Here is a 278,937-nt window from a genome sequence, read left to right as displayed (position 1 = left end):
GTTTGCGCAGAGCGCAGAAGAAATGTAGCGGATGTACTAAATGTACTTCGCTACTCGTGAAACTGCGACTTCTGTAAGTCACATGGTCATAATTACCGATATACACCGCAGTATAACTTTCTACGGCACGTTTCTAAGGCAACACCGCATTCACTAGAGGCGATTTTGTCCCGTTTTGAAGGAACGAACTCGTTCCTTCAACGAACTTTAGCAATGTCGCATCAACAAGCTACTGGTTGGCGCTTTTAACATTTTTGTGTTGGTTTCTCTGTTTTTTTTTGTCACATTGGAAATAAAGAAAAAAAAAACTCGTGGCTGAGTGGTAGCGTCTCCGTCTCACACTCCCGAGACCCTGGTTCGATTCCCACCATCTCATTTTGCGAGATGTTTTTTTATTTATGAAGTGCCTTCTGGGATTTATCGCTCACGGCCAACGCCGCCGACACCGACGACACCGGCTTTTCTGCGACACGAGCTCCTTAACGCTGTCACGTTAATACAGTTTTTACAGCAAAGCTGCCTATGGTTAGGATCTTTATTTATGGTTAGGTAACATTTATTTTAAAAAAAGAAAGGACAAGCAGGTGTATTTCTGCTTGTGCGGGAGGCGCCCTTAGTCCAGGGCTCCTGCGGCTCTTGCTGTCTCCCGGGCCCGCCGCACCAGTTGCTGCTGGTTACGAGGGTCCGAACTAGTCAGCACGGCCTCCCACTGCTCGGCTGTGGGGTTGGGTATTTGCACATGGGCGTGCCCCAACGTAAAGGCGGCCCCGCACTCCCCATACTTGGTCCGATTCCGAAGGTTGTGCTATGGCGGGCCGACCCGCGGTGGAGGTGCAGTTCGCCGTTAATACACAGCTTCGCTGGTCATGCTTCTTCGAAGAGTGGAAGGGCATTGAATTTCTTTTTTCCGAGCACTATTGATCATTGGAATTCGTTAGCTGGCAGTATATATCATTGTCATTGTCAGAATTCCTGAAAGTCCTAGCATCAGAAAAAGAAAGAAAGTGTTTTTCTGGCTTTGCATTTTAAAAATTATTCTTATACAGTGGGCGGTTTGTGTTTATTACTCAATGTGTGTACGTGGTTACTTTTCACCCACTACTTAATTCTATAGCCCAGCAGGGCTGCAGTATGTATAAATAAATAAATAAATAAACAAATAAATAAATAAATAAATAAATAAATAAATAAATAAATAAATAAATAAATAAATGTGTCTGTACTATCTAGGCAGCGTAAAGTAGTTGTCAGCCACAGAGTAACAGGGGGGGGGGGGAATCCAGAGAAGTCAGTCAACATTTCAGAGTCAGCTTAGGAATCCAATTAAGGACGAAGGCCTTTCGCTCTGTGGTTTTGTGTTTCTCTTCTGTGGGTCTCGTCAAAATGTTGTGCAATTCAACCTCTAATACGCTATACCAACACGCCCACTCGTCAACCTTGGCAAGTCTAAACAGACCAAGAGAATGCAAAACATTTCAAGTGTATGGCCAAGGACATCAGGGAGTTAGCTATGAAACGGGAGATAATCATCCTAGAGGACATGAATGCACATTTGGAATACTTTGACGGGGCGACAGATGCAACAGGGCAGATGTTAGTAAATTTTTTGAGGCTCATGATTTTGTGATAGTTAATACTGAAATTAAATGCGACGGGAAAATAACATGGGAAAGAAATATCACCCGCTCGACAATCGACTACTGCCTAATGTCCCACAAGCTGTATGAAGGGTTGGGATGTATCGAAATTGATGAGGAAGGTACAAAAGCCTGGGGAGTGATCACAAACAAATCAAAATCAGTTTTGGAAGGACAGTACCACTGGTAGAAACAATAGAAAGGAAATGTATGAGCAAATTGAATGACAGGCAGCTACAAGAACTGGCGAAAAACATTGAAAGCATGGTATCCAAGCAACCGGAAAGGCATGGACATACGACGAGTTAATAGGTATTTTTAAAAGAGAGCTAGAGAAGGGACAGATTAGGAAATTAGGAAGTAAGCAGGGAAAATATAAACCGAAAAGCTGGTGGGACCGAGAAGTTAAGGAGGCCATAGAGCAATGCAAAGATGCGTGCCGAAAACACAGAGCAGCGAAGAAAGGGGGAGCCACACCAGAAGAGGCAGAGACAAAATGGGAGGATTACCTTGCAACGAAAAGAGAAGCATTGGCATTAATTCAAGCCAAGATATCAAAAGTTGGGGTACAGTGGATGTTAGAGATACGAAAAAAAAAGACAGAAATGCCTCTAAGAAATTTTGGGAACACATAAGGCAACAGAGTAAGAAGACAGAGGTGGTTCAGCACTCACTGACCACGCCAGAAGGAACAAAGGTAGAGGGAGAGGAAGCTCAGGAATATATTAGGTTAACAATAGAGGCAGCATTTGCAGAGCCAGTGGGTAGCGAAATGGAGAACAATGACAACAGCAGGACAGAATCAGAGGAGGAGTACAGAAGGATGACAAGTAAGGAATGGGACAGAATTGAACACAAGGTCCCCGTGGGAACAGCGACAGGACCTGATGGCATACCTATGACATTGATAAGCATATTAGGCCAGAAAAGTAAATTAAGATTACGACAACTTATTGAACAAATAGTAGTAAGGGGAGATGTTCCACAGGACTGGAAATCAAGCAGAATGATATTAGTTTACAAAGGTAAGGGAAGCAAGGACAACATTAAATCCTACAGGCCAATAACTGTCACATCAGTCATATACAGAGTAGCAATGCAGATGGTGAAAAAGAGACTGGAGGAATGGGCAGAACGCGAAGAGATCTTGGGAGAACTGCAGAATGGATTTAGAAGGAACCATAGAGTTATTATACTGACTCTAGAGGACAAGCTACCCATAGGGCCCATGCATTAAAATCGGGAACCTCAAGAGCGCCGCCATGTTGCTACGCGCCGAGGTTGCCAGCTCCTGAGACGCTTGCTAGACTTGGTGACAGTAGTCAGTTCTAATCCGGCAACAGTAGCAGCGTAGCAGCATGGCGTCTCGCTTGAAGTGTTGTGATGTGTGCGTGCAGCCGTGTGTTTGGGCTTCATAAGTCGGTTCTTTATTCTATGTTGCGGGATGGTGTGGGTGTGGTCCATGTTGGCCGTAGAGCTGGCAGTTATGCAACCGAGGGATGATCCTGTTCAAGCTTCTGGCGGTATGCGGTTTTCAGCGGTCACGCCTGTTGCAGGAGTGTCACTCGACGACGTTACGAGCTCGAAGCTGTGGTCAGATTCCTCGTTGGCGTTCCGTAATTATCTTCGCACGGGCGCGGTATGTTGCAAAAGCCGCTTTCGCGATCTATCGTCGTGACGATAGATCGGGTTTTTTATTATTATAAGTAATGATCCAGCTGTAGGGCACATGTAACCGACAAACTGAAGTCTCAGGAGAGCACCTGAGATGGTAGTAGAGCAGGCGGCGCAGGAACTCCAGGGCACCCGAGGGACAGTGGGGGGATCAAAGCTCGAAGCAGAACGGTACGTAGGTTGGGGCCGCCGAGGCAGGTGTGTGCCAGGGAGTGTTCGCACGGACAGCTCCCCTGGCACGCGCAGCCGTGCCTCGCAAGGTCGAGATACTTTAAAGGCACCTGCGCCCATGGTCTTTCTTTTGCCTCGGCGCAGTGAGCACGATTAACGAGAATAATGTGGAGGGCATCCGGTGCAGTCGCGAATGCATCATGACAAATGCAGCTCGCGTCGCCTGGCGTCTGTAGTAATATCAGAGTTGGTTGTATGAACTTTATGCATAATACGCTTTGTTACGGTACCTTAACGGAATGGGTCTAGAGGACGGTGTTGGTACATTTTTTCGTACCGCCCTAATCCACTACAAACACACACATACCCCCTTTTTTTTATGTATACATACAATTCCTTGCCATGACGGATCATAGCCTCCTTTATTTTTGAAAAATAGAGGAGGCTATGGACCGATTGACCAGTTCAAGTTGTCAACTTGTCAGTAACTGTCGTAGGAATCACTGTAATAAACATAATTCCACGATCGGATTGTTTACTTTCATTTTTTGTTGTAACACTGAGGACTACATAGAACTTTATTTTGTATATGTGAGAGAAGTATGTGGATATCACGAGCTTAAGCCAATGTGCGATACACAGACAAAGCAGCTGCTACAACATGAACTGCATTGAGAGCCACACAACACATACGTAATTAAAGGTGCAAAATATAGGGGGAAGCTTCAAAATACGCTCTGTAGCACTGCAAAGTATAACATACATTGTATGTGTACAATAAATGTTCAAAAATACAATGCATCAATGTACCATTTGCCTTCAAGTTTATTATGAAGTTCAAGTTTACTGAAGTTTATTATGAGCATATGTACAACAGGGATCAACTAACACACCCGCAGTCGAGGTGGCTGTTAGAGGTGTGCTGGCTGCCTCAGTGTAAGAAAAAGAAATTGGGTAAATGTCGACACCAGTGCCACTGCTTCTTGCCTCTGACCTGCACGTGCCTCTGCGGCATCTTTGTGCACAAGTGTGCTGGCGTGGTGAGGCGTAGGAGTCATCCGAGAGGAAGAGTATTGTTTACATGGAGGAGTGGCTGTTCACATTGCCTGTCACTTTCCCTCAAATGTTTCCTTGGCGACTAGGGTGACACACCCGCAGTCAAGGTGGCTGTTCGAGGTGTGCTGGCTGCCTAAACGAAATAAAAAGAAATTAGATGAATGTCGATACCAGTGCTATTGCTTATTGCCTCTTACCTGCATTTGCCTCCACGGCCTCTTGGTTTGCGGAGTCTGTATGAGGGAGCTGCTGTGGCTAGGCGTAGGCATTGTCTAAGCAAAAAGAAAAGGCCATTTAAATGGGGAATTATGGAAATAAATGCAGTTATGTCTGCTTCTTGCACTCTTCTTGCCTAAAAGTTTTCAAACATAGTGTCCAGAACACACCAGCACTTTGACTGCTTCTGCTTTTTACCTGCAGGTGTTGTTGCGAGATCCTTAGTATGGCTGTGTGCAGCATTGTAACACTTGGTGGAGGCATTTGAAGTGGTAGCCAAAAATATAAAGAATCATCCTTGTCTGCACGAATGCTTTCAATTTCTAAATGCAGTGGTAACTATCACTATTGGTGCAAGGCCCCCCACATCTATGCGGCAAGTGCCATAGCTCGAAACTGAATTGTTCCTTTATGTTTCACAAGGCATCTGATATGTCCACATTAAATGTGATGTGTTTGTTTTTATTTATCCCAGTGTGGAGAGAGCATCATTAAATGGCTGAAGTACTATAGCGCCAAACAGACGACACAAGAAGAGACACGGACGAGCGCTTATGTCCGTGTCTCTTCTTCTTGTGTCGTCTGTTTGGCGCTATAGTACTTCAGTAATATGCACCAACTAGCCCAACAAAAAGTTCTGCTGAAATATCATTAAATGTTTTGTTTATTTTTGTGTGTCTTGTTTTTTGGTTTATTTCTGAATTTATCATGATGCTAAAGTGACTTATGTAATGGCAATCAGCTTTTGTTTTGCAGAAAAACAATGCATTTCCTGACCCATTGTTTGACATCCCCTCACTCGCATAATTTTGCAGAGTGTTCTACTTATATTGACTTGCTTGACCTCCACTAAAGCGTCTTGCATTTTCAAATACGACTCTTTCCTTAAAATCATTCGACACTTCTCATAATTTCTGTACCTTGGGCTTCTGATACTCTGCATTCACTATTTTTGCTTGTTTCTGACTAGAAATGTCTTCTTTAATTTAGAGCTTAAATTTTACCTTTGGAACACACGGAAGGGCTTGCCATTGCATATCTGCATAAAAGGGAAACATGTTTCATTAAACATTTGCAAAATCCCATTGAAGATTGATGAATGCAGCTTGCAGTGTGATATGACTGAATGAGCCATAAAAGTAACTCATCTCACTTGGTAAATGAAAGCACATATTAGTGTGATGCACAAGATACGTTACACTAACGTGGTGGGTTCTCTTGCTTATAAAGCAAAATAATCGGTGCGCGAGAAAAAAATTATTTTTGCATAACCCTTGTACATACTGAAAATGAGCTGGAGCTGTCCACATGATGTACTTATTTTACCTGCGAGTATGGTCAACAAAAATGTGTCCCAGCTGCTTAGTGGTATTCCGGATTATGTCAGTATTGCATATGTGCCTGTTGTCGAAAATAATTGAATTTTGAAAGTGCTCGCAGGGATCTGATGTGCATATCTGCAGTTTATGGGTACATGTAAAAGACTCAGCATCAAGTGCAAGTGAACGGTCCCACAGGCCCGGAGTCGATCATGCAAATAGATTCGCTGCACAAATTTGTGACCAGAAAAGATATGCCACATGAAATGGCATGCAAGGAAGTGTTGAAAATATTTCACAGTTAATAAAACGCCTAAGCTATTAATATGTGGCTTGATGCACTCGTTATGCAAAACGGAGGTGAGGCGTGCAGACAGGAAACAAGAGTAGAGTATTTACAAGCAAACAACACGCGCGCCGCCCACTTCTCTACTCTTGTGTCCTGTCTGCACGCCTCACCTCTGTTTTGCATAATGAATCCTTACGAACTAGCTCAGCTTTCTGTCGTTCTAAGTCTCGATGCACTCTATTTCGTCCGCATTAGGCACTCGCCTCTTGATTACTTCGTGGCACAGAAATACTCGGTCATCAGGCTGTTTTTCTGCTGTGCCTTTGTAGAAGCATGATTGTTCAAAGTGCAACAATTAAACAGATTCTTTGAGTTGCTTGTGGCTTCGCCAGTACAATTCCGGTGCGCTGGTCCGCCTGTCCAGCAATTTCCTACTGAGGGGAAACCTGCAAATAAAAACACCGCTCCGCATGCATAAAAATGCTCTACTGTGACGCTTCTCGAACGATTGTGATGTACCACAAGAGCTGCCTACTCGCGTGATATTCTCAACAAGGAGATAAATTCGTTTACTTACATGTGAAGGTATATGCCAGACCACTTCGGGGCTTCGGTGGCACATAAGGCACGAGTGTGTCATAGCGTCCGATGTCGACGCGCGATCGCATGTCAAACGAAAGTACTACGCATCCAAAAAACAGATTCGAAACCGAAATTCGCGTCATCCTTTATTGCATGAATGCGTACATCGTGATTTACATAAGTCACGGACTTAGTGATCGCTTTCTGTAAACTTAATATTAACGTACCACCTTCATAAAGCCATCAGGTATGCGTTTTTAGGTGACAAAGCATAAGGTGACCTGTACTTGTTCTCAGCTCTTTCAATAGTAATTGCGCTGGCCACATTGACCAGTAGCAACAGGGCGGCGCCCTAGAGGTTCCCACTTTTCCGGCCCAGCTTTTCCTCTAGAGTTGTTCTACTAACTCTATGGAAGGAACAGAAGTCTAGATGATAATTTATTTGTTATAACACAGTGCATAGAGTTAGCGACAGCCAGGCAGAAACCGCTATGGATAGCTTTTTTAGACATTAGAGGAGCCTATGATAATGTAAACCGAGAAAAGTTATGGAGCCAGTTGAGGGAATATGGTCTAGATAGAAAGATGATTGAGTTCCTACAAGTTTATACAGATAATGAGGTAGAGATAACATGGGAGTGGGAAACTACAAAGCCAGCTAAAATAAGAAGAGGTCTCAGGCAGGGCTGTCCAGTGTCGCCTCTGCTTTTTATGATCTACATGAGCCAAATGGAAAAGAGACTAGAACAGAGCACAATAGGAACCGACATAAGCTATATGCTGGAAGGGCAGAAGGGAGCTCAAGTACTAGCCGGGTTGATGTATGCAGATGATATCGTACTGCTTGCTGACACCCGAGTAGGGCTATGAACTAATGAGCATATGTGGAGAGGAGGGAGAAAAATTGCGACTGCAATTCAGTAGAGAGAAGTCTGGGATAATAGTATACAATGAAGAAAGGGGGGAACCATTGAAGTTTTTGCAGTTCACTGAAAGTAGCTCAAGAGCTGATTAACTAATTTAAGCAGGCATACATTAATTACTGACGGGAAGAAAAAAGAACTTTCTTTGTATAGTCGGGCCGACCCTGCTTGTGCGGTTGCGCTTTGTGAAGTGAAAAACAAAAATCGAAACTTGTAGCACTGCTGGAAAGACAGACCGCGCCTTGAGCCTCTGATGCTCTACAGGCTGCAGCCATAACAGAACAATGATTCGGATTTTCTGCTTTGTTATTCTAGCCTTTGAAATATTTACTTTTTTATCTTTTCGCTCATTCTGTAGCATATTATAGGCGACCATACAAATTGATGCAGGGACTAGGTGCAGAGCATCGAAAACGAAACTTGCCGCTCGAGAGCGAATTGTCGACCCCAGCGCCCCTTGAAGATGTACATACAAGCGCCTCCCCTTCATCACGAGTATCAACAGGTAGCAGCTGTGGTAGCAGTTGGCTAGTTCGTGGCTTATCGGAACGAACACTACTAGGTGTTCCCTGGCGCTACTTCGAGCAGTAGCTGCCACCATTAAGTTTTCTTCAAAAAATTTAGCCGCCACAACCACGTACGAATGGGCTTCAGCTAATTTCACGCCGAACCAGTTCCCTGTGAAGTTCACGACGAACCTGGCAGCGTTTCACAACATGGAATGCTCTGAAATGACATTAGCTCATCTTATTATGAGCGAAGGACCGGTTTACGCGGCCGCCATACGCAGACCGCATTTTCTTCAGGCTTGCGTTTTATTTCTCGAGAGGCTGCCCCGACCGGCTCGCTTCCACTCGCCGAGCTCTCGGACAGACCTACCCTCGCCCGAGATATCACGTGCCTTATCGCGGAAGCAGCCAACGAGCCTGCCTGCTACGCGAGAGGGCACAAGGAAAAGTTGATAGGAGCTGCGTGACGCCGTTCGGCAGTCTGCTATTTTTCTGTCCCGCCAGCGGATATTACACGACGCCGCACTCGCTCAGTTCGTTCATCGCTCCTGTCGGCCGTCGGTGACAGCACCGTAGCAAGCATGTCTTCGGCTCCAGGGGAAGCAACGGTGTTGTCCGGAAGGCAGATTGCCAAGTAAGTGCAAGCGCGAGAACGCGCGTGCGAAGTGGGAGAAAAAGCAAAACGATGCATTGCCCTGCTAACCTCACGTGTAGCAACTGAGCTGCAGTTCGCCGAACTTCAGCGACGCTAACTTCGGTCTCAACTTGTTCTATGTTTAAAGTACTCGAGCGCTTGTAGTGGCCCATCTTTCAGCACTGAGACATTTTGCATTTATCTAATAGAGTGGTATTTCCTAAACCTGGTAATAAAGTTCGGTTATATGCATACATTACTATAGTATCCAAAATTGGTCCATAAGCTGTTTGCATCGATGAAAACACATATTTAGGTGTTACGAATAGCAGCTAACAAGCTTGAAGTCGGGCATGAATCTGACCTGTATTCGTGTATTTTGTGAATGTTGCGCCCTCGTTTAAAATATATATGCTTTAGTCGATCAGTAAGTCCACCTTACTATTGATGCGAAAACATGATACGCTGAAAGTTTGCATGCATCTGGGTGGAGCTCCACAGTCCTGCACTGTCATCTTGAAACCTTAGCACTATCAGTAGGACATCCCTTCTGACCTTGCGCAGGACGTCTGAGCGCCACAGCCCCTAGACTGCTGATAGCTTGTGTGCAAGATAACTTTGTGCAGCAAAATCTCAAGGCATCATATCTCAATTGCTACATGGCGTGGTCGTGGATAGATAACTCGAGACCGTGTACCAACACATTTGCCAAGGATGCAATAAAAGTGCACTGACCAGTGAAGCCTCTCATGACTGCAAGCATTGCATTGAAGCATCATAAGGAACACAGACCTTTCTGAAAATAGTAATCACTGGTACAGCAATTCACACTATATAAAACTGTTCTAATGGTAAATCAGTCAAGTATGTCAACTATTAGAACAGGTGTTGCATATAACATGGGGGAGAATCTGAAAAGCAGTGGCTTGTAGTTATGGTCCTTGAGTTTTAGATTTTATGTTGTTTTAATTTCTGGGAGAAAAAATTCAGTGTTAGTTGGTTTTATTTTTGAAGATAAAAACTAAGGAGAAATCGCGGGTTTTGTTATGTGGCAAGAAAACTGGTGAGAATTCAGGTGTTTCACTGTCAGGTGGCCTAAAGTTCGTGATTTTTCTACTACATATCGCAAACATAATACAAGCAGTTCTCTTCTTCTGGATAGCACATTCTATTAAACCAGCAAAATCACTCGCAAGAACATGTAGTGGCAAAGAGAACTGCATGCAAGTCATGTGACAAACCCATTTGTATGAATGCTTGTCGATCATTATTAATAAACTTAAAAGAAACCAGATTAACGAAAACAATGAGTGAAGACAGGTTTGATGATCCCTTATTTACTTTGTTCACTGCGCCTTTTTTTATCGAAAGAAAAACATACAAAAGGTAGTGCACATGGGCATGCTTTGCAGGAAGCAAGATGGTTTTCCTCATCTTGCAAGCCCTTGTTGATGTACATTGTCATAGGAATTGAAGACGATGAGCAAAACGAGAACAAGGTAAAAGCAGGAGCCAACATTTCGACAAGTGGGCTTGTCTTCTTCATGGCGACATATGCTTCTCACCACAGTATATACAGGTGGGGTTCTTCTAAAGGGGAGAGGGCGTAAGGCAGGTGGGTGCGGCAACGAGCGAAGTTGTGTTAGCATGTCGAATTTAGAATAAAGGACTGCTGTGCACAAGGCCAGGGACCAGGGCCAGGGCTTTAGAAGAACCCCACCTATATATACTGTGGTGAGGAAAGCTAGGTCGCCTTGAAGAAGACAAGTCCACTTGTCGAAATGTTGGCTCCTGCTTTCACCTTGTTCTCGTTTTGCTCGTCTTGAATTTCCATCTCCTGCCTTCCCCGTGCTGTCCATGGATACGAATTGAAGCCATTTTTGTGACCACCCTAGACCTGCTGGCCCTTTCATCCTTGTCTGTTGTGGCCCCGTTTTACTGGTTCCCAATATACACTTTTGCAGCAAAATTGATGAACTATCAACTAGATGAATCTGCCGCCCTTATCTGAACATAACATAGCTAGGAAAACATTCTCTAAATGTCATGCCTACTGTTTACAACGCACAACAATGTCACTGCTATGTTAATTCGCATCCTACCACATTACCGCCATTTACACATGTGCTACGTGCTGGAAATGCGATGCAATGTCCCATTCTCATATTCTTGTAAGCGCAGATACTAAAAAAACAAGCTTTTGTTCACTCAGTGCTGGCAGACGCTGAATATATTATATTTTTATATATGCCGGCTTTCGCTTGAGTGTTTGGAGAAAACAAGGCATATACCACCATTTATGTAATAATAATAAATAATATATCTTGACTAGTTGCTCACAAACGGTGAGCAGCATTCATTAATTTTGTAACACATTACATTTATTATTATACTTTACAGAAGGACAAACTTCAAAGAGAAATTGTTTAACTAAGTATTCCAAAATTTTGTTTGGGGTGCACAATTCTGAAATTATTGGGTTTTACCCAAAAGCAAAGAAGACTACATATAGTTTACCATGAAGGACAGTGATTTCTGAAAGGATTGGCCAGATATTTGTGGGGGAATAATTTCGTCATAACTATAATGTGTTGCCTAACCAATCTACGTACATTTTGTTTTGAGCTTAGCAGACAACCTAACCCAAACTAACCTAACAAAATCATTGTCTTTTGTTGTCATGTGGAATGAAGAGAGGCTATCAAGGCTTGTTGGGACATGATCACATGTTCAACGTGGCAGACAGTACAGACGATAGGACAGAGTCTGTCCTGTTTATACCCGTGGCCTTTCTTGCCTAGTCGAATAAAAACAAAATAGCTCAGCTTGGAACCCTTGTGCAGGTTGGATCCTCTTGATGCAGAAAGTTTTCTGTAACTTTGCCCTGGTTCCTCTTCTGTTGGAAGAAATGAGTTCTGCACACACCTTGCTTTGCCTTGCTTTCTTCATGAAACTGTTGCCTCCTTGCCTAGGGAAATCCGGGAAAAGTTGGCAGCAGAGGTCAAGGCCATCAAAGTCAAGCATCCCGAGTTCAGGCCTATGCTTGCCATTGTCCAGGTCAGTTTGACATTATGAATGATGCTTCTTGAACCAATTCTCTGTGATTGTGAAATGCGCAAATGTCCAGGTTTTGAGATAATGATGCACATAAAAAATTTTGCTTAGGTTGGCGGCCGAGAGGATTCCAATGTGTACATTCGTATGAAGCGCCGGGCAGCCGAAGAAGTTGGTGCTGAATCCCAGCACATCAAGTTTCCTCGCACCATCACAGAGGAAGAGGTGAGCTGAAATGTTCTTTTACCGTGTGCTAACAGTTTTCCCTGTAGGCTTTACTACTACAAAGGTGAATCAGAAAGTTTATCTCCTGTCTTTTATTAGCCAAAATATGGTACATGCAGGTAATTACAAATATATGTACTATTCTATGTACCTTACACTATTTTTCCACATAGTCCTCACACCAGTTCAGACATTTGTACCATCGCAACAATAAATTTGAGATGCCCCTGTGTTAGAATTTGTCCGACTGACTGTGGGGCCACCGTCAGACTTCTGTAGACTTCTGTCTTGGCTGCATCATCGCACGTAAATAGCTGTACACTTCTTAAAGAGAGACACATTTCCCCATACGTGGGCTGCACTTCACTATGGATTTCGGTGAGCGTTCATCCCTTGCTCCATAGAAAACGAATTGCACATCATTGCTCGTACACCTCGGGCATATGAAGTACAAACACCATTTTCAACAACTGAAAGCAACGCCATGCTGTGGAGCTACTGGCAGATGAGGCCGGGCCGGTTCGAGAAAGGTCCATTGCTCGGAATGGGTGTGTTCACTTCGCATTTACAGCCTTAATTTGGCTAAAAAAAAGAAAAAAGGGCACTTTCTGATTTGCCTTCACACAGTCACTTGCCAATGAAAAGCTGAAGATTGCTCTCAAAGCAACATAAAACATAGGCAACCACTTCATATTAACCTGACCATGGGCCAAATGTTTTCTCTATATTTCTGCAGGGCTCATTTGGCACAAGCTTCCCAAACTTTGCCTCATGTTATTTTCTGCTAGCTCTTTAATCAACTCAATTAATGCAGTGATTATACTTGCATGGTATCAATTGTGGGTTTTAGATGTGAACTGGAACATATTTTTCTTCGACCATGGTTGTTGTTGTTTTTTTGCAGGACCCTAATCGATTCCCTTTGTAGCGTTCTGTTAGTTAGATGTAAAGGAAAATTTCCTTTCCTGAAATGCAGAAACAGCAGTGATAAACTTGAAAAATTAGTTTTGTACTTTATACTGACCTATTGACCATACGTCCTGTAGTTGGCATGCTAGGCACTGTTGAGCATACATTAGTGAGCATATCGATGCTGTCACTTTGCGTGTTATGCAGCTGGTGAAGGAAGTGGAGACGCTGAACAACGACCCCACCATCCATGGCATCATTGTCCAGCTGCCGCTGGACTGTGACACCAATATTGACTCCAACCGGATCACAAATGCCGTCTCGCCTGAGAAGGATGTGGACGGGTATGTTCAATCGCTGGCCGCTTTGTTCTCCAGGTGGCAAATGAAGCAACTTTTGCTACTTACTGAAACAATAATTTCTTTAATGTAGGAAATTTCATCCAGAATGAGGAAAACAGCAGTAAAAATGAAGCGCTGACCAATGTAAAATTCTATCTAAAAGAAGAAGAGACAGTTAGGATCCCTAGTAGGATCTAATATGTAAGCAAAGATATCTTGAGTAACTGAATTAATTTTTTTATTCATTCATTCATTCATTCACAATTTCCTGCAGCACCAAAAAAAAATGGCTGTGGCTTAGCTAAGGTTAAGCCCAGGATGCGAAGCATACAAGCCTTTATTTTAACGCGACAGCGTTAAGGAGCTCGTGTCGCAGAAAAGCCGGTGTCGTCGGCGTCGGCTCAGGCGTGCGGCGCTTGCTCAGGCGCACATTTCGTTGTCGCGCCGAACGCCGCGTTGCTCGACGCTCACCGCGTCCGATGCGGGGGGCGACGCCGCGAGCGACGGCGCGAGTTGGAGCGCCGTTTCTCCGCTGTCGTGACGTCACGGTGTCACGTGGTATTGAAGGCGACACCGCCGCGCCTGAGGAGCTGGGTTGAGCTCTCGTAATATGCTTCGCATAAAAAGCATTACTGCAGCCGCGAACATGGTACATATTAGAATTGACCATAAAAAAATGCAAGCTTAAACCAAGGGAAAGCAAACAAGTAATGTAAAGCAAACAGAAGAAATCTTAGTGAACAGCAACATCTCGGAAAGGAATGCATGTAGCATGCCCTCAGAACCACAGTCAGTAACTGTTTCAGACAGCTTGTTCCGGGTAGTAATGACGTGTGGGAAAAACAAGTATTTAAAAATATTGCTACGTCACTGTATTGCACGAGTCTTCCAGACATAGTCACTATGACAAGACACAAAATGTGGAGGCACAAGGTAGTGTTCTTTCTGTATTCCACTCTCTTCAAAGTATATCCTGTACAGAATGATCAATTTCTTTTTATATTGAATCAGATCTTTTTCCTTTTAAAATTTTTCTTCTTTTTTAAGTTTTTAATAGGTATGTTCTCCTTTAATGCGATTGTTCGTCAGATTTATTTGTTCCTCAAGCTTTTTCATGGGTTTACACAGTTGAACCTTAGTATTGAGAATACGGGTATAACGAATTATTGGCTGCAACGAAGTAAATTCAAATAGCTTCTTGTGAATATCATCTTTTCTTTTTATGGGGTTGTACGTGCCAAAACCTCTTTCTGATTACAAGGCACGCTGTAGTGGAGGACTCCGGAAATTTCGACCACCTGGGGTTCTTTAATGTGCACCTAAATCTAAGTACATGGGTGTTTTCTCGCATTTCGCCCCCACTGAAATGCGGCAGCCGTGGCCAGGATTTGATCCCGCTTGAATATCATCTGTTGGATATAACAAAGATGTGTCGCACTCAGTGCAACAGTCACACCTCGTCAGATGCGACCTTGTCATAACAAAGCATGACTGTAATGAAAACATTTTACGATTATGCAGTCACCATCTCAAAACCCACGAAAGCACATATGTATCATGTTTAAAAACAGCGCTAAAGAGGTACACTGGACAACACAATAGAGGATGGGACACGCACAGCACTGTAGTAGATATGCAGTAGTAGATATGTAGATATGATGTAGTACACATCTAGGAGAGTCCCGGCGCCAACAACACTGAGAAGTGAGAGTGACTCCTATAGCCCACCTTGCAAAATTGGGAAAGCGGAACAGTGGGTGGCTTTCGCAGGAGTGAGCGCAACTTTTGTTAACCAACTGCATTTTGACTTTTTCACCCCTTACGAAAATAAAATGTTGCATTAATAAGTTGCGACATCTGTGGCTGCTGCAAATCCTAGTGCTAGCTAGTCTATGTTCGGTGTTGGTGAAGGAAACGGGATCTTTCGTTGCTGGACTACCAGGGTAGCTCAGTCGTTTTGGCATTGCGTTCCTTAGCTCAGGGTTGTGGGTTCTATCGCAGCCGCGGCATCCACATTCTGACGGGGGTTAATATGCAATAATGCTGGTGTGCTTAGATATTTAGGTGCACGTAAAGAAACTCCAGGTGGATGGAATTGATCTGGAGTCCTCCACTGCAGCAAGCCTCATATTCAGATTGTGCTTTAGGCACGTAAAACCCCACAATTAAATTTTTTGCAGTATCCACGACCAGAATGCAGGCCGTCTGGCCCACGGAGAGTTGGAAGGCTTTTTCATCCCCTGCACACCGAGGGGCTGCCTTGAATTGATCAAGCGTTCAGGTAAATTTACATTCATCTTTGTTGTTTACCTTAGAGAAGCCCATTCTCTAAGTACTGCCAAGTAATGCTAAGAGAAGCACTGAATCAGTTTAGAGTGATGAAGTATTCTTGAAAAACTGTACTATTGTTTATTCCATGGTAATATTAAAGGGAAAATGGTGGTTGAGATTGTTAAGAGCCCTTAAAAGGCCCATCACCAGGCCCCATAGCAAATTTTAGTTATATGCTAGAGCATTCTTGCTGTAAAATTGTTTCATTAATAGCAGAGATAACAATATTTGAAATGTCGCGAACCCATGATTTAGGGAGGCGAGTTTCACTGCCAACATAGACTGGCCTCGTCTGCCCTCTGCGAGCAAAATCTGTTCTCTACATTGTCCCATATCGGAGCAGGACAATCGCGTCATGTATGTGTTGCCAGCAGTGGCGTAGCTAGGTCGTCTGGCACCCGGGGCCCATAGGTCTTCTGTCACCCCCCCGGGTGTAGCCGGCGGAAAGAGGGGTGTCTTCAGACATATGATGCATATGACACCCCCCCCGCTGGCCCTTTGCACCTGGGGCCCAAGGCCCCCTGGCCCCCCCTGTTGATACGCCACTGGTTACCAGCCATATTTAGACTGGCAGTGCAAAAATGAAATGGCTTTTCTGTCTTTTTGAGATCACAGGCATACCTAGTAGTATTTTTCATTTAACTCAAACAAGCAATCGTTGTATTACGGAGAATGTTCTCACGACCACAAAATCGGCCAATAGCTGCTGTGGGTTCAGCTACCTGAGGATGCTGCATGATGAAAGTGCAGAAGTGAGAGCAAGCAATTTTTCTCTGCTTTTGACTCAAGATTGTTAGTTCCTGCGTGCAGTGCAATAATATTTGGCTCAAATGTTCACAGGAGTCTCACAAACATATCGGCAATGTTTTCTTACTATGTTCGAAAAGTGTATCAGGATCCCCTTAAAGTCCAGAAGTGCGAGGTAAAGACACCAAAGATGTTGAAATCTCTATTATTGTGAAGTCATTGTTATGTGCAGTCTTTTTATTGTAAACAGCGCAAGGTCTCAAAGCTTGACCAGTTAATTTTTGTACAACATGAACAGCGCAGACAGCAGGACGATGAGGAGGAGATACAAATAGTGCAGACATGCTGTTTGCACCGTTTCTCTCCTGTCCCGTCAGTACTGTACGCAATGCTAAGTCCACATTCATGTTTGTTTGGTGTTTGCATTTGTCTTTTGACTGCAATCAATCCAAGACTGCCATTGCAACGTGTCTGAATCGTTCCTCGTCGGCTGAACAGGTGTCCCTATTGTGGGTGCTCGAGCCACGGTCCTTGGCCGGAGCAAGATTGTGGGTTCTCCGATGTCCTCACTGCTGCTGTGGAACCACGCCACAGTGACCACTTGCCACTCAAAGACCAAAGACCTGCCATCAGTGGTAAGAAAGCTCGGACAGGTGTGCTCGGCTCAGGCGCAGCTGGTCTGAGCTGTTCACACGCAGTTTTCAAATAAACATGTTAGGCAAGCTGTTTTCATTTAGGGGTAGATGAAATTGACGTAAGCTGACGGCTTATTGTTCGGAACAGACCACAAGCTAATACTGTTTGCCAACTAAGGGGTTTCATAGTTGCTCTAAAAATATGTGTCATGTTCTGGATACTTTTAACAACGACAAAACTGTCTTGGCTTTTTGTAGCCAACACTCAGGGATGAGGGCTAACAGTTATTTTGGCTGCAAAAGGAGAATGAGTTGCTTGCCCTAAGATTTACGAACTTTTGTTTTTTGAGCTAACATTCAGTATTTACAACTTGGTATATTTGTGATAAATATGACAAGGAGTGCCAAATTTGCTTTTAGGCAAGAAATGCTTATGACGCATGAATTTGAATATGATGTGTTCGCATATAAATACTAGTAGCTTTCCCTTTTAACATTTAATCTCATTGAGAACCCTAATGGGAGGTGCACTTGTTCAGCCACTAATGTCTTGCCTGGACCAGGACGAATTTTTCTTCAACTGCGAGGCTATTCTTTCGAGAAACCCGTATGGGTTTCCTTTGTAGCAATTGCTACGATTGGGTGGATGTCTCATTTTCTCTTTATTAATTCTGTGCACCTTGTGGGTTTCTGCAGAAATATTACGTCAAAACTTGTACCTTTTTATGTTGCACAAAGGAGTACATGACTATACAAAGTGACAAAAAGGCACAAAATAAATTAGGACCACCCTATAGCATTTTGCTGAACAAAAACAATGTAGCACACTAGAAGTGTCACATTATACCCCGGAAGGAGGAAAATGAACCTGCAGCCTGTGGTCTAGTTGTCATTTGGTGTCGCAGCTGTTTCACCCTGAATTAGGTTGCATGTGCGTGGTAGGAACCCATGCTGCACATGCTACAGTGTCACAAGCAATACAGATTACGAAAAGACTTTGGTGCCTGTGTATTTAAGAGAGGGCTTCTCTTCATCAAAGACAAATAGATGGCCGTGCACAGCACAATAGCTTGTAGAAGCAAAAGTCAAATGGCACTGTACTGTCCTGCCATAGTGCTGCAAATGAGTACTGTTTTGTTTGTTTTGCACCTTGCGGCGCTCATTGTTTTTGTTGTGGCCCTGTGAAGGTGAGCTCATGACTAGTGAAGTGAAAAGCTTCTGGCTTGCCAAGACGTATGTGGTGCTGAGTCTACCCTTTTTGATTTCAATGTGTGATATGTGTTGAGCTGCCCATACATGAGAGAGAGAGAGAGAACAACTTTAGTGAAAATGCCTGCAGAGTCGGTTAGGCTCCCTCCACGCAGGGAGGACAAGCTTTCACCGCGACGCGGCCACTACGTCAGTCTCGTGCATTGTGCTCCTCGAGGTCTGCGTGCCTCGCTACTTCTGGGGATCCGAGAGGGTCGCCGCCCCCTTCCTGGGGGTGCTGCTCCCTTCTCCTCGGTTTCGCGCGGTCGCTGCCTCTCTAGAGCTGCCGAGACCTGCTGGACGGCCTTGAGTTGTGTCTCTTGGTCATAACTCCTCGTTGCAGCCTCTAGCTGCGGCGGGATCGTTGTCTTCTCGCTGGCTTCACGCGGATTTATACTACAGTCCCAAAGGATGTGGGCCGCGGTGGCTCTCTCCTTAGCGCACAGTCTACAAACGTCACTTGCGTACACGCTCGGACACACGTGCTTAGCTAGCACCGGGGTGAGCAGGGACCCCGTCTGTAATTGCCTGTATAGCACTGCCTCCTTCCGGGTAAGCCCCGGATGAGGTGGCGGCATAGTCTGTCTGTTAAGTCTGTACCACTTCACTATTTCGTTGAAGGTGGTCATCTTGTCCTTGGCACTGCACCGCGACCAACACTCCGAGTCGGCCGTGCTTGCAGCTGCGCGTCCTCGCGCGGCTGAGTTGGCCGTCTCGTTGTGGTTCACGTTCCCGCGTTCCGACACGTCACTGCCCATGTGGGCCGGAAACCACTTGATCACCACAGGTCTTTTGTGTTCGATGTGTTCGGCCTTGCGCAGTATGCGCGCGGCCTCACTACATACCCTACCCTTGGCGTAGTTCTTCACTGCCGTTCTAGAGTCACACAACACTGTAGTGCATCCGGGGTCGGAGATGGCCAAGGCGATGGCCACCTCCTCCGCCCGGTGTGCCTCTCGAGTCCGGACGCTCGCCGCAGTCTTCGTTGCACCCGTCGATGCCCCGACAGCCACCACCGCATATGCGTCGCTGCTCCCTCGATACTCCGCCGCGTCCACGTAGACGGCTCATTCTTCTCTGGCGTGGAGGTCCACGAGAGCCCTGGCCCTCGCCAACCTCCGCTCCTTGTTGTGCTCGGGGTTCACGTTCCTCGGGATCGGGTAGACCCTGAGCTTTCTGTTGATGCTATCCGGTATAGGTACGTCTTCCTGCTGGTTGGCTTCCCTCGGCTCGAGGCCAAGGTGACACATATTTTTAGACAAAGGGGAGGTTGTGCATTTAGATAGTTCCAAAATGCTACAAACAGTCTAACGTCGGTACAGATTATGTGAAGGGCTTCACTTCTGCTAATGTTTGCCATCTATAACTGGTGACATCATTCCTTAGCTCAACTGCTTTGTTTCCCATAGTGCCGTGAAGCCGACATCTTGGTGGTGGCCATCGGCCGCCCACGGATGGTCAAGGCTGAGTGGGTCAAGCCTGGCGCTGTGGTGATTGACTGTGGCATCAATGCCATCCCAGGTATGCCGTGCTCCAAGCTTCACTGCTTGGCTCAGACTTGTAGCCTGCTTCTTCTAGTCCACTTTATACCCGTGCAAGGTCTTCATATTTAAAGTGTACAAGATGATCATAAGCTTAAAACATTGTAAGGATAGGTGGTAAGAAATTTCTGTTTAAAGGCCATGCCCCACAAGCTTTTCAACAGCAGGACACATTGCTCAATAGAGAATCAGCTCGATTTCATCGCATCCTTTTTTTTCTTAGTTCATACCAAACATAAAACATGCTGATTGCATTTGCTGTGGAACACTATTCAGCATTTTGCTGTGACCCTTGACTTTCTGAACCTGTTTTAAGCGTGCCTTGTTCAGTGTTTCCTGGCATTCTATTCCACCTTCACAGCAGCCCTTCCTTGCTAACAAACTTGCAGATGCAACGAGAAGCTCGGGCACCCGGCTTGTTGGTGATGTGGACTTTGATGAGGTGAAGAAGGTGGCATCTTACATCACGCCCGTCCCAGAGGGTGTTGGGCCCATGACAGTCGCCATGCTCATTAGCAACACTGTTGAGTCAGCCAAACGCTGCCTCAAGGCATCTCTTAAGGTGACTAATTCTTCGTAGAACAAGCTCTTGGCATGAAAATTCTAGTGCATTGGCTAACTGTGCAGTGGAGCATTATTAATGAATAAAGGGGGGGGGGGGACCTTGCGGATTTCCGCAGAACTACTACGTCAGCATTATTAATGCTTTAATGACACAAACCTGTGGCTACACAGCTTGAAAGCGTTTTGCTCTTGATATATATATATATATATAACATGTTAAGACTACGCAGTTACCTTAATTCTCCACTATAGGAGTGGAAAAATATCAATCAAGAAAGGAGTTAGCCAAGAAGACACATTCTCCAATGGCTATTCACTGCATACTTAAAAGGAATATTCAGGTTATTAGACTGGAAAGGACTATGATTGAGAATCAATGGCGAATATCCCAGTGACCTGCAGAGGACATTGCCCTGTTCAGCAACGCTGGGGATGAATTTCAACAAATGATTGAGGACCTTAGCCATAATAGTAGGGTAGAAGATTTATATGCAGAAGACACAAGGTAATGCCCACAAGCCTGGCAAGAGAACAAGCATTCATGATTGGCAGTCAGCTTCTAGAATCTGTGCAACAGTATGTTTATATAAGCCAATTACCCTCATGAGAAGCAAATTTACAGAAAAATAAAAATGGGTTGGAGTTAATATGGCAGGTTATGCCATATTAAGCGATACAAGCGATGTAACGGAAAATATTAGGTGTAATGTTAAGATACGGGAAGACCAGTGTGGATTAGAGAGCAAATGGGGGTAACTGATATTCTGGTTCACATTAAAAGGATGATATGGAGCTGGTGCGCATCTGCTAGTTACAGAATGTGTGCCAAAGTGAGGTAAGCACATTCGAGGACAGCAGAAAACCAGATGGCATAATGAAATTAGGAAATCGGCAGGCGTAGCTTGGAATTAGCTAGCACTAGACAGGTGTAATTAGAGATCACTGAGAGAGGCCTTTGTCCTGCAGTGGGCATAAGAATAGCCTGATAACTATATTCCGTATTTCTTTCCTGCTCTGATAAGCACTGATAAGTTCTTGGCCTGATTATGAAGGAAATTGTGCAGAGTCATGAAGCCTGCAGATTATTCAGCGAACCCTGTTAGATTCAATGTAATAGGCATGCGGTTCCTAATGTCGTGAAGAGACTCTGAAAAAACTTGTTTGAGGTATTTTAGTAAATTACCCTACTACAGTATCAAGAAGGCTACTCTTGCCCTGAAAAGAGCCAGAAAAGGTGCAAAAATGAGACAAGTGTCAATGCCACAACTTTGAAGTTTCTGCACCAACTCTCCATACAAATTTTGATGGTGTCTGCTGTGGCCTAATTAATGTTATGGTGACAAGACCTACATTGTAATCTAATAGAGTCAAAAACTGAGATTTGCAAGTTTTAAAATCTTTTATCGAGCCAGAACAGCACAATTACAAAAAAATACTTTGAAATTCGTGACGTCTCACTGACTTACTGGTGCTGAATTCATGGTGCAAAATTTTTAAAAAATTGAACTTTGACCTCTGTTTTGTCCCCATTATGAACATTTTACTACAGAATCAAGTGCTGTAGTGTTTCGAAAGAATAGTTTATTCATCTGAACTGCATCAGTGTTTCTATTTAATGTTTTGTCTAAAACTAAATTGTGCAGTCTGGTGACTTGGGTACACTTTTTCTGTAACGATCCCTTAAACATTTTCGTAAAGATATTACTTGTGAGTTTTTGCACCCATAATTGTAACAGTTTATATGAGATAAAGACATGTTAATTAACAAGGTAGTACACTGTCTGGCTTAAGCACTTATCACTTTTAAAGCTTGTTTCATGTAGTGTGTCATTTCCTCATTCTGTATAAATTATGTGATTGATTGTTCCATCGTATATATTACAAGGCCTTTTGTTTTATTTTGCAGCAATAAATGCCTATGTGCCTGCCAACAAAGACAACACTACAGATTTGGAGGCAGATGTTCAAGTTTGGCACGAGCTCTGAACAAATCTTTTCCCCTTTTAAGTGAAGTGCCTCTGCTATAGATCAATAAAAGTTGTACCAAGCAGCAATGATCCCTTTGCCATTTCTAGACTTCTGTGAGGATTACAATTTTTGGTGAGCAGCTTTTTCAACTTCAGTGCAGCTGCCAAGGCTTGTCGAGCAGTGTGTGTTTTCCTGAATTGCAGCATCACTTTAATGTGTAACACTCCCTCAAGGGACACAAGGTTGCAGTGTGAGTCAAGGCTGAGGTGACAGAGAAAGATATTGCCATCTGAAATGAACTGTATTATTGCCCCTGTTTCTTGCACAAACTTGCAGTCCGTACAGCAACTCGCCTACTTGCGTGTAATGAACCCCCTGTTCGAATGGAAAGTTGTCAAGGAGATCTTGTTCCAAGGAATAATTCAACAGTAACTAATTACCCACCATGTTCCTGTAAATAAAAATATCTGTATATGCATTGAAGGTCTCAAGCGCTGTAAAAACTACAGTTGAACCTTGTTATAAAGAATTAGAAGATCACTTGAAAGTAGCTTCTTTAATCCAATATTCATTATGAGTGTATATGTGCTATATAGTGATATTGGCTAGAAACGTTTTATATTTTTGGTTATATTTGATAATTCATCTTATCTGTCCGTTATATCAAGGTTTGACCACATGCTTCTCAAAAATAAAATGATGGCACCTGGTCAGTACGGATGTTGCCAAACATTCTGATGCTGAAGTTGGTCTACAATTGCGGCCATGGCAATGCCTCGACAACATCATCTTGACAACATGACGCAGACCAACATATACTGTAGTCATGCACTTGCCAGGCAAAGTAACAACATGGGCTATTAGATAAATGTTTAACAAGAGCGCTACGCGTGTCTGCCTACGCTTGCATGTGGAAGTTGCAGCGATCACTGGAGCAGGCCAATGTATCCATGACAACCTGAAGCATCCACCTGCGTACCGAAACTGGCTCGTAGAAACCGGCGTTACATGTAATTCTGTAGGAGAACAGGGCAGAAATCTGACTGGGAGGTGCAAGGAAGAGAAAGAGGGTGCTGTACTTTCAACAAAGCATTTACGTTGCTGTTGGACATTTTTTATACTGGTCACTACAACAAAACAAGAAAGATTGCTAGAGAGCCGATGTTTTATTGCAATAGCAATTATATGGATACTTACGGTGAATTTTCGCCATCATCACAGTTTTCCGTGTACATCGAGGTAGACTTTTATGCCACCTGTTTACTTATGCCATATATGCAAGGTAGATGCTATACTATTCACCTGCCGAATTGCCGCGAACGAGGTCTAATTCTTGACTGAATTATTCCTCAGTTTTTGGAATTGTGGAGTGCAAACCAGTCGTAAAAGAGTTCATTCACATCACATGCCTTTTATGTGAAACGTCTGACTATTCAAAACTATAAAACAACATTGGTGCTCGCACTCGGAAAGTAAGGTAATTTCACTGGCGGCTTTTGCGATATGCCACTACAGGCACGGTAAAGCTCCTTTAAGGGTACCACATATTTTAGCACACCCACACGTCTTGTAGTCTGAGCGCCGTCTGAGAAATTCAAGCTCCACATGAAACCTTGCTATTGCTGTCAGTGCCCCGCCTTTGGCCGTAACTTTCAATTTTAAGGACTGCCAATGCGTGACAGTGACATGAGAAGCAGTATTTATGCACAATTTTCTTGTTTTGTTGCGATAATCAATATAAAAGCCGTCTAGCTGTCTGTCATTTATAATGATGGTCTTCATTGGCATCCCCTTCGAAACAGCGGTGACATTGTCACCTAGCCTGCTTGAGGTAATTCAACAAAGCACATTTTGTTGAAAGGACAGCGCTGCGTCCGTCTTTGTGCCTTTATTCATCTTAGTTTTCTGCACTGTTCCTCCGTATGATCAATGTGCAACAAGCCAAACTGGAAACGCTGCTAAATTGTTCATGGCACTCTGACATTTGCGAGTACTTTTGCTAGGTCATGAGCATTTAAACCTTCTAGTGCAATAAATTGAAAGTCAAAAATGTCATGTCAGTACTCTGTCACTGCATGTGTGCCCTTTTGTTTGCCCATTATTTACTGTAATGCAAGTTGTTTAATAGCTATAATACCTCCATATGCCGATATTTTCATAGAAAATTTAATTTGACCACATTTATTGCATCCTAAGAGTCGTGAAAAGCGTAAGCTGTAGATTTAGAATTTAGAATTTACGACATTTTGTGAAGTTAACAAAATGTGAGCTCAATGCGAGAACTCTCTACAGAGTTGTCAGATCTGAGAACGTGAACTATTTCACTAGTGCACTCGGAAAGCACCTATCCTAGCACTTGAAAAATATGCCTAATGTAAAGCAGCGAAAAACAATGAAACAGCTTGTTGAACCACTATGCATGATAGCATACTGACACACAGAGAAGACACCCAGCCGTCTACACTCAAGTCGACATCGCTTCCGAGATTACGGCGTAATGTCCGGAGCGATGATACCGGTGTTAGCAACGGCACGGGCACGTGATGAGATACGGCGACGAGTGGTGTTAAATACCCCGCGCACCCATGATCAGACCATATAGGTGTTCTGTGATCAGACTGCGTAGTGTCTAAACATAGGTGCAATATAAAAGGCATGTTGCTTTGGTAGCACCATTATTATTTCCTTTATTGTTCACATGCGGCACAAAAAAAAAGTAAACGTCTTTTTCTCGTTTGCGTGTGTGCGTTTCGGTCCTTCCGTGCAGATGGAGTTCTTCTACGAAATAAACTTACGCGGTTTCGTTTTAACGTTTCAGGAGCAAATGTGGAACGGTTGGAACTGGTTGGAACCATTATTTTTAGTTCGGGAGCTGAACCTTTAATAAACCGTTTTGTGTGTGTGAACCGGAACGAAAAACAGAACTTTCGGTTCGGCACTCGGAAATGTCTGTGTCGTCTGCTAACCGTACTCTCGCAGCAACACGGAGGGACCGAGAGTGTTTACATACAACTTCTTGTCTGCTGCTGAATTTAATGCAACTTGCGTCGGCGAAATTAAGGCATAATCGCCATTCCAGACTGTCCCGCTGTTATCACGCAACAGGTGTTTCCTTCGCGCGTGTTTTGTCGCTGGCGCGCCCCGCCCCGCTAGAGCGTTGCAGTGCGGCGCGAGGCTTAACGAAGGCGCCGCCGTCTTTCCTCTTTGTGCGTTTTCTGCCCCCCCCTCCCCCCCCCCACTTCTTCGGAGGCACCAATTCTGTAGCAGACGAAATCCGGCCGTCGTCTGCGATAGCCGCAACCGTCGAAGCTGGCGCCTCTTCCAAGGGCATAAACGGCGCTTCTCTGCTGCTATCTTGTCCAGTAGCGAATGTGCTGTCCTGACCGCTTCGACCCGTTTCTCAGGAAGTCGCTTCCCCGGACGCCGACCATAACCATGGTAATTGTTACGGCTGCATGCGTCGATTCTTTTATGGACGTGATCGTTGACGACTTGCTCGGATATCTGTATTTCTCTCCCGTTTCTTCGCGCGCTTAAAGGAATGTGAGCGCGAAATGTAATTGGCCCGGAAAGCCGGTTTCCACCGCTCGCTCGGTTTGTTTTCGTTTGGTTGTAGCTCTTGCCCGTGCGAAAGTTACACGTCTATCGCATATATTCGTGGGCTCGCGTTACAAGACAGCTCACAGTCGTCTTAATCATTTGTTTCTTTCGTTTCCCTTGACGAGCTCGCTTGATCGCAGAACTTTCAGTTGCCAAATTTGGGCGGGAAAACTGCCCGTAGCTGGTCTGCGTGGATGTGAAAAAAAGGCAAAAGACTTGTTCGACCTTACGGTGTGTCATAAACCAATTTCCAGCTAAGATGTGTATTTCGAGCAGTTGCAATAAGAATTTCAGTTGCCTGTAATTAAAGCACATACTTGAAAATGTTGCCCGCACCGCACATATGACTCGTCCGGTTGAAACCTTGCCCGCATATAAAGCTTTTGAGCGCTAGTTAAGAAAATGTTTTACAAAGGCTGTAACTCATCCACGCACGCCTTACTTCGCAAAAACGTTAACCCAGTGCCCCGCCCGGGCCTCTCCCGCCTATTTCTCGCTAAATGTTATCTCGTTTGTGTTCATAGTTTTTCCCAGGACAGCGGGATAAATTCTGCATTGTTCGTAAAACATGCAACGATCCGGAGCGCTCGCATACGTAATTTATTGGAGAGGCTGCAATTAAACCACTCACTTTGAACCTTTGCCTACACATGCATGACGCATTGCCTTGCCCTTACTTTCACAATACTTAAAGCAAGGCGCTTCGTTTAGATCATCGAGGGCACCGGGGGAACATCGTATAACGCATAGAAATACCGAAAAAAAACGAGGTTTCAATAATTATTTGTAACGCCCCTAATTAGGCTAAAAACGCTAAAATTTCGCGACATTGCACTTAAGATGCCCCCTATTTCTACTAAATCTAAACGTTGTACCACAGAGCTTTTTGGGGAGATTGGGAAGCGTAGCTGACAACGGTCGCAGGCCACTTTCGAGCACTTGTTAAATATTTCTTTTTTTCCAAAAGCTGTACTTCATCCACATGCGCTAAACTTCGCACACAAGTTTGCCGTAGCATTTCCTCCATGTTCGCTAAGTTTGATCGCAGTATAGACTTTGTAGCTATAGGCCATGGGCAGCAGGACAGGGGGTGGGACGTAGGGCACATGCCCTCCCCCTTCCGAAAGTTTTGTGTACCGTATGATATCTTCCATAAGACTACATGCGACGAGGCACTTTGACCTATTACTTCTTTGACTGATTGGCATGAACAAGCAATTCGTTTGATACAATCTTTATTGGCCTCGAGCTCCACCACTGGAAAACCTGGCGCCACCGTCGGCGTGACGTGCTAGGAGGGATCACGTGGACATAGCGGCCACGTCGGCTGCTTCGGGCGCGCCGAAGCGAGCTGAAAACGAGTTTAAATTCCCTCGTACGCTGCGGTTTTCATTTAGTGGCGAAATTTTCCCGCTTCGAGTGTCTCCTTTACAACGCTTGAAAGCACTACAATAGGTAGTGGCTGCCTTTGAAGGCGCGCAACATGGTAGGCTACTGCTCGGTGCCGCAGGGCCGGACGCACGTAACGGAGGCCGGTGTCGGCCTTATTCACACGTAGCCGCAGGACAAGAAGCTGTGTGAAGCTTGGCTCGCGAAACATAAAACCGGCAGTCATCGGCTACAACTCGGGTATGCAGCAAGCACAGACGCGAGGAAGATTTCTGCTACGGCGCCCGGTCTGCGATGTTCTCAAAACGCGCATTGAGACGCTCGCCTGAGTCCGCTGCCCGACTAATGTCATGACGGTTTGGTCTATGAACTTGCCGATACTATAGATACTGCCAAGTTCAGTGGAGTGGAAAGGCAGCGGTAAGAAGCACATTTAAAGAAAGCATGGCATATGGTCATGTTTGTGTTATGAATTAATGCACTGGATTACAAAAAAGGAGCAGCGGGAAATTGCACGCTGAGAACGCCGATAAACATACAGTGCGACGCAACTCGAGAAATAGTATTAAAAGGTCAAAGAATTTAGAAGAAAAAAAAGGTTGCATCGTCGCTACGGCACATCAAAGTCCCCGTAGGCGTCGAAGTCTCTACAATGAAATTATTTTTAAACAGCTCTGATAGCACCCACGCAACAATGGTTGCCTGTATACTGTCAAATGCTCATATTCTGCGGCCTAAAGCTCATGGCACGGTGCCAAAACGCGCGCGCGGAGAAAGCGAAACAGTGCGCGGACAATCACGCAGACACGCAGTGGATCGCTGCGAATCTGCGCGATCGCTGCATTGAGGCTTCGTTCTATCACGCTCCATTTAGTTATACAAACACTATAAAAACATATTTCACATAGTTTGCTCTCAGCGTTTACCTACCTTTCACGCAAGAAGCCGGCTCGGGAGACTCTATCGCGGCGACCGCGCGCAGTGGCGTTCACTGTACGTATTTGGTAAAGAGATGGCGGCTGTAAACGATTGTGTGCTTTCAGCTTGCCCAAGATTATTATTTAGACAGTAGGAAACTTCTCTCGTTTCGGAAGTATTTGCAGAAATGTCCGGGAGAGCTCGCGCGTGGTGTTTTCAATGAGCGCTGACAGCAAAACCTATGAGGAGCGCGCCACGTGATCCCTCATACTACGGCAGTGAGGCGCTTCCGATAGAGGGCGACTCCGTAACTCCTCGCCGCCAATAGACCCCAGAGCTATATTATAGGTGACTATCTCTTAATTATTAGTCGGATATATATATATTTGCATGATCGCCACGGTTTCGACCCGGATTGTTTGAAGGCAAACAACCTTTCGGCCGATGCGATATTAATAAATAAAAATATCTTCTTTGCATGAAGCGTTTTTTAAAGCACAAGTAGAACATCAGCAGCAAGCAAATCAGTTTATTCGCATATTTAGGACTCATTAGCGAGTGCGAATTACGTAGCAGTTTAGCCGAAAAGTTCTGGCTCCCTGAGCGACATATGTAAAGCGTATAGTCCACTGTACGTAGATTCTGGTGTTTCATATGTTCTATAACACCCGCCTTGGTTGCTCAGTGGCTATGGTGTTGGGCTGCTGAGCACGAGGTCGCGGGATCGAATCCCGGCCGCATTTGGATGGGAGGCGAAATGCGAAAACACCCGTGTACTTAGATTTAGGTGCACGTTAAAGAACCCCAGGTGGTCGAAATTTCCGGAGTCCTCCACTACGGCGTGTCTCATAATCAGAAAGTGGTTTTGGCACGTTAAACCCCATAAAAAAAATGTTCTATGGCGGCTGGGACGAAATTCGCTTTCGCTCCGCTCTTGTGATTGACCGCGCAACAGTCGGGACTATTTACGAATGAGGTCTATTCCAATTCGAAGACCGAGTCGAATAGGGCAATACTCGAGTAGTTATTCCAAAGTTTAGAATATGCGCCACACCCCTGTATACCTCTGAAGGACACTTATAGTGCCGAGACGCCGAGATGTCGCAGAACCAGGCGAGCAAGCTATGCCAGTGCTTCCTCAGGCTATGCAAACCCGCCGTGGTTGCTTAGTGGCCATGTTGTTGGGCTGCTAAGCACGAGGTCGCGGGATCGAATCCCCGCCACATTTCGTCCCCATCCCGCATTTCTATGGGGGCGAAAACAGCCGTGTACTTAGATTTGGGTGCACGTTAAGAGAACCCCAGGTGGTCGAAATTTCCGGAGTCCCCCTCTACGGCGTGCCTCATGATCAGGAAGTGGTTCTGGCACGTAAAACCGCATAATTTAATTTTTCGTTTACAAAGCCATACGAAAGTGACTGCGCTGCTCAGCGCATGAAAACAGACATGTAGCAGCTGGGATGGTCACATGTACGAGATGTATAGCGCGAAATGCCAGCACCTTATACAGCCAGGTGCGACGAAAATTGGAGACCTGTATACATCTTGGACGGTGGGAAAAAAAACAGAAACACAGTTCATTCGCATCACGCGACAGAGACCAGAGAGCGAAATAAGAAACTGTGTAGGACGGCCTATTTTATGTCGTGTAGTTAGGGTTAAACTGGATTTAACTGCATGTTCCGTCTGACAGAAATGAGGATAGTTAACGTTCGCAGCAGAAGGCACGCCCGCAGTATGCATCAACAACGCAGATGCGTCACACATTTACGCACGTTGTTAGATATGGCGCCGTTTCCTGAGGCTACTTCGAGTTCCCCAAACCACTTCGAAACGCAGCACAGCTAATTGAGGAATGCCGAAGCAGGAAAGCACACACCAGAGGAGCGGCCGAGCAAACAAGTTTAAGGCAACAAGTTCACGTGCCAACAAGTTCGTGCGCCGCCGGGATTAGCAGGTGGGCCTCCGACAATGGAGCATGAGCAGCCCTCCCCTTCTCCTCGTTAGAAGTGCATTGCCAGTCTGCGAGGCAAGACCGCAGAAAGCCGCCAGGTGTGACACCGCGACACGGGCGGCTACCATTGGCTGAAAGTGGCGTCATCGGAGCGGACTCTCCCATTGGTCAAACATGACGTGACTTACTGTGCGCGAAGTGTTTATAAGAAGCCTTCCAGAGAGACCTGAGCATTCTGGGACAGGCCCTGATTCCCTGATTCACCTCTCTCGAACTTCTTGCCGCGGGCCGCAGCGTCCGAGTTGCTGCCGGCCCGTAATGACAGTACGTCTGATACTTGTCGCTCACCTCCTTGTAAATAATGTAGAATAAATCCTCCCAAGTTTGGGTTTTCATTCCGCGAAGTCCGTCCCTCAACCCCTACATCTGGTTGGCAGCGGTGGGATCGCCTCCGAATGCATCAGCTGGTGGCAGCGCTACGGATAAACCTTCGTCGAGAGAGATCCTAAGGAACCGGGAAGAGCGAAGAAGAGAGAGCCTTCGTCGAAAGAGGTCCGAAGAAACTGGGAGTAGCGAAGAAGGAGCGAGCCTTCGACCCAGGGCGTCCGGAGGAACCGGGAACAGCGGACGAATGAACCGGATGGCAGGGTGCTGCAACCGTAAGTGAGCGCGTGGTTTTTTTCCTTATGATTCGCCAGACTCAAAGGTTGTGTGTTCAATTTTGATAGTTCTGGGAATCGGGAGTTTGATGCATTGTGTGTTTGCACAAATTAATTAAGGAAAACAGTTTTAGCCACCTGTCGGGGCAGCTGCCATGGATCTTAGAAGGTTGACGAGGTTAGACTTGTTGTTGGTGTGCGACGATTTGGGAGTTGAGGCGGACGAACGGATGAAAACGCCAGCTATCATAAAGTCGATTGAAGATAGTGGCAATGATGAGAAAAGCATTGAGCTTGCTTGGGAGGTGATACAGGAGCCACGGGAGCGTGCGCGTCGTGTACGTTTGCGAGAGCGTCGTGATCTTAGGTGTGAGCGTCACGGACGTGAGAATGAACGCGAACGTGAGCGAGAGGAAAAGTATGAGAGAGAGAAGGCAGCACTGATCAAAGAGATACAGGATTGTGATCAGTTATTGGCACAGAGACAACGGCTGTCTGAGAATTCTGTAGGTAGTACAGAGCGAAAGAATGAGGAAGCATCTAGCAGATTTTCGCCAGAAGCCGACGAGAAGAGTAGTGCCTGTGAGATTGGCTGCAGATTCTTAAGTGAAGGGAAAAGGCTAGCTGCTAACGATGCCTTAGTGGCAACAGAGGCCGTTAAAGGCCGCAAGGAGAGCGACGAGGTGCTGTGCCAACAGAAGACTGTAGAGACAGCTAGGCCAGCTGCGAACAAATTGGCACAGTTACCGAGCGTGTGCGTCGCTGGTAAGGTTAGCGAGGTTGCTAGCGAGGAAAAGGGTACTGTTGACGCGACAGACGCGAGCACCCATGTCAAGCCAGATCTGCGTGCAGAAGTGAAGTGCGAGCTGAGCGGTGCAGTTGAGGGTAATTCTCAGGATTGTGAGCTGCGTAGCTCAAGAGAATACAACTGCATTGTTCAGGGATCGGTGCGGCTCTCCGCCAGTCTAGATAGCCTAGATAGGAATGGTTCAGTTATTAATCATTCGGACTGTGCGCGTGAGACAGCGATCGATACCGACGGGCTGTGTGCCGATGCACAGCGTGAGCTGGGCAATGTAGCAGAGGGCAGTTCGCAAGAGTGCGAGTTGTCTTACTCGAGTAAAGCCTGCTGCATTGTGCCAGAGTCGGTTGAGCTGTCCGCCAGTCGAGGCAGAGAGAGTGTTGAATTAAGTGAGAATCACTCAGACTGTGCGGGTAAGAGACCGATCCGGGCCGACGAAACGTGTACCGGCCAGCACGAGGCACGAGAAGGCGACATGAAGGCGAGTGCAAAGAGAAAGCGCCGTAAAAAGAAGCGCGGTAAAGACCGAAAGTCGGTAACTAATGTAGCGCCGCCAAAGATGGCGAGAAACCCAAATGGGCAGGGCGCGAGGAGAAGAAAGGTGCGGTCGTCACTGACGATGTTGACGCATCCAGAATGGTCGAGCCACCGGTCAAAGGGGGACCGCGAAGAATGTTCTGCACGGACGCGGACAAAGGGCACGAGGCAGTTAAGCTCCTCGTCGTTCCGTAGTTCTTTTCACAGCTCAGCGTGCAGTTCGAAGAAACGCAAGGTGGCAGGACGAGACCAGGTGGGGAGTAGCGACGCGGTCAATCGAGTTTGTGTTGAAAGCGGGGCGCGAGGACGCAAATTGGCAGGAGACCGTAACGTCTTGGGGGAGCTGATAGTGAATCAGCCCTTTTGTTGTTTCTCGGCAGCCAGAGTAGCTTTCAGACCACGCCCACCCCGGGTTAGACTCAAAGTATGAGTCAGACATAAGCGTTTGGAAAGGGAGGCCAAGAGAGCTTCCGTAGAAGTAAAACGAGTTATTTTGTTTTATTTTTGAGCATCGGAAAGTTTTCGCGATTTGAGACTGAGATTTCTTTCAATGTGTAAGGTTTGAGCTTTGTGTTTTCGTTTGAGAAGCTCGAGATTTGAAAGATGCGTTTTAAGTAAACATGTAGTCTCGCGAGATGCTCATTAATAAGCAAATAGGCTTTCTTTTTGTAAGTGTGAGTAACCTAAAGGTCAAGGTTATCGTTCAGAGGCCTATGGTAAAGCGCGTGTGTTATTTAACCTGCTTTTTATGTGTTTTTGAATTTTCTAAGGTTAAGCGCGTAGATTTTCAGTGAGTGCATGATTTGCACGGAGAAGCGTTCTTAGTTCCATTAGCGCGTGTCCTGTGTGGACGGAAGGAAACAGACTTTATGACTGGGTTGCTAGTGTGTGTGGAGGGCAGCCGTATTCTGACTTCTCTGATAAGTACGCGTGGAACGAGTTATTAAAAGACGCATTATTTTAAGGGTTCTGCGGAGTGTGTAAGTCCCGCAAGTTTAATTGTTCGTTTATGTCACGTGTCCTGTTGGACTTTCAGGGAAGAAACGTGAGTAAGCGTGAATGCAAAGTTTGCCTACAACGCAAGTACGCGTTTTGTTTAGTGACCACAAGGCTAGTGCGCTTTTGATTACGTACTTGTGAGGTTGACCAGATTGTTCAGTGGCACCATTGCGTGCGATATGAACGCCACTGCGATAGATTGGAAACATGCTGTTCGTGTAGTTAAGGCTAAACCCCATTGACGCGATTTTGTGCGCGACAGCGACGAGCGACGGGTTCGCGCGACGGATCGGGCCGTCGCTTGAACAGATCGCTCGGTCTTGTCGCGCGATCGCTCGGTTTTGCAAATCTAGAATTCGTCGCTTGTCGCCCGGAAGTGCTATGAGCGACTAGCCAATAGCGCAAAGCCGGAACTGGATGTACATAACTTCAGTACTTCTGATTGTCGCACGGAACGAGCAAACGATTGAATTTTTATACGTGCAAGGATAAGAACCTAGTGCAAGACTTTCAGAAATATTGTATGCTGCTTTTTACAGTAAAATACATCAACTTAAGTTAATAAAGCACGCGTCACGCTAGTTTCGGCGCCTATATTGCTGCCCTCATACCGGCAACGCTGGGGAGACGTCGCTCGAAGTCGTCGCTCGCATGGGGTGCAACTTGTAGGCGACGAGCGAACGCGACAGCCATCTCCATCGCGTCGCTTGTCGCTGTCGCGTGCAAGATCGCTTGCATGGGGTTTATACTTTAGGCCACTTAAGTTATGTTCGGCTGTTTTCATTTGTTGTTTGCATCGTCAACGACCCTTTTGTTTTGCAACAACAATAGTACTCTGGTCTTGTCGGCATTCGAGGAGAAATGGATGGCTGTTTGGAGGGGTGGTTGGAACTGTTTTGTCAAAATTGGGGAACTAAAAGATCAGGGTTGATTTTGACTCAGTAATAGCCTGGCGAGTCAGGGGTGAAGAGCCTGCGCTTACGCGTGGTGCAGCGCTGTGTTGTTTTGTTTGTTTGACGTTTGTTCTCCAGGGCCCAGGATCCCGAGGGTTGTCAAACGAGGCTCGACCCCAGTACCCTGCAACTTCTTTCAGCGTTCCTCATGGCCAGCGAATTGAGTTCACCGGCCATTCAGAACTACCGGGGCGAGGACGAGCTGTTAGATATGGCGCCGTTTCCTGAGGCTACTTCGAGTTCCCCAAACCACTTCGAAACGCAGCACAGCTAATTGAGGAATGCCGAAGCAGGAAAGCACATACCAGAGGAGCGGCCGAGCAAACAAGTTTAAGGCAACAAGTTCACGTGCCAACAAGTTCGTGCGCCGCCGGGATTAGCAGGTGGGCCTCCGACAATGGAGCATGAGCAGCCCTCCCCTTCTCCTCGTTAGAAGTGCATTGCCAGTCTGCGAGGCAAGACCGCAGAAAGCCGCCAGGTGTGACACCGCGACACGGGCGGCTACCATTGGCTGAAAGTGGCGTCATCGGAGCGGACTCTCCCATTGGTCAAACATGACGTGACTTACTGTGCGCGAAGTGTTTATAAGAAGCCTTCCAGAGAGACCTGAGCATTCTGGGACAGGCCCTGATTCCCTGATTCACCTCTCTCGAACTTCTTGCCGCGGGCCGCAGCGTCCGAGTTGCTGCCGGCCCATAATGACAGTACGTCTGATACTTGTCGCTCACCTCCTTGTAAATAATGTAGAATAAATCCTCCCAAGTTTGGGTTTTCATTCCGCGAAGTCCGTCCCTCAACCCCTACAACGTGCGCTTACTTTTCGAGCGTATGTGAGGGGCTTTTGCCTTTCAACGGCACATCTTAAAATCGGGAACGCTCTTATTAAAACAACTCGAGCAATCTGGATGATATTTCCTTCTTTCTGGCGCTAGAAAAAGAGGACAAATCACAAACGAAAGAAGAAAGGCGTCACACATTTGCACATCTGCGTTTGTTCACCTTTCGAACTAGATATTCGAGGCGTTTTCTTTTCGGCGCCGGCCCGAACTATCGGCACATTGGAAATATTATACACATATGGCTCCGGCGATATGGGTTATTTTTCGGCGTTAGCAAAAAAAGAAAACGAGAAAGTCTCCGCATTGATGTCTCCGGTGGAAACATGATCGACTGATTACGTCAATGCACGACAACACAGATATCGAGAAGTGACAGCGCGCTAATTGTCAGGGTGCCTAATGTGGGCAAGAGCGGCACCTTAAATTTGGTGAACAAGGGTGGTTGCTTGGGCTAGTTGGTAATTCGTGGTAAAACACGACGAGCAGCGCGAAGTACAAGAACTCCGAGAGATGGCAAACACTGCGCTGACTTCCAAAAATATTACTTCGACTTCCAACTGCTTCCGGCGTGAATTTCGATGCGAATTGAATGAAGGCAGACGATGCCAATTTTCGATGCCAATTGAAAACGAAGGCAGACGCGAGTTTTGTTTATTGTTCTTGATTTAATATGCAGGGTGTTTCAGCGAACACTTTCAAAATTTTTTATGCGTTGCCTGTGGCAGGTAGCTCGTAGTTTATGAGCCCGTCTACTCGAAGCGGCGGACACACTACTTGCATAAAAAATTGAAATGCAAAAATCAACTAATTAACAATAATAAACTGTTTAGCTAATTACCTTATGATCCACATTGCAATTTACAAATACTAGCAGTGGAATTCGCAAGGCGGATCCACCTGGAACGAATTCTCAGGCCGGCACCAGTTTCGAGATATAAATTCCCGGACTTTGCGGAGAATTGCATTGGCGTTCCAATTACTTGTGTGATTCAATGCATGAAACGACGTTTTGTTAACAAATTGACTGGAACGCCAATGCATTTCTCCATAAAGTTCGGAAATTTAGATCTCGAAACTGGTGTCATTCTGCAAATTCGTTCCAAGTGAATCCGCCTTGCGAACTCCGCGTCTGGAATTTGTAAGTTGCAATATGGGCCATAATCTAATTAGTTAATAAACTTAATTAGTTAATTTTTAATAACTAGTAGATTTTGAATCTACATTTTTGTGCAAGTAGTGTCCGCCGCTTCGAGCAAACGAGCTCATGAACTAGAATTGTGACATCGGCGACAGGCAACTTTTAAAGATTTTTGAAAGTGTCCGCTGAAACACCCTATATGGTGTCCACATGTCGCACCTCGTATTTTTGGAAGTCAGCGCAGCGTTTGTCGTCTCTCGCAGTCCTTGTCCTTCGCGCTGTACGTCGTTCTTACCTTAAATTTGGCGTCGCATCTTCCATTTTATGGAACTGTGCAAGTGTTACACAGTAGCTGTAGTAAAGATATTACAAATGGAGAGACAGGACATATTCTTGTCTGATGCTGCGTGACTTTTGGTATAATAATTGGTGCGCTTCTGTCGGCAAGCTCAAAAAATTTCAGTGCCACTTTAATCGCGAAGCTTTTACAAATATGTTGTAACATCGAAACGCAACGATTAATTATTTTCGTCGGTAAAACATCACTTTCCCATTTTCTTATATATTTTGCATGTCTGAATGCAATAAATTTCTTCAATCCAGCGCTTTATGTAGAATGAGATCTTTCTGCTTCCGGCGTGAATTTCGATAGCACGCAGTATGTAACGTATAGTGTCCACACGCACGTCGCACCTCAGCGGCTCCCTCAGTGATGGAAACCGATATCGAATGCCATACTTTTGCGTCTTTCAGGAGCCGAAAGCGATTTCAGGAGCCAGAAATACGTCACAGTCACAATATCTTAATATCTTGCTCCTTGTGTCTCGAATCAGTGCATGGTGTCATCTAAGCGTCAAAGTACTTTACGTTTCGAAGAGTTTGCGCGCAGAATAGTGGAATGTGCGAGAAATTCGTCGTCGTTAATTTAATTTCTTCTAAATGCTGCAATATCTGCATGTTATAGCTTCAACTTGTTCGCAGGAAGATAAGCGCGGTAGCCTCGACGTTTTCACCAGCTTCGATTTTCGAGAGGAAAGGAAGCACAGGAGGAGTAGTAGGACGAAGCATATCGATAGCGATCGATATGTCAAGGTATACCATGCAGAACATTGTACGAAGTAAAAACTCGTAACTTTACGGGCAATAGAAATTGCGGTAAGCATTCGGGGCTTACTAAGTAAACGCGCGTTGTATCACGTGGCCGAAGAGACACACATAAAGCATTGCTGCAGGAGCTCCCTAGTGGGACTTGTCGGAAGTGCGTAAGCATTCTTTCCAGTGGCTCATCTGGCGCAGAGTGACGTATCCGAACACGTCTGCAGGGTCTATGATGGCGACGTTTGCTCGGTCTCGGTATCCTTCTTGTGCTTACCTATATATATATATATATATATATATATATATATATATATATATATATATATATATATATATATAACAAGAAGAAAGGGGGTTAACCGAGGGGCCCGAATTTTATTAGTAAAATCATAAGAAGTCAACAAACACTGACACCAAGGAGATGAAAATGGATGAAAAAACATCACACGTGCGATGCTCTACCTATTGAGTTACCGCAGCGCCGTTTGAACATCCGCCGCCAAGGTGTGTGAGTGGTGGCGCTGGCTAACACTCCCAGGGTTCTATTAGGAAACATTAATACCCAGGAATGTGGATGGGGAAACGGCGCCGTTGTAGCTGAATTGGTAGAACATCGCACGTATAGTGCGAATGTTGTGAGAGCTCTCCCCACCTGCGGCAAGTTGTTTTTTCATCCACTTTAGTTTGCCTTAATTTATCGTCTCTTTGTTTCATTTATTACGCACAAGTAATTTCCCCTATGTTGTCCTTGGTGTCAGTGTTTTTGGGCTTCTTGTGATATATATATATATATATATATATATATATATATATATATATATATATATATATATATATGTGTGTGTGTGTGTGTGTGTGTGTGTGTATGTGTGCGCCAATGGGGTGCATCGTGTCATGCGTTACAGACGGACGGACAGACAGATTTCCGAGTCCCAGCATGATGCTTCTGCATGAACGAAACTCGCTGGATGACCGCGAGTAGCCGCCGTCACGATTGTGGCGTAATGAAGAGCGACAGCAGCGGGGAGCGCGCGTGCTTGACGTAACGCTAACGTTCCGCTCTGCCGCTCTGTGCCTTTTCACTATGCCACGCCTGGCCGCGCCTTCGAAACTCAGACGTTCGTAGCCACTGAACAGACATGCGCCATGCGCGCGCAGCCGCACTGGTGACGTCATGTTGGAGCGGTGACGTCATCTAAAACAATTATAACGGCAACGACCATGCTCTACTTACGTGCTGGTGCAAATAAGGCGTTTGCAGGAACGACCATTATAATATCGCATAGCTTATTTATTTATTTTTATATTTTCCCCCTTCTCCGAGAAGAGCACTGATGCAACGCAAAAACGTTTCTAATGCGTTGTGGTTGCAGGATGTATCACAAGATGGCTCTGTCAATGCTGCTGCTGCAGTCGATGTGTCCGTTCTTCGTAAACTGTATTTTTACGGACATATGTTCAGCTTTTCTGGTGTGGTGGCCGCCAGTGCCGCATCGTTCACGGTAGCAATTTCGACGTATAGTATCCATCCGTCCGGTCACATCCATCCACTTATCCGTCCAACGAGTGGAAGTGCAGCGCACTATAGAATATTCAAGAGGCCCGCCCCGGTAACTCAGTGGCCATGGCTGCATTCCAGTGGGGCGGAATAAAAAAAACACTCATGTGCCATGCATTGCATCGTATGTACGTTAACGAATACTTGGTGGTCCTCTACCACGGCTTTCCTTATAATCAGATCACAATTTTAATACGTAAAATCTCTATTTTTTAATGTTCAGTGGTGCACAGCTTAAGTACATTCCCTAGTGCAGTTAAATCGAAACGCCTATATGGTGTGTCAACGACCTCTTTCTCGAACATATGATAGCCCTTGAAACGATCGCTCGGTGAATGCCAGCTTGTCTGGGCTCTTGGGCTCCGTGCACGCAGACGGAACAAGTTATCAGGCGTCGTATCAAGGGTTGCGGAGCTTATCTCCCTTAGCCAGAGGCGAAACAGTCGAGTCGGTGCTCTATGGCTGCCAAAAAGCTCCCATCTATCTGAATGCTTTGCGATCATCAGCGCCTCGCCGGAAGCAACACCTTTTCTCGTTTACGAGCTGTAAATAGGCAGTATCACGTTTTTTTTTCTTTATTTACCCATTGAGCGCCGATTTGAATCTGGCCATCGGTTTGACGTGTGTTTCTAACTATAATCTAAATGCACAAATCGTTGTGCCGGATCGTCTGAACGGCGCAGTATTGCGAGACGCGTCGAATGAACACATACGGTAAAAAAGTATTTTACCATTAGGCGCTCTTGACATGCTTATCTTGCGACTCTTTGGACTGCGACCAGCTTTTTTATCCTCCAACGTAAGTTGCTGCATTTTTTTTTTTTTGCTCAGTACTAGAACATGCGCCTAGTCAATCGCTTACCGTCTTTGATATGTAAGCAATCAGCTGGCGACTAAACTTGCAGTTGTTGCTGAAGGTAGGCGAGAATTATTATCGAGCGACGCGCACATATTCGGGAACGGTCGCGCGGCTGGCTTCGGTGAGGGGCTTTTAGGCTCCGGTAAAGACTTTCGAAGTTATCAAGGGGCTTAAGGCTCCGGTAGGCTCCGGTAGAATTGCTGGATATGCTAGGCTCCGGTCTGCGCATGCAACCCCTGGCGGTAGCTGCTGCGTTCGGCAAAGCCTCGCGCAGGCTCCCATCGCGCCGCCTGATCTTGAAGGCACGCGGTCACGCGGTAGCCTTATCGCTTGGGAAAGAGCGCGCCGTGGTGGTTGTACTCGTTAGATTCAGTAGGGAAACGAGTCTAGTACCTACTGCATGCATGCGCACAGCATTACCGATAGGCCACCGTAACAAAACCGCTGTTCGCGATTGGTGCGGCTCTCCGTAATGTCGCTCGATGACTTCCTTTTACCAGAAGCGGCCGCTCATATACGTGCTCGTGGTACTTTTACTGCCGATATCGAACAGCTGCCGCCAGGTATCGAAGGCGCAGTCTTAGGTGGCTCTATATGGCTCCAACAGGGAGCCATGTGTGGGGGCCTTATAGAGTAACTCTAGTCTGAAGTAGGCCACTCGCGACCGCTTCGAAGCAGGACTGGGTCACATTTTCCATTCTATTCACTCGAAACCTCTCTGTTTGCAAGCAATAGCTATCTTGTCAGCACCCATAAGCAGCGATGTAACTGATGGTAGCGACATTACACACCGAAGTGATGAAAAAAATGGAGGATCGGGAGGATGCAAAGCTCTAAACGTGACTTCAAGAAGATGCGGCGGCGATGACGTCAGTATTGGTGTAAGCTATAACTGGACATCCATGTTGGCATAACTTGGGCAATGGCGCTAGCAGACGTAATAAGCGAAATTGCCACAGAATCTGATGATATGAACTTTGCTAAAAGGGAAGCTAGATCAATATTTAAAGCACTAACATTTGTTTTTATTCTGGCAAGTATCATTTGAAGCAGCAGATACACTGTCATTCACCCGAATCGGTTAGTTCGTCTTTTCGGTTAATGCGACCATATTCGAAAACATCGAAGTTCACCCGCAAATATTTATGTTGGGGAGAACCCGTTATTTTTACTTTATAGCCTCCAAAATCGGATATTTCTAACTAGTAGAAACCGCCGACACGTAGACTTGAAGCAATAACGAAAATTACAGTTCAGTTTGCCCTACCTTCGCGTTTGGCGCTCATAGCACATCATGTGCGCCGCACAGGCAGCTGTAAAACAAAGCGGCACAAATATGCAGAACACCTCCTTAGCACCGAATGAAGGGGGTGGGCGGGAGGGATATCTTCAGAATGAGCGCGCGTTGAATGGAGGGGGGGGGGGCGCATACGTTGAAGCTGAAAACGTGGCTGGAGAGTTGGTACAGTCGTTTTGCAAGCTGCATTCGTAATGTAAGATTCAGAATCGATAAGATGTGTGCACCGTGAATGCGTGCCCCGTATCGTTCTAAACATAGCCATGATAAGGGCAGGAGGCCCGGCCGCGTGAGCCATCGCTCCGCCGTCGTCGTCGATCTTGCTGTCGCCGGACGAGGTCCCGATGTTTCTGACGTAGTAGTTCTGCGGAAACCCGCAAGGTGGAGAGAAGTAATGAATAAATGGAGAATCAGGCATCCACCCGTTCGTAGCAATTGCTACAAAGGAAACCCGTACGGATTCCTCGAAAGAAAAGCCTCATGGTTGAAAAAAAATTCGTCCTGGTCCGGCACCCGGACCCGGACCAGGACGAATTTTTCTTCAACCATGAGGCTTTTCTTTCGAGGAATCCGTACGGGTTTCCTTTGTAGCAATTGCTACGAACGGGTGGATGTCTGATTTTCCCTTCATCCCGATGTTTTAGGTGGCAGCTTAACTTCCCTGAGCGTATATATATATATATATATATATATATATATATATATATATATATATATATATATATATATATATATATATATATATATATATATATATATATATATATATATATATATATTGCACTCTAACCTGCGATTATTCGCTGGGAAAGGTGGAAAAGTAAAGGGAACTAGAGCGATGAAACATAACGACGAGAAGAGTAAAGGCGCGATAAATGCTTATCGATAATACAGCAGCATACTTGAGTCAGTGTCGAGTCCAATCCTGTGTCGTGCAGAAATTGTACCATGATCCGTACTGCTACAGCGTATAACATATTTCGGGTGGTGCCAATGACCTAGAACACGCCGAGAACGGTCTATAGGTTGTTGTTTCTCTTCAGGATTCCTTGCAAGGCAGCACGCGGGCGTGCTCGATTCTATGCGCAGGCTGCCACCACTGCAGGAGGAAGAGGAGGCGGTGCGACGTGGTCGATGCGGTACCTGCCGCTGTCTCGCCAGACGCCCGTGCCGTCTGACCTGGACATCGCGTTCTCCCAGAAGCCCAAGCTTGTCGATGAGCTCGCCCGCGAGATGGGGCTCGAGCCGCACGAGTGGGAACCGCACGGTCGACACAAGGCCAAGCTGCTGCTCCCGCTGCTGAACAAGTACACAATGATATATGTACCACATTATCCAATTACTGTAGCTGTTCGAAGACTAGCCTGGCGGAAGAGTCTTCCTAAAGAAAGAAAATGAGAAGAAAACCCTTTTCGCAGATGTATGCAAATCAGAACAATTTCTATATCAGAGACAGGGAAACTAATAGGGAAGTTTTCGCACTATTCTGTAGTCCGTTGTCAGAAATCTAGCAAGGACATCGCACATGCGTCGCTATATATCCGGTGCAATTTCTTCGCTATACCCGACGCTTCACTTTATCAGAGCTTTTGTACTTCTACGGCTTTCGCAATATTCGGTATATCTGCTCTGCTATCGACGGCGTCAGCCGGCTGTGCGTTCCAACTTCTGGGCTCCGACGCAGCTGGCTGCTCTCTGGCTAACATCATTGGCTTGCTTCTGTTCTTGCCCACCTCTAAGTGCAGATATATAATTTTTCGGTCTTTCTTCAAATAAATAAAGAACTAAATAGCAAAACGTGACAATGCGAAATCAATACACGCTGCACGATAAGTTTTGCAGCCGGTGAAAAAATTCGTGCGAGTCAGAATCAACGCCTGAAACAATCACCACAAATGGGCAGCCACTTATAACATGCCTAAACTAACCAGACGGCTGTCCCGAGCGAGTAAGATCGGGTTGCTTCAAGTTGTCGATAAATTAAACGCTAGTATATAGAAAACACGAAGGGCCTTTAACGTTCTTCTTTATATACAAGCGGTTCGATTACGTATTTTTCTTCAATTAAAACACAATTCGAGTTTCTATAGATTGACTCGCGTGTGTCGCAGTTTTCGTATTAGCGTCGCGCCGTGACGCAGCTGCGGCTTGCGGCACTGGTGGCGACATCTTGTGAAGCAGTGTTGAACCGATGTACCTAAAACTGTTTTGCTCCCACGACGCGTACGACTTTCCGCCGTGCAGTCACTGAAGTCGAATACTTGTAGAAAACAAGTTTAAGAAAACATATTCGCTCTCGCTTCAATGTCATCAGCGACAACTCGTGATATTCAAGGGGTTCTTTTTCCGGGCCGCAAGGGTTACAGTCCCCGCAGAGGCCCCTGATTTTGAGAGATTGAATGAGTCGTTGATTTTGTGAATATGAGTGGTCCCGGTTGAGTCGGTACTTCCTGAATGCAAGTGCGGCCGCATGAAAATGAGTACGTGCGTTTATATGAGGCTACCAAAGTCTGTTTTTTGATGAGCGCAGTCAGAGTAATCTCGGCGAGATCTAATTTTTTCGGGAGCTTAATAGAAGCGAAGCAAGATCGGCTGAGTCTGACTGGTGAGCCTGAGAAAGCCCAAAGCTAAAGATGTGTCTGAGTCTGCATTAGTTCTGCCAATTCTGACGACTTATGCACTCAATACGCAGAAGTCATCTCAATAATTTTTAGAAACGAAAACTATGACAGCTCGAAAACGCAGGACACAGCCAGGTAACACACGCGTGCGGCTGAGTCTGACTTCGGCGAGGCTGAGAGAGCCTTATATGTGAGTCGGTACGAGTTCTGTCTATGGTCTGGTGGCTTACGCATTGCACATTATATTTTCGTTTGTAAAAAAAATGCTGTGCTATATCCAGCTCGGGCCGGAACTCTCATCTCAATGAGCTAACCTCGTGACGTGGCCATGTGGAGGCCCTCCCCGCGGGTAAGTTTTGCGTGACCCGCACTACACACCCGTTCGCGTGCATGCAGGCAAGGCGCGGACGGTCACTACGTGCTGGTGACGGGCGTGAACCCGACCCCGCTGGGCGAAGGCAAGAGCACCACCTCGGTCGGACTGTGCCAGGCATTGGGAGCCCACTTGGGCCGCAATGCGATCGCCTGCCTGAGGCAGCCCTCGCAGGGGCCCACCTTCGGCATTAAGGGTGGTGCCGCCGGTGGAGGCTACGCGCAGGTATGGGCGCGGGCGAGCAATTTGCAGCGTGTTGCAACCGTCGGTTTGCTATATTTTTATGCTCGACCTAAATCCGAGATATTTCTTTATTTTGTGTGTGTGTGTGTGTGTGTGTGTGTGTGTGTGTGTGTGTGTGTGTGTGTGTGTGTGTGTGTGTGTGTGTGTTGCATACACGCACACAAAATATGCAGGAGGAGGCCATTTAAGTTCAGCCTTTGTACTGGTCCAACGATGGCAACGTAAATACAACTACAGTGTGCATGTGTGTGTGTGTTGCCATAAAGACACGGGAATGACAGTGGAAGTTGTTTAGCGCGACGTATAGGGACGGAGTTTGCTACATTAACACCAGGTCGCTAACCAAACCATGTGGCACATTTCCCGCTGCTAGCTATGAGGCATCTATAGTGGTCAGGCACATTATAATTAGGGTCATTCGATCTCGTTATAAGATCCGATGACTCCCGATTTTGGCAGCCCAAACGAAATTTGTGGCCCGATAGCTCCCCGGTGTCTGTCCTCTCTTACAGGATAACAAATCAAAGTGTCACAAAACTAACGAATGCCCCCGCCTTTTGTGAGGAAGTGGCCAAGGTATGTGTCATTATTATTATCTATTTATTAGCATGATATATAGATGCCTCGTTTTTGTTTAGCACACAAGCAAAAAACGAGCACTTCTTTTTAGTAGCCGCGTTCACATGAATACGACAGTGGCGCATTGCATCTCATTACCATTCTGGTCCCATAAGTATCCTCACTGCAAGAAATATACACCTTTAAGTTAGCTAATGGCCCTTTCAAAAGCGTCCGGCTATTCGCTTACATCGGTTTCCGCGCAATGTTTTGCAAACGCACAATTAAGAGCAAATGGGCATATCATTGAGGCGGCGACCTGTACGAGCGCGTGCAGGTCATCCCGATGGACGACCTGAACCTGCACCTGACGGGCGACATGCACGCCGTGACCGCGGCCAACAACCTGCTGGCGGCGCAGCTGGACGCACGCGTGCTGCACGAATCGACGCAGAAGGACGCCGCCCTGTTCGCGCGCCTCGTGACCCCCCGCAAGGGGGACAAGTGCTTCTCGGACTCGCAGCGCCGGCGGCTGGCCAGGCTGGGCCTGCCCGCCGACGCCCAGCCCGAGGAGCTGAGCGCCGAGCAAGCCAGGCGCTTCGCCCGGCTCGACGTGGACGTCGACAGCATCACCTGGAACAGGGGTGCGCGCGCACGTTATGTTCTGCCTTCCGAGGCCGCTATATTCTGGAGTTCCGCCGTATTGTCGAATTCGCCATCTTGTTGGCTCTGATTGGCTGATGTGGGCCGCTGCGGCTCAAATTGCTCAAAATGCAGCCATTTCACTGAATTTGACAATGTGGCAGAATTCGACAATGTCCTGAACAGCACTCGAAGGCATCCTTTTGCAGGCATTCTTAAGAAGACACGATTAGGGAACGTTATAGGCGAGGAATCGTGGTTTCCGTATGTGGCGCGATAGCTGTCGGTCCTGCAGCGCGAGGTAAAGGGCTGCGCGAGGTAAAGCGGACGACAATTCGCACGCCCGGGGCAGCATGGGCACTATGCGGCATCGTGTAGTGAAAGCAGTGTGCGTCGCTGGTGCTGCATGGTCCGCAGATGTTGAATGAAGTCAGGGTAAACGTCGCAGCATTGGAGGTATATAGAGCGACCGTTCAATCACTGTAGCTGGTTCTTTAGCTGTCGTTTGCAATTTCGCCGACAAACAGAAGATTGAAACAGGCTATATGTACGCACATTACCCTTTGTGCTCAGAAATTATCGCGTATTTATTGGTGCACAAACTTACTTTCCCGCATTTTGAGCCAAAAGACAATTTGACCACACGAATTTCAGCACATTCTCACGTATTTTCGACAAGTGGAATCAGCCTCTATTTAGTTTATTTTTTCATTTGTCGTTATTTGCGCATATCCCAACCCTATTATTGGACTATAACAGGAATGACAAAAAGTAGAGATAAAAGTCAGTTGACTCAGCCAGACGTTGCCAGAACCTGTGACGTTACGAAAAGGTGATACGGGAATTTTGTAGGTGTTGCCACTCGTATTCTGCCTTTGCGTCGTGGCCTGTCAAGTTTATGCTCTCTTTATAAGTTACTGTTTAGTATTCGATGACTGTTAAATACCATCTAGGCATCGGAATGCATCCTTAAATCATCGGGCATGGAAGTACTATACAAACGTGATGCATGTATACAGTCCTCGGCAGATTGCACAGTGGTAGCTTCATTATTTTTACAGTTTATTTCTGTGCACCAGCACCCAGATGTCGGTGTTGTTCCTCAATGTTGGCATAATCAAGATTTGCATTCCCGAAGGATTTTTCAAGATGGCGTTGGGTTAAGGATCTCGAAAATCCGTTGCGCCTCATGGAAAAAGAGATGCGTTTTAGAGAGCCGTCAGCGTATCGCTACCGTTAAGTGCGCTCACCAGTAAATCTCTCATTCGCTACAGTAATGGACACCAACGACCGCTTCCTTCGTCGCATAACGATCGGCCAGGGACCTGCGGAAAGCAAGGTTGCACGACAGGCAAGTCGGTTAATTGCGGGATCATGTATTTCACGCTCACTTCAGTATAATTCATTGCCTTGGGTCAGTGGTTCTCGCCTTTCAGCCGCTCACCCTTGACCTTTTGAGCCGCTTAGCTAGCTCATAGGTCATTTGCGGACAGCCCCTGAGAACGTTTTTTTTTTTTATCAAGCATACATACCAGAACACACGTCAAGCCAGAGACACAAGAAACTTACTAATGTTATATTTACAGTTGAGTAATAAACCTACAATAATGCCGAAAACCGTTAGAGAAGATGATGCCAATTGAAAGTGAAGGCAGATGCGAGTTTTGTTTGTTGTTCTTGATTTAATATAAGTCAGCTATACATATCACAAGTTCACACTATCTTAGAACATGCCAGACATCTCTCTCTCTCTCTCTTTCTCAACTGCTATAGACCCTGTTCGACCATGTCACATCTTCAAAGTGTCGCGTACTGAAGGCTTGTCGTGTGGACCTCTCTGAACTATCGCATAAGCGAAAGCCAGTTTGAGAAACGTTACTCTAGTCATTTAACGCGTGCCATGTGGAATTAGGTGAGATGTCAACGGAAGGATATATGTTATCAATAAAGTTTTTCTGTCCGTCTGTCTGCACGCACGTTTTTAGACCCAGTTTGACATCACACCAGCCAGCGAAGTGATGGCCGTCCTAGCACTGGCCAGGGACATGGAAGATCTCCGGGACAGGCTGCGATCCATCGTTGTGGCCAGTGATCGCCAAGGGAACCCCGTCACAGCGGACGACCTGGTTCGTCCACAGTATTGCTTGGCTTGGTCTGATTTTCCTTTACTATGCATTCCCCCTTTGAATTAACGCTGCGTTTTCATAATGCCCTAATATGGTGGCGACGCAGTGCTCCTTAACAAATACATCAGTCATAAGGTGTACGGTCTGCAGAAAGAGTGCTTTGCGCCGCAGAAGGCTAGCCATCCGAGTCATTTTTGTTGCCCACTTGTAATAATCTTGTCGCGTGGCGATGACACAGCGCATTTGTCGCGTACTTCAGCTTTTATATATTTTAACTGCCTATGCAACGCTACACGTCCCCCATCAACCGTACTGTAGACTGCAGGCTGCAGTCGTTGAAATATACAAGGGATTCTTGGCGGCCGCGCATGCACACCAACACGTTGGCATGCTACCGCTACAGGACAGATTTCTGGTCTGCCACCTGCGCAACGATTACACGAATATCCTCCCTCCAGTAATCCGATGCCCACCTCACGAAATTCGCTCACCATTTGTATATACCGTATCCTCAACACCGCTAAAAACTATATTAATACACTTGTACATCACGTGCGTATGAAGTGCGGCGTTCGCTCCATGTGTCATGCAGGGTGCAGCGGGGGCCATGCTGGTTCTCCTGAAGGAAGCCGCGTGTCCGACGCTCTTGCAGACTCTAGAGGGCACGCCGGTGCTCATCCACTGCGGCCCCTTCGCCAACATTGCCCACGGAAACTCGTCCGTCATCGCGGACCGGATGGCTTTGAAGCTTGTTGGTCCCAACGGATACGTCGGTAGGGCTATACGGGCTATACATGCATGCTCACGGATCCCCTACCCCTGCGGATTTAGACATTTGATGCGTTTAAAAAAAAAAGACATCAGTGATCAACAATATAGTCAAAGCGAAATGACATTCTGAGATCCGTGCGAATCGCCATTGTTCACAAGGGAAAGCGAACGAAATTAGAAGGTTTAAGCTTGTGTGCAAGCATAGTAACCTTCACGAAATAGCTGCTTAGCAAGTTGCCGGAGACGTTAATTGCAGCAACATAGCGTGCCTCGATGTCAGCACCGCCTCGCGGCATTCTGGCACCCTATACAGCAACAATGCTGGCCGCGACATCTTGCAGCGCTTTGACCATCCGCCGCGCGTTAGACACGTTTGCGTGTTGCGTGGCAGCTCTTGTACAAGAAAAATAAAGGCTGCATGTTTACGAATACGCCTCTGCCGACAATTTATCCCAGCAGCTAAGTAAATTATCATATGTTTTAGCACATAGACTGTAGCGTTCTTGAAGTTACAGTTGTCAATGTCAATAGTTGACGCCATTTACTGTTCTGATTGTTCATATCAAGTGTGTTGTATACAATACACAATGCGTTGTAATCATTTTATGTACTTGTACAGATATATACTGTTGCACGCGTGTCGTAGGGTGAATAAATATTCTTTCTATTCTCCGCAAGCGTTCGTGAGGCCCGCTGTAATAGCCGAGTGCGGTTGCGGGACGCGCCCGTTGCTTAAATCTGCTACGCGAAACGCGAGCCAATATACTGCTCGACGTTTCTTACCGTGTTGCAAGCAATCTCGGATACATAAATTGAGCATGAACAATAGTAGACCGATGGAACTGTGCCCAGACTTTCGATACTCTTTCCCAATCGCAAGTGTACATCAATATTTGTAGACAGCTATTACATAGTTCTGTGCGACATAAGAACAATGAAGTGCGTCTTTTGGTCGAGGCTTGGCAAAACCATCAATAACTGTAGCACTTGCGTAATTCAGCCTTCGATTATGTTACATAAAAAAATTCGCAGGAACTCATCTCACGATGACTGTCGACGGTGTTCAGGATTGAATCTACGTATCGACACAACGTAGTGTCATCGTCGTAACGTGTTACGTATGAGGCATGTACTGCATCAGGACTTCTTTCGCGCTTCCGTAGCAACAGTGTCACCTAGCGGTGCCGCTGCAAAGCTTGCGCATAGCCTCCGAAATTCATGGCGTGCCTGTGCGTCATGAATTCATGCGGCAACCGGGCTCCTCTCTCGCGCTTCTTTCTGGACACGCTGCGCCATCTAGTGGCGCTGCCAAGAAGTCCGCGCATGACCTCTGAGATGAGAAGCGTGGCGTGTCGGCGCCTACGAATGCTGAGAATTGTTCCCTCGCTTACCACACACTCAGTGGCACATGCTCAATGACCCAAGTTGGCGAAAGGTTCATTGAAGAGCGGCACGTACCCAGTGCACTTGACAACCTGCTAAAGCGTCCAGCTGCGGTCCTTGAGGAACCCTTGTGACGTGGGCTCGATTGCGCCCAGCATCAGAGAAATTTAAGACCTTTTTCATTGTAGAGCGGGACATTCCCAATGACACATACTTAGTTACTAAAGTTGGTGTCAGACATTCATTGAAGATCGGCACATACCCGGCGACTCAAGTTGGCATCAAAGATGCTGATTGAAGACCGAATGCCACACACCCAGTGCTTCATGTCGCTGTCAAAAAGTTTAATTGAACGGTGGTACCTACCCAGTCCCGCATCTCTAGTTACCGATGTTGGGGTCGAAGATGTTCGTTGAAGAGTGGCACGTATATGTACACATTCTCAGGGACCCAAGTTGGTCTGATGATTGGGTTCGAGCCCTGTTCCCTCAGCATAGCAGCCCAATGCGCTACCTATTCGGCCATAGACTATCCAGCGACACTTGTAAGTGGAAAAACGGTTAGAGACAAACACACATATAGACAATTAGCCTCCGGAAAGGACGTGAACTAACCTAAGGGTGCTGACGCATTGATAAGAGTTGTCTAGGGTAAACATTTATATTTCGTAAGTGCCCACATGCATCCATGATTGTTGGGTTGGCGCTACCTCCCATTTAGCATGCGCAGATAAGTGTTGTCTTCTCTCTTTCTCCGCCACTTCGCGACCTTTCAGTTCTTGTATATGTAGCTCTCTTTGTATCATTGTTTCGCACGCCTGTCTTTATACAAACATGTTCAATTTTAAGTTTCTGGTTTCTATACAATGGACATCGGCTGTTGGTAGCATTGTGAATGATGATGATGGAATTGGTCAATATGAGTTCTTTCTGCCGTTCCGTAAATGTCGCGCCAACTCTTTGAGCTAGGAGTGCTGACTGCACCCATTTCGATCGCGCAGTAACCGAGGGCGGCTTCGGCGCTGACAATGGTATGGAGAAGTTCGTGGACATCAAGTGCCGTGCGTCCGGCCTCTCCCCCAGCGCCGTCGTCATTGTGGCCACCGTGCGAGCCTTGAAAGTGCACGGCGGAGGACCTCCGGTGAGCATACGCTTGCTCTGTTAGATTAGGCTGGAAGAGTGAAACCTCCATATAACGAACATTGATATAACGAAATATCGAATATAATGAGGCATATGTGAAATGTTTCTCACCGACATCAGCGTGTAACGAAGATATGTTTAAAACTAATATAGAACATAACGAAGGTATATCTCGTGTCGAGCTCGATTTCGTTAAAGCGATATTCAAGTTATTATTTGGTAACTCTGTAATATATATATTTTCTTTTTTTAAAGCGGCGTCACCACTTGCCTTTTCCATTTCGCGACCTCTTGGTTTGCCAAATGCCTCTGCCCACGGTAAAAATATAGTAAATTCGGTATGGTATAAGTGACAGAAGCTAGTATGACAGCTATCAGTCTAACTCAATGCTTGCTTTTAGTATCCATTTAATTGCAATTTTCTCTATTACAAAAGTACAGACATCGCGATATGTGTAAGGTTGGCTCATTATTATGGAGGGCAGTGCACTGTCCGAGCGTCCGGATGGCTCTTCGTCAAGTCACCAGTGGGCATGGAGGAAGAAAAAAAAAACTGGGACAAGGCGTCACGTGACAATCTTGAAGCCCTGTTAAAAATGTGAAGGCACGTAGAAAATATACCCTCACAATGTAGTGCTCAAGCGGTAATTGTCGGCCTAGCAGCAGAACAAACCAGTGTAAAGGTAATCCCTGCTGCGACGCCATTGACGAGAGGGCGCCCCTTTATTATTAGAAATAAACAATATTTAAAATCAGCGATGGGTCGGTGGACGCTCTCATTTTAAGGCCTCGTTGATAAAGTTTTACCTGGCACCATTACGAGCGCTACCATATACTTTTGTGCCGGCAGAGATGGCTATGCGGCCGATTGGATAGAGAGCGCACGCAAAGTATGGGAGGGAGTAGAGCAGATGGTGATCGAGGGTCGAATGTGACGAGGGCGTCACTGAGAGCTACCCGCGAACCAAACATTGTCTTGAAAAGTCCGGCAACCATGGAGGGCCTACTAACCGAGAGTCAAGGCGCAGACAGCTAGGCCACGAAGAAAGAGCCTGGCGAGCCCATATATCTGCCTAACCTCATGCTCACTCACTATCTTTTTTTCCTTCTTCAATGCCAGCTGTGTTTCCTCCGTGCTGGAAACACTGTGTCACGTGTTTTCGTTTTGTTCCTGTTTGCCGCGGCCGGTGCAGATCGCGCTGGGCGCCCCGCTGCCGGCGCAGTACAGCAGCGAGGACGTGTCCCTGGTGCGCAGCGGCTTCTGCAACCTCGCGCGCCACATCGACAACGCGGCCAAGCTGGGACTTCCCGCCGTGGTGGCCATCAACGCCTTCTCCACGGACACCGCGGCCGAGCTCGAGTTCGTGCGCGAGATGAGCCTGGCCGCCGGAGCCCAGGGCGCCGTCGTGTGCCGACACTGGGAGCTAGGAGGAGAGGGCGCCGTAGACCTGGCACGGGCGGTCGAAGACGCGTGCGCCAAGCCCAGGCCGCAGGTATCCTCCCATATATAGCATAGTGCATTTGCACGATCTGCCTGTCCAGTCCAATCCAAGTCATTCTGCATACGAATCCAAGTAATTTCATACCTGTTGTTGTTTTTAAGAACCTATGTATGGACAACTTCAATTGGGCACTGATGCAGCTACTGTGTTTGCACATGACGTGCGATGAAAAAAAATTTAGCCTCCCCCCTCCCCCCCCCCCATCAATTATGGACTTACTACTAGGAAAGTGGCGTCCTAACTTGAACCGACCTCTGTCTTGACGTCACTGGGCAGCCATTAAAAAACAATGCCCCTCGTTTAGGGTTAGAGTTTTAGTTCGGCCGCTAGCAAAGCTTTCGTCTCTAAGGGTAGATATACTCGGATTTGTTGTGAATACTTCTCTTAACAGCGCATAAAGCGCAGAACGAACAGGTATATAGACTGCTTGTTGTCCTCTCGCCTGTTCGTGCTGTACCTTTTGCGCTCTATTGACCCTCTTCGCGGAGCAGTTTGTTCTAAATAAATAAGATATGGCGCTTTCGGTGGCTTTCTTCGTTGTTTGCTATTAGGGTGCTATCTGAAAACCAGGCTAAACCATGGGCAAATAACATCGGCGAACTGCGGCGCACAACGTAAACGGGTGAAATTGGACAGAAAAAGATATATACGTGTTGGTATTGTGCGCCTAATCGTATAGACAGAATTTATTAACAGGACAGAAACCACAAGAAGAGCAGCAAGTTCGTACGTCAATGTCCCTATATATAGCCCACGGACGATAAGGAGCGCCTGCAGCTTTTAAGTACTATAACCTAATCACGTTAACCTCGTTTAATAAGGACTAACCTACCATACACTTGCAGCGTTTGGCGCTCGGCATCACTTATGTCTGTAGAAACTTTAATTAATTTCATATACGTCCCATGTCATAACCGAAAGAGGTTATGCGTTTTGTCCTAATAGCATTTCAGCACCTTGCACATTGTTGCGGAGTTTTCTGCTATGGTTTATTATTTTATGAAGTACGATAGCGAACACGACAGCATTATAAATAATTGTGTCCCATTCTCTATATTCTTTTTCTTTCACATTGCTTTTTTGTTCGCTCGGGCGTTAAATTTCAGTAATGTCTATGAAGTTGCCCACAATTCTTCATGCGTTTTGTCCTTCGAGCATTTCATCACCTTGCACATTGTTGTGGAGTTTTCTGCTATGGTTTATTATTTTATGAAGTACAAACGTGAACACGACGACATTATAACGAATTGTGTCCCATTCTCTATATTCCCTTTCTTGCACAGTGCTTTTTTTTTGTTCGCTGGCGTTAAATTTCAGTCATGCCTACGAAGTTGTCCACAATTCTCAGCCGTAATGGTCCCGCTTTACGCAGCTACGCTTCGCCTACGACCTCTCGCTGAGCATCGAGTCCAAGCTGGAGGCCGTGGCCCGCACCATTTACGGAGCCCGCTGCGTGGAACTCAGCGCGCTGGCCAGGACTCAGGCCGAGCGCTTCGAGCGCCAGGGCTACGGCAAGACGGCCGTCTGCATCGCCAAGACGCCGCTGTCGCTGTCGCACGACCCGAAGCTGCTGGGTTCACCTCGAGACTTCGTGCTCCCCGTGCGGGAGCTGAGGCTGAGCGCCGGCGCTGGCTTCATCTACGCGCTGGCCGGCGACGTGACCACCATGCCCGGCCTGCCGACCAGACCGGCGCTGATGGACATCGACCTGGACGTCGCCACCGGACGCCCCATCGGACTTTTCTGAAGAGAATCTCGGAGGACCTGCGCGACCGAAGGAATGCCCTAATCGTATACACCACTTCAGGCTTCGATTCGAAATGCGTTTGTGGGAGGCGCGCGAAAAGCCAGGAAACGCGTGTGCTAACCATACACCTTGCAGCCGTAGTGCTTTCTTCTAACCCTTCCCCCTGCGCAGGGTAGCCAACCGGAACTACCTCTGGTTAACCTCCCTTCCTTTCTCTGCATTATTTTCTCTCTCTCTCTCTCTTCTAGTGGGAATCCCCGTGGATGCGACTCGAGGACGTATCCTCTAGACATGACCCGCGGAATTAAATTAATCAATCAATCAGTCGTTCCTATTTGCCGTTGTGCAGAAATCAAACGAGCAGCCACATAAAAGCGGCTGCATGCACTGAACAGCTAAACAGGGTGTTTGCCCCATCTAATTTCACAGCAACGGACAGGAAATACGGCTCGGTACATATTGTATTGCGCAGGTATTTAAACAACTAATATGCATGAAGGCGTTCTCACATGCGAACAAAAAGGGCAAGAAGCACTAATAGGTGTTGGTCCTGCAAGTAGCGATAAAGCACATATATTTTTGTGACCTATATTTTTGTACACAGACTCCTTTGTTCCGAAATGTGAACATTGAATAAAGAGGAACCACATCGTGGCTGTATGCATTGGTGCGGCCTTTTAAAAGTACACCTTGTATAAGCTTTCCTGCGAGGCACTTTGCCGAACTAATGGCGGCGTGGTAATCTTTGCAAACAGCGTCTGCAAGCACAGATTGCTTGTATTTGACGTAGATGATGTAACGTGGCTCTCGTGATGAAACCGCGTGCTAGAGATAAGCCCTAGCATTTGCAGCTGCCACTTCGTGTGCAGTTGAGCGATGGCACCTGCTGCCATTAAGTGGGCAAATATGAACTGCAGATAAGCGCACTTACGAATTGGACTTCTCGTTTAATTCGAACGCACTGGAAAGTCCCGGGAGAAACCGCACATTGATTATGAAAGAAAAACGCATTTAGTTCGAACGCAAACGTATGCCACTTCGGTTACTTCAACTCCCACACGCGTGCCCTCATGCTTCCGCAGCTGTTCTTGAAAACAGAAGAAATTCAGCAGACGGCGCTACTGTTTTCCTAAGCATGAAGCTATTTTCCTTTTATTTTCGGAACTAGCAGAACTTTACTTTTCCCTCCAGTCCAACGCTGAGGCAGCGTTTAAAGATGTCAGCGGTCGTAGGCGCACTCAGGTTGAGTCGGGATTCGAGAGTCAGAAGCAAAAAGACGTTGCAAATTGCTTCGAGCGATGAAAATAATATTTGAATTGGTTCATTTCGTGGCCGTTTGTCCAGTCGATATTTGGGAGCACTCGACCAAATCGTGTAGTCCTGCAGGGGTCGAATCAACTGGAGTTGAATGCGTACCGTTCCGGTCCACGGGCAAACAACGAAGAGGATTTCGTTACGTGAGATCGTTATGAATATACATACACACACACATATATATATATATATATATATATATATATATATATATATATATATATATATATATATATATATATATATATATAATATTTGACTTGCATTTGCTTGAAAAGCGTATATTGGTCGAGCTGGAAGGTGCCACCATTACTGCCACCATCGATGCTGCAGAACCACTTTAAGCCACTTTAAGTTGCCAGCTACGGAAAGGTCCATTGGTATGTTCGTGGGCCTACTGGGACGGCTATAGGTAAACGTGTAAGTATATGTTTGTTGTTGTTTTTTGTACCGGACTTTGATTGGAAACGGCTTTGATGCGAAAACGTTTACGAGTCATTCCATGAGTGTCCCATACGTGTTGATCGATAATCTAAATATTTCTTGTAAATAAGCGTGGCTTTTTTACTATGCCTTGCTTATATACAGCTAGACATTTCCCAATATATTTTTGCTGAAAACATTCTCGTCACGTGACCTGCTTTCGGTGTTCTGCGAGCAAATTAATATAAACATTATTTTAGCGTTTGACGCTGCATAAATTCGTCTGCTGAACATCCATATAGATTAGTCCTTTAGTACGTAGTGGTGCTCATTCACAACTTCCACCCCCGGAAATGTTCCTTAAAAGTCTCAAATTTCGACAAATATCTGCTAAATTGACACTTTCTTATTGTTAGCACTACTATTGACCTGTTTAGTGTGACAATTTCACCCGACTGTCCCAGAGCTGTACTTTATAGTCGAATGTTTATTTCGTCAATACATTTTTCGGATTTTCATATAGTTCTGGTACATATGGCTAAATTCTATGTTGTTGTTAAGATGCACTTACAACGCCCTCAAGCACTTGGATAAGCTAAGGATAAGCAATTACTGCAAAGCCCGCAATTGACCCACATACTTAGACCTTTACCTACACGTTATTCATTACTTAATCGCCTTCTATATTCATTAAATATGAACAAGGTGATTCGCTTAGTTAACAAAGGGCGCCGCGGGCGCATCGTATAACGCAGAAAATAGGGGGAAAAAACTTGGAGGGACGCTTAAGCGTCGCCTATAAAATTGGAACGCGATAGCATTTAAAGATCCCTGTCTGCTTCACACGCTTCCCGGAAACTGCAGCTTATGTAACCGTAGTTTACCTGGAAACGCTGGCGGCGAACGCTATGCAAGGAGGCGAGCTTTTTGGTAGAAACGCGGTCTCTCACGCGGGCGGATTCTGCTGAGGTAGCGCACAGTCGTGCCAAAAAATTACACAATTTTCAGGTTTCTCTTATTGCTGCCTTTTTAATATTTAAGTCTGAGAAGATTTGACATAAAAGGCATACGCTGTCGATGTTTTGTTTCATGACATTTGTTTGTTGGCTGTCATTCTCAAAATTTCGGGTAGAACTTTGTCAAGAATGTAAGACAACGTATGAGCAACTTTAGTGATAGAATAGTGTGGCAATATAACCCGCATATACCCCATCGTATAGCAAGGCGTGGCATATACATATACCTAAATATATACGGAAATTTTCGCTCACGGACAACTCCGCCGACACCGGATTTTCTGCGACACGGGTCCTTAAGGGTATTGCGTTACTAAATGTTCGTACAGGAGCCAGGGCGGTCCTCAACAACGGCCCTTCACTACAGCGTGCCTCATACTCGAATCCTGCCTTTCACACATATAAAAACCCAGAAGTTTATTTTTTTACTCCAACCTCATCGCACTGCGTACAAACTTATTACGGATTACAACCAAGGCTAAAATACTGAATCACTTTATTTCACACGCTTCCTCACTCCAGCGTTTTGACAGCGAGTTTCCGCGGTCATCGAATGAGATGTGTTCATGTTTGCTTGTGCGGGCGCGACACCATGCTTGTTAACTTAGTATGCCTAAGTTAACAAGTTTAATTATACGGCGGATTAGACTACTATCCTTATTTTGCACAGCTGTCCATTATTTGCTATCGCAGTCGATGCTGCGGCTTTCGGGCGAAACTGCGACTTTTTAATACAAACATTAAGTTTGTGCAGGCTATGTAAAAAGTATAAAGAATGTAAAGTTGCGTTAGTTGAGTTGCATTTGTAGTTAAAGCACACTGCACCTTGGACGGGATGGTGAAGAAGACAGGCACAGCGCTGTTTCTGTATTCTTCACTGCTCAACAAATTTAAATATTGGCGCCTATTTATAACGGAAGTGACGTTTTTTGATTGCATTCGTTGCTAGGGTGCTCGACATGTGGTTGATGCGGTTCCGGTTGGCGGTCGTTTGCTTTTGCGGCGCTCGGTTTTCGGCAAACTTTCGCAGCTTTCTCCCCCTTGTTGCGTAGATTTCTACCACTACTTTCCGCTAAGCTTGCTAAGTCCGGCTGAAATGGACTCGAACGACTCGGAGATAGCCTCTCTACGTGCCCAAGTGGAGGCACAACACGCAGAAATAGAGAGGCTTCGCCGGGCATTGTCGCGCGAACAGGTAACATTCCTTCCTTATTTTTCGCTCACTCGTATAAAAAAAAAACCTGTTTGTCGTTGCAGGCTCTTTCAAGTGTGATTGACGCAGCTTTGAAAAAGGATGATGTGTCGCGTTACAGCAGGCAGATGTTGCTGCCTGGATTTGGCGTTCAAGGTATTTGATGCCCTCCCGAGACTAAATAAGCGACGCCGGACCCGACCGTGCAGCGACGTACACCTTTAACAACTCTGCCTAAATATTTTGCAGGACAGAAAGCACTTAAATCGGCGTCTGTGCTAATAGTCGGTGCTGGTGGCCTGGGATGTCCATGTGCGGCGTACTTGGCTGCTGCTGGAGTTGGTACGTACAACCCCTAATTGCAGCGAGAAGTTTTGGCACGTAAAACCCCACAATTATTTTTCTTTAATTGCAGCGAAAGAACCTCGCACGCTAATCATTCGCCTTTCCAGAAGGAGGACCCTCATCCAATAGAATGCGCTAATACTTGTCGTAACGTTTACGATGGCATCCGTCATTCAAGGTTGTACCCGCGATGTGTGAACCTTAGAAGTAGGCATTGCAGAGCTAGGCTTTCTGCTGCAGTATCAAGCAGAAAGTGGCGTGTACATGTCATTGCTACGTATTGCCTAAACATGAGCTGATGACATGGGCAGATTAAATTGTGCTTATAATGTAGTGAACGGCTGACACAACATATGCGAGGTGTCCCATGCGAAGAACTGTTAAAAAAAAACAATCCAAGGAATGATTATGTGCTAATCATAAAACCTGCCACTTTCCACGGTACTACTTTCCTCTAATCATCGCATATGTTTATCAAGAAGAACCTGTTTTGATGTAACTGTTTGTTGTTTCAGGACGAATAGGCATTGTAGATTTCGATGCCGTAGAAAAAAGCAACCTCCATCGACAGATCCTGCACTCTGAGGCCAAAGTGGGCATGTCCAAAGTAGATTCCTTGGTGCTCGCTCTTAGGCAGTAAGTTTCATACAATACTTTACTGCACCTTTCTGCCTACAGTGTACCCACTAGACTGTTGTTGATAAGGAATGTTTCCAAGGCACTTGTGTTTTTCATTTGAAGAGTCATTTGAAAAGTGTTCTAATTATGCTGAGGGTGGTAGTACATTGACTATGGTCACGGGTGCTTAAATTCGTAATTTTTGCTAGGAACTGACTATGCTATACCCACTAGACTGCCGTTGGTGAGGAGTGTTTTTAAGGCACTTGTGTTTTTCTTGATCTTTCCAAAGCTGGAGTGAATTTTGATCAGCTCACTGCTGACATTAGGTGGCTTGCTTGGTGGTGAGCTGTCGCTATATCGTAAAATGCATGGACAATCATTTGAAAAGTGTTGCAATCACACTGAGGGTGGTAGTACATTGCCTCATGTCACGTCAGGTGTGGTGATCGATCCTCATGTGCATTGTGTTGTGTCGGCAGCGGCAGGCAAGCGGGGGGCCCCGACCAGTGAACGCCCGGCTAACGCCGGCGCAGTAAAGGAGACGCGGAGCGAACTGCTCCCGTTGAAAACCGGAACGAAGACTCGGCCACCCTTGGCCGTTTATTGCTAATAAAGGGTTCACATGCCAGATGACACCTCCCAATTGGTCCAATGCTCGTCACATGACAGAAGGGGGGTGCGCCATCTAGCTCAACAACTACAAAACATACATATGCGATGGCACATAGATCTGACAGGGGGCGACACTATACTACACATTGCCACAGCTGCTTGAATTCTTACTTTGTTGCTAGGAATGGGCTATGTCAGCTTTAAAATGGTGCAGCAAGTCTTGAATTGTGGATGACCTACATGAAAGTATGTAATGTAGGGCCTGGACAGGTAACTTATGCAACTTTATTAAGCTGTATTGTTGTATATCCTGGAGTTGTAGAGTGCATTAAGAAATGAATAAAGGGATTGTTTACTAGAAAGGAACTTCTTTTGTTGTGTCAAGAAGGTGTAAGCTCCAGAAATTAGCAAAAAAACAGTGTCCACATGCTACACATGAGTAATTATTAGCCTATAAAAACGTAGCTTAGAAAAATTAGCTTGGTACAAGCAGAGCACCATCAACTCTTTAATTGACGCCTCTTTCATTATGTGGCTGATTTAGATGTTTGGTAGCTTACCTTTCAGTAAGTTTAGTCAGTAAGTTTAGAAAATTTTGTTGACAAGTATACGTAACTGCTAGCGACAAGCAGTTTCTTCTGTTCACATATAAAGCCTTTCGTTACTTCGTAAATTGTCATCATTATGTCAGGACACTCTGTATATCTGTTGTGTTGCAGGTCCTGTGCCAAACCATAAATTTACCATTAGAAAAGAAAGATGTCTCGGAGTGCTAGCATGAAACAGTCTGAATTGCTACAGTCTGCATATGTAATTTCCGTTGTCTTGCTGCTTCATTTAAGCATGAAACTTTAATGAAAATGTAAGGCATCTTAGTGCAATCAAGGAAACAAAGGGATTGGGTAGGAGGAGAAGATGAAGACAGCAGACAGGGTGAGTGCCAACTTCAACTGATTTATTTCGGAGATGGAATAAGGTAAGAAGACAACCAAATGCGTGTGTGTGCAGTGGTGCAGCATGCATGTGCATTTGGTTTTCTTACTTTATTCCATCTCCGAAATATATCAGTTGAAGTTGGCACTCACCCCGTCTACTGTCTTCATCATCTTCTCTGTCTCAGTCCTTTTGTTTCCTTGATTGCACTAAAATGCCTTGTGTCGACTGTAACCAACTTACCCAACAACTGGTCTTCTAATAAAAGGCCACAGTTTTTTCAGCTACTGTCATTAATTTCCATTCCGTGCTTGCTTTGTTTCCATAGGCTGAACTCGCAACCGGAGTACGTACATCACTCTGCAGTTCTTGACAGCTCCAATGTCTTTGACATCGTTGGCAGGTCAGAAAGTCTCTTGGTCATCATGTGGAATGGAATAGGAAAGATTGTATTGTAGATGGCTACAGCTATACAACCATATTAAGGCAATATTCTGCACGTGCAGCGATCCTTGTCTGTTATTCACATCTTGCCAAAGCCTGCTGTGGTTGTCTGTGGTGAACTTGATCGAGCTAGCTAGTAAGATAAGGCAAATTTCTCATAACACAAACAAATTTCCAAGGCCCTTTGTGCCTTTCTAAAAGGGTATTTATTGTAAGTCACTGAAAACAATAGTTGCTGCCAGTTCACCAGAACAGAGCAAGCCAACGGCTACTCTGAGTATGTTACACAAAGCGTCTTGGATGTGCATGTGTGTATATGCACGTCACAAATTCCCTTTTCAACAGAGTCACAGGAAGCTGGAGGTAAAGGAAGAGATAGTGGGCAAACAAGGGAAGCCTTCACCTGGAGCTAGCATCTCATTAAGGGGTCTTGTCTTGTTCAGGGCAACAAGATTCGACAAATACCTTCATTGAAAAGATGGCTCCAGGTTGAAGATTTCCTTGTTCACCCATAGCATGCTCTCTGAGTCACTTTAGCAGGAAAAGGAGTTAATTTTGAACTTTACAGATTCAGCAATTCACCTAGTTCTCTGCCCTTCACTATTACTTTCTTTTTTTAATTTAGGAAGTTTCTTAAGGATCAGTTGCCAAATTTGGACAATAAGGGGTATGCGCAGTCCTGAAAGTAGGCTTTACTAAAGCCTGTTCGTCAACACTACTGCTGCATTTTAAAGTAGCACTATATGTTGAGGAACTGCTGCTGCCTAGTTCCAGTTCTGCTGCTTCCAAAAGGAATATGTGGCCTTCCACATTATTTCTGCACTTGCCAAGAGCACTCATGAGCAAGTAATATCCCTACTCACTCGTGTTTCCTGAGAGTTTCTGGGTTTTTAATCTGAAGACTCTTCAGTTTATGCACATACCACTGGTGGTATGGTCACAGAGAAAGCGGCATGGCCTTGGCTGCAGTGGAGAGGCCGGCGGAAGCACCATGGCAGCATAGCCGCTTCCATAGGTTGGAGAAGAGGAAGAGAAAGAGTGCAGGAGAGCGGGTTGGTGCTACTTAAAATAGGCGCAGTATGGGGAGGGGGGGGGGGGGGGGTTCTTTAGGCTCTACCACACTACTGTTAGCTTGTCCTACACATAATGGCCGATCTCCCACTGCGTCACCAGTGAGCAGAGGATAGACTTGAAAACAGTGAGACGCAAGGAAAAGATAGTGGGAAGAATAGTGGCACCAGCTCGAGCACTTCTGCATTATTTCCACTTCAAGAATGACGTCTGCCATCTTGCGTGGGTCAATTGAGTTTCGGGGGGAAGTGCACTTGCAGATTGTCGCATATCCCGTATTGCTTACACCGTCTTCAGGGTTAAAGCCACTTTTATTTTCTTTATGCATTTATTTATTTAAACCACTCGGTCAGTCAATCATGCTGCCAGTATTGGGGGCTGTGTGCTTACACGCTGTTGGTAATGTTTATGAAGACTGCACGCTGACCTAAAAAGCATAGTTATGCAGGTACCAGGTAGTGGTCGACGCCAGTGACAATGCAGCCACTCGGTACCTGGTGAATGATGCATGCATGTGCCTGGGCCGGCCGCTGGTGTCAGGCAGTGCCCTGCGCTGGGAGGGGCAGCTCACGGTATATGGATACCGTGGTGGGCCCTGTTACCGCTGTCTCTTTCCACAGCCACCGCCCACCTCCACCGTCACCAACTGCTCGGAGGGAGGTGTCATAGGCATGGGCAAGTGCAATGTGTTCACAATATTTTTGAATACTTTGAGCACTGAGATTTTTTTAGCTTGTGTATGTTCATTGCTAGGTTTTTCTTCTATAAGCTGAGAGCATGTTTTCAATGCTACAGCATGACAGAAACAGTTTTTGACCCTTTGGTGCCAGGGGTGTTTCCAAGTGCAACAAATTCCATCCCTATCTAAGCAACACGTTAACAGACTTTAAGTACTACTATATTTGCATGAATATAATGTGAGTTTCTTTCTGAAGTTTCTGGCCTTGGAACTCACCTCACTTTATATTTGGGTTCATGACACGAATGTGACACATTTCTTGTTTCTTAATTTTTTTTCGGGCACTTCAAACTGCAATTAGCTAAACCATTAGGTACCACCATGACCACTACTGCTTACGGAGCCGTGTTCAAACTTGTACCATCCAGCATGGCTTTGCCATGTTCAATTGTGCTGTGAGCACTTCTGAGGTGCTGGCCTGTACAACAATCTTGGTAGTATGGAGGATGAAGTCATTCTCGCTCACAGTGACAAAGACGTTAGCAGTGTATTTTGCGACAGCAGTTCACAGTAACCATGAACAAAACACCTTGCCGGCATCCGCATTTACGCAGTTTCCTGTTTCTTTGCAGCGCATCACTTCACGTTATAATCGTAATATATATTTCTTTCTTTTTCTGATGGACTGAAAGTCACCCCAAGCATTATTCGTGGTCACATTATTCACTTGCAAATACAGTATTTATTGATGATGTGTTGCTGAACATTTTACATAAAATTATATACAAAAATTTAAACTTGTGCTAATTTTTGATGTTAATTAGAATAAACAGTGTTCCTAATGCAGCATGGCCTTTTCGTATTCATCACTGTTTGCTGAGGACGCCTCATAATTAACGTCATGATCCTCTTAATCACAGTTCATAAGAAGTTCTTAAATTTCTGCAACGTTAAATAAACGTGCAGGCTTTTTGTGCCAATTCACCATGTCGACAAACCGGTGATGTAAGCAACAATGACAGTCAATAAGCTTTGTTGTGCCAGCTGTCATATAGAAACAAACTGTCACACAAAATTTTAGTTTAGCCAACTTCTGAGTGGATTGCGGAACCAATCTATGGATGTTTCACATCCACAAATTATCTAATGCATGTCCACAGATGTGCATCAGCGACCAGGCGAGTGTCATACTCTGGCATGGCACTTAACCCATTCACTGCCAATGACGAGTAATTTGCCATGACAAAGGTTGCATTACCTCGCAGTTATGACGCATATCAAAAGACATTGTGCATCATTTATTCATGTTTTTCAACAAGAGCACTAAAAGCTCTGTAGCATTCCCGGTATCATGTCTCAAGAGAAAAAATAAAAGTAAATGCAGGTTTCTGCAAAAAGATGCACTTTTAATAAATATTTTCGAAATATTCCATGGCACTTAATGGGTCAAAGAATTGATGAAACATGGGGACGTCTTGCTGGCTATTCGCCTGGTGTACAACTTCATGTGGAGAAAGAAAGGAAGAACAAGTGACGTGCACACACACACACAGCCGCATAGCAATGTTCACGATGCAGACAAAGGCAGTCGCAGAGCTCGGTCGTCTTCAAAATGTGCAGCAGTGCTTTTGGGGCCTAAAGCATGGATAACGCTCGAGGCCATGGTCCCAATATTTCTTCTTTAGTGAACGCTCTGTCGTCCAGTGTGCTTAAAGCGCCATAAAGTGTGCCTCTTTCGTTGTTAAAACAAGGGCATTATATCAGGATATGTTGTATGGTTTCGTTGCCATCCCAAACGCTGCACGAGGTGCTGTCCATCATCCCCATATAAAAACAGTAGGGGTTCGTAAAATCAATGCCCAACCACAAGCGGCGCAATAATGTTGTGCCGCAACAAGGTAGGCTGGGAGGTTAACACGTAGGGTAGAAAACCAGGTGCTCTCTACTCCATATGGAAGCAGTGGTGTATGAAATGCAACATACATACAAGGCTCTCGGCACAGGCATGATGCTCACGTAAACATACTCCCAAAACTAGTGACCGAGGCCACTGTCATCCGGGAATGTAATTCATAGCACAGGAATTGTTTACTGATAAAGCTTAAAAAGTCAGAGAGAGTCAAGAATAATCCTCCGCTGACAGCATCCCTCATAGCTCTCTGTGCACATGTGAGGAATAAAACTCATGTAATTCAATTCTGTTGATCTTTTCTTTAATTATTGCAACTCTTTGACGTTAGAGAAATTTAGTTTATAGGTGCATCTGATGAGCGCCATGTTATGTTGTGATGTGAAGTTAGCAGGTGCTGACTGCAAAAATATCCCTCCTCCTGTATTTTGCCTTTCTGCTTAGGTGATGCTTTCTGCTCTCTTTGAAAGGTAAAGTTGTCATCCACCCAAGTGTAGCTTCATGCTACACTCGTGGGTGACGATTTTTTCTTTAACGAAGCTTTCTCCACCTTGCGGGCTTCCGCATAACTAATTTGACGTTTTCTGCTGTCTTTGTACCAAACAGTTCCTGGTGTCATTGGCTGTATGCAGGCACTCGAAGTGGTGAAAATCGTCACTGGCTATGGAGGTGAGCGGTTGAATAAACATTTGTGCATACGCTTATTTATCTAGCTTTCGCATGTTGTACGTTCACCTGATGAGAGATTGCTGTGCCGCTTCCTGTGCAAACTCAGTCATTCACTGTTGTGTGGTGTGTCTGTATAAGTTTGTGTTCTCCATTATACTCTGCAAGAAACAGCTGTATTTTAATGAGAAAATGTTTAACTCTCATAGGTTTTCATTGATGTGGCTCACAACCATTGAAACTTTCAGCTCATATGTACAGTGACAATGTGAAGGTGATTGGCTGTACATTGACTGAAGACAGCAAAGACGTATGTCGTAGTACAATTGTGGTTTCCTCTTCGTCAAGAGTGACCTTACAGTATGTGCAAACTAAATGGCCAGCCAAGGGCATGTGCCTTTTTTGCATCCATACAAGAATTAGCTGTTTTCTGATGCTTTAATCCAATGAAGTCTGTAGTGATAACCCTAAAATTATGAACTTGCAAGGCAGTTCATCCATGTAGCTAATGTTATGACAATTATTATTATTATGGGCAGGGAGAGTGATCAAGTGCATGATGATAGCAAATCAGTGAAAGTGAAAAAGGACATTTCAGAAAGCAGCACAGGCGTTGAGGTGCTAGTTGAAAAAAAATGGTTGTTAATGTTTATCATGGTGTCTAAGAGTTGCCCTTGTCTTATGGAAAACTGAAGACGTTTGCTCTGGGAAGCTGCTCCTGTTTGATGGTGCCGATGCAAGGTGGCGGCATGTGAAAATCCGGGGTAAGCTGCCTGACTGTGCTGTCTGTGCCAACCCATCGACGGCTCCTGCTGTACAGGACTACACTGCTTGGTGTGGGACAGGACCAACTAATAAGGTGATTGCTTGCTGAACTTGTGGACAACGTTTTCTGGCCATGAAAGCGAAGTTGTGTAGTAGGTGGCGCTTCTGCTCATTTGTTAGTGCACCAGGTTGCCTGAGTGAGTTTAGTGCCACTTTAAGTCTCTCTTGAACTTGCATAGCTTGTTTGCTTTTGCGAAGGCAGCTGCAATTAAATTGGTGCAGACTTCACAGGCCATTCCCTTCATCTGTTTATTGATGAAGTTTGTCAAAGATTTCTTCACTTGAACTTGAGTGAATGTTCAGGACGTGACAAATACTCAACAGAAGACAAGGACACCATTTTGCTTTTGAAAGACCCATAAAACTGGCGACAACCTTGCTTGCGCAAAACATAGAGAGCAAACTAAAATGCAAAACAAATGTCCGAATTGTGAATGTTATGTCTTTCTTGAAATAGCATGATATGCTAGTAAATAATACAATGACAATCACACATCTCATTTTAGAAAACATAACTTGTGGGTCTGTTTCAAGCAGTGGTGTCAGATGCATAGTTTTGTTTAGTAGTTATGCTGTTTATAGCCAGAAACATAATTCATACAGCTACAGTAGATGTGATGTGGGCACCAGACATGCCCAGGTGGGGATAAATGGTTACTATTATCTGCACACACACACACACACACAAAAAAAAAAAAAAAAAATCCGAGTTACAATTTGCATGGCATGCCAAATCCTGTTTTGAACTTAGAACTGCTTTTTTCTTAAAACTTTTTGTGCGCAAACAAACAGGGACGATGAATAGGGGGGCAGCACAAGGAAGCGCTCGTCCTTGTGTTGCCCCTATTCTTCGTCGCTGTTTGTTTGCGCACAAAAAGTTTTAAGATGAATCTGCTCCAACTAGGCTGACTCGCAGTTATGCTAGAACTGCTTCTGATGTACATAATTTAACAATTTCCTTTCCAGTGCTGTGGCCTCTCTGTGCTACCCAAGGAGCTGCGGATTTCCTGTCAGGTGAATTTTTGTTCTGTTGGTCACAGTGTGCACAAGCTGCACTTAGTATAAACCAAAGCAGTTAGCTTCCGTAATTGACAATGCTAGTGGGGCCACCTGTTGCAGGTTGTGTGAAGCAGTTGGTGCTAGGCAGCCATTGAAGCACTATTTCACTGGTCAAAGTTATCATAACGGTTGCATACTATGAAATATACTAATTATAGGCGAGTTCAGAGATTTCATTTCATGGGTGCACATTCTGTAGTGTAGCAGCTCAAAGCTATTGCATTGTAGGAACCATAACGAATGGCGCATTAGGAGTAAAGTCAATACCAAGTGTACTGATTGTGCTGCAGTTTATTGATAACCCCATAGTTTTGCCCAATGCTAAATGTCACTGTTGCCCTTGTTCCTTGTGTTTGGCTAGACGCACAAGGCAACTTTATGATGCTTCAACTTCAGGATCTGAGAGACCGACTTCTGACCAACCAGCCCAGCTGTCTTTTGCTGGATGTTCGGCCTAAGTGCCAGTTCGAGATGTGCCATCTTCCCAAAAGCCTCAGTATCCTTTCTTTATGGTCTTCCTGTGCACCTGTGTCAAAAGCCAATTGTAATGAAATCTCAGTTGAGATCAATCTGTTAAACATGGACAGTTGATGTCATCGAAGTAATTACAGAAAAGCTATAACGCTAGCAACTACAGATTTTTATAAACAATGCCTGAATTGCCCTGTAGCACATGGTGGGCACCTTGGCATTCTGCTGCGCAGCTACATGATAACTCAGATGTGAAGCATAACTGCGAGTCGACCTAGTTGGAACAAATTCATCTTAAAACTTTTTGTGCGCAAACAAACAGGGGCGAAGAGTAGGGGCAACACAAGGACGAGCGCTTTCTAAGAACTGGTTTTTTTTTTTGAGGAACTACCTGCTTAAGTACCCTCAGATCTAGGCGATCTAGTCAACAGAGCACGTCTATAGCGCATATGATACCCGCTGATCTGCGCAATCAAGTCAAGAGAGCACATGTGCTCTCTTGACTTAACTTAATAGCGACACTGTTACTACAAATGTTTCTTGCCAGTGCAGAATTTTGCTGCAGTTGTATTTTAAATGTTGTGACCTTCACATTTATGTCTTTCATGTATTATCCTCGAAAAATGGAACTTGAATGAGAAAGCTCAGATGACAAAACCTAAATTTTGTACTTAAGCTATAAAACACATAAGCGTGCTCGATTGCAACTTCAGTGCACCCGTACACCATTTTTTTCTAGGGGAAAATGCACTGCACTTTCATGAATTTTATCAGCAGAATATTGGCATTTTTATGTTTTGCATTGTCCTGTTTGCGTTTCCTTTGTCCATGATAGTATGCGATGCTGAACCTATGCAGTCTTGCACTGGTGTTACAATTTGCACGAGCTGAAGTAGTCACAACTTGCGCTAACTGCTGGCCTGAGACAGAATAACCTTGAGCATTCTAAAGTGCTTGTTGATGTAGAGCTTTTCTGGTAGGAATGCACAAGTTTGCTAGTTACACATTTAGTTTGCCATTGTTGCGCTGTCTTCATTTGTTGCTGGTGGTAGGTGTTCCTTGGTGTATGCAGATGTGAGAGTAGGTGTGATGGAAGTAGCACAATTTTGCAGATCTTAAATCATTCTCTCGGTATATAGTCATTAGTAAATTTTTTGTTTCATTGTAGTGGTGCATGGCTTAATGGTGAATTTGACGAGGAGAAAAGTCTAAGAGTAAATGAATAGTCTCATTAAGTAATTATTCCAGATTTGCTGTGGTATTCATTGTATCATGCCAATTATAGGCTATTTAAGATCAATTTGCTGTTGTGTCAATGCTAGCCTTTTGCAGATACCACAGTTTTCTATAACTATGATGATACTTAGACATTCCCCTTGAGCAGCTGGATAATGAACTCGATTCATTGGAGAAAAGACTGGCACAGAAGACAGAAGGTAAGGGCGGTCTTGTCTTGGGGGGCACTGGTACTGCATGCAGCGGGTTTCATGCAACTTGCACTGTGCTTTTGATATCTCATAAAAGGTGATAGCAATAGTGCACTGTTAGCAGCTGTCTTGAGCGAGTCAGGGTATCTTTGTAATAGACTGAATGAACTAGTTAGCCAGGACTAACTGCACTAATTTACAGATGTTCATTTTGGAACACAAGTGCTATTGAAAGGTTCTGCAATGCAGTTTACAGTAAGTTTGGTCATGTGTGTTTTCTTGCAGCTGTGACGAAAGCGTGCAAAATGTAAAAAATTGACATTATTGTATACTTGCACGCATGGATTGAAGTACCCACTTCAAACGTGTTTTCATTTAATTAAGCCTCTATGCTGGCCATGATGATAAAATATGGAGTTCAATCACATATTATTGGTGGCATATTGTTTATAAGATGCTGCTTTGTACACTTTCTGCTTTATAATGAATTGGATGATGCAAGTAATCTGATCCACTCTAAATGCCATTGTCATCGTTTTGTCATTTCATTGTACCTAACTCATATATTCCTCTCATTGATACAGTACACGTGCATAAGCACTTAGTGATGTCGTTTTATGATATTTGCTGGGCTTTCTTCTGAGCCCAAAGCAAACAGCCACACATTACCTAACTTTTTATAAAAACAATGGTATAATATGTTTTTAATGCACAACTTTAGCTCAACAATGCTCAACAATAGCTCTTGCGCCATAAAGTCAATATTTAGGAATTGAAATGATTAACCTTAATTGTCTAGTTCCTACTCAACAAAACATAGTGCGACTTGCTAGAGATGACTACCAACATTGAGCCACTGGTCTGACCCATCTAAGACATACCACCCTAAGTTGCAGTTAACAACCTGTATTGTGACTAACATGGGCGAACAAGGAAGCCTCAACACGGAGCCAACATTTCCACAAAGAAACCTAAGTCGGGATAATGTAGCAGTTATATGCCAACGCCATTCCTTGTTGTGCACCGTCAGGGGTGAGAGGGGCACTCCGCCTGCTTTACCAGTAGGATCACCCGGCCAAAAAACGGTGGATGATAACAGTGGCACAGAAACAAACTAATAGCATCAGACAGGGCAACGCTACAAAATCGCAGCATTTCTCCATTTTGCTTTTCGTATGACTCTTTTGTCAGACCTATATTATGGCGATTTAAATGCATACAAAGTGCTAGAATGCAGATCTGCCTTGAACATTTTCAACTATGATCTAAAATTTGTTTACTACTGCTAGTTTAACTTACTCCAATCCACTGTTTTTTAACTGGCTATACTGCAGTGCTGGATATTACTTTTACTGTGCTACGCATTTGTGGAACAGTAATATGTAATTGCCAGCTCGTTCTCCTCTCTGGTTTATTTAGTGCGGTCGATTACAAACTACCATCATGCTCTGTTTCCACAGTGGTGGTAATATGTCGCCGTGGCAACGACTCTCAGCTGGCGGTGGAAAAGTTGAGACAAGCTTGGAACCAAGCGGTCAAGGTTTGCGATGTTCGAGGTGGCCTGGAGGCCTGGGCCAGAACCGTGGATCCAGATTTTCCTATATACTGAAGTTTTTGCAATGTTTGCAGGATGATTCATTTCTAGACTACCACACTATTAACCCAGAGGCCAAGGCATTTACTCTGGTTAGTCATATCTAATCAACATCCTGTTTTCATGCGAATTATGACCAAAGTGATAAAGAGTGCTTAGATTTAACACAAATAATAAAATTGTTAAACGCCCAAGTGAAAAATAATCTTTCCTCACAGATAAACTCAAAATTGAGCAGTTCAAAGTCATTTCAAATATCGAAAAAAACACACCAAGGCTGAGTAGGCAAATTGCAACTTGCTTTGACACCACTAGCTTGTAGTTGCTTACTTATGGTGTCTATGATGCAGGATCCATGAAGCCACCCTAGCAAATCAATTATCCTTCCTTTCCTCTAACCCTGTATGTTATGCGGCACTTTCTCATGACACTGGCTTAAGTACTAAAAGCTTTTTCTTTTCAGTCTGGCTGTACAATAACAAAGAGGCTGATTAGATTTTATTACAGTCTTATAATTGTGGTGATTACTACTCAGACTGCGTATGTCTATATTATGCTGCCTGCTGAAAGTTAGTGGAATTTCTTAATTTTTGCAGAACGCCTGCGTTAAGTTAAAGTTATGAGGTTTTAAAGCCCAGAGTAACTCACAGGCTCCGAGTGTTGTAATGGGAGGCTCCGAAATAATTTCAATCCTGTTGTGGTATTTTTGTGCCCCAGCGTTTTTGCCTTCCAGCCCCATCACCTCGTGCTTGGCGTTGGCATTGAGCACAGTGGCGGATCCGAGGTTTTTTGGCAGCCGCAGCAAATTTTAGAAAATCACCGAGGTGGGCTTTCTCACACAGTGCCTCTTAGTGTGGGAAAGCCACCTTTGATGTCGGAGCACAGGTGACAAATTTGCTATTCTTGTGCATGCAAGCAGCAGGTGCAAGATTATGGCCATTAAATAATATTACGGCCTCACATCTCGTAAGTTATTGCAAATCCCTCAGCAGGAACTGACTGCAGCAGAGAGTCAACAAAGTGTAGCCTAGGGTTGAGCAGGTGTCGGCAAGGCGCCATTCTTGTGTGGGTGGAACTGTGCTCCACGATGAAACCTACTTGCAGTATTTCTGCACTGCCTTTTCATGTTCGGCTGTACCACCATTGTGACACATTGATAGTCGGTAAAGTTTCAGTGTCACTGGGTTGTGCTAACATTTACTCTTCAAATCCCTCAGGATAGCGTGCAACATCTTTGGAAATTGGACTTGCAGCTATATCAGTCATGTAACCACTTTCCCCTCCAATACACCTAGTCCTAGGGCATTTAGGAAATGAATTTATTAAAATGAATTCATTAAACTTGTGGTGCTTGCTTGTGTACTTCTTGCTTCTCATACCAAATGAAATGGAAGACTGCTCGCATTGTTCTCCGATGTACGATAGCCTCCTTCTTAAGCTCTGTCATAAATTATACAAAAATCTAACATAGGTCATTAATTATTGAAATCATTGTCTGAGAGACTTTCAGAAAGATGCAGGTAGTGCTTTAATGTTTTGCCCTATGTTTATGCATATGCATTATATATATATATATATATATATATATATATATATATATATATATATATATATATATATATATATATATATAAAGTGGATATGCACTACAGCATCTTAAGCACTTGTCATATTTTTCCATGCTAATTTGCCCTCATGTTTTCTTGTAGGAACAACTACATCCCAAGATTATACAATTAAAAAAAAAACTGCAACTAAGTTTCGGACTGCATAAAAAACCTAGCTTTAGATTTTGGGGTACTAGAGCAGCCTTCGTGCAAAATTTCAAGTTTGAAAAACAAGTAGATGTCGTGAAAAGCAAGCAAAAATGTTCTTTTCTTATACCAAAATTGGGGGAAAAAAAAAGAAACGCTGCAATTAACACTTTCTGGAAACGACGCAAAGCCCAGAATGTTGAGAACCGGCATGGTTTTTTGGCACAATTTCATAGATTAGGCAATGCACGTAGTGCACTGAAAATCTTGGAGGCTGTGCTGGGATTGGCATCGTATCCACCTGCCTCTCGCATCGCCTTAGATGCTGTTTTAAGGGAATGGCTACAAAATCTTGGCCAGTCTTTATTCTGTTTAAAGGCTGTTAATTTGACAATTAGCAGCCCTGCAGCTTTGCCAAGATTGCTTCGATAGTACAGTCGAACCTCGATATATCGAACAGCGCGGTGATCGCAAAATAGTTCGATATAGCCAGAATTCGACATATAAAATCACGTAGAAAACGCGTCAAAAACTAGCACAAATCAATCAATGAACCAATCGTGGCGCAATAGATACTCACATGAAGCTTCAAACAAAGTATTTATTTCGTTCGCTGAAAGTACTGAAGCAGCGTAGCTTGCTTCATATTGGAAACCGCGTGCTTTACCACGGCGTCCTCAACATAGTCCGAACGGTCCACAAGAGACTGTCCAGTGCCTTCTATTGCGCCGCAGTAGCGGCGTACAACGGCCAAAGCAGCTACAGCCTCAGTTGCAGTCGGGATGATGATGATGATGAAAAACGTTTATTTTCTCTATTTTGCAGTGATTTTTGCGGCATCAGATGGAGTCTTCCATCTTCTCTCCAGGGTCGGTTCCCCTAGTCCAGGGCTCCGCTGAGGGTAGCTGCCCTGCGTGCACGCCTTACTAGTCCTTGTTGGACTTTCAGGGTGTCGCTGGATAGCATCCTCTCCCACTGTTCCGCACTCGGGTTTTTTATTATGGCTAGCCCTTCTGTTTTCTGGCAAGCCCATGTGGTATGATATAGGGTTGGTTTGTCTCCACACCTTGGGCACTTGCTCTCGTACTGCGTGGGGTAGATCTTGCTGAGCATGTTTAGGCACGGGAATGTTCCCGTTTGTAGCTGTCGCCATGCTACGGCGTCTTCTCTGTTTAGTTGTTTGTGAGGGGGTGGGTATTTTCGTCTGATGCCTCTGTAGTAATTGAGTATCTCTGAATAGCTTTGGGCTACCGGCTCGGGTTCCTCAGTGGGGTCGGGAATGTTGGAGCGGGGCAACATTAGCGCTTGCTGGATCAGCTTCGGCAGCGTCTTCGTTTGGCCGCTCAGCAGTCACTTCTGCCGCGATCTCACGTCTGTTAACTCCGCCACTGTTCCGGTGCTGTGGTCACCGCCAACGAAGTCCTCAATGCACATGCTGTGTGGCTCAGCACCGACAAAGCGCTCCAACTGGCTCCACGGCCGCCTCGATCACGCGCGCACGGCGGGGGCGCGGGCGCACGTGATTGAGGCGGCCGGGCTGGCTCACGGCCGGTCTCTAGGGGAGCGCCCGCTTCCGTGGCTGGCTCCAAGCCGCCGCGTGTGTGCGCCGCTACGTTCAAATGGCGCCCTCGGCGCAACCGATGTGGGAGCTGTCGTACGCAGCAGACTACTAGTCTGGAACGCCCATCGCGCCGCCGCTATCTTCGAGAGTGTTGCGGGAAAGCTCGCCTCCTGTCAAAAGAGCGCACTTGGTCTGGGGCGGCGGAGTTCGATATATCCATTTTACATCCGGCCCCGTTCGAAATAAAAAATTAAAAATGCATGCGATTTTTCACGTGATATAGAAAGTGTTCGATATATCGAGGTTTGACTGTATATAATATGCATTCGTAACCAATTTAGCCAATGGGAAATTTCGTTGCACTAGGCACCGCAGTTAAAGAACTTGTGTCTGCATGCAACAATAGCCCTTGCATTTTGTAGTTGATGCAAGGAGCTGTAGTTCAGTAGATATTCTTTACAGTTCAGTACGGTAATCACTTAAGTGGAACAACCGAAGCCAGGGGCTCCTCTGACATTCATATTTGATGTGCCTAGAACAGTTGATTTGCTGCTATAAGCACAAAACAAATGACAAAAGTGATGATGCCTTTTTATTTACAGTAGTGCGATTTTATAACACTGCCACAGCAATGATAAATGTTATCATACAAACTGTGCATGGTACAACACAGAAAAGTAAAATTCAATGCAGCATGTTCCCCCGACAGTGTGGGTCTACCTCTACCTTCCTTAATTTACGGAACTACAATGATTTCAGCACATGTGTAGAGAGCTTAGAAGCACTCCATTAACAACAATCCCTCATGATTTGCAATTTCTCCAAACATTCAGAAGTTGCAAACACAGTTGACAGAAGGCACAACTACAACTAAGCAAAACTGTTCACTGGAGGGTGTAAAAAGCCCAGTAAAGTGGTAATGCATGAAGCGCTCTTACATGTCTTAAGGAACAAAGTGTCATCGCTGCCACGCTATTGTTCACAGCCCTGCTGACATGCCATCAACGGCACCGCAAAGTTTACCATGTATCTGTGTCGCTTGCACACAAACATGCTAATACCCTGCAACAGCCAGCACCTAAACATGCATGCCACTGAATGCACAACTTTTGAGGACCCCACTCAGGCTGCCGCCTGTGAGCAGTTCCACAAGGGATTAGGTTTTCACAAAGTGTAAGGCTGGTTAGTGGCACTGGGCTACTTTTTCTTGTCGGACACTGTGTAGCGCTCATACGAGCGAGCGGGGTCGTAAGGTTCCCATCGGGACGCTGGAAAGATGTGCTTGTTCCTCTCGTACCACGAGCGCAGCAGAACTTTGCCTGCATGCGACTCTTCCTTCTCAATTGAGGCATCGTTGGTCAGCCGCACGTCTTCCCTTGCGTCATAGGCGAACAAAGGCCCACTCTTGCCACGAGCCTGTGCAAACGAAGCATACGCTTGGTGAGCCACTATGCCGACGTTGCACTAGTGCCTTCACGAAAAGCCTGTGTGAAACAGCAATTCAACACTGTGCTGGCTACGGCTGCTTGATGCGTGCTCATTTAATGAAAGAAACGGCGCTTACAGCAGGACATAAAGCAGACGACAAACACGTGCTATTTGCTGTCTGCTTTATGTCATACTGTAAGTAGTTTAAAGATTTTATTAAAATGACAAGCCTTCAGTCACAAAGTCAAGCAATCATGGTAAAAAAATGGCAGTCAAAGAGCGTTTGCAAGTTTTCTTGCCTTATCTTCTTATTATCACTCTGGAATGAGTGACATAAACTTAAAATAAAACTACTAAGCCTTCATCTTCTTAATGTAATGTGCTAGGTACTTTTTCGGTTTTACTAGAGCAGAGGGTGTGCTGAGTGTAAAGCCCCACAGGAACTAACGAACTTGAAAAAACTTCCAAAGCTACTGATTACACACAATACAAATGTTGCATGTCATGCTTCCTTTGCAATCCATTTGTATTTCTACCCATTTCAAACAGTTGCTTCAACCATGTCAACATCTGATTTGTTTGTTTGCTGTTTTTCACACCATGGAAGGGCCTTTCCTACAGGAAGTGATGTTCGCTTCCAGCTTACGGTGACACCAGTGCACTTGCACCCAACCTACCTTTGTGACAATGAAGTCGTAAAATGTGTAGTGGTGTGGGATGATCAAGTCCTCCTTGACGTACATCAGCTGGTCTGCCGTAACTGCCCGCAACTCATAGAAGTCCTTTCGAAGGAGCTCCATGCATTTCTGCAAGTGATAAACGTGGCAAATGGGCCTACAAAATGCTTCAATACCAGTCACATACTCTGCGCAGCACAGCAAATGCTAGGACTCGCACGAGTCAGGTAATGGTAGCCGAGTGTGTGTTCCAGAGATGGGAGGAGGGCTTTTCTTGCCCGTGATGCGTTGCTAATCCTTCCTTGAAGCCTCAATTCAGTCAGCATCACACAGAGGTCAATCAGAGACAGGAAATAGAATGGCCCTTCTAGTTCTCTTTTGTGGTTGGCTAATCCAACCAATAGCATTTACTGCGCTGCACAAAGCTAATGAGGTCAAGTGTGGAAGCATATGGCATATAGATGCCTAGCTATAAACTGGTATATGCATCCTGGCCAAGTGGCTTTACCACTTGGTCATGTGTTGTGGTTACTGAATATGCATTTGGTTACAAAAAGCTCCACAGTTTAAAGTGCAGGCCATTTCCAACAGTAAATACCTTTCCATACTTTGCAAAAAACAAGAAGTTGGATGATAAAACTGCATATCTGCATGATGCCTTTATATATATATATATATATATATATATATATATATATATATAGCATTTAACATTTCAACCTCTATGTGTTCATGTGACTGTTCAGAAAGAAAGTACCTTTAGCCAAGTATTAAAATACTAATTTAGGCAGATTCACCCGAACGCAGCAAAATGTGAGAGGCAAAATCGCACCTGCAAGAACTGGTAGATGCTGTTCCCTTTCTTCATGCGCACCACTTTTCGATGCCCTGAGCCATCCCAGTAACTGAAGGTGATCTCAATGTCCTCATTCTTGAGTTGTTGCTGTTTCTGCACCCACTCCTGCAATTAATGAAATGTCATTTGTGAACTCCAACGTGCCAAGGTCTCGTGTCGACACTTATAAAAGCTTTGCTAAGCCTTGCCACCCTTCCACAAAATTCTATCTGGTGCAACACGGCAAAACAGTAGAATCAAAGCAAGAGGGCTTTGCATTGTTTTTGTTGCATCACTAAATTGTGAGAAATGTGAGCTAAGCAAAGATAGATTTCATGCACATACTAATAGTATCTGTTTACAAGAACGTCTGCACACTAGTTTTGTTTTCTGCACAAGTCTGTCATCGTCTGCATTATACTAGTATACAATAAACATAATGATTCTACCCCAGTTGACCTGTCGTTATGCCTATACTGCACACAACAACGAATGCCTTTGCAATATGTGCGGTGCAAAACTCTTCCCTTACCAACCCAGTTGATGCTTTGTTATCCCTATGCTGCACGAAACATCAAATGCTCTGAACTGCATACCATGCGAAGCTCTTCCCTGATGCGTTTCTCTTCTTCTTCGCGTTCCCTGTCTGGAAGGAAGCTGGTGTCCACATCGGGGTTCTTTCCCAACTTTCGTTTTGATGGTGGTTCGTAGTCAAGTTCATCTTTTTCTTCATCCTGTTCATTTTGCTCCTTTGCTTCCAGTGAATCTTCCTTTTCTTCTTCGTCATTATTGTTGTTGTCTTCCTCTTCCCCCTGCTCTTCTTTTTCATCCTCCTCTTCCTCCTCCTCCTCCTCCTCATCTAGCTTGAATGATAGTGCTGCAATCTAGAAGGAAGACAAAATCAATCCTGTGGCACACATTTTGTGGCCAACTGCAACAGTGCATCTCTGCCACAGCAGGGAGCAACACAGACATCAAGGGTGGAATTTGCTAAGATGACAATAATACCAAAATACATATGCTGGCAGCAGGCAAGAATGTTTTTATAGCATGCGACACAACTGTTCAGCCATTACTGCTGAAATTTCTAGGAAGTGGTCTCTATGTGTTTAATTTGTGCTACCAAACATGTTATTGCCAAATGTGCATTGCAAACAATAGTTGCACTTCTCACGGATAGTGCCATGTCCTTGGCTGAGCCCTGGTGGCTGCTGTAGGAACTAATGCGGTAATTTAATGCTGTTTCAGTACTGTTTGTTACAAATCTGCATTCTTCATATAAGCTATGCTACCTACAACATACCTGTAGATGCTAATTTACAGTCATAAGTGAAGACTATAATGATAAAGTCCCTGCACTGACAAAACGTTGGTGGCAAGTAAATTTAAACAGCCCAATAAAGCATTTTCAGAAAGAAACAATGTTTCTTAGCACTTGCCTGTCTTCTTTGCCTCTCTTGCTGTTCTCGTTTTTTCTGAATTTCGCGCTGTCGCTGAAGCTCGCGTTCTTGTTGCCGCTGTGCTAGTTGACGCTCTCGTTCTTTCACTACATCCTCTTGCTTAGCCTGAAAGAAAAGCAAGATGCTTATTAGCATACTTGTTTAAACTGCCCGCAAGAAGTTCCTGCTAATCAGTACTGTAATGCCCTTTTGAATTAACCATTCCAATAAACTATCGCCACTCATCACTTCCCATAAACCAGTGCAAGTCTGCAACACTTAAAGCATTTTGAACCCTAAAAATTGTGCTAACGCAGTTTCACTCCACATACTCATGCGTGCAATCAATACTAATGGTGCATGCATATACATTTTTTAACGATTCGTATTCGTGCACAGAGTGTAGCTTAGACACACCAATGTTGTCGAGAAAGAACACTGCAGTACACTTTACCTTCATTTCATCAAGGGTGACAAGCCCAATTGTGCTCGATTTAAGCTGCTGCTCCACAGCATCATAATGTGCAGCGAACTTGTTCTCCATTGTGGACAGCTTCAACTCTTCTTCAATCCTTTTCTTTCGCAGTTCCAATTCTTCCAACGCTTTCTCGCGCTTCTTCTTGAGATGCATCGCACGGCCAGCCTCGCTGGCAGCTCCCTTGTACATAGCCATGGCTCTGCCTGGTTTTGCGTGGTAGCACGAACTGTGGTATCTGTGAACATCAGGCGAACAAGCACCAAATGATCGGCGATGTTTCTCTGCGATGAGTGCACCATCAGAGAATCAGTGGATTTAGTGGTCAAAAGTAGTTTTTCTCTGCACCTTTTTGCGAAGCTTTCCTGTCCCTAAGATGACTTGGGGGAACAGACAAGAATCCTGCGTTCACCTCGCCAAGAATCGGTAACGCAATAAATCCTCGCGTTAGGTGAAGCCGCCGCGGCTTTACCGTACGTTTACGCAATTGATTTCGAATTCACCTTGCTTGCTAACGCCATTTCCAACTTCAAATACTGCACCTGTGGTACGTAAGCACTTAGACTATAAATACAACACCCAACGCTTTATAAAATCCAGCATCCGTGATCAATTAAAAGCAAGTTCAATAGAGAGCCGGCAGTGAAATTCATGTTCACTCAGCGGGTATGGTGAAATGCATTCAGATAGCATAAAGAGGTTATGAGACCAGTGCTATGCCACCATACCAGAGCAACGTGCTGGGAATTAATCAGCCTAGAAGCGCATTCACTAATGTTGATGCGCGCTGACGCGTATTCAGAGGAGTCGGCAGCTGAGGAACGCCATACCGTAAGAGGTACTTACCCAGCGAAGGAAATAACTGACCGTAGTCTACGGCGAGCAAATACTCAAAATGCGGGTCGCGCTATTCCGGTAATGACGTTACGCTGCGCACAGTTTAGCCAGTGGTTTAGCACAGGCAACGGCTGGTACTGGAAGCATTGAAGCTTCACGAGTGTTGTTAATCCAGTTTTATCTACAAACATACATGGTGCGGTCACTAGCACCCCTAGCGGCAAAATAAGGTGATCTGACCTGGACATATGATAACTGTGATTTGTCTGAAGCAAGTATGAAGTATTTGAAGTCACGTTTTAGATATATAGCCACAAATTTTGTAGGAAACTCTATGATATAGTCCACCCATCCATCCATTCGCATTGAAGCTCCACGAATGTTATTACTCCAGTTTTATCTATAAACATGTATGGTACAATGACTAGCGCCCCTGGCGCCAAAATAAGGTGATCTGACTTCAACATATGCCAACTGTCATTTCCTTGAAGCAAGTATTCGAAGCCACGTTCTAATAGAAGTTACACGACCATGTACACCACTACGCCGCGCACAATTTAGACACTGGTAGTGTAAGCGCAGGTTGGTGTTGTAAGTTGTTTTGAAGCATTAAAGCGCCACAAGTTCTATTACTCCAGTTTTAGTTATAAACATACATGGTGTGGTCACTAGCCCCCCTGGCGCCAGAAGAAGGTGATTTGACCTGGACATATGATAACTGTAATTGCTTGAAGCAAGTTTGAAGTATTTGAATCCACGTTCTAGACTCTGGACAGCACGACAACGCCGCGCATAGTTTAGACTACGTTTAAACACTGCTTTAGCAGAGTAAGCGCAGGATAGGCGGGTGCGGGTGAGTGTTGAAAGTTGCTGGGAGCATTGAAGCTTCAGGAGCGTTATCACTCCAGTTTTACTTATAAACATGTATGGTGCGGTGACTAGCACACCTGGCGCCAAAATAAGGTAATTTACCCTGGACATATGATAACTGTCATTTGCTTGAAGCAAGTCTGAAGTATTCCAAGCCGCGTTCTGTATATATAGATTCTGGACAGCACGACTACGCCGCGGCCAGTTTAAACTATAGTGAACTAGAATACTCTCTAGTGGCGCGAGCGGCGAGGCGCAGGCGAGCCGTTTTCTAACTGACGCCATGAGATGGCGCCACCGCAACTTTTCATAGGCACAAGAATTCGCGTAGTTTTGAAAAGGTCGTCTGTCATCTTGCGTTTTTCATCTCATTTACTAATAAGAATCGCTCATTTATTACTTCTTGCTGTTCTCCGCCTGTCAGTTACAGTGACTAGGCTTGTTAATTATTGAAACGCGTCCGAAAACCACGTACCTAAGCAAGGATACAACATTCCTACTGTCGCGTCGTCTGCTAAACTCCGACTTGCAGAGTGATTTTTTGGCGCAAAACACCATCGCAGAATGACAAGCGGTCAGCATGACATACAGAGCAAATTATTTGCGCGACCATTGCTGTGGTTTGAAGATCAAGACCCGAAAGCAATGCCATTTAGTGTGTGTACTCACAGCCATTTATTGTCCACACACTTTCAGAAGTAAACCGTTTAAGCTAAATTTTATGCGGCATTTTGAGCTCATATATGGCTCAGAGAAGTCAATGGTCTTGTAAATATGATCGATTTACCGCTATGATGTGAGTTTTGGTGTTGTTTTTGATGTAGTAATAATTATAAAATTGATGTCACAGCTATGTACACATGAACACCATATGAAGCTTTTATTTACAACTGACTTCAGTGCAGAAATGATCAGAAAAAAATCTTGTTTGCAAAAATCCACAACTTCCCTGCCATTGCCTTGTTCAGCACCTACTCAATTTAAGGTGCTTTGACGCCTGCCGCTTGCTGTCGCTGGCTCGATTAATGCTCTTCGTGAAAAAATGCAGACGAGTAGACGACTTTATGCTGAAGACGCAGAGTCCGTTGCTGCATGTTGCTGCCTGAAGTTTCACCGTCAAGTTCGGTAACACCTGCCTATATTCATCATCCGTCATTGCTCCCTTGCAAACAGAAGTTGCTTCGGCATCCTGCAGTACAGCTGCAGCGTCGCCAACAGAGGCAACTGTTTTTTCTGTGCACATCACTCCTTGGTAATAAATGTCAGCACAAACTTTGCCTCCGACAGGCTTGAAAACCACAGCTCGCTCATGCGTAATCACAAGCCTTGCTTGCATTTTCAAAGAAGACGTCGCAAAAATTAACCCGAAACGTTCGTCCTCGAAGCGGCACCAGCTCGTCGAAGGAGCGAGTCCACGGAGCGCCTGAAACGAGAAAGGCGAGGATTCTGTAGCAGCCAGCTCTCCCGGCTCTTGATGTTCGTTGTCAGCGCTGTTCACGTCCTGACACGGCTTCTTGCTTCGTGGTGGAATTGTTTGACAAGCAGATCTTTTCCTTTCAGTCCTCTGTTTAGGGGTTTCAACAGAGAGGTAGGCTGGACACCCAGGCAGCAGCGTCGGAATGGCACCGGGAGCTAACGACGGCTTGCCTCTGGGTATACGCACTTCAACGCCGTCGATTACGTGAACGTAGTCGCGCAATATGAGGTGGGCTTCAAAATGGTGCTCACACACTGCTGATAGTTCCGTGAGGCTCTTGTCGTCCCTTCGCATGTTCCGCTCCCACTTCCCTCGCAACTCGTCGTCTCTTGGTGCGGCAAACAACGATGCTTTAGGCGCGCCCGAGTAGCCGGTGCGGCAGCCTGGCGCAAAACAGTGGGAATCAGTTCTTCTTTTCGCCATAACTTCGTTAAATTCCCTGACACTAATGCTACATAGTTCCTGCTCACTGCTATCCCTACTTAACAGCAAGATACGAACGCCAAAGTAAAATTAACTGCGTGACAGCGCGCGCGCGAAGCGAGCTAAATCACACACCGCATTGCCATGTGCTGGCAACGCGCGCGCCGGAGGCTAGGAAAAGGCGCAGCAGCGCCCCTGGCGGCCGTCAGTGTCAACTCGCTTCAGCCGAGCTGGCCCCAGCAGCCACCGGTCGCGCCACTAGAAAGTATTCTAGTTCACTATAGTTTAAACACTGGTTTAGCAGAGTAAGTGCATGTTAGTCCTGGTTTAGTCCGGTACGGACGGGTGTTGGAAGTTATAGGCAGCATTGAAGCACCACAAATGTTATTACTCCAATGTCATATATATATATATATATATATATATATATATATATATATATATATATATATATATATATATATATATATATATATATATATATATATATATGATGCGGTCACTAGCGCCTCTAGCGCCAAAATAAGGTGAATTAAACTGGACACATGATAACCGTGATTTGTCCGAAGCAAGTCTGAAGCATTCGAAATCGGCGCAAAGTGTTGAAATGTTAAAAAATCAAAATTTAGGCCAAACAAACATACAAAAGCAATATCTTGACGTACTCCTAAGACCGCTTGCTAAATAAGTAGAAACCTAAATGCACAAAGCATGTGCAAAAGAAAAAAAATAACTAAACTTAAATCGATTACAAAAAGTAGTTATAAAATATATTGCTTATTTAATTTAGATATCTCTGCGGTCGCGTTATTGACATAATAAACGAGAGAGATAGGGCGACTGTGGGCCTACTATTGGTATGAAGCGACATAAGCAAGTTTGCGTCACTTTTGAGAACTAAACTAATGACGTACGATAGCAGGGATTGTCCCAGAACGCGCCTTACGTTATGGGGAGGTGGCAGCAGCAGCGGCAGCAGCCGATGAACACCGAGTGACGAAGTCCTCTTACGCATTCATTTCGTCCCTGCTTCTACGATGCGCTATTAGCCGCTTTGCCACGCTGTACTGAAGGAGGCCAGACCGCCGCAAGCGGACGCACCACAGCCTCTCCTTGCAGGCGTGAGTTTTCGATCATGGCTTTTGTTTTGGTCATGCAAGTGCTTCTGCTCACGTTGATCGCCAGTGCGGGATCCAATAAATTTACATGAAACTTAGAGTTCTTGGGTCTTGCTCTGCGCGATTTCTTAGCCGACGTTGCGCTTCGTCTTTAGCACGTAAGGAGCAAGGTTGCGCTGGATTTGATCTCTTGCTTAGACGTTTAATAGCTCCTTTTGTATAATTTTTTTTCTTTCGCCTTTTATTTTGGCTTTGCTGTAATCGTATTTTGACACACATAGCGCACCTTCATAAACGCATTTGCAGCTGAGGTAAGCATGTCATTTTTCCGAGATTGCGGTTGTGATTATTGTAAATAACGTGATCGAAGCATTCACCGGAGCCGTGCATAAAAGTGCATGCAACTGTACCCGTCTGAAACTTTCATTCATTGCCTCTGCAGGCATTCAAGGGAAGGTCGGGGCATTTGACAGCGTTGCAGACGGCGCCCCAAAGCCATGACGTAGCCAACGATGAGTACCATGAAGTGCGTCTGTCAGGTAAGAGCTTGCCCACAACTAGTGACATGTTACAGCGAGACAAACGGGAGCTTGATTAAAGATGCACTGCCACAATCGGATCAAGGCCGCACAACGCCATTCTTGCTAAGTTTGAAGGCCAATCTACACGATTGCTTGTTGCATGCAGACGCATCATCGTCACTGTTCTGAAGCTTGCTGCATGTTTAGTTCTTTCAGTGGCATTGATTGGGGCATTTGCATGGGGAGAAATACTGCTCAGATCTTCTGGAGTGACAGCGCAAAGTTACTGTTAATGATGACACTCGAACGAGCTTACATTATGGTTTGCCAAGTTTTCATGTGAGCCACTGGAGATTTCCATTGTTTTGACGTGGCAGGAGGATGTGGAGTCCCTCGAGATTTAGCACACCATCACATTGGGCTCTGTCACATGATTATCAATATGAACTAGCAAGAATTTGGGGTCGTAAATGCAAGAATCTTGAATTTGACATGCCCTTGCACTTTGTACACCACAGAAACATTTTTCAAATGAAGTACTAACAAACATTTTTGGCTTGTCATCCTTTCTTTTTTTTTGCATTAAGTGAAGGTACAAGCTCCCTAAATAAATTGCTAGTAATACATGTTTCTAACCAGGTTCAGTTTCAGTACCGAAGGAGGCAGTTACATCGGACCGCTCCTTTACTGCAGTCACTGCAGCTGCCACACTCGAGCACAGCCACAAGAAACAAGCACAGCAGTCTTGTTTATTTTTAATGCAATGAGCATTCTTTGGGAGCTTCTTGCACTTTTCGTTATGCCCATATCTAACCTCTTTCACGCCAACACACACCACTATGTTTGCTTTTACAGTGCATTTCAGCTGGTAAATGATGCGTTTCACATCTCTTCTCTGATGGCGTGAAGTAACCGCTGTATGCAAAACCCATTATCTCTGTGGGCATATTGCATTGCGCATTGTGCAGGCAACAGTGCACTACAATCTCGGAGGCCATGCAAAACCATTGCAATTTGTAGTTATAGGATGCAGTTTCATGAAATTTGGTAAAGGTAGTGTGTCACTGCATTGCTTCCTGGCATGCCAAGCCACAGCTTATAGCTACACCTGACTTCCTTCCTGTCCTTTTTGTCCTGTGTGACATGAATTTACGTTACATGAGGGAGCTGTGAGCCGCTTGGTCTGGTTTGAACGTCGCCGATTACTTTGGATACTTTTGTGCTGGGTGAAAAAGTGATTCTGTCCTCTGGTTGTGTCTGGTGCTTGCAGGAGTGCGGCTGTGTGTGTGAAAGCTGCGTGAGCGGCAGCAACAGCCTGCACCTCCACCAGGAAATCGAGGCTCTGAAGCGGCAGCTCCTGGAGCGCGACTGTCACATTGTGCGTATGGAGACACAGGTGATGTGACAATTGCTTTCCGCTGGTAACACTAGATTGTCCTCAGGTGGCTTGCAAACACCTGGTGGTGAACAGAGTTTCGTTCCCTTGACTTGCCCCAAACTATGTCCAGAAAATCCACACGTCATGTCCTGAGAACTTGAGTCAAGGTCCTTCGGGATACAACCAGAGCTATAGCTGGTGCCTCTAGAGTACTGCTTGAAACAACTTGTGGCTCTGTGCTGGTGTTTGTGTTGCATCCACCAACCATCAGGTGCATGTGTTCTCTACCAGGTACTGTTTAAAGGTTGTTATCAGAAAATTAGACAATTACTGGCCATGCAGCCTTGTGGAGATTACTTCAGTAGTGCATGCAACTGATTTATAACCAATATAGCCAAAAACGAAATTTCATTGCAGGTGGTGCTTAATGTAGTCTCAATCTGCCACGAGTTGTCCACAAAACTTTTGCAGCTACATCTTGAAGGTTTCAGTGGCTGACATTTTCTTTCATCACTGGCTTTTAGCATTGAAAGGTACCTCGTAAGCCTGCTTTTGCCTTCAAAGTTCATGACCAGGTTCACTTATATCAACGCTATTGTTCATAAATGTCGAGCATATCGTATTCTTTTGCTCACTTTTGGTTATGAGCCATCTGGTCCTCAATGTTGGGTCATCTAGCATATTGTGTGCTTTTACGTTAGTCCATTTACTTTCTCTGCACACACAAATGCTTACAGATAGCTTCTAACTGGTTCTTATTTACTGACTATAGCATTCATATTGCCTCTTTTGTGTTTTAACCAAGAATGCCATTCATTGATTCATTAATTCATGCCTGAAAGTGCCCATGAACATCTGAAGCCTTGGTTATGGTGCAGTGAAAAACAAAAGTAGAACAGAAAAGGAACAGGATAAATTGGAAGTGCATTACAAGAGAATGTAACACAATCACAACATGATGATGATGACAAGATGTATTACGTAAAGGCATAAATTAGTCAAATGCCAAACGTGACAGTTACATATATCAACATGAAAATGCAAAGTATTTTGTTGAGGTAAAATGTGTGTCATGCCCCCATGTTTAATGAAGGGTTAATGAAGTGTTTAATGAAGTTGTTTAATGCTTAATGAAGTGTTTAATGAAGGGCTGTTGTGCCATTACCACAAGCCCGGATTCAGAATCTACAAGATGTAGAATTTATCCTGCGAGCGCCCTTTGGACAAAACCGGGACTGCGCCGAAAGGGACAGCGCCCTGATTCTCCCTTGACAAGTCAAGATGCTGAGCCATCAGGCAGTGGTGTCCTGCGGAGAAGCATCGGCGAGTGACATGTCCAAACGTGCAACCAAGTGCCAGACAGCCCGGCGCCGTACCTCCTTTTGTCTGGAGGTCACCGCACGCGCCAACTTTAAACCGGGTGGCCAGCGCGGTCGCTGGTTGGACCTCTCGGACGACCGTCGAGTGCTGGCTTTGTATTGGGCCGTTTGAGTGACAATGGTTTCTTGGGGCATTATAAGCCACGACGCGGCCACCTGAAAAATCGGATCCGCCGACCCACCGGGAGCAGAGTGCCGCTCTCGAGTGGAGTGAGATGTGTCACGCGTTTTCGCCGGACGTCGCCGTGCGGGAACAGTCGCGTTTGCTGTGAGCTCTCGGCCCAGTGCCGATCCGATCTTGTCCTGTATAATGACCTGTATATAATGTATAAAGTCCCTTTCGTTATTCTCACCGACGCCTGACTCGGAATCTTCGCTACCAACGCTCTGTCACGAAACGGGTGACGAGCGCTACGGGACCACCTCAAAGTCGTAATAGTGGTGGCAGCGGTGCAAAGTCGTAACAGGGCCTACAAAGAAAACTGCAGGATTGTGCAAATGCAAGTTAGGTCGAGGCATAGAGAACACTTTAGCCCACTATGGCTTTGCTAGTATGCAGATATGCATGGCCAGAAAAAGAAGCTTGCCATTCACTCTGCCAAGGTCACTTCAGTAATTAGCCAGAATAGTGTGCAGTTTAGTCGGCGTCTCTACTGCAGTGAGAACTAGCTAAGGACAACTAGGAAATCTGAGTGCCTGCTGGAACTTGTTGGCCATATGTCTGCCATTTTAGGCAATGGCAGGCATTTATCTCTGTGACGTGGTGATGTTGAGATCTACAAACAAAATCAGTATCATGAAGACATTCAGAACACTTACACCAACAGGCTTTATTAGGTTAAAGACCTTTAGTAAAGCCCTTAATATGGCTAGTTCTGGCAGTTCACTGAAGCTTGTCTTGTTCGTGAAGGTGTCCAGATTTAAAAAGCATTCTTTCAAAACTTTATGTTCTTTAATTTCACAATAAGAGGTTGATTATTGGAAGAGGGAACGAAGGTCAAAGTTCGGTTCTTTTGAAATTCGTGCCGAAATCCTGAAGCCCTTATGTCGGGGTGATGTGAGATATTCCAAATTTCTTTTTTCCTTACTGGGGCCATTGTGACTCTATAGAAGTTCTTGAAACTTGTTGATTTCATCTTTGGCTCTTTTAGAACACCTTGTAGTTAGTTTAGGAAACACCAGAGTTAACTAGGGCTGAGCAGATTTCGTCAAAATTCACGTCGTGACAGTGCACTGGTGTGGCAACTTCAAGGTGTTGTCACCACTTGTCTTTCATTTTCTTCATCTTCTCTGGCTTTTCATGTAAAATTGGCTTTTTGTTATAATGTCGAAATGTGATCTACTATTATAGCTCAGCTTAATTGTCTCTTTAGTGTTCCTTTAAGCATGACAGTGTGGATGCAGGAACTTGGGTGCCACGGTTCCGGCAGAAGCCGTTCGCATGTTGGGTGTATAGCCGGCATTAGTTTGCACTGAAAAAAAATTCGGTTGGTTTCTTGATGTGTCGTCTATAGTATGACTTTCATGGCATTGGCCTGTTTAATTTAGTTCTCTTTTTAAAATCTTTTCTGTGGCTGATGCAGGTTTTGGAGGGTCCCCCGCAGGGCAGGCCTCCAGAGCCCCCCAACGCCCCCTGTCGCCAGGAAACCTGCCAGGACAGGTGGCAGCGGCTTCAGGACGGATACCGTAAGCTTCAGAAGGTGGGCGCAAGCGCTCCTTCATCTGTTCGTCACATGTCCTGTTCGTTTCGGTGTATTTGTGTGTTTTGTGCGAGTGACACAGGATACAGTGGAATCTCGTTGATGTGATCTTCACAGGAACTAGAAAACAAACCTTTCATATGAAAATGACATTATCCACTGCAAGCTTGAAAAAACATGAAGACAGGTGTACTCGGTGACAAACTCGACAGCAAAGATCGTGTGGCATCGAGTGATACTGCTCCACATAACACATTATGCAGAGCAGCAACACTAGATGCCACATGAACCACAACCAACTCATTGTAATTCAGCTGCAATGAAATAGCTTGTCAGTTTGTGCTGAACTTTCTTCTTTTCATTGTCTACAAGAAGTTCTTCTGGAAATTGAAAAAAGAAGCTGCCATTTCCTCACTCTACTTAGTGACATGCATTTTTTGTTCAGTGTTGCTGGGGTTTAACACATGGTTTTCAGTGTACAAGCTAGTACACTTAAATATAAAACTATGCGTTTTAGAAATGCCAGCAAAAGCCCACTTCCGCTGCCGTATTATCCTGTTTCAGGTGAAAACATGATGCCACTAACCGTAAAAAAATAGATTGCTCTTATGAGGACGTTGGCCAGGGAAAAAGCGTATTAGCCCAAAATATGTATTATGCAGAACTGTATCAATGAGTTTCTACTGTAGCAAGTTAGTAGAAGTGTTTGCGTGGTGAAATCTTTTAGTCTAATAGAATACGAATATTCGAGTAAAATGACCTCGAAATCTCAATTCGGAAACCATTAATTCAATCCTGACTAAGGTCCTGGCCACCACACATGCATGTCTGTAGGCCCAAACTTTTCTTATTTTGATCCTACAACATTTGTTATTTCGATCCTTGACTTTAGCCAGATAATGAGAACATTAACGAGCGCCTGATCCCGATCTTCATCCAAATGGCGGCCCCTTTAAAGGGCCATTACCAGGCCAGATAGCAAATTTTCGTTACATTCTGGAAGTTGTTACGTGCCCTGTAGTTCTACCGTAAAAGTTATACCGCTAGTGTTGTACTGCAAGAATTTTTCAAATTGGTTCATTAATAGCCGAGACAGTAATATTTCAGTGCAGCAAACCTACGATTTCAGGAGGTGAGCATCACTGCTAACATAGACACTCTATCCACTTGCCCCCGCCTAGCCTCCGCAAGTGGCATTCCTTCCCCGCATTCTCCCATACTGGAGCTGGAGGATCGCGCCATGCGTACGTCATGGGCGCTGCCTTAATTTTTTTTTTCACTTTCTTGCTATGCAATGCAACTTCCACTGATGATCTCGTGTATGAGCTGTTGCGTTTGTCTCATTTTGCGCAGCGCACAATTTTGCACACTGTGCACAAGAACACCTCACTAGTGGTATAATCCAGTGCTACACGAACACTGAGGCATATGCAAGCAGATCACAACATGATCGCACACTGGAACACTGTAGAAAATGACAGTTTTGTTCTCTGTGCATGGGATTGGACAACATGGGAACAAGCAGATGAAAAGGAAGTACATCTCTCTTGCTATAGTGCGAAGTAAAACAAGGACACTCAGTCATTTGGTCTGTAGGTTTTATTATTTCTCTAAGCTCTAATTAATCTATTGAAGGAACAAATTAAACAAATGACTGATGTTACCTTAAGTAATTCTCGAAGTCGCATGTCACTATGGTGGGTGTCACAGCACTACTGTGTACGTAGGTGCACTTACGCTATACACGTCAATTCTTCGGCTGGGAGCACGGCACCCTAGACAAGAATGGCAAACGGCGTCTAGTTTGAAATTCAAGCTCTTTCTGTGGTGTGAGGCCGTGTAATACACTTTGCAGGCATGATCGTTAGCTTGAATTCTATGCACTGCGCTTGTCACTTTGGAATGGCCAAACCTGGTGAGGGGGCCTTTGATGACAGCATCTGTCTTGACGGAGATTAAGAGAACTGTGAATGCATTGAACACATGTCATCTCCCGTTAAAAACACCTATTTACCACCTGCCTTAGAAAGATTTCCAAGAAATAATTGTCGCTGATAATGTCTGATACTGGTGTTTACCTGAACCTGGCACACACCTTTATCTTTTTCAGGAGAATTAGACCAAAAATTTCTTGCGAGATGCCAGTCACATATAAAAACAAAGCCTCCTTTGAGGCATTTGCATGCTTTACTGCATAACCCTAGTGTAGTGCGGCAAAGCTAACTAAAAAAACGTGTGGTGAAATCTTAGAAATGCAGCCGTCATTGTGCCACAAATATTCACCCCTTGTCCATTTTTGTTATTGAATAACCGGGTGCGTGTTAGATTCCTAGTACTTTGTTTAGGAAATTTACTGTAATTTATACATTAATTTTCCACTTTGGATGCAGTGGCCATGTGTTTGATTGAAGTTTGTGTTCGACTCGGGCAAATATTGCCAAATAGTGGTGTGTTTTGGCATTTTTTCTGCATCTTGTTTAATTTTACCAGCTGGATAATTTGATCAATTTAGTCGATTCCATCAGGGTTGAAATAATGGAAGGCTACTGTAGTGATTTATAAACACCGTGAAATATGAAGTTTATGTAGAGTCCTCTTGGCAGAAGTGATGCTTCTTGAGATTTTTAAGTGACTTATTTATGCGCATATTTAAATGCATGTAATGCCATTCTCAAATGAACATCCAGTCAACTGAGGAGCTCATAAATGAGAAGCAACATCTGGCGTGTCATGACAATGAGAGCAGTGGAAGAAGCAAAATAAAACCGTTTGCTCCCAGATACATCTAGAATGTTGTGTTTGTTAAAGGGGAGAAGTTTGATACTACAGCACTGTACATTGGTTTAATGAGATGGAGACATGGTGTAAGTCACCAAAATGATAAATTGCTTTGCCCAAATCAAGACATTTAGTTCACCTATAGGCTCCCTAATATTGAGACACTCATGATGAATGACTGAATATTGCTGAGCGGTTAATTTTTTTTTAGAGGGGGGAGGGCGAATATGTTTTATCATTGTAACTGAGTGTAAAGTGGCCAGTATGATTGGGTGCACACATGTACACACACAAAGAAAAAGAAAAAAAAGGACCCTCAGTGAACATTTCAAACCGAAATTTCAAATTGAAATCTCTGCCTCTAAGCCTTTGCCACTGACAGCAACTGGCATTTGGGCTTGGCTCGCGTGACATCAAAAAGTGTGGGGCCATTGCTGTGCTGTCTGCTTCAAAAACCATGTTCACACTGTGCCATTCTTTCCTTATTCTACACACTCTGACACTTAGCGGTGTGGCTACGGCATTGCCGTTACTTGCGCTCGCAACTCTTTCGTTCACATGAGAAAAACAGCGTGTACCAGAGAATGCGTGCAGAAACTATCTTGGGCTGACCACTGAGTTGCACATGTGAGAACAAAACAATGTGCATACCATGTGCATTTACTATGCAGAATGTAATTCATATGATCATCCGTTGGTGTAGCCAGGCTGCTGTGCAGTTAAACTGTGAAAAATATGCAAATGTAAATATTCTACTGCTACGATTACAGTCAAATTTCGCCAGCTTGCTGTGGGACATGTATCATTTAGCATGCAATGCATAATTCAAGCTTGAAAATTTGGTGTCGTTGCCCCTTTCAAGTTCCTGACTGAATATAAGGTGTACCACCTTCTCAATGTAAAAGCGTATTAAAGAGCGCTCCTTTTTTTTTGTATGAAATAAGATAATTATTGCAAAAGTATCTTCATTACATTCCAGCAAAACATGTTGGAATGCTAATACACACCGTATTACCACCGTAAACCACTTGCAAGTTCTTCATAATGCTTCATTGCAAGGCCTCTATAATGCTTCCGCTTGTAGTCGTTTTAAAGACACAAGCAAGAATGTTGTGGAGTTCTGCTAGCAAAAAGTTGATGCAATAGAATTGTGAGGATCCTTGCAATAACTGCGAAACAGGGGCAGACAATACCCTTTGTTCCACTGCTACTTCGTTTGTCATTAGAAGACGGGACAATGAAGTGGATTATGTGAAAGCTGGCAGCTTGTGGAGAAGGGATCTGTGTAGGTGTTTGTTTTCAATATCTGCTAGCAATCTACTCCCTTTAGCATAATCATAACTTACCGTGACGGTGCTTTGTTGAACTCTTGACTGAACTGTTTGTGTTAGTTACCTTCATAGGCTGACATTCCCTTTTTGCATGACAAATGTAACAACCTACCTCCGTTGTGCCATAACCTTGCAGAATCGTTGAATTAAAAATTAGAACCTCTATGTTTAGGCAGAAGCAGGTGGGTACACAATTGCAGTAAACACTTCCATGTATCCCTCAGTGCTTCCTCATTGCCACACTACGATAGAATTAAGAATCCCTTGTATTGTGTTATAAGAAGCCAACAAACATTGACACCAAATCTGGCCTCTCGGTCAACCCCCTTTCTTGTGGTTGTATTGTGTTGTGATACAAACAAACCTGTACAGTATACGTCTGTTAATTTCATCCCAACCAAATGTCTTGGCCAGTGCCCATGCATTTCTATAGACCCAAACTTTAGTTATTTCAATCTTAAGATTGGCCTGCGCCAGATAATTCAAACTTGACCAGTCAACAAGCATGTGCCTTACCCCACTTTCGATCTCTTTACTGGCAGCATCTCGGCAGAGCTTAGAGAACAGTGAATGCATTGAACACATGTCTCATCTCCCATCGAAAACGCCTATTTTTGGCCTGCCCTAGCTAGCAAGATTTTCAAGCAATAATGGAAGCACACAATGTCTGCTTACGCTGTTTATCTGATTCTAAAGTGTGGCCTCCCCCCCCCCCCCCTCTAGAAGATTGGACCAAAAACTGCGTTAACGGCGTTAGTGTGCCTTACAGCTGTATTGCGGTGAAGCTGACTCTAGGAAACCGGGCGCCACTGTGCAATACAAATGAGATCCTTGCCCATGTTTCTTGCTAAGAAATTGCGTGCGCTTTAGCTCTATAGTTTGCTTAAGAGCTTTAATGTTCTCTCTGTATTAGTTTTCTGCTTCAGACGCATAGAAAGCGAGTGCGCATTTGATTTGTGAGTGTGTTAGAATCAGGCAAGTACTACCAAATGAATCAGTGGTATGTTTCGAAGTTTTTTCGACATATTGTTGAATTCTACGTGCCGGATAATTCGATCACTTTCATTTATCCTGTCAGGGTCGAATTAACGGAAGTCGACTGTAAATGTGTTAGAAAATATACAGACAAAGGCCCTAGAATCTGAGATAGCGCTGAAATGCATTGATGCCAAATGCATCATCTCTTGATGTCATTCATGAGCTTTGAGAGAACTTGTCTCTTGGGACAGATAATTTGGCATGTGGGTTCAGCATTGTGAAACGCTCCTGCATTCCTTCTTGTATCATTGCCTAATGTTCCCTGAAATAAATTTTTTTGAGCTGTGAGTGGGCATCTCTAAAAATTTTCATGTCTCACTTACCTCAGTCGATAACCCTGCATGAAACCTAAGTTGCAAGAATGCCAGCAGAATGAAACTTGAAAGCGGGCCAGTGGAACACAACTTGGAAGCTCAAGCCACTGAAGTTGAGGAGTCCTAACGTCCCACTAGATTCTACATGCCTGTGTACATTGCCTCTCTCAGGCATAGGAGGTCAGCATACTCACTCACAAGTACACTGACTCATACTCGCTGCACATGCATTCGCAATTGTGAGATACAGCATTAGTGAGATAGAGGACGCAGGTATGAATGTGAGTGACTGTCAGCGAAGTGTGAGTGGACATATGTATGCTGGTGAGTGCCGGTGTGCAGAAGTTCACGCGAGTGTGAATGGATGCCGGTAAGTGTGAATCAAAGTAACTGTAAACGCGAGTGCATGCGAGTGTGAGTGAGTACATATCCTACAAAAATATTGGTGAATAAGTATGAGTGAGTATTTTCTTATTTTGCCGACCCATGGGCTCCTAGGTGAATCAGGGCCTGGAGGACAAGCTGTTACGGGTGGTTGACCGCTGTGAGACGGAAAAGAATGCGCTTAGTCGCGACCTCCAGGAGCTGACCGCACGACTTGTCGACGCACAGCTGGCTCTGGCACAACTGCGTGAGGAGAATGTGAGTAGGGTGCAGTTTGTGCCCAGAATTCTCAAATCGTGGACTATTTCAACTGTAATTACCATCTTTGGAAATCACATGTACAAGGCAAAAGTCAGTAAAAATAGACTGGCATATGTCTTTATTCTAATAACTTGTAAAGAAGATTTAGTGCTCACTGTGGTTCCATTTTAACTCGCATTTTGCTATGAGATTGTGTCTTTTGGTCCATATATGGAGGAAGGAAGTGGTTGAGGAGACGCCTTAACAATCTTGGTGCATATCAAAACGTGTGGCGGAAGTGTCGTCAATTTTAGGCTCAGCTATTTGTGTGGCAAATAGCAACCGTTGCTAAGAGCACTGTAGATGTTCTGGTTATGCACTGGTTGCTCTCTGCATCTGATATTGTGGCTGCCAGCGTGAGAGCTCCCGAAATAATGTTGGCAAGTGCCTTGCACTCTCCATGCAGTGAAACATAGGAAGCATACCTAGCTGCTTGTGCGTAGTCGTGGTCATTGTGTGCTGAAAGCCTAGAGACGAGCAAATCATGGCACGTGCTGCAATAGTGCAGCAAGTTTGGTACCTGTCCTAATCAAAAGCATTTGATACCCCCCGCGTTGTCTTCAAACTGGCGTGGCAGCGATATGCACACATCGCAGTATTTAATGGATGCGCACGCTCGTACTTGCACTCTGCGTATTGCAGTGTCGACATGTACAATAACAGACCTGCAGCACACCCATGCTGCACTCTTACGGCGAGGAAGACTACAAAAGTGCTGCAGGTGTTGCTTGGTTAAACAGCAGCACTTGCAAACAGCTATGCCAGAGATAGAATACGGCACAGTGGAGAAGGCTCCCTTGCCTGTGAAACAAGAGAGGGCAGGTAGAAAGGGGGAAGAGGAGCTGCCTGTTTAGCTGCTCCATAACCTGGAGGCACTGCAGGCGGGTGGTACTGCAAGGAGGCTTCGCGGAGACTGATGTTGCCTCTTAGTTTTTTTTCTTTCCTTCATGGTTCATGTCATTTGCTGAGATTGTCTGAAATGTGTTCATGGGCAGTGAAACCAGTCTACATCTCTGTAACAGCCCGCTTCTTCGATAGCTAAATGCACATACGATGGAGTTTTTAATTTTGTGTGAATACAGTAGGTAAGCGAAGGTGCCGGATGCTTTTAATGAACAATGCAGACCAAAAAAAATGTGATCTCGTAAAAATTTTATTGAAAACAAAGCAGCAGTGGTTGCAAGAAAGTTAAGATAAACATGCTGGTCACTGTATTGTAAGTAGCTACTCAGAGGAAAGTTTTAATAGACAAATGGGCAGTATATCTTTTTTTTTTTAGGCATACGGATTTCAACAAAATTGTATCACATGTTCTGGAGTCTCTCGCCTGCATGATCATGTCTGTCTTCGTCATGTTCCTTGGACAAAAGTTGTCGTAAAAGCTCAGGCCAATTACTGCATTATTGAGGTGGTCCTCTAAGACAATTAGTATTTAAGTGGTTTCCTGTAATTCTTTCTCTACACACTTTCACTTTTTCATTGCCAGCTCCCCGCTGCATAAATGTCAGCCTTTACATAAATAAAGTTCTGCATTTCATTAATGTGTTTGCTTTTTGCCATATGTTCTTTTTGCAAACATTCTGCATGATAGGTTTGTGTATGGTCGTTCAATTTCACTGAAGTCTTGAAATGTGTCCTGGGGACTCCATCATGCAACCAGATATTTCTGTAATCCCAACTTTACCTAGCTGTGTGCGCGCTCCATGAGTACAGTGAGAGTTGCACTTGATTAACTAACTGGCTGTCATGTGATCTCCGTGCAGGAACAGTACAGGAACGATTGCAATGTCGCTGTACAGCTATTGCAGTGCAAGCCTTCCAGCTTTGTAGCCTCCAAGTACAGCACGGTACGATATCTCCCATCTCAGCCATACTTGTTCTTAACGGGCCGTATTACGAAACGATTCAGTTCACATTCTTTGTCCTAAGCCGTCAGCTGCTGTGCTGTCATTATCATTAGCCCAAGACACAGTAGTGTGTTGGATGATCAGAAAATAATAGAACTAAAAGGAAAGGATAATTAATATGGCCCTTAGTGTGGATGTGTAGTCCTTGTTGCGCTCAACTGTGAAATGCCGAGTCATGTTAAATGCTTTATCTGCATTGCACATGTAATGCAGTACGATCTATTGCCATGTATGCATTTTTACTTTTTTGATAGTGGTTGCTGTCAGTAAATTATCCATGTTGTCATGTTAATTCTATCATGGAAGACACGTTTGCTCTTTCGGAAACCTCGTAGTTGTCACCTAAACAGTGGGATGGGCCTGTCATTATCAGACTGTAAAAATGCTGTTGTACATGCTTGTGTAAAACACAGGCGGTATCTACAGCTTTGGATTGTACGATGACACACGCATATAAAAAGCGGTTAGACTTGAACAATGGGATTCAACTTGATGACCAACTAATCGTGCTCGACACTATCATTGCCGCTTGATTGTTAGTTTGCTTCTGGGGCATAAGTTTGCGCATTAAACAGTCCTGTTCTTCTCATTAATTTTTTCAACTGGTGTTTTTGCCTGTATGCCGGTCACTGCCTTACAACACTACAGTGGAGCAGGGAGGCTTCCCTGCAAGCCTCGCTGACAGTTAATTGCGTGCTTTCCTGTGTATGACAGCTTCCCAACGAGCTTCAGGAGAAAGTTCGAAGCCACTTGGGTAGCCGGGCACAGCGAACTCCACCGGAGGCGCGGGTGATCCGGGTGCCTATGCCCACATTCCCGCCAACCGCCATGGTGTACTCGGTGTCACCCGAGGAGACGACACCCCCACAGCAGCAGGAGGGCAATGGCCCCCTGCCCGACTACATCAGTGCAGCCGTCATGGCCAAGGTGCGTCATCGCTTCTTCCAGGCCGGGACAATGGAATGATTCTGCGCTAAAGCCATTCCTTTTGGCTCTTCGTCAGAGCAGTGCTCCGCCCATAGCTGCGTTGACTAGCGTGCACGGCAGATGACAAGAATGACATAAATTGACATAAATTTAATGCAAAGCACTCTTTGCCTCATACCAGGCACTACTGGTAGGTAGGTGACTCATTTCGAGCGGTAATCACCATACATGGTCAGTGGCAATGGATTGTTTGAAAAATGTGCCTTTTTGGAACAAAATGCTGCCAAGCGTTGCACTGGAGTTGCTGCAGCCTTCTGTGACTTCTGAAAAGAATTCTTATTCTGCTGCCACCCCTTCGTTTCTGCCAGTTATCTTTCACTTCGCTCTATGGTGGCTGCCACTACGGTAGTTTGAGAGTGTTCCCGCTTCGCCTGATTAACTGCTGTGTACTCACGTCCGTGCTTACTTGCTTTATTGTGATAGGAGTTTGGACTGTTTGAATGTCGCGGCCGAATGCGCGTGATTGTTGTGCGGCGGCGACGGACGAAGAGGAAGAGAAGAGCCGGTGTCTGGGCGGAGACGGCAGCCATGCGAACTGCCTGAGCTGCCCTTCCGAACGAGCCGAGCAGTTCGTCTACCCAAGGCCGGTGTTCCTGGGTGTGCTAGCAAAACAGGCCGGGCTGTCCTTGGGCTTCAACCGGCCTGCTCCACTGCTGGGCGAGCAGGCCGGTCAGGCGGTCCGCCCCGGCCTCCAGCACCTGTGCCACTCGTGCGATAGCTGGGTCGGGACGTCTGTCCGCCACAGGGTAGACCGTTCGGAAGGCTTAACTGCACCGGAACATGCCGGCGGGGGATGCTCGCCCAGCAGTGGAGCAGGCCGGTTGAAGCCCAAGGACAGCCCGGCCTGTTTTGCTAGCACACCCAGGAACACCGGCCTTGGGTAGACAAACTGCTCGGCTCGTTCGGAAGGCCAGCCCAGGCAGCTCAGGCAGTTCGCATGGCTGCCATCTCCGCCCAGACACCGGCTCTTCTCTTCCTCTTCGTCCGTCGCCGCCGCACAGCAATCACGCGCATTCGGCCGCGACATTCAAACAGTCCAAACTCCTATCACATTTACAATCAACATTCTCACGTATGTTGTTTCGAGCTTCCGGCTTCGCGAAAAGTGATTTGTACCTCGTATTTCACTGCTGAAAGTGTTGCTGCGAGATGCTCGCCTGCACACCTCTCCAATAGGCGTGCGATTACATTGCCTACAGTGGGCGCTCGCAGACCACTGATACTGCCGCATGGGCGTCTCTTGCAAGATGCACTAGAACAGATAGAATCTCATCCAGGGATCGAACGATTGGCTACTAAGAACTTTTTGCTCGCTTTGTTTTTCTGATGTGTACGCTCCACTGCATGCGTTGCCTCACTTTCGAGACATGGCATGGCAGAGAATGACTGTATTCTGTGGGGATGCGCGACCCTCGCGCCTCCCCTGATGTTTTCCCGCATAGCGCGTCTCCTGTACTCCCGCTTCGCCGCGTGACGCCTGCGCGGTCGATGTGGTTGAAGCGCAATGCGAGAGATGGCGCGAGTGTTGCGCTGCTAGCGCCGCCGACAGGCGGGGCTACTTGCGCGCCGGAAGAGAAGGCGCTTGCTCTCTTGGGTTCGAGACAGCAAGCAGCACGGACGTGCCGCGTGTGCAGCGACCCTCTTTCCCGGCGGGTCGGCGCACGGCGGGGACGTCTCCCGCGTGCGCGCCGACCCATGCTTCTGCGAGACCGTCTCGCGTGGCCACCTTCGAACGCGCCACGATTCGTGTGACTATACACGCGAACGAACAGGCGTTGGGATCCAGCATGGGGCGAACATATTCGCTCGCTTCCAGTCGCAGTGAGTCGGACTTCTAGATTTGTCGCGCGCCCATCGGCATGTTTTGTGGATAGCAACTCGGCTAGCGGGCATTGATCTATGAGAGGTGCAATAAATGCCCTTGTGATTGTTTGCACTACTGTGTCGTCGTTCCTTTGTCCCAAGAGTACGGTGTGAGAATCCCACATCAGAACCCCACAATTCTCTAACAATACACTTAATTTTCCATTCTTACAACTCTTTGTTCTTGGTTTGGAGGTGGCTTGGGGGTTGCCGCATCACTGACTTTGCTGGGTTCGCACCTTCGGAATGACGCACGATAAAAGTGGAAAGTGAAATTGAACATTTCATAGTATGGGTCGTAGTGGCGTAAAACATATTTAAAATATAAAGATAAGTTCTGTGATTGATGTTACGTCTGTAAAGATGGTTATGCTAGCTTTTTCAGGTCTTAAGCAATGAATTGTGTGTAAAACTGCTCACGATAAAAACATTTTTGTCGTCTTATTGTCTCCTGAAAAATGATAGCTTGGTTATGCTTGAACTTCGTACCTTTACACACACGGCGCTGAAACGTGTGTGTGTCCCATCCTCTGTTCTGTTGTCCGGCATGCGTCTTTAGCGCTGTTTTTAAACATTAAGTGAAAAGTCAAATTAACGGGAGTCGACTGTAATTCATTAAATTGAGCTCAACTGCATTTCTCAATTTCTGAGGTTGGCAGGTCTGAGTGTGCCTGTCATAACCGGTTCGCTGAGCTTTGCTAAACCCTGTCCTCGCAATGCAGGTACTCGAAGAGCGTGCTCGCGAGAGGCGGCGGTCTCATCCTTCCAAGGGAACCCAGGCCTCCCTGTGCTGCACTCGGTCCTCCAGTCAGTACTGCGCTGGCGATGGCAGTACAGTACAACGCACCACAGAGACACTCATCTGAAAAAAAAACAGCTTTCCACACCATGCAAAAAAGAAAAAGAAAGAAAACTGTGTTGAAACTAGTATTATGCTATTTATTTGCCAGAATAAAAGTGAATGGAGCCTTTCCTGCAGCTCTGAGTGTTGATCACCCCGCAGCTATAGTATATCTGCGATGGCCATCTGTTGTTGAGTTGCTTACCTCGGTCTGCCTGCAACTGCCTGTAATCATGGTGATATTCGATAGCTTGGTACGATGTGCAGTGCTCAGCGGTTGAAAATGCAATACTGGGAGTGCATGGTTAACGCCACTTTTTGTGCTACCTGTTCGCACTGGGGATGCCGAGTTTTTGTATTTTCAAATACGATGAGAGCGAGAGCTTTTGAGAAGGGAAGCATTGGGATTCCGTTTGGTCACACAATGATCACCGAGCGCTCTCTGATGGTGCCAGAAATGCAGGCTGCCAGGCAGTCCAACTAACGCGTTTCAATTGCTATGTAAGCACTGTACACTCTAAAATTTTGTTGCCATAACAACCACGAATGCTAACAAAAGCAAATTCAATCTACAGTCTGTTTCATGCATCGGGTGCAAAAGAATGGAAGCTAGAGTGAGTGTGCGCTGCCTGCATCCAGCAAGCAAGCAGTGAATGACAGGATAAATTTTATATCATTGGCTTAATATAACAATACAACACATTTTCCCCGCGCTCTTCAACCAGCAAAAAAAAGGAAAAATGGTTTTACAAAGTGAACTACAAGGTTGCCACGTGACTGATGGGAATTACGAATTTTATTTGGGAGTTAGCGACACAAGTGCACGTACCCGTCCGCGCAACCGATCGACAACAAGCCGGGACGACTAGGATGCCAGTCGGGATGCGTAGCGGGCGTGTTATCCCCCATCAGCGAGACGACACCCACCGCGGTCACGTGCCGAGCCGAGTAGATGTGCGGGACACCCTCTGCATCGCCGCTGCAGATGAGCGCACCGTCTGGCGACGCGGTGCACCTCACCGGATGACCAGACACTTTGTGCCCTTCAAAGCGCTTCCGCTTGTTGAGCCGGTAGGGTCGCTCGGCATGGAACATGGCAATGTAGTCCCCGTTGGTCTGCGCCAATATGGTGTTCGGGGACAGACTCTCGAGGCAAGGAATAGTGTATCGCTCCTGATACAGCTGACCCGACAGTCGCGCGCCGGAACCCACGTCCCACACAGAGAGTGAGGCTTCGCACGAATCTCTCGTGACGAGGTCGCCGCTGCAGGCCAGTTCTATTCCGCCACGAAGGGGCAGCAGGTCTAGCACTTCTCCGCAGCGAACGGAAAACGTCCGCACGGGCTTTCCTGCCGGACTTCGCCGCATGTCCCACTGCTCTGCGACGTCCCTACTCCCCACAAAGAAAGTCGACTCGTTTGAGGGGTCCAGGCGCACGCACGTAGGAAGGCCCTGGGAAGGCCTACACGAAAACAGCACGGCGTTCGAGGTCGGGTCTACGACGATCGATTGCCGGTCCCACCCGCACCGCACGAACTGCCTACCACACAACGTGAAGCGGGCGCTTCTGATGCCGTCCTCGCTAGGAAGGTCGTAAACGCACTTTCCGGTCGTGGACTGCCACAACTTGACATGGCCGTCGTGAGACGCAGTAAGCAGAAGCTTGCCGAAAGGCTCCGGAGCCCAAGAAGTGGCCACAAGCGCTTTGTCGTGCGCTTTGATGCGTCGAAAAGAGCTATTCGCTGTCCGTGCGCTATACTCAACAGCGTTACTCCACTCTTCGTCAGAGAGTACGATGGATGTATCCAGGGCGCCCCCCGGTAAAACAGAATGTTTGGCAGGTATGAAATCATCTTGCTTGGTTTCTAGCTTTGCATGCTTGACTTCTGCGAAGAACGGGCTACTTTCTGAGGTTCGCTTTAGGTTAGGATATCGGGAATTGTGCAGCCGTTTCTCACTCGCCGGTTGAGGTTGGGGCTCGATCGCTGGGCCGAAGTCGTCGTCTATGAGCTTCGTCGCAGATTCACGTAAAGCTAGGTCGGCTTTTAGAAACACGTATGCTTTGTCTGTCGCTTCCTGCAGTTTCGAGTCCCAGTCTGAGTCTTTTAAGCCCAAAAAATCGCTTGAATCGCCGTCATCACTACTCGACTCAGATTCGCACATGGCGAATGTTTACGTCGCTGCTCAATAGAACAAGCTCTGGAATTTTAAGCCATTTAGGGCTGCTTTGGGAAAGTAAGCAGCGCCACAGCGTTGCAGTGGTATTTTTAGCCAGCCAGTAGCAGTCGCAGTTCAAGATACGTCACCAGAAACGCTACAGTTCGTCAATGTATTGTGCTTGCGAAATATGTGATGACGTAAACAAAGTAGGGGCACGTTTGCTCATAGATGCATACAAGCTTTTCTTTCGTTGTGTTTTGCACTTCATGATTTACTTATCACTCGCGTGTTGAGCTTAACACTCAATGAGAACTCAATGAATATTGGCAAGCGAAAGGTTCTATGAAATCGTGTTCAGTTCGCTGCGGGGAATTAGCTTCGTACGGCTTGATCTCATCTAGTAGACTATTTAATTCCAGCAACCAGCAAAGAGAAGCCGCAACGCTGCTAAGTTCCTGATTTCTAACGCATTCTCAACCTTCCTATGATTTATACTCAAGGTTTAAAGAGCAATGTTGTACGCGATATTACAGCACGGCACGATAGGAACAGTTGTCGGGACTACTTTTGCCCAAGCGCATCCCTGTACTCGTCCGCAATGCGCATTCAGAGCTGTTATCGAAAATACTAAATGCACTTGATACCATTGTTTATTAATAACTGGCAAGATGTGGGCTAGTTCTCATTATATAGCAAAATAAGTATAATTGCACTTAAATGTTTCATTCGTTGAAGGCGCTGGGAACTCTTTTTCGCAGCGTGTTGGCGTATTATTCAGCGGGGGTGCGCACAAAATGCAACGCAGAGGAGAGAAAAGAAAACGAACGTAAGAAAAAGAAAAGTTACAGTAACCTCGATGGCGGAAAGTTGACAAGCCACCGCGCCTACGATATCGTTGCAGCAACTCCTCAGCAGACCGCCCTTGCCCACGCGGAGGACGCCAATTCATCCCCAGTGAGTGCAGCGGCAATATGCAGCCGACAAACTCTGTAGCGATGCCATGACGCACTCGAGAGTTGCACGGCGATCCGCAAGCTCGCTTGGAGGGTGGGAGGTTTATGCTACTGCTGGGCTGCTGCTGCTAAGCTGGTGCTTCGGCGTGCTTCAAGGTTAGCTTCGCGATGCAGACGCAAAAGCGCCATGGCACACTCGGCTTGCATTTGCAACAGGCTGCACGGCTGCAAAAGCTGTCGTGCGGGGATCGGCGCACTGTGCGGCCTGTATCTTTGCACCGACGCGTTGCTTCGGGAGAAGACCGCAGCCGCGCGATTCGCTATCTTTCGCGCGAAGATCACTCGCGAACGCGTGCAGATCTTGCGGACGTGTGCCGTGGTTTCCGAGCGCCGTGCTAGCGTCGCTGGGCGCGCTCACGCAGTTGCGCTCAAGCAGTGTCGTGCGCGCCGCCGTGTGTGGGGTGTCTCGCGTGCCGTCATCCGCTCGCGAATTGCGGAGCACGCGATCAGCACGCCTGTGTCGTAAAGAAACGCTAACCTTGAATTCACCGTACGAGTAGCGGGTGAATTACGCGAACTCTGTGCCTCGGAAACGGCTTTCGCGCGTGGTCGCCGGGCTGCGTGCGTGGATATCTTGCGGCGCCAGGTGCACGGTGCGCTACCATTGGTCTTTCCTGCCAGTCGACAGGAAATCCCCTGTGCCGTTCGCTGGCTAGGATGGATTCCCGGCGTTACTACGCGCGCGCGCGCGTCTCCTAGCATTAAACCACTGGAAAAACAGCAACACCTCGGCCGTGAATCGGACGCGAGCCGCCGTTCGGATGTACTGCAAGAAGTGTGTGCATGTATTTTTCTTTTTTCTTCCCCGAACCGTGGCCGTGTAATACATCACCGATTCAACTCGAGAAGCTCCATTTAATCGCGGGCGAGGAGGTTGCATAGTATGCACTATATAATTCTGCATTGAGCACTGAATGATGATGATAATGACTAAGTGAAACGCAGCCTACCTGTTGAAGCCGAATGCGGTTTTCATCACACTCATAACTTTTGATGGCGAACAGGTGCATTTTCTGTAAACTTTGTTTGCACACAAGTACATTATTTGTTTTAATTCATATAGCCCCGTTTCAGCAGCCGTCTTTACTGAAAACATCTTGTTACTGGTCAATTTTTCATGTATTGTGTTTTGCACTGCAATGTTTTGAGTTTGTTCTCACTGGGATGATGACAGAGCCAGTGAAAGTTTTTACCCCATGAAAGTGCTTCTTGGCGCAACGTATTAAACCGCGACGAAATGCAGCATGAATTGTGCCAGCCTTAATTGCTTGGTCACACAACGAAAGTTTGCTTGGCAAGTAAATACTGAGTACTATATCACATTTAACAGTAGTACCATGCCTCGCAGCTGCCTTGTCCATTTGTGAAGTACCAATTCGTCACAATTTACCTACTTGTGGACAAGCATTGTAATCTATACAGCTAGCCTTAGGAAAGTGAACCCTGCATTATTGTTTCAAAAGTATTGTTCGCTTATCTCTGAAGATGGGACAGTTATGGTGTGAATGCACTCTCGAATGCATTATTTGTATGTAGTTCAGTATAACAATGCAATCTTATAGGAAATGGAATGCTATAACATGTTATTGCCTTCAGTATAATGACAAAGCTTTTTAATGCAGAGATATATACCAAAACATTTTCAGATCATAGCATGAGCGTACATGACAGTTGAACGTAAGTGAAAGCTTGCCACTCTAGTAAACTTGAAGGGCAAGTGCTCAAAAGTGATGCCTGTTGCAAATCCTTTGGATGCCAAAATCACTGCACATAGGTGCATGGCAATATTGGAGCTTCAACGAAAATGCATGCAGTGGTGGCAAGATAATAATGCGCAGTAGTGCTTTGTTTTCATATTTTCGCATTCTCTTGCAGAAAATGGAAAAAATTGTCATACTCAGATGAGTACAGCCATATATGTAAAAAGTCCTGCATAGCACATTGACTTTTAAAAGCAGTTGAGAGGGCTTGAGCACGATTCCTAGATGCAATGGTAAGGCAATCTTAGCCTCCCTATATGTTCGGTAGACGCATCTGAACAATTTCACTGATTTTGTCCTAGTTCTTATCATTGCTTTTATTTTTCTTGATATCACTTCAAATTGCAGCTACCAACTTGTCAGCCTTACAGTGAACATACAGTAGAGAGACTCTAAAGAGAAAGATATTTGTAGTTAGTAAATTACTATGAGAAGAGGACTTGATAAGCATGAGGAGGCACAAAAATGAAACACCGGTGGCAGTGGTAGGGGTGCCATTTTGAAGTTTGCACACTAGCTCGTCATGAATTTTGACGGCGTCTGCTCAAGCCTAATTAAATTTTTATCTGCAAAGATATCCTTCATGTTGTTCTAAAATAAACCAAGACTGAACTTTGTAAATTTCAAGAACTTTTAACTCATCTGAAATGGCTCAAATACAAGAAAATAATTTGAAATCTGTGATGTCATATTGATGTGTCCACTTTAGTGTCCTTCTTTAATAAGTGCACTTCTGCAGTACACTGCAGTTTGATTGATGGACATACTTGTCATTTATTGGGATTCACGGGAAACTTGCTTTGTTTCTTGTCTTGCACATGCATTTCCAGCATAAGGTAGCTCCTAGTGCATGAACTCGTAAATTGCAGCAGTTACAGGCGATTACATTTTTGTCACCTATCCCCTTTGGTCATCATTTATACTTTGAGTGTGGGGCCTTTTCTTCCCTACGCCGTTCTGTGGTGGCAAGGAAAAAACACTGACATCAAGTTTCAGGTAAATTGAACCCTCGGCCACCCGCCGTGGTTGCTCAGTGGCTATGGTGTTGGGCTGCTGAGCACGAGGTCGCGGGATCGAATCCCGGCCGCGGCGGCCGCATTTCGATGGGGGCAAAATGCGAAAACACCCGTGTACTTAGATTTAGGTGCACGTTAAAGAACCCCAGGTGGTCAAAATTTCCGGAGTCCTCCACTACGGCGTGCCTCATAATCAGAAAGTGGTTTTGGCACGTAAAACCCCAAATATTATTATTATTATTAACCCTCGGCTTACTCAGTGTGACTGCATTTCACTTTATTCTGCAGAGTACTGCTGAAGACAACTTTAATTAGGATTAGACTATATTAAGTTGTCACAATTATTCTAGAGTCCTTCTTTTGGGTGCATCTCATAATCCAGCTGTAGCTCTAGGATGTTAATCACCATTGGTTGATCAAGTTGCAGATATGTGATGTGCATTCAAGTGTGTGGGTTCAAGCTCGTGCGTAATCTTCTTGTGTCATTTGTATTTGGAAACCTACCTGTACAAATGTAGAAGATTCGAGATTGTCATGCCACTAGGGAAAGTAAGGTCGCTTACATTAAAAACAAAGTGATCACCTTGAACCACAAGGCAGAAGTGAGGTGCTTCGTTGGGACTCAGCAGAGTGCACTGAAAATATTTTGAGCTGCTCCCGTCGCACTTGGCTGTAAATTTGCTCCTGAACAGTTGTTTCTCTGCGATTCATAGATAAATGCAGCCAAATTTTAGTCAGGGTGCAAGAATGATTTGTACATCTTGTTGTATAAATAAAAGCATCAGGTATGCATGATTCTCCAAACTAACTGTCTGGCTGATTTCTTCTCAGATTTTACACAGAGGTACCTTTTGCAGTGCGTTCAGTTTAGTATGACGTGTGAGCATTATTTGCCTGTTTTGTTCGTAATAAAACTGAAGTGCATGCCTGCATGCTACTCAAAAAATGTAACTTTCTCTGCAGTGGAACAGTAGAGCCCTCTGTCACCGCTACTGTGAAAGTTGAGTTATATTGCCGCAGACGACGCACACTTCAGCTTTATTGTGAACAAGACAAATAAGTAATGCTCACAAATGAAATGTGGTATTAAACTGAAGCCACCATGAAAGTGTGACCTCTGTGCCGAATTTAAGTGTAAATCAGCCAGCGGTCGAACTAGAAGATCACTTTGATATGTAGTAATTGGACTAGTTGGTTCTGCATGATTTAGAATGCAACAGTGCCAAGACATAAATCAAAGAGTTGACAAGAACAAGTTCCGACTTTCAACTAGGCCCTCGTTTGAATATTGCTAAATTTCATTGAATCCTAAATCAAAATTTATTTGAGTTTAATTGGAAGGATCATGCATACCCAGCACTCCTATTTATAAAATACTGAGTAGATATGTGAATGTTATAAGACCTGAGGTGGCTAAAATTCCAGAGCCTTTCTCTATGGTTTACCTCATCCCACAGTGCAACTTTATTGCATAAAACTCCATCAGCAGTTAAAATCGATCAATCAGCGGTTACCCTTTGAAGTAGAACACCACATGCTTGATCAATTGGTCAGTCAGTAAGGGAGCATTTACTTATGACTCGAGGCATTGCACACCATGTTGACTGCTCTGCACCTTGTGATCGTCTGGTCTGGTGCAGGGGGCGCGGCAATGGGCGACGTCTGCTGTGGCTGCGGCTGAGGTGGCATGTCCAGCAGCCTGGAGGCGCCCTCTCCGCCCCCACCCTCCTCCTCTCCTTCCCCGGCCCCACAGTCAGCCATGACGGTGGACTTCTCGGCCTTTGGGCTGTCCTCCTTCGTCGGGGGGACAGACAATGCCACCCAGGTATTGCGGCCATGCCTTTCCAGTAAAGAGGCTTTTGCCGAATTTGATGGGCTCATCAGAGCACAAATCTAAACTGTGGTGCTCGGGTCAAATTGGGCAAGGCAAACATAAATGACAAGACATAACTTACTCCTTGTGCCCTCGACCAGCTGCTCTCGCATACCTATCACACCACCCATTGTGGTGTTCTCCCGGTCTAAGCTTGTGAAGGCACCACTGCCTGTCTAAAATAAGACTGCCCCCAACCGGCCCACTGGATTACAACTAGTGCATTTATGGTCTGTGCTATAAATCCCTGCTGAACTTCATCGAAGACAATTATCTTTATGTATATCTTTAGGATGCACCATTCCTTTTATGCTGCAGGGCAAACTGTCCAATTGGGGGGGAAAAAACTTGTGGGCTCCAACATACACATTTGTAGTGTAGTTTCATTCTTTGCTGTGTTCGGTTTCCTGGCACAGTCTTCATTCTGAATTACTTTTCAGAAGAGGTCAAGTTAGTTCTTACTGTGATCATGCTTGCGAAATACATTTTTTTTAGAGTTTCAGCATCAAACTATAATGCAGAGCAAAGTTTCGAGCCTACCATGTAGTTTTGCCTGGTATGTTCAGTATTCATTGATCTTCTAAAGCTCTTAAGAGATGCTGAGCCAGACTGGACTGGTTAGGCTAGCCATGTGAAATTCTTTCACTATATTTGTACAAGAGGTGACTGACTTGTAGAGGGAACTTCATTTATTAAAAGCTACGTAAAAAATAAAAGAACAAGAGAGACATCTGTTTCATTTTCCGTTTCAAACATTAGGAACAGTGCATGCTTGGCAATGCGTGCTATCGATTAACCCGGTGGCTTCTTTTCTTGTCATTCTGTTCAGCTTCTGCAAAGGGCTTAAATAGTGTTTGACAATAATCATTTCACTCGCCATTCAGAGGAATAGTGTTAAATGGTGTTCACACTGTCCTGCTGTTTGTGGGGAGATTCATGTGCCTGAAAGTGAAGCAGTTCTCGACCTCAGCATAACGCCTAGTGAAGCAAAGATGTCATCAGTACTAAGCCGGGCTTGTTGATGAGCTATGCAATGCAGAGACAAGCACATGTAGTTTCTCAAAGTTATCTAGCAGCACTAGTTAGCCAAACTTTATTCACTTTTGGTTGTCTTGTCTCCTGAAATGAAATAGAGGCAAAGTGCTGGTCCTATGTCTGCGCCCTTTTCTAACAAGCGGCGTTTTTTTTTTTCATTAATTAGTTATTTCAAAATGAGCCAAAGTGGCCATGGCGTTTTTCTCTGTTCATTGATTGTGAAGGTTTAGCTTTCGTTGCATGGATGATTCTTGAACAGTCTAGCAAGTTTATGGAAAGGCATGTGTTTCATGCGTGTGTTCTTTCAGTGTTTGACGTTCTTGTGATTGTGGTTTTCGTACCACTTCAGGCCCTCTACCTGTTTCCCGAGGCTGCACCGTTCTCTCCCAAGGACCAGACAAAGGGTCCTTCATCCCCATCTAGCCGAGCCTATGACCATGCCGGTGATGCTATGCTCAGTGCTATCAATTATGGGTAAGAAACAATGGATGTTAACCTGTAAAATCAAATTTAATGCTAGTATATCTTTCGTACTTCTGTATCAGTAGATAGATAATCTATTCCAATGTATTCGAATCTATTGTAACTGAATCAGTGCCAAGTGAAAAGAAAGGTTGTTGGGTGGCAGGACTAGATCGCATGACAAGATAAGGAATTTTGTAGACGTGGAATGAAATCGGCTGATGCAAGACATGGGTAAATGGAGACTGCTGAGAGGGGCCTGTATTTTGCAAAGTATATGTAAAATGTGATCTCTCAAAAGTTTGAGAACTGCTGTTTCAAAGCATTTAAGAAGCGTTAACAGATGTTACAGAGAATTTTGTCTGCACATGATTTACATGTGGAAGTGTTTGCATGCACATACATGTGCTAGAACTCTCATTCCGCTGTAGTCTGTAATTACTAACATGCTACAACGACAGTATCATTTCAATGAAAAACTAAGTTACAACTGTGCTGCGTGCAGCGAGGATGAGGTGCTGCACGAGGGTTTTGAGGTTCCATTCGGCTCCCTGGATGGTCTGCTGCGGTTGCCCCCTCGCCCAGCCACGGCCCCTGCCGATCCCTCCCCATTCGACCTCCTCGGGGACAGTGAACTGCAGTTGTCACCGCCGCAGGCCTTTGGCGCAGCTACTCATGCACCAGATTCAGGTTAGTTGGGGGCAAGAGGATTGCTGGTTTGGTGTATCCAGCATGTAAGGCACTTTTGCATGTTTCAAAGTGCTTTGGGCTCAATGCAAATGGTATGATCCCAGTTCAGTCACTGACAGCAGCCAAGCCATCGAAAAATGACACATTGGCAGATTTTGTTGACTGCCTTGACTTGTGTCTATCTCAGTGAGGTGGACAAGTGTAGATGCTGTGTGCTGGGACTTTTCCAAGTTGTCTGTAGTGTAAGATTAATTTGCGAAATTGAGAGAAAAAAACACGTAGTCTTCTTTAGTGGCATTCCCAGGCAACGAAGAGTTCTTATTAAATATTTTTAGAGCGGGGTTCATATAAAAGTAATTCTGGTGTTTTATACTAATTAATATTCATTTCATTTTTTTTGTTCATTTTTTTCTAAAGTTGGGTGTACCATTTTGCTACAAATGTACTCTGACAGGGCTGTCATCAGGGCGTGGCATGCCTGTCTTTCTGCATACACCTGGCACAGGGGGCATGGTTTACGGTCTGCAACCTGTACACAAGAAAGATGTTGCAGAAGCCTGTACTGCATCACCTGGGTTTTGCTGGCTTGTTTGTGTTATTATTTCAGCCTGCAGCTGTCTAGAGCTGGTTAGCTGTTTTTTTTTTAATCCGATGTGTTTGAAACAATAGCTGATTTGGGTGCATGGTAAAAGGCGTTTAGACATGCACTAAAAGCGATCAGGTGAAAATCTATTCAAATAAGGCATAAGCTTGTTTTGTGTGTTTGGATCTTAACCCTACAATACCCAGGATCGTTGGTGAAAAATGTGTACAAAACATACAAATATATTTTTATTCCAGTAAATTATACCATATTACGTCTGTATTTAAGGAACATATATGCAGGTTGTCTCTTACAATGATCCAGCATAATAATGAGGAACATCTGACTGGAAACACTTTCCATCACCACACAGATGAGTCCAGCTCGTCTCTGCCAAGCAAAACAGAAGAGGCTGTGTCCTCGACAAGTACAGCTAGTCTTTGGAGATGTTGGATGGATGATGGAGCAGTTAAGACAGCTTCGTAATCGAATACTTAAAGCAATAGTAAATCAGGTGATGCTCCACTGAGCGTGGAAAACGAATCGTGGAGTATGTCGGCTTGTGGGTCTCGCACGGCGGTTCCTTATGTGCAACTCTCACGCAGGTGTAGGGAGCAGCGGTGATCCAACTGGAGCTTCCCTGTCGCTGCCATGCATCAGTCTTCCTTCGGACAAGGATCTGGGACGGCTGTCACCGGCCCTGTCAGCTGCTGCCGGCATGCGGCCCATTACCAAAGTGGGTGGCAATGGTGGCAGGGCCCCTTCTGCGCAGCCTTGCCCTGTCTGCGGCAAGGTGGGTGACGACTAACTTAGCGAGCTGCCCACCTATTACTGCCCTAGTTGTGATATAGTGAAGGCTTTTTATTAAACTGGTGCTTTCCTTGCCTCCTCCTCCCGCATTTTTTGGCTGGCACCTTGCCAAGTTCTCACAAACTGATTGCCCTTGCACTATTCACTAGGCCACTGCCTTTTTGTGATGCTAGGGCTGTAAAGAGGGTGCCCCATAGATGGCGCTAGCATTGTATTTCATTGTATTTATTTATTTATTTATCCCCACTGCCGTTTATGATGTACATGGTAAGGATGAAAATGGTGCTAGAGGAAAGTAATGTTGAGTTTAATCTCACACACAAACAGGCAAGTACAGTAATAGAGCAGCAGCTTCTAGGTTTGTTTTATGTGGACAACATCATGTTGCTAGTTAACAGGCAAAGTGCAACATCTGGCTAATATCTGTGGACAGGAAGGCGAGAACTTACTGTATTTACACGATTGTAAGTCGACTCGAATGTAAGTCGACCCCCCCATATCGCGTGACCGAAAAAAAATAAAAAAGAAATAAGAGTGCATACCCGAGGGCGCATTCGATAACGAAAATTTATTAGTAGCTGACATGGTCACTGGACTACTCGTCTTCACTAGTGCTGCCATCGTCATCGTTGCTGCGGTCCCACAGCGCGTCGTGGTCCAGCGAAATTTCAAATTTGGCAAACATCTTGCAGAACAGCAGCCCACGCCAAATGCACCTAACCACACGCAGCCGTCAGGGAGGCTCTTTTGACAGGTCCGGTTAGCGTAATTTCGCAGTCTTCTGCCGCCAGCCACTCGTTGTACTCACGGCGGAGCAGAACCTTAAAATTAAGGCGAAGGTCCGGGCTTGTTTCATGACCACGTCGCACTTCACTGGCAGGGACCGATCACGCATTTCAGCGACGTACGCCGCGAGCTTAGCATACAGCTCCGGAAAGCGTCCAGACTTCGGCACGTGGGAAATTTCTCACTTGCCGTCACAGGTGAAAATTTCGCTTCGCTGCAGTCGCCACTCTCGCAGCACCCGTTTAGAAACATCGAAATTGTGGCCCGCTGCGCAGCGATTTGTTTCATCGGCGTAAAGGATGGCAGCCCTCTTGAACGCTGCTGTGAACGAGTCCCGAACGATTAGTGGGCCTGGAGCACTCATGACTACTGGGGAAGCATAGAAGTAGCACGTAGCCGGCAGTCAAGTGGAACGCGTCTAGCCTTTTAACAGAAAAGAGAAACCCGCAAGCGCTGTCTGCTCTTCCATGAACTACCGATGCTCCCCGCAAGCGCCGCCGTTCTGAGGGTGCCGCCGCAAATGGGAACAGCGGCGCTTCCATCAACTATCGACACCCCCTCACCCATCATTGTTGCATGCACTGTAAAACTCTCAAAAATGTTGAAAAACCCTTCCGAAAAGCGAACAAACACGCGGGATAGCGAAAAGATACGGGTAGGGCCATAGAGGAACCATAAAATTGTAACTACATTGTAGCTCCCGTTGGTATCGTTTTTTTTGGCGGCGCCATGTTTTGGTTTCGATTGTAAGTCGACCCCCCAACTTCAGACTTTCAAATTTAAAAAAAGGGGTCGACTTACAATCGTGTAAATACGGTAGGTCTAAAATTCAGCGTATTCAATGAAATCAGTGAACAGACAGTGTCAGTACAGGGCCAAGAAATACCTCAGGTAAAAGACTATAAATACCTTGGTAGATGGATAAATGAAGGCAATAAATATATGGAAACACAGGAAAAAACAATATATAATAGTAAAGGGGAAGAGAAATACGGCCATAATGAAGCACAGAGCGCTGTGGCGATATAGGTATGAGGTGCTCTGGGGTATGTGGAAAGGCATAATGGTTCCAGGACTGACACTTAGAAATGTAGTTGTTTGCTTGAAGTCGGGGGTACAATCGGGACCCTATGGCAACCAAAGGTCAGTGGGAGGCCTCACATTGGGCACTTACGAGAAGACTACAAATGAAGTTGTGCAGGGTGATATGGGCTGGACAAGTTTTGAAGTGAGGGATGCGCAGAGTAAAATTAATTATATGATGAATGACTGAGGAATATGGAAAAAAGTAAATGGGCTGAGAGAGTGCTCAGATATTTGTACAGGAAAAGCATTGATCCACAATGGAGAAAAAGAACTAAGAAGCTTACCAGCAAATATGCGACAGGTATAGTGAGCAACATGGCAACGAAGAACGTCAAGGGGAGAGTCAGAGAGGCTGAGATAATCTCACGGGTGGCGGCAATGGAAAAGAAACTTGTTATGAGTAACTCCTTATGAAGAAAAAGTAAAATCAGAAAGGAAACAATTTATCATAACTCAAAGAGAAGCTCATTACTTTTCGAAGCAAGATCAGGATGCCTTAGAACGTGCACTTATAAAGCGAGATACAATAAGGAAGAAGAAGCGTGTGCTTGCTGTGGTAAAGCTAGGGTAACGATGGAACATGTTTTATTAGAATGTGAAGATAGCCCAGCAGTCGATTTAGGCACTTCTGGTCTCCTTGAAGCCCTTGGGCTCAGTGAGAGCAGGGGGAAAGTAAACATGTCCGCAATAGAGATCATTAAGAGGCGATTGGAAGATTGGTGGAACTAGGCAAATGACAAACCACGGAGGTGTAGAAAAACAGTTCCCAATGGGCGTTCAGAAAGTTTGGTGATGGGAATTCTCTGTGGGCTTTCTTTCTTTTCCTTTTCTTCTTTTAGCATAGGTAGAACATGAGGCAATATAATAACAAGATCTTGGTGGAGCAAACCACTGCCCCGTTCCAAAGGGGACGCTCATAGCATCCATCCATCCATACATACATTCGAGTCATTTTGAGCGAACATTTGCTACATTAACGTTACATTTGCATAAAATTTGCTTCAACGTTTGCATAAACATTAAAGAAAGCTTTGCTTAACGCCCAGTTTCACATATGTGTGAGATCCACTGAATCTGGGGTTTGCAAGCTTTCTGGACTGGGGGAACTCAACCTGTCTTCGCAGAGTTCCAGGGAACATCCTCTCTCAATTTTTGTTCCCTAACGATTTGCTATGGCCTCACCATGATTGTTGCAATGAATGTTTATCGCAAAGACTACCGAAGTGCAAAAATCTTCCAAAGGAGGGATGTAGTCTATTGTGTTTTGGCCGCTTGCAGAACCCTAAAATGCTGTTATCCGATTCCAATTTGGGAACCCTTGCTAAAGCCTTATGAATTTGAGGCAGGCAGGGAAGGAGAAATAACAGGACAGCCTGGCAGCAGCACCTGTCCTGTTTTGCATAAGGTCTGTGTTTGCTCGTGAAATATTGTGCTTGCTCGCTCTCCTTCCTGAGATGTGAGCGAGTGCTGAGGAGAGCGCATGCGGGCATTAGTGGTAATGTGGATGAGTGAATGTGGGTGTGAATGCACCTGTCTGGCATTTTTGTACTTGCACTTGCAGCACTAGGTAAATTGTGTTCACTTGCACACCAGTTCACTTGCAGAGGTGTTCACTTTCACAGATGCTCACTTGTACACGTGGGCTAGCATTACATGTGTGTGCCACAAAATATGGACCTCTGATACGAAATGGTACATGCCCAGTCTGGTGTGACGACGGCCTCCTACTTGAGAGCATCTATAGCCAACCAGAAAATTCTTTAAGGAATGAGAAGACTTCTATTTAAGAAGTTGGGAATGGTGAATTGGGATGTTTTTTTCTTGCAAAAGAAAACAAAAAATGTAGGAGGCATGCCACTTAGATTGGTCTAGACAGGTTCACTGTAGAGGATTTCTTTTGCATTGTGAAGAACTAAGTGGTGCTTCCGAAGAAAAAAAGACAAAGCCAACTTTCTTGTGCTTACAGGTGTTTGGAAACTCGAGCGCGCTGACCAAGCACAAGCTGACGCACTCGGACGAGCGGAAGTACGTATGCAGCCAGTGCCACAAGGCATTCAAGAGGCAGGACCACCTCAATGGCCACCTGCTGACGCATCGCAACAAGAAGCCCTACGAGTGCGATGTCGAGGGCTGTGACAAGAGCTACTGTGATGCCCGCTCTCTGCGGCGTCACAAGGAGAACCACCATGCCTCTGTGGCTCTCACCCTAGTGCCCTTCCAGGTGGGGCTTCGGCTGTGGCTACAACTTCTATTGCCATACACTTTAAGGGATACTAAACAGAAAATTTCGTTGAGCTGTTGTATTAGATGACAATTCGACGATATCGAAAAAGCCAATCATATCGTGAGAGAAAGCTTGATAAGCCAGAAAAGACATGAACAAAGAAAAGATTATCATTGAATTTGTGGCCAGACTGTTCATGGGTGGCACCTAAAACAGTCTGTAAAAGCTGTTTTGAAGGTTGTTTCAGCAGCAGTACTACTTCTTGCTTGGAGTATGAAATAAGCAACAGCTTACAGAGGCTGTATGACGGTTTCTCACTCCATACAGAACTGCTGATAAGCATTTTGAATTTGAAGCTTAGTGCAGTTGCAGTCTCTCGGAAGCAGACTCTTTTGAAGTAGAAAATGTGTACTCGCGATCCTAAATTTAAAAAAAAATATGTATTGTTAAAATTATTGAATGCTGGGAAAGGCATTTTGACCTTCATGAGGCTAAGAGCTTCTGCATCAGCAGGATTATGCAGTGGTACTCCCTGTACTGTATTGAAGTCTTCTGTTCCCTGCACTTTAAAAACTATCAGGATATATCTTGACTCGGCCCTCATCTGTTTTCTGTGTGAAAGCAGAATAAATATGAAATGAAAATCCAAACATAAGCAGGTGTGAATAGACTGAACTTTGTTTTGTTTCTGCTTTTGCTTGCGGAATTTTTTCTATGGAGGGAAATTAATAGGCTGCAGAATGTTATATGAAGGAAGTACAGAACTGCATACTCACGTAATCTTGCATAAGACATGCTTTTTGTTTGCATGAGATGTGCATATGACCCATTTTTAAACTGCAAAGCTTTCTTTCTGAAAAACGTGTGGTTTTCCCTTATAGCATCATGCTACAGGCGAGCGGGTGACAACTTTTCCTTTCTTTCCTCTTTGCGGGCTTGCGCATAACTGATTAGGTTTAGTCTGTGTCCCTGTGTTCCGAGTTGCCAATTAATTAGGTCTCACGCTGTGATCTAATAGCTCCCTGGTTAGCTCAGATGGTGGAGTAACCACCCCCGAAAAGATGTTGGTCTTCGGTTTGATTGCTGGACCAAGACAAATTTTTCTTCAACTGTGGAGCTTTCTTTCCGAGAAACCTGTGTGGGTTTCCTTTGTAGCTTCATGCTACAGGCTGGCGGACAATAATTTTTCCTTCAGAGGTGTGCTTTAGCTAGATTCTTCTTGTCTGTGTTTCAATTTACCCTGATGGTACACATTCATGTGGTGCAGGCCATCCCACTGCCACCTCAGTTGCAACTTGTGGCATTTCCATCCGAAGATGGAGGGACCTCAGTGTGGGCTCCAGTGGGGGGAACTGGTCAGCGCCCTCTGCTGGTGGCACCGACAACACAGGGTGCAACCGTGCAGCAAGCCCCACCACCGCAATCGTCGCAGCAGGAAGTACAGCAGCAGACTTCTCAGCGTCAACCTTCGCCTAGACCGTCGTCGCAGCCCGAAGGTCCACCACTTTTGCAACAGCTTCTGGAGCCAAACAAGACATGGACAACTGTGCCAGCGGTGAGTTGGTGGCAGTAGAAGGACAGGGACGTGGGCAAGTGGGAAGTTACTTATTCTAAGCAGTGTGCACAAAGTGATGAGGACAACTTTGGGAGGACATTAGACGAATGCTATAGATCAAGTGAAAGTTTGTTTAGGAAAGCATGCTAATATGCAAATGTTAGGGAGAACACAGGACAAATGCTGTCCTCCAACTGAAAGTTAATTCAGGAAAGCACCTTAATATGACCTCGGATGTTTTCCCTTTTGTGGTATCTCGAAAATTCCTATTTTAAATGTCGTAGCATATATGCAGACAGAAGACCAATACCGAGACTAACAACACATCACCTTTGTTCGTTCAAAGCTTTTCGTTTGCATATTAGTATGTTTTATGAATAAATTTTTGTTGATAAGCAGTGCTTGTCCTATGTTTTCTCTAAGTCGTCCATGACTTAGGGAAGTCGTCCTTGAGAGAGAGTGTGTGTGCTCAGCACTGGACTTATTGATTGGTTTGTTTGTTTCTTTGTTCATTTATACCTTGTATACTGGCAATGCAGGTCCCATATTCTGCAGAGGCAATAAATGAGCCATCGCAGGGCAATGGTGGCAGCTCACTGTCATCTGCGCTGGACGCTGTGCCAATGACAGCCACAGAATGCCTCTGCAGCCTCTGCCACCAGAAACTGACCAGCCTGTCCGAACTAGAGCAGCACATGCGGCTCCACCAGCCACCTGCTACGACCGCCACCACACAGAGCACGGCCATTTTCACGCAGGTAAACAGTTTCGTCAGCTATCGTACCACCTACCCAAGAAAGTCGTTCAACAGGTGTGGTGCTGTAGGGGCTCATTGAAAAGCTGGGATTGTCATTCTGGAACATGTGCCAATTGGATCATAATGTGGGAAGAGATGCAACAAAAAAGCGAGTAAATGGGCATGCTGTACATGACTGTTATTTTTGCATATGCCATGTGGTTGTTGATTGCACTTTATGGAGTCAATGAATGGAACATTCTTTTTTATCGAAACGGAATTACTGCAGCCGGTGGAATATTCCCATGTGGGCCTTGTGATGGTGTAGTATTTCCTTTGTTCCATTATAGGTTCCTAGCGAAGCATTAGCATTTCAACCACAATTAGAAGTGTGGATGTTGTGTTATTATGCCCGTCAAAACATGGATTCCTTGCTGTCTTCCATAAATTGCAATAGTTGCAAGAGGAAAAAAAAAACTGCTTTAAAATTGTCTAGTAAAACCCATTATGCACCTGATATCCACACTCCAATCACGGATGCTATGCAATTTTTCCTAGCAGTTTTCCTATAATTGAGTCATTGTCACGGTGCTGAAATTGAGCAGTACTCTTATCTATTTGTGACGATTAAAAACAGCAATTCTTTAAATACATGTCTTGTTCTTTTTTTTTTTCGGGCAGACAGTCTTCACATCATAGCTGACTTCATGCGGTTGAACTGTCCGAGATATTTGCAAATACATGTGGCAAACCTTGCCCCGCCTTGCATAGGTGCCCATAGTTTTGCTGAAGTTCTGGCATCTTATTCTTCCAGGGCCTTCAAGGAACGTGCCAGTCATCCATGGAACCTGCTACAGTAAGCAGGTCAAACATGGCTATTCTACAGCCAGACGAAGTCGCCACATCTGCTGCGCCAAGCCAACAACGCCCTGTGCCTCTGCTCCCACCTCTGAATACATGGGCCATAAGACCAGCTCGTCCATTGTTGACGAGTACCAACAACGAGCGTCGACGCCACTCTGACTCGGACCACTTGGCCTTCGAAGGCAGCAGCGGTCTCCTTGCTGACCTCCTACTGGGACCTCGACGCACTTCTAGGGTGGGCTCTGACCCAGGACTCGAACCTCTGCCTTCCTTTGAGCAGCTGCAGGGGCTGGTGGCATCGTCTCGGAGCTCACTTGTGCCATCTCCTGATGGCATGCAGTCTGGCATGTCATACGGTGACTCCCATCAGCACGAGGATGTGTTTGCAGCTATTAGCAACGCATTTGATGAGGAAGAAGAGAAGCCAAACAAAGACCTGTGCAGTTTTGTCGACAACCACTCACCACGCCACGGCGGACTCGGACGGTCTCCAGTGACAAGTCTGGTGCAGTCCCAGGCGAGCTTTGGCCACGAAGTGGTGTGCGTGCCGGACTCACCGCCGCTCGTCGATACCAAGGAGATCAAGTCTGAGCCGACTTATGAACAAATGGACATTCAGCAATCTGTGGAAACTTTAACTGTGCACAGGACTGTAGAGAATACTGTGGCAACGACAGTGTCGACAATAGTGCACTCAAACACTCCGCCGCCTACAAGGCATCCGGTTGCACCAGATGTTGGTAGCACTCAACCTGCCGAAGCTCTGGAGGGTTCTTTGGACCCGAAGAAACCTGTGGAAGGCACTGAAGAAGTGTCTTCATGCCGAGCTGCAGAATGTGATGATGACGACGTGTTTTTAAGCCCTATTCCAACGTGCCCCTTGCGGAGCCGACGGAAACACAGACCAGAGGTGAGATCTCCACTTTTTTTTCTGAAACTATAGTCATTATAAACATGCATATGCCTAGTGCTGATATTGTTGAGAAATATCTGATTCACTTCGTTATATCCGTGAATATTAAATTGAAGTTCGACTGTAAATGAAAAGTTGTGTTTAGCCTGAAAGCAGAAATGCCGGAGAAGACTTCAACAGACAAGGCAGCATAATTCTTCTACAATTCAAGTCTTCTATGATGTAAACGCATTCTTGCAAAGATGCACCAGCATTGTTGGAGGTTATTCTCCACCTACTGCTTAAATTTAGTAAGTCAATGGGTCTGCATACAGAAGGCACCACACATATAAGTTCTATTGTTCCTGTGAGCACTGCAAATTGGCACTAGTGAAAATCTCCAACAGAGTAGTTTGTAATTTGTAAGTGAATAGTTTATGAATAGTAATTGAATAGAAATAAGAGTAGTTTGTAAGTGAATTGTAATTGTTTGTTATTACCAGTTGGTGACTGTGGTTTAGCAATTGTGAACAGACTGAGTTGCGTGGTTTTGGTTTAGCAATTGTGAACAGACTCAGTTACGTCGTTTGAGCTGGCATTGTACCTTCACAGTGCCAGTGCCAGTGCCAGTCCTGTCCTGTGTGTCCTATGTTCCTAATTTTCTTGCTTACGAATTCTCTGATGCTTCAAACAGCTTGGAGAACTGATCCATCATTTCAGGAGAAAGTATTAAGTTGGGAACACCTATTTAAGTAGATGGGAATAGAGAATTTATTTTGCTTGGCATTCACTGCACTCAATTTGGTGTTGGTGGCATTAAAAACAAGTTAGAATTGATTTTAGTTATATTGATTTCTTGACAAAGGTAGTTGAAAATTACAAAATTAAGAAACTGAAGCATAAGCTTCGTGACTAAGCATTAGAAGGCACTATTACACATTACATGTAAACTGTACCTATTCAGGCATCTAGACAGGACAAAATTGACGTTGTACACTGCTCAGTAATATACCAGAAGTTACTGAGTACAACTTTTGTGATACCCTGGTAAACATTAACTATTTCATCCAAGCCGTACTTGTATATTAATATGTCAAGTTGAAATGCTGTCGCAGATGCAATTAGAGAACTGCAATATCTAATTTTGCTGCTGGCTTAAATTTGTAAACATTGTACTTTAGTTCTTAGTTTTAATCTTGCAAATTTTAGGCATGTTTTATAAAAATTATATGGCCATAAGTAAGTTCTGCTTGCTGCAATTGCTAAAATTGAGCTTTTACTCTTAACTGCAACAAATTTTATTTGAATCGGTTGAATGATTTCCTTATGAGCAAATATCTACATTTCACATGCTTAAATTTTCTTGCTTATTAGAAGTAGAATTTTATTTTTGTCCTTACGTTTTTAAAAAAGAATTCTCGATTGGTAAATTAAAAATTAAAGCATGTTGTTTATAACTGTATAACTGCGATAAAAACATATCACAATTCTGGGGCCATATTATGGAAGAATTCCTTTATTATTATTATTGGTTTCCTATTGAACATTGCAGTGAGTGGTTGATGCTGGTGATAAATGCTTGGCATCATGCCAGCCAGTGACAACTGGCAGAAAGAATGAAATAGAATCGTTTAATAATGATGGAGTATGCCAATGTAATTTGGGTCCCATCCAACGAATAGTGCATCACAATCTTGGGATAACATCCAGAAGAATGTGTTGCAGTTTGTCCTCGGTAGATAAACTCAGAACTGTGATCATCCACTACTGAATTACGCCGTTTATCTAGTTGACCCTCTTTTGCAACTAGAAGAAAAAAACTGATTAAACAGGTTATTTAATCTTGGCAACAGTGACAGCTGCATTAATGCAGCCTACTGCATCGCAGCAGATGGCAAAAGATGCACATGATAGTCGTGATAAGATGTCCCGCATGCCGCTGTACTACTTTTATACATACCGTATTTTCGCGATTCTAAGCACCCCCCGATTCTAAGCACCGCCCTTCTATTTTCGCAAGAAAATTGGGAAAAAACTTTGCATGCGAATCTAAGCACCCTCGTGTTTGTTAGGAAGAGTGCGTAGCCAAGGCCGCCAAGCGCGCTTGCTCACTCTGTCATCGAGCTGGAGCCTCGGAGTCCCGAGGTGGCAGGGCGGCCGCGGCGCGAGTACGCCGTACAGCCGGACGCTTGGAAGAAGGTCCAAGTGGACGTTGTGGTCAAATCATTTAAGAAGTGCTCGATCACAAACCACTTCGACAGAACGGAAGACGACATGCTGTGGGATACCGAGAGTGGCGGTTCAAGCGGTGCGATGAACTCGAGTGGCAGTGATAGTGACTGGGAATCCGACACAAGCGGTGGGTTCACTGTCTGCGCCGATTTTTCTTTTGAATGTTTGCAAAATAATATCTTATTCCTCGCACCCGTCTCATCGTGATGTCGCAGCGAAAAGAGTGAGGGGGGGGTTAATTCTAGATTTTTCGAGTCTAAGCACCCCCCCTCACTTTGGGCATCGCGATTGTGAAAAAGAGGGGGTGCTTAGAATCGAGTAAATACGGTAGCATCTTTCCTTGCACTTTCCTTGCATAGTGGAACTAACACCCGGTTGCGATTGTGTGCGCAGACACTGCAGAATTTTTTTCAGCACAAATAGAAAAACTGCTTTTTGAAGGAGTGCCATGAAACATCAGCAGGTTTCTATCCTTGCCGTCTTTTTCTGACTTGTGTGACCTCACAAGTCATTTTTACTGTCTGCCACATAGTGCACCTGTTTGTCCATGATGCAACTATTTGTGTACACTTGGTGTGCTATTTTAGTTTGCACTTTAGGCTTGTTATATACCTTCTCTAGTTATACCTTTTAAACAGCTGCCTTGACACCTAAAACTGGTCGGCAGCCTTACCTATAAATCACTAAGGTAGTGCATAACACGTCCCCTGTAAATTTTATCTGATTGTCTAAAGCGAGCATGTGCTATATGATGCATTAGTTCACAGCTTATGTGAAGTCATAATGTTAAGCAAGTTCTCCAAAAGTCCTGCTCCCAAATTAGTAGTATATTTCACAGTAGTGCATCCACTTCAAATCCTAGTAGATTGACTTTTATTTTCTGTGTTCTTGAAACTTTTCTAAAAGTAGTGTGAGGCCATAATATTCTCCTGTCATTAGAATTTAGTTTCCTTAAATGCAACCGATGCCAAAAAAAATTTCTCTGTTCCTGGGTACACAGATAGCTTTTGAAGAAAAACTTTACCTTTAAGATCCATTAGCAGCAGTAAATTTTAGTCTGCTGAACTAGTCAAGATGCTGTTTTCATTTATTTAGCAGAGAAAGGTTGCTTATTAACAGAGGAAATCAATGGCATTTCTCTTTGTCACCTTCACAACTGAAATGCAGTGTTGGTATTGCTAGTATGATCCCAAGAACCTGACTAGGTGGGCTAGTTGGTACAGTTATTGGTAGCGAACAAAAATGGGGCAGAACATGCTTGTGTCTTCTTGTTCTGCCTCAATTTTAGTGCTGTGTGTTTACAAAAAATGTCAACAATTTACAAGCATTCTTGCGTGTTTGGCCATTATTGCCCAGAAGTTCTAAGCACTCATCAGACTCAGCTTATTTATTTATTTATTTATTTATTTATTTATTTATTTATTTATTTATTTATTTATTTATTTATTTATTTAAGGCACTCACAGCGCCAAGGCATTACAGAGGGGTTCCTAGGAAGAGTAAGTGCAAAGCCCCCCCCCCCCCAAAAAAAAAGGCAAAGCCCTTAGCAATGCACATCTACAACACCAAAACGAAAGCATCATTTGATTCAACACTCGCAACATCACTCGGAAGTCTATTCCATTCTTTAATGGTTTTAGAAAGAAAGACATTCTAAACAATTCACTTTTTGTTGTGAATTCATGCACTTTAAGATCATGGTCAACACGATTGGATCTATAAAAAGGCTCTTGCACATACTTTTTGCAATCAACCTGAACAGCTGAGTAATAAATAGCATGAAAAAACTTCAGACGGAACTTCTTTTGGCACGTGTCGAGCGATTCCCAGTTGAGTGCTTGCTTCGTATGCAATGCACTGTACCGAGCCCCTCGTGTGCCAGATACGAAACAAGAGCCAATGCTGTGCACCCACTGCAACTTATCTTTAGAATGCAACCTTGTGCTTTTTCATTGGTGAACTACTTTCTCATCAAAACGCTGTGGATGCTGTCCAAATGTCACAAGATCGGCGGGGCTTGTGTGGGTAGCTCAGGCCTGCCTTTATTTATTCTAATACGATTAATGCCTGAAGGCATTACAGAAAGGTATCTCTTAAAGAAGAGTGTCTTTAAAGAAGGTACCTTTTAAAGAAGGTATCTTTTAAAGAAGGGTGCCTTTTACAAAAGGGTGCCTTTTACAGAAGAGTGCCTTCTACGGAAGCGTGTTCTTTACTGAAGGGTGTTATTTACTGAAGCGTGTTATTTACTGAAAGGTGTTATTTACTGAAAGGTGTTATTTACTGAAGGGTGTTATTTACTGAAGGGTGTTTTTTACTGAAGGGTGTTTCTTACTGAAGGGTGTTTTTTACTGAAAGGTGTTCTTTACTGAAAGGGTGTTCTATACTGAAGGGTGTTTTCTTTAACAAAAAGATGTCACAGTTTTGCCTGGAAGGTGAAGCATCGATTGCAATAGCAAATTAGTAGACAGCTATACAAAGTAAGTATACTACTTTTTTTGGCCGCATAAAGTTGTATTACTACATTCACTTACTCAATGACTGTGGAGACTTGATGTCAAAATGCTGTAGTGAGGAAGCGTGGCAGCAGCAGGAAGCGAATTGACCTTTGTGCTGCTTCTCGCTTCAGTGCGAACTAAGCGGCGAAAGCACAGCACATACAAACTACTAGGAGTCGGTCCACTTTGTCGACATTGCAGATTGCTTTGAAGATGAGGCCTGCATGACCGCGCACTTTGTTCGCATCGTAGATCACTTTCAAGATATGGCGCCCGCATGGCCTTGCCGTACGCAGAATCTGCCAGAGTAGAATGCCCCCCTCTGCCTGGTGCCTTGCGCTTGACGGAAGGCAAGCGTGCTTCCACCCCGCTTTCTCCCCCTGAGCGTGTGAGCTTGAGCTGCAATCACTGAGTGACCCTCACAGGTTTCATTTGCACATACAGTATATGGCGCGTGGTGACAACGTTATCGTGCTTGGACTTCATACAAAAGCTTACGACGATGGCAGAGATGCGCCTGGAATGGCCATATAATTGGTATCGTATAAAAGAGGGTCGAAGCATCTTTTCTACGGTCACATTTCAATGGGGCGAAATGCAAAAATGCCAGTGTACCTTTTACTGGATGCATGTTAAGGAACTCCATGTGGTCAAAATTAATCCATAGTACCCTGTTACGGTGTGCCTCATAATGAGATTGTGGCTTTTGCTTGTAAAACCACAATTTAATTAAGCATCTTTTCTGGTTTGCTCCACTCGCAGTATGAGTGATTTTTCTGGTATCCCAGAAGTACAATTCACCGTTTTACATTAATCTAATGTTCCTTGCCAGTGTCTCTTTAAATGAAGCTTTACCTCGGGTGCTCCTGTATGAGTACTTTGGAACAAAAAAGATCATTTTTTTTTGGCAACCAATGTACAATGTTGATGAGGTTTGTTGCATTCAAAAGTAAAAGCAAATCTGCTGATTGTAGGGAGCAGATTTTTTTTATTTAGGATTAATTCTTTTACAAAGTTCAATGTCACAAAATTTTAAATAACACATGTATCAAATTTACTTTTGTAAACTGCTTGTATAGAGACATCTGTAACAGACAAAACTGATGTAATATGCACTGCTCTGAAATATATCATTCATATGTTAGTAATACTTTTGCGAAGCTCTTGTAAGCTTGGCAATATTTTCATGTAAACTGTGTACCCGAATGTCACATTTGTCTGCTTCATATACTCAGACAGATGCAGAACTAAGATATCTTGTTCTGCATAGTTATATTTTTGTAAACATTGTGCTTAAAAATTTTTTTTTCACTTGCTGATCTTCGGCAAATTCCTAAAACACAAGAGGCCCTAAATCGAAATTCTGCTTCCTGCAGTTAGTATGGTTCAGCTTTCTTTCTCAAATGCAACAAATGTCGTTTAAATCAGTCTAGCAAATGTTTCATAAAACCATTTCTGTGTTTTACATGTATTTGAATGGGGAAATCGAAGTTGGCCCCAAGCTAAAGCTTCCTCGTAAGACAATTCTGTTGTTTGTCATGGCTTGCTGCAGCCCCTGTACATCCCACCCCACGTCAATGCCATTGGCTTCCCAAGTCGGCTGCGCTCTCCTCGTCTCTGGGACCCTTGTGGGGAGGCCGGGGGCTGCAAGGGGTCTGCTGGGGTCACCTCACCACCCCCGTACACTCCACCTCCCATGCTCAGCCCACTCCGGTCAGGCTCTGGTCTCTTCTGGAACGTCTTCTCAGGTCCGCGGTCAGCTGGAGCGGTCACACCTCATGCTATCACTCCGAGGGGTGAGTGCTTACTACATCTTGCTATGCGAAGGATTTGGAGAGGGGGAAAAAAGAATTTTTTCTTCAACAGCATTTTCCTGCTGTGTGGAAACATGCTAACTCAAACGGAAACATATTTCACTAAGCATTTTGAGCCTGTATCTCTCAGAGCTGGTGTTAGACTTGCGGACAACTGTCTGTGGCAAAAAAAGCAATAACTATGGGGCAGAGTAGTCCAACTTTGCGTTTTGGTTTTTCAGAGCAGATACGAAAATTAGCATAGCACGCTCGATACGTGTAATGTAATGTGTTTTGCATTCGCCAAAATACAGAAGAGCAATGTGATAAAATAAAATTTAAATTTAACTCTGAGTGGTGGTGGTTAAATGCTGTAGTAAAGATGCAGTAAAGATGCTTATGTTCACCATGAAGATGTTTATGTTCTGTCTTCTCCATGTTAAATGCGAGTGATGGTGTCTTATTTCCCTGAGTGCTGTCATGTGCATGCTTCACTTCTGTAGCATTCCTTTCATTGCTAGAGAAGGTCATCTGCAAGTTGTCTGCAAGACATTGAGTTTCTAGTAAACAGTTAAGCTTTTTATACCTGCCGACTCCTATACTGCAACTACAATAGGTACCATCTCATTCATTTGCCATTTACTGCACCTATGTATATGGCCAGCAAATATCCTCACTATTTCAAATCTTCTATATTTAATAATTCAAGACAGCTATTGGTGGAACATCCAGCACATTCCAGTTTTCATGTATGAGCAAAAAACAGTTATGTGCGCTTCATCCAATGTGTGTGCATGTGTTTCTCCTTTCGTATTGTGCCTTCCTCCAGCAATGCAGCGCAACCTTGCCACACAGAGGTTACAATAGAAGGGCTCTGTTGATAGCTTACTTCAACCATTCTTGTGCCTCTGTGCATGCAGATCGGGTGAGTGCCGCCTACCCACCACCTAGTGGTGGAGGCAGTGGTCTGGTGCCCCAGTCACCTCTGGAGAGTCCGTGCGAGGCGTCCCTCTCTGAAGAGGAGCGCGAACTCGCTCCAGAGACAGACATCCTTCCGTAAGTGAGGCCACTGCAGGCTGAGGTATTTTGTTGGTGCGCTTATTGAAGCCTTGTTGTTAGCCTGAAAACGACAGCATGCTTCAGCAACGGTAACATAGCTAGGGAACCGGAGGGCCACTGTGTTGAGCTATTTGTGCATGAATAAAAAGTGCGAAGAAGCCGGGGATTACGGGGATTATACGATAAAAGCCAGGAATTACGGGCACAAATGTAAGAGACAAGTGCACAGTTATGAACTTTAACCACTGTGTCCAAATTGCTATTCTGTTGATGCACTAGCCTTCTTTTACACTGTTCAGTTCACAACATATGGCAATACTGGCAACACATGGAGGATAATACATGGGAGTGGGCCTGGTGAATTCGTATAACATCTTGCAACAACAAGAATGGATTCCTATTAACAGCTCAGCCTTTTTAGAAATGGCAGACCTGAACTGTTTTAGAACTGTCCCCAAAAGGTTGTGAAGTCAAAATGACTGAAAATAATACTACTCTTCTGCTTAAATTCTCATGTGCTGGTATGACCCATCAGTAAAACATCCGTATAATATACATGTCATGACACTGTACTGTAGTTACTGGTGATCGTGACACCTGCTGGGCATAGGAATGAGCATCAGAACTTTTTTTATGATGCCTCTCAATTCTAATTGTTCTGTGTTTCTGTCACCCAGGCATGTCAATGTTGGTCCCCAGTTCCAAGCCCGGTTGCCCCCTTTAGATGGTGAGTTCGTAGTTCTTGACAAGAACACTTGTAGTTGGGCTTTTATTCCACTGTAGCAAAAGGCTGTTTATAAAGAATACAATATAGTGAAAATTTTTTTGCACTGTCATAAGTTGGCCATTAAGCCAAACTTTGCTGTGCCAGTGCTGTAACACAGCACAATTTCATGCAAGTCCTGATGAATTACATTCTGACTCATCATTTCATAATCATCATTGTGCTGCTGCTACCCATGCAGCCTGAGGAAAGGATAAAAGACACTGTAAAAAGATGTGTACATGGTGATCCCCACAGTTAGTGCATACTTAGTCAGCATTAGAGCACTTTCTTGTCAGCATATATTTTGGGGGGATGTTGTCTTGTAGGTCAACGTTCTTCTGGTGCTTTGTATGATGTCGCATGTAGTTCGTTATGTGGGAAACTGCAGCCGTAGGAAGTTTGGTACGGCCTCGGCTGTCTTTAAGGGGCGCTAAGAGAGTCTGTTCAAGCTATGTTAGTACATTACCCTTCTTCGGAATAAAAAAAAATTCACTCTAACCATGAAAGAAGACATTGTAAGCCAGAAAAGATAAAAAGTAAGAAAGACTGGTTGAGACGCCACCTTCAAGTTTCCACACTGGCTCGCTGCGAAGTCACTGCTTTTCACTACCTCTGCTCAGGCATAGTTACCTTTTTATTGATGGAGATAGACTGCATTATATTCTAAGAGAGCCAAAGAATAAACTTGGCTAGTTTCAATGACCTTCAGTCCGCCACAATGACCCAGATGTGAGAAGATGCTTTGAAATCCACGATGTTACACTGAAATATCAGCGCGGGGGGTTTCGGCACAAAATTTACGAGTTGAAGTTTGACCTCCATTTTTTTCTTCTAACATACAGCCTGTCATTGCGAAATTAACGAGAACAGCTTTTGACTAGTACCTTATCAATCTAAAATGATTTTGTATTTCTCTTTATGTCCCTCAAAACTTATTTCCTCATTTGACACATTCGTTGTCCACAACTTTGTATCTATGTGTGGTACTTTTTCTTTTCTGAGGGTGGATCATTGCTTTAACACAAAGACAGCCATTGATTTTTGTAAGAACTCCAGGTCAATGTGTGATGTTAAGGCTCTTCATCACTATTGAATGTGTGCCTGTCTCTAGTCATCACCATGGCTCTTTGATATGGATAGTACCTATGGGCTATGTAGTAAATACTCAGTGATAACACTTGGAACACTTCATGCTTTGGACCTTTTAATAGCATTCTTGCCACTTCTTTTTTTTCTGTGTTTGGCATTGATTTACCTGTACCAGACAGTCAAACAATCCACTTAATGACAAAGTTCTAGTTATAATCTGTGAAGATGTTGCATAACAAGTAAAGAGTGCTCTGCTCAGTCTTGCATGTCATGACTGTACAGGTCATGACATCTAGGCAGTTCACGATTTCCCTTACTGTTTATTTTGTCATTGTTTTCGTTTCAGCCGAAGAAGCATTGAAGTCTCAGCACCATGCTGACCTCGTCTGGGATCCACGCATTGGAGACCACTTGGCTGACGATGAAGGTTCGTAGTAGAATTGAAATGGAATACACTGAGATAAGTTTCCTGCACATTTGGTGACAATTCACTCTCTGTAGTAATTTATACAACCCCACTGCAATTTTTGTCCTTTTTGAGTAGACCGAAATACATATGTACAATGGATAGGACAAATTATTTTTCTTCTTTTACTTACTATAAGATTCCTTTTCTTTATCGACCCACACCACTATTGTGTAGTGTGAATATGTGTGTGTTCCCAGATAAACCTGATTAGATTGGACCTTTTTGTTTAATTCACCATAATTGCAACATACTCCTGCTAAAGCAAACTAGGTATAATTAGAGAGCACTCAAACACCAAGATTAGCAGGAGAGCAGACACGCATTAAGTGCTTACTTAAACCAAATCTGCAGGTCAGTGCCGTGTATTGTTTGCCTGCTCTTTTGTCTGCATCGCCAACTTTTTTGTCTCTTCTGATGAGGTGAACGATTTCCAAGGTCCCTATGTGTTCTGGACATGTACGGAACTTGACGGGTCTTGAGTGCTCTTGATAACAGAGTAACCCGAAAACTTGGTAATGTAAACACAGAAGGGGCATTCATTACTCTTATTTCAGCAATGACAGCTACCCCAAAATACATACAAGGAATGGTAAACTTTGAATTCAAAATGAAAGAGGCTATTCATAGTGCCAGAGTTTCTGGCATTCTTGATTCCACAAGTACTGACCGTCTTAGTTTCTTCTTTCCTGCATGTAATTGAGGCTCTTGACCACAGCACATTAGGTCTGTCCCAGTATTTAATGCATGCAGTGACATGTAAAAAAAAATGGGAGAGTAGTGGTGCCTCTCTTTTTCACTCGGAAGGAGTCACTTGACCTCTAGTACGAGCTGTATTACTGTACCACTAGACAGAATTTTATGCGAGCACTTTTTGTGTAACTCATTTTTTAGTATGTCGAAATGGAGATCGGCAAGCATACGGAACAGAGGATCAATATAAAATTTATTGTGAAATTTGGCAAGAATGGTGCAGAAGTACTACAACATAGAAGTTGAACTTCAATTCCACAGCCAAAGGGAAAGAAGCACTCGAAACCCTCGCACTCGAAACGCTTGCACGGTCTCTTGTCATAGCTGCACAACTTTGACAGCGACTTCTACTATCACCTGTGCGTAGCACGAGAAAGCTGAACATTGGAAGACACAAAAACCGTGCAGGGAAGACTAACACTGGGAGACGCGAAAGACTTCATCCCCACAAAATCACTTGATTCCTTTTTTTTGAAGTTGAGAGCGCATTTTAATAGGCTGAGGCCAGGTGTGTCTGAGTGTTGAAAAACAGCATGTTAAGTAACTGTGCAACAATTATATCGCTGACCTCACTGCAACTTTTGGGCTGTAGTGGAGAACTACCTGGAGTTGGCGTGCTGTGCGGCCATCCCTGGTGGGGGCCGGAACCGAGAGTATGCCTTCCACATTTTGGCACTCTGCCAGGGAAATCTGCAGGCAAGTGCAATTTTCTGATACCGGTGCATAGTTGGGTCAGTCTAGTACTGCCACTAAAATTCCCAGACCCAACTGACCCAACTCCACGAGTAATCTTGACACCTGTTTGCCTAGAGAGCCCCTAGGCTTCATTCACAGCCTTGGCAGCTAGTAGTCTTTCAACGGCTGTTAGTTACAGAAATTAAGATATGCTACGGTCTTCTAAAAAACTTGCTTAGGCGCGCTCTGTCATTCACTACAGGGCTTGCCATAGTGTGTGTTGTTGCTTTGCAATGTATTTAGTCCAATTGTAATGCTTTGCTTAGGGGCTTTATGTGAGGAAAATGTTGCAAATTGTGCTCACTTTATGAAGAGCTAGGAAAAAAAAAGACAGCTACTATTTATAGAATGCAGAGACAAAAAGCCTATTGAGATATGCAGTTTCAGGTCGGTTCATGTCATTAAGTGTCCCTGTTAATTCAGTCTACCTGTTTGGATAATGTTTTTTTTTTCTCCTTTTCTTTTTTCACATCTTGTGTTGTCATGCCTGAGCTGAACTGTTACAAGCAAATAAACATAATCGGCCCATTTTCTTGCTGACAATTGCCGTTCACTGTAAAAACAGCCGACAGTCTGAGGGTGCCTTTCAAGGTACTTGCATCGTGGTGCACAGGAGGCAACATTGCGGTTGATGGAACGGGAACCACGGCTGCCTGGTGGACACCCATTGCTGACGTACCGCTACCCTGAGTGCCACCGCTGGAGCCGCGAGGAGATGGAGCGCTTCCAGGACGGGCTGGCCACTTTCGACAAGGACTTCCTGCACGTGGCCACCAAGGTCTGTCCGTTGGAACATCTATTTTGCAACCGTTCGGTATCCACTTGGCATCCACTTGCTGTACGCTTTGTCCTGCAGTTTGCTGCCACTGTCTTCACTGCTGCGTGGAAAAGAAACGTGCTGCATTTCTTGCTGATGCGATACTGGTCCGTCTTTCTTTTATGGCCGTACTGCCTCAGTCTATGAACACCTACACAACTCTAAATCTATGGTGTCCGGTGACTATGAAATGTCCACTGCCAGTCACTATTCTTTAGTGCCTAGTAAAAATAAAGCATGATCAAATTTGTCCACCAACCTCGCGAGCATGACATGGCATATTGTGATGTACAGCTTAGTAACCTTTTAGTGAAACCTTTTAGTTTTAAAGAAATTAACTTGGAGCCGCCTTTCGAGTTTGCTTTATGAATGCTTTACGACTTTTATTCATACCCATTCTGTGTTTTATTTAAACTTAAGATTACCACTTTGGCATTGCTTCTATGCCAGCCATGCCGAGCATTGGAGTGAATTTATGCTTTCATGATCCTTCTGATTCAGCGACCGTTGTGCGTCATGTTGCAGGTTGGAACCAAGAATGTACAGCAGTGTGTAGAGTTTTACTATGTGTGGAAGAAAGTGGCACCTGAGGAGTACCGGCGGCTGCGGTGTTTGCGGCGGCGACGTGAGCTTGACCAAGCGGCACCGGAGGAAGACGACATGGAGGAAATGGCTGGTAGCCCCTCAGCCATGCCTGCAGCCATGGCCAAGCCAACTGTGCCCTCGTCGGAACCTGTGCAACCCTGTGAGCCGCCGCAGGAGTTTCCGTGCAGACTCTGTGGAAGGTGAGTCATGTGACTCGGACTAAGTTATGTCAGAGTAGTGAAGTGATTGGGCGAAAACTCATTCCCTAGTTTGTTCTCATTTCTTGGGCTGCCTTGATGTACTTGAGGAACTCCACAAGTACTGACCCTCTTAGTTTTTTCTTTCCTACATATAACCCTGCTGCTTGACCACAACATACAAGGTGTGTCTCAGCAGTTCATGCAGCGAGTCGATAAAAAAGTGGAAGAGGGTGTGGCGGCATCACTCTTTCAACTCGGAAGGACCCGGTTGACCTCCAGCACAAGCTGGATTGCTCTATGACAAGGCAGAACTTTATCCACGCACTTCTTGTGCAATGCATTGTTTATTTTTTGCCTAAACGGAGATCGACAAGCAGACGGAACAAAAGATCAATGTCAAATTTCTCGTGAAATTAGACATTGGTGCAGAAAATTCATCAAATGTTTCAGAAAGCCTGTGGAAAGGATGCCTTAAAGAAAAGAATGGTTTCACGTGAATCCAGGGTTTTAGGGAAGGCATGAATCCAGGCACGATGCAAGATCAGGCTGCCCCTCCATCTTGTCCAAAGATGAAAACGTAGAGATGTGCATTCCCTTGTGCTCAGTTACTGCCAAATGACTGTTACAATGATGGTAGAAGCACTTGGTTTAGGAAAGTTGCCCACTTACCAGGTTCTTACTGAAAATTTGGAAATGAGAAAGGTTTGTGCCAAGATCATGCTGGAACTGCCAAATCTTGAGTAAGAGTTGTGACAGAAGGGATGTTGCATTAATTGGAAAACTTCAGATGACCACGATCAATCCCTGCAAAGGGTCATCACCAGCGATGGTAAATTGCAAATACGACATCAAGCTAAAGTTGCAGAGCAAGAAGTGGAAAAAGAATGGTGAGCCAAGGCCAAGTAAAGTGTGGAAGAAAGAAAAGCAAAAATCGGTCATTTTGATTTGACTGCCGTGGAATCGAGCACAAGTTTATACCTGAATGGCAAACTTTCAATGCAGCCTTCCACATCGAGGTCCTGAAGTGTCCCAAACATGGCGTGCGAGACCAAATTTTTAGAAAGAGGGGCACTGGATTCTGCACCACAATAATGTCCCTGCACAATCTAAACTGATAGCGCCAGAGTTTTTGGCACGCAATTATATCACTGAGCTGGAACGCCATTCCTACTCGCCAGATTTAGCCCCGTGCACCATTTTTTTTTGTTCCCCAAATACAAACTGGTACTCTGTGGAAGAGGTGACACCAGTGTAGTGTGTCTAATGGAGGAGTATCTTGAAGATGACTACATTGATGTATCAGAAATTGTGTAAAATTATATTTTTAAAAATCTACTGCACAATTCTTTGGGACACATAAATGTTTCAGAGTAGAAGGTGCAGCAGTATATTTCACTTACCATTTGTCTATCTAAACTTGCCATGAATGTTTGTATGCAGAAATAGTTGTGCCGGTTATGAACTCAATCTAGGGGTCTTTTCCCCACTTTATCCCCACATGCATGCATTAATTATTCACTTTAAGACACACTCCGATTGTAATTCAAGCCAGACAGTAGTGAAGTCATGTCTGCCTAGCAGAAATTTAAGACTAGTGCCATTTTTGAGATATCCACCTCCAAAATCTGCAGAAAAACATATTGGTGTTACAGTTCAGATTGTTCCAAACTGCTTGGTGCACACTTCTGGCAAGTTATTAGCTGCAACTCCCACGTGTTTTGTTATACATTTTAAGGCCAGATATCTACAAAATGGTGATGCTTTTAGCATTGCTAAGCAGACATAACTTCACCGCCACTTGGCTTCAAATTTTCAATTGGAGCATGTGCCCTAAAGTGAATAATTTGAAAGTTAATTAGGGAATCTTTTTAATCAGCTCCCTGGGCTTTGCCATTCCTTGCATTAATGTCCACCGTTTCCATAAATACACCTGTAAACCTGGAACAGGCTTGTGATTGGTGATATCCTTATAAAAGTGGGTAACATGCATGCTCGGAAGAACAAGAGGTATATAAGGTATTATGCTTCCACATGTAAATGTGGATGTGCCACAGTTTGGTGTGTGCAATGTGCGCAGGGTGTTTGCCAAAGTAAAAAGCCGCAACGCCCACATGAAGAGCCACGGAGCCCCTCGGTCGGTGGCCAGCAGTCGCTTCGAGTTCTGAGCACCGGCGGCAGCACTGCTGGTGCCCCCCCCCCGCTGCTGCTGCTGCTGCTGCCACATTTGCTGCAATTGCTCAACGTCCTGGCCATTGGTTCTGGCCCACCGTCCCCGTCCCCCCCCCCTTGCCCCGTGTCGTCTTCTCTGTACATGGCTTGTAAATACTAGGTTCTTCGTCATTCTTTTTAATTGGGGGAGTCGTAACGATCCCGTTGCCAAGGCCGTCCGGCGGGTCTCGTTATTTTTGTACTCGCGACGCGCATTCTCCACAGATTAAAGAAGAGAAGATATGCTGTTGACCACTGTTGGCTCCAATTGAATGACTCCTATTTGTTTCTTTCCTCTGAAGTGTTGCCTCAGTGCAGTCACGAAAGGAAGCTACTATGCGAGTTTATTTACAGTGATGCAGCATGAAACAAAACCTTTCCTCCTTGCAAGTCTACAGGAACACGTTAAACTTGCGTAACCAGCGATTGCATGGAGCCAACGCACTGCATAGCACACAAACCTTTTAACAAAGCTTGCCTTTAGTTATGTAGTTATACGTAGTCATATGTTCACTTTGGTACGTTTGCTGTGCTTTGTTTCACTTCTAGGTATCACATCCACATCACCATGCAGGTAGTAGCCGTACAGTCCTTGTCAAAAGTGTAGGAGCCATCTCTCAAATGACTAGGCCTGTTGCTAGGCGTTGTGCTAGGGCTTCCCACAACTTGCCTACTCTATGTGATATACATAGCTTGGAAATTGCAACATGTGGACACCAATGCTGAAAGTGTAAATAGTTGCTTTTAGTGTAAAATGCCGTTTGAAAAAGCTGCAGTTGATTTTTTTTTTTTTAAGTTTTGACGGACACTGTGTATTAAAAGTGTAGTAAGTCCTGAAGTGCCAAGTGCTGTATAAATATAAATGCTATATGTATATAATTCTCCCAGCTATACTACTGATTCTTTTGCACAAAGGTAGCATTTCGCTGTGGGTTCAATTAAATGCCACATTTGTGGGCACTTTATTTGCCTTCTTTTTTGTCCACTACAAATCTGAAGTCGCCGTCGTATGCAGCAATGTTGGTAAAAAAAAAATTTTATTCCACTGCAATGGAAATGATGCTGCCATCTATCACAGCTACTGTTAACAACCAGTGTTCAACAAGGCGTGTAAATATAGGCATTTATCTAATCCAGGAGAATGGGAAGGCTTGGGACATTTCTAAATGCAGTGTCATGTACAAGCCTTTTTGCTTGAAAATTTTTATAGCTTGTTCAGATTAACAAAAAATGAATTTATTTTGAGAGGGCCCTAAACAGGCTGGATGTTGTGAATGCCTCATTCAAAGTGGCAATCGCCATCCCTTCATATTGCTGATTGCAGGCATCATTGCCCTGCAGGTTACAAGACTGTAGATGAAGAAAAAAAAAATATGGTACATGAACTTGCACAATGATAGCCAAGCGTTTGCTTGTCAAATTAAATTATGCACATGTTTGGCTACTGTCGCACTACACTTGTCGTATATTTGTCGTATATTTGTATCATGAACATTTCTAGGAACTAGTGCTGAAAGTTGGGCGAGTGGGTGCTGGTATTAATAAGCATGGTTGCAGTAGGCTTGTGCGAATATTCAATCGAATATTATGCAGGGTGTGCACAGGTCCTTGAAAGTCTTGGAATCCTTTCTTTCTTTCTTTCTCCTTGAACACTCTTTAATTTCTTGATCCTGCACAGCATGACTTCATCGCAGTCACACCCTCTCGCGCTTTCTCCCTTCCACCCCTTCTCGGTCAGCACTGTTGGACTCGTGCTTCAGAAGAGTGGAAGGGAGACGGGAGAGAGGCATGCGAGGCTGGCAACGTGGCGAAATCGTGCCGCATCAGGCGCACGGCACAAAAGTCGGTACGGCAACTCGCTTTTTCATACGGCCCTCGTGCTTTATCTTTGAAGTTAATACATATACAGCAGGTGCAGTCGTCCCGCTTCAGGCAATGCTACCAGCCGCGGTGGACGTGAAAACTTCGCAGGCTTTGTTTCGCACAATCGATATAAAGACATCATTGACATGGCATGAAAGTGTATCTTTGGTTGTAGACTCTAAAATTGAAAAAAAAAAAAATTCATCGTGAAATTTGTTTCTTTTTCCGGTGGCACGATAATGCAAAGAGCTTTGTGACCCCTTCCATGCATGAAGAATAGGTATGTCGGCGACTGTACTCGTTTACATAAAAGGTCCAATTTCAGTATGATGAAGTGCCAATTTGACATGCTTCGTTATCTCTGAGTTTAGCTATAGTGTACTGAAAACATTGTTACAGTAAAAGATTGCTGTATGGGAGGCCGCTCTACACCCTTTAAAAAGCTTTGACAAGGCCTTGAAAGTCCTTGAATATCCTTGAATTTCTGTCTGTGAGACCTGTACGAACCCTGTTGTGCTATTCCATATTTGCTTTGGCTCAAATTTCATCAAATACTTTGAGGTCAAATCCTTCGATCTCAATTTCCGTGTTGAAATTATTTGGAATGATGAATATACATATTTTTTCTGTGTACAGTATACTACCATTAATTCGACTTTGGGAAATTCTATTTTTCACTTGATTCAATCCTGGCCGAATGTCCTGGTTGGCATTCATGCATTTCTATGGGCCTAGACTTCCATTACCTTGATCTCAAAATCGGCCTTTGCCGGATAATTTGAACTTGATCAGTAAGCATAGGGTGCCTCAAAGCGCACCTCCTACCTCACTTTGTGCAAGGTGGTGGCATTCTTTGAAATGGTCCATGGCGACAAATCGACTGCGAAAGGAGTTTTCTCTGCATGCTCAGTCATTTTCCATCGCACCTTCGACGACTGACACATGTCTGCATGGTTAGCAGCCATCGCACGCCTTGCCAGCGCTGTTGCGACTTTTGCAACATGACTGGGTACTGCATTCCGCAATGCTCTAATAATTCAAGAAATGGCCAGCGATTGTTTTCATTTCTGAGATATAGAAAAAGAAGGCTTCTATGGACAGCGAAGATTAAATGCGGCAAGTGGCAGCCTATGAATGCCTCGTGTGCGCAATGTGAGTACAGCATGTTCTGCTTTTTTAGCTGGTTTGTAATCGCGAATTAAAATTCAGGGAAACAGTGTATGTACAGTAAACTTCACGTTTTGTTAGTGTACGGGTTGACAGTGCGACATTGCGAAAAATAGTCAGAATTGTGAAACCTTGCGGAATCAAATCCAAGTTCAGCGATGCTGTTAACATGAATAGACACTTGCAAATCCTTTTTATTCCTTCAAAATTATCAAACCAGTACACTCTTTAGTTCCTTTATGCATAGTGTTGTAGTAAAATATTGATATTTTGTGGCATCCTAGCTTGCCCTACAGAGTTCCAATTTCGTCTGCTCGTTGCCGAAGGTATGTGTTCCATTCATAGGAGCTTTCTGTTTTATAAACCTAGTTCTTGTGCGACAGTTTTATGAACCACCGAAGTTGGTCTGAACAAGTTTGCCGTTACCAAAACTGGTGCAATTCTCACAATAACGGTAATTTACCCCACACTCTTAACTTTGCCTCCATATTTACTTTATTGCTCCCAAATTGCCTACAATTACCAGTTCATTGCGACATTTTGTTCTTCACATAGGTTCGGGTTTGCACTTATGCGTCTCTATACACACGTTCGTTTTTACACATCTTTCATTTACTCTTGTGAATGTCGGCTTAGTTTTTTGAGCACTTATATAGTCTCAATAAGAGGTTCGACGTAGAATATGACATCGAACATCATTATTGGCAAACTGCGCTGCAGCCACAACCAGCCTTGCTCTGTAGAGCTCGTGGGTTTCCATGCATGAGTTTTTATCACTATAATTAAACCACAACAAGCAAGACCTTGTCACCCAAGACAACTGATCACTGTTCTGAATGCACAGCAGTAATGTACAATAATTACTTCATGCCCAAATGCACACCAGGATGTTAATTATATGCCACATACCACAGCAAGTTTTTGGTCTTTTCATTCATTGCAAATTAACATGGTGTGCTTTCTTGTAAACATGCAGGCTCACTTCGAAGAATCTAGCTTGGAGCAAAATCGGGCAAACAGGTTTAAGAAGCTGATGCCAAATGCTGTACCAACAGCGTTTTCAATCAGACGCTTCCGTCATCTTCAGAATTCCTTATACAAAAAATCCTGAAGAAAAATCGGTGTGTGCCATGCAGAGCTGCACTTCTGGGGGCAAGTGCCTGCAAACATGCCTACATATCCACACTGAAAGAATATGTTCACGAAGGCAGCAAGCTTCATTACTCAAAGAAGTAATGAAAATGCTGAAGTCATGTGGAGGGCACTTCGATGGCGTCATTGCTTGGACCAATACAATCTTCAAAAGTGAGGTCGCTGGTGCACACTGTGACTAGTTATCTTACTAAACCCCGTATTCAGAAATGCAACTTAAGTCGAAGCCCATGCGTGACTTGATTTAGATGACTCCCGACGTTAACGTGCCCAAAGACACTCACTGCGTTTCCTTCGACGCGTTCACGACAGACGTCGCTTAGATCAAGTCGAGCACGGGCTTCAACTCAAGTTGCATTTCTGAATGCAGGGGTAAGACTCGGACACCAAGTGCGGAGGCATGCGGCCATTACAAAGAGGTTGTTGAGAACCTTCCTATCTCCAGCTATGCTCGACTAATGCAGGGCTACATCTGCATGAAATGAAAGCACTAGTGATTGAGGGGCGCAGGAGCAAGATATGCATCGGAGTGAACATCCAATAAATTTTGGTTCAGTCAGTGAAACTGTAATCCTCATTTGCTATTTGTTTGATTTATTACTTCCAAAGTAGATGACTAGGGGTGGTGGCTGCTCTCCCCATTGCATCATGCAGTGTGTATCGCCTTTAACTTTTGAAATGCTTGAAGTGGTCTAGATGTACCCTGCACGCATTTTTTACCATTTTCAAACTGCATATGAAAAAATTATATGCAGAAGTCGGAGGCAGATGTGGTCTAGTTTCAGTTCACAACTGCAAAAAAGAAAAGCAGTTTTTCGTGCACCAGCTCGAGGCAAAGTTGTTTGAGCTGCATTGGAGCTGGAAAAAATGCAGCTGGAAAAGAAGGAAAAAGAAAAGGTAAGCAAATAACTTCAATTAATAGACCACGCAATATACCTTGCATTTTTTTCTTTAATAAAAAATGGGCCGCAAATCGCCCTTGTGTTGCCATCCGACACGCTAGCAAAACTGCCTTCGCGTCGTTTGTATGTCTTATGCAAGCGATCTTGTGCGCGACAGCAACAAGTGATGCTATGGAGATGGTTGTTGCGTTCGCTCGTCGCCTACAAGCTGTACCCCATGCGAGCGACGTCTCCCCGGTGTTGCTTATGTGAGGGTAGCAAATAAACGTCGAAACTAGCGTGACGTACGTGTGCTTTATTAATGTAAGTTGATGCATTTTACTGTAAAAAGCAGCATAAAATATTTCTGACGGTCTTGCAGTAGGTTCCTATTCTTTCACATATAAAAACTCAATTGTTTGCTCATTCCGTTCGACAATCGGTAGTATTTAGTGATGTACATCCAGTTGGGGCTTCGTGCTATTGGCTAGTCGCTTGGAGTACTTCCGGGCGACGAACGACGAATTCTAGATTTCCAGAACCGAGCGATCGAGCGACAAGACCGAGCGATCTGTTCAAGCGACGGCCTGTTTCATCCATCGAAGCCCGTCGCTCGACGTGCACAAAATCACACTTATGGGGTCTCGCCTTTATTGCATAACGCGGTGTACTGCGGCAAAACTGACTAAAAAGCCATGTGGCAAAGCTGACTTTAGGAAACCGGCTGCCGTTGTGCAACTCAGACCCTTGTCTTTTTTCTTTTGTTAAGTCGGGTGCACGTTAGGTTTCTACTTTGCTTAGGTGTTTTAATGTCATTTCTGTGTTAGTTTTGTACTTTGCACATATAGGAAGTGAGTGCAGATTTGATTCGGGAACGCGTTAGAATCGGAAGAATACTGCCAAGTAAATCGGGCAGTGTGTTTTGGCGTTTTTTCTGCATGTTGTGTAAGTTGACCCACCACATAAGTAGATCAATTTTGTCAGTCCTGTCAGGGTCGAATTCATGGAATTTGACTGTATAAGCCACACCACCAACTACAACACCCTGGAAAGGGTGTTGTGGGCTGCTGAAATAACTGCATAGAACACCTGAATATCTGTAAAAAGTCTTTAGTCGTGGATGCACGAAACTTCTAAGTCATATCTTCAGCCAGCTGTTCCCCTCCTCTTTGGTGATGTAGATGGTGGAGAACATTGCCCTAAAGGTAGTTCCACGGCAGCGTGGGCCGTGCTGTCGTGAAACCACGCTTCGAGGCAAAATTGTGGGCTGAAATGAAGTCGCACCTCAAGCCCGAATTCACATATAGCTTGTACCCCGACATAACTGTTAAAAAAAAGTTGCGTCGGTGCGTTTGCAGAACAGAACAGGTTAAGCTTGCATGTAGATGGAAAGCATCAAGCTGAATTTGCGCAACACAGCATAAACTGTCAGTGTCTTGCAGTCGAGGTCGCACCTCGCAGCATTGCTTCGACTTCCATGATCATTGGTGAGCTTAGCACCATGTTAGTATGTGCGAAACCATCAGCTAGAAAGATGAGTCACCCCAGCAGCAGAGCCTGGCACAAGGTAAGCTCATGCAACCATGAGCCTTATTGCTGGGATCCCACAGTGAATCCCACTCGTCAAGCTAGAGTGGTGTGTCGAGTCCATGAGAGCACAACAAAGCACGCCATGGGGCAATCTAGTCCAGATCGGCCAGTTGGGCCTAGCCATGCACCCACCAAATCATGTTTTCATTTTAGCCTTCAGCTAAAAACAACCAAGCCATTTGGCCAATCCAGCAGTGATGGTAACGCGTCACTGGAGTTCTGGCGAAATCTCTCCGCTTAGAAAATCGAGGAGTGTTCCATCGTGGAGTGGGTTGCTCCAAGATAACTAGCAGAAAATGCAAACCTGCTCTAGATTGATCGATGCAAATCAGTTTCTCTGCCATGGAGCAAAAGAAAAATTGAAAGGAGCATTTAGCTATGCTAGAAGGCCTGCCAAGTAAGGGGAGTTCTGCAAGCTTCAAATTTCAATACAAATGCCCTGTTTATACTATTGTGTAGATCTATAGATTACAAGACAGATTGATGATGTGTGCAAACCTCAGCGATTGCTCTAAAGCAAGAGAAAATAAGCTTGTGTGATGTAGAGTGCCAATGGATTACCTTATCACTGGGAGCTTGCAGATGCTGTGCAGACATCCTCCAGCATCTTTCTGTCCACTTGCTTTCTTCCTTAGTGTTTCATTACTGGAATTTTTTATAATGCACTTAATGCAGAACCAACTAACCCAACTTTCAGCTCTAAATGCTGGTGTTCTCCGTTTCATACATGGCAGGCAATGCTGTGAAGGCTAGAGAGACTTCTCGCCCTTTGCATGGCACCAACATTTTCTTTCTTCTCATTGAACTCTGTGATGTACAAAAGATCCCTTGAAGTAATTTACAGTCAAAATAATGTCGCAGAGTGCCTTTTAATCCTACAACTTGGCATGGTGGCCTGGGTAGTGGTTGGAGAGAGTGTCAAGCATTCAGTGGCAACGTGCGGAAGATTGCATTGAATGAAAGAAAATGCTGGTATTTAATGACAAGAGTCCATTTGGCACGCAGCCCCACAAACGTGCACATTTTGCAGAAAAGCCCCCCCACAAAGGCAGCAGTCGGGCATACATGGTCACAGTGAGTGTCTATATAACAGTCAGCAGTACTGACACATTCCACACTGAAAGGCTACAGCACTTTTCCTGAGACTATGCAAAATGAGAAACTTGCATGCTAGCAACAAGAGTATACTATCGTGGATGAGTAAAGCAAATGTGAAACACCACTTCCAAGTAATAAAGTTTAAGTTTGTACACGTATTACCCTTCAACTGAATACTGGCTTACTGGAGGTTCGGGAAGCAGTAACACATGTAGCACCCTCTTGTGACATGTTTCTCCTACAACTTCTCAGAAGCATTTAGAAGAAAGTTTGAGAAGGCATACTGACTATTACATCACGGCCAATGCTTTATACTAGTAGCTGGCAAAATGCGGTTGATCATTCATAGCTCCGGGTCTTTTCTGGCAAGCCTCTGTGCCACAAGATGACGTTACCATTCTTTGGTAACAGTGTACTCTGTGAAGGGTAATATGTATACAGACAAGCTATAACTTTCTAATAAACGCAAAAGTACAATTTTGTGCTGCTGCTATTGGTACAAGTATCAAGCTAAGCTTACACTGTGTTTAGTGAAAGCGAGAACAATGGTGTTCTAGTTGACCTTAGTTCTAGTTGACCTTCATTCTTCCATGATAGCACACAGCATTACATGTACACACTGATATGTGATACAGATGTAGTACATGGCTTTCCCTTGCCATCTTAACACATTATATAATGCTACAGGCAAGCAATGGTATTCTCAACTATAACATCTCCACTACAGGAGCAAAGGAGGAGTAATAATAGTAAACCAGAGTTTCTCGTGGTAACATTAATTAAAGTGTTTATTTTGTTCTGTGAACTACTGCATATAAAACTGCAACAGTAAGTTGAATGCATAATTGTGGGAGAGAGTGTTCAAGTTCTAAACAACAAAAGATAAAATGAAGTTCTAGACAAATTGCACATCCTTGAATGCATTATTTGACGCTGCCTTATGTTTGAGTACAACCAAAGGTAGTAATTAGAAAAGCATGGGTAGACTTTTTTTGCATATTCTTTAATGGAAGCTAATGGCCAGTGTAAACGATCATTTGTTGTTTGAGCACTAAGAACAAATCTTACTTGTCTGAACTGTCCCATTGCTCATTCTGAATACCAGAAGCGAGGTCATGCTTGTCCATTCTATTTGCCACAGTTATGAAAACAACCTCATGCTTGGCTCGGAACAGCAGTCGTGGAATTGCCACAGCACGTCACAAAAGAAAAATTAATCACACAGGTGTGGTCCAACAGTTCCTTGTATGAGACAAGCCGTATTTGTTGGCGACACATTCTGTGGCTTCTGTACTCCATTTCATACAAAGCAGGCTATCAAGGCTAGAGAGAGTTCTCACTGTTTGCATCCATGATGAGAAAGTAGTGCTATACATATAAAAGATATTAGGTACATTCCATGCAATCCGAAATGAACTTAAATCTCGTATTTTACATTGCAAGATATAATGTATTTATAGCATGAAAGGGGTCGGAGATTTGAACGTATTTGCCATCAAACAAGTGGGATACTATTTTTCTGCAGCCACAGCGAATCGCATGCGCTCATGACCAAAACATAGTATGTTGCCTACGAGATGTGCAGATACGCACAAATAATACAGAACTTGAGGTAACTTGCATCTGCAAGTTATAGTTCTAATATATAAAGCAGTTATTCCATATACAAGGTGTCGCAGATCAAAAACCGCTGCACTTTGAGAGACAAACTGCAATACTCTTATGGCTGCACTACATGCATAGCTTTTTCCTTGTTGCCTGCTGTGTATGAAACTGGAGCATAGTGCATCCTGGTGACAAAGTGACGTGAACAGTTCGTTTTTTTTTCCCTGTGAGTGGTTTCACCTGAAGTGAGTAGCCACATTCCCACCTGCAAAACTTAATGGCCTTTATACTTGTTCTAGACAACTTGCTCTAGCAGTGTGTCATGCACCATTATCAATGAACACTAGAAAAGCCCTAACATTTTGAACCCAGCAGCTAAATGAGAATGCCTGGAGAAATGTTTGGGAGAGCAAGAAAAATAGTGGGAGAAAAAATATACTATATCTGAGAGCCATTCAACATAGTTGGCATTGCAGCAAAGGTTAGTGAGGGAAGATGGGAGATGGTTGAGGCATGTAATGAGAAGCAATGAGTGTTACATCGCCTATAAGGTAGCAGTGACTGCAAGTCTGGTGATACGGAAGCGAGGTCAACCTCGCGTTGGGGAGGACATTGTTGGAGATCTCGACACCTAGAAGTTACGACAGTAGAGGATGACCGGTAGGACCGAGTGGAAAGTAAAAAAACAGCGACTGTACGGAGAAGTATAACTGATGGAATAAGTGACTAATTACACAAACATTACCCTGTGCCGCCTACCTACCAATCCAGTGGTGTTCATTTTATGTAAAGAAGAAAACAGCAGAGCTAATACGGTGAGTTAACCACATTATTCGATTCGGCTCTTTCATTACCATCCAACATGACAAAGAGCAACCGCTATGTAAAGTGTAGAATGAGACTCTGAAGGCATTTCCACATAGACTTCTCTTCCAGCTCGCAACTCTGCTCAAATGCTTGTATGATTTTTTTTTGTTCGTTGTATGCATCAAGTTGCAGACTAAGTGGCAGCCTAGCCTCTCGACCATCTGCAATGATATGTCGCTCTGATACTTGCACCTGACCATGAAAGTTTTTGGAACACAGGATCTACAACAAAACTAAACTTAGTCGCAACTAATGCTTAGGCTCTAGATTTGAAACATGCAATGCGCACTTTTCCACGCATTTATCACAATGCACCACTAAATTCTAGGCTGGCTTACATAAACATCACAACATTTTTGCAACTCCGACGCTCCAGAAACTGTAACTGGTTGGGCGTACATTTGCATGTCAGTTGATGCATTGCAGGAGAAGCTCCACATAAGACTTTGCTTAAGTGTGCTCCTACAGACAGGCTTGCGCCACCGTGCAATATCTACCCACGTTTAAGCCACAAAGGTGCTGGCAATGACAGCAGGTGCAACAAACATATGTGGCATATTTGCATCACGACCAGGTATAAGTGTCACCAAAGCGATAACGGCGCTGTTCTATCAATGATGCAGCCCTGGCAGACGCCCTAAACCTTCACACTTTCCCCAAATGACATTTATCTTTGTGTAACGAGATGCTGAAGCAAAGTTTCTCAGTGTTATAGCTGACAACAAGCTGCAGTCGGCTACATGACGTAGATACCGCAACCGCCGCAGGGTGCCACCACGAGTCCACTGGCTAAGCGTACGACTCGCTGAGGACAGCCGTGTTTGGCTTATGTTTAGGGTGTTGTAGGCACCAAAGGCAGAAGTCGTGGTGTCTCCATTAACACCCAAAATGAAATTTGAACTCTGTGCCACGGTGACATTTAAAAACCGCAGCAATGTGGGCACATCTCAATGCGCCGTAGCCTTCGCAGTGCAAGGCACTAAAGAAGGAACGGGAGCACAGCGGAGGCTGTGTTTGATTGCCAGTAACTCCGCTTCTCCTGAGCTTATTGAACTACTTTTCATCGCAATGTATTTCTGAAATAGTCTATTTTCACTTCGAAGGCCTTTCTACACTTCAATAAAAAGTGGTTCAGGGCCCTTTAAGACTCCCAGCACATGGCCGCCACAACATGCTTCCAGCTTGTGCAATCAGTTATGGTGCCTTTAGTACACAAGAACATGGCTTTTTAAATGCGCTTCCATTATTGCAAGGGAGTTGTTACTGGTGGATGCAATTCGAACGACACATATAGCAGTTGCAACTGGTGGTCAGATGCGCTCAAAAACCACGGATGCACCAGGAAGACTACTATGGTGCACTCCAGCTCTTGCATAAATTAAATATATGACATCAGCAATCCTTGCTCACTTACATGGAATTCTACTGTATGTCCTTCATTTCAGGGCCTCTCTTAAATTGTAGTAAAGTTTACTTCGCAAGGTGATACATTTTTCAGCCACTTACACAAGCAACCTTTAAAATAATGGTAAGATACATTCTACAAAGTGTTCGGTATTGACTCATGATTGAAGCTGTCTAATATATTGCAATAAACAAACAACACATGCCATATTTTCCAGTATATAAGCTACACTTATATAGATTATGGAGTTCAGCATTAAGGAATACAAAAGCTGTGAGAAAGGCAGTAGCAGAGGGCTCCCAATTAATTTTGACCAACCGTGTTTCATTAACATGCACCAAGTACTAAGCACACAAGCGTTTTTGCATTTTGCCTCCAACCAAATGCAGCCACGAAACAAACCCACAATCTCGTAAGTAGTAGTGGAATATTGTAGCTATAGAGTCCACCGCTGTAAGCACACCTTTTATGTGAGATGCCGCTCTTGTCAGCAGGTCTTTGAAGAAAACATTGGCACATAAGTTGTGCATTTATAACGGGTGCAAGTGGTCCTTGTTTGGTTGGTGCAACGAAATGTGGGTGTGCATACTTGTGCTTTCATGGAGGAATGACGATATTGAATGTTAGTATATTACAACGCATGGCTGTGTTAAGTGTATGAGAGCCACATAGTGGCCTTTAGCCAAAGTCATCAAAGCCCTGTAGGACAGCATGTTGTTGGGCTAGTTGATGCTTGCTAAAGGACATATTGTATAAAAATAATAATAATAAACACGTACATTATGTCCTTCATCAAACGTTTTGCCTTTGATGGGCAGCATCACATCATTCTTGCATTAATATGCTGGCCTGCTCTGCTGCCCGTATTTAACTATGTATGCAGCAATAGACAGATTAGACTTCACTGGAAAGTTTCTGTGCAACTTCTGAGGTCACATGGTGCAATGCCACAGAGGTAGCAGAGAATAGACTTTTCTATGCACCAGATAGAGGATATCTCTTGTGGAAAAGCAGGACAGGCACAAGAGGTTAAAACAAACATAACTGCATTTAAAGGGCTTCGTAGTAATTGGAACTTTGGATTCGTAGTCACGGTTTGCATTGCGCCTTAAAGCAACCTTAATGTCAGCCTATTGTACCACTCTTTTTTTTACTAAGTGTAGCCTGCAAAATACTTTAGTGTGCTCATGATGTCAAGGACAACACAGGAGCTTGTTATAGCCACTGCTGCTGCATTTCACACTGCCCATAGATCAAGCTTAGAGTTAATCGCTACGGGCTGATCCTGCATCAGTCTTGCCCTGCTGATAAAAAAAAGGTTCGACCTGTTTTTCATGAAGTCAACAACAGTTGCAAGGCAAGCTTGTTGGTATGGCATTGTGAGGTATTCTAGCAGTACTGGCAGGAACAGGAACGCTGCAGACACACATACTAGATGCACATTGTCTGTACAGTTGACTTTCATTCATTTGACATGGGCCAATTAAATTTCTTGCTTAATTCGATCGCGGTTGAAGGTATCGGGCGGCACACATGCATTCCTATGAGCCAAAAGTTTCATTATTTCAATCCTAAAATTGGCCTTCACCAGATAATTCGAACTTGACCAGTCAGCACACTCAAGCATGGCCTCAAGAGCGGCCATGTTAGTGGCAATGCCTGCCTTGGCAGAGCTTAGGGAAGAGTGACTTCGTTGAGCACGTCATCTCCTGTTGAAAATGCCTTTCAACCACCTGCCCTAGGCAGATTTTCAAGCAATAACAATAGCTCACAATGTCTGATTATGGTATTCACCCAGTTCTAACATGTTTTTTTATTTCCCCCGAGAAAATTGGGCCGCAAATGGCCTGTGCAATAATCAGATGCGAAACCAAAACCACCTTCGTGGCTTTCATATGCTTTACCGCTAAGCAAGAATGTATTGCGGCGAAGCTTTTTGGGAAACCAGCCGCCAACGCAGAACTCATATTAGACCTTTGTCCATTTTTCTGGCTAAAAAAAATCGGATGTGTGTGAGATTTCTACTTTGTTTAGGAGCTTTAGTGTCATTTCTATGTTATTTATCTACTTCAGGCACATAGAAAGCACGCATGCATTTGATTAGGGGGCTTGTTAAAATAGGGCAAATACTGCTAAATTAATCAGCGGTGTGTTGTGTCATTCTTTCTGCAGTTCAATTCGACCCACCGGATAATTCGATGAATTCTGTTGGTCCCGTCAGGGTTGCATTAACGGAAGTCAACTGTATTTGTTACGACTAGTGCCATGGGTGTGTATTTGTGCTTTCTTGTGTTCACGTTCCTGTTTGTGCTACTAGAATACCTTACAAACTATGCTGCACCCTTGTATAAAAAGCATTGATTGAAATGTTCTGGGAAAAGTGACTTGTACACTGGAAAATATGGTACAGTTGAACCATAATATAACGAATTATTGGATACTATAACAAAGTAAATGTTTTCTTGCCAATTTGAGCAAGTTACAAATACATGATTATAACGAATATTGGATGTAATTATGCAATTAGGATATTTTCGTGTTAAACACGATTTCATTATAACGAAATTTGAAACTTGGTATCAGTACTTCGCTAAACTATCGAGAGAAGTAGCGATGGCAGTTGTGATAATCTCTTCTGATACACCCATCACAACCAGTCTTAAGTGTCCCTTAAGTAACAGCCGCGCCCTGTCAAGGAGGCCACTCAGGTGGACAGCGCCCACCGCTGCGAGGAGGCAGTTTGGTGGCATGGCTGGGCCGTCAGACGTCCGTTGGCACCATCCAGACACAGCTTGCCACCGGGCTGCTGAAGCTTGTGATCCAGCCACAGCCACCTCTGCACAGCCAATAGCCAAAACAAGGACAGCATCACTACGCTATGGAAAACAGGTAGCTGGCACGCAAGTTGAATTAGAATTTTGTGACAAAACAGCGTGAACAAATTACAGTCGAACCTTTACATAACAAACATAGACATAACAAATTATTGGATATATGAAAGGAAATCTAAATTGTTTCTCGCTGATATTGGCATAAGTCATATTACTGCGCATGAACGTATGTAACACAGCATCTAAAATGGCTCAAGACGCATGGCTTTAGGGAACTCTTAATTATTCCAAGAGTTGCAGCAAGTATGGTATTTGCAATTGTGGCATTGTCTCGAGCATGATATACACCACTCGGAGGACACAACTGTTGGCATGGTTGTGGCATTAGCATATTTTAAACCTAACTGCTGCAAAAATTCGGTTCAAACATTTTATTTTAATGCGAATCATTCTTTGCCTCATTCTTGGCACTATGCGGCAGCTAGGTAGGTAGCTAGCATGGAGCCAGAATAACGAAGGCGAAACTATGCGCCTGTGCCAGCGGGAACGCGAGTCGTGATAACGTCACATAGAGTAAGGAGGAGACGCCCAGCTACAGACGTGTTGGCGTGGCACCCCTTATGGCACCACAAGGAACTACCTATGTCCCTCGCGGTTGGAGCGCAGTGTGCGCGGCCGCTGTCTCCGACAGCGCTCGGCGTCAACTGCTTCTGGTCGCTTGTTCTGGGTTGTCGAATGCCGCCATAAATGTTTTGTGCCAGCATGATTTGCGATCAAGAGATAAAAGAACTGTAGACAGTTTTACTATAAATATTTCTTTCAAGATTTATATTAACGATCACATGCTTTTTATGCAGTAATAAGAGCAAGAAACTAGCGCACTTGAAAGATCAAACAATCTGTAATCGTAGCGAGGCGATCATCTTCAACTGTCATCACAGACATGTACGCTCACAACCCACACACACTGCTACTCAATTTGCACAAACATGTTGGTCCACCTGTTATCGCTTTGCAGAATCCCAAGAAATGCCAGATAGCCAGGTACCTGCAGAATGCTTTGCATAACATTGATTCTCACACTGCATGGGATCTGCACAATTTTCTTCTTTCTGCTTCAACAGAGGCAATGGACACAAGTGTCTGGTGAAACTGCACTACCAAAGCAATTCCACATGTTGTCCAAATTTTCCATACAATACTAATGGAATTGATAAAAAGCCCATCTAAATTCCACATCATTCTCCCAAGAGCAGTTGTAAGGCTTCTAGAATTATGTGACTCCAATGGGAAGTGTCAGTAGGGCAATGGAAAGAAGCGAAGGCCAAAGCCTTAATACACTTCAAAAATCAATGGCAATGTAATCTTGGACCACGTAGAGAAAGCCCAATCTAAGGTGACATAGAGAGAGTAGCTTCCACACAAAATTTTGTGCTTGAAACACAAGTGAAAGCATCATTAATAGCTACAAAAAATATATTATTTCAATAACAGCACAAACAAGAAAAAAGTGCCATTATCACTTGCTGGAAAATTCGCATAACCCAGAATGCTGAGATCCTGAGAACCAGTGTGACTCTTTGGCATGACTTCCAAGATTGGGCAGCACTTGCAGCATACTGAAAATCTGAGTCTGGGATTTGTCTCGCATCTCTGTTTACGACAAGGCACACATGTTGCCTGCTTAGATGCTATTCAAAGGCTCCTAACGAAAAGAATTGGACAATTGCCAACCCTACAGCTCTGCCAAGGTTGCTTCAACAGCATGTACAGAGCTCAGTGATTCAAACATGGCACTCTGATCGCATGGCAGCCGGTGCTTGTTGCATTATTGGCGAGCGCTGGGGCACCAAATGCAGTTGCCATGCCTCACAGGTACACTCTTGCCCTCACTGCTTGAGCTCGGTTCCTCCAGTGCACACTGGTGGCACAAGTGCGAGCAGTCATGTGCTACGAGTATCGCATTTGAATTGCTGAGCACTGTACACATATAATGAATTTAGCCAAAGTGAAATTTCATTAGTTTGCCTCCAAGAAACCTCTATGAAACCGCGTTTCAGCTCAAGTGATCTTGACCTGTGAGGGGTGTCCTCCACAGGGTCTTAGCAGCAGCGACCCTCCCTGCTCCTCATCGAGCGTGACGCAGAGACCTCCGTGGGCAATGAGACGCGAAGCGAGGCTCCAGTGCTGGTTGCCACCTGCGCCGTGACACGCAAACAGGCCCACAGGCGAGCCCTCGCTTCCTCCAAGGGTGTCCAGGCACAGCGAACCCTGCCGCAGGGAAGCCAGTCGCTCTCCTCCAGCCGCTGGCACCCTGCAATTGATTCAACTTCTATTTCGCTGACAAATAATATTGATCAATTTGTGGGGTCTAACGTGCCAAAGCAACACTGTGGCTGCGAGAAATGCTGTAGTCAAGGACACCAGATTAATTTTGACCACCTGGCATTCTTTAACGTGCGCCTAAAGCTAAGTGCACGAGCATTTTTGTATTTCACCCCCACTGAAATGCGACCACTGCGGCCACCAATGAAACAGGCGACCTTGTGCTTGGCACCATAGCTGGCACCCTGCAGTCAATTATGCCAGAACTGTTCTTGAAAGGGGTGTATTGATTTGTTGAAGGCATTTGAAATCTCAAATCAAGACAGGGCCTATGAAAACTGCCATAGTCGAGGGCTCGGTGAGATTTCACTGATATATTGACTGATTGATCACATTTGAAAAATTTAAAATACAAGATTTAATGTCTCAAAACTGTAAAGTGAGTTATGAGGGACACAGTAGTGATGCCACCAGATTGATTCCCACCACTAGGGTTTCTTAAGTGTGAACGTAAATCGAAGTAGATTATGGTTTTTACATCTTGTTTCTACTAAAATGTGAGTGCCTTGGCTAAGAATCAAATTTATAACACCTTGCTTAGCAGCGGAATGCTATATCCACTAAGCCACAATGCTGAGTGATTCCCAATGTAAAACAGACTAAAAGGGACAACATAGTAGCGGGCTTGATGGCATTTAACTTGTTGACTGGCTCATTTTTGGGACAAAGCGTCTCATAGCAACATCTGGGGGCTGCGAGAAACATTTTAATGGGGCTTCCAAAATCAAGAAGGGGGCCAACAAATGGAATAGCACACTGTGGTATAAAACTTAAATAAACAGGGATAAGGTGCACCAGAAAGGCTGGTCTACATTTTGATAGATGACAGATGATGACAAATGACAGATGACAGATGGGCCTATCTTTGTCAAAGATAGGCCCACCTTTGATTATCAAAACATAGGCCAGCCTTTCTGAGGCACTTTATCCCTGTTTGTTTAATTTTTATATTGTAGTGGGGCTTGTACTGGAAACATTACACTAGCTAATTTTGGCCATCTGGGGTTCTCTAAAAGACCCTAGAAGCATTTTTATGAATAATCATTTCATGGCCTCACAATCAAAGTACGTCGTTCCACAAATCTCGTGCCACAAAAATTTTTAAAATCCTTCAGGTATAAGTGGAGTTGTTGTACTGATACTCGGCTTTCTCTCTCATTTCGACTCCGCTAGCACACTGGAGCCAAGGGAGCAAAGGCCCGCACAAAAGTTGACTGTCTTGGGGGAAAAGGACTCATTGTGGCGGTTGCGGTAGACTACGCTATGCAGCACGCTGCTGCCACTTTGGAGGCCACATGCATCAGACGCAGCTGCACGCAATTGTCTTGTGTAGACCGACAGGGCAAAGATCAAATACTTTTTCTGTTGTTTTGAGATTGCACACATAAATATCTTTATTTATATAACTGAAAATTAGTAATTGTGTATTGCTCTCACAATCGTGGAATCAGCCAATAGCATTGTTGGTAGGTCCAGCTGCTTGGGATGCCTTGCATTGCGACATTGCGGAAGTGAGAGCAAGGAATTTTTCACTATTTGTGAGACGAAATTTTAAATTGTCAGCTGCACACAGTGCAGCAATATTTCGCTCACATCTTCACAGCAGCCTCTACAACAGATCGGCAACATTTTCTTATTATGTTCGAAAATTGTTTCAGGGCCCCTTTAATGTGCTCCCGAAGCTTGCTACACAAGCTTTTCCTTTTAAAATTCTGCCCCAATTGATGGAATTCCCTGGCCATTTGATACCAGGTGTAAAGCGACGCTGGACAGACAATTCTACCAGGAATGAAGACATATACCAAGTGTTGCTGTTGAAATACGGGAAGTTTGAAACGGAGATAAAACTGGTAAGTAATGCCTGCGAACATATTAAATTAGCTTTATGCAAAATGGTAGCTCCATATAAAATTTGAGTAGAAATCAGCCAACGATTTAGTGGAAACAGTCATTTACATGTGGCACTCCTATTTATGCAACCCAGCAGAACAATTCTTATCTGCTTTTTATATGTTGTATGCCTTTTGCACTGCTTTTGGTGCAGTATTCAACCTTAGCTTCTGATAAATGTATGTACTACCGTAGACTTCTGTTAATTCGACTCCGGTTACTTCTATTTTTCTATTAATTCGATCCTCACTGAAGGTTCCGGCTGGCACTCATGTATTTCTATGGGCTCAAACTTCTGTTATTTTGATTGTAAAATTGGCCTTCCCCAGATAACTTGAACTTGACCAGTCAGCATGCACATTCCCAACCCCTAGAGTGACCCTGATAGTGACCTCCTTAATGGCAGCGTCTGTCTTGGTGGAGCTTAAGGAACAGTGAATGCAGTGAACACACGTCATCTCTCGTTGAAAATGCCCATTTTTGTCCTACCCCACAAAGAACTGTAACTCACAATGTCCGGTTATGGTATTTATCTGAATATAACGCGCACCATGTTTTCGTTTGAAAGAAAACTGGGTTGAAAGTTGCCTGCGCAGTGCAATCGGACACGAAAGCAAAACCACCTTTGCAACAATCATATGCTGTACTGCATAACACAAATGTATAGCGGCAGGGCTGACTTAAAAAAAAAACTGTGGCAAGGAATTGGCTTTAGCAAACTGGCCGTCATTGTGCGACAATTGCTTTTTCTAAAAAAAATAGGGTGTGCATTATATTTCTACTTTATTTAAAACCTTTAATGTCACTCCAACGTTAGTTTTCTTTTTGGGCATAAATTGAGCATAGAAGCATCTGGCATTGAAGGGAAAGCCACATTTAACATCAGAATACAATTAATACCCATTGCAAATATACACTTGAAATGGCAGTATATAGTATCCGCCAGTTACTAAATACTGGCAAATGAATTGGCAGTGTGTTTTGGCATATTTTCTGCATCTTATTTAATTCAACCCATTAGATAATTCAATCATTTTTGTCGGTGCCATTGGGGTCAAATTAATGGAAGTCAACTGTATTAAGAATAATAGCGCCTCAATGACTCGTAACAGCAATAGAGCATATGTTGCCATATGAGTCGGGCATGTGGCTGCGGTTTTACCATGTGTAATAGCATGTAAGATCAACCATATTCAGTGTTATCACATCATTCATAAATGTACAGTATACTATGTGCCAATAATAACTGAAAAGTCCACAGGTAACAAATCTTGGATTGCGTGTCAAACACTACAGCAATAACACAAACTTAAAACGCTGAAAAAGAAAAAAAAGCTTCAGTGCATCATTCGAGGAACACTTACAGCAACTTATGGTGTTTTATTGCTTGTTGAATAATTTAGTGTTATTTAGGATTTTCTTTCTACCTTTATGCTTCTAAACCAATCATGTTACTCATTGCTCATTACGTAGCTTTCTTTCGTGTGTTCCGTATTTTGTTCCTTTATTCATTGAAACAGTTTGTTAGTTTCCACCCCTGCTATGATGTCTCTGGGATCGCAGTATTCGTATATAATAATAATAATAATTTTAAAGAATCAATGTGCCATGCAGTGCTGGTGAAGTTAACAAAAATGAGACATCAGCACAGGTCCCCGGTGTTACGGTAAACATGCCATGCACTCAGAGTGACGACAATAGTGCTATGTGATAAAGGTTGAAAGTATCATGCACTCACAGCGAGACTGAAAATTTGATGATGCGATTAAGGTGCCATGCCATGCACACCAAGTGAGATTGGTAACATGCGACATTAGCAGTGTCTGAAGGGTTATTGTGTTCAAGACACCATGCTACCAGTAGTGAAATTCAGGCTCTAAAAGGCAGGAGAACATGCTGACAGGCTGATTTATTCCAATATGTGACTTGACGTTCCGGTGCCATGCAGGATTGTCATCGCCTTCTGCGCCGAAAGGGTGATACTTGCTTCAGTTCGGGGAACACATTGTCTAAGTACCACTGGAATGACTGGCAGCCCAGACGCTTGCGTAGCTTCAACCGCTCTTCAATGCTGTTGACAAGAAGAGAAGAAAGAGTGTCGACAGTGAGACAACCGAAACACAAACTAATGGAAGTTACCTCTCTGTCCTAATGGCCCCGTATTTCACAGGTTTCACTGTTTCACAAAGTTTACGCATAGGTTCAGCACCAATGAGCACTGAGAACAGAATTTGCAAACGGAGGTCCCAGAGCACTGGGTCGTGAGGAATACAAACCCTTGCGAAAAGCTTTTTCAGCAGAAGCACTATGCAATAGGCATAGACAAGAAAAAAACAAAACAAAACAAGTGAGGTTAAGTACTAAGCACTAGTGCCAAGAGGAAAGTAGAAATATCACATGGCGCTGTACACAACTATGGAGTGCTACAAATGAGGAGGTAGAAAAAGCACAATTTGAGCTTAAAATTAGAATTCTTTCTCAATATGCCTATGCTTGGTTTTTAATGACATATCTATAATATCATCTATAATGACACATAATAATGACATTCCTGTACGGGTCGTTTCTCCAGTGCAGGAATGGATAGAAGTGGGGGAATGAAAAATGGCTGACTTATGTGCTACAATTGCTCATGTGTTTGCTTGCACGATAATTACAGCACTATGTCCCTTATTTGCATGCTATCAAAATACCACACTTGACAGTGTGGAAACGCTGCAGAGATATCAAGGTTTAAATAATGTGTAAAGCATAATGGCACAGAACTGGATGATCAACTATGTAACACAGTGGGCAAGCTTGCATGATGACAATGTGAAGCCTGCACTTCAAATTACTTCCCTTGGTGTTTGAACCACTGCTCCACTCCTTAATGCACTGAACTATGTTTCTGTGCAAAAACTGAAAACAGTACAATTGCACACATTTCTTATACATTGCATCGTGCACTCTGTTCACAGAAATTGCCCAATTTTAGACAATTAGCTTTTGCACTTTTTAATGATACAGCATGATACTGTGATAGACTCATGCAACATGGAAATGCCCCTAATGCAGAGAAATACATACCTTCCCATAGGAACATTGCGAGCAACAGGCACCATGGCATAGTAGTACTTTTTGAAGTCATCCATCCAGACTTCGGCAGCACGACGAGTATTTCTTCACATAGAAAGAAACACAAATGCACTCATTAACTGCAACTATGCGACTACGCCAAGGCCAAAATAGAAAACAGAGTTCTCATGAAACTACATATGGTTCAGAAAAACATTCAGACGGCTTCGAATTAATAGATGGATGTCATCTGCATGCCACATGTTGCAGTGTGTTGCTCGTAACTATTGCTCTATTGATAACTTCATTCGTTTCTAAATACTACATGAAATGCAGCCTGGCAGCACCAAGAGGAGAGTGTTGGGGTAGCAAATGGCAGACACACAGTAGAAAGACTGGCTCACAAAGCATAAATGTCATTGTGCTAACCTCATGCCACCATGGATTATGAATCGCATAGCAACAAAATGCAAGCCATACACTCTTACGTAGCCTGTGTTATCTCTTTCAGTGTGCACAACACGATCAACTATTATATTAACACATTAGCATAGTCACTAGTGCGTCAGGGCAGTTATTCCCGCTTTACGGCTGTAAAAAATGCAGGAATTTCCCGTGGTGGAAGTGATAACCTTGCAAAAAAATCTGCCCAAGCAAGAAAACTTTTGTTGCTTCCTGTCTAAAATGCAGTGGCATCAATTCTCTGGATCTCGGGAATGATGCAAGGCTGCATGACTTGCTAGAGGGTCATGAAGCACTTGAGGGATATTACTGCCAGTGTGTGATGGCACACAAGAATCTGAACCCACAAAAGCGCTGCCACAGTGAGTGTGTAAACAGAACTCCAAAAGATTGCAGGCTGATGCTGAAAACTGGCACATCTCATAACCATTTCTTCGGAGAGTACAAGGCTTTGCACCTGCCTCACCAGTGGATGACATTTGCTGTGCAATATGTTTTTTATGTTATATTCAATTGTAATCTTTTTCAGCTGCTAAGTCATTGCCTGTGGCCAAACAAACACTGAGAGATATTGAAGTCCACAAGGTTTAACTGCGATGAAATTTTTGATCATGTAAAAAGTCTAGTTTCAGATACCGCAGATATAGCGCAGCCTCTTGTGCAAAGATTTACACTTGAAATACATATGCATGCATAATGAAAAGCTTGCAAAAATAGACGTTTTTGATACCAAAGCTGGAAAAAATACGCTGCCATTATCGCTCGCCGATAATGGCGCACAAGTGAGAGCATTAGGGCACTTGCATGGCTTCTCTGCATGACCTCCGAGATTGGGCTGCATTCCTGGTGCACCGAAAATCTCAGAGGCCATGTTCTGAAATCTGCATCATATCCGCTAATTACTAGGTGCCTACATAATCTTCTGAGGTGCTATTTAGGGGCTACTAATGATAAAATTAAGCTATTACCAGCCCTACAGCTTTTTCAAGATTGCTTCAATAGTATGTACTTCACATTTACAACCAATTTAGCCAAACTGAAATTTCATTGCAATTTGCCAGTAAAATTTTCCGTTGGAATCCCTCTGCGAAAAATAAATGTATTGCAATGCGCATCCCAATTTTCATACTTAAATAAATGAAAAGAACAATTAAATATATACCCTTGACTGTCCCCTCACCAGGTTTTCACGAAAGAGAAATAGCGATTTGTTCTCATTTGGAAAATTATGGAAAATTTATTGCGTACGAGGCACAGTGAAGCTCGCAGGTGCTTCCGGCACCCTCAGTGTGGCAAAGCATGACCTTTGAGATTGGAGGCATGAGATTTGGACACCACCCTCTGCAGCTTTGAAAAAAATCAAGTAATCAAGTACGAAAAGTACTTTATTTTAACAAGGACATAATATCAGCACATATTTACAATAAAAAGAATGAGTCAGAATCTAGTAAATATAGTGACTTGATCAAATGTTACAGCACGCAAATGTCCAGGTAACATGAGAAAGACTGCTCACCGAGCAAAGACGTTGCCACTGCCCCCAGGAAAAGAATACGGGTGCTGCTTGCGGAAGACATGGCCCACGCGGCTGCAAGGCAGAATTTCCAGGCTTCCTCCGCATTGCCAGACACGAAAGGAGAATTCTGCGTGAAGAAACAGTCGGGCATTACGCATCAAGGGCACTCCACATCTAGCCGGCGTACATTGTGCACAGCTAAGCTTCTAAATCGCGGATGCAAAGCAAGAGATACAATTATAGAGCCAAACCTTGATATAAACAGTTATCTGCGATAACTAATTAACGAATACAAATTACTAAAGTACTAAAGCGCCAAACAGACGACACAAGAAGAGACACGGACGAGCGCTTTTTGGCGCTTTAGTACTTCAGTAACATGCACCAGCTGCCCCAACAAGAAGTTCTGACCGAATAGAAAAAAATAACCTCGATATAACAAATCATTGAATATAATCAAGAACCTCAATATAACAAATTACCGGACATAACAAAATATATGTTTAATGCTTTATGTCAATAGCAGCATGTAACAAATGTATACTTACGACAAAGATCATACATAAGAAAGGTATTTTTGTGTTAGACGTGATTTCATTATAACGATGTTTGACTGTACTAGTCAATATGAAGCGCCGTTACAATGCTCAACACAAAAGAACACATTTTCATTTTGTGACCTTGACGTGTGATTTTAGGTTTTGCTGATTGGCTCAGGGAAATTTGTTTCAAGTCTTAGGCCCTAAACGTACCACCTTGCACTGAACCAGCATCACATTAAAAAAGAAAAAAGAAAACCTAACTTAGTAAAAGGAGAAGGTACAGAGCCTTTCCTCTCCATCCTTTCATGCAATGCAGAAGTACAGGATGTAAGCTTCTACTGCTGTGCCTGGTTTTCATGGTTACTGTTGCACCATTCTTCATGTTTCTATCTGCCTGGAGCATGATACAGTTTTAGCATTGCCACAACATACCAGCGTGGAAAAGTGTGCAATCATTACATTCTACCAGTGATAACATACAGGGAAGAAACTTGGACGCTTACGAAGAAGCTTGAGAACAAGCTAAGAACCACACAAAGAGCGATGTGGATCAGAAAGGCAAACGGGAATAGCCAATATTCTAGTTGGCATTAAAAGAAAAAAAGATGGAGCTGGGCAGGCCATGTAATGCGTAAGGTAGATAACCGGTGGACCATTAGTGTTACAGAATGGGTGCCAAGGGAAGGGAAGTGCAGTCGAAGATGGCAGAAAACTAGGTGGGGTGATGAAATTAGAAATTTTGCAGGTGCAAGTTAGAATCAGCTAGCACAAGATGGGTAATTGGAGATTGCAGGGAGAGGCCTTCGTTTTGGGCAGTGGACATAAAAATAGGCTGATGATGACGATGACCAGCATGGGTGTATGCCAGAATAATGAAAATGTATCCATTGACAGCAGTGCTACCTCTGGAAATATTCTGGTGTTCTGGTCACGTACATCTTGTGCGACTCCAATCAACCATAACATGCTAAAAATGTTTTGAGTGCTAATCAGCTTTTCTCTTTAAAAAATAATGGCTGCAAAACTACCTTCACAACTGTTATTTAAATGGTTTCTCTAAATATTTCTGGCACATTCTTGAATAGATTTTAACTTAATTATTATTACAATGCCCTTAAAAATTAACTTCTGGAGTGTTATGTTGAATTCTGGAGTGTTATGCCAAAACCAGCTCTGATTAAGAGACACGCTGTAGTGGGGGCACCGGATTAATTTTGACCACGTGGTGTTCTTTAATGTGCCGCCAATGCATGGCACATGGGTGTTTTTGCATTCTGTGGCCGGAATTTGATCCCGCAACCTCATGCTTAGCAGTGCAATACCAAGGCAATCGGGCAACCATGACGGCTATCACAACGTATTTGTGTAACTTTTTTAAATAATGCTTGGACACACTGTGAAAGAACTCGCATAAGCTACAGCTGTAATAACTGTGTTATCTAATTGACACTGGCTATGATTTTATGACCGATTCTAAGAGATGTAGAAAATGCGTATGGCTCACCGAGATTCTCACCACCCCAGATGTCCATGGCTGTGTCGTATGTGCCCAGATGGTCGAAGTTGGCCTTGTCCACAACGAACAGGCCTCCTGCTATCATGGGTGTCCTGGGAAGGATTATACATGTTTCACTGCGGGTTACTCAGCCCTCAAGTTGTACTCATTGCTACAGCCACTAAGATTTTCTATACATATGTCCTCTGTGCAACAACATGTTATGCAGATCACACAAGCCATAGGAATCAATGTGCTAAGAAGCATTTCACCAGGCAACTGGCTATCCAGCATTCCTCAAGGATCTTCAAAGCATTGCCAGATAGACCAACATGTTTGTGTAAGGCAGCATTTTGCAGTGTCATATTATACTCTACTTAATCACAAATTATGATGGGCCGTGGATAAATGTGTCCAACTTACATAACTTTGATTCAAAAGTGCTATAGAGTCTATCGAAAAAATTATCAAGGTGGTCGGATGGTGCATTGCACATTTTTTAGTGAATACTCATAATTAAATAGCTATTAAATATTGGTTTCATGCACAGCAAGCTTTTCATAAAAGGCACTGAATGATGGGCTCAAGGTACATAATCAAGTTAGGTAGTGAATAGAAGCATAACAAGAAAGGAAAAATGATTATTTTGCCATTATTGACAGAACAGATCCTATATTGACAGAACAGAACAATCAAACGTAGCATTGCATTCACCAAAGTGGTTGTCTGTAGCAACGCTCAGCACACTGAAGTGAAATGGAAACGTAGCATATATGCCCAACATTCAAGGTTATTTTTTCCCTTGCCACCATCGAAGAAAACTGGCAAAAACAAGTTGTGCATGCAAATGTGTTGCACCCTTTGGTGCTTATCTTGTCACCAAACAATAATTGTCATCTATCATGAGTGCCTTTCCTTTCTTCGATGCTGCATGCTCAACATTTCCATGTCACGAACGGCATGCATGTTATCAGTGTGATAGCATTCTTGACAGGAACGTATTAAGCGCAGAGTTTTAAAGAAAGGAAACTCAAGCAAGACAGACGGCAATTATTTCTGGAGGACAAGATACACCCCAAAGAGGGTGAACTTTTTTTAGAGTGTATGGCCAGCTACATGGACCATGGTGTAGAACACACCATTTGCTGCTCTTAAATGGCAGCGATGACGTACCTGATGGGTAGTGTTGGATGATCGGCCCTCTCTTCACGCTCTTTACTTGAAAGGAACTCCCACTTGAATACAAGGTTCCAGTCAAAGCCTGTGCAGTAATAACAAAGGGGAAACATGAAACAAGCCTTAATGCGAGTACAATAAACTAAACTGACATTGGGTGGGTACCAACAGTGGCTGTTTCATTCAGTTTGTTGGTGTTCCACTAACTTCTTTGAGTGGAGTAACCATAAATGAACAAACCGCACAGGTCTGTGCTCATTTTTAGCCTTGCTTTAGCAGAGCATTTGAGATACCTTGCCACTGGAATTAATGTGTACTTGTGTGGAGAATGAAAAATGAAAAATTTCGAGGACACCTAAGCACTACTTAAGAGTTGTGAATGCGAAAGGATTAATGTCCGATGAAATGGTGCTAAGCAGTCTTTTGATTTATGAACTCCTCGTGGGCAAGTGAGCGCATTAAGACACTTGGCATATTTTGATTTGGCCTTACCGAAATACAGTAAGAATGCAGGCAAAAGCTTGCGTGGATAAGAAATGTGCGTATAACACAGGCTTCCGAGAGCGAGAGCAAGGGTGGCATGGCATCGCAGTGATGCCCTTTCCCCTCGCGCAACACCTGGTGCACTGTCGCAGCAGCAGGTGTCCCCTTTTGCCCGCTCTGCTCCGATGAGGCGCGCTCGTGACGTGGTGTCACAGCCAATGGAAATTTACCTGCCATTTCGCTGCTACAGAAAACAGACATCGGCTTTTTTGCTCAACGGGCCATTGCCGTTTTTGCATTAAAAGAAAAAGCTATATAATACGGCCCCAGTACACAACTACAGCATTATAAAGTTTCCGTGCAATTGGATTAATCTGTGTGGTAATGCGTTAATAGCATTAGGCTTCAGGCTTAATTACAGAGTTAAGACATTACATTTAGCAGTACAGCCACCATTAGGCTTAGCACCATAGAGCCACCATTAGGCTTGACCACTATTAGGATCAATGCCACCGCTTTGGCTTAGTGGCACAAGGTTTGACCCTATAAATGAATCTACTGTTGAATTCCAACGGCAGATCGTGAGCACTCGGCTGACCACGAAGCAGCGCGTCATTCCGACTAAGATTGCTCTCATCAAATTTGCTAATGGAATGCATGCACTCCTGCGGGGGGCACTTAGTACAGGGAAATCAAGTGAGAGGGCACTAGACTAGAGGTGGATCGGGTAGGACTCATCGCCATCACCAGTCATCTGGATCATCCCAGCATTCTGTGCGTTTGTTTTTCTTCCATGTCAGAAGAATCCTCACTGGACTTGGGAACCTGAGTCGGAGCTGTCACTATCCAGAAGCAGGAACAAAAACGGGTGGCGTAACGTAGCGTCTATGTTTTCCATGCCGTCCATAGCTGTCCACGACCGGAAATAGGCGACCGTGACAGGAAGCAGAGGCGGGTGAAGGAAATACGTCACACGGACTTCCATTCAAATCTGCCGATTTCGGCAGAGCAAATATTTTTGCTCCGCAGAGCGATATGGAATCGGTGGCTGGTCCGAATCTGCCCTTGGAAGACACAACTCAAGCTCTCATTCTGCCATTGGAATAGGATTGCTCCATACAGAGCAGAAAAGCTTAATCTGGATCTACCATTGGAATTCAACATATGTTGGGGACGCAAGTTAATCAAGGTACAGTGTGCTACATACCACCGCGAAGGTCAGCTGAGGCGCCGAAGTATTTGAAGGAGTTGAGATTGATGACGTCAATGACAGGACAGACGATGCGGTGGGGGTCCTCCTTGACACGTCTAAGCAGTGGTGGCAACCAGCCCTGGTTGCACTCACAGTGGCTGTCCAGGAACGTGAGTATTGGTGCCCGTGCCTCATGGGCCCCACGCACTCGACTGCGCACTAGGCCTGCACATTTTATCGTTGCTCATTTCGTGGAACATTTCCCGTGATTCTCATCATCCTAAATGCGACACTAGAGTAAAACACAGAATCAATCTACGCTGTTACGATACCCTTTTAGAAACCCATAAATAGCAGCAGAGACACTCCATTCCACAGTGCTGACAAGTGCTACATCAATGCATTTCACCACAGATATTGAGAACGCATTTCTTGAAACTGGTGCGAAGTGCTGTATTTCTGTTGAATGAATATTATATCATTACCGTTCTGCTTTAATGTTGCAATTGAGGCATGTGCCCTAATGAAATTAATTAAACAGTTAATTAGTGAGAAGCTGATATCACTCTGCAATCTGTCTTGCAAGTAATATCTGCCTCTTCAAAAGATCCACTGATGTGAAAGAGTTGAGATATATGAAAAATTATATTCTTAATGTCCGTTTCCATTAAAATGGATAAGCCGGTATAACTTATGCATTCACTTGTGTTCATAATGCAAATGCACACACAATCATCATGCCAGTTCCATTTAATAAAACTAGCATGTAAAATGAAAATTTAAGCTGGAATGCTCACATTGAACACATCACCACAAAAGCATGCAAAAAACTTGGTTACCTGAAACGGCACCTACACCCTGCGAACACAGATACCAGACTTCGCGCATACGGTTCTCTTATCAGGCCCTCTTTAGAATACGCGTCCATAATTTAGCACCCCCATCACTCTAATCTCACGAATCTACTCGAATCAGTTCAAGATAAAGCTGCGCGGTTCATCCTAACTTCATACTCTTGTTATCAAAGTGTGTCTGCCTTAAAGAAATTACTTAATCTCCCTTCACTTGACATGCCCAGGAAGTTATCACGGTTGTCTTTCTTCCATAGCTTTTACCACAGCAACATTGCATTTGCTTGAGCCCATATTCTTCCCGCTCCCCACATCTCGACCCGCACAGACCATGTTCATAAAGTAAAACCTATATTCGCCACGACTAATGCTTATCAAAATTCGCCTCTAGTTTTATCTATTGCCGAATGGATCTCGCTTCCTTCAAACATTGCCTCGCTTACGGAATCATTTCATGCAGCACTGCTAACCTTTTTAGAGTGTATCAACCTGTCCGAACCCACATTTGCTTGAATATTTACTTAAACAGTGTTTTCATGTGCTTGGCTTTGTATAACGTTCATTCCATTTCATCTGATATGTATCTGTGTAGGTTGTTTACCTAAATGATCATTTGATTGTATCCTTAAGCTCGTGTTCTGATGGGTACTGTTTCTACATCGCATTTTAGGTTCTTATGCGTTTCTCACGCTACCAAATATTGTACAAAATCCATTTCTCTTTGCTTTATTTTTTTATTTTGTTTGTTTCTGCTAGATGTATAGATCATTTTTTTAATTCCTAATGCCTTCATATATTTGCATAGTATACTTGCTTGAACTTTTTCATCCCCCCCTATCTAATGCTCTATTGGGCACTTAGGGTACTCAAATAAATAAATAAATAAATAAATAAATAAATAAATAAATAAATAAATAAATAAATAAATAAAATGAAGATGCAGAATTCCCTACCTTCTCTTCTGTTGTTTCGCACCAATCGTACTTTCTGTATAGCTGCCAATTCCTTGCCATCCGATGCTGCACGAGTACAAAAAGAACAAACTGTTCACTACTCCTGTTGAAACTGACAGAGAATTAGAACATTTTAAATGCAGAACTACTTACGGTCATCGCTGAAATCATCTACAAGAATGATCTCTTCAATCAGCTCGGGAGGGCTTCGATTGAGGACACTAGAAACGATACAAATGGTAGCCCAAGTTATTTAAATGTCTCAAGGTGAGCTCGTTAGTACAGCTTCATGGCAGAAGAACAGCACCAGAAAAAAGGGACAAGAAACACCAGACAGGGCGAGCATTGACTATCAACAGGTTAATTTATTTTGTGCACACAAATATATGTGGCCTAGGAGAAAGAGGGTGCTCAAGAACACACAAACTATGCGAGCACCTTATTATTAAAATAGAACCAGAGCATTGCACCTGTTGGTAGTTAGCTTTCTTGGTAGTCCTTCTTGTCCTGTTTTTCTTTTGCTGTTTCTTTTCGCCATAACCCACGTCATGATTTCTCGCCATTCTGTGTTGATCACTGTTGAACTAACATTCAGTGCATGCCACATTAGACAGAATGTTTAATAAGCGCCTCAACTTTGATGATGGTTGGCTACAAAGTCCTGGGCTGGTATAACATAAGGATTTCTTCAGCCTGATTTTATTTCTTTGTTATCATCCACCGTTCATGACCAGTCAATCCTGGATAATAATGTATAAGCAGACCATCGCTTGAACTATTGATAAAGCGTGACACAAAAAAAAATTAAGATGCAGTAGGATCGTCACATTATTGTAGCCCTGCATAACAATTTAATAACCTAATGCAGTGCTAGGACACAGCCACCGAGACACACACCATCACAGGTGCTGCATATTTTCTGTGTGTCTGTGCCCATGCACTACATTAGCTTATTAAAGGCCAACTGCAACAAACTTTCACTCTGGCTAAATTTGTTATAGATGAGTAGTATATACCACTGAACCAATCTTGGCAAAGCTGCATAACTGGAAACTGTATATTTATCTTGTTAGAAGCCTTTAAATAGCACCTATGCAAACATGTGCACTTCGTGGTGTTGCTGTGACGCAAGTCCCCTTTCAGGACACTGCAGAGGCAGCCACAGGAGCTCGGTGCTCAGGCTGCCTCGTGTCACTGTGCCTGGAGAAACCACAGAGACCAATCAGAGCATGCGGTCCTCCGAGTGTCACAATAGTGAAAGGGCTTGTTGGGGCACCCCGTGGCAATTGCGGTATCTACGCTATGCAGCAGCATGGTCTAGGTTACACAGGTGTGCCTTTGCGATCTTTGAGGCCATGCGCAGCGATGCATAACTGTGCACAGCCAAAGTGGAGTACACACTCACATGCGTACTGGCTTTGTTCTGTACCAGTGTACCGTATGCACCATGTAATGGTGTATCAGTACCGGTATGTGGTGCATACCAGCTTTGTTTTGCACCAGCTTGACCAACAGATAGTAGCCAAATCCAGTTTGCACATTTCAAAGCGCTATTAATAACAAGCAAACCTGTGGTCTGTGCTTATCTATGAGGTCATGCCGAGGGGCTGCACATTATGCCATGCATCACCTCTGGCGAGCGGCAATGGCTGTTTTCTTCAGTTGCGGTATCAAAAATGGCTGCTTTTGCATGCTTTTTGAGACACTTTTGCTCATATTTCAAACGTCAAATTTTGCATGAAGGCTTCACTATATCTGCACTATCTTAAACTAATTTTACAGTGTCCAAAATGTCACTGCAGTTGGCCATTAAGTACACACCTTCTAGCCCAACATGTCCTGCTGCAGTATAATAATATATAATATATGTCTGCCTTAGCTTCGATATTGTCTACTTTGTCCAGAAAGAATGATTATTTTGCTACTTACCTAAAATGTGCTTATTAGTGTTTAACTGTTAACTTTAGAACAAATGTAACTGCAAAATTACACTTTCGAGTACCGCTTTCGAGATATTCACCCCCACTATCTGCTGTAAAATATATGAACAAACTGTTAGAGGCACACTTTTGGGAAATTGCTGACTGGAACACCTATGTATTTCGTAGCACATTTCAAGATTGCATACTTTGAACATGGTGCTTAGTAAACTTTCATTAATTCGACTCCGGTTAGTTCAATTTTTCAGTTAATTCGATCTCTATGGGCGCAAACTTCTGTGACTTCGATCCTAAAATTAGCCTTCACCGGATAATTTGAACTTGACCGATAAGTATGCACGCACCTGACCCCTATGGTGACACCAATAGCAACGCCGAGTTTAATGTGCGCATTTCTTTTTGAAAGAAAAATTGGTCCGAAGATTCCCTGCGCATTGCAGTTGGACACAAAACCAAACCACCTTCGCAACGTTTGTATGCTTTGCCGCATAACACATGTATACTGCGGCAAAACTGACTTTTAAAAACCGTGTGGCGACGCTGACTTCAGAAAACAGGCCACCACAGTGCAACAATTTTTCTTGCTAGAAAATCGGGTATGTGTCAGGTTTCTACTTTGCTTACGAGTAATTTCTAAGGTAATTTCTACGTTAGTTTACTACGTTGCACACATAGAAAGTGGGCGCGCGCTTGATTCGGGAACGTGTTACAGTCTGGCGAATACTGCCAAATGAATCAGCGGCGTGTTTTGGCATTTTTTTTCTGCATCTCATTTAATTTGACCCACCAACTAATTTGATTGATTTCGTTGGTCCCATCAGGTTCAAATTGCCACATAAGTCGACAGCATTTCTAGAATTTCTGTTAAGCAGACATAACTTGAATACTCCTTGACTTCAATATTGCAAGTGTAAAATGTACCCTAAAATTAGTAATTCAACATTAATTAGCATATTCTAGATAATTATAAGCATTAACATTGAAACTTTTCTGCGGCTAATGTCTGCCTAGCTACATAGCCCACAGGGGCCTCGATACAACAGGCTTGTTTTTTTAAGTGTGTATCCTGAACTATTCTTTGTCCAAGCACTGCCAGTATGCGTGCACTCATGGATCCAGAAGGCACACTTACAACTCCCAAATAGCATTTGTTGTTATTTTATATTTTGAACCTTATTTTATTATAAACTTTGTTTATAAAGCTTATTTTGCAACTAGAGTGCGGTCTACACAAAATGTTTCTTGCAAACATTCATAATTCGAAGCTTGAATATTGTCTAACTCTATTCAGTCCAATGGCCCAGAAATTCTGGGAAGGAGAGGAGGTCACCTGCACCTCCCCCCCCCCCGCCCTTGCGGATGCCCATGTCAGTACTGTCTGTACAGTTGAACCTTGTTATAATGAAATCGCATGTAACACAAAACTACCTTTATTATATCCAATATTCATTATAAGCGTATATTTGCTACACGATGGCATAAAGGAGAAACAGTTCAGATGTACTTAATTATATCCGATTACTTGTTATATCTGCATTCATTATATGGACTTTCAACTGTATCTTATGCCCCAGTCACACAGGGCCGTTTTGATTGCAACCAAACGAGTATACAAAATTTTCAAAAATTTGCTACTTAGCCATTTTTTGCACTTAATATTCTCATAAAAGAAAGCATTAATTTTTTTATTTACCCCTTGCATTTTATGAAAGCACTGAGTAAGTAAGGATCGAATTTCTCGATCATGATTGGATCCTTTATACAAGCTGCCAAGTGCAGCTTACAAACTGAATCCCAATTTCGCTCAATTGCGATTGAAAGTGCGCCATGTGATCGGGGCACTATTCATGTTTGTCACGAGTGGCGAATCACTAGGCTTGCCTGACGATGGTGCGGAGGAGTGCCGAGCGGGCTTCGTTGTGAAATGTGATGATGACGCTCGTTGGCGGCAGTTTCTCGCCTGGCTGCAAGCTGCCTTCTGGAATGCACTTAGGGTGGCGTGTGTCTGGGATGGCCCGGTTGCTGGGCAGAGCATCGCTCGCCTCTTGGTTGAACTTGTGCCGCTCGTACGGGTCTGCTCCCGGCTTGATCCGTGCCACAGCTACATAGCTCTTCTCGTCAAAGTAGCGCCACGACAGCTGTCTGCTAGAGTTTGGCAGCTGGGAAGAGGACTGTCGGAGGGCCGCTGACACAGACGGCTTCAGTCGTAGCGCCTCATTGCTGTCTTCAGACTGCATGTTGCAAATGAACACCAGCCACCATCAGGCATATGTGCATATGTTACATCTTTCCATTAGCGATAATAACATCAAAAAGAAAAAAGAAATGAGGGACATTTATTTTTACTTTTTAACACTTTAACTCCCAAGTTCTTAGAAAAGTATACCAAATTTCTGAAATTTTTCTGCTTTGCCATTATTTTTGCACTTAATGTTCTCATTAAAAAAACATTTATTGTACGATTTGTTCCATGAATTTAATGGAAACACTGAGTAAGTTATCAACAAAGAGTTTTTCTTAAGCAAAGAGCTTTTCTCTAAGCACACAGAAGTCAGAAAAAATATTCTCAACTTATGACAGGGAAGCAAAAGTAAACTACAAAATGATATGCACGAGTGGCCAAAGTTAACAGCTATCAGTGGAATGAGCCGTCAAGCATTTTTCGTTACCGTAGAGCAAACATAAATGCACGGTGACCAAGTAGGATTCGCCCTTGGCGATATCGATACAAGCTTGCAGGTTGACTACAGCTCAATCTTGGTGCTAAAGGGGTAATAACGCATGCACAGCGAGGGTCTCAACCCTGGCAGCTTTGATAGCTTGGGTATTATCTTTTCCACTCGATTACCACAAAGGAATCTGTTTTCTACATGCCTTCCTAGATATTGGGATTCTTGGGGTTATTTACTGATAAGAACAACTGACAATGAGCACTTCTCAGTTGCCAGACCTACTTGCAAAGTTTTCCATAAAGAAGTCTGTAAAACTTGTTCAAACAAAACATTCACTAAATGACTTTATCGCTTCTCTTTAAAAATGATTGCTCACATAATCTTAATTTCAATTCGCAGCATTTCCGTGACCAGCCTTTCCACATAAATACATATGAAGAATGTAACTTGAATGCAGGCATGGTTACATGGAATGCACAGAAGCAACACAGCTATATTTTATACTAGTGTCGAGTATAATCTAGGAAATAATTTTCAAGGACATCATGAAGCACATTAGAAAGCTGAGTTAACGAGGGGCTTAAAATTGTCCCGATGACTGACTGAGGATATCCTTTTGAAACAGGTGCGGGACCTTTGCCAATTATAATCCTAAATTGGTTTCACTCTTTTTATAGCATACATCCAGCCTGAGTGTTCAGGTACCACAAGCTCGGACACACCTACTTGACACCACCCTTGCAATGTTGTAACGTTGCACAGATGTTTCGAAGTAACGACAAAACAGCCACGGACTAACTGCTTTTCATTGGCCATATAGTCAAGAACTGGTAACCATTCCCTGCAGCTTACAGCCATCATGGCAATCATTATGTGACAGTATAATTACAGTATCCTAAAGCTTTTCTCATATTTCTTAGAGCGACTGAAGCCTGCCTACAAGATATCGACTTGTAGACTAGGGATGGTCAATCAATGTTTTATTTGATCAATGATTAATAATTGATCATTTTAGCCTTTAATTGATTAACTCCATTTAACACGGCAAGCTGGGCGAGTTGGTGATTGAACATGTTCCTATGGGTGGGCAGCGCAACCCGGACGAAGGACGAGACGTATTGTGTACTTCCTCTCGTCCTTCATGCGGGTTGCACTGCCCACCCATAGGAACACAATGATTAACTGCTTTTGGTGCAGGGTTTTTCATCAATTAATTGATTATTCAAAAGTTTTGCCTGCTGCTTTAAGAAGATTGAAACAAAGTAATCTAATTTTGTAGGACCCTATCCTTTAGCTTTGAGAGGTGGAAACAAGTTATAAATAAAAGTATAAAGTTTGACAAAGAATAATCTATAATTTGTTAAGGACTAAATAGAGTTGGCACTAGTGGCCTTTGAAAATATTAAACAACGTATGTTATAAAATGTCAGTTAGAGCAGACAAGATGCATGGCACTAGTGAATCCCTATACAGTACAGTTAAACAAGAAATATGAAAAATGGCAAAAGTTAAAGGTGAAGCCCAAATAAAATATGCAAGAAATTGCAATACGCACAGGGGAAACGAAAATTACTGGTTTAGGATTTTAAGCAACATGCTCTTTTCTACAGAGCGAAGGAATGACCAGTGGCTGGGATGTTTGGGGGAAACCGACACCTTTGAATGGTCACACAACCAGCATGCGAGAATATACGCTCGAGAACATGCTCCAAACCGGCGCAAATGCTGTGCCATGTCTTTAGGGAACTAGGAGTGACACAACAATCAACGACTGGGTTGCTATAGTACGCCCTGAATTGCGAGGGCATTCGACGTCTCCGGCTTCAGGCAGCGTGGTAATGTGTACGATGTCAGGGGAAGAGAGGGGAAGCGCTCGCCATGGCATCACTCGGGACTTGGAAAAACAGTTGACAGTCACTCTACCACAGCCGTACAGTTACTGCTCATGCATTGCCATTCTAGTACGATTTCAAAATTTCCACGCTACTCCTGTCAAACTCTCGAAAACGATTAACCGAACATGTCTAATCAATTAAGTCGATTAAATGAAAGATGCACCTTGATGAATATTAATCGTTTTGTGGGACACTTTTAATCGACTAATCATTCATCAATATTACCAACCCTATTGTAGACTGCTAGTATAGTTTCAGCATAACTCTGCCATTTGATGGTCACATATATTCAAAAGGTGGCTTTTCAGGAAGAAACAAAATCCAGCTAAAGAGCAAAAATGCAGTAAATTATGTACGTCTGAGCCAAAAATAAACTGTTTTTCTTTCGGTGCTTCGAACGTACGCTAAATATAAAGCTGCATACATATCTGATCTAGACTCTAAGAGTAAAAAGCAGGAGTCATTTTAACTTCCAACTTTCAGAAACCTTGAAATTGGTGGACTTCGTGGTCAGATTTTCAGGCGTGTGATTCACACAATGGCAGGAAGTGGGATTCCAAGTGGCTTCCCCAAAACTTCACACAATTGTGTTTTAACAGTTACTATTGATCGCTGTTTGCTTGGAATGCTTCTGCAACACAATAAGAGCACTCACTCGTATATGTCACAAGGTTCAGAAGTACGTATAGTACACGGCCTGCAATGTCACGTGATGAGTTTTTCTCTTCCCGATCACTTATTGATGACCGCAGCGACAGCTGTTCAACCGTTAGAATTACATAATACATAACAGCAGCCAATTGGGTACATGCCGCACACACACACTTCCATTTTAACCCGTTTCAATAGGCGATTATATAGCGACGATAGCCTTACCAGATGTTTAGCTCAGCGACAAAATTGACGTCATCGATCTTTTTGAAAGGTGTACGGGGTATAATGAGTCATTCAAAACCGAGTATATACGTAGTGTAACGTGCGCTGCCCTGCCGTCCGTTCTCCCGAATGTCTTGTTCAGTTTAGTCATTTGAGCTGTTGAGTGTTGATAACCACCTCGACAAGGGAAACACGCTGTCGTTACAATAAGCTGCTATGTACACAGTTAAATGCGTATGGGTATCATATAGTACACGCACACACACAATACAGCACGTACCCCGCTGCGACGGCCGCTCCAAAACAGGTAATAACCTACACCACCGACCCAAGTGACTGCAAGCAGTAAAATCCATTTCAGCTTCCGTTTTGGCATCGCGCACTTTCACAACTCGCACGCCGTCGACAAAGGACCATCAACAGTCATCGGCGTGGGGTCATGAGCTTTCTGCAACTACGGCACGATGTCAACATGAGACCTCCAACATCGTCAGTCAACTGTTGTTCCGTTGCATTTCACTCGGCCGAAGTCTCGGGAACATGATCGGCACTTGTTCAACGTACCTCTACGTGTCGGAACGGTAGTTTAGCTCTCAACTGCCGTCATGCGCGCTTTAGCGAGCATGTTACACTCCGACCAGCAGAGACGGCACCTTTCGGGCGACTGCACCTTCACAAGAGCTGTGAAGGTGCACATTATACGCCTACACGACTCAGCCGAGGTCGAAAACACACGAAGACGTTGCTGTCGGGCTGCTACTTCATGTTTTACAGTTGGTTCCCAGGCCTTTTGTTTGCACGTTCAACGGCGAGGCGAACTTCCAAGCTTCATCAGCACCAGTCACCGCATCGTTTTCTAGCAGACAGCTCTTCGTAACACTCCGCGTATTCGCCTCCCTCGACCTATGCCTGACCCGGATTAACGTGACGTATAATGCGCTTCCGCTTCACAGGGATAAAGATGAAACGGCTTATCATCCAAAACTGCGCATAAATTGGACGTATTACCTTGCATTCACTCTAACTATACTGGTCAACCTTACGTTTTAGCGCTCAAACGATTCTAAAGAAAATGCTCCCCCTTTTTTAGCGCGCACTCGTGTATCGAGCAGGAGTACACAGGTCGTATTTAAATGGCCTGATGAAGGTATTCGCTGTTCCTGGTAGTTAGCTGTGATAAGGTCGTAGATAAGATGAGTTTCGTAACTTAACAGCACCGTTTCACTCTCTTAACACAGGTTCTTACAGTCTGCAAAAGGAGACCTTGGCCTGGTTAGTCGAACTACGTGACTGCCTTCGGGCGTTTTGGCGTCTGCGTACAGAGCTTTCTGACGGTGCCGGTGTCGCGCACATGCGACATTGAATTGATGCATCGAGTACCGTGTAGTGAAAGCAACAGGTATATGAGCTGTATGAGAAACTTGTCATACGTCTTCTCAATTCGGAAAGCGCTACGAACCGGTTGTCTTTATCAGCGGATGGAATGAATTAATCACAAGTACCATGCGCTAAACGTGCTGCACTGTTTCGGCGCGAATGAAAGGCGCATACAAGCGCGCGAAATTTTGGTTGAAGTTACCATAACGTTTTACTACCAGCTTTTCATATTGGATAACCCATGACTTCAACAGTGAACGTGTGGTTTATGATTTTCCATTTTGCAGAAAGTGAACACATTAAAGGATGGCGTCTAAACGGACGCTCAAAGGAACAACGCCAGGGAAGAAGCCAGAGGAGAAGAGGTACAGCCAGTTTCCAAGAGACTCTGTTAGCTTGTTCGCCGAGTCCAATGGAATAACCGGTGTATCTGATCAAGCCCTCAGCCTACTCACTGAAGATGTCAATTACAGGCTTCGTGAGCTAGCCCAGGTAAGCTAGCTGTGTCATTTGCATTGCGGCGGCATTTGAACCAAGTTTTTGTTTTGTTAGCGCAGTGATTTTCAACCATGAACCATTGACACAGCTGTCTTTGTCTATTTTGTCCTCCATGCAGTGTTGTGCTGCCTACAAATTGTTCTCCAACCGTATAATTTTGGCATGAACAGTATTTTTGTTGGGTGCTTTCCTGATCACTTTAGTCATAAGGTAGCACATTTGTCATAATAGCATGATCCAAGATTTCAGGTAAAGAACCGGTGATTACATTGCACTTTTTTGCTAAACTAACCATTGACGTGGGCTATTTAGTGACCTGTGTTTCTGAAAACTTGAAGTACTGGATCGCATTGTGTACATGCTACTTTTTGAATTATCTCATGACAGCCATATATAAATGGCAGTGACTGGTCTTTTCTTCCGTCATCGCAAAAGGTAGCTCAAGTTAGTTCAAACTTAATTGTAGGGATTGCAGGTACTTGTATCATTAGAAGTTGACATTGTCACAAAATGAATAAATTACTATCCAGAACAACATTATGAGTTGCAAACAGAAGAACTCCGCATAATTTTATGTTGTGTACGAGAGTAAGGGGCTGGCTAGCACTTGGTTCAATGGTGGAGAAAAGGGAGAGGATCGTGGATCTCCTCATCAACTATTTTGGGTGCAATTCCCTGCACTTGGGAAGCTGGGAGGCCAGAATTAACCTAAAGCCCTATTTGAATTAAGCTTCAGAATGCCTCTCAAATGTAGTGGGACGACCGAAATTTCAAGATTTGTATGAATAGACTAGTCATGAATTATTCATGTTTGAATTATCATGAGCTGTGTTGAATTATTCATGTTTGAATTATCATGAGCTGTCTGTGTTTGCACTTAGTTTCTAAACTAGGAAGCCATTATGCTGACATTGTTATCCCCTTCGGGTGCACTGTACATAGAAGTGCACGCCAACATAGTGGAGCAAAAGCACTGATGAACATATGATATTTAAAATGTGTGTCTTGCATATTAAAACACTTCCGATTGCGCCTGGGCTGCAAGTTTGCAAGATATGTGCAAAGTCTTTTAGTAATTCTAATTTTAAGGTAGACAGCTAGATGTTTGCTGTCAGCATCAGTACGTCATCAGTAGATAATTTTTCATTATTTTTTGCAATGTTTTACATTGCACATATTTTTTAAGTGACCAGATAAGTGCATTCCAAGTGTGCTAAACATGAAATAGCTGATGTTCTCAAATCTGATGTTTCCCATAGAAAGTTTTCGCATGGAGTCCAAATTCTGTAAACCCAACAGAACTCGCTGAAGAATTGAAAATTCTTTATTCGTTAGGCAGCTGTATGCTTTTCATGATCCTGCAGATGCAAGAACGCGATTAAACTAACTTTTCAATGGTCAGAATCAGTTGGTGCCTAAAGGAGTTATACTGAAATCTAAAGCATTGTATTCATCTGGGCAGCCTCCCGAGTACTTTTGTTGCAATCACATGGAAGATGTTGGAAGTGATATATAATTAACATAATAGTTCTGTGGAAACACACAATGTGGAGAGAGGTAATTAATTAATTAATTGATATGTACATGCACTGTGTCATTGAGCTAGGAATACTTGGTTCTCAGGGTTCCCGGCAGAATGGTTGCGTCAGGTTTCAGTTGAACAAACTTGCTCTAGTGGATTCTCAGTTTGGCAAAATGTTGGTCGGAACAACTAAAACAACCCTTCTGTTCTTAAGCGTGAAACATTGCACTTCTGCGTTAGAGCTATCTGAGATGTTTCTTGTTTGTTCAACTGCAGAACTGTGGCCAATTCATGCGGCATGCTAAAAGGCGCAAGCTGACTTGCAACGACATTGAGCGCGCTCTACGCTGGAGTGATTCACAGGTAACCAATCCCCTAAGCTGTGCTGACATAGTGTTTTCTGACATTAGTTTTTTGCATGTGTTAGTGGAGTATGTTTTATTTATCTGTTTTACTTCACTCATCGAATGATACCTCAGGTTGACTTCAGCCTGTGAGGGTACAAACAGACAAGCAAGTGCGCATTTGTTTGACAGACGTTACACACTCTTCCATAAAGACTTCAGTCACATAGTGCTCTGAAAAAAAAAAAAAAAAGGCCAAGTATTTGCGCCACTGTAAGTTAAAGCTCTTTCATTCATAATTATTTTGTTGTAGGTGCTGTTTACATGTGACACATAGTCTATGCAAAGAAGTTTGTTGATCTGATTATTATGGTTTTTAATTGGCCACTACCTCCTTAAAACATTGCTTTTATTTCTTCTGTTCAAGATATTTATTAATATCATTGTTTCTTCCTATGATCCATATTTTGTCAGACTGTGGTCTGCATTTTTCATAATTCTTCCATACATAATCCTTTAGAAAACTAGATTATGTATGGGGAAGTTCCACAATGTAGAACTTTCTTAAATATCAACCCACATTATTTTTTACACCTTTGAGGGTAAACAGTGCATAAAGTAATGATGGCAGAAGAAAAGAGAACACACAGCAAGGCACGCTTCTCATTTTGCTTGTTTTTCACCCATCTTGCTTTTGAGTATTTTTTTTTTCATATTGCTACCAATTTGATATAAAGTGACTTCACTCCGCACAGCCCTCTTATGGATGCAGCGGAGACGATCCGCTTCCATTTCGGCATGTCCGAGAGGCTGATGTGTTCTGCACTGATGACAGCATGGTAGACCTGGCGGATGAATTGGACTCTCCCCTTCAGCTCGACCTGCCACCAGAACCAAGTGTCCATGGTTTGAGCCGCTTTATATGTTCTGCTCGTCTGTGTCCATGTGTTTGCACAGCATTTGAATAGAAACTGTCAGCGCAGCTAGATGTGGCGGGAAATTTCCACACAATATGTTGAACAGTCTGTCCATTCATAACGTCACTTGAAATTCATTCCTAGAGAGTCGAAAACTGGAATCAGAACCAGTAATTAGAAGTGAAGGGTGGCTGCAAGGCAATAGATGGACCGAAGTTATGACATTATTAGCGTCGCAAGGTTATAAAACACAGTATCTGGAAAAACGCCAAATATTTTCATAGCCTAATCACTCTGCCTGGTATTCCTATTTGCAGTAAGTACTAGTACAGCCAAGTGCAAGATTCAAGGACCACGGCTCTTAGAAAATACTGAATATTTCCACAACCTGCTATGCTGATTTACACTCCTTTCTAGTGCATGCAAACACCATAGTGTTGTGTGGTGTTAATCGCTGTAGTTAAAAACTAGTACTTGAAAGTTCAATGTTTCCTTAGATTCCTCAATCTGTAAACATTTGCTTCCATGCAAACTTACACGACGTATATCCAAAGAGCATGTATATTTATGGTTTTACTAAGGCTTTGGGAATTGGCGGTAAGGACTTCTCGCCCTTAAGATTTCGATACCCACTGCGCATAGGCACGACACGGGCAATTTTGCTGGAGCGTGGGTTCTAATCCTGCAAGGTCACACAAGTCTGCCGAAGTTTTTGATTACATATTTTGTGAGGCTTGTTTAATTCATGGAGCTGTTTTCCTATTGGCCAGGGCGCTGGTTGGTGGTGGAAGGCGTGTCACTTGAACCGGACCCCGACAAGCCTATGCCCGCAGTCCAAGAACTGGACGGCAGCAAAGGTGTGCACACAGACGTCAATGCCAGCCACATGCAGTACTATGAGGAGATCACCAAGGCCCTGCTAGGCAGCGACAAGCAGCTTGTCGATGTGAGTGGCACAGCTGTCTTCTGAGCAAAGGGAGTGAGCCTGTCATCTGCGTTCTTCTGTAATTAGAGAGTCCTAGCTTGTCCACAAATGTTAATAACACGACCTACTGAACTCCAGACCTGCACAGATCTCCCTCCTCCAGCATGCCTGGTCTAGTTCGCCCTTTTCGCCGCTAGGGAAAGAACGTATGAGCAGAGCGGCGCTAGTTATAACCTGTTCGCTGTCGTCTGCTTCTGCAATCTGTTCAACCCTTGTCTTGCCATTTTGGCAGGCACAAAGCGCTTGTATTGGCAGTAAATGAATAAATTCACAAATAAACAAAAGGAAACGTATTCGCGAATGCTTTGCGTTTGAATAGTGAAACTAGAAGAGGAGGAGCGGTGCAAGAAATGTAAACAACGAGCATAGGTGGCAGCTGCAGTGCTACATCGACGGCATAAATTTCCCTTTTCTAGCCTCCGTAAGAGAATGCAAAAAATTGTTTAAAAAGATTCATAGGATCATTTAGCTTTTTTTAGTTGATTACAGATAGCCTAATGTCGTAGATGATGTTAGGATTTATCGCTGTGTTTCGTAGTGAAAGGCAGATGATCTGATAAAAGTATAGTAAGAGTATTCACGACTAAGTCCTCCGCCCAATATGTGCAATAGGCTGATCGATTCTGTTTCAAGCGAAGGTGAGCATATCTTGTTTTTAATGTCGTTGGATGTCTAGCTCAGTAGAAAGCTTCCAAAAAAACGATCCCAGTGCTTTAAAACGTGCTGCACTGCAGGCCTTAAATCTTGTCACGGAACTCTTTTCAAACAGTAAAGCTAGCTTTTCTGCGTGGTACGGCGGCAGCATAACGGTGATGCTTAAGATACGTACGCAGTGAAGCTGTGTGTGTAATTCACTTTTTGAACTCACGACGCATTCACAGACAACTTTTAAGAGTTAAAATGAGTGGTAATCGTTCTGTCGTCTGACATTACGTTGGTTTCCAGTTTCTAAAGAGCGCAGAAGCGAATTTTACAACGTGTACAATGAAACTGTTGTGTACGTTGCGAACTCTATACACAATGTGATTTATAATAATCTGCTTGAAAAAGACAATAGGAGCGGCTATTTAACGCTATTTTATAGAGCAGCGGACTACACGCTTTGACATGTTTTAGGCTCGGGCAGTCAACTTTTGGAGCCAAGTGACCGATCAAAACCTTGTGACATCACTGTCAGTGTGTTAGCAAAAATCATCAACTAGACAAGCAGTTCGTCACAACACAACAGCTGCCGTACTAATTACAACGCCGCACAGCCGCCCACCGTATAGCATACGAACAGGTTATAGAAGCGCCACCTACGGCTGTCGGTTGAACGAAAGTGGGTGCAAGCTGCTCCCATAGAAGCCAGATATCTGTGCAGGTCTGGAGTTCCAGTAGGTCGTGGTTAATACATATGCAGCATGTTTGGCTGCTGGAGAAGTGTCCGGCAGCAACAATGCTAGTAGCGACACCTGGTGATGCAGGGTCTAACCGGAGAGCATGCAAAACTAATGCTGCAGTGGCTTACATATCATAACCGCTGGTGTAAAACGTTGCTAGTGGGATAATTGTTAACATGCCATACTTTTACGATTTTCCTTCAACAGTAATACAGCATCACAAAAATTTTTCTAATGCATTGAAGTTGGACAAATCATCACAAGATATCACCACCACAGATATCACAGATATCACAGATATCACCGATATCACAGAGATCACAGATATCACCACCAGCTTTGCTACTGTCGTCCATGGATCCAGTAATCCGTAAGCGGTAAGAAGTTTGCAGACAAGCTAGAACTTTATGGTTACACTAGGCTATGTGCCGTTGAATATGTGTGCCCAAAGGCACCCATGTATGTATTTATGCAAGATTGCCGTGCGACTGGCCGCTCGAAGCACTTTACATGTATTCGCGGGCCTCTCTCACACTTAGAAAAACACGTTTATGTAGCATGTATTGAGCATCAGACAGCTGTTTTGGGAGTTTGTCATGTTGTTCTACAATTTTCTCGTTGACACTTTTCATCTAATTATGATATTTGAGAAGTTGATTAACTAAACAAATTCAAACAATTCTGCTGGTGAGCTTACAGTAAACTTCTTATAGTGTACAGAAAGAAAGAAGTAGCAGAGGCTTCGGCAGAACACTGCTCACGACAGTTTTAGTCCACAGATGCGCACTTGCTGTATTATACTCCTAGTGTTGCTCTTTGTCTTCTTCATTTGAGGAGTTGCTGACCTCAGTCATCATCATGCTTGTCTATGCTTCCTGAAAAGATGTACACCTCAATGTTTGAACCATCATCGTCTGAAGAAGGTGATGACGAAGAAATATACCTCTTTTTCCGGAATACAGGCTGCAGACACATGCAACTTGTCCACTGTATGCCATTTTGGAAACGCTGGTTGAAAATGCAAAAAAAGCACTGCAGCGATAAAATAAAGAAGAAATTTCCGGTCATGCATTGCCATCTGTCATCCAAAATACTAATTGAAACACGGATGAGCGCCACTTGTCCAAAACACTCCAGCGGTGAACAAATACAGGAAGGATGAGCTGCACTCGTCCTAAACGCTTTGGGTGCACGAGGAGTTAGACGAGCAGGGTTCGTCGAAAATGGCTGAAAGGTTAACCTCTTGCCGGGCCATCAGCTAGGCTAACATTTTAGCTTCTCATCAAAATCAACATCTTTGTCTCTCCACACAAGAAATAAATATCAGAACTCTGTCACCTGTAACTAATGGTAGGTAAAGCGTATAAATATGTTACACATATTAGTACTTTACAGCTTATGCTTATACTGTTTATGCGGGTTTTTCATAAGCAAATATGTGGTATATATTGGAACAGTGTGTAATGTACACTATGGAAATCATAACTGATCCTATTTACACTGTTCACAATATCGTGACATTTGATTTCATTGTGGCAGTTGTATTCTTGAGGCTTCATTTTTCTTTTTGCTTTCTAATGTTACTTTCCAAATTGCATCGAAGAAAAATTTAAAAAATTGATATCCTAAATCGAAAAGCCATTTGCCTCGCAAAAATCTGTTCAGAGGGTATTAAGCAACGCTGTTTCTCCATTCCCATATATCTAAGAGAGGAGCTCATGAGGTAGTGCTTTCTGTGACTTTTATGTTCTCGTAACAGGTTGCCTTGGAGGATCTGGCCAGCAACCCTTGCCTGAGTCCTCTGCTGCCATATTTGGTGCACTTTGTCTCTCTTGGGGTGAGTGCAAGAAGTCATCAGCACCTGCTTTGTCCATTTCTTGTGTTCGTTGCAAGCACTTTTGTTCACTGCTGTGTGATTCCCAGCAGTATAGACAGCCCCGTGCTGTCCCACAAACTCCATGTTGCCATTCTTTGCTTAAAGCTAAAAAGGAGAACAACATGTTGTTATACCGTAGCTTTCAGTTCTCAAAACTACTCAAGAAGAAATATTCAGAAGTAAAAGTCCTACACCATTGCTACAAATCCTTCATGTTTCTCACATTTTACAAAAAGGCATTTTGACAAAAATCAAAGAAGAAACTCAAAACAAATCTTTATTTACATCACCAGGATGCTTTGGGGTGTAGACAAGAAGCTTTTATACAGGCTTGACTAGGGGTCTGTGCCTCCCAAAGCAAATACAAAAACTCGAGCAACAATGATGGTTTCAAGATGGCATATAGGAAGCAAGCTACCACACAATGGACAACAATTTCGTGCATGGGAGGCTTTGTAGTATGCCTTCCATCGAGAAGGAAACAAAATGCTCTGCAAAATGTGTACACTGTGGTCAAAAGTCGTAGACACAGTTTCGCTGCACTGCCGCTTTCAAGTGTGTACCGCTCAAGTCGCATGATATGAAGCTTCAATGACAGATTGTTGCAATATGTGTCTATTCGCTTAAATCGTATCAACTAAGAACCGGTGTAATCAACTAGTCAAGCCAATAAAAGAATAAATGAGCGGCTATAGTATTACGACTGTGACTGTGTCTATCCGGTTCTGGTGCTTGTCGGCGCTGGTTGCCATAGATTGCTGGACACAAACATGCTTATGTGGCAAATGCACATTTTCTGGCAATTACCAATGGTAATTAGCATTCCCCTGTCCTTGATGTTCATGCGCAGGAATTTTTCTCATAGAGAGAGAATGATGTGGCCATAATTGTCTCATTTATTTGTCAAATATTTGTTTAGCAGCCACATATAATGTGACAGCAAATCTTTAAACACCACTTTTTATCTACATTGCCCTAATTTCATGCTGTAACTGGCTGTGTGTACCATGTCACGTGATTTTGTTTCTCTCGTCTTCTTAGCAACGTGTTCTGTAGCAGTTTCTACCGCTTTATGTGGTAGAAACCTTTATACCTTCAATTACCTTGCCGTTTCACTGTCAAAAATTTCCTTAGATCCTGGAATTTCTTGTGCATTGCAGTTTAAAAAAAAGAAAGAAAAAAACGCTACCCGTGATTTTAGAGACTCGGCTGCATTTTGCTTTAGCTTTTTGCATTGTTAAGCAAAGCATCCGGATGCACTCTTGACGAGTGGAGACATGGCATACTGTTAGCGAACGAAGGTGCCTTTTCCGGTAGTAAAGACCAAATTAAGACGTGTAGCCTGAAGACATAAACGAAGCAAGCGAGACTGGCACAACCTGTAACTCAATGTGGAGACCTGTGATTTGTACCCAGCCAAATCTATTGCTTGGGGAACATGCACTGCTTGCTGTAGTCAACAGGTCCACCTGCTTTCTGTGACCTGTGATAGGTATGATGCTGCCTTCTTGCAAAATGCCCTCACATTACAGTTCCCAATGATACCAATGGTTATGTTAGTATAGGGAGCTGCTTTGCAGAATAGGCGCACTTTCAACATAACTTTGTTAGTTGTTAATTCGTATAGGAAACAAATTGTAGCCAATTATTATGCCGCTGTAAGCAGCTGTAGAGGCAAATGCCTTCACCGGGTTGATTGGACGGATGAGGAACCAGCCTGTCGGTGGCACTGCCTCTGTGGCAGGCTTCATCACACACAGACAGACAGATTATAGGACGTTGAACACGACACGCCATCCTTTCTGGACTGGTTAGAAACTGCTAGTTTGAGGCTGTTCGTATTAGACGAATGCCAAATCATACCGTCTATCTCCTACGTTTACGTTCTCAATACACTTGAAGCCAAGGCTTTACATCTGTAAGTTGCTGTTTCAAGCAATAACCCACGGAAAAAATTGTTGCTGAGGCTTAACGATGCAACGTAACTCATGAGGTTAGTGCAGTGATCAAGTTGAAGACCTAGGAGGGTTTGAAAACAATGTGTTGGCAGAACAAAAAATGGCTTCGAGTCACAGTATAGTCTACTGTAGAACCGCAGTCCAAACTTCCCGGGAAAAAGTAACTGGTTCAATATGTACTTATATCACCTAGAAACAATAATGTAAAAAGCCTTGGAAGAACCTTCACCAAAATGAAAGTTACATGGCCAATGCGGTGATATTGTTACATTTTGCACACACACCAAAACTCTGCCCTGACATGTTTTCCGTAGTACAGCAGGTAAAACAGAAAACTCCTTTTCTAACTATACATGCAGTGGAAATGCGCATATCACATTGAGATGGTGCATTGCAGGTTCGCAAGCTTAGCCATGACCTTGCCAGCCTGGACCGGTTACTGCACGCCATTGGTGCCTTGGCCCAGAACACTTCGCTAAATTTGGACACCCTGCCCTACGTGAGTTTAGGTGATCGCACAATCGCTATGCTGCAAAACGTGTTACTGATGGTGAACAGTTTTATAGCATTTAATTAACCGCTTCACGAAAGCTTCACTGCCAATAGATTCCAAAATGTGTGTTGGATCTGTATGTCCGTTTACAGCCAACAATGGTGGTGCAAGCACTCCTCTTCTGCTTGCTGGAGCCACTGGCAGCTGCCATCAACCCAGCCAATGACCACTGGGCACTGAGGGATAACGCGGCACAGCTGCTTGCTGCCTTGCTCAAGTGAGAAAAGTTTCTCGGCAGAATGCGGAGATAGGACGTGCATTAAAGGCTGTATTTTCATTTTCTCGAAAGCACAGACACACGAAAGATAAGCTGCGTTTGCCCGACCTTTGTGCACGTGTGTGAGTTGCAAAAGAAAAAAGAAAAAGAAAATCTGGGGACTGTGCCTAGAAGGATACGCATTGCTTCGTTTGTCCGTAGCCGAGCAGCACTGCGTGATCGCAGATAAATACCCTGAAATATGTTCTTTCTCCACTTGTGGTTTCGTGGCATTGTGGTCATAGCAATGCACTCGTGATTAGGAGGTCTATAGTTCAAATCACATGTTCGACTGTTCTCTTTTTTCTTTTTTTCCATCTGCATTACTATATTATTTCCCCCTTTCACATCTGCAGTGATTGTTCCTTACTATGCTTCACCACCAGGCCTGACGTGGAGGGTTCCTGCCAAAGGGAGCAAATCGACCCGGCGCGAAGCGCAGGGAAGGCAGTTAGGTAGATGCCACCTTAGCAGCTGCAGACCAATGAATAATGACACGGTGTTACTGCAAATTTGTTTTATTGTGCGCTTTGCCATTATGGACTCTGTTTCAGCTGCTGTGATCCTGTTTGGACAGATGTTAAGCACCGGTTCTTGCATAATGCACATTGCCATCAGCTAGGGATCAACAAAAAATTGTGTGTCCTTCTATGAAGTTTGCAGTTCCCAGGTTTTTCTCTCGCAACTCACACATGTGCACAAGCCTCAAGCAAAGGCAGCGCTGCTTTCACGTGTCCGTGCCTTTCGCAAAACAGAAATATGCCATTAAAGTGGGACATTTCTGACTTGCCATTTTCTTGCGCTAGGAGGAAGCATTAGCTTAGGGCCAACTCCGGTTTCTCTATTCAAATACATGTAAAATGCCTAAATGCTTTTACGAGGCAACCACCAGAGCAATTTGAATGAAATTTATTGAACTTGGGAGAGAAAGTCAATGTAGGGCCTCGAAGTTTATACAAAATTTCCTAAATTTATTAAGCTTAGAAAAAAAGCAGCAAGTTTAAGATTTCGTATCTTTGCATAAAAAAAATTGACCTGCCATCCCAGCCCTGTGAAAGTGGATGTACAGTGAAGCTGTTGCAAAACCACTACGACAACTGCTGAGGTGGGAGTGCAATGCTTTATTGATGGTTCAATGAATGTATGCCCTGTTCGCTTCACTTTGTTGAGTGTTTGTAGCCTCTACATTCAGGGATATGAGCTATGCTGTTGATGATAGATTCTTGTTTTGAGCTTGTTCTTTATTGAAACGTATGCTGTTCTGTACATTGTATGCATGATTGCATTGAATGTATGCACTGTTCACTTCACTTTGCTGAGCGCTTGTAGCCTCTGCATTATGAGAGAGATGAGCTATTTCATTTTTGCTCGCTCAGGGGGGTAGGAGCCATTGCTGATGATGGTACACAGACGGAGACGAAAAATGTCGACCACCGAGAGGCTAACAGCTTTGCTGTAAAACTGTAAACAGCACCTGTTAAGGCATCTGAAGCACTCTCATGTCTGAATTCAGACGTAGTTAACAGATTATCGAGATAGTTCAGAGTGGTGTATAAAAAATTTGGTGGACTCTTAAGCTTCACCTTTTAAGAGTGGAATGCGATAACAGATTATTGATATATTTCAGAGTGGCGTATAAAAATTTTGGAGGAAACTTAAGATTTGCCTTTAAAAGTGGAATGCAATAGCGTTCAAAGATCCCCGACTGCTTCTCGCGCTTCCCAGCAACTGCAGCTTCTGTAACCGTAATGTTTACTTGGAAACGCTGGCGGTGGAGGCTGTGCCCCGAGGCGAGCTTTCTGGTAGAAACATGGCCTCTTGCGTGGGTTCGTAATGCTATGGCATTAAAACAGCATTCTTTTTCTGCTGTAGGTGTGCTATTAGGTGCAGTTTACATAGTTGTGATATCGTTTTTATTGCCGAGTTCCATTATATCCTTTGTTAGCGTGAGGAAACAGCTTGAACAAGGATGAGCACAAATTTACAAGACTTAACAGCTGAAGCACAGCCTTGCTCTTACCCGCCATTCATTCACGCAACAAAGAAAGCCAGGCTATGCAAACACTGAAACTATTTATTGAAGAAAACTTAGGTTTTGAAGAAACATCCGCACACTTAGGTTGAACAACAGTGCAACTTGCGAGTTGCTTGTCAGGTGTGTCGACTCAAGTATCTTAATGAATCGCTTGTCTATTGAGTGCCTGTTTTTGTCCTATATGCTTAAACCGTTTCGTGCCAAACTGGTAAAGATGAATTTTTTTAGGTTTAGATTTCTTTTGGCTTCCAGAATATTCTAAGCAGTCGGAGTTCAGTGCCAACTGAAATTTAAGTTCAGGTAACAGTACAAGAGATTGCAAGGGGCATAGGGCTATACAGGAATTATGCAGGTATGATTGTTTCACTTTTTTTTTGCTTTCTTAACTATGTGTAAACTTTTTAAGAAACAAATTGTCCTGTATTCTGTGTAGTTCTGTGCCTTTCACCTGTTGTGCTGTTTAACTACAGTAATTGAGATCCAACTAACTGAAACTTTAGTCCTACTGAAATAAACAACATTTATTGCATGGTTGCAAATGTTGTTGCAGGTTTTGGGCCGACCGCGTGGCAGGTCTCGAGAGTCAAGTGTTAGACGCACTGGGGGAGTGCGTGAGAGACCCCTCGTTGAGGCCTCTGTGTGCCCAGTATGGAGCTGTGTCGGGTCTGACTGCACTGGGTGTAGAGGCAATGCAGCAGGTTCTGGGGCCGCATCTGGAAGCCTACTGGCGCCACCTGGAGGCTGTTCTTGCAGATTGCCGGCCAGCCAATGCACAGGCCCAGGCAGACGCCACTCGAGTCCATGGGGCACTCCTGGTCAGTTAGCATCACTGATGGCAGAGCTTTCTACATATTTGTGAAAGCCACCATGATAAGCTCCCATGTAAATGTTGGCATGCCTATGGGCATAAAAATTAAAGGCTTGCAAAGTGTCACGTAACTCATGGGAGGCGTGTGGACTGCTTGCCGGTATTTTCGAGCAGATGAGTACTGTGGGGAAACTGCCGTGGTGGGTGCCTACTGCTCTTAGTTGCACTTGACTCATGCCTTTTCTTGTTTATATGAGGTCTAGTGACCGGAAATCTCAGTGTGGTGATGTACAGAACGTTATTGCCAAAAAATGTGTTGTCCAGGAATGTATTAACCAGTAAAAAAGCATAACTGTATTGCCTTATTTCTTGTGTTCTCCATCATGAACATTGATGCTGGGGAATCATATGAAACGGGATTGTATCAACAAGGTTCTACAGTATAGATATTTTTTTTATCTTTTAACTACAAGAGTTCTGGAAGCTTTGCCACTCTTTGCTATGAAAATGTATTTCATCTATGTTCATTTTTAGATATTTAAAATTTTGCTGATTCCTGCAGTAAATGGATGTTTTCCAATCTTTTACTCATTATTAATAGAATGCCTGTTTTGACTTGTACATACTTGTTCTGTTGATTGCATATTTATATGCATTATTCCGTTATAAGCAAACTGTGACTGCTGGTTTGTACAGTTTAATGTGCCCTCGCTGCGATTAATTGCACATGAGATTATCAGCATACTTAAAGATCTTAGGGTACCCGTCGTGGTTGCTCAGTGGCTATGGTTTAGGCTGCTGAGCACGAGGTCGCGGAATCGAATCTCGGCCATGGCAGCTGCATTTCGATGGAGGTGAAATGCGAAAACACCCGTGTACTTAGATTTAGGTGCACGTTAAAGAACGCCAGGTGGTCGAAATTTTCAGTCCTCCAGTACGACGTGCCTCATCATCAGAAAGCGGTTTGGGCACGTAAAACCCCATTTTTTGCTGATTTTTGCTGATTTTGTGCTGTGACCCAAAGTCCGAAACTTCATTAAAGAAAGCCACCACCGCCACCTCGAACCGGTGCCCTCGCACGCAGATCCGCCAGCAGCCGTAGCCACCACTGCAGCAACGCTAGGCGTAGTTGCTTCGACGTTCGCTATTAAGGTTCTCGTCGTTCGGTGCCGTGTTCTTCATTGAAAGAAATCGGCGGTGTCAACAATGGCACCGACTCCGCCTTTGTAATCCTCTCGATTGGCTTCGAAGCTCGGAAAGCATAGCGCGTTGCATAATGCCGGTTCCCGAAAGTCAGCTTCGCCTCAGCACAGCGATGTTACCCGGTGAAGCATACGCGAAGTATTGCAGTGAAGCTTAACAAGCATGGGAAGGGGCAATTGTCACGGGACACAGTACATATTCCTTATACACGCGTGCACCTGCCATCTCCTGTCATAGCGCGAGCATTGATATGCCTAATAAGTGTACTGGCAAGCCGTCAGAGCTCTTTCGGGCGTGCCCGTGGCGAATGCACGGTGGCACGAGGACGAGAACAGAAAGGACCAATGCATTGAGAAGTGAACAATAAAGGAAGTGTGCCACCTCCTCTTTGAAGGAGCTTGCGCTCAGAAAACAAAGTGTTGGCTGATGCCTAAATGCTGGTGTCTCTCATCCAAACCATAATCAATAGAAATAAAAATAAAATAATAAACCGTAAAATAAACCACAAAATAAAAATAAACCTTTAAAGCAGTGAAACTCAGCACTGAGTCATTGTGCGTGGGTTGAGGTTATGTCAGGACAGTTGAGATTGACTTTCCTGCTGCTGAAAGAATCTCGCTTGTGACAAAGTTCGGGCCTCGCATCGATGAGCTTGCTGTCAGTTGATAGACATAGCTCATTTTCGAAAAGATTTGCTTTTGTATGCATCTCTTTTTATTTGTATTTGAAAATGTTCAACGCAGTTTGCAAGGGGCTTTACCATATTTTTTAGAATATATTTTATTCGCTGTGTATTTTAGTAGCCGCTCCCTTCTGTTTTCTTTTTTTAATAAAATAAACACTACTACTTACTATTTGAACTAGATTAAACCATTTTTTCTTTACTTTTTAATATGCTCACTAGAGAGCGACAGCGTCGTGTGACATGATTTCAGCCTATCCCAACATAAAACAAAGTTCTGCAAATTCTGCAAATTTTGCAAAGCCACTCAGGGAGAACCTGGAACACTCAGGGAATTTGAAAACGTCAACTTGGTAGACACTCTGTACTTGCAAAATCAGTTAATAATGTTCTGCTTCCCTGCATGCTAATGCCTAACCAGTGCTTTCTTGCAAACACACACACACAGCTGGCAGCGGAGAAGCTGGTGAAGGAGCAACGTCGGGAGATGGCTCGAAATGAATCGTCCGGGGCGTCATACAACCTCCTCTATGACTGCTTTGGAGATGCCTTGGCCTCAAGGCTACCCTTGCTGTATGGAGCGGCCCAGCTCCTCTATGCGCCACGACAGGTAATTGCTGCCGCACTGTTAAAGTAACACTAAACAGAAACTCTAGATTAGTCTATACTGACAGAGTACCATATTTAAACATGCACCTTTTCTCAGAACAAATGGGTTCGTAAACTGCCTGCGCATTACAGTCCCAAACATGGCATTGGCAACTGTCTGCTGTCAGCCATCAGATGCAGAGTCATCACCATCACGAGACGGTGGCAGAGAATGTTTTCTTAAAGGTTGCTGTGGGTTCATTTTGTGCTTGACTGCAATCACTTTCAGAGATACTATCACTTGTGCGAGATTTCACGCAACTTGGCACTGGCTGCATCGGCATATATGGCCACCAGCATTTCTGGTGATGTGCCAAGCTTACTATGTGTACAGAGTGCTGGGAGCATTCTTGGCTGCATATTTTGACAAATAGAGTCGCATAAAGCCTAGTAAAAGTGATTGTAGTATATCCCTAAAAGTGATTGCTCCAGAATACCGCCTGGTGTTCTTTCTATCTGCGCCAATGAAGTGCAAATGGTGACGACGTGCCACTCTCACTGTGAAAATTTAAAGATTGTTTCCCTTCTGTCTAGGTAAATTATACACATCTAGTTTTTCCTGATCACAAACGTGGGGACATGCTATATTTTTCTTTTATAAATCAGGCACACGTACATTCAGATGCACTTTCATTTTCTTTAGGCCCACGAAAATTGGGTGCGCATGAGATTCGGGGGCGCACTGAAATCGTGTAAACACATTATTCTCTCAAAATATTTCAGCTAATTTCGCACAATGAAGTTGATTATTAGAGAAAGAAATGAAAGTGAGATGTTTGTTAGTTTGGCCTCAAAACACCAGCGCTAGTACGTCAGTGGGACGTCATGGATTTCAGTGTTTTTTTTTTGTATTTGGGTCACTGAGACTGATTAAGAGATGTTGAAATTTGCTAATTTCAATATTTGGCTCCTTTAGATGGAACATAGTCCATTTTTATCGATAATATAAAGTTTTGGTTTGTTCGTAAGCTTCTTAACTTGTGCAGAATACTGGATTCCCGGTGAGGTTCATGGCTACAACAACATCGGTAGCTACGTCTGGTGATGCAGTGTCTAACTAGATTGCATGCAAAACTAATACTGCAGTGATCTAAACACTCCACTTCTAGTGTGAAGCATTGATAATGATGTAATTGTTAACGTGCAGTACTTTTATGGTTTTCTTTTTAGACGATAACACCAATGCGACGCAAAAATTTTCAGATGCATGTAGGTTGCACAAAATGCCACATGCTGCCACTACCAGCTGTGCTACTGCCGTCCTCAGCTCCGGCAACCTAGTAATCCACAAACGTCAAGAAGTTTACGGACAAACTTAAAGTTTCTAATAAATTCCCAAGACCTGAGCATACGCTACCAAATCCATGATACCACAGTGAGCTAGTGCATCAACTACTAGCAGACATTGCCGTGCGTCTTTTGTGCGACTTTACTGGTTTACCAAGGCTCCTGTCACTGTATGAGTGGCCTTTGTGCGTTGTAGAGGGGTAATTCATTAAAACAGCTAAATTATATTTTTTCCCCTTTTGTGTCCTTTTTAGAGCGCAGTTCTTAAGTGCCCACTCCTGCGTCAAGCATCGGCATTCCTTGTATAACCAAGCGAACGAGCGCAGCGAATGAGGGAGCGAACGCAGAGTGCAGCAAGAGATGAAAAAAGTGGCGAGAGCAAAGAGAGTGCGAAGGGGAAAGTGGAGGAGGATGGTGCAGCAGAAGCATCAGGTGGAAAGCGGAGGAGGAGCATATGCAAAAGCGTGAGAAAGAAAAAGTGGAGGAGGAGGGTATGGCGAAACCGTGAGAAGAAAAGCTTAGTGCTACTAAAGGCACTCTGCAGCGACGACCGCTACTAAATGGCACCAAAGTAGCCTGCCGTCATCTGTTCACCAATGGCTTTCTTCAGTCACTGCTTTTCACCGGCTAACAAATGTTAAACATCCCTCGACACACAACACTCCTGCATGTGTCAGAAGCTTTTCAAATGTTATTGATAGTTCTATCCATTGTCTGTTGTCACCAAAGCTTTCTGTAATCTGATTATATGCGCTACGCAAACTGTGTAGTACTTTCTGGAAGCCACGCAGGCACCAGCTATTACATTCAGCAAGTCATGTATGAAAGCCAATGCACTTACCCATAGATTAAAATTTCAATGATCACTGACTGAAATTCAATGATCACTGAAATTTCGCATTAGGGAGTATTGTAGTCATCGGTGAATTTTTTTCAACATTTTTCTTTCTTGTTTGAGTATCAAATTCTTTTTTGTCCTGCCAAGAATGGATGTCGACGAGATGTCTACAGTATACCACATTTTTGCACATATAGCCCACGCATGCATCTCTAATTAAAACTGTGAAAAGCAAAACAAAAGATAGTTCTATATTTGCATAATTCACGGAGACAGCCTTATAAAACAAGGTTTAAATCTATAACAATCTGCCCTTATGGCACATGTGTTTCTCTTGGATGTCAAATCCCATGAATCAATAAGTTTTTACGACCGTTGCTTGTGGTGGCTAACAGTCTTGGCAATGACGAAGCACTTAGTCACTGTCCTTGGGGAACTTACACTTAAAGCAGCATGGCAAACTCAGTTGTTTGATCTTTAACAAAAATATTCCAGAGTAAGCGGAATGGAGTCCCAGCTAATGAAGGGTGCCCTCAATTTGGTTGTGGAAATTTCTTGCGCTACTCCACTGCAGGCATGTTAGACAACATTACTTCATTGCCAGCTTCGTGCTGTGTGTTTCCATTTCTTTCGCACTGCAAATATGTCAAACTATAGGGACACAATCTAAGCCGCAAAGACCGTGCTGTTCTTACCCATCACTCAAAACTTATGCTACTCTTTGACCTTTGAATATATAAACTAGATTTGTTTGCTTTTCTTTCAGTATTATTTTTATTTGCATATTTTCTGTGTGCATGTGTTTCATGTGCTCTTCACGTCATCTCAGTCACCTCAATCTGCGTGCTAGCCCTCTGTGCAACAAGAGTGACACCTTCAGATTTTGTTAAACCACCTTCCCTCTTGCTTGTCTTGCAGGCATCATTAAAAGCAGAAGGTGGAAGAAACAGCCCTACGGGAGAACAGTTGCTCGAGGCTTTCTATGAGGAAGAACGCAGCCCCTCCGCGGCTGAAGAGGACAACAACTCGGAGGAGAGCAACCTTAGCGGGCCTCCTCCTAATATCCACCCCCAGGTGACCTCTGACAATGCCACTTTGACGAAAGAACAAACACTTGGTTTTGTTACATTCAGCTAGTTTTTTTTTTTTGGAAGAGAAAGCTTGCAGATTGGTCATAAATGAGGACGCATTGAATGAATAGTGCGATAGACTAAATTGCGAGTATCGTAGGGCAGTTTTCTAGTGATGCTGTCTTCTGTGCTGTTCAGTCAGTATTCTCAGATTTGTTTGTTGCAAGAAAAGATTTCAGTTTCATCTGGAGTGTGAAGCATAAACAGTGATAGCTAATGCATTTCTACATGCAGCAAGACTCGCATTGTTTCATGCAGCATCAACTGCTGAAATGCACACACGGTTTTATGAGCAGTCCACTCAAAACATTTTGCTCTTTTTATTCAGTGCCATAACTGTTCACTGCTTCACTGTGTCATTTCAATAACATGGTTATGCGTTCACAGGTGAAGAGCACCATATCAGACCCTGCAAGAGGGATCCGCCTGACCATTGCGTTACGGAGGCCCCCCAGCGAATCAAAGCAGCCGCGAAAGAAGCGCCCCCCAGGAGCAAGTCCACACCGCGAGCCCCCCTTCGAGGTTGTTCCCTGGACACCCGTGCCACGTAAAGCCACCATCAACATCTGCTTTGAAGGTGTGTTCTGTGGTTGTCATTGAGAGTTATTAGTGTGCATGACTTGGTTCAGCTCTCATTTCACTGTATCAACCAACATTCGTGTACCACTTTCTGTGTCATTAGAGAGATCTTTTTTTTTTTCAAGATTCAAGATTCATTTATTTCTCCAAGAGAAAAAGGCCCGGGACAAAAAGCATAGATGTAATTGAGAATGTCAAGAGACACACCCAGGAATGGCAGCATTGGCAATAATAACTTGCAACGTGATCAGGCATGCTAGAAACATTCTCGTCCTGCATGACCCTTCAATATAATAATATTAAAAAAGACACAAAAATACTTGTGTGATGGTTACATCACTGGTGACACGTTTTTCCTGTCTGATTAGTGGAATGCAAATGGCCATTGTCATAAAAGTTTTGCTTTTAACCTCCCTTCCCAAATTTGATTTTGGTATATACTAATTATAAGTTTCTGATAGAAACTGGATGCTCAAGAAAATTAAGTTATGACACTATTTGTAGTTGTCCAACACATAGCCATGTCATCATCTCTCCCTTTGAGATCAACACTCCACACACCGTGCTTCAAACTAGGCTGAATAGGGACGACACTCCCATGGCTTCATCTATTCAGGCACTAACTCACACACAAACCTCTAAAAAAAGTGCCATTTCATAGTGCCCATTTAGTTGTACCATGTTTGTTGAGACCTGTTTTGTCCAGAATAAATCAAAAGTGTGCATTGTCTTTGATGATGCCAGACAAAAAGAAAAGTTCGTTTTACTGCAGCAAAACGTTGGTGCCATCTGTAATTGACAGGGTGAAACACATTGTGCACTGTATTTCACTATATTACAGTAAGAAGTAGCACCATCCGCATGATCTATGTGTTTTCTTGTGTGTGTGTGTACCTGAAGTCATTGCATCTGACACATGATTCTTATTTATTCTGGGCTGGACAGGCTAGTAATGCTCCCGAACCCGATATAAAACTGCATGCAGCATCAAATGCCACCTCCGATTGAAATTTGAACATGAAGAATACATTAGTTTAGCTGTGATAGTTAGCCTCCCCTATGTACAATATATCCAGTGCTTTGCTATGACCACATGCATCTTTCCTTTGCCGGACAACTGCAGGTGCAACACCAGTGGTGCGCCCGACACCAGAGCCGCCAGCACCAGCAGAGGGCGAGTGGCGCACAACCCAGCTGAGTCGGCGCATGGGACGGGTGGGGCGGGGAGCACGGAGACGGAGAGCGTACCGAGATAGACACACTGGTGCCGGCGTCGATGCAATCCTCTGAGAGCACCTCAACAGGGTGCGCTTGAAACGTTTCAGCCATTGCTGAGGTGCATTGTCAGTGCCCACTGATGTAGCTCAATAGCTGCTGAGTTTTGCTGCTTAACACAAGGATCACAGGTTTTGATACCTGGCTGTAGTGGTGTTATGGGGGTGGAATTAAAGAATGCTTGTGTATTAAACATTGAATGCATGTGAAAGGGACGGAACATATAAATACCCCCAAAAGATTTTTTCTATCTAAATGTGCTAAATGCATCGAGTATAATCAACAAAAACTCACCGACGATTACGATGCTCCCTAATGTGAAGTTTGAGCGCAGCTCTTTACATGTTTTCATTTTACAATATATCGAGGCAAAGATTTTGAGAGAGGGATGTAGTAGAGTCAGCATTTGTCGAAAATTTGATCTGCGGGTCAAGCGTGTTGGGTTTTATACATGACTCATCAAATGTTTCAGTGTAATCACTGGTGCCGCATAGCTTCCATGAAGTACTACAGAATTTGCGTCACGTATACAATCAGATTACAAAACATTCACAAACAATGACAATCAAAACAAGTGCAAACGAAACCAAACCAAGCAAACCAAACAAACACGAGCGAGAGCTGATATGAGCAGACGAGAGTACGAAACGAGCATTTCGGCTGAGGCCAGATACAAGTACGCATCACTACTGTATTATGTAGCTAAGCACTGTTGCACACCTGTCTTAGATTTTTGCATCTTTTCTGGCTCACCAAGCAGCTTCTCAAAGTAAGAGTGAGTTGTTTGGTATTGTAGAAGGGCAGTTTGCAAATGCAGCTTTCACGATTTTTCTCTTTAGTGTCCACTTAACACTTTCACTACCATGAGGAAAATGGCCATATTTTGTAGTTTACACTAGATTTTTTTCTGAAGAAACTATTGTACTCAAAACTTAATGCTATACATGAAACTGAAACAGAATGAATCTCATTTTCAGGCATACAACATTCATTAACAGGATTTATGCTATATGAAATATATCAATTGCCGAACGCAGGATTGTGGAATAAAACTGAACGACACTTGTAAAGATGTGCTTGTGTCTAAATACTTTTTCGAAATATACGAAATCATTTGCTATTAATAGCCATTGTCTGTGAAGAAATAAAAATTTGTCCTTGAAAAGTACCCTACTTGTGCTGCAAAAATTTAACTGGATGCCCTACAGTTGGACGTGCCATGCAGCAGATCAGTTCCTTGATGTGAAACATCAACTTTGAAACTATTGGAATGTTGAAATTCTTGCAGTAAATTCTTGTTTTCTGCTGTCATAAAATTTTTTGCAGTTTCGAATGTCTCCTCGTTAGTTGACTAGTGCTGAACAGCTTCAGTTGCTGGAGAAGCATTAACTAGCAGTGCATCCTGAAATTATGGGTTGATTTCCGTCATCGTCACACTCAGAATCACTCAGATGAAGAGGCAGCATCCCCTGACTCACTGTTGCTTGAGCCATCAATAAAATTGGCTGCAGACGCAGCAGAATTGTGAGATCTGCAACGTTTCAGAGTGCATGCCGCGTCCACAGGTGTCCATTTTGGTTTCAACTTCACCGAACACTCGCGTGTCATCGGATCTCGTTCAAAAATGGCTGCCAAGCGGGAAAGAGCCCCTTATTCTTCTTGCTCATCGCATACTGTGGGCCTCAACTTTGGTAGCTTTGATGCGACAATGCTTATTGTGGCATAATGTTTTATGTGTTGCCAACAAATGAGGTTTTGTCGGCCTGCTCCTAAGCTCACATACTATGGGACACCTGCAGTGAAAAAGGTTGTTTTGCATCCGCCACCATGGCAGCAAGCAGTGCCGGCTAACGCTTCCAGGGCTAATCTTGCGCACGTACACAAATACCCAAGAAAGTGGATCGTGGGATGGCTGCCATGGTAGCTTAGTTAATGAAGCACCACATACGTAATGCAGCAGAATTCAGCTCCCCACTTGCAGCATGTTGTCTTTTCGTCCACTTTCATTTTTCTTCTCATAATAATGTATTTCTAGTCGACTTCATTGTTTGTTTGTTGTTTTTATGTTTCTAAGCAAAAAAAAAAATTTTGCCCTTCGGTTCCCCTTTGTCGTCATGCTCAGCCACAACCTGTCAGATAGAATTTAGTTAGAATAGCATTTGACTGCTTTAATTCATTACCTTAAATATAAGTCTCGCAGAACAGACGGTTGAGTGATTGTGCATGTGTTCGATTCTCTCCAGATTGTCCTTGACTTGAGCAGCACACACAAGACGTGGGACGGAAAGAGGGAAGGCAACGAACCTCCGGAATGAGCCACGTTACCAGATGGACCAGTGCCAACTGCAGAAGAGCTTTGCCATCCAGAACTTTCGTCACTGGCAAGAGCACTCTAGAACAGATCTGTTTCTTGAATGCCCCTGCAGCTGTGTTGTTAAGCACTCTGGATTCTGTCATGCCCAGCTTTTCCGTGCGAGGCGCAGCTATGCCAACTCCATTGAGCCCATCTCCAACTTGAGCATAAGTTGATTAAAGGAGTACTGACACAAAAAATTTGGATCAGATTTTTTCTGCTTTACTAAGTAGCTAATGACCCAGTAATCACGGCGCAAATCTCATTTACTTCAGAGCACGTCCAAGTTTCGTTTTCAAAGTGCAACAAGATGGGCCAAAGAAGGCATGTAAACACAACTGGGCACGTGATCGCAAGAACCTCCGACGTTTACTCTGGTGTGCACGCTGGCGCACGAGCTTCGTGTTGCTAGTTCATCTGCTATGCCTGCACATGCTTTGTATGTCCTCGCCACCATCATCGTCGTTTTTGTCCAGCGGCAACAATTTCCTACAGGTGGGAGTCGCCGCTATATTAGGATCGTTCCCCACCTGCGGCAAGTTGTTTTTTCATCCACTTTCATTTCCATTAATTTATAGTTTCTTTATTTCATTTATTAACCACAAGTAATTTCCTCTATGTTGTCCTTGGTGTCAATGTTTGTTGGCTTCTTATGATATGACTAATAAAAATCGGGCTCCTCGGTTAACTCCCTTTCTTCTCATTTTTAACATATAACAAGAAAAACGGTTTGAAGAGTTAGCATGAATGTTAGATGGAGTGCAGTAGGAACCAGTTGAATGTACCAATAGCTTGCTCATTGGGATAATCATTTTGTAAAAGCATGTTTATTTCACTGTGCTGCTAACGATATACATAAATCACTCATACTAGAAAATAAATGGCTTCGTAAACTAATTGAACTATCGGGCGTAGCAGGCCCGGTGCAAACGTGTTACCCATGCTGCCCGTCTAGCGAGTTTGGGATGCAAGGGCGACTGTTGGCGAAGGCAGCATGGCAGTGGCAGATCCTGTGAGTGGAGCTGGCAGAGTGGCCTTGCAAGTCCACTGCTGGTCTTCCAGGCACAGGACGTGGCTTCCAGAGACCACCAACAGTTGCCCGCCTGCAATTTGATGCACCAAACATTATAATTTTTACTATCTTGCTGGGAATCAAAGGCTGACCGTGCAACCAAACATGGCCTCCGAGATTTGGCATCGCCACTCTGCCCGATCTCTCAGGTCACGAACAAAATGAGCTAGTTCTGTGCAAATCCGCAAGGTGCAGAAATTTTCATTAAAAGATAGTGGACATCTACTTGAATGCAGCTCAAAAGTAAAAACTATGTGCACATTTAAATGTGTGTTTGTATGGGGTAGGGGGTCGGGGGTTGGCATTGGTTAGCTCCTGTGATTCACGTGGGGATTAGCTCCCGTGCATTTATGCTCTAAAATTTTACAACCTTTGAGCTTGTCCCTAAACGGTATAATCGCGTGCATCTGTCTTGCATGCATTTCTTTCATCTAACTATGGCCTCTGGGATTGGACAGCACACCCAGAGGTCATGATTTAACACGCCTCGCTCACTGCTTTCCCATTGAGAATGCTGATGAAAAGCGCATGCCATTTGGATGCAGTTTAGACAGTCGTTGTTAAGGGACAATGTGATAATCCTCAATAGTGAAGGTCTAGTAGCGCCTTGCATCGAAGAGCATTAATACTATGATTTCATTCTGGTAGTTGTCGGCAGACTTTACTCGATTCAGCCAAGTTTCTTTGCACCTTCTGCACCTATTAATGGTGCACTGCACCTAGGCCTTCGATATCCTGAGGTGCCCTATAGTGGAGGGTAGGACTCAGAGGCAGTACTTCTGCAGCCCTAGAAAGAGTGTGGCTCTATAATCAGCAGCGATGTCCTATGGACGGTACTGGCAAAGGCCCTAACAGCCCCACATTGCCGACTGGTTAAAACAGTACTGTTCTTGCGGGATCCACTGCAGGCAAACCGTTAAATGCGGGCCATCTGTTCCCTGTGGCCTGTGCACATTCGCATCTGCTGCACATGCTGAATTTCCTCCCTGCCCACCCAGGACGGGGGGGGGGGTCTGTAAGTGCCCACCTTTTGCACATGTCCATTTCGTCTGCTGCTTAAATGCTGATTGGCTGGGTGTGCCTGTCTCCTTCTGATGCATACTCCAGCCCAATCATTCAGAACTTCAGCAGCAGACAAAATGGACATACTTACAGAATACCCCCCCCCCCCCTCCACCCCCCACCCCGCCCTCATGAGTAGTTAGAGTGCCGTTGAAACTGGTGCATGGTCAAATGCTTCTTGGTGAACGCGAAGCAGTGCGAGCATGTGCAAGAGTATGGTGTTTGATTTGTGTAATAGGTGCAAAGAACAGCCTTCTCGGGCCTTTTTCGAAGGAAGCCTGCATAAGTATGTTGTCCAAGAGCAACTGCATACCCTGCAGCCCGCATCCAGGCGTTCGGCTTCCCAGGATGAACGCTGAAGACACGCACGCGAGAGAGAAAGTCGTCACAAGTTATTCCTCACCGATGGTTATCCAGAACTTCGTGGTACATAGGCAGTGGTATCAGGTACTGCATTTACTCGTGTAGGACCCTCACATTCAGAATTCTTACTGGGTGCAGTCCTTGCACGAAGCAGGCTTATAAGCTACTCAATAAAGCCTATAGCTTGAACAATGCTTAGACTGCTATGCAAAATAATGCAGCAACTTGCAGCTGATTATGAGCACATTTACAGTTACCAACTGGTTTTTGCACATGGTCAGTGCTGCAAAAATGCCCATATACTTGGGCAGTCCACAAAAGCGAGTAGCATTGGTAAAATTTACTTCGCTGTTTTGTAAAAAATTTGCTTACAGATTTTTCTTTGTGTCGTGCTCCATCAAAGGGGCCCCGAACCACATTTTATCGAAGAGGAGAAATGCATTTGAAGTTAAAATAGGCTATTTCAAAAATACTTTGCTGAAAAATTCGGAGGACACTTAAGCTTTGCCTGTAAGAGTGTAACGCGTTAACATTCACAGATCCCTGACTGCTTCTCACGCTTCTCGGCAAATGCAGTTTTCTTGCAGATGCGCGGAGGCGAGTGCCATCTGGATGGTGGTGTTGCAAGGAACCGAGCGGGCCGCACCGCTCTGTGTATGGTGGAAACGCTGGAAAGGGGGTTTGTGTTCGAGTTTCCGGGTAACATAATTATGTTTTCTAGTATATTAAAATTACAGCCCGATGCTATCATGTCTGTAGGTTGTGTTAAGTCGTACTTTACGATTTTTCTGTCGTATTTTACTTTTACGAATTCAATCATTTCAGTAAAACCCCTGCGTCACGCGGAGGGCCTGCGTGATTGTGGTTCGGATTGATTTTTCGTGAAGCGACGTCCGACGCCGACACCGGTCTCTTTTGCGACACGGGGTCCTTGACGTAACGCGTTAAAAAGTACTTCATTGCGTTCAGCACAAGCGGAGTTATTGGCAATCAAACACGGCCTTAACGTTGCTTCCGCATCTCCTGCCTTGCAGTGCGACGCCTACGGCGGAGCGGGGCCCGCCCACAACGCGCCGCCTTCTAAATGTCACCGTGGCGCGCAGTTCAAATTTCATTTTGGATGTTAACGTAGACGCCACTACTTACGATTTTTCTGCCTACGACGCGCTAAACGTAAGCCAAACGCGGTTGTGCTCGGCGAGCCGCAGTTCGCTTTTAACTAGGGGTGTGCGAATGTTGAAATTTTCGAATACGAATCGAATACGAGTAAGGCGAAAAACTGTCTTCGAATATCGAATCAAATATCGAATATATGTGTAGTATTAAAAAAATGCAAAACGAGGTAACAATAGCTTTATTACCCTTTTAAAAATAATATTGCATTTTACGAGGCTGCTTCAGGTTAAAGAGGCACTCATTATAGGTAATGCACTCAGGTAATGTCAGGTAATGCTCTGTCAAGTAAACGCTTGTTACAGATTATCGCGAAGGAAAATTGACTGCTCAACATGTTCAGAAAGTAAGGCTCTCTATGCACTGTGACAACATTTGTCCAGGTAACATTTTCCAGGTGCATATTTTATTGTGCATACTTACAAAGCCCGAAAGTACAACATATATTGTTATGAAAGAGCCCTGGTATAAAGCTTGGTAAAAAAAGAATTGAAACTGATCATGTCTCACGGGCTTGATGCAGATAGACTGGAACAGAGCGTACACATTCATAGCAAGGCTCGTTACAGCGCTTAAGATCACAGTGCTGTAACGCTGTGTCGTCGTTTTGTACCTTCTTTTGTCCCTGTTTTGTGTTGCGCTGTAACGAACCTTACTAGGAATCCCAACAAACTGGCCCAACTTGCCATCTTGATGCAGAGCATACAGATAATGAGCGGATTATGTGAAGCTCTCAGTGAATAAACATGTTTTTAGGAGAATGTGGAGCAAGCATATAATTCGTTAATTGCTAAATTATTCACAGTCTGTCTGAATATTCGCCGTTTCGACCAATATTCGGTCGTCCTCGAATATTCGGGAATTTACGAATATGCATTTCTCGAATCGAATACGCTTCGAATAAGAAAAATATTCGATTCGTATTCGAAATTTCGAATATTCGCACACCCCTACTTTTAACCAGTGGCCCCGTGGCGGCACCCCGCCACAGCCGCGGTATCTACGGTACGTAGCAGACTGCAGTTACCAGTAGCAGCCGCGTATGGGAAATCCTCTTTATTACGAAATAAAGCGTTCAGAAGAGAGTGAGTAGCAGGCTTCTGTTGGAAAGAAATCGTTTGAGAGAGAGAGGTGACACCGCGCTCCGCTTGCGAGCTCCTTGTACCGCGTACGACCGCAAAACTTGGCTGAGACGTTCATAGCAGCGTAAATGCTACACTGGGGCATATGTAATTTCACCAAGCCCGAGGGGTTGTTCAGGGCCCCTTTAAAATTAAGTCTTTATATATACTTGAACTTTAGCGATAGCCGCGGGTGTACAAGCGATTTACTCCCATTCCGGTCTATTTTTGTGTAGTGTGCATGCGGGCTTCGCGCTCACCCATCGTGCAGCCTAGGTTGTAGGGGTTGGAGGACGGACTTCGCGGATGAAAAACCCAAACTTGGGAGGGATTTATTCTACATTATTTTGTACAGGGAGGTGAGCGTCCAGTAACAGTCGTACAGTCATTACGGGCCGGCAGCAACTCGGACGCTGCGGCCCGCGGCAAGAAGTTCGAGAGAGGTGAATCAGGGAATCAGGGCATGTCCCAGCATCCTCAGGTCTCTCTGGAAGGCTTCTTATAAACCCTTCGAGCACTGCAAGTCACGTCATGTTTGACCAATGGGAGAGTCCACTCCGATGACGCCACTTTCAGCCAATGGTAGGCGCCCGTGTCGTGGTGTCACACCTGGCGGCTTGCTGCGGTCTTGCATCGCAGACTGGCAATGCACTTCGAACAAAGAGAAGGGGAGGGCTGCACCTGCTTCATTGTCGGATGCCCACCTGCTAATCCCGGCGGCGCACGAACTTGTTGGCATGTAAACTCGTTGCCTTAAACTTGTCTGCTCGGCCGCTTCTCTGGAATGCGCTTTCCTGCTTCTGCATTCCTCAATTAGCTGTGCTGCAATCCGATGTGGTCTGGGGAACTCGAAGTAATCGCAGGAACCAGCTCCATATCTAACAGCTCGTCCTCGCCCCGGTTGTTCTGAATGGCCGGTGAAATCAATTCGCTGGCCATGAGGAACGCTGATAGAAGCTGCAGGGTACTGGGGTCGAGCCACGTTTGACAACCCTCGGGATCCTGGGCCCTGGAGAACAAACGTCAAACAAACAAAACAGCACAGCGCTGCACCACGCGTAAGCGCAGGCTCTTCACCCCTGACTCGCCAGACTATTACTGAGTCAAAATCAACCCTGATCTTTTATTTCCCCAATTTCGACAAAACAGTTCCAACCACCCTTCCAAACCGCTATCCATTTCTCCCCGAATGCCGACAAGACCAGAGCACTATTGTTGTTGCAAAACAAAAGGGTCGTTGATGATGCAAACAACAAATGAAAACAGCCGAACATAACATAAGTGGCCTAACTACACGAACAGCATGTTTCCTATCTATCGCAGTGGCGTACTTATCACACGTATTGGTGCCACTGAACAATCTGGTCAACCTCACAAGTACGTAATCACAAGCGCACCAGCCTTGTGGTCACTAAACAGAACGCGTACTTGCATTGTAGGCAAACTTTTCATTCACGCTTACTCACGTTTCTTTCCTGAAAGTCCTACAGGACACGTGACATAAACGAACAATTAAACTTGCGGGACTTACACACTCCGCAGAACCCTTAAAACGATGCGTCTTCTACTAACTCTTCCCACGCACGTTCACTAAAGAAGTCAGAATACGGCTGCCCTCACACACACTAGCAACCCAGTCATAAAGTCTGCTTCCTTCCGTCCACACAGGACACGCGCTAATGGAACTAAGAACGCTTCTCCGTGCAAATCATGCACTTACTAGAAACCTACGCGCTTAACCTTACAAAATTCAAAAACACTTAAAAAGAAAGAAGGTTAAATAACACACACGCGCGTTACGATAGGCCTCTCAACAATAACCTTGACCCTCAGGTTACTCACACATACACACACAAAAAAAACCTATCTACTTATTAATGAGCATCTCGCGAGACTACATGTTTACATAAAACGCATCTTTCAAATCTCGGAGCTTTCTCAAACCAAAACATAAACAAAGCTCAAACCTTACACATTGAAAGAAACTCTAGTCTCAAATCGCGAAATTTTCCGATGCTCAAAAATAAAAAACAAACTAACAAGACACTCCATTTCTACGGAAGGACTCTTCGCCTCCCTTTCCAAACGCTTATGTCTGACTCACACTCTGAGCCGTACTCGGGGTGGCCGTGGTCTGAAAGCTACTCTGGCTGCCGAGAGACAACAAAAGGGCTGACTAACTATCAGCTCCCCCGAGACGTTACGGTCTCCTGCCAATTTGCGTCCTCGCGCCCCGCTTTCAACACAAACTCGATTGACCGCGTCGCTACTCCCCACCTGGTCTCGTCCTACCACCTTGCGTTTCTTCGAACTGCACGCTGAGCTTTGAAAAGAACTACGGAACGACGAGGAGCTTAACTGCCTCGTGCCCTTTGTCCGCGTCCGCGCAGAACATTCTTCGCGGTCCCCCATTGACCGGTGGCTTGAACGTTTTCGATGCGTCAACATCGTACGAGACGACCGCATCTTTTTCCTCGCGCCCTGCCCATTTGGGTTTCTCGCCATTTTTGGCGGCGCTACATTAATTACCGTCTTACGGTCTTTACTGCGCTTCTTTTTACGGCGCTTTCTCTTTGCACTCGCCTTCATGTCGCCTTCTCGTGCCTCGTGCTGGCCGGTAAACATTTCGTCGGCCCAGATCGGTCTCTTACCCGCACAGTCTGAGTGATTCTTACTTAAATCAACACTCTCTCTGCCTCGACTGGCGGACAGCTCAACCGACTCTGGCACAATGCAGCAGGCTTTACTCGAGTAAGACAACTCGCACTCTTGCGAACTGCCCTCTGCTACATTGCCCAGCTCACGCTGTGCATCGGCACACAGCCCGTCGGTATCGATCGCTATCTCACGCGCACAGTCTGAATGATTAACAACTGAACCATCCCTCTCTAGGCTATCTAGACTGGCGGAGAGCCGCACCGATCCCTGAACAATGCAGTTGTTTTCTCGTGAGCTACGGAGCTCGCCACCCCGAGAACTATTCTCAACTGCATCGTCCAGCTCGCACTTCATTTCTGCACGCACATCTGGCTCTACATGGGTGCTCGCTTCTGTCGCGTCAACAGTACCCTTTCCTTCGCTAGCAACCTCGCTAACCTTACCAGCGACGCACACACGCGGTAACTGTGCCAATTTGTTCGCAGCTGGCCTAGCTGTCTCCACAGTCATCTGTTGGCACAGCACCTCGTCGCTCTCCTTGCGGCCTTTAACGGCCTCTTTTGCCACTAAGGCATCGTTAGCAGCTAGCCTTTTCCCTTTACTTATGAATCTGCAGCTAATCTCACAGGCACTACTCTTCTCGTCGGCTTCTGGCGAAAGTCCGCTAGATGCTTTCTCATTCTTTCGCTCTGTACTACCTACAGAATTCTCAGACAGCCGTTGTCTCTGTGCCAATAACTGATCACAATACTGTATCTCTTTGATCAGTGCTGCCTTCTCTCTCTCATACTTTTCCTCTCGCTCACGTTCGCGTGCCTTCTCACGTTCGTGACGCTGACACCTAAGAGTAAGTTCTTGAAGCTCCTGCTTCCGTTCATTCTCGCGTTCTTCACGCTGACGCTCACTCCTAAGCTCACGACGCTCTCGCAAACGTACACGACGCACACGCTCCCGTGGCTCCTGTATCACCTCCCAAGCAAGCGCAATGCTTTTGTCATCATTGCCACTATCATTAATCGCCTTTATGATAGCTGGCGTTTCCATCCGTTCGTCCGCCTCAACTCCCAAATCATCGCACACCAGCAACAAATCTAACCTCGTCAACCTTCTAAGATCCATGGCAGCTGCCCCGACAGGTGGTTAAAACTGTTTTCCTTAATTAATTTGTGCAAATACACAGTGCATCAAACTCCCGATTCCCAGAACTATCAAAATTGAACACACAACCTTTGAGTCTGGCGAATCATAAGGAAAAAAACCACGCGCTCACTTACGGTTGCAGCACCCTGCCATCCGGTTCATTTGTCCGCTGTTCCCGGTTCCTTCCGGACTCCCTGGGTCGAAGGCTCGCTCCTTCTTCGATACTCCCAGTCTCTTCGGACCTCTTTCGACGAAGGCTCTCTCTTCTTCGCTCTTCCCGGTTCCTTAGGATCTCTCTCGACGAAGGTTGATTCGTAGCGCTGCCACCAGCTGATGCATTCGGAGGCGATCCCACCGCTGCCACCAGATGTAGGGGTTGGAGGACGGACTTCGCGGATGAAAAACCCAAACTTGGGAGGGATTTATTCTACATTATTTTGTACAGGGAGGTGAGCGTCCAGTAACAGTCGTACAGTCATTACGGGCCGGCAGCAACTCGGACGCTGCGGCCCGCGGCAAGAAGTTCGAGAGAGGTGAATCAGGGAATCAGGGCATGTCCCAGCATCCTCAGGTCTCTCTGGAAGGCTTCTTATAAACCCTTCGAGCACTGCAAGTCACGTCATGTTTGACCAATGGGAGAGTCCACTCCGATGACGCCACTTTCAGCCAATGGTAGGCGCCCGTGTCGTGGTGTCACACCTGGCGGCTTGCTGCGGTCTTGCATCGCAGACTGGCAATGCACTTCGAACAAAGAGAAGGGGAGGGCTGCACCTGCTTCATTGTCGGATGCCCACCTGCTAATCCCGGCGGCGCACGAACTTGTTGGCATGTAAACTCGTTGCCTTAAACTTGTCTGCTCGGCCGCTTCTCTGGAATGCGCTTTCCTGCTTCTGCATTCCTCAATTAGCTGTGCTGCAATCCGATGTGGTCTGGGGAACTCGAAGTAATCGCAGGAACCAGCTCCATATCTAACAAGGTGCGACGTACGCTGCGGGTCGCCGTGAAGCGCAGATACCGCATACGCGATCTGATTCTCGCGGCTGTCGGATTAGGCTGTGCTGCGCAGAATACGTTTGGAGCTTTATTGTTTTCATGCCTACACGGGAGCTTACGTCGTTCCGTACGGTAAGCGCAGACAACTTGGTAGGCGTTCGCGGTAGTTCCGGCCTGACCGCCCGCAGACCTGCCTCACGCACCTGGCCGTCAGCCCAGCTCGCGTATACGGGACCTCGCGCCCGATCGCCGATGTAGTACACGAGTGCAAACATTTTAAGGGTGAACTCACAATCCGTCTGTCACACATAGCTGGCTAGGCCTAACCATGGCGCCGCCTCGATGGAGTCTGCGACCATGCAAAGTTGCGGTTTGGTTCTGAGCGCGGGATCAGCGATGATACTGCCATATTGTCGGCAGGACAACTAGTGCCTTCCAGTATATACCGCATCGCGGAAATTAATTTGCATGAAGATATGCGCGTGACGGTAAAACATTACTTTTAAATTTAAGGGCCACACCCCAACTCCGAAGTGGGGGTGCGGGTTAACACAAGTAAATACGGTATTTGAGCAGTTCGATGTCGCCCGAATGTTTCCGCGCGTTCAGAGGAGATTCCATTGCTGCGTGCGCTGTTTTCCCGTGCGGGGTCTCGTGGCGCGTTATAGAACTCGAACGGGGCAAAGTTAGACTGCTGCAAAGTTTTAACCTTAACTTTTAAACGTTTCAACCGTGTAAACGTTTATCTGCCGCAAAGTGTGGATGTCGCTAAAGCAGAAACCTTGCAATGTTTCGTCGTGGCAAAGCTGGAACCTTGCGAATATGTTTGGCCGGGGCTTGGAACCTTGCGAACGTTTGGCCGGTGCAAAGCTGGAAATCGTGCAAACTTTTGGTTGCCGTGATGTTGTAATCGTGGCGCAAGATTTGCCAAGATCAAAGTTTTACATGATACTCATTATATGCTTTTTGACCGCGATAAAGCTATGCCAAAGCTGCGGTAATTAAGTTCAAACACGTACATTTATGCTTGTCTTACTCCGCGTAAGCCAGGAAAAAGACGGGGAATGCGGGAGATGGAAATTCAAGACGATGAGCAAAACGTGAACAAGGTGAATGCAGGAGCCAACGTTTCGACAAGTGAACTTGCCTTGAAAAAGACAAGTCCACTTAATTAATTATGCGGTTTTACGTGCCAAAACCACTCTCTGATTATGAGGCACGCCGTAGTGGAGGACTCCGGAAAATTTTGACCACCTGGGGTTCTTTAACGTGCACCTAAATCTAAGTACACGGGTGTTTTCGCATTTCGCCCCCATCGATATGCGGCCGCCGTAGCCGGGATTCGATCCCGCGAACTCGTGCTCAGCAAAGACAAGTCCACTTGTCGAAACGTTGGCTCCTGCATTCACCTTGTTCACGTTTTGCTCATCGTCCGCGTAAGCCAGTGCGTTGTCGGCACTCACTGAGCTGTGTTCTCCTGGAACAAACCAGTTTAAATCTGTCCTGCCGGTTTCAAGTGTAATTGCAAGGGTTCTCGAACGTACGACTGATGCAAAGTATTTATTCCACACGGAACAATTTACATTGCGCACCGACTACGTGCGCACACTGTCATGACAGTGATTGTCCTGATAAATTAACATTCCGAAATTCTATACTCTTGTTTGGCGGTTATGTCTTATCTGTTGCCCCATGGTCGGTGCTGTTCGCCATATTTCAAGCGTTGGCATATATTTTGCGGGTGTAGCAATTAAAAATTTCACCAGTTGTCGGCCGCATCTGTCACCCGGCCAGTTCCAGTCAGCAGCAGTCGGGCTAACATTTTGACGAAAGACAGAATACGTACGGTTCAATACGTACGGTTCTCTCTTTAGGTTATGTCGTCCACTCACCTAGAGAGAAAGCCTGACAAGCATGGAGTGGCTCTGGCAGGGATGGACATTTGCGCCAAAGTCCATCCTTCTCGTTGTACGCGATGACGTCACTGAGTACACGGAGGTGGCCGGTCTCTGTCCTGGCGAGCCCTCCTATAGCGTACAGGGAACCTGAGAAAGGTCCATTAGGTTTGACTAGAAGGTAGAGTTCTTTTTTCAAAATATGTAAAAAAAAAGATCATATCACTTCCTTCATGTGTACATCTGTCTAAAAGTATTTACTAAATACCGTTACTAAGAAAAAGCTCAACTATTTCTCCGCCAATTCACAAACCCAGGAGCAGACATACAAGGACCTGCATTTTCACTCTAACAGTTTTGAAAGATTTAGCGATAACCGCCGCTGGTTCGATCCTTCTACTCACGCGAGTACAGCACAGCCGAACTACCACGCCGCGCCAGTGCGCGCTATTGGAAGGCGTAAACCAACAACAACGAAACTGTTAACGCGGGCAGCACAGATTTCTCGGCGTTAAGTCCCAAGGGGCACTGCAACACTTTTTCAGCACGGTATTCCAATATTATTCCACTGCATGCAGCAGAGAGCCCACAATCTCGCATAAAATCTCGCACTCTCTCTCCTGCAACTAACTCTATTACCTCTCGCCCTTGATGCTATAGACTTTCGCGCCAGACCATGGAAACTATAAGCCACAGCTAGCACACGCATGCGCACCCTATCTTCTAGCAAACAAGAAGCTCGTCCTGTCGCTCTCTGGTAACTTTGTCATGCGTCAGCGGTAGAGGGCATCGCAGAAAGAAAAAGGAAGGAGCAACAGCCATGCAGGGCATTGCTGTCGACGCCGCGCCAGCTGAGAGGTAACTTGGTTAGGATGATTAATTAATTGGTCACATTTAAAAAAAAACTTTATTGGGAAAATGTCATTTAAAGGCATCGCACAGTCCCCAATTTCGAAGAAAAGGTGTTCACCAACTTCCCAATGACGGACTGTTCCGCTTGTGCCTTCTCAACCGGACCGACTCGGCCATGCAATTTGCACGTACCGTCGTGCTCGACGAGTGCCAGGGATCCCCTGCCGGAGGGCAGGCTCGGCCCTGCCCTCTGCCAGCGGCCGCCGGCGGCGTCCCAGCGCAGCAGCGACGAGACGACGTACAGACAGTCCGGGTGGCGGGGCGCCTGCACCAGTCCCCCGGCCACGTGCAGGGCGCCGCGGAAGGCGGCCACCCCGCAGGCCGACAGCCGGCACGGCAACGGCCACGGCAGCTCGCACCACGACGACGCGCCGGGCTCGTACCACTCCACCGAGCTCAGGAAGCTGCGCCAACCAGAGCTGTGTGGCCGTAACTGTAGCTTAAGCGCGAGGCGGCAGCCACGTGAATTGAGAAATGCCTAACCAGCGCTAAAATGACCCACGACTTGAACGAGAAGCACGCAGAGCACGACGCTAGACTTCGACTTGAGGTTCAAGTCTATAGCGTCATGTTTACCTGTGTCGTTCTCGTTCTTGCCTTATGTCTTTGTAGCGCTACTTAAGTGCCTTAATCCTGGAATGCGCCAGCAATCAGCCCAATTTTCTTACATAATTCAGTTACATGAAATACGCTTCCGGAGTAACTTCGGTGTTCGTCGGTGCGTCCTTTCTGCCTCTTTTTTTTTTATGGTGAGCGGCGACCAGCAATGACGTCTGAAATGCACTCCACTTGTTCACTGACTAAGGCCGAAACCCGCTGTCTTCAGTCCTCGGTCTCTGCGTGGTCTTCCTCCTGATCACTGAGCAAGAAAACCAGCTCCTGAGATGGCCGATGACCACGGTATGTTGTCGTGCGACGCGATATGGACGCGCCATGGCAATGCCGAAGATACGACCATATAGCTTCCCATAGCTTGCCGCTTTAGTATTATCAGAGTCCTTCCATGTGGACGCGCCAATGCCGAAGATACGACCATATAGCTTCCCATAGCTTGCCGCTTTAGTATTATCAGAGTCCTTCCATGTGGACGCGCCAATGCCGAAGATACGACCATATAGCTTCCCATAGCTTGCCGCTTTAGTATTATCAGAGTCCTTCCATGTGGACGCGCCAATGCCGAAGATACGACCATATAGCTTCCCATAGCTTGCCGCTTTAGTATTATCAGAGTCCTTCCATGTGGACGCGCCAATGCCGAAGATACGACCATATAGCTTCCCATAGCTTGCCGCTTTAGTATTATCAGAGTCCTTCCATGTGGACGCGCCAATGCCGAAGATACGACCATATAGCTTCCCATAGCTTGCCGCTTTAGTATTATCAGAGTCCTTCCATGTGGACGCGCCAATGCCGAAGATACGACCATATAGCTTCCCATAGCTTGCCGCTTTAGTATTATCAGAGTCCTTCCATGTGGACGCGCCAATGCCGAAGATACGACCATATAGCTTCCCATAGCTTGCCGCTTTAGTATTATCAGAGTCCTTCCATGTGGACGCGCCAATGCCGAAGATACGACCATATAGCTTCCCATAGCTTGCCGCTTTAGTATTATCAGAGTCCTTCCATGTGGACGCGCCAATGCCGAAGATACGACCATATAGCTTCCCATAGCTTGCCGCTTTAGTATTATCAGAGTCCTTCCATGTGGACGCGCCAATGCCGAAGATACGACCATATAGCTTCCCATAGCTTGCCGCTTTAGTATTATCAGAGTCCTTCCATGTGGACGCGCCAATGCCGAAGATACGACCATATAGCTTCCCATAGCTTGCCGCTTTAGTATTATCAGAGTCCTTCCATGTGGACGCGCCAATGCCGAAGATACGACCATATAGCTTCCCATAGCTTGCCGCTTTAGTATTATCAGAGTCCTTCCATGTGGACGCGCCAATGCCGAAGATACGACCATATAGCTTCCCATAGCTTGCCGCTTTAGTATTATCAGAGTCCTTCCATGTGGACGCGCCAATGCCGAAGATACGACCATATAGCTTCCCATAGCTTGCCGCTTTAGTATTATCAGAGCCCTTCCAAAAACATGGAAGGACTCTGGTATTATATATACGAGGAGAAACGCGCGTACACGTCGAACTCGTCCTGCCCGGCGACGGCGTACACGCGCCCTTTGAGGGCCACCGCGGCGTGGTTGATGCGCGCGTGGCGCATGTCGGGAAGCCGCTCCCACTGGCCCGCCGGCTGGACGACCTTGCCGGGTCCCTTGTTCCCCTGACGCGCAGTCTGGAAGCGGTAGCGGAAGCAGGCGCTGGTGGCCAGTCGCATACCGCGCCGGCTGTTGCGAGTGTCCAAGCCTCCCAGCACGTACAGGGAGTCGCCCAGACAGGTCGCCGCGTGCTGGTGACGAGGCTGTGGAAGCTGCAGCGCGCACAGGTATAAAGGATCGTCGTCATCAGCAGCGGTCTCTACGGGTGCTACTATACCACACTGTCAAGTTCGCCATCCCGCAAGATGCCATTGACTGGCAGGGTTGCTAAGGCCTCTCTATAATACGCTCAAAACAACGACATGGCGGAATGTGAAAGCGTAGTACTCCAGAATAGCTCTGCGCAAGACTAATTAGTGATCTCCAGTTTGAGGTGAGATGGCGTACACAACTCGCTTTCCGAACGTTCGCTTGCGCTCTCGTGATGCGCAAGCCGCGCTTTCGTCGGAGCTTGTCAGCGCGGTGAGGCAGGAGCGCCAATTGAATTGAGGCAAAGCGAAGGTTCAGAAAGCCAGATGCTTGCGCGATCTCACCTGTCGGCCGACTCCGTGTGATGTGCGCGTGACGTCTTACGTGTGCTTGAAGACGTGTTCGACGGCTACGGCAGTGCATCACTTTACCCACTTTCTATCGCCCTTGACTGCGTTCTTCTTTCCTTCGAACCCATCCTGTTACTCGAACACACAACCACGTATCAGCTGTGCATGTTGTGCGTTAAATCATGTCCCAAGTCCTTTAACTGCGTTTCTTTTTCGGCCCCATATACGCATAGCGCATATGCAGTCAGCCAAAATTAAACCACACCAACAATACGCCTTGCTGCACGCTTTAGATGAGCAGCCCAACTCTACTTAGGCCTAATAATCTTAAACTATAATACATTATACCCGCGCTTACTGCCTTCACCCTGTCTCTTCGCATTGCGTCGATCATATTATGTTCCATCGCTTGTTGCGAGCTCTTCTCAAGTTTATTTTTGATTCTAGTGTTGGCCTCACGGGTTAGCAACTTAGTGCCGCACCAGATAACCTAAGTGGTAGCCTAAGCGATATTTTATATAAGCATTTGTGCTAGACTTAATGTCAGATGAGTTAGGATGTACGTATGCTGATAGCACAGAAAGATAATAAATTCGGGCGGGCTCAGAATTCAGTGTGACGAAAATGTACAGCACGTTGCCGGACGGAAAGACTCGCATAGTGATCAACAAAGGCAGAAGAAAATATATCTCAGGCATGATTCAACGTTTCGATAAGAGTACTTGTTTTCCGCGGGGTACTGCCTCCCGTCTTAGGAGCCAAGATTTCGACAAAATGACTTGTCTTCATCAGGGTCCTGACCAAGATAAGTCCCTTTTTCGGTCTCAATCTCTGAGCCAGCCTTTGTTCGCCCACTGTTGGCCACTTCGTCTCTCTCGCCTTGTTAATTTGTCTTGTTATGGGATACCGTATTCGAAGGTAGGAGTAGCTCTCAAGTATCAGAACAGCTGTACCGAGCGCATGCATGCAGGGACTCCGGGGTGTAGCAAAATGGAGCGGGGGAAGGGGCATGTCCCCCTCCCCCGGAATTTCCGCGTGCCAGGTTTTTACAAGACATAACCTCCCCTCCCCCCGAAATGTATGTTCCTGGCGACAACAGTCACTGCAGGAACAATGCTCCCGCCAACACAACGAGCCGTCACTCTGCTGTTTCTTTACATTTTTATTCCTTAATTGTTTCCCGATCGCTCATATTCCATGGTTGGCTGGAACTATCTGCTGCTTTGGAGGGAGTTAAGGGCGCGAGAAGTCCAGTTTTATCGCACACTGCTCCTTGCAAATTCAATATTTAACTCCCCTTTATACGCTAGCACATACTCCCCGATGAAATAGGTCTACTCTGTGCACTGTACTCCATATGTGACCCATCGACTCTCGAGATTGGAGTTAAATATGGATAACACAGTTACTCCCATAAGAGGAGTTTGCAATATTCTGTTCTTAGTGTAACTAAGCACAGGCGCTGCTCCTCTCGTTCCTGCCCGGTGTAGGAGCATGGATATAGTATGAGTTTACACTGTTTGGAATTCGCTTTCTTTAGCAGCTGCACTCTTTTTTTTATTCTAGTGCTCCATGTCTTTGGTGACTTCATTTTCTTTGCCCACTACGTAGTCGCTATGCAAGTCTGTCTCTGTCCGTCTGACGTTACTTTGCTACTTCAAACGTGCCCCGTGTCTCGTTACTGCACAATAACGTTCGTTTCCTGTCTCTCGCTGCTGTACTTTTGTTGTTTCTGTAGAAATGAATATGTATTAGTTTATTATCTGACTCCTGACGCTTTTACGAAGTCAACGAGACAGCGGCCCACGTCAAATTATGAAAGCGGTATTTAAATAACGAATTACGAAAGATTCAACGGTCTCTCCCATTTTATTTCGCCATCAGAAGTTTTGGTCACATATTCTATGCGATACTCGCTGACAACTTTTTGTAGCAGTGAAGGGAAAGCTAAAAGCGCGCACTAGAGCGCTCTTCAAAATAATTCCACATTCTCATTCGCCTTAGTTTAATCTGGGCCGCTATCTTGTACACGTTCCAAAGGCCAGCGTTCGATTTCGCCTCGCGCGATTGTCTAGCCTGGGCCGATATCACGGCCTAGGCCAATCTAGTCCAATCGCGTGAGGCGAAATTAAACGTCGGCTTTTCGAACGTGTACAAGATAGCGGCCCGGGAGCGCAGAAGATAAACATTTTACGTGCTATTACAATCAGACTACGTACACCACTCAGTGCGAAGTCTGATCCTCTTTTTTTTTTAATCCGTTTTTCTCTTACGTGTTCTGGCACGCGAAACCTTCGCACGCGAAAACTATACTCTGATTCAGCATCTGTTGCGCTATCAAAAATTTGGAGAACGCCCAGGCTTCGCATTTACGAATGGAACGCGATAGCATTCAAATATCCTTGACTGCTTCGCACGCTTCCCGGAAACTGCAGCTTATGTACCCGTAATGTTTACCGGGAAGCGCTGGCAGCAAGCGCTATGCACGAAGGCGAGCTTTCTGGTAGAAACGCGGCCTCTTGCGTGGGCCGCGAATGCGCGGAGGCGAGCGCCATCTGGATGTTGTTGCAAGGAACCGGGCGGACCGCTCATGAATGGTATAAACGCTGGAAAAGGGGTTCGTATTTGAGTATCCGCGTAGCAGAATTATGTTTTCTCGCATATCAGAGCGCGCGGTAGGTCAAAAAGCGCCTTTTTAGCACCCTCAAGGGTGTTCGAATGTTTACTGTGTGCTTCGTGTTTATACGGTGCACGCCCAAAGTGCGTGTGACACGGAAAGCGACAGGTGTGTGACGTCATCTCGTGTGCCCGAAGTGCAATTCTGGACGCTGTCAAGTTCCGCCACCCTGCCTCCGTGTGAGCCAATGAGAGCTGACAATGGTGCCGAATTCGACAACATGACGGAATTTGATGGCATTCTCGACAAATCGCACCGGGCCGCCCTGGGGCGACGGTGATTGGATGAAACGGCGCACTAGGACCTCCGGGGGCACCGAGAATGCCATGAGTTTCTAGAATAGGGCATCCGCCCACGAACTGACGTCAAACTCGAGGAAGGTGCGCTGGCGTTTGAATTTCTTGCTGTTTTGAGGGCGTACATCGGTGTGATACTTCGCTGGCACGACGGTCACCGCGATGCCCAAATGCACGTTGAGGGGCACTCATACCAATTTGCCCAGCTTTTCGTCCTGTCCATGGAGAAAGGAACAAATTGGGGGAACGCTACGTAAAGCAACCGGCATTCGCAAGCCGTGAAGCCTTCACCTTTTCTATCTCAAAAAAAGTCGGCCCAACGCGGGACCCCGCGCCCGGCGGACTCAGCCCTGTGTGCTTGATCCCCGGTAGGCTTTAATAGACACGCACTTGTACGGCTGTTTTGATAGCATTATGTGCATTATTTTCTCCCCTATGTGGTCACGGTAACATTGGTCTTTTATGGCAACATGTTCAATTGTCGTCTTCGTAGCAACCTCCTAGTGCGGCCGTTACATGTTGCTGTCACACGCGGTGTCTTTTCGGAAGAGCGTGCACTGAGCGCGGCAGTGGAAGAAAACTCGGAGTGAAGGAAAACAAACACCAAGAAACTAGAGACAGGGTGGCGCTAGACTTCCAGCTGTTCATTTTATTACCGCGACATGATCATGCGCTAGGCTGACTCTTCTTTGCATCCTCTCAGTTCTTTCCCTTCTGACGAAGAATCCTGTGCCCGTTGTCTTTGAAGCGGGAGATCAACGGTCGTAGACTGGCATCAGAGGTGCTATTATGGACATTGTCGAATTCCGCCATAATGTCAAATTCCGGCTTATTGTCATATTCAATAATGGCGGCATTTTGAACCAATCAGAGAAGCCGTAGCAGCCTTCTCAACTAATACGAGATGACAAAAAGACGCTAATTGGGCAATATGCGGGAATTTGTCGATGTCCGTATAGCACCCCAGGCCAAAAAAAAAAAACTTAAATGTTGAAAAGGAAAACGTAGAAATAAACGCTAAACAGCTGGAAAACACAAAGGACCAAGGTTGCCACGCGCTCACCTTATCGCACCGCCAGATTTGTCCCTCTGCGAAGCCGAGTACGGCGCAGCTGAACTCCAGGCGCTTTTGGGGACCCAGCCCCCCGCAGACAAGCAGCAACACCTCGGGTCGCCCGGCTCCCGGCTCGGGCAGCCTGGGCAGCGCCTGCAGCGACCTCGGCAAGCTCCACGCCTCCTCCATGGCTGCCAGCGAGACGGGCGTCTCTTCCGGCTCCTGCAGCAACGCCGGTGGCTGCCGCCGCGGACACGGAGGGCCCGTGATGAGCACGCGTTCGCCGGGCACGCGCCGGTTGGACAAATAGATTGGTTGCGACAGTGCATGCGTTTCGGTTTTCTTTACCTCTCTGCATGTTATTATGTATGTATCTCTTATTCTTATTATATGCATCTTATTATTATTATCTTATCATCTTATTATTATGCATCTCTGCATGCATTTTTACAGTAATGAACAGCGAAGTCCCAAATGTACGTTAGCGGGAACCAAAGGTGCACCCAGTGTAGTTCCACGGATGTTAGTCTAAGTACAGGACAACATTCATGTGGGCTAGATGGTGTATACTTGAATTAGGAAGGAACAGCGCCAACTAAGACAATCACAAGTCCTTTGTCGTTCTCCCCGCTTGTGATCGTCTTGGTTGGCGCTGTTCCTTCCTGATTCTTCTAAGTAGTACACATATGGGAATATCTATATTTTGATTTAAATATATCTAATATATTTTATATTTAGTTATTTATTTTAAATATTTATTTATTTTGATATGTACTGCAGCCAACACAGGGCTATCTGCAAGCGTGAGTGGTGATACAAGAAGAATAAAATGAATAGGTTTTAACAAACAGATAATAAAATGAAAAGTGCAAATAAGGATAATCACAACATGATTACACGTCACTAAGTGTCGGTACAAATTTATCGAGCGGCAAGCAGCGAATGCTGCCGCTGAAAGAATTCATGTTAGTCTAATTCAAATATATCATATTTTCTTTTTATTTTGAGAAATACTTTTAAAAAATGTCATATCTAGACCCGTTCGTTTTTTTCAGCTACATCGCTAAGTGCAAATTTTCAACAGTAATTGCGCTAAAGAAGTGTAAATGCTCTAATGAACTTTTCAGTTGCGATACTTTAGGGCGCCACAGAGTGCAAGTAAAAATGAGGGAAAAGACGAAGACTAACTGGTAAGAACATTCATGCACTTAAAGATTGTGAGCAAGTTTGCATTTCGCTTTTGAGCTTTAATAGTGTCGAAAACGTCACGTCAGCACTGCCTTGAATATAATCACGCCAGTGTACTTAGATTTGACTGCATTTAGCGCTCTCCGGATATAATGGTGAAAATCAATCCGAAACTTTCCATGCGTACGGTGCCTACAGGGGCCCTCTAATGTGTCACTATACGTGCCGTGTACCGCATATGGATAGGTGCCACAAATCCCAGCGTCGGTATACCTTCGGTCGGGCGTGTAGCTTGGCGTATTTCTGCCTGGCCAGGTATCCCCTGACCAGTGCCTGCAGCTTGGCCACCCGATCCTGGTGGTCGCGGTAGCGGGCTTCGTAGGGCCATCCGCTGACAGGCGGAAGGAACGCTTCTGACGTCCCCGCCTGCTGAGTATCCAACAACGGATGCGAAAGAAACGCTAAATACATACATCATTTGATTATAGGCCTGCAGCTCGTTCGTGTGTATACTACACTTTTGAAATAGCGAACAAGAGTGGACTAAATCCTGACAAGCACGGTCTCTCGTGCATTGTGTTTGCAGACGCTGTCGTATGAACTGTGTTTGTATCGGACTCCCCCCCCCCCCGTTGAACCACTGGCTCATTTCCGCTTAAATGCCGCATAGATGTGCCATTTTGCAGTGGTTTTAGCTTAATGCAGCGTATTTGGGAATTACAGTTTCGTCCGCAACAAATCTGAAGTGCGTTTCGTCTGCGCGGTGACGCCACTCAAATTAAAACCAGTGGCGTAGCAACAGGGGGGGCCGGGGGGCCGTGGGCCCCGGGTGCAAGGAGCCAGTGAGGGGGGGGGGGGTGTCATATACGTCTGAAGACACCCCTCTTTCAGCCGGCTACACCCGGGGAGGGGGGTGACAGAAGACCTATGGGCCCCGGGTGCCAGACGACCTAGCTACGCCACTGCTCAAAACATGTCGATTTCAGTGCAATGGAACTGTGGCGCCATCTGTCACGGCTGCGGCGAACACCATGTTTTTGCCGTAGCAGTGACAGGTGACGCTAACGCGCCGTTGCGGCGCCATCGAAAATTTTTAAATGGTATCACCGCAGACGACATACCCACTTCGCATTTATTGTGGACGAAAGTTGAAGGAGGTGGGGGGAGGGTAAGCAATGTCCGCAAGTTTAGTCACACAAAACTCACAGCAAAATGCTACCTCTGAGAAATTTGAACGCGGACGTTAGAGCGGTATAGCAGGAAGATACATGTATGCTTGGAGCTTCTCTTCACGTAACGGTAAATATACAGTCGGGAGCAAAAGTCTAGAGACCACAACATCAGGGGAGAAAATCAAATTTCTTCTAGCATAGCCGTGCAACGTGAAATTCTTTCAATGTATATATACATTCGTCAAACAGGCGCACATAGGTTTCACCACTTCAATTCAGCCTGCTTGAGGCTGCGAAGAAAAAAAAGATTTTTTTTTGTCTTGGTATCTGTGGTCTTTAGACTTTCGTTTACGACTGCACATGCAACAAAACGAACACGAGCAGAAAGCCGTTGGCGAGTCCTTCGTGCTGACTGGCATTTCTAGATATATGTGAGGGTTATATTGACATATGTGCAATAGTTGATATGCGAAATTACGTAATCAGGCTTCCCCCCACCTAATACTTGCACTAACCAAAGCGGCCGAGCTCCCGACAGAGAGGCGCGTTTTGAGTTTTCAAATGAGTACTGACATGAAGTGAATGTACTGCCTTTGTTTTCATTTTTAGGTCTGTCTACTCCATAATTACAGTACAAAGCCTCAATTACACGAGAGCGGCAAAAATCTTACAACACATTTCAAACAACCCGTTCAAAACGCGCATCAATCACAGCATGGCTTCGGACGTGAAAAAAGCAGACTCAGCACCGACGCCAAAATCTGCCAAATTTTCTAGAAAACAGAGGGGAACACGCTTCCCTCTGTTGTCCTGTCGAGTGCTGTATGGACCTGGCTTTCCGCAGCATGTTCATAGTGTGTGCGTACGCGCCACCGCCACAACAGGAGGAGAGGGGTGGGTATTCTGTAAGCCTGTACATCGATCTAGTGGACATGCACATTTCCTCTGCTGCTGAAATGCTGATTGGCTGGTGGCGCTTGTCTCCTTCTCACGCGCACCCCAGCCCAGCCAATCAGAAAGCAGTAGACGAAATGGACATATCCACTAGGTGGACACTTGTAGTATAAGCCCTCCTCCACCCCGAAGTTACGATGACGTTATGCATCTCCTTTTTCGTATCCGAAGCCGCGCTCCTCTTGACGGGCGCTTTGAAATAGTCGCGTAAAAGGCAACTTGAGTTATTGTTTTGCGCTCTCGATTAAATGGGGCTCCATAGGCTAATTGCTGTGTCGACGGCTATCCAATAAAACAATGAAAGCAAGATACAAACTTCGTGCCAGTACCCCTTTCAGGTTTTGTAACTTGAAGTCCGCCATCTCAAACTGGAACGAATTTTCACTTTGGCTAAATTTGTTATAAATGAGTATCATATATACCACTATAAATCAGTCTTGGCGAAACAGCAGGGCTGGTAATTGCATAGTGTTCCCGTTAGCAGCCTTTAATCAACCACCTCAAGGAGACGACGCGCGCGCCTGGTGGTACATGTTGCTACGACATAAGTCCCAGCACAGCCACCTTATCTCGACGGTCATGACGAGGAGTCGCGCGGTCCAGGTCATGCGTCAATACCGGCGAGCAGTAATGTCGGCGCAGCTCATAATGGCTCGTTCCTGATGGCAGCGGCGGCGGCGGCGTAACCGAGTGAACGAGCACAACAGCGAAATATGAAAGCGAACGCGGAGCGGCAGGGGAAAAGCGCGAGCCGCGAATGGCGGAGACCAATGAGAGCGGCCCTTCGAGTGACGTGCATGCGTGAAACTGGTTTCATGCGGACCCACCCGACCGCTCGATGCGTACTCGGATCTGGTCACAGCCAGAACGCTCGTTTCGTACTATCGTCTGCTCGCGTCAGCTCTCGCTCGCGCTTATTCGGCTTGCTTGGTTTGGTCTTGTTCGTGCTTGTTTCTATTCTCATGGTTTGTGACTGTTTTGTAATCTAATTGTATGCGCGACGCGAATTGTGCAGTGCTTTATGGAAGGCAAGCGGCACCAGCGATTACACTGGAACTTTCGACGAGTCAGGTACAAAAGCCAACGCTCTTGTTTCGCAGATCAGATTTTTTTCGACGATTGCCGACTATGCGACATGTCTATTTCAAATTATTTGCCCCAATATGTCGCGAAATGAAAACACGTCAGAGATGCGCTCAAATTTAGCGTTAGGGAGTATCGTAACCGTCAGCGAACATTTTTTAAAAGTTTCTGCATCAAAAACGGCTATTCTTGCGAGCTTTCCGTTACGCTTCTGCTCGTCTTTCAAGCGTCAAATTTTACAAGAAGGCTCCTCCAATTCTACACCATCTTAAACTAGGCTTTCTACGCGGTCCAAACTTTTGTTGCAGTTGGCGTTTAAGTGAGACAAGATGTCTACAGAAGCACACTGACGGTTCCTGCATACGGTGTATAGTAAACACAACGGTCGAAAGGGTTCTTTCAGCGAAAATTTCTTTGCTTCTTCTCCCGCTTTGCAAGTGCTGTCTTGCCGGGTCACTGGGAACGTGCCATGATATCTGCCCGAACACGGGTAGTTGGGTATCTGCGTCAATCTCTGCAAATAGACAACTTGAAGCAGTGGGTATGTGCCACAGAATATCTGCCCAAGTTGACAATCTGGGACGCTGCGCAGTGCGCAGCTCGGTGTGTGCCCGAAGAGACGATTTGGGTCACACGGTATGTGTCATTGAACATGTGCCTGAATAGACAGCTTGGGCCGCCGGGCCATGCGCAACTGGCATATATGCCCGAATAGAGAACTTAGACCACTGGTAAGTGCAACTGTGTCTGCGTCACTGTGTGTATGCCAGAATATGCAAGCAAAACAATTGAGGCAAGAAGTGAAGTCAGCAACGGAAAATTGAAGAAGTCGGCTACGCGTAGAAAGGCGCGCAAAACTGCATTCACTATTTTCGTCATCTTGTACAAACACTTCCGTCATTACTGTTACGTTTGCATAATATTTACTTTAACATACGCGCAAACATAAACGAAAGCTTCGCCTATCACCGATTCCGACATAATCGCGGAATCCGCGAACTTTTTCGCTCCTAAACAGCAGTGCGAAAGAAAGCATGCACGATCGAGGACGCTCGCCTGTAGTGTCCCGCCGACGCCAGGCGAGCCGACGCCGGCCGAGACGCCCGACACGGGCGACGACATCGCCCCGGAGCTCTCTACTTCGGACAGGCCAGCAGGTTCGGCTCCCGAGAAGGTCCGTTTGCGCACCTCCACTGCCAGGTCCGGTCTCCCACGCATGCGCACATAGTGCGAGCTACACATCCAAAGCGATGACTGCATACCATGTTCCTTTCAACACGTAACCACGTCTGCATAACAAAGGCCAATTAGCTTGTCCGTAAACGTATTGCCGTTCGCGGCATACCGGTTACAAAGGGAAGTGCAGAAGTGTACGGCAGTAACGTAGTAAGCCTACAGATGAAGGTTTATTGGCATCCCCTGTGAAAAGGGACGGTGACAACAAATACTGACGTAGCCTGCTTGACTTACTCAGGCATGCTTCACGTACGCTTTGCATTCTAGCAGTTTTGTACACATCTCTTCGTCAAAACTTCACTGTGTACCTTGTATACCGGTATACCTATAGCTTTAACGGATCCCGTCGTATCAATCTCCTCCCCGCTTTTTTTTTTTCACCAGTACTCTAAACGTCTCTTGCTTATATCTCGACTGCTGACCGGTTGATGTTTCCGTCCACTTTAAATCCAAGCGCTTTTGGAAGGTCACGCTACCTACGGGTCTCACTGGGTGAATTCCTTCGCATTCCGTGAGGATCTGCTGAGTGGTCTTCGTGTTTTTGCTGGAGCATACACGCGCCTCATCTATCTGCGAATATTTGCTCCGGTAAGTTTTTGTCCTTAGGCAAGGAGCTCGAGCCTCAAATAGCAAGGCACTTCCCTTCGTGTTATCGTACAGATTTTCCATTCTAATTTCTTTATGTTCTTGTAAATCTCCATGGCCTTTTTGTTTCCATTCTTTGCATCCAATTCACTGTCTCTGTTTCTTTCGCTTTCTTTCTGACGTGTCAGCTGCACTTTCCTCACCGAAGAGGCAAGACGTGTGTCGAGTGAGCTCCTGAACAATACTTTGCAATTTGGTGAACGCGGCTTAAATCATGGATACAGGACCTCCAAGAGGTGCGACGTAATGCTAACGCATTTCTCTCGCACTTACCGCTAAATCGCCACTGATTTTCATTTCCGTTCCAACGGTCGATCGTTCGGCTGCTTTTATCATTTTCTCTTGTTTCTATGCTATCCTCCATGTTTCGTACGCTTGGGTTAGCACTAGCAGAATGCACTGGTTACACATAGTTCTCTGTTCGAGAAAGTCCGCGAGCTCCCGCCTACGAACTCGAATGAAGTGTACAGCGCGCAACACAAGGACGTGGATGCAACAGGGAGCGACAGAACCACAGCGCATTGGCGTATATGTGTAAGCGCTGTGTGACTGTCGTTGGTTCTCGTGTACTTGTCCTGGTGTTACGCTACACCACTTCGTCCCCGATTCAATGTGTCTGACGAACATGCCCACATCGCCCACCTCACGCCCACAAGTTGCAGGTGGCGCCTTCCGCGGCCGTGGTATATAACTCAATCTCTTATTGAATTCAGACACTGCGTATGGCGTTTAAATCCTAGGAGGGCGAGGCGACTCACAAGGCGGCCTCCATGAGCTGCATGCGAACCGGGCGACCAGACAGCGCCATGCGGCCCACGGGAGGAGCCTCGAAGCACGATATCAGCACCGATTCCGGGAGCAGCCCGAACCGGACGCACGCCAGCACGGAATCCTCGAACTGCTTCCGGTTCTGCGTGAAGGCGCGTGCTCGGGGTGGTCATATTTGAAACCCGACGCAACGCACTCGCAGCCTCCGAGATCGGGCGCCAGGCGATCTTGGAGGCTACGAAGCCGTGCGCCACTATATATGAGTGCGACGGAAGCGACCGGGTAAATCTGAGTAGATTTTCTGGATAGCCTACAGACCAGCATGCAAGCGAGTTTATGCATGATGTTCTGCTGTGCTGTTTTTATGCCTTTAGTGCAGCTTCTACCAATGTAATTACAGTGTGGTCGCAGTCTTCTCTTGTCCATCGCCAATTTTGAATGAGTACTGACACGACGATTCTGGCTTATCTTGTTGCGTTGAATGAAGGTAAAACACTTGAGCTCTAGTAAATATACCATCAAGTTTTAGGAATGTCAATATATATAGTCCTATAGATGGTGTCCAAAAGCCGACGTCTATGACGTGTTTCGGCTCTCAAAATTGCATCCGACACTTTCAACCTGCAACAGCATAGCCTTCAAGATCCCTGTTTTAAATACAGAAAGCGCCGCCTTATGGGCACTGGATTTGGGCCCCACCTATCTATACATGAAGTTAGCAAATTGAACTCTGACATCACGATAATGTCGATGACGCCAGCTCCAGTATTTTTAGACTAACTTTAATATCAGATTAAAATATATTATGTTTTCCATCCTTCACGCTTGCTAGGGGTGTCCCTTTTACACGCTAGAAGAGTGCGGTTGAGTTTCTGCAACTTCGATAATATCTGTCAGTACTCGTTGAGGTCATCATCCGCAGCATCACTAAGTGTACGAGTAAATTCTGGGGCGCATAAACTCTCTGATGCACACCTGATAGTCGTGCTCCAGCCAGGATAGCGCTGCCAAAAGCACTTTGGTCTCCGAGGGAGTACCCAGAACGTCGGCGCAGAGCAAGCTCTTCACCGTATTCCATTCCAACTCCAGGTACTGCCGGGTCCTGCATACGTGACATTGTCATCGTCATTTACTTAGTCCCTCGGCGATATCAACGCGACCATACGTGTTGTTCTGGGAAGGCATTCTGTAAGAGTCCACCTAGTGGACATGTCCATTTCGTCTGCTGTTGAAGTTCTGATCAGCAGTTCAGCAGCAGACGAATCGTACATGTCCACTACATGGAGTCTTACAGAATACGTCCCCTGGTTGAAGGTTCCTGACAGCCGGGCACCTGCACCACACCTCCCCCAGAGTCCTTGTTCAGCTTCGCCAGGCCTCAACTTCGCGAAGTGTGTATCAAGTCTCAGTAGTAAACTTTATTACAGTCGCCGAGCGTGCTAACTGGGCACCTTATTCAGGCCTGTTTGTAGACACCCGCGCAGCTCTAATTCGTTAGGTTTAATCCTCCCCTGTGCATACAATACAAGCGCGACCGATACGTGCCTGACGGCGTCGTCGAAGTTCTCTGTGACGAACTGGAAGGCGGCCTGCTGCTCGACCGGCAGTTTCAAGCGTGAAGCGTGTTGCAGCACCACCAGCTGCCTGCCGACGGGCCCTGCCTCCGCCAGGTACTGCAGGCATCGGTTGGTCAAGGGTCGCAGCCGGAGTTTGTACGCGCAGCTGTACAGGTCCGTGACGTTCTGGCACGTCACCACGGGGCCGCTGCACGCGCGTACATATTTTTCTTTTATGCGAAGCATATTACTAGAGCTCAACCCAGCTCCTCAGGCGAGGCGGTGTCGCCTTCAATACCACGTGACACCGTGACGTCACGACAGAGGAGAAACGGGGCTCCAACTCGCGCCGTCGCTCGCGGCGTCGCCCCCCGCATCGGACGCGGTGAGCGTCGAGCAACGCAGCGTTCGGCGCGACAACGATTTATTCGTGAAGTGCAACGCCGCAGACACCGACAGTGCCGACACCGACGACACCGGCTTTTCTGCGACACGAGCTCCTTAACGCTGTCGCGTTAAAATAAAGGCTAGTATGCTTCGCATCCTGGGCGTAACCTTAGCTAAGCCACAGCCATTTTTTCAACCCTTTCCGTACGAAAGACGAGCTGAGCTTATCGAGGACGTACTTGCCAAAAAAGGCGAATGGCGAGCCCAACCAGCCCAACGCTGTAATATCTTTCATGCAGCCCTTAAGATGTGTTCAGCTCCTCCGTTGCACTGTGCATGTTATAACCAACACTACATGGCTCACGAAGCCAGTGAATAAGTGAAGTTGTGAACATGCAGCGAAAACATGCAGTGAAGCCGAGCTGTGTGCGGTGAAGCCTGCGCGCCGATTTACGGGATGAATAAACGGAAATGAGCAGATTAACCTTTCCGACACAAGAGGTAAGCTTATAGGTCAATAAAATCACGGAGAAGCCAGATGCAATCACTGCTCTCAAAAAAGTTGGTTGAGCGTGTACATCTTTCCCCATGCTAATCCAAGTACTTACGCCGATTTACGGGATGAATAAACGGAAATGAGAAGAGTGACCTTTCCGACACAAAAGGTAAGCTTATAAGCTCAATAAAATCACGGAGCAGCCAGATGCAATCACTGCTCTCAAAAAAGTTGGTTCAGCGTGTACATCATTCCCCATGCTAATCCAAGTACTTACGCCGATTTACGGGATGAATAAACGGAAATGAGAAGAGTGACCTTTCCGACACAAAAGGTAAGCTTATAAGCTCAATAAAATCACGGAGCAGCCAGATGCAATCACTGCTCTCAAAAAAGTTGGTTCAGCGTGTACATCATTCCCCATGCTAATCCAAGTACTTACGCCGATTTACGGGATGAATAAACGGAAATGAGAAGAGTGACCTTTCCGACACAAAAGGTAAGCTTATAAGCTCAATAAAATCACGGAGCAGCCAGATGCAATCACTGCTCTCAAAAAAGTTGGTTCAGCGTGTACATCATTCCCCATGCTAATCCAAGTACTTACGCCGATTTACGGGATGAATAAACGGAAATGAGAAGAGTGACCGTTCCGACACAAAAGGTAAGCTTATAGCTCAATAAAATCACAGAGCAGCCAGATGCAATCACTGCTCTCAAAAACGTTGGTTGAGCGTGTACATCATTCTCCACGCTAATCCAAGTACTTACGCCGATTTACGGGATGAATAAACGGAAAAGAGCAGAGTGACCTTTCCGACACAATAGATAAGCTTATAGTCCAATAAAATTACGGAACAGCCAGATACAGTCACTGCTCTCAAAAGCGTTGGTTAAGCGTGTACATCATTCTCCACGCTAATCCAAGTACTTACGCCAATCTACGGGACGAATAAAAGAATATGAGCAGAGCGACATCTCCGACACAAAAGGTAAGATAGGTCAATGAAATCACGGAGCGGCCAGATGCTATCACTGCTCTCAAAAGCGTTGGTTCAGCGTGTACATCACTCTCCATGCTAAACCAAGTAATTATGCCGATTTACGGGATGCACGAATAAACGGAAATGAGCAGAGTGACCTTTCCGACACAAAAGGTAAGCTTATAGCTCAATAATATCACGGAGCAGCCAAATGCAATCACTGATCTCAAAAGCGATGGTTCAGTGCATACATCACTCCTCATGCTAATCCAAGTATACTAACGCCGACTTACGGGATGAATCGACGGAAATGATCAGATTAACCTTTCCGACGCAAGAGGTAAGCTCAATAAAAAATGTCGGAGCAGCCATGGATACAATCACTGCTTTCAAAAGCGGTGGCGTGATTACTTACCTACTTTGGCAGTAAAGTAGCGCGTGCGTCGTCTTCGACGATGATATTTAAGCAACGGAGACGACAAAAGCAGCAGAACACGCTGTAGAGTACGGTTGCGAACTTTTAAGTGAATTGCTTCTTTTGCCAATTTCGCCTCTTGTGGTCGGTAGTCAATGGTACGACTCGGCAAGCACATGGTTGGTTCGTTATTTCGTTATTCTTTTGTTCATTCGTTCGTTAGTTCGTTCTTTCACTGATTCGTTAGTTGGCTCGTTCACTCATTCGTTCAGTGAAATGGTGGAGCGTTCCGCCATTCATTGTTTACTTTGCCCGCTGAATCGTTTGTTCATTTGACAATCCTCGTCGATGACTTCTGCTCCGTTTTCTTCCTTCAACAGCACTTAAGTACTAAGACCACCATAAGACCGTCATAGTCACTATCTCATCATCGCCACATCGCTGTCTTTTCGAACTCCTGTACTTGTGCTTAGAATGTCGGGGTCGTCATGATCTACGTGTCGCTGTCGCCACCTTGCCGCCGTCGCTTTCGTTTTCGTATTTCATCGTCCTCGTTATTGTGATGCCTTCGTCACACCCCTTTACAGGCTATGTATGCCATTACTGTTATGTTGGCAACGCATGCATCGCAAACGGTAAGCCTATAGTCCGTGAAAGTATCGTCTACCAAATAGGGTTCTAATGTATCGAAAAACGCTCTCCGCTCTCTAGACCGGGTTGGAGCATAGACATTAACAATTCGAATGCCACAATCAAAATTCACCTACAAGATACGGCCCTCGGCATCCCTGGCATGACCAATAAGAAATCCGTCGAAATTCGGCATCAAAACGATGGCCGTACCCAGGCTGCCCGATCCGCCATAACCCCAGAAAGACCTGGTGCGAAAAATGCTGTCGAAATGCCTGATCTGGCCTAGCCCATGGATATAAGTTTCTTGGAGTACGAGAGAGAGAGAGAGAAACGTTTATTAGACGAAACAGTGTCCCGAGCGAGGCCGGGTATCACCCTAAGGTGGGAGGGCTCCTTAGTCCAGGAACCCTCTGGCTTCGACTGCCCTCTTAGCCCTGGCGACGAGTTGTCGTTGGTCTTCCAGGTCCCCGAGGGTTAGCTTGGCCTCCCACGTTTCGAACAGGTCGTTTGCCTGCGTTTCTGGTTGCATTTCGCTGCCTTCCTGCCACGGGCATTCCAGGAGCAAGTGTGCCAGAGTGTCGGGTACGTTGCACAGTGGGCAGAGGTAGCCGTGGAGTGTCGGGTAGAGGCGATGCATCATCGTTCCGTGCGTGTATGTGTTACTTTGCAGGCGTCTAAGGATTAGGCTTTCTTCTCTGTCGAGTTTAGGGTGCGGTGGAGGGTACACTCGACGCTCGAGCCTGTAATGCTGCAATATGGCCGAATAGTTGGTGGGTACGGCCTCCGCCTCTTCTGTCACGGGTCCGAGAGCGCGTGGGGAGTGGGGAGCCCGGCTGACGTGCTCGCGGGCAGCGACGTGGGCCGCTTCGTTCCCCTCTAGTCCCTCGTGTCCGGGTACCCACGTTACGCAGGTGTACGGGAGCGGAGTGCTTCGTCTTTTTAGTATCTTGAGTGCATCGGTCGAGATGCGGCCCCTCAAGAAGTTTCTGCAGGCGGCCTGAGAGTCGGTGAATATAATTGCTGCGTCTGTGCATGTGGTGGTGGCGAGAGCGATTGCCGCTTCTTCAGCCGTTTCCGGGTTGCGTGCCTTGATGGTTGCCGATGCAAGCTCGGAGCCTTGGGAGTCGACGACGCTCAGAGCGTACGCGTTTCGATGCGGATACTTGGCCGCATCGGTGTAGCGGGCATTCGGGTCATGCTTGAAACTTCTTTTGATGGCGTTGGCTCTAGCCTGTCTTCTACTCTTGTGATATATGGGATGCATGTTACGCGGGACACGTGCGATGGAAATGCACTATCGAACGTCCGGTGGTATTCGCTCTTTCTTGTCCGTGTCTGCGACATACATCTCGCTGTAGTTTAGGTTTCGGAGTACTGATCTCCCTGTGGGCGTGAGCTTGAGTCGTTCCAGCTGGCTGTTCTTGTGCGCTTCGGCGAGCTCTTGCCACGTGTTGTGGACGCCCATCTTAAGGAGACGTGATGTAGAGGCCATGGCGGGGAGTCCCAGGGCGGCTTTGATTGCCTTCCTTATCATGATGTTCAGTTTTTCTATTTCAGCGTTTTTTAAAGCCAGGTACGGCGTGCCGTATGTGATGCGGCTGGTGAGGAGCGCTTGTACTATTCTTAGAGTGTCTTGCTCCTGGAGCCCGCTTCTTTGGCTTGAGATCCGTTTGATGAGGTGCGTTAGTTGCGAAAGGGTGCGTTCTAGTCTCGGTAGGCTGGCAGCTCCCGATCCGTCTTTGTGGATGTGGAGTCCAAGTATTCGCACGCTGTCGACTTTCGGGATTGTTGTCCCGTTGAGTGTGATGCTGGGGTCGGGCTCTTCATAGTTGGGTGGTCGGCCTCTCGTTCTTGCTTTCAGGACGAGGTGTTCAGACTTCTCCGGGGCGCAGCGGAGGCCGCAGTTTCGGAGATAGCTTTCGATGGTGTCGACAGCTTCTTGTAAGCTACTTTCTTGCCTTCCAACGTTCGTAGCTCTGGTCCAGAGCGTGATGTCATCAGCATACATCGCGTGACGCAGATCTGGTATGGTCTCGAGTAGTGGGGGTAGCTTGATCATAGCTAGGTTAATGAGTAGCGGTGAAATGACCGACCCTTGCGGAGTGCCTCTGTTTGGAAGTAGGAAGCTTTCACTGCGGATGTTGCAGATTCCGACTGTTGCCGTGCGGTCCATCAGAAAGTTTCTGACGTATGCGTAGGTCATAGTGCCGCAGCCGGTGCTTTCGAGATTGTTGAGGATCGCGTCGTGGCTAACGTTATCAAAGGCTCCCTTGACGTCTATTGCCACTATGGAGTATTTGCTTCGATTGTTTAGGTGATCTAGAAGGCCTTCTTTTAGTTGTAAGAGTACATCCTGCGTTGAGAGGTGCTGCCTGAAACCGAACATGGTGTCTGGTAGGTGGTCGTTGTCTTCTAGGTACTGGGTAATGCGGTCGTGCACCATATGTTCGAAAAGCTTTCCCGCGCACGAGGTGAGGGAGATCGGGCGTAGGTTCTCCAAGCTGAGAGGTTTGTTGGCCTTGGGGATCATGGTGATGTCCGAGTGTTTCCACACAGCAGGCAGTTCTCCTTTCTCCCAGCACTCATTGCAGTAACGGAGGAGAGCCTCGGTGGCCTGCTGCGGTAGGTTGCGTAGGTGTTTGTTAACGATCCTGTCTTTACCTGGGCTAGTATTTCTAGTCAGCTTGGATAGGGCTACGTGGATTTCGGCCTCCGTGAAGGGTCGGTCGAGTTCTGGGTTCGGTTTTCCAGAGTATTCTTTGCAGCGAGTTGACGCGGTAGAGGGCGCATCTCCGCATAGTTTCTTTCGTAGTTCTCGCAGGAGGTGTTCTTCTGATCCGGCGTGGTTGTGGATAAGACTGTGAAGATGTTGCTTCTGCTTCGTTTTGGTGGGTTCAGTGGCGAGGAGTGCGCGTAGGAGGTGCCTAGTCCTCTTCGAGAATATCTACATGTTTGGATTTAGCCAAGTTAACCGAACGCGTGGCCAACTCCCGCTGCCGCTCCTTAAACGCTGCCTGCTCTTCGACAGAAGGAAACAAACGCGGCAGCAACGTTGGGCTGTCCAGCAGGCCCACGATGCGGCTGGCAGGCTAGGCCTGTCGGTCCCGACGTGGGAGCGGCCCGCGACGTGCTAATACGCGTTCTCCAGGACTGCAAAATAAAAGTTACTCAATCAATCAATCAATCAATCAATCAATCAATCAATCAATCAATCAATCAATCAATCAATCAATCCCCTGACGGAAAACGGCGGGCGCGAGACGAGCAGATACACGATCACACCCTTGCCCTCCTACGAAAGGAGCTGACCCTTCGATCAGCTCGCTACGTGCTCTGCGTCCGCTTCTTCACACGTTCCACATACATAAAACCCTGCTCAAAAGGTGTGCGTCGTGAACGGACAGTGGCTAAGTCGGCTAGCATAGCGATCACGCCAACCGGCGGTCGGTGGTTCCCCCGCCCGACGAGCAATTTTTATTTTTGCGCGGCTTGGGTTTTTTTTTTTCGTACTGCAACACCATCGCCGTCACCATTGAGGCAATACAAACTTCGCTTGAAAAATTGGCAGTGGCTTAGATAGGCTTTGCAAGGATATACGTAGCGAAAGCTAAGACATAGCATGGTTAGCCTTGGTTAATCTTGATTACAAGTCCAGGTTGGTCTGATTGTCTAGCTATGTAACCTCGTTTAGCCAGCCGTTCTGCGCGCTGTTCGTCTCTTTTCTGGGCGATCCGCTACCTCTTCATCTCGTTCCCATGTCGATTCCAGGCCTCCTCCTGCTTATCGTAATTGTCGCTGTCCTTACTGCCACCTCAACTGTGGTTGCGGCGCACGCGAGCTCTCCTTTTCAATCCTCCGACATGTTATCAGGCATGCGACGCGGTGTGACGTCATGTGCCTCCTCGGAGCACGACCACGGCGAAATCGCAAGTTCGCGGCCAGTAAAGCTTTCGCTTAAATATCGACTCAGCCAGGTAAAATAGGTTATCCTGGAAGCAGTGATTCGTCGCACGAATCAGACTCTACGCATTGACATACGCCGATTTACGCTATAAATAAAGGAATGAGCACTGATTTATTTTCTCGAAAAAAAAAACGGTACGGCTATAGCCCTATATCGTCTCAGCTAGGTGAAAAAAGTTCTCCCGAAAACACTGATCAGTCATCAAACATGCGCTGACGGCGATTAACGCGATAAATAAAAATGGGCAACGATTATTTCTCTAAAAAAACGAAAATATGAAAATATGCGTTTCCGCGCGGAAAAATAAGTTGCCTCTAAAGCATTCGTTTTTCACATATATCACTGCCCACGCATGCGCTAACGCCGAATCACGCGATAAATGAACGACTAGGCCGATATTATTTTCTCGAAAAAAATGAAAACACAGTAAGCCTATAGCCCATGAAAATTTGCGTTTCCTGGAGGAAAAATAAGTTGGCTCTAAAGCGTTCGTTCTTCTCATATATCACTCCCCACGCATGCGCTAACGCCGAATGCGTTCGCGGAAATGCAAGTTTTCATGGGCTTACTATCGGCTTACTGTTTTTTTTCAATTTTTTCAAAAAATTAAAATCGGCCTATAGTCGTTCATTTATCGCGGGTTCGGCGTTAGCGCATCCGAGGGGAGTGATATATGAGAAGAACAAACGCTGATATATGCGCCTGTACTCCGCATATATCAGTCCCCGGGCGTGCGTAGACGCCGTTTAACGCGATAAATAAACGATCTGGCAATAAATAATTTTCCCCCCAAATAGGAAAAAACACTAAGCCTATAGCCCATAAAAATATCATTTTTTCGACGAAAAATAAAGTGCCTCGAAAGCGCCTGTACTCCGCATATATCAGTCCCCGGGCGTGCGTAGACGCCGTTTAACGCGATAAATAAACGATCTGGCAATAAATAATTTTCCCCCCAAATAGGAAAAAACACTAAGCCTATAGCCCATGAAAATATCATTTTTTCGACGAAAAATAAAGTGCCTCGAAAGCGCCTGTACTCCGCATATATCAGTCCCCGGGCATGCGTAGACGCCGTTTAACGCGATAAATAAACGATCTGGCAAAGAATAATTTTCCCCACAAATAGGAAAAAACACTAAGCCTATAGCCCATGAAAATATCATTTTTTCGACGAAAAATAAAGTGCCTCGAAAGCGCCTGTACTCCGCATATATCAGTCCGCGGGCATGCGTAGACGCCGTTTAACGCGATAAATAAACGATCTGGCAATAAATAATTTCCCCCCAAATAGGAAAAAACACTAAGCCTATAGCCCATGAAAATATCATTTTTTCGACGAAAAATAAAGTGCCTCGAAAGCGCCTGTACTCCGCATATATCAGTCCCCGGGCGTGCGTAGACGCCGTTTAACGCGATAAATAAACGATCTGGCAATAAATAATTTTCCCCCCAAATAGGAAAAAACACTAAGCCTATAGCCCATGAAAATATCATTTTTTCGACGAAAAATAAAGTGCCTCGAAAGCGCCTGTACTCCGCATATATCAGCCCCCGGGCATGCGTAGACGCCGTTTAACGCGATAAATAAACGATCTGGCAAAGAATAATTTTCCCCCCAAATAGGAAAAAACACTAAGCCTATAGCCCATGAAAATATCATTTTTTCGACGAAAAATAAAGTGCCTCGAAAGCGCCTGTACTCCGCATATATCAGTCCCCGGGCATGCGTAGACGCCGTTTAACGCGATAAATAAACGATCTGGCAAAGAATAATTTTCCTCCCAAATAGGAAAAAACACTAAGCCTATAGCCCATGAAAATATCATTTTTTCGACGAAAAATAAAGTGCCTCGAAAGCGCCTGTACTCCGCATATATCAGTCCCCGGGCATGCGTAGACGCCTTTTAACGCGATAAATAAACGATCTGGCAATAAATAATTTTCCCCCCAAATAGGAAAAAACACTAAGCCTATAGCCCATGAAAATATCATTTTTTCGACGAAAAATAAAGTGCCTCGAAAGCGCCTGTACTCCGCATATATCAGTCCCCGGGCATGCGTAGACGCCATTTAACGCGATAAATAAACGATCCGGCAAAGAATAATTTTCCCCCCAAAATGGAAAAAACACTAAGCCTATAGCCCATGAAAATATCCTTTTTTCGACGAAAAATAAAGTGCCTCGAAAGCGCCTGTACTCCGCATATATCAGTCTCCGGGCATGCGTAGACGCCGTTTAACGCGATAAATAAACGATCTGGCAATAAATAATTTTCCCCCAAATAGGAAAAAACACTAAGCCTATAGCCCATGAAAATATCATTTTTTCGACGAAAAATAAAGTGCCTCGAAAGCGCCTGTACTCCGCATATATCAGTCCCCGGGCATGCGTAGACGCCTTTTAACGCGATAAATAAACGATCTGGCAATAAATAATTTTCCCCCCAAATAGGAAAAAACACTAAGCCTATAGCCCATGAAAATATCATTTTTTCGACGAAAAATAAAGTGCCTCGAAAGCGCCTGTACTCCGCATATATCAGTCCCCGGGCATGCGTAGACGCCGTTTAACGCGATAAATAAACGATCTGGCAAAGAATAATTTTCCCCCCAAATAGGAAAAAACACTAAGCCTATAGCCCATGAAAATATCATTTTTCCGACGAAAAATAAAGTGCCTCGAAAGCGCCTGTACTCCGCATATATCAGTCTCCGGGCATGCGTAGACGCCGTTTAACGCGATAAATAAACGATCCGGCAAAGAATAATTTTCCCCCCAAAATGGAAAAAACACTAAGCCTATATCGATCTGGCAATAAATAATTTTCACCCCAAAAAGGAAAAAACACTAAGCCTATAGCCCATGAAAATATCATTTTTCCGACGAAAAATAAAGTGCCTAGAAAGCGCCTGTACTCCGCATATATCAGTCCCCGGGCGTGCGTAGACGCCGTTTAACGCGATAAATAAACGATCCGGCAAAGAATAATTTTCCCCCAAAAATGGAAAATATCCTTTTTCCCATGAAAATATCCTTTTTCCGACGAAAAATAAAGTGCCTCCAAAGCGCCTGTACTCCGCATATATCAGTCCCCGGGCATGCGTAGACGCCGTTTAACGCGATAAATAAACGATCCGGCAAAGAATAATTTTCCCCCCAAAATGGAAAAAACACTAAGCCTATAGCCCATGAAAATATCCTTTTTCCGACGAAAAATAAAGTGCCTTGAAAGCGCCTGTACTCCGCATATATCAGTCCCCGGGCGTGCGTAGACGCCGTTTAACGCGATAAATAAACGATCAGGCAATAAATAATTTTCCCCCCAAATAGGAAAAAACACTAAGCCTATAGCCCATGAAAATATCATTTTTTCGACGAAAAATAAAGTGCCTCGAAAGCGCCTGTACTCTGCATATATCAGTCCCCGGGCATGCGTAGACGCCTTTTAACGCGATAAATAAACGATCTGGCAATAAATAATTTTCCCCCCAAATTGGAAAAAACACTAAGCCTATAATAGCCCATGAAAATATCATTTTTTCGACGAAAAATAAAGTGCCTCGAAAGCGCCTGTACTCCGCATATATCAGTCCGCGGGCATGCGTAGACGCCGTTTAACGCGATAAATAAACGATCTGGCAATAAATAATTTCCCCCCAAATAGGAAAAAACACTAAGCCTATAGCCCATGAAAATATCATTTTTTCGACGAAAAATAAAGTGCCTCGAAAGCGCCTGTACTCCGCATATATCAGTCCCCGGGCGTGCGTAGACGCCGTTTAACGCGATAAATAAACGATCTGGCAATAAATAATTTTCCCCCCAAATAGGAAAAAACACTAAGCCTATAGCCCATGAAAATATCATTTTTTCGACGAAAAATAAAGTGCCTCGAAACGCCTGTACTCCGCATATATCAGCCCCCGGGCATGCGTAGACGCCGTTTAACGCGATAAATAAACGATCTGGCAAAGAATAATTTTCCCCCCAAATAGGAAAAAACACTAAGCCTATAGCCCATGAAAATATCATTTTTTCGACGAAAAATAAAGTGCCTCGAAAGCGCCTGTACTCCGCATATATCAGTCCCCGGGCATGCGTAGACGCCGTTTAACGCGATAAATAAACGATCTGGCAAAGAATAATTTTCCTCCCAAATAGGAAAAAACACTAAGCCTATAGCCCATGAAAATATCATTTTTTCGACGAAAAATAAAGTGCCTCGAAAGCGCCTGTACTCCGCATATATCAGTCTCCGGGCATGCGTAGACGCCGCTTAACGCGATAAATAAACGATCTGGCAATAAATAATTTTCCCCCCAAATAGGAAAAAACACTAAGCCTATAGCCCATGAAAATATCATTTTTTCGACGAAAAATAAAGTGCCTCGAAAGCGCCTGTACTCCGCATATATCAGTCCCCGGGCATGCGTAGACGCCTTTTAACGCGATAAATAAACGATCTGGCAATAAATAATTTTCCCCCCAAATAGGAAAAAACACTAAGCCTATAGCCCATGAAAATATCATTTTTTCGACGAAAAATAAAGTGCCTCGAAAGCGCCTGTACTCCGCATATATCAGTCCCCGGGCATGCGTAGACGCCGTTTAACGCGATAAATAAACGATCCGGCAAAGAATAATTTTCCCCCCAAAATGGAAAAAACACTAAGCCTATAGCCCATGAAAATATCATTTTTCCGACGAAAAATAAAGTGCCTAGAAAGCGCCTGTACTCCGCATATATCAGTCCCCGGGCGTGCGTAGACGCCGTTTAACGCGATAAATAAACGATCCGGCAAAGAATAATTTTCCCCCAAAAATGGAAAATATCCTTTTTCCCATGAAAATATCCTTTTTCCGACGAAAAATAAAGTGCCTCGAAAGCGCCTGTACTCCGCATATATCAGTCCCCGGGCATGCGTAGACGCCGTTTAACGCGATAAATAAACGATCCGGCAAAGAATAATTTTCCCCCCAAAATGGAAAAAACACTAAGCCTATAGCCCATGAAAATATCCTTTTTCCGACGAAAAATAAAGTGCCTTGAAAGCGCCTGTACTCCGCATATATCAGTCCCCGGGCGTGCGTAGACGCCGTTTAACGCGATAAATAAACGATCAGGCAATAAATAATTTTCCCCCCAAATAGGAAAAAACACTAAGCCTATAGCCCATGAAAATATCATTTTTTCGACGAAAAATAAAGTGCCTCGAAAGCGCCTGTACTCCGCATATATCAGTCCCCGGGCATGCGTAGACGCCGTTTAACGCGATAAATAAACGATCTGGCAAAGAATAATTTTCCCCCCAAATAGGAAAAAACACTAAGCCTATAGCCCATGAAAATATCATTTTTCCGACGAAAAATAAAGTGCCTCGAAAGCGCCTGTACTCCGCATATATCAGTCCCCGGGCATGCGTAGACGCCGTTTAACGCGATAAATAAACGATCCGGCAAAGAATAATTTCCCCCCCAAAATGGAAAAAACACTAAGCCTATAGCCCATGAAAATATCATTTTTCCGACGAAAAATAAAGTGCCTCGAAAGCGCCTGTACTCCGCATATATCAGTCCCCGGGCGCGCGTAGACGCCGTTTAACGCGATAAATAAACGATCCGGCAAAGAATAATTTTCCCCCCAAAATGGAAAAAACACTAAGCCTATAGCCCATGAAAATATCCTTTTTCCGACGAAAAATAAAGTGCCTCGAAAGCGCCTGTACTCCGCATATATCAGTCCCCGGGCATGCGTAGACGGCGTTTAACGCGATAAATAAACGATCCGCAAAGAATAATTTTCCCCCCAAAATGGAAAAAACACTAAGCCTATAGCCCATGAAAATATCCTTTTTCCGACGAAAAATAAAGTGCCTTGAAAGCGCCTGTACTCCGCATATATCAGTCCCCGGGCGTACGTAGACGCCGTTTAACGCGATAAATAAACGATCAGGCAATAAATAATTTTCCCCCCAAATAGGAAAAAACACTAAGCCTATAGCCCATGAAAATATCCTTTTTCCGACGAAAAATAAAGTGCCTTGAAAGCGCCTGTACTCCGCATATATCAGTCCCCGGGCATGCGTAGACGCCGTTTAACGCGATAAATAAACGATCAGGCAAAGAATAATTTTCCCCCCAAAATGGAAAAAACACTAAGCCCATGAAAATATCACTTTTCCGACGAAAAATAAAGTGCCTCGAAAGCGCCTGTACTCCCCATATATCAGTCCCCGGGCATGCGTAGACGCCGTTTAACGCGATAAATAAACGATCAGGCAAAGAATAATTTTCCCCCCAAAATGGAAAAAACACTAAGCCCATGAAAATATCACTTTTCCGACGAAAAATAAAGTGCCTTGAAAGCGCCTGTACTCCGCATATATCAGTCCCCGGGCATGCGTAGACGCCGTTTAACGCGATAAATCAACGATCCGGCAAAGAATAATTTTCCCCCCAAAATGGAAAAAACACTAAGCCTATAGCCCATGAAAATATCACTTTTCCAACGAAAAATAAAGTGCCTTGAAAGCGCCTGTACTCCGCATATATCAGTCCCCGGGCATGCGTAGACGCCGTTTAACGCGATAAATAAACTATCCGGCAAAGAATAATTTTCCCCAAAAAATATCCTTTTTCCAACGAAAAATAAAGTGCCTTGAAAGCGCCTGTACTCCGCATATATCAGTCCCCGGGCATGCGTAGACGCCGTTTAACGCGATAAATAAACGATCTGGCAATAAATAATTTTCCCCCCAAATAGGAAAAAACACTAAGCCTATAGCCCATGAAAATATCATTTTTTCGACGAAAAATAAAGTGCCTCGAAAGCGCCTGTACTCCGCATATATCAGTGCCCGGACATGCGTAGACGCCGTTTAACGCGATAAATAAACGATCTGGCAATAAATAATTTTCCCCCCAAATAGGAAAAAACACTAAGCCTATAGCCCATGAAAATATCATTTTTTCGACGAAAAATAAAGTGCCTCGAAAGCGCCTGTACTCCGCATATATCAGTCCCCGGGCATGCGTAGACGCCGTTTAACGCGATAAATAAACGATCTGGCAAAGAATAATTTTCCCCCCAAATAGGAAAAAACACTAAGCCTATAGCCCATGAAAATATCATTTATTCGACGAAAAATAAAGTGCCTCGAAAGCGCCTGTACTCCGCATATATCAGTCCCCGGGCATACGTAGACGCCGTTTAACGCGATAAATAAACGATCTGGCAATAAATAATTTTCCCCCCAAATAGGAAAAAACACTAAGCCTATAACCCATGAAAATATCATTTTTTCGACGAAAAATAAAGTGCCTCGAAAGCGCCTGTACTCCGCATATATCAGTCCCCGGGCATGCGTAGACGCCGTTTAACGCGATAAATAAACGATCAGGCAAAGAATAATTTTCCCCCCAAAATGGAAAAAACACTAAGCCCATGAAAATATCACTTTTCCGACGAAAAATAAAGTGCCTCGAAAGCGCCTGTACTCCGCATATATCAGTCCCCGGGCATGCGTAGACGCCGTTTAACGCGATAAATAAACGATCCGGCAAAGAATAATTTTCCCCCCAAAATGGAAAAAACACTAAGCCTATAGCCCATGAAAATATCACTTTTCCGACGAAAAACTAAAGTGCCTTGAAAGCGCCTGTACTCCGCATATATCAGTCCCCGGGCATGCGTAGACGCCGTTTAACGCGATAAATCAACGATCCGGCAAAGAATAATTTTCCCCCCAAAATGGAAAAAACACTAAGCTTATAGCCCATGAAAATATCACTTTTCCAACGAAAAATAAAGTGCCTTGAAAGCGCCTGTACTCCGCATATATCAGTCCCCGGGCATGCGTAGACGCCGTTTAACGCGATAAATAAACTATCCGGCAAAGAATAATTTTCCCCCCAAAATATCCTTTTTCCAACGAAAAATAAAGTGCCTTGAAAGCGCCTGTACTCCGCATATATCAGTCCCCGGGCATGCGTAGACGCCGTTTAACGCGATAAATAAACGATCTGGCAATAAATAATTTTCCCCCCAAATAGGAAAAAACACTAAGCCTATAGCCCATGAAAATATCATTTTTTCGACGAAAAATAAAGTGCCTCGAAAGCGCCTGTACTCCGCATATATCAGTCCCCGGGCATGCGTAGACGCCGTTTAACGCGATAAATAAACGATCCGGCAAAGAATAATTTTCCCCCCAAAATATCCTTTTTCCAACGAAAAATAAAGTGCCTTGAAAGCGCCTGTACTCCGCATATATCAGTCCCCGGGCATGCGTAGACGCCGTTTAACGCGATAAATAAACGATCTGGCAATAAATAATTTTCCCCCCAAATAGGAAAAAACACTAAGCCTATAGCCCATGAAAATATCATTTTTTCGACGAAAAATAAAGTGCCTCGAAAGCGCCTGTACTCCGCATATATCAGTCCCCGGGCATGCGTAGACGCCGTTTAACGCGATAAATAAACGATCTGCAAAGAATAATTTTCCCCCCAAATAGGAAAAAACACTAAGCCTATACCCATGAAAATATCATTTTTTCGACGAAAAATAAAGTGCCTCGAAAGCGCCTGTACTCCGCATATATCAGTCCCCGGGCATGCGTAGACGCCGTTTAACGCGATAAATAAACGATCTGGCAATAAATAATTTTCCCCCCAAATAGGAAAAAACACTAAGCCTATAGCCCATGAAAATATCATTTTTTCGACGAAAAATAAAGTGCCTCGAAAGCGCCTGTACTCCGCATATATCAGTCCCCGGGCATGCGTAGACGCCGTTTAACGCGATAAATAAACGATCTGGCAATAAATAATTTTCCCCCTAAAATGGAAAAAACACTAAGCCTATAGCCCATGAAAATATCCTTTTTCCGACGAAAAATAAAGTGCCTTGAAAGCGCCTGTACTCCGCATATATCAGTCCCCGGGCATGCGTAGACGCCGTTTAACGCGATAAATAAACGATCAGGCAAAGAATAATTTTCCCCCCAAAATGGAAAAAACACTAAGCCCATGAAAATATCCTTTTTCCGACGAAAAATAAAGTGCCTTGAAAGCGCCTGTACTCCGCATATATCAGTCCCCGGGCATGCGTAGACGCCGTTTAACGCGATAAATAAACGATCAGGCAAAGAATAATTTTCCCCCCAAAATGGAAAAAACACTAAGCCCATGAAAATATCACTTTTCCGACGAAAAATAAAGTGCCTCGAAAGCGCCTGTACTCCGCATATATCAGTCCCCGGGCATGCGTAGACGCCGTTTAACGCGATAAATAAACGATCTGGCAAAGAATAATTTTCCCCCCAAATAGGAAAAAACACTAAGCCTATAGACCATGAAAATATCACTTTTCCGACGAAAAATAAAGTGCCTCGAAAGCGCCTGTACTCCGCATATATCAGTCCCCGGGCATGCGTAGACGCCGTTTAACGCGATAAATAAACGATCCGGCAAAGAATAATTTTCCCCCCAAAATGGAAAAAACACTAAGCCTATAGCCCATGAAAATATCCTTTTTCCGACGAAAAATAAAGTGCCTTGAAAGCGCCTGTACTCCGCATATATCAGTCCCCGGGCGTGCGTAGACGCCGTTTAACGCGATAAATAAACGATCAGGCAATAAATAATTTTCCCCCCAAATAGAAAAAACACTAAGCCTATGAAAATATCACTTTTCCGACGAAAAATAAAGTGCCTCGAAAGCGCCTGTACTCCGCATATATCAGTCCCCGGGCATGCGTAGACGCCGTTTAACGCGATAAATAAACGATCCGGCAAAGAATAATTTTCCCCCCAAAATGGAAAAAACACTAAGCCTATAGCCCATGAAAATATCACTTTTCCAACGAAAAATAAAGTGCCTTGAAAGCGCCTGTACTCCGCATATATCAGTCCCCGGGCATGCGTAGACGCCGTTTAACGCGATAAATAAACGATCCGGCAAAGAATAATTTTCCCCCCAAAATGGAAAAAACACTAAGCCTATAGCCCATGAAAATATCACTTTTCCGACGAAAAATAAAGTGCCTCGAAAGCGCCTGTACTCCGCATATATCAGTCCCCGGGCATGCGTAGACGCCGTTTAACGCGATAAATAAACGATCCGGCAAAGAATAATTTTCCCCCCAAAATATCCTTTTTCCAACGAAAAATAAAGTGCCTTGAAAGCGCCTGTACTCCGCATATATCAGTCCCCGGGCATGCGTAGACGCCGTTTAACGCGATAAATAAACGATCTGGCAATAAATAATTTTCCCCCCAAAATGGAAAAAACACTAAGCCTATAGCCCATGAAAATATCCTTTTTCCGACGAAAAATAAAGTGCCTTGAAAGCGCCTGTACTCCGCATATATCAGTCCCCGGGCGTGCGTAGACGCCGTTTAACGCGATAAATAAACGATCAGGCAATAAATAATTTTCCCCCCAAATAGGAAAAAACACTAAGCCTATAGCCCATGAAAATATCACTTTTCCGACGAAAAATAAAGTGCCTCGAAAGCGCCTGTACTCCGCATATATCAGTCCCCGGGCATGCGTAGACGCCGTTTAACGCGATAAATAAACGATCCGGCAAAGAATAATTTTCCCCCCAAAATGGAAAAAAACACTAAGCCTATAGCCCATGAAAATATCACTTTTCCAACGAAAAATAAAGTGCCTTGAAAGCGCCTGTACTCCGCATATATCAGTCCCCGCGCATGCGTAGACGCCGTTTAACGCGATAAATAAACGATCCGGCAAAGAATAATTTTCCCCCCAAAATATCCTTTTTCCAACGAAAAATAAAGTGCCTTGAAAGCGCCTGTACTCCGCATATATCAGTCCCCGGGCATGCGTAGACGCCGTTTAACGCTATAAATAAACGATCTGGCAATAAATAATTTTCCCCCCAAAATGGAAAAAACACTAAGCCTATAGCCCATGAAAATATCCTTTTTCCGACGAAAAATAAAGTGCCTTGAAAGCGCCTGTACTCCGCATATATCAGTCCCCGGGCGTGCGTAGACGCCGTTTAACGCGATAAATAAACGATCAGGCAATAAATAATTTTCCCCCCAAATAGGAAAAAACACTAAGCCTATAGCCCATGAAAATATCACTTTTCCGACGAAAAATAAAGTGCCTCGAAAGCGCCTGTACTCCGCATATATCAGTCCCCGGGCATGCGTAGACGCCGTTTAACGCGATAAATAAACGATCCGGCAAAGAATAATTTTCCCCCCAAAATGGAAAAAACACTAAGCCTATAGCCCATGAAAATATCCTTTTTCCGACGAAAAATAAAGTGCCTTGAAAGCGCCTGTACTCCGCATATATCAGTCCCCGGGCGTGCGTAGACGCCGTTTAACGCGATAAATAAACGATCAGGCAATAAATAATTTTCCCCCCAAATAGAAAAAACACTAAGCCTATGAAAATATCACTTTTCCGACGAAAAATAAAGTGCCTCGAAAGCGCCTGTACTCCGCATATATCAGTCCCCGGGCATGCGTAGACGCCGTTTAACGCGATAAATAAACGATCCGGCAAAGAATAATTTTCCCCCCAAAATGGAAAAAACACTAAGCCTATAGCCCATGAAAATATCACTTTTCCAACGAAAAATAAAGTGCCTTGAAAGCGCCTGTACTCCGCATATATCAGTCCCCGGGCATGCGTAGACGCCGTTTAACGCGATAAATAAACGATCCGGCAAAGAATAATTTTCCCCCCAAAATGGAAAAAACACTAAGCCTATAGCCCATGAAAATATCACTTTTCCGACGAAAAATAAAGTGCCTCGAAAGCGCCTGTACTCCGCATATATCAGTCCCCGGGCATGCGTAGACGCCGTTTAACGCGATAAATAAACGATCCGGCAAAGAATTATTTTCCCCCCAAAATATCCTTTTTCCAACGAAAAATAAAGTGCCTTGAAAGCGCCTGTACTCCGCATATATCAGTCCCCGGGCATGCGTAGACGCCGTTTAACGCGATAAATAAACGATCTGGCAATAAATAATTTTCCCCCCAAAATGGAAAAAACACTAAGCCTATAGCCCATGAAAATATCCTTTTTCCGACGAAAAATAAAGTGCCTTGAAAGCGCCTGTACTCCGCATATATCAGTCCCCGGGCGTGCGTAGACGCCGTTTAACGCGATAAATAAACGATCAGGCAATAAATAATTTTCCCCCCAAATAGGAAAAAACACTAAGCCTATAGCCCATGAAAATATCACTTTTCCGACGAAAAATAAAGTGCCTCGAAAGCGCCTGTACTCCGCATATATCAGTCCCCGGGCATGCGTAGACGCCGTTTAACGCGATAAATAAACGATCCGGCAAAGAATAATTTTCCCCCCAAAATGGAAAAAACACTAAGCCTATAGCCCATGAAAATATCACTTTTCCAACGAAAAATAAAGTGCCTTGAAAGCGCCTGTACTCCGCATATATCAGTCCCCGCGCATGCGTAGACGCCGTTTAACGCGATAAATAAACGATCCGGCAAAGAATAATTTTCCCCCCAAAATATCCTTTTTCCAACGAAAAATAAAGTGCCTTGAAAGCGCCTGTACTCCGCATATATCAGTCCCCGGGCATGCGTAGACGCCGTTTAACGCTATAAATAAACGATCTGGCAATAAATAATTTTCCCCCCAAAATGGAAAAAACACTAAGCCTATAGCCCATGAAAATATCCTTTTTCCGACGAAAAATAAAGTGCCTTGAAAGCGCCTGTACTCCGCATATATCAGTCCCCGGGCATGCGTAGACGCCGTTTAACGCGATAAATAAACGATCAGGCAAAGAATAATTTTCCCCCCAAAATGGAAAAAACACTAAGCCCATGAAAATATCACTTTTCCGACGAAAAATAAAGTGCCTCGAAAGCGCCTGTACTCCGCATATATCAGTCCCCGGGCATGCGTAGACGCCGTTTAACGCGATAAATAAACGATCTGGCAATAAATAATTTTCCCCCCAAATAGGAAAAAACACTAAGCCTATAGCCCATGAAAATATCATTTTTTCGACGAAAAATAAAGTGCCTCGAAAGCGCCTGTACTCCGCATATATCAGTGCCCGGGCATGCGTAGACGCCGTTTAACGCGATAAATAAACGATCTGGCAATAAATAATTTTCCCCCCAAATAGGAAAAAACACTAAGCCTATAGCCCATGAAAATATCATTTTTTCGACGAAAAATAAAGTGCCTCGAAAGCGCCTGTACTCCGCATATATCAGTCCCCGGGCATGCGTAGACGCCGTTTAACGCGATAAATAAACGATCTGGCAAAGAATAATTTTCCCCCCAAATAGGAAAAAACACTAAGCCTATAGCCCATGAAAATATCATTTTTTCGACGAAAAATAAAGTGCCTCGAAAGCGCCTGTACTCCGCATATATCAGTCCCCGGGCATGCGTAGACGCCGTTTAACGCGATAAATAAACGATCTGGCAAAGAATAATTTTCCCCCCAAATAGGAAAAAACACTAAGCCTATAGCCCATGAAAATATCATTTTTTCGACGAAAAATAAAGTGCCTCGAAAGCGCCTGTACTCCGCATATATCAGTCCCCGGGCATGCGTAGACGCCGTTTAACGCGATAAATAAACGATCTGGCAATAAATAATTTTCCCCCCAAAATGGAAAAAACACTAAGCCTATAGCCCATGAAAATATCCTTTTTCCGACGAAAAATAAAGTGCCTTGAAAGCGCCGGTACTCCGCATATATCAGTCCCCGGGCATGCGTAGACGCCGTTTAACGCGATAAATAAACGATCAGGCAAAGAATAATTTTCCCCCCAAAATGGAAAAAACACTAAGCCCATGAAAATATCACTTTTCCGACGAAAAATAAAGTGCCTCGAAAGCGCCTGTACTCCGCATATATCAGTCCCCGGGCATGCGTAGACGCCGTTTAACGCGATAAATAAACGATCCGGCAAAGAATAATTTTCCCCCCAAAATGGAAAAAACACTAAGCCTATAGCCCATGAAAATATCACTTTTCCGACGAAAAACTAAAGTGCCGTGAAAGCGCCTGTACTCCGCATATATCAGTCCCCGGGCATGCGTAGACGCCGTTTAACGCGATAAATCAACGATCCGGCAAAGAATAATTTTCCCCCCAAAATGGAAAAAACACTAAGCCTATAGCCCATGAAAATATCACTTTTCCAACGAAAAATAAAGTGCCTTGAAAGCGCCTGTACTCCGCATATATCAGTCCCCGGGCATGCGTAGACGCCGTTTAACGCGATAAATAAACTATCCGGCAAAGAATAATTTTCCCCCCAAAATATCCTTTTTCCAACGAAAAATAAAGTGCCTTGAAAGCGCCTGTACTCCGCATATATCAGTCCCCGGGCATGCGTAGACGCCGTTTAACGCGATAAATAAACGATCTGGCAATAAATAATTTTCCCCCCAAATAGGAAAAAACACTAAGCCTATAGCCCATGAAAATATCATTTTTTCGACGAAAAATAAAGTGCCTCGAAAGCGCCTGTACTCCGCATATATCAGTGCCCGGGCAATCGTAGACGCCGTTTAACGCGATAAATAAACGATCTGGCAATAAATAATTTTCCGCCCAAATAGGAAAAAACACTAAGCCTATAGCCCATGAAAATATCATTTTTTCGACGAAAAATAAAGTGCCTCGAAAGCGCCTGTACTCCGCATATATCAGTCCCCGGGCGTGCGTAGACGCCGTTTAACGCGATAAATAAACGATCTGGCAATAAATAATTTTCCCCCCAAATAGGAAAAAACACTAAGCCTATAGCCCATGAAAATATCATTTTTTCGACGAAAAATAAAGTGCCTCGAAAGCGCCTGTACTCCGCATATATCAGTCCCCGGGCATGCGTAGACGCCGTTTAACGCGATAAATAAACGATCTGGCAATAAATAATTTTCCCCCCAAATAGGAAAAAACACTAAGCCTATAGCCCATGAAAATATCATTTTTTCGACGAAAAATAAAGTGCCTCGAAAGCGCCTGTACTCCGCATATATCAGTCCCCGGGCATGCGTAGACGCCGTTTAACGCGATAAATAAACGATCTGGCAAAGAATAATTTTCCCCCCAAATAGGAAAAAACACTAAGCCTATAGCCCATGAAAATATCATTTTTTCGACGAAAAATAAAGTGCCGCGAAAGCGCCTGTACTCCGCATATATCAGTCCCCGGACATGCGTAGACGCCGTTTAACGCGATAAATAAACGATCTGGCAATAAATAATTTTCCCCCCAAATAGGAAAAAACACTAAGCCTATAGCCCATGAAAATATCATTTTTTCGACGAAAAATAAAGTGCCTCGAAAGCGCCTGTACTCCGCATATATCAGTCCCCGGGCATGAGTAGACGCCGTTTAACGCGATAAATAAACGATCCGGCAAAGAATAATTTTCCCCCCAAAATGGAAAAAACACTAAGCCTATAGCCCATGAAAATATCCTTTTTCCGACGAAAAATAAAGTGCCTTGAAAGCGCCTGTACTCCGCATATATCAGTCCCCGGGCGTGCGTAGACGCCGTTTAACGCGATAAATAAACGATCAGGCAATAAATAATTTTCCCCCCAAATAGGAAAAAACACTAAGCCTATAGCCCATGAAAATATCCTTTTTCCGACGAAAAATAAAGTGCCTTGAAAGCGCCTGTACTCCGCATATATCAGTCCCCGGGCATGCGTAGACGCCGTTTAACGCGATAAATAAACGATCAGGCAAAGAATAATTTTCCCCCCAGAATGGAAAAAACACTAAGCCCATGAAAATATCACTTTTCCGACGAAAAATAAAGTGCTTTGAAAGCGCCTGTACTCCGCATATATCAGTCCCCGGGCATGCGTAGACGCCGTTTAACGCGATAAATCAATGATCCGGCAAAGAATAATTTTCCCCCCAAAATGGAAAAAACACTAAGCCTATAGCCCATGAAAATATCACTTTTCCAACGAAAAATAAAGTGCCTTGAAAGCGCCTGTACTCCGCATATATCAGTCCCCGGGCATGCGTAGACGCCGTTTAACGCGATAAATAAACGATCCGGCAATGAATAATTTTCCCCCCAAAATATCCTTTTTCCAACGAAAAATAAAGTGCCTTGAAAGCGCCTGTACGCCGCATATATCAGTCCACGGGCATGCGTAGACGCCGTTTAACGCGATAAATAAACGATCTGGCAATAAATAATTTTCACCCCAAATAGGAAAAAACACTAAGCCTATAGCCCATGAAAATATCATTTTTTCGACGAAAAATAAAGTGCCTCGAAAGCGCCTGTACTCCGCATATATCAGTCCCCGGGCATGCGTAGACGCCGTTTAACGCGATAAATAAACGATCTGGCAATAAATAATTTTTCCCCCAAATAGGAAAAAACACTAAGCCTATAGCCATGAAAATATCATTTTTTCGACGAAAAATAAAGTGCCTCGAAAGCGCCTGTACTCCGCGTATATCAGTCCCGGGGCGTGCGTAGAAGCCGTTTAACGCGATAAATAAACGATCCGGCAATGAATAATTTTCCCCCCAAATAGGAAAAAACAATAAGCCTATAGCCCATGAAAATATCATTTTTCCGACGAAAAATAAAGTGCCTCGAAAGCGCCTGTACTCCGCATATATCAGTCCCCGGGCATGCGTAGACGCCGTTTAACGCGATAAATAAACGATCCGGCAAAGAACAATTTTCCCCCCAAAATGGAAAAAACACTAAGCCTTATATAAGCCTATGAAAATATCATTTTTTCGACGAAAAATAAAGTGCCTCGAAAGCGCCTGTACTCCGCATATATCAGTCCCCGGGCGTGCGTAGACGCCGTTTAACGCGATAAATAAACGATCTGGCAATAAATAATTTTCCCCCCAAATAGGAAAAAACACTAAGCCTATAGCCCATGAAAATATCATTTTTTCGACGAAAAATAAAGTGCCTCGAAAGCGCCTGTACTCCGCATATATCAGTCCCCGGGCATGCGTAGACGCCGTTTAACGCAATAAATAAACGATCTGGCAATAAATAATTTTCCCCCAAATAGGAAAAAACACTAAGCCCATGAAAATATCATTTTTTCGACGAAAAATAAAGTGCCTCGAAAGCGCCTGTACTCCGCATATATCAGTCCCCGGGCATGCGTAGACGCCGTTTAACGCGATAAATAAACGATCTGCAAAGAATAATTTTCCCCCCAAATAGGAAAAAACACTAAGCCTATAGCCCATGAAAATATCATTTTTTCGACGAAAAATAAAGTGCCTCGAAAGCGCCTGTACTCCGCATATATCAGTCCCCGGGCATGCGTAGACGCCGTTTAACGCGATAAATAAACGATCTGGCAAAGAATAATTTTCCCCCCAAATAGGAAAAAACACTAAGCCTATAGCCCATGAAAATATCATTTTTTCGACGAAAAATAAAGTGCCTCGAAAGCGCCTGTACTCCGCATATATCAGTCCCCGGGCATGCGTAGACGCCGTTTAACGCGATAAATAAACGATCTGGCAATAAATAATTTTCCCCCCAAATAGGAAAAAACACTAAGCCTATAGCCCATGAAAATATCATTTTTTCGACGAAAAATAAAGTGCCTCGAAAGCGCCTGTACTCCGCATATATCAGTCCCCGGGCATGAGTAGACGCCGTTTAACGCGATAAATAAACGATCCGGCAAAGAATAATTTTCCCCCCAAAATGGAAAAAACACTAAGCCTATAGCCCATGAAAATATCCTTTTTCCGACGAAAAATAAAGTGCCTTGAAAGCGCCTGTACTCCGCATATATCAGTCCCCGGGCGTGCGTAGACGCCGTTTAACGCGATAAATAAACGATCAGGCAATAAATAATTTTCCCCCCAAATAGGAAAAAACACTAAGCCTATAGCCCATGAAAATATCCTTTTTCCGACGAAAAATAAAGTGCCTTGAAAGCGCCTGTACTCCGCATATATCAGTCCCCGGGCATGCGTAGACGCCGTTTAACGCGATAAATAAACGATCAGGCAAAGAATAATTTTCCCCCCAGAATGGAAAAAACACTAAGCCCATGAAAATATCACTTTTCCGACGAAAAATAAAGTGCTTTGAAAGCGCCTGTACTCCGCATATATCAGTCCCCGGGCATGCGTAGACGCCGTTTAACGCGATAAATCAATGATCCGGCAAAGAATAATTTTCCCCCCAAAATGGAAAAAACACTAAGCCTATAGCCCATGAAAATATCACTTTTCCAACGAAAAATAAAGTGCCTTGAAAGCGCCTGTACTCCGCATATATCAGTCCCCGGGCATGCGTAGACGCCGTTTAACGCGATAAATAAACGATCCGGCAATGAATAATTTTCCCCCCAAAATATCCTTTTTCCAACGAAAAATAAAGTGCCTTGAAAGCGCCTGTACGCCGCATATATCAGTCCACGGGCATGCGTAGCCGCCGTTTAACGCGATAAATAAACGATCTGGCAATAAATAATTTTCACCCCAAATAGGAAAAAACACTAAGCCTATAGCCCATGAAAATATCATTTTTTCGACGAAAAATAAAGTGCCTCGAAAGCGCCTGTACTCCGCATATATCAGTCCCCGGGCATGCGTAGACGCCGTTTAACGCGATAAATAAACGATCTGGCAATAAATAATTTTTCCCCCAAATAGGAAAAAACACTAAGCCTATAGCCATGAAAATATCATTTTTTCGACGAAAAATAAAGTGCCTCGAAAGCGCCTGTACTCCGCGTATATCAGTCCCGGGGCGTGCGTAGAAGCCGTTTAACGCGATAAATAAACGATCCGGCAATGAATAATTTTCCCCCCAAATAGGAAAAAACAATAAGCCTATAGCCCATGAAAATATCATTTTTCCGACGAAAAATAAAGTGCCTCGAAAGCGCCTGTACTCCGCATATATCAGTCCCCGGGCATGCGTAGACGCCGTTTAACGCGATAAATAAACGATCCGGCAAAGAACAATTTTCCCCCCAAAATGGAAAAAACACTAAGCCTTATATAAGCCTATGAAAATATCATTTTTTCGACGAAAAATAAAGTGCCTCGAAAGCGCCTGTACTCCGCATATATCAGTCCCCGGGCGTGCGTAGACGCCGTTTAACGCGATAAATAAACGATCTGGCAATAAATAATTTTCCCCCCAAATAGGAAAAAACACTAAGCCTATAGCCCATGAAAATATCATTTTTTCGACGAAAAATAAAGTGCCTCGAAAGCGCCTGTACTCCGCATATATCAGTCCCCGGGCATGCGTAGACGCCGTTTAACGCGATAAATAAACGATCTGGCAATAAATAATTTTCCCCCAAATAGGAAAAAACACTAAGCCCATGAAAATATCATTTTTTCGACGAAAAATAAAGTGCCTCGAAAGCGCCTGTACTCCGCATATATCAGTCCCCGGGCATGCGTAGACGCCGTTTAACGCGATAAATAAACGATCTGCAAAGAATAATTTTCCCCCCAAATAGGAAAAAACACTAAGCCTATAGCCCATGAAAATATCATTTTTTCGACGAAAAATAAAGTGCCTCGAAAGCGCCTGTACTCCGCATATATCAGTCCCCGGGCATGCGTAGACGCCGTTTAACGCGATAAATAAACGATCTGGCAAAGAATAATTTTCCCCCCAAATAGGAAAAAACACTAAGCCTATAGCCCATGAAAATATCATTTTTTCGACGAAAAATAAAGTGCCTCGAAAGCGCCTGTACTCCGCATATATCAGTCCCCGGGCATGCGTAGACGCCGTTTAACGCGATAAATAAACGATCTGGCAATAAATAATTTTCCCCCCAAATAGGAAAAAACACTAAGCCTATAGCCCATGAAAATATCATTTTTTCGACGAAAAATAAAGTGCCTCGAAAGCGCCTGTACTCCGCATATATCAGTCCCCGGGCATGCGTACACGCCGTTTAACGCGATAAATAAACGATCTGGCAATAAATAATTTTCCCCCCAAAATGGAAAAAACACTAAGCCTATAGCCCATGAAAATATCCTTTTTCCGACGAAAAATAAAGTGCCTTGAAAGCGCCTGTACTCCGCATATATCAGTCCCCGGGCATGCGTAGACGCCGTTTAACGCGATAAATAAACGATCAGGCAAAGAATAATTTTCCCCCCAAAATGGAAAAAACACTAAGCCCATGAAAATATCACTTTTCCGACGAAAAATAAAGTGCCTCGAAAGCGCCTGTACTCCGCATATATCAGTCCCCGGGCATGCGTAGACGCCGTTTAACGCGATAAATAAACGATCCGGCAAAGAATAATTTTCCCCCCAAAATGGAAAAAACACTAAGCCTATAGCCCATGAAAATATCACTTTTCCGACGAAAAACTAAAGTGCCTTGAAAGCGCCTGTACTCCGCATATATCAGTCCCCGGGCATGCGTAGACGCCGTTTAACGCGATAAATCAACGATCCGGCAAAGAATAATTTTCCCCCCAAAATGGAAAAAACACTAAGCCTATAGCCCATGAAAATATCACTTTTCCAACGAAAAATAAAGTGCCTTGAAAGCGCCTGTACTCCGCATATATCAGTCCCCGGGCATGCGTAGACGCCGTTTAACGCGATAAATAAACTATCCGGCAAAGAATAATTTTCCCCCCAAAATATCCTTTTTCCAACGAAAAATAAGGTGCCTTGAAAGCGCCTGTACTCCGCATATATCAGTCCCCGGGCATGCGTAGACGCCGTTTAACGCGATAAATAAACGATCTGGCAATAAATAATTTTCCCCCCAAAAAGGAAAAAAAACTAAGCCTATAGCCCATGAAAATATCATTTTTTCGACGAAAAATAAAGTGCCTCGAAAGCGCCTGTACTCCGCATATATCAGTGCCCGGGCATGCGTAGACGCCGTTTAACGCGATAAATAAACGATCTGGCAATAAATAATTTTCCGCCCAAATAGGAAAAAACACTAAGCCTATAGCCCATGAAAATATCATTTTTTCGACGAAAAATAAAGTGCCTCGAAAGCGCCTGTACTCCGCATATATCAGTCCCCGGGCGTGCGTAGACGCCGTTTAACGCGATAAATAAACGATCTGGCAAAGAATAATTTTCCCCCCAAATAGGAAAAAACACTAAGCCTATAGCCCATGAAAATATCATTTTTTCGACGAAAAATAAAGTGCCTCGAAAGCGCCTGTACTCCGCATATATCAGTCCCCGGGCATGCGTAGACGCCGTTTAACGCGATAAATAAACGATCTGGCAAAGAATAATTTTCCTCCCAAATAGGAAAAAACACTAAGCCTATAGCCCATGAAAATATCATTTTTTCGACGAAAAATAAAGTGCCTCGAAAGCGCCTGTACTCCGCATATATCAGTCTCCGGGCATGCGTAGACGCCGTTTAACGCGATAAATAAACGATCTGGCAATAAATAATTTTCCCCCCAAATAGGAAAAAACACTAAGCCTATAGCCCATGAAAATATCATTTTTTCGACGAAAAATAAAGTGCCTCGAAAGCGCCTGTACTCCGCATATATCAGTCCCCGGGCATGCGTAGACGCCTTTTAACGCGATAAATAAACGATCTGGCAATAAATAATTTTCCCCCCAAATAGGAAAAAACACTAAGCCTATAGCCCATGAAAATATCATTTTTTCGACGAAAAATAAAGTGCCTCGAAAGCGCCTGTACTCCGCATATATCAGTCCCCGGGCATGCGTAGACGCCGTTTAACGCGATAAATAAACGATCTGGCAAAGAATAATTTTCCCCCCAAATAGGAAAAAACACTAAGCCTATAGCCCATGAAAATATCATTTTTTCGACGAAAAATAAAGTGCCTCGAAAGCGCCTGTACTCCGCATATATCAGTCCCCGGGCGTGCGTAGACGCCGTTTAACGCGATAAATAAACGATCTGGCAATAAATAATTTTCCCCCCAAATAGGAAAAAACACTAAGCCTATAGCCCATGAAAATATCATTTTTTCGACGAAAAATAAAGTGCCTCGAAAGCGCCTGTACTCCGCATATATCAGTCCCCGGGCATGCGTAGACGCCGTTTAACGCGATAAATAAACGATCTGGCAATAAATAATTTTCCCCCCAAATAGGAAAAAACACTAAGGGCCAGACAATGAAATCTTCCTTACCTCAGTAAGGAAGCCTTCATTGCAGTGAGGCTACCTTATGTCACTCTGAAAGGTTCCTTACTGAGGTGCCCTCGGTGAAGGCTTCCTTGGTGCTTCCTTGGTACTTCCTCAGCATAAGAAGCCAAACAATGAAACCTTCCTTACCTCACTAAGGAAGCCTTCATTGGGGTGAGGCTACCTTATGTCACTCTGAAAGCTTCCTTACTGAGGGGCCCTCGGTGAAGGCTTCCTTGGTGCTTCCTCAGCATAAGGTAGCTCCAAAGCTACCTTCATGCGTCCTTACGCCGCTCCTGGCCCTGAACGAGCGCTTCACCTCACTGCTTAACCACGTGGCATTCGCTTGCGCATGCGCACTGTCGCCCACCTGCGGAGAAGCGCGAGCACGGTACGTCTTGCCAGGCATGTTCGTTTCAGTCACGCGTGCGGCATGCAAGCATTGCTAGGCGTTGCTAGGCGTTGCAAGACGCCGGCGTGCCAGCGTTGCTGGAGCACATCAAGTTTTGCACTGTAATGCGCAACTTTTTTTTAACTTTAGTAAACGAAACTAGAAGAAAGCGTCCACGCTTCTCTATATTAGCTATTCAATTTAAAGATTGTGCGACGATACAACATTTTTTATAGAATAATGGTGTTCGCAGAAAGATTTGAAGAGATAATCTCGAACTCAGGCACGCGGCAACCGCTCCTTAGGTGAGGACGGGTGAAGGGAGCTTTCAGAGTACGCTTGCTTCCTCCATCGGTCCTTCGCTGTAAGGAGGCCTCACGTAAGGTTAGGAAGCGCTCGAAGGAAAGGAACTAGGGGTGTGCGAATATTCGGAATTTCGAATACGAATCGAATATTTTCCATATTCGAAGCGTATTCGATTCGAGAAATGCATGTTCGGAAATTCACGAATATCCGAGGACGGCCGAATAACGGTGGAAACGGCGAATATTCGGATAGACTGCGAATAATTGAGCAATTAACCAATTGTATGCTTGCTCCGCATTCTCCTAAGAACATGTTTATTAACTAAGAACTTCGCATGATCCGCTCATTATCTGTATGCTCTGTTTCAGTCTATCTGCTTCAGGCATTTGAGACATGATCAGTTTCGGTTTCTTTTTCAACAAGCTTTATAATTCCAATTATTTTTGGAATGCCCCATTGCCTTGAAGGTTGCAAAGGCAACTCAGGGTTTGGTAACATTGATTCAAAATGTATCAAGGCTCTTTGTGCGGAGTGGAAATTTGATGAAGTGGCCAGCCTAGGCATGTTTCTTGATCCGCGCTTTATGGCCACAGTTCATCAGGCATCTGGTCAGATGATCTGGCTGAAAAACCTTGTGACAAGGGAGCTCCAGGAAGCCGTCGTGGAACACCGTGGGGACACCGCCGTGCCAGCGTCGACTTCGTGTCCACTGGTGGCATCGAGTGTATGGAATGCTTTTGACGATCTAGTGATGAACAAAGAGAAGACACATTTGGCATATGCCCCTGAGGGGGAAGTTACAGACTACGCGCAAAAGCCTCTTCTGGAAAGGGGCATGAATCCTTGTGAGTGGTGGCAGTCCATTGGCCGCTTCAGGTACCCGCTTTTAAGTGCACTCGCCCGGAAGTACTTGGCGATCCCTGCCACTTCAGTTCCTAGTGAAAGAGTCTTTTCTACCGGTAGAAATGTGACAGTGCATAGAGAGCGTTTACTTTCTGGCCATATTGAGCAGTTAATTTTCCTTCACGACAATCTGTAACAAGCGTTTTACCTGACTGAGGGCATTACCTGAGTCCATTATCTACAATTGAGTACCTCTTTAATTTGAAGCAACCTTGTAAAATACAATGCTATTTTTAAAAGGGTAATAAAGCTATTGTTACCTCTCTTGCAATTTTTTAATACTACACATGTATTCGATATTCGATTCGATATTCGAAGAGAGTTCTTCGCCTTATTCGTATTCGATTCGTAATCGAAAATTTCAATATTCGCACACACCTAAAAGGAACGTTTTATTGTTTGGACCAAGCTACCTTCATGCGTCCTTACGCTGCTCCTGGCCCTGAACGAGCGCTTCGCCTCACTGCTTAACCACGTGACGTTTGCTTGCGCGTGCGTGCTGTCGCCCACCTTCGGAGAAGCGCGAGCACGGTACGTTTTGCCAGGCACGTTCGTTTCAGTCACGCGTGCGGCATGGAAGCGTTGCTAGGCGTTGCACGACGCCGGCGTACCAGCGTTGCTGGATCACATCAAGTTTTGCACCGTAACACGCTACTTCTTTAGGTTTAATAAACAAAACTAGAAAAAAGCGTCCACGCTTCTCTATATTAGCTCATCAACTTAAAGATTGTGTGACGATACAACCTTTTTTATTGAATAGTGGTGTTCTGGTGTTCGCCTAAAGCTTTTAAGAGATAATCTCGAACCCAGGCATGGCGGCAACCGCTCCTTACGTGAGGACGGGTGAAGGGAGCTTTCAGGGTACGCTTGCTTCCTCCATCGGTCCTTCGCTGTAAGGAGGCCTCACGTAAGGTTAGGAAGCGCTCGAAGGAAAGGAACGTTTCATTGTTTGGGCCTAAGCCTATAGCCCATGAAAATATCATTTTTTCGACGAAAAATAAAGTGCCTCGAAAGCGCCTGTACTCCGCATATATCAGTCCCCGGGCATGCGTAGACGCCGTTTAACGCGAAAAATAAACGATCTGGCAATAAATAATTTTCCCCCCAAATAGGAAAAAACACTAAGCCTATAGCCCATGAAAATATCATTTTTTCGACGAAAAATAAAGTGCCTCGAAAGCGCCTGTACTCCGCATATATCAGTCCCCGGGCATGCGTAGACGCCGTTTAACGCGATAAATAAACGATCTGGCAAAGAATAATTTTCCCCCCAAATAGGAAAAAACACTAAGCCTATAGCCCATGAAAATATCATTTTTTCGACGAAAAATAAAGTGCCTCGAAAGCGCCTGTACTCCGCATATATCAGTCCCCGGACATGCGTAGACGCCGTTTAACGCGATAAATAAACGATCTGGCAATAAATAATTTTCCCCCCAAATAGGAAAAAACACTAAGCCTATAGCCCATGAAAATATCATTTTTTCGACGAAAAATAAAGTGCCTCGAAAGCGCCTGTACTCCGCATATATCAGTCCCCGGGCATGCGTAGACGCCGTTTAACGGGATAAATAAACGATCAGGCAAAGAATAATTTTCCCCCCAGAATGGAAAAAACACTAAGCCCATGAAAATATCACTTTTCCGACGAAAAATAAAGTGCCTTGAAAGCGCCTGTACTCCGCATATATCAGTCCCCGGGCATGCGTAGACGCCGTTTAACGCGATAAATCAATGATCCGGCAAAGAATAATTTTCCCCCCAAAATGGAAAAAACACTAAGCCTATAGCCCATGAAAATATCACTTTTCCAACGAAAAATAAAGTGACTTGAAAGCGCCTGTACTCCGCATATATCAGTCCCCGGGCATGCGTAGACGCCGTTTAACGCGATAAATAAACGATCCGGCAATGAATAATTTTCCCCCCAAAATATCCTTTTTCCAACGAAAAATAAAGTGCCTTGAAAGCGCCTGTACGCCGCATATATCAGTCCACGGGCATGCGTAGACGCCGTTTAACGCGATAAATAAACGATCTGGCAATAAATAATTTTCACCCCAAAAAGGAAAAAACACTAAGCCTATAGCCATGAAAATATCATTTTTTCGACGAAAAATAAAGTGCCTCGAAAGCGCCTGTACTCCGCGTATATCAGTCCCCGGGCGTGCGTAGAAGCCGTTTAACGCGATAAATAAACGATCCGGCAATGAATAATTTTCCCCCCAAATAGGAAAAAACAATAAGCCTATAGCCCATGAAAATATCATTTTTCCGACGAAAAATAAAGTGCCTTGAAAGCGCCTGTACTCCGCATATATCAGTCCCCGGGCATGCGTAGACGCCGTTTAACGCGATAAATAAACGATCTGGCAAAGAATAATTTTCCCCCCAAATAGGAAAAAACACTAAGCCTATAGCCCATGAAAATATCATTTTTTCGACGAAAAATAAAGTGCCTCGAAAGCGCCTGTACTCCGCATATATCAGTCCCCGGGCATGCGTAGACGCCGTTTAACGCGATAAATAAACGATCTGGCAATAAATAATTTTCCCCCCAAATAGGAAAAAACACTAAGCCTATAGCCCATGAAAATATCATTTTTCCGACGAAAAATAAAGTGCCTCGAAAGCGCCTGTACTCCGCATATATCAGTCCCCGGGCATGCGTAGACGCCGTTTAACGCGATAAATAAACGATCTGGCAAAGAATAATTTTCCCCCCAAATAGGAAAAAACACTAAGCCTATAGCCCATGAAAATATCATTTTTTCGACGAAAAATAAAGTGCCTCGAAAGCGCCTGTACTCCGCATATATCAGTCCCCGGGCATGCGTAGACGCCGTTTAACGCGATAAATAAACGATCTGGCAATAAATAATTTTCCCCCCAAATAGGAAAAAACACTAAGCCTATAGCCCATGAAAATATCATTTTTTCGACGAAAAATAAAGTGCCTCGAAAGCGCCTGTACTCCGCATATATCAGTCCCCGGGCATGAGTAGACGCCGTTTAACGCGATAAATAAACGATCCGGCAAAGAATAATTTTCCCCCCAAAATGGAAAAAACACTAAGCTTATAGCCCATGAAAATATCCTTTTTCCGACGAAAAATAAAGTGCCTTGAAAGCGCCTGTACTCCGCATATATCAGTCCCCGGGCGTGCGTAGACGCCGTTTAACGCGATAAATAAACGATCAGGCAATAAATAATTTTCCCCCCAAATAGGAAAAAACACTAAGCCTATAGCCCATGAAAATATCCTTTTTCCGACGAAAAATAAAGTGCCTTGAAAGCGCCTGTACTCCGCATATATCAGTCCCCGGGCATGCGTAGACGCCGTTTAACGCGATAAATAAACGATCAGGCAAAGAATAATTTTCCCCCCAGAATGGAAAAAACACTAAGCCCATGAAAATATCACTTTTCCGACGAAAAATAAAGTGCCTCGAAAGCGCCTGTACTCCGCATATATCAGTCCCCGGGCATGCGTAGACGCCGTTTAACGCGATAAATAAACGATCCGGCAAAGAATAATTTTCCCCCCAAAATGGAAAAAACACTAAGCCTATAGCCCATGAAAATATCACTTTTCCGACGAAAAATAAAGTGCCTTGAAAGCGCCTGTACTCCGCATATATCAGTCCCCGGGCATGCGTAGACGCCGTTTAACGCGATAAATCAATGATCCGGCAAAGAATAATTTTCCCCCCAAAATGGAAAAAACACTAAGCCTATAGCCCATGAAAATATCACTTTTCCAACGAAAAATAAAGTGCCTTGAAAGCGCCTGTACTCCGCATATATCAGTCCCCGGGCATGCGTAGACGCCGTTTAACGCGATAAATAAACGATCCGGCAATTAATAATTTTCCCCCCAAAATATCCTTTTTCCAACGAAAAATAAAGTGCCTTGAAAGCGCCTGTACTCCGCATATATCAGTCCCCGGGCATGCGTAGACGCCGTTTAACGCGATAAATAAACGATCTGGCAATAAATAATTTTCACCCCAAATAGGAAAAAACACTAAGCCTATAGCCCATGAAAATATCATTTTTTCGACGAAAAATAAAGTGCCTCGAAAGCGCCTGTACTCCGCATATATCAGTCCCCGGGCATGCGTAGACGCCGTTTAACGCGATAAATAAACGATCTGGCAATAAATAATTTTTCCCCCAAATAGGAAAAAACACTAAGCCTATAGCCATGAAAATATCATTTTTTCGACGAAAAATAAAGTGCCTCGAAAGCGCCTGTACTCCGCGTATATCAGTCCCCGGGCGTGCGTAGAAGCCGTTTAACGCGATAAATAAACGATCCGGAAATGAATAATTTTCCCCCCAAATAGGAAAAAACAATAAGCCTATAGCCCATGAAAATATCATTTTTCCGACGAAAAATAAAGTGCCTCGAAAGCGCCTGTACTCCGCATATATCAGTCCCCGGGCATGCGTAGACGCCGTTTAACGCGATAAATAAACGATCCGGCAAAGAACAATTTTCCCCCCAAAATGGAAAAAACACTAAGCCTTATATAAGCCCATGAAAATATCATTTTTTCGACGAAAAATAAAGTGCCTCGAAAGCGCCTGTTCTCCGCATATATCAGTCCCCGGGCGTGCGTAGACGCCGTTTAACGCGATAAATAAACGATCTGGCAATAAATAATTTTCCCCCCAAATAGGAAAAAACACTAAGCCTATAGCCCATGAAAATATCATTTTTTCGACGAAAAATAAAGTGCCTCGAAAGCGCCTGTACTCCGCATATATCAGTCCCCGGGCATGCGTAGACGCCGTTTAACGCGATAAATAAACGATCTGGCAATAAATAATTTTCCCCCAAATAGGAAAAAACACTAAGCCCATGAAAATATCATTTTTTCGACGAAAAATAAAGTGCCTCGAAAGCGCCTGTACTCCGCATATATCAGTCCCCGGGCATGCGTAGACGCCGTTTAACGCGATAAATAAACGATCTGGCAAAGAATAATTTTCCCCCCAAATAGGAAAAAACACTAAGCCTATAGCCCATGAAAATATCATTTTTTCGACGAAAAATAAAGTGCCTCGAAAGCGCCTGTACTCCGCATATATCAGTCCCCGGGCGTGCGTAGAAGCCGTTTAACGCGATAAATAAACGATCCGGCAATGAATAATTTTCCCCCCAAATAGGAAAAAACAATAAGCCTATAGCCCATGAAAATATCATTTTTCCGACGAAAAATAAAGTGCCTCGAAAGCGCCTGTACTCCGCATATATCAGTCCCCGGGCATGCGTAGACGCCGTTTAACGCGATAAATAAACGATCCGGCAAAGAATAATTTTCCCCCCAAAATGGAAAAAACACTAAGCCTATAGCCCATGAAAATATCACTTTTCCGACGAAAAACTAAAGTGCCTTGAAAGCGCCTGTACTCCGCATATATCAGTCCCCGGGCGTGCGTAGACGCCGTTTAACGCGATAAATCAACGATCCGGCAAAGAATAATTTTCCCCCCAAAATGGAAAAAACACTAAGCCTATAGCCCATGAAAATATCACTTTTCCAACGAAAAATAAAGTGCCTTGAAAGCGCCTGTACTCCGCATATATCAGTCCCCGGGCATGCGTAGACGCCGTTTAACGCGATAAATAAACTATCCGGCAAAGAATAATTTTCCCCCCAAAATATCCTTTTTTCGACGAAAAATAAAGTGCCTCGAAAGCGCCTGTACTCCGCATATATCAGTCCCCGGGCATGCGTAGACGCCGTTTAACGCGATAAATAAACGATCTGGCAATAAATAATTTTCCCCCCAAATAGGAAAAAACATTAAGCCTATAGCCCATGAAAATATCATTTTTTCGACGAAAAATAAAGTGCCTCGAAAGCGCCTGTACTCCGCATATATCAGTCCCCGGGCATGCGTAGACGCCGTTTAACGCGATAAATAAACGATCTGCAAAGAATAATTTTCCCCCCAAATAGGAAAAAACACTAAGCCTATAGCCCATGAAAATATCATTTTTTCGACGAAAAATAAAGTGCCTCGAAAGCGCCTGTACTCCGCATATATCAGTCCCCGGGCATGCGTAGACGCCGTTTAACGCGATAAATAAACGATCTGCAAAGAATAATTTTCCCCCCAAATAGGAAAAAACACTAAGCCTATAGCCCATGAAAATATCATTTTTTCGACGAAAAATAAAGTGCCTCGAAAGCGCCTGTACTCCGCATATATCAGTCCCCGGGCATGCGTAGACGCCGTTTAACGCGATAAATAAACGATCTGGCAATAAATAATTTTCCCCCCAAATAGGAAAAAACACTAAGCCTATAGCCCATGAAAATATCATTTTTTCGACGAAAAATAAAGTGCCTCGAAAGCGCCTGTACTCCGCATATATCAGTCCCCGGGCATGCGTAGACGCCGTTTAACGCGATAAATAAACGATCTGGCAATAAATAATTTTCCCCCCAAAATGGAAAAAACACTAAGCCTATAGCCCATGAAAATATCCTTTTTCCGACGAAAAATAAAGTGCCTTGAAAGCGCCTGTACTCCGCATATATCAGTCCCCGGGCATGCGTAGACGCCGTTTAACGCGATAAATAAACGATCAGGCAAAGAATAATTTTCCCCCCAAAATGGAAAAAACACTAAGCCCATGAAAATATCACTTTTCCGACGAAAAATAAAGTGCCTCGAAAGCGCCTGTACTCCGCATATATCAGTCCCCGGGCATGCGTAGACGCCGTTTAACGCGATAAATAAACGATCCGGCAAAGAATAATTTTCCCCCCAAAATGGAAAAAACACTAAGCCTATAGCCCATGAAAATATCACTTTTCCGACGAAAAACTAAAGTGCCTTGAAAGCGCCTGTACTCCGCATATATCAGTCCCCGGGCGTGCGTAGACGCCGTTTAACGCGATAAATCAACGATCCGGCAAAGAATAATTTTCCCCCCAAAATGGAAAAAACACTAAGCCTATAGCCCATGAAAATATCACTTTTCCAACGAAAAATAAAGTGCCTTGAAAGCGCCTGTACTCCGCATATATCAGTCCCCGGGCATGCGTAGACGCCGTTTAACGCGATAAATAAACTATCCGGCAAAGAATAATTTTCCCCCCAAAATATCCTTTTTTCGACGAAAAATAAAGTGCCTCGAAAGCGCCTGTACTCCGCATATATCAGTCCCCGGGCATGCGTAGACGCCGTTTAACGCGATAAATAAACGATCTGGCAATAAATAATTTTCCCCCCAAATAGGAAAAAACATTAAGCCTATAGCCCATGAAAATATCATTTTTTCGACGAAAAATAAAGTGCCTCGAAAGCGCCTGTACTCCGCATATATCAGTCCCCGGGCATGCGTAGACGCCGTTTAACGCGATAAATAAACGATCTGCAAAGAATAATTTTCCCCCCAAATAGGAAAAAACACTAAGCCTATAGCCCATGAAAATATCATTTTTTCGACGAAAAATAAAGTGCCTCGAAAGCGCCTGTACTCCGCATATATCAGTCCCCGGGCATGCGTAGACGCCGTTTAACGCGATAAATAAACGATCTGCAAAGAATAATTTTCCCCCCAAATAGGAAAAAACACTGAGCCTATAGCCCATGAAAATATCATTTTTTCGACGAAAAATAAAGTGCCTCGAAAGCGCCTGTACTCCGCATATATCAGTCCCCGGGCATGCGTAGACGCCGTTTAACGCGATAAATAAACGATCTGGCAATAAATAATTTTCCCCCCAAATAGGAAAAAACACTAAGCCTATAGCCCATGAAAATATCATTTTTTCGACGAAAAATAAAGTGCCTCGAAAGCGCCTGTACTCCGCATATATCAGTCCCCGGGCATGCGTAGACGCCGTTTAACGCGATAAATAAACGATCTGGCAATAAATAATTTTCCCCCCAAAATGGAAAAAACACTAAGCCTATAGCCCATGAAAATATCCTTTTTCCGACGAAAAATAAAGTGCCTTGAAAGCGCCTGTACTCCGCATATATCAGTCCCCGGGCATGCGTAGACGCCGTTTAACGCGATAAATAAACGATCAGGCAAAGAATAATTTTCCCCCCAAAATGGAAAAAACACTAAGCCCATGAAAATATCACTTTTCCGACGAAAAATAAAGTGCCTCGAAAGCGCCTGTACTCCGCATATATCAGTCCCCGGGCATGCGTAGACGCCGTTTAACGCGATAAATAAACGATCCGGCAAAGAATAATTTTCCCCCCAAAATGGAAAAAACACTAAGCCTATAGCCCATGAAAATATCACTTTTCCGACGAAAAACTAAAGTGCCTTGAAAGCGCCTGTACTCCGCATATATCAGTCCCCGGGCATGCGTAGACGCCGTTTAACGCGATAAATCAACGATCCGGCAAAGAATAATTTTCCCCCCAAAATGGAAAAAACACTAAGCCTATAGCCCATGAAAATATCACTTTTCCAACGAAAAATAAAGTGCCTTGAAAGCGCCTGTACTCCGCATATATCAGTCCCCGGGCATGCGTAGACGCCGTTTAACGCGATAAATAAACTATCCGGCAAAGAATAATTTTCCCCCCAAAATATCCTTTTTCCAACGAAAAATAAAGTGCCTTGAAAGCGCCTGTACTCCGCATATATCAGTCCCCGGGCATGCGTAGACGCCGTTTAACGCGATAAATAAACGATCTGGCAATAAATAATTTTCCCCCCAAATAGGAAAAAACACTAAGCCTATAGCCCATGAAAATATCATTTTTTCGACGAAAAATAAAGTGCCTCGAAAGCGCCTGTACTCCGCATATATCAGTGCCCGGGCATGCGTAGACGCCGTTTAACGCGATAAATAAACGATCTGGCAATAAATAATTTTCCGCCAAATAGGAAAAAACACTAAGCTTATAGCCCATGAAAATATCATTTTTTCGACGAAAAATAAAGTGCCTCGAAAGCGCCTGTACTCCGCATATATCAGTCCCCGGGCGTGCGTAGACGCCGTTTAACGCGATAAATAAACGATCTGGCAATAAATAATTTTCCCCCCAAATAGGAAAAAACACTAAGCCTATAGCCCATGAAAATATCATTTTTTCGACGAAAAATAAAGTGCCTCGAAAGCGCCTGTACTCCGCATATATCAGTCCCCGGGCATGCGTAGACGCCGTTTAACGCGATAAATAAACGATCTGGCAATAAATAATTTTCCCCCCAAATAAGAAAAAACACTAAGCCTATAGCCCATGAAAATATCATTTTTTCGACGAAAAATAAAGTGCCTCGAAAGCGCCTGTACTCCGCATATATCAGTCCCCGGGCATGCGTAGACGCCGTTTAACGCGATAAATAAACGATCTGGCAAAGAATAATTTTCCCCCCAAATAGGAAAAAACACTAAGCCTATAGCCCATGAAAATATCATTTTTTCGACGAAAAATAAAGTGCCTCGAAAGCGCCTGTACTCCGCATATATCAGTCCCCGGACATGCGTAGACGCCGTTTAACGCGATAAATAAACGATCTGGCAATAAATAATTTTCCCCCCAAATAGGAAAAAACACTAAGCCTATAGCCCATGAAAATATCATTTTTTCGACGAAAAATAAAGTGCCTCGAAAGCGCCTGTACTCCACATATATCAGTCCCCGGGCATGAGTAGACGCCGTTTAACGCGATAAATAAACGATCCGGCAAAGAATAATTTTCCCCCCAAAATGGAAAAAACACTAAGCCTATAGCCCATGAAAATATCCTTTTTCCGACGAAAAATAAAGTGCCTTGAAAGCGCCTGTACTCCGCATATATCAGTCCCCGGGCGTGCGTAGACGCCGTTTAACGCGATAAATAAACGATCAGGCAATAAATAATTTTCCCCCCAAATAGGAAAAAACACTAAGCCTATAGCCCATGAAAATATCCTTTTTCCGACGAAAAATAAAGTGCCTTGAAAGCGCCTGTACTCCGCATATATCAGTCCCCGGGCATGCGTAGACGCCGTTTAACGCGATAAATAAACGATCAGGCAAAGAATAATTTTCCCCCCAGAATGGAAAAAACACTAAGCCCATGAAAATATCACTTTTCCGACGAAAAATAAAGTGCCTTGAAAGCGCCTGTACTCCGCATATATCAGTCCCCGGGCATGCGTAGACGCCGTTTAACGCGATAAATCAATGATCCGGCAAAGAATAATTTTCCCCCCAAAATGGAAAAAACACTAAGCCTATAGCCCATGAAAATATCACTTTTCCAACGAAAAATAAAGTGCCTTGAAAGCGCCTGTACTCCGCATATATCAGTCCCCGGGCATGCGTAGACGCCGTTTAACGCGATAAATAAACGATCCGGCAATGAATAATTTTCCCCCCAAAATATCCTTTTTCCAACGAAAAATAAAGTGCCTTGAAAGCGCCTGTACGCCGCATATATCAGTCCACGGGCATGCGTAGACGCCGTTTAACGCGATAAATAAACGATCTGGCAATAAATAATTTTCACCCCAAATAGGAAAAAACACTAAGCCTATAGCCCATGAAAATATCATTTTTTCGACGAAAAATAAAGTGCCTCGAAAGCGCCTGTACTCCGCATATATCAGTCCCCGGGCATGCGTAGACGCCGTTTAACGCGATAAATAAACGATCTGGCAATAAATAATTTTTCCCCCAAATAGGAAAAAACACTAAGCCTATAGCCATGAAAATATCATTTTTTCGACGAAAAATAAAGTGCCTCGAAAGCGCCTGTACTCCGCGTATATCAGTCCCCGGGCGTGCGTAGAAGCCGTTTAACGCGATAAATAAACGATCCGGCAATGAATAATTTTCCCCCCAAATAGGAAAAAACAATAAGCCTATAGCCCATGAAAATATCATTTTTCCGACGAAAAATAAAGTGCCTCGAAAGCGCCTGTACTCCGCATATATCAGTCCCCGGGCATGCGTAGACGCCGTTTAACGCGATAAATAAACGATCCGGCAAAGAACAATTTTCCCCCCAAAATGGAAAAAACACTAAGCCTTATATAAGCCCATGAAAATATCATTTTTTCGACGAAAAATAAAGTGCCTCGAAAGCGCCTGTACTCCGCATATATCAGTCCCCGGGCGTGCGTAGACGCCGTTTAACGCGATAAATAAACGATCTGGCAATAAATAATTTTCCCCCCAAATAGGAAAAAACACTAAGCCTATAGCCCATGAAAATATCATTTTTTCGACGAAAAATAAAGTGCCTCGAAAGCGCCTGTACTCCGCATATATCAGTCCCCGGGCATGCGTAGACGCCGTTTAACGCGATAAATAAACGATCTGGCAATAAATAATTTTCCCCCAAATAGGAAAAAACACTAAGCCCATGAAAATATCATTTTTTCGACGAAAAATAAAGTGCCTCGAAAGCGCCTGTACTCCGCATATATCAGTCCCCGGGCATGCGTAGACGCCGTTTAACGCGATAAATAAACGATCTGGCAAAGAACAATTTTCCCCCCAAATAGGAAAAAACACTAAGCCTATAGCCCATGAAAATATCATTTTTTCGACGAAAAATAAAGTGCCTCGAAAGCGCCTGTACTCCGCATATATCAGTCCCCGGGCATGAGTAGAAGCCGTTTAACGCGATAAATAAACGATCCGGCAAAGAATAATTTTCCCCCCAAAATGGAAAAAACACTAAGCCTATAGCCCATGAAAATATCCTTTTTCCGACGAAAAATAAAGTGCCTTGAAAGCGCCTGTACTCCGCATATATCAGTCCCCGGGCGTGCGTAGACGCCGTTTAACGCGATAAATAAACGATCAGGCAATAAATAATTTTCCCCCCAAATAGGAAAAAACACTAAGCCTATAGCCCATGAAAATATCCTTTTTCCGACGAAAAATAAAGTGCCTTGAAAGCGCCTGTACTCCGCATATATCAGTCCCCGGGCATGCGTAGACGCCGTTTAACGCGATAAATAAACGATCTGGCAAAGAATAATTTTCCCCCCAAATAGGAAAAAACACTAAGCCTATAGCCCATGAAAATATCATTTTTTCGACGAAAAATAAAGTGCCTCGAAAGCGCCTGTACTCCGCATATATCAGTCCCCGGGCATGCGTAGACGCCGTTTAACGCGATAAATAAACGATCCGGCAAAGAATAATTTTCCCCCCAAAATGGAAAAAACACTAAGCCTATAGCCCATGAAAATATCACTTTTCCGACGAAAAACTAAAGTGCCTTGAAAGCGCCTGTACTCCGCATATATCAGTCCCCGGGCATGCGTAGACGCCGTTTAACGCGATAAATCAACGATCCGGCAAAGAATAATTTTCCCCCCAAAATGGAAAAAACACTAAGCCTATAGCCCATGAAAATATCACTTTTCCAACGAAAAATAAAGTGCCTTGAAAGCGCCTGTACTCCGCATATATCAGTCCCCGGGCATGCGTAGACGCCGTTTAACGCGATAAATAAACTATCCGGCAAAGAATAATTTTCCCCCCAAAATATCCTTTTTCCAACGAAAAATAAAGTGCCTTGAAAGCGCCTGTACTCCGCATATATCAGTCCCCGGGCATGCGTAGACGCCGTTTAACGCGATAAATAAACGATCTGGCAATAAATAATTTTCCCCCCAAATAGGAAAAAACACTAAGCCTATAGCCCATGAAAATATCATTTTTTCGACGAAAAATAAAGTGCCTCGAAAGCGCCTGTACTCCGCATATATCAGTCCCCGGGCATGCGTAGACGCCGTTTAACGCGATAAATAAACGATCTGGCAATAAATAATTTTCCCCCCAAATAGGAAAAAACACTAAGCCTATAGCCCATGAAAATATCATTTTTTCGACGAAAAATAAAGTGCCTCGAAAGCGCCTGTACTCCGCATATATCAGTCCCCGGGCATGCGTAGACGCCGTTTAACGCGATAAATAAACGATCTGGCAAAGAATAATTTTCCCCCCAAATAGGAAAAAACACTAAGCCTATAGCCCATGAAAATATCATTTTTTCGACGAAAAATAAAGTGCCTCGAAAGCGCCTGTACTCCGCATATATCAGTCCCCGGACATGCGTAGACGCCGTTTAACGCGATAAATAAACGATCTGGCAATAAATAATTTTCCCCCCAAATAGGAAAAAACACTAAGCCTATAGCCCATGAAAATATCATTTTTTCGACGAAAAATAAAGTGCCTCGAAAGCGCCTGTACTCCACATATATCAGTCCCCGGGCATGAGTAGACGCCGTTTAACGCGATAAATAAACGATCCGGCAAAGAATAATTTTCCCCCCAAAATGGAAAAAACACTAAGCCTATAGCCCATGAAAATATCCTTTTTCCGACGAAAAATAAAGTGCCTTGAAAGCGCCTGTACTCCGCATATATCAGTCCCCGGGCGTGCGTAGACGCCGTTTAACGCGATAAATAAACGATCAGGCAATAAATAATTTTCCCCCCAAATAGGAAAAAACACTAAGCCTATAGCCCATGAAAATATCCTTTTTCCGACGAAAAATAAAGTGCCTTGAAAGCGCCTGTACTCCGCATATATCAGTCCCCGGGCATGCGTAGACGCCGTTTAACGCGATAAATAAACGATCAGGCAAAGAATAATTTTCCCCCCAGAATGGAAAAAACACTAAGCCCATGAAAATATCACTTTTCCGACGAAAAATAAAGTGCCTTGAAAGCGCCTGTACTCCGCATATATCAGTCCCCGGGCATGCGTAGACGCCGTTTAACGCGATAAATCAATGATCCGGCAAAGAATAATTTTCCCCCCAAAATGGAAAAAACACTAAGCCTATAGCCCATGAAAATATCACTTTTCCAACGAAAAATAAAGTGCCTTGAAAGCGCCTGTACTCCGCATATATCAGTCCCCGGGCATGCGTAGACGCCGTTTAACGCGATAAATAAACGATCCGGCAATGAATAATTTTCCCCCCAAAATATCCTTTTTCCAACGAAAAATAAAGTGCCTTGAAAGCGCCTGTACGCCGCATATATCAGTCCACGGGCATGCGTAGACGCCGTTTAACGCGATAAATAAACGATCTGGCAATAAATAATTTTCACCCCAAATAGGAAAAAACACTAAGCCTATAGCCCATGAAAATATCATTTTTTCGACGAAAAATAAAGTGCCTCGAAAGCGCCTGTACTCCGCATATATCAGTCCCCGGGCATGCGTAGACGCCGTTTAACGCGATAAATAAACGATCTGGCAATAAATAATTTTTCCCCCAAATAGGAAAAAACACTAAGCCTATAGCCATGAAAATATCATTTTTTCGACGAAAAATAAAGTGCCTCGAAAGCGCCTGTACTCCGCGTATATCAGTCCCCGGGCGTGCGTAGAAGCCGTTTAACGCGATAAATAAACGATCCGGCAATGAATAATTTTCCCCCCAAATAGGAAAAAACAATAAGCCTATAGCCCATGAAAATATCATTTTTCCGACGAAAAATAAAGTGCCTCGAAAGCGCCTGTACTCCGCATATATCAGTCCCCGGGCATGCGTAGACGCCGTTTAACGCGATAAATAAACGATCCGGCAAAGAACAATTTTCCCCCCAAAATGGAAAAAACACTAAGCCTTATATAAGCCCATGAAAATATCATTTTTTCGACGAAAAATAAAGTGCCTCGAAAGCGCCTGTACTCCGCATATATCAGTCCCCGGGCGTGCGTAGACGCCGTTTAACGCGATAAATAAACGATCTGGCAATAAATAATTTTCCCCCCAAATAGGAAAAAACACTAAGCCTATAGCCCATGAAAATATCATTTTTTCGACGAAAAATAAAGTGCCTCGAAAGCGCCTGTACTCCGCATATATCAGTCCCCGGGCATGCGTAGACGCCGTTTAACGCGATAAATAAACGATCTGGCAATAAATAATTTTCCCCCAAATAGGAAAAAACACTAAGCCCATGAAAATATCATTTTTTCGACGAAAAATAAAGTGCCTCGAAAGCGCCTGTACTCCGCATATATCAGTCCCCGGGCATGCGTAGACGCCGTTTAACGCGATAAATAAACGATCTGGCAAAGAATAATTTTCCCCCCAAATAGGAAAAAACACTAAGCCTATAGCCCATGAAAATATCATTTTTTCGACGAAAAATAAAGTGCCTCGAAAGCGCCTGTACTCCGCATATATCAGTCCCCGGGCATGCGTAGACGCCGTTTAACGCGATAAATAAACGATCTGGCAATAAATAATTTTCCCCCCAAATAGGAAAAAACACTAAGCCTATAGCCCATGAAAATATCATTTTTTCGACGAAAAATAAAGTGCCTCGAAAGCGCCTGTACTCCGCATATATCAGTCCCCGGGCATGAGTAGAAGCCGTTTAACGCGATAAATAAACGATCCGGCAAAGAATAATTTTCCCCCCAAAATGGAAAACACACTAAGCCTATAGCCCATGAAAATATCCTTTTTCCGACGAAAAATAAAGTGCCTTGAAAGCGCCTGTACTCCGCATATATCAGTCCCCGGGCGTGCGTAGACGCCGTTTAACGCGATAAATAAACGATCAGGCAATAAATAATTTTCCCCCCAAATAGGAAAAAACACTTAGCCTATAGCCCATGAAAATATCCTTTTTCCGACGAAAAATAAAGTGCCTTGAAAGCGCCTGTACTCCGCATATATCAGTCCCCGGGCATGCGTAGACGCCGTTTAACGCGATAAATAAACGATCTGGCAAAGAATAATTTTCCCCCCAAATAGGAAAAAACACTAAGCCTATAGCCCATGAAAATATCATTTTTTCGACGAAAAATAAAGTGCCTCGAAAGCGCCTGTACTCCGCATATATCAGTCCCCGGGCATGAGTAGAAGCCGTTTAACGCGATAAATAAACGATCCGGCAAAGAATAATTTTCCCCCCAAAATGGAAAAAACACTAAGCCTATAGCCCATGAAAATATCCTTTTTCCGACGAAAAATAAAGTGCCTTGAAAGCGCCTGTACTCCGCATATATCAGTCCCCGGGCGTGCGTAGACGCCGTTTAACGCGATAAATAAACGATCAGGCAATAAATAATTTTCCCCCCAAATAGGAAAAAACACTAAGCCTATAGCCCATGAAAATATCCTTTTTCCGACGAAAAATAAAGTGCCTTGAAAGCGCCTGTACTCCGCATATATCAGTCCCCGGGCATGCGTAGACGCCGTTTAACGCGATAAATAAACGATCAGGCAAAGAATAATTTTCCCCCCAGAATGGAAAAAACACTAAGCCCATGAAAATATCACTTTTCCGACGAAAAATAAAGTGCCTCGAAAGCGCCTGTACTCCGCATATATCAGTCCCCGGGCATGCGTAGACGCCGTTTAACGCGATAAATAAACGATCCGGCAAAGAATAATTTTCCCCCCAAATAGGAAAAAACTCTAAGCCTATAGCCCATGAAAATATCATTTTTTCGACGAAAAATAAAGTGCCTCGAAAGCGCCTGTACTCCGCATATATCAGTCCCCGGGCGTGCGTAGACGCCGTTTAACGCGATAAATAAACGATCTGGCAATAAATAATTTTCCCCCAAATAGGAAAAAACACTAAGCCCATGAAAATATCATTTTTTCGACGAAAAATAAAGTGCCTCGAAAGCGCCTGTACTCCGCATATATCAGTCCCCGGGCATGCGTAGACGCCGTTTAACGCGATAAATAAACGATCCGGCAAAGAATAATTTTCCCCCCAAAATGGAAAAAACACTAAGCCTATAAGCCCATGAAAATATCACTTTTCCGACGAAAAATAAAGTGCCTTGAAAGCGCCTGTACTCCGCATATATCAGTCCCCGGGCATGCGTAGACGCCGTTTAACGCGATAAATCAATGATCCGGCAAAGAATAATTTTCCCCCCAAAATGGAAAAAACACTAAGCCTATAGCCCATGAAAATATCACTTTTCCAACGAAAAATAAAGTGCCTTGAAAGCGCCTGTACTCCGCATATATCAGTCCCCGGGCATGCGTAGACGCCGTTTAACGCGATAAATAAACGATCCGGCAATGAATAATTTTCCCCCCAAAATATCCTTTTTCCAACGAAAAATAAAGTGCCTTGAAAGCGCCTGTACTCCGCATATATCAGTCCCCGGGCATGCGTAGACGCCGTTTAACGCGATAAATAAACGATCTGGCAATAAATAATTTTCACCCCAAATAGGAAAAAACACTAAGCCTATAGCCCATGAAAATATCATTTTTTCGACGAAAAATAAAGTGCCTCGAAAGCGCCTGTACTCCGCATATATCAGTGCCCGGGCATGCGTAGACGCCGTTTAACGCGATAAATAAACGATCTGGCAATAAATAATTTTCCCCCCAAATAGGAAAAAACACTAAGCCTATAGCCCATGAAAATATCATTTTTTCGACGAAAAATAAAGTGCCTCGAAAGCGCCTGTACTCCGCATATATCAGTCCCCGGGCATGCGTAGACGCCGTTTAACGCGATAAATAAACGATCTGGCAATAAATAATTTTTCCCCCAAATAGGAAAAAACACTAAGCGTATAGCCATGAAAACATCATTTTTTCGACGAAAAATAAAGTGCCTCGAAAGCGCCTGTACTCCGCGTATATCAGTCCCCGGGCGTGCGTAGAAGCCGTTTAACGCGATAAATAAACGATCCGGCAATGAATAATTTTCCCCCCAAATAGGAAAAAACAATAAGCCTATAGCCCATGAAAATATCATTTTTCCGACGAAAAATAAAGTGCCTCGAAAGCGCCTGTACTCCGCATATACCAGTCCCCGGGCATGCGTAGACGCCGTTTAACGCGATAAATAAACGATCCGGCAAAGAACAATTTTCCCCCCAAAATGGAAAAAACACTAAGCCTATAGCCCATGAAAATATCACTTTTCCGACGAAAAATAAAGTGCCTTGAAAGCGCCTGTACTCCGCATATATCAGTCCCCGGGCATGCGTAGACGCCGTTTAACGCGATAAATCAATGATCCGGCAAAGAATAATTTTCCCCCCAAAATGGAAAAAACACTAAGCCTATAGCCCATGAAAATATCACTTTTCCAACGAAAAATAAAGTGCCTTGAAAGCGCCTGTACTCCGCATATATCAGTCCCCGGGCATGCGTAGACGCCGTTTAACGCGATAAATAAACGATCCGGCAATGAATAATTTTCCCCCCAAAATATCCTTTTTCCAACGAAAAATAAAGTGCCTTGAAAGCGCCTGTACTCCGCATATATCAGTCCCCGGGCATGCGTAGACGCCGTTTAACGCGATAAATAAACGATCTGGCAATAAATAATTTTCACCCCAAATAGGAAAAAACACTAAGCCTATAGCCCATGAAAATATCATTTTTTCGACGAAAAATAAAGTGCCTCGAAAGCGCCTGTACTCCGCATATATCAGTGCCCGGGCATGCGTAGACGCCGTTTTACGCGATAAATAAACGATCTGGCAATAAATAATTTTCCCCCCAAATAGGAAAAAACACTAAGCCTATAGCCCATGAAAATATCATTTTTTCGACGAAAAATAAAGTGCCTCGAAAGCGCCTGTACTCCGCATATATCAGTCCCCGGGCATGCGTAGACGCCGTTTAACGCGATAAATAAACGATCTGGCAATAAATAATTTTTCCCCCAAATAGGAAAAAACACTAAGCCTATAGCCATGAAAATATCATTTTTTCGACGAAAAATAAAGTGCCTCGAAAGCGCCTGTACTCCGCGTATATCAGTCCCCGGGCGTGCGTAGAAGCCGTTTAACGCGATAAATAAACGATCCGGCAATGAATAATTTTCCCCCCAAATAGGAAAAAACAATAAGCCTATAGCCCATGAAAATATCATTTTTCCGACGAAAAATAAAGTGCCTCGAAAGCGCCTGTACTCCGCATATATCAGTCCCCGGGCATGCGTAGACGCCGTTTAACGCGATAAATAAACGATCCGGCAAAGAACAATTTTCCCCCCAAAATGGAAAAAACACTAAGCCTATAGCCCATGAAAATATCACTTTTCCGACGAAAAATAAAGTGCCTTGAAAGCGCCTGTACTCCGCATATATCAGTCCCCGGGCATGCGTAGACGCCGTTTAACGCGATAAATCAATGATCCGGCAAAGAATAATTTTCCCCCCAAAATGGAAAAAACACTAAGCCTATAGCCCATGAAAATATCACTTTTCCAACGAAAAATAAAGTGCCTTGAAAGCGCCTGTACTCCGCATATATCAGTCCCCGGGCATGCGTAGACGCCGTTTAACGCGATAAATAAACGATCCGGCAATGAATAATTTTCCCCCCAAAATATCCTTTTTCCAACGAAAAATAAAGTGCCTTGAAAGCGCCTGTACTCCGCATATATCAGTCCCCGGGCATGCGTAGACGCCGTTTAACGCGATAAATAAACGATCTGGCAATAAATAATTTTCACCCCAAATAGGAAAAAACACTAAGCCTATAGCCCATGAAAATATCATTTTTTCGACGAAAAATAAAGTGCCTCGAAAGCGCCTGTACTCCGCATATATCAGTGCCCGGGCATGCGTAGACGCCGTTTAACGCGATAAATAAACGATCTGGCAATAAATAATTTTCCCCCCAAATAGGAAAAAACACTAAGCCTATAGCCCATGAAAATATCATTTTTTCGACGAAAAATAAAGTGCCTCGAAAGCGCCTGTACTCCGCATATATCAGTCCCCGGGCATGCGTAGACGCCGTTTAACGCGATAAATAAACGATCTGGCAATAAATAATTTTTCCCCCAAATAGGAAAAAACACTAAGCCTATAGCCATGAAAATATCATTTTTTCGACGAAAAATAAAGTGCCTCGAAAGCGCCTGTACTCCGCGTATATCAGTCCCCGGGCGTGCGTAGAAGCCGTTTAACGCGATAAATAAACGATCCGGCAATGAATAATTTTCCCCCCAAATAGGAAAAAACAATAAGCCTATTGCCCATGAAAATATCATTTTTCCGACGAAAAATAAAGTGCCTCGAAAGCGCCTGTACTCCGCATATATCAGTCCCCGGGCATGCGTAGACGCCGTTTAACGCGATAAATAAACGATCCGGCAAAGAACAATTTTCCCCCCAAAATGGAAAAAACACTAAGCCTTATATAAGCCCATGAAAATATCATTTTTTCGACGAAAAATAAAGTGCCTCGAAAGCGCTTGTACTCCGCATATATCAGTCCCCGGGCATGCGTAGACGCCTTTAACGCGATAAATAAACGATCAGGCAAAGAATAATTTTCCCCCCAAAATGGAAAAAACAGTATAAGCCTATAGACCAAGGAATCATGATTAGCGGTTTAAGTGCAACACGAATACTGAGGCAGAGCAAGTGGATCGCAGAGCATGATCACGGGCGCTGTAGCGCGATAGAAGATGGCGTAGTTTCGGTACCTAGGCACGTGACCGCACGACCATGGGAACAATCAGACGAAGCGGAAGTACATCTCTTTTTCGGTGCGAAGTAAAGCAAAAAACACGCAGACGTTCCGTTTGTGTGTTTTATGATTTCTCTAGGCTCCAATTCGTCAATTCAAGCAATAGATCGCACAGATAACAGATGTTGTCTTGAATAATTCTCTAAGTCACGTGTCACCACGAGCGACGTCACACTGCGGACTCGAGTACGTAGGCACAGGCATAGAGTTTCCTACAAAAATTACTAGAGGGAACTCTGGCGCTGGTGTCTACGGGAGCTGCAGTGGGAGCGGTTGTACCATCATGAGAAGTACATGGATTTGCCTAAACTTCGTCCTTTTGGCTTCAAACGGCTTTGTGACTTTGTAAACTCGTCATTTTCAACAGTGTATTGCGTAATAATTAATTAAACAAACATCGTAAAAATTGCCCGGCCGTAGAATTCGAACACAGGGACTCTAGCACAGAAGCCTGATATTGAAACCATTAAGCCACGAACGCATGTATCGACCAGCGAATGAAACGCCCTTATGAATTTATCGCGGGCATGCCAGTGCCTTGAGAGGGCCCTTAGCCTTGAGACGCTTGGCGCGTTTCGATTTGGCCACCTGGACAAGCTCTATTGTTGCAATTAATAGCAATTGTACGCGTTACTAGAAGTTTACTAGAAGACTAGAAGTTTGATGTTGCAATTTATCTAATACAGTGTGAATTCGCGCCGTATTCGACACCGTACATCACATGCCACAATTCGCTCGCCACCAGACCGGCGCGTGGTGTTGTAAGCGCGTGGAATAACGCTGAAACAAAAGCGGAACTTTACTGAATAGCTTCGAAAACAGTTTCCCTTCATGTAGACAAAGCTTGAAAGAAATGTTGAATTATCTTTTCCTATCTGCGACCTCTTCTCCCCCCATTGCCCCTACGCAGATCGAGGAATATGGTCACATCAATATATAGACGATCGAAAGTGCGAACGTGAGTGAGGGGCGGCGAGTGCGCGTGCACTTGCACGTGAGTGAGTACCTATATTACGTGTCCTATACTGAATACAAGTATAGAACTTGTATTCTTTCCAAGACTGTATACCAATATCTATGGGGTTTGGACGTCAGACCTCTACACCGTAGGTTTTGTATCTCGCACCGTATATATATATATATATATATATATATATATATATATATATATATATATATATATATATATATATATGAAGGCCGGGGTCCGGCCTTCATCCCGAAGGCCGGACCCCGGCCGAAACGTCAATAAACCGCTTCATACGCGCGTCTACTTACCCAGAACTGCTTTCTTCTGGTATATATACATATATATTTAGCAGCTGGGTAACGTTAGCTGGGATGCCCTATATACGTATACATATGAGTGCGAGCAGAGTATATAGTAGACGTGGTTATCAGGGGGCGGGACCAGGATTCTTTTCGTATGAAATTGCAGAGCACGATTCGTTTTTGGGTGCAGGCGGGCCCTGAATTCTTTCCTCGGCACTCCATATTGTTAGGAGGAGAGGGCAGCGATGGTGGGGTAAGGAGGAAATATTGTGGGGGTCAGTTGCCTTTTGGAGTTGCCCCTGGCGAGTATGAACATTAGTAAGTGCGAGTACACCTGACTATATATGAACGTGAGTGAATATTTATGCACGTAAGTACCGGGGAGTGTGAGTGGACGTATGGATATGAGTATATCCACAAGTATGTGTACAGGTGAGTGCGGGAGTGAATGAGTACGCGTTGGTATGAGCAGACGTATGTACGCGAACGCGAAGTCTGAAAAAAAATAATGGCGAGCGACTGCTTATAATGCCGACCTATTGATATACGTCACTCACCTTCGTCATTGCCGCGCTGTTATTATTAGCAATGAACCAACTTGCCCCGTTTTTCAGTTCAGTTCAGCGTTAACTTGACGCGTTTGTGACCAGCAACGAACCTGTTGCGCAGGTACGCCTTGAGGCCATCGAACGCCTCCGCCGTGATGCCGTCGATCTGCAGGCGCATGTTCGCGGGTCCGGGCATCTCGTACAGCAGGTCGCGTAGATACGAACTGGAGGCCCGCAGCACGTCCACGCTCATGGTGAACTCCCGGCCGGGGCCCCCGTCCTTCAGGCAGACCTGAACCTCGAAGTCGCTCATCGGCCGATGCTTGCGTCTCCCTCTTCTTCTTCTTCTTCTTCACAACCCTTGGGCCACATCGTCCCGTGTTCTTGCAATGACCAGTGTTCCACATCGTCCAGTGTTCTCGCCCAGTGGCGAGAAAATCGAAGGTTTTGTTTGCCAGACAGAGAACGAGGTAGAAAGTACCGCGGCTACGTCAACTGCTACGTTTCACTGAACAAAAAGGTTAATAATAAAAAGCGGCTACGTCAACAATTGTTTTACAGAAAAAGAAAGGTTAATAGTAAAAAAGGCAGGGCTGTTTATTA

General features: G+C 44.6%; 9 protein-coding genes across 19 annotated transcripts; 5 read left to right on the top strand and 4 right to left on the bottom strand.

The window, feature by feature from the left end:
• The first annotated feature begins 8,436 nt into the window (after window positions 1–8,436).
• On the top strand, window positions 8,437–54,934 carry pug (pug C-1-tetrahydrofolate synthase, cytoplasmic). The gene is made up of 17 exons (XM_065451500.2): window positions 8,437–9,010; window positions 11,983–12,067; window positions 12,176–12,289; window positions 13,406–13,542; window positions 15,720–15,820; window positions 17,116–17,252; window positions 19,910–20,021; window positions 20,431–20,617; window positions 42,285–42,479; window positions 44,190–44,391; window positions 45,305–45,611; window positions 46,884–46,960; window positions 47,595–47,735; window positions 48,328–48,508; window positions 50,890–51,029; window positions 52,225–52,524; window positions 53,906–54,934. The coding sequence occupies exons 1-17, from the start codon at window positions 8,958–8,960 to the stop codon at window positions 54,278–54,280; spliced, it is 2,844 nt and encodes a 947-aa protein (XP_065307572.2). The 5' UTR covers window positions 8,437–8,957; the 3' UTR covers window positions 54,281–54,934.
• Window positions 54,935–57,920: 2,986 nt separating this feature from the next.
• Uba4 (Ubiquitin-like activating enzyme 4) lies at window positions 57,921–72,061 on the top strand. Of its 3 annotated transcripts, none has more exons than XM_070528004.1 (12): window positions 57,958–58,228; window positions 58,291–58,381; window positions 58,475–58,567; window positions 59,086–59,206; window positions 61,065–61,185; window positions 62,692–62,926; window positions 65,446–65,508; window positions 66,201–66,364; window positions 67,297–67,344; window positions 67,786–67,885; window positions 69,228–69,296; window positions 70,748–72,061. In XM_070528004.1, the coding sequence occupies exons 1-12, from the start codon at window positions 58,130–58,132 to the stop codon at window positions 70,894–70,896; spliced, it is 1,353 nt and encodes a 450-aa protein (XP_070384105.1). In that variant the 5' UTR covers window positions 57,958–58,129; the 3' UTR covers window positions 70,897–72,061. The 3 variants fall into 3 exon arrangements, with proteins under 3 accessions (XP_070384107.1, XP_070384105.1, XP_070384106.1); XM_070528005.1 differs by having other exon boundaries at window positions 57,971–58,228; window positions 61,065–61,139; window positions 62,700–62,926; XM_070528006.1 differs by lacking the exons at window positions 69,228–69,296; window positions 70,748–72,061 and having other exon boundaries at window positions 57,921–58,228; window positions 67,751–67,885.
• Window positions 72,062–74,766: 2,705 nt separating this feature from the next.
• On the bottom strand, window positions 74,767–80,054 carry LOC135917919 (protein FAM50 homolog). 2 transcript variants are annotated; one of them, XM_065451542.2, is made up of 7 exons: window positions 79,897–80,054; window positions 79,030–79,288; window positions 78,576–78,701; window positions 77,733–78,020; window positions 77,134–77,262; window positions 76,302–76,430; window positions 74,767–75,612 (listed from the first exon to the last, which is right to left on the bottom strand). In XM_065451542.2, exons 2-7 carry the CDS (start codon window positions 79,246–79,248, stop codon window positions 75,394–75,396), a joined length of 1,110 nt encoding a protein of 369 aa, XP_065307614.2. In that variant the 5' UTR covers window positions 79,249–79,288; window positions 79,897–80,054; the 3' UTR covers window positions 74,767–75,393. The 2 variants fall into 2 exon arrangements, with proteins under 2 accessions (XP_065307614.2, XP_070382920.1); XM_070526819.1 differs by lacking the exon at window positions 79,897–80,054 and adding an exon at window positions 79,399–79,421.
• Window positions 80,055–83,593: 3,539 nt separating this feature from the next.
• LOC135917905 (brain-enriched guanylate kinase-associated protein) lies at window positions 83,594–100,633 on the top strand. Its single transcript, XM_065451525.2, has 8 exons — window positions 83,594–83,778; window positions 84,218–84,314; window positions 85,567–85,692; window positions 88,637–88,753; window positions 94,713–94,856; window positions 96,662–96,745; window positions 97,520–97,732; window positions 100,378–100,633. The coding sequence occupies exons 2-8, from the start codon at window positions 84,288–84,290 to the stop codon at window positions 100,519–100,521; spliced, it is 855 nt and encodes a 284-aa protein (XP_065307597.1). The 5' UTR covers window positions 83,594–83,778; window positions 84,218–84,287; the 3' UTR covers window positions 100,522–100,633.
• A 641-nt stretch (window positions 100,634–101,274) lies between these two features.
• LOC135917904 (WD repeat-containing protein 25-like) lies at window positions 101,275–102,700 on the bottom strand. Its single transcript, XM_065451524.2, has one exon. The coding sequence runs from the start codon at window positions 102,657–102,659 to the stop codon at window positions 101,304–101,306; it is 1,356 nt and encodes a 451-aa protein (XP_065307596.2). The 5' UTR covers window positions 102,660–102,700; the 3' UTR covers window positions 101,275–101,303.
• On the top strand, window positions 102,198–135,491 carry LOC135917902 (zinc finger protein 541-like). Of its 4 annotated transcripts, XM_065451521.2 has the most exons (18): window positions 103,415–103,482; window positions 103,558–103,610; window positions 108,086–108,270; window positions 109,703–109,827; window positions 110,321–110,505; window positions 111,694–111,881; window positions 115,737–115,991; window positions 117,262–117,549; window positions 118,089–118,307; window positions 119,100–120,059; window positions 126,321–126,564; window positions 127,482–127,617; window positions 128,298–128,347; window positions 129,822–129,902; window positions 131,287–131,390; window positions 132,043–132,207; window positions 132,772–133,031; window positions 135,109–135,491. In XM_065451521.2, exons 3-18 carry the CDS (start codon window positions 108,133–108,135, stop codon window positions 135,194–135,196), a joined length of 3,486 nt encoding a protein of 1,161 aa, XP_065307593.2. In that variant the 5' UTR covers window positions 103,415–103,482; window positions 103,558–103,610; window positions 108,086–108,132; the 3' UTR covers window positions 135,197–135,491. The 4 variants fall into 4 exon arrangements, with proteins under 4 accessions (XP_065307594.2, XP_065307593.2, XP_065307592.2 ...); XM_065451522.2 differs by lacking the exons at window positions 103,415–103,482; window positions 103,558–103,610 and adding an exon at window positions 102,198–102,337; XM_065451520.2 differs by having other exon boundaries at window positions 103,415–103,610.
• Window positions 135,492–142,839: 7,348 nt separating this feature from the next.
• On the bottom strand, window positions 142,840–173,954 carry LOC135917893 (polypeptide N-acetylgalactosaminyltransferase 2-like). Its single transcript, XM_065451511.2, has 12 exons — window positions 173,364–173,954; window positions 169,522–169,871; window positions 165,854–165,921; window positions 165,701–165,766; window positions 163,912–164,121; window positions 162,219–162,306; window positions 161,055–161,158; window positions 159,009–159,135; window positions 157,043–157,135; window positions 155,961–156,044; window positions 151,775–152,012; window positions 142,840–149,703 (listed from the first exon to the last, which is right to left on the bottom strand). Exons 1-12 carry the CDS (start codon window positions 173,457–173,459, stop codon window positions 149,572–149,574), a joined length of 1,656 nt encoding a protein of 551 aa, XP_065307583.2. The 5' UTR covers window positions 173,460–173,954; the 3' UTR covers window positions 142,840–149,571.
• A 137-nt stretch (window positions 173,955–174,091) lies between these two features.
• LOC135917892 (TAF6-like RNA polymerase II p300/CBP-associated factor-associated factor 65 kDa subunit 6L) lies at window positions 174,092–197,789 on the top strand. 3 transcript variants are annotated; one of them, XM_065451509.2, is made up of 15 exons: window positions 174,092–174,230; window positions 174,322–174,355; window positions 174,748–174,952; window positions 176,757–176,843; window positions 177,580–177,730; window positions 178,512–178,687; window positions 181,868–181,945; window positions 184,340–184,441; window positions 184,588–184,712; window positions 187,337–187,601; window positions 189,928–190,089; window positions 193,171–193,326; window positions 193,770–193,959; window positions 195,085–195,266; window positions 197,480–197,789. In XM_065451509.2, exons 3-14 carry the CDS (start codon window positions 174,767–174,769, stop codon window positions 195,249–195,251), a joined length of 1,845 nt encoding a protein of 614 aa, XP_065307581.2. In that variant the 5' UTR covers window positions 174,092–174,230; window positions 174,322–174,355; window positions 174,748–174,766; the 3' UTR covers window positions 195,252–195,266; window positions 197,480–197,789. The 3 variants fall into 3 exon arrangements, with proteins under 3 accessions (XP_065307581.2, XP_070383272.1, XP_065307582.2); XM_070527171.1 differs by having other exon boundaries at window positions 174,218–174,355; XM_065451510.2 differs by lacking the exon at window positions 174,092–174,230 and having other exon boundaries at window positions 174,343–174,482.
• A 605-nt stretch (window positions 197,790–198,394) lies between these two features.
• LOC135917876 (kelch-like protein 12) lies at window positions 198,395–278,672 on the bottom strand. 3 transcript variants are annotated; one of them, XM_070526788.1, is made up of 11 exons: window positions 278,445–278,672; window positions 225,420–225,638; window positions 224,850–224,976; window positions 223,865–224,016; window positions 222,282–222,459; window positions 218,290–218,442; window positions 216,838–217,068; window positions 212,125–212,414; window positions 210,111–210,382; window positions 209,064–209,216; window positions 198,395–198,692 (listed from the first exon to the last, which is right to left on the bottom strand). In XM_070526788.1, the coding sequence occupies exons 1-11, from the start codon at window positions 278,645–278,647 to the stop codon at window positions 198,541–198,543; spliced, it is 2,130 nt and encodes a 709-aa protein (XP_070382889.1). In that variant the 5' UTR covers window positions 278,648–278,672; the 3' UTR covers window positions 198,395–198,540. The 3 variants fall into 3 exon arrangements, with proteins under 3 accessions (XP_070382889.1, XP_070382890.1, XP_070382891.1); XM_070526789.1 differs by having other exon boundaries at window positions 222,282–222,432; XM_070526790.1 differs by lacking the exon at window positions 225,420–225,638.
• Between the last annotated feature and the right edge of the window lie 265 nt (window positions 278,673–278,937).

Source organism: Dermacentor albipictus, chromosome 10 (genome assembly GCF_038994185.2).
Source record: "Dermacentor albipictus isolate Rhodes 1998 colony chromosome 10, USDA_Dalb.pri_finalv2, whole genome shotgun sequence".
In the NCBI taxonomy this organism is placed as follows: Eukaryota; Metazoa; Arthropoda; class Arachnida; order Ixodida; family Ixodidae; genus Dermacentor; species Dermacentor albipictus.
The sequence above is the reverse complement of the archived record's forward strand: the minus strand, read 5'-3'. Positions and strand labels throughout refer to the sequence as shown.

Bases quoted from the DNA above. Each gene is read 5' to 3' on its own strand.
- LOC135917902 (XM_065451522.2), top strand. From the start codon at position 108,133: ATGTCCAGCAGCCTGGAGGCGCCCTCTCCGCCCCCACCCTCCTCCTCT. The intron at 118,308-119,099 runs GTAAACAGTTTC...TTATTCTTCCAG, and splicing joins GCACGGCCATTTTCACGCAG to GGCCTTCAAGGAACGTGCCA. The intron at 131,391-132,042 runs GCAAGTGCAATT...CGTGGTGCACAG, and splicing joins TCTGCCAGGGAAATCTGCAG to GAGGCAACATTGCGGTTGAT.
- LOC135917919 (XM_065451542.2), bottom strand. From the start codon at position 79,248: ATGGCTATGTACAAGGGAGCTGCCAGCGAGGCTGGCCGTGCGATGCAT. The intron at 78,021-78,575 runs GCAAGTGCTAAG...TCTTCCTTCTAG, and splicing joins AAGAGAGGCAAAGAAGACAG to ATTGCAGCACTATCATTCAA. The intron at 75,613-76,301 runs GTAGGTTGGGTG...TCGTTTGCACAG, and splicing joins ACGACTTCATTGTCACAAAG to GCTCGTGGCAAGAGTGGGCC.
- pug (XM_065451500.2), top strand. From the start codon at position 8,958: ATGTCTTCGGCTCCAGGGGAAGCAACGGTGTTGTCCGGAAGGCAGATT. The intron at 15,821-17,115 runs GTAAATTTACAT...TCGGCTGAACAG, and splicing joins TGAATTGATCAAGCGTTCAG to GTGTCCCTATTGTGGGTGCT. The intron at 17,253-19,909 runs GTAAGAAAGCTC...TGTTTCCCATAG, and splicing joins CCAAAGACCTGCCATCAGTG to TGCCGTGAAGCCGACATCTT.
- LOC135917893 (XM_065451511.2), bottom strand. From the start codon at position 173,459: ATGCCAAAACGGAAGCTGAAATGGATTTTACTGCTTGCAGTCACTTGG. The intron at 165,922-169,521 runs GCAAGCCTAGTG...TATCGTTTCTAG, and splicing joins CTCCTCCGCACCATCGTCAG to TGTCCTCAATCGAAGCCCTC. The intron at 165,767-165,853 runs GTAAGTAGTTCT...GTACTCGTGCAG, and splicing joins AGATGATTTCAGCGATGACC to CATCGGATGGCAAGGAATTG.
- LOC135917904 (XM_065451524.2), bottom strand. From the start codon at position 102,659: ATGTGCGAATCTGAGTCGAGTAGTGATGACGGCGATTCAAGCGATTTT.
- LOC135917905 (XM_065451525.2), top strand. From the start codon at position 84,288: ATGAGTACCATGAAGTGCGTCTGTCAG. The intron at 96,746-97,519 runs GTACGATATCTC...TGTGTATGACAG, and splicing joins TAGCCTCCAAGTACAGCACG to CTTCCCAACGAGCTTCAGGA. The intron at 97,733-100,377 runs GTGCGTCATCGC...CTCGCAATGCAG, and splicing joins GTGCAGCCGTCATGGCCAAG to GTACTCGAAGAGCGTGCTCG.
- LOC135917876 (XM_070526788.1), bottom strand. From the start codon at position 278,647: ATGAGCGACTTCGAGGTTCAGGTCTGCCTGAAGGACGGGGGCCCCGGC. The intron at 212,415-216,837 runs GTGAGCGCGTGG...TGCGCGCTGCAG, and splicing joins AAATCTGGCGGTGCGATAAG to CTTCCACAGCCTCGTCACCA. The intron at 210,383-212,124 runs GTACGCGCGTTT...TGGTTGGCGCAG, and splicing joins GGGCAGGACGAGTTCGACGT to CTTCCTGAGCTCGGTGGAGT.
- LOC135917892 (XM_065451509.2), top strand. From the start codon at position 174,767: ATGGCGTCTAAACGGACGCTCAAAGGAACAACGCCAGGGAAGAAGCCA. The intron at 174,953-176,756 runs GTAAGCTAGCTG...GTTCAACTGCAG, and splicing joins GGCTTCGTGAGCTAGCCCAG to AACTGTGGCCAATTCATGCG. The intron at 177,731-178,511 runs GTTTGAGCCGCT...CCTATTGGCCAG, and splicing joins ACCAGAACCAAGTGTCCATG to GGCGCTGGTTGGTGGTGGAA.
- Uba4 (XM_070528004.1), top strand. From the start codon at position 58,130: ATGGACTCGAACGACTCGGAGATAGCCTCTCTACGTGCCCAAGTGGAG. The intron at 58,382-58,474 runs GTATTTGATGCC...AATATTTTGCAG, and splicing joins GCCTGGATTTGGCGTTCAAG to GACAGAAAGCACTTAAATCG. The intron at 67,345-67,785 runs GTGAATTTTTGT...CTTCAACTTCAG, and splicing joins AGCTGCGGATTTCCTGTCAG to GATCTGAGAGACCGACTTCT.